The sequence below is a fragment of the Pinus tabuliformis genome, chromosome 7 (genome assembly GCF_031772625.1).
Source record: "Pinus tabuliformis cultivar Carrire ecotype Pingquan chromosome 7, CPIR1, whole genome shotgun sequence".
Lineage (NCBI taxonomy): Eukaryota > Viridiplantae > Streptophyta > Pinopsida > Pinales > Pinaceae > Pinus > Pinus tabuliformis.
Window position 1 is genome coordinate 598370846 of NC_142293.1, and position 288358 is coordinate 598659203.

The 288358-nt window shown below is 37.5% G+C and overlaps 1 pseudogene; it reads right to left on the reverse strand.

Moving 5' to 3' along the window:
* Positions 1–262052: 262052 nt before the first annotated feature.
* Positions 262053–263658, reverse strand: LOC149248845 (pentatricopeptide repeat-containing protein At1g20230 pseudogene; annotated as a pseudogene).
* Positions 263659–288358: the final 24700 nt, after the last annotated feature.

Below are 288358 nucleotides of genomic sequence, written 5' to 3' on the forward strand. Positions count from 1 at the left end.
TATTGATGATTAACCACTTACTATTGCATAAATCTTCACCTTTCTTAAACTACCATTAAACCCCCCATTTCCAAATCCATTAATGCATATTCTAGTAAGACCATAAGAATGATTGTGGTACATGAATATCTATAGTGTCTTCTCCTTGTACATCATAAAGCATTGACAAAATCATCATCTGAATTCTCTCAATAAGAGGATGAAGTCATTGTTTCTTATATGAGAAAAGAACCACAAAACGAGTAATGGTCTTACAAAGTTTCCAAGTCCATAATCATACAACCATTATCTTCGTCATCACCTTATATCATCTATCATCCCTTCCTAATCCATATTTTGTTTTCATGAGGGTGTGCAAAGTCCTAGGCATGGGGGGGATGTTGAGCCCTAGATGCATTACTGTATTGACTATCTAAACCTTTCAGTTACAAGCCATATTCATACCTTTATAACATATTCCGTAACTATTATATTACCATTTTTCATTAAATGCATTCATTTTACCTTGTGGTTAATTATTAATGGTTTCTTGTATTTTTAATGATTAAATGAGTTTTTAGTGTGGTTTTCCAATGATGTTTTACTAATATGTTTATGTGCCCAAACAACAAGTTCTAGTACTAGAATTTGACAATTCGGTACTTATATAAGTTTCGGTACTAAGTAAAGGTTAACACATTGGCACTTCTCAAGATGACATGGGTTGCAACTACATGTTTATGGATGGATTTATGTTCACACCTAGCTCACATGTGAAGCTCAAGACGTTATTCAAAGTTACAGTCAAACCTAAATTCCACCTACATAAATTCTGTACTTATTTTGGTACCAGTTTGGAATTTTCTAGAAATTTAGTACTTAATTCAATACTTAGTTCAGTACCTGATTATACACCTGCACATGAACAACTACGGGTAGCTACATCTAGATTTGTAGTTACGTTCAAACTTGGAAAAAAATCAAACTAATGCCAAGTGGCATTGTCTCCATCTCCAACGAATAATTTAATACTATCCCAAATTGTAACAATACCATTTTTAAATATTATTTGTTATTTTTTTATAGTACGAATGTGAGATTTCCATGGAAGTTGATATGATCCTTTGGACCATCACTTCCTCTCCACTGTAATATAAAGTAAATAGATATGCACAACAACAAGAGAGTAAAGGACGCAGAGAGGAATTTTATCATCATTTTTAGTTGATCTTTTGTAATAGATTTGAACTTTTGTTTGTAAGTTGAAGTCGATATTCTTGTAATGAAAATTTAATTGTTGAAGGTTTGTGCATTACTCTGATCTAAGTTAGTTCCCAAGCATGTTTCTGGGGCAAGAAGGGCCCCTCGACTTAGGCAATGTCTTGGATTTTATTCATAAAGTATAATGTTAGTCAGATTTAGTTTGTTTCCATGCAATTATATTTATTTTCTTTAGATTTTGTTTGATATTTCATTCATAAATCTTAGTTTATATTAGACTCACATTTAATATTTGTTCATATAATTATTTCAACATGATTAAATTCAAATTGGTTTTTCTCAGGATTAAGATTCAAACAAACTTAAAGTTGGTTTCTTAACATGTTTTGATACGCATAATTTTAATCTACAAAATTTTTATACTTAATTCGGTAATTATATTCAGAATTTTAATCTGTAGATTTTATGTAATTAATTTAGTACTAATATGCAGAATTTTAATTTACAAAATTTATGTACTTAATTGAGTACTAATATGCATAATTTTAATCTACAAAATTTTCGTACTTAATTCAGTACTAATATTCTGAATTTCAATTTCCAGACTTTCTGTACTTAATTCAGTACTAGGTTCTTTACTAGAACAAGGTATTAAAAATTATCTAATTTGCAGTTTAGGATTCTTTAATTAATTTGAGCTTGCAAATACTTGGTAAAATATTCCTACAATGAATAAGAACCTACGATATATCTACCGCTGCTTAGCATTTGTTTTTTATATTTTATTAATGCATTTCTTGTAGTTTATTGTTTTGTTTTCTTCATTTTCCTCGCAAGATTTTGCTTATAGTTTCCATCATTTACTTTTCTGCAATTTACTTTTCTACAACATGTTTAATAAATTTTTGTATGTAACACTATAGGAGTAGAACCACTGAAGTCTCAAGACCTAATAATCTACATAAATAAAACCACATGAACATTGTCTGCTAATAATGAAATATTGTGGTTTAAAACCCGATAAGAATTAGAGTCCCATAGTCTAATGACAAGTGATAATCCTTAGAGATTAGTTCTTTCTAATGTTATTTGTTATCAAACGCTAGAATAGGATATGATCTTGTATTTCTTGTGCTTGCATCTCTAAGTCTTACAATATCGGATTCATTAATTAAATGTTGGAATTAGAATACATATAATTCCATCAAAATTTATTTTATGCTTAGTGTTAGTTTTACATCATTTTAATAAATATGAGATGACTTATTTTTGTTCAATATTCATCTTGATAGATCCATTAGTTTTTTTTTTTTTCAAGTTCCTTTGTAGTAGAGCCATCTCAACAACCCTCCTCACTTCTTCAATACCTCACCTTGGTTGCATGAGGACATGCAAAACCTCTGGCATGGGGGAGTGGTTGTTGGGACCTTTTCAGCATCTTCAATTAATTCTCTTCAGCTTCATTCAGGAGATCACATTGGCAGTCATCAACTCCAACTCTTCCAAATCATTCCAGACTCTCAACCTTACTCTTCCTCATCTTCAACTTCATACAAATTTCATTGCAGCCTATGGTAGAGACTTTAATTCAAAAGGTATACTTGAGGTAAAACACGTTAAGACTCTTTAACTCATTAAAATTTAAGGAACCTTGAAGATTAACCACTTCTTATTATATAAATATTTACCTTTCTTAAATTATCATTAAACCCCTCATTTCCAAGTTCATTAATGTGTATTCTAGTAAGACCATAAGAATAATTATGGTACATGAATATTTATAGTTTCTTCTCCTTGTACATCATAAATCATTCACAAAATCATCATCTAAATCCTATCAATAAGAGGATGAAGTCATTATTTCTTACTTGAGAAAAGAATCACAAAATGAGTAATGGTATTACAAAGTCTCCAAGTCCACATTCATACAACCATTAACTTCATCATCACCTTATATCATCTATCATCCCTTCCTAGTCCATATTTTTTTTGCATGAGGGCATGCAAAGTCTTAGGCATGGGGGGATGTTGGGCACTAGATATGTTATCATATTGGTTATCGAAACCTTTCATTTACAAGCCATATTCATACCTTTATAGCATATTCCATAACTATTATATTACCAATTTTCACTAAATGCATTCATTTTACCTTGTGGTTAATTATTAATGATTTCTTGTATTTTTAATGATTAAATCAGTTTTTAATGCAGTTTTCCAATGACGGTTTACTAGTATGTTTATGTGACCAAACAACAAGTTCTAGTATTGGAATTTGACAATTCGATACTCATATTAGTTTCGGTACTAAGTAAAGGTTAACACATTGTAACTTCTCGAGATGACATGTGTTGCAACTACATGTTTATGGATGGATTTATATTCACACCTAGCTCACATGTGAAGCTCAAGACATTATTCAAAGTTACAGTCAAACCTAAATTCCACCTACAGAAATTTGGTACTTAGTTCGGTATTATTTTGGTATTTTCCATAAATTTGGTACTTAATTCGGTACTTAGTTTGGTACCCGATTCTGCACCTACTCATCAATAACTACGAGAAGTTGCGTCTAGATTTGCAGATATGTCCAAACTTGGAAAAAATTCAAAATAATGCCAAGTGGCATTGTTTCCATCTCCAACAAATAATTTAATACACTCCCAAATCATAACAAGACCATTTTTAAATATTATTTGTTATTTTAATTATAGTATGAGAGTGAGATTTCCATGGAAGTTGATATGATCCTTTGGAACATCACTTCCTCTCCATTGTACTATAAAGTAAATATCTATGAACTATAACAAGAGAGGAGAGGACGTAGAGAGGAATTTTACCATCATTTTGAGTTGATATTTTGTAATAGATTTGAACTTTTGTATATAAGCTGAAGTTGATATTCTTGTAATGAAAATTTAATTGCTGAAGCTCTGCAAATTATTCTGATCTAAGTTAGTTCACAGGCACATTTCCAAGGCGGGAAGGGCCACCCAACTCAAGTAATGTCTTGGATTTTATTCATAGAGTATAATGTTAGTCAGATTTAGTTTCTTTCCATGAAGCTAAATTTATTTTCTTTAGATTTTTTCTGATATTTCATTCATAAATCTCAGTTTATATTAGACATACATTTCATATTTGTTAGTATAGTAATTTCAACATGATTAAATTCAAATTGATTTTTCTTAGGCTTAAGATTAAAACAAACTTAAAGTTGGTTTCTCAACATGTTTTGATACCTAGAATTTTAATCTGCATAATTTATGTACTTAATTCGTTACTAATATTCAGAATTTTAATCTACAAAATTTATGTGCTTAATTCTATACTAATAAGTAGAATTTTAATGTACAAAATTTATGTACTTAATTCAGTACTAATATGCATAATTTTAATCTACAAAATTTTCATACTTAATTTAGTACTAATATTCAGAATTTCAATTTCTGGACTTTTTGTACTTAATTCAGTACCAGGTACTATACTAGAACAAGGTATTAAAAATTATGTAATTTGTAGTTTAGGATTATTTAATTAATTGGAGCTTTGTAGCTACTTGTTAAAATATTCCTACATTGAATAAGACCCTAAGATATATCTCTAATATTTCTTAGCACTTATTTTTTATATTTTATTAATTCATTTCTTGTAGTTTATTCCCTTGTTTTCTTTATTTTCCTCGTATGCTTTTGCTTATAGTTTCCGACATTTACTTTTATGCAATTTACTTTTCTACAACATGTTTAATGAATTTTTGTATGTAACACTATGGGATTAGAACCACTGAAGTCTGAAGACCTAATAATCTACATAAATAAAACCACATCAACATTTCCTGATGGTAATGAAAGATTTTGGTTTAGAACCCGATAAGCATTAGAGTCCCAGAGTCCAGTGACAAGTGATAGTTCTTAGTGATTAGTTATTTCTAGTGTTATTTGTTAGCATATTCTATAATAGGCTTTCATCCTACATTTCATGTGCTTACATCTCTAAGTCTTACAATATTGGATTCAATAATTGAATGTTGGAATTAGAATACATATAATTCCACCAACAAAAACACTATCTCTTAAATAGGGAAAAAGAAATGTATCCCCTATTGACCCAAGGTTGAACATGCCTTAAACTAAAATGAGAGCCTAAGAACTAAACACCTAAGTGTGTAATATGATCTGGTGATATTAATCTCCTCACTCTAAGGAAGAAATGATAATATAAAAAGACCCTTCCTACCTGTTGAAGATCGTAACCGCTCAGTTTTACCCAAGTTGACCATCAACTATGAAGGTCATAGAAAAAGTGCTAATGCAGTTGTCTGTCTTTGCATACCCTTGAGGAAAGAAGCCAAAAGGATCACATCATCAATGAAAAGAAGAATAGGAATGAAAACTTTCACCCATTGTTGTCATATGTATGCCCATTAAGGAAAAACTCCAACTCATTGATGTAAATCCCAATCAAGGTGGGAGATAGTGGACACCCTTGCTTGACCCTACTAGTGCTCTTGATAAACTATGTGTGCTACATGGAGACAATCTAGGACAAACTCATACAAGCACTTGATTGCTATCTAAAAAATCTCAAAAATGCCAACGTATTTAATCCTTGCGAATATGCTTGTTTGAATGTGTGAAGTGGCTTGGATCACGTATATAACTTTTAAATATCACATAATCCTATGAGATGCTAATAGACATGAGATGCTAATAGACATGCTATAAGTGCCAAAGATGTTTTCTCCATACATAAAAGCTACAAAAGGTAGGAAAATTTATTACATGAGCTCCTCTTGTACCAGTTTTCAAGAAACTAAAGGATCCAAGTCTACTATTTTATTGCACATATGATGGTACTCAATGTACAAAAAATAAATCTCTCTAAGTCTCCCCCAGCAATTGGGATAACCACAAATGAAAATGTAGATTTATATTGAATCTAAATATACCTACCGAAACAGTACCCATGTATAGCACATATCATCCAAACAAGAATCCACAACTAAATATTAACAACAAACCTCAAGTAGCTTCCCTTCATCTAGAATATCAAACACACTACACAACAACTTCTCATATTGTTGAACATTCAGATGATAACCATCTATCCAATGGCAGATTTCACCTGACACATCAACTCTTGTAGGTCTCCCAACAAGTTCAACAACTCTTCTTAAAGCCCCTAAAGCTTCAACCCGCTGAGATGAACCCGATGAATAAGGGAGCCCCTAATATCATGAATGAAAAAGAATCGTCATTATGGTTTCAAAGTAATTTAAACACAAATGGATTGAAAAAATTGTAGTACCAAATGTTGGTTTAAAATTTAGGTTGACTCTCATTTGATTCTTTAATTATTTTCCTCCTTTGAAAAACATTTAGGGAGAGTTACCTCTCATAAGAATGTACCTTAGATTCTTCAATATTCACTAAGAGAGATATGAATTCAACTTCCATACCCTCAAGCCTTAAGTCCAAATGAAAGATGATTTAGAAGCTCTTCTTCCAAAACTTTTATCTAAAACAAATAGAAAGACAAGCAAGAGTTTGACATTATACCACGATAAAAACCTTGAGTAAAAATAATCCATGAGGTGCAACTACTCTTAACCTGTATGCCACCTATCACTTTTTCCACCATAAAAATTACCTTTTTTTAGAGAACTCAATTGGTGATATGCTCCACAAAATCTCTAAAAGGACCAAAAGAGTATCCATTCAATTGGAAAATCTACCTACTACAGTAGAAAGTAAACCCTCTCTTGTTCATACATCCATTATTTCTTAAATCTGTAAGTTAAAAACCACATTGTTTTCAAATAAGCAGTCCTGTTCACATAGGAAAAATCTACCAAATAAACATAAATCTTTTGATCTGTAGTAAATGGTATTACTTCATGTCATAGATGATGACAAAAGAAGATAGTAAATTTTCACCTAAAAGTTTAACTATATTTGAAAATGAAATAAACCCTATAACAAAATGCTTTCTAAGAAAATTGAGATGAGAATCTTCTTGAAGCCCTTGGAAATTCAAAATACCCAAGTTCATGTGAAACACTCTTACTTGTGGTATATCATCTAACAAAAGTTGAATTCAAATTTATAACATATAGAGCATAAATGCATGCCAATTACTTTTAGTTTGCATTATAAGGAGTATCTGTAAAAGAAATCAAGAAGTTGCACCCATTAGAAATATGTAAATGCTCTAGATATTATCTTTGTAGAAAAATGAAAATAGAAGCATGAAATAGGATTCAAAGTTTTAGTTCTCTTCTATTGGGGATCATTAAAATACTATAGATGAGTAAGGGATCAAACTCTCAATAATTAGTTGCTAATCAACTATTTCAATATTTGCTTTAGAACCTATAAAATATTTTTTATGTTGCTAATATTAGGGAGTATCCACACACATGACCAATTACCCAAAATTAACAGTAACTGAACTTGTTAGAGTCCTACATTATAGTAATCAAAGTTAAGTTTCGTATTTCTATTATTTTGGGTAAATTTTTAAAGTTTAGCCATGTCTTATAAATATCAAAGTCTAAAGTGTTAGTTTAGAATAAATGGTCCAAGTCTAAGTCTGAGTGGTCAATAAAACTCAAGGTGTAAAACTCTTGAAGGGGTCTAATTTTAGCCAAGTCTAGGGTTTTATGTCATTTAAGTCATGAATAAAGAAAATAGTGGGGTTAGTTTTCCATTATTTGATGAGTAAGCATTGTCTTGTCATGGGTTAGTGGATGAGTTAATGGAGGATTTATATTTCATGAGTTAATATGTGTAAGTTGCAAGATCATACCCTTATCATTACTATTGGTGTTGCATTTCTTATTTGTGTTGCATTTTTTAAGAAGGGTATCATTGCAATGAAAACAAGTTTTGGACCATGTGGAGGATTAAAAAACATATTTTGACTTCCAAAGAATCCATTGAGTTCATCATTCACCTCCTCAGATGCTCTGAACATCAACAAGGAGTTCGTTGTGTTTTGTCTGCAGGGGATTCACTATGTTTCTGGACAATCATTTCGCTTTTGCATCCCAAGAGTGTTCTTCATCAATTTAACCATGCATGGGTTCCAATATTTCCTATCTGAGATATTTCATGTTGTATGTAGCCTAATTCACCTTTCAAAACCAAGAAGATCACCTAGACAAGCCCCCAACTCTCATAACCTACGACTCACTGCGCAAGTCTGATGTGTTTATGCTGTGAGGGTTAATTTTCAAAGATTGAGGTCTGTAGCTTAAGAAAATGTCTTTAACAAGTTTCCAATGTTGTATGGGTTGTATTCCTCCTGCCCAACACATTCAGAAGTCCAAAAGATAGTCGGAAGCATGATAACCAATGAGTTGATGTGCTTCTTGTTATGCAACTGTCAAAATCATTAGGGTTTAATTAAAAATCAATTTTTTGACATTATTTTTGTGTGTGTGAACTTGAAAGAGGTTTACAAGTGTGGAAACATCATCAATCATCCATTTTTTCTCAACCAAAGTTCAAGCATGTGATTAAATCCATACAAAGATATCTCGATGTGCAAGTGCATCGTACAAATGTATTTTCACCATATCTAGTAAACCCTATACCCATTTGCCATGAATTTTTTATAGGAGATGCATGGGGTAAGACAAATATACTCACTTAATTTTAGGTCAAAATGATTCATGGTTTTTGAGAAATGAGCCACTGTCATCTATAGTCATTTTTGTATTTTCTTCAAATATATGAGTAATATTTAGCCCAAATGTTTTGTGGAGAAGCCTTATGATGATATGAACATTCTAACAAAAAATCAACTCAATCCGGTTCACAATTGGGAGATATTCAAAAAATATCAGTCACGGAATTTGATGCGCAAATGTGTTGCATTTTTGCGCTACATTTTTATACAATCAACCTTTTCACCAATAAATTCGACTCCAAAACTTCAACAAATGGTTTTTATGACTGTGACAATTTTTCTTATCAATTTAGACATCCAAGAATCATCTTTTGGGAGTGATTTAATGCATTTTGTTCATAAAATCCCATGTAATTAATGAGTCAAAACAATTTTCTCTGTTTTAGGGAAGTAGTTGGCTGTCATTTCTATTTTGATGTAACCAGTTCTATCTCTTGGGGATGGTTGAGCTCGAACCCCTGAGCCCAAGGAATAATATTTTAGTATATATTCTATGAATCTACATGAACAAAGGATCGGTTAGTGTGTGGGTGAAATAACTTGGTGCTCTGTACATTTTGATTAATTTCTAGTGAATGAAAGAAGTCTAAAGTGACTTGTTACAAGAATTCAAGTGTTAGTCCTCTATGGTGATGTGATCTCTTGTACTGTTTAATTTTCTTATGTAATTCCCATGCTTGAGTGTTAAGACTTAAAATGTTTAATTGAAAAGAAATCTTTTAGAATTCACTATATGTGCTCTATTATGGTCAATTAAGTATTTTAATGTTTACTCCTCATGACAACATCTGAAATTCACCCTTGGATAGGTTATTTAGGTGTTTTTAAGTTCACTATTCCTCGACTGACCCTCCTACAATGAATTTTTCTTTAAACATTGTAAGACTACCTATCTTTGTCCTGTTGCAAGAACTCTTCATTATCCCACTTATTCACTAAAAATATCAATTGAGAGTGACTCCATGCCCAATGGATTTCATCTCACACCTATCATCAAACCTTTAAAACAAATTCATTTATTTTTGTCCTTAAGAACTAGCCTAAAATATGACACACTCAGTTATCTAATTGAATGAGAAAATCTTAGTGAGGGGTCCCTCTCCAAGGCTAGAAGGGCTAGATTCTATCTTACAAGTGGTTTGTGGTTACCTCTGGGTTTCCTTCTTGCAGCCAAAGGAAATTACAGAGTGCTAATATTATGGCATTGATGTCAGGGATGAAAGTTTTAATCTTCTCCGGGAAAGATCATCAATGTTTCAGATCTGATTGTTGGTGATGGAAAACAATCACACACATGAAGGTTGTACCATTCACCTGGTGACTCCAATCAAGTTTCAACCTAATCCAAAGACTCCACTGGCAGCATGATCCAGAAATCAGAGTTTTATTGGCAACTCTATCGACCGAAAATGAATTCAGTTGCGAGGTGTTCGCCCATGAATCATGCTCACATTCATGGTTTTCAAAATCAAATTCCTTGCATAGATTGGCAAACTTATTTACCAAAATTCAAAGATCAAGAAAGAGAGGATGTTGTTCTTCACATAATTAAATTTCACATGCATGTATGTAAGCTAAAGGTTTGATTTCATGAAGACTGCCTAATGAAGATGTTTATGGATACCTTGAAGGGAAAAGCAAGATCATGGTATGAACAATTTCCAGTTGCTATTTTATATCATTTAAAAGATTTTCATACAATATTCTCTGAAAATTTTAAGAATTTTATCCATCTTTATTGATTGTTTAAAATTTTTGTGGACATTTTGAGAGTTTCATTGAAATTTTGGAAAACTTGTATGAAGATAATGAGTTCATGGATGATGAAATTTTAGAGGCCCTTACTGACAAACATTTTTAGCATCAAGAAGAAATTTTAGAGGCTAGTTGTCAAGATATTCAGGAAATTTTCCAGTAGATAAAAGTTTCTTCTTTCGTTGAAGATGAAGCAGATTGTAATCTTCATGTTAAATCTCATGTCTTTTCTCCTGAGTTTGATGAACATATTTAGTAGCTTTCAAATGACCAAGAAATGGATGAAGATAGAAGATTATTCTTCATGCCATTCATTTTCTCAGTTTCATCTCATGAAGAAACTTATGAAAAGAAGATCTATGGAATTGTATGCATAAAAAATTTAGGAAGTGAAATCATTCATGGTGATAACTACGCTGAGCTACGAGAAATTAATGAAGAAGAGTAGGTTGTTCTAGACCTCGTGGATGTAGACATTTTTGATATTCAAGATGTGGCTTCCTAAATGGAATATTTTCAATAACACACTATTATTTTCCCTGGTGTAAATGATAATCCCGATGAACAAATTATTTTCTTGCATTCCAACAAAGATGTTGCATTGGACAACATAAAACAACTAGCGATCGAAAAAGAAGGGAGTGCTTATCTATTTGCTGACATTCAAGACAGGGTAATGTTTCAGATTATTGAAGACCATTTTTCCAATTTGTTGCAGTCATCAAGGAAGATGGATTTTCTTGTATTTATGCATTATGATTATCAATTTCAGTTGAATTTTGAGTTTCTAATTGTAAAAAAAATTGTTCTATTTGAAAACAATGAAAGCAAAGTCTAGTCGTCAAGCAATTTTCTTTCATGGTTACACTGGTTTGTTGAATTCACTTGATCAAGCAGTTTGTGGATCATTTAGAGTTAGTAGAAGTGTGAATAAGCTTAGCACTCTAAGCATATTTTTCAACAATTTGTTAGTTTTCAGCAGTTTGTTTTGGAAGATTGGTATTACTTTTTAAAATTCATTTTCAGTTTGTAGTTGTGTGTTGAAGATTTGGAAGAGACCAAGTTATAGGCTACGGTTGGAAATTTGAGTTTGGGATCAACCCAATGGTCAGGCTACTAGTCTATGGTGTTCTTTGGCACCTCATAGGGAGGATGCCATCCCCATTGGAAACAATTTTAGAGTCCTACATTATAGTAATCGATGTCAAGTTTGGTATTTCTATTATTTTGGGTCAATTTGTAAAGTTTAGCCATGATCTTATAAAGATAAAATTATAAAGTGTTAGTTTAGAATAAAGGGTCTAAGTCTAAGTCTAATCTGAGTGGTCAATAAAATTCAAGGTTTCAAACTCTTGAATGGATCTAATTTTAGCAAAGTATAGGGTTTTATGTCATTTAAGTCATGAATAAAGAAAATAGTGAGGTTAGTTTTCCATCATTTCATGAGTGAGTGTTGTCCTTTTGTGGGTTAGTGGATGAGTTGATGGAGGAATTAGGTGTCATGAGCTAATAAGTGTCAGTTGAAAAATCTTACCCTTATCATCACTACTGGTGTTGCGTTTCGTATTTGTGCTGCATTTTCAAAGAAGGGCATCATTATAATGAACAAAAGGTTTTGGACCATGTGGAGGATTAAAAGACATATTTTGACTTATAAAGAATTCATCGAGTTCATCATTCACCTCCTTTAACGCTTTAAACATCAACAAAGAGTTCGTTGTATTTTATTTGTAGAGGATTTGCTGAGCTTCTGGACAATCGTTGCACTTCTTCATCCTGAGAGTGTTCTTAATCAAATTTACCATGCACAGGTTCCAATAATTTTTTATGAGATATTTCATGTTGTATGTAGCCTAATTCACCTTTTAAAACCAAACAGAGCACCTAGATGAGCCCCCAACTCTCATAACCTATGACTCACTGTGCAAGTCTGTTGTGTTTCTGCTGTGAGGGGTAATTTTCAAAGATGGAGGTTTGTAGCTTGAGAAAAGTGTCTTTAAACAGGTTTCCAATGTTGTATGGGTTGTCTTCCACCTACCCAACACGTTCAAAAGTCCAAAACATAGTCGGAAGCATGATAACCAATGGGTTTTTGCGCTTCTTGCTGCACAACTATAAGAAGCATTAGCATTTAATTTTAAAAAAAAAAATAGCATTATTTTTCTGTGTGGGAACAAGAGGTTTAAAAATGTGGAAACATCATCAATCATCCATTTTTTCTCAACCAAATTTCAAGCATGTGATTAAAGCTATGCAAAGACAACTCTATGCGTATGTCCGATGTGCAAACGTATTTTCACCATATCTCTTAAACCATGTACTAGTTTTCCATGAAATGTTTACAGGAGATGCATGGGGGGTAAGATAAATATATCACTTAATTTCAGGTCAAAATGATTCAAGGTTTTTGAGAAACAAGACACCATCATATAAATCATTTTTGTACTTTCTCGAAATATGTGAGTCTAATTTGGACCAAATTTTTTGTGGAGAAGCATTACGATGATATTAACTTGATGACAAAAAAGCAGCTTAATCTAGTTTACTGTTTGGGAGATATTCAAAAAATATCATTCACATAATTTGTTGTGTAAATGTGATGTGTTTCTATGCTACATTTTTAGACAGTCTACCTTTTGACCAATTAATTTGACTCAAAAACTTCTACAGATGGTTTTTATGATTGCGATAGTTGTTCTTACCAATTTAGACATTCATGAATCATCTTTTGCAATTGATTTAATGCATTTTGTTCATAAAATCCCATGTAATTATTGAGTCAAAACAATATTATGTTTCTAGGGAAGTTGTTTGTTGTCATTTCTATTTTGATGTAATCAATTCTCTCTTAGGGATGGTTGAGCTCCACCCTTGGAGCCTAAGGCATAATACTTTAGTATATATTCTATGAATCTACATGAACAAAGGGTTGGTCTACATGTGAGTGAAAGAACTTGGTGCTCTACACATTTTGATTAATTTTCCACTGAATGAAAGAAGGTCGAAGTGACTTGTTGCAAGAATTCAAGTGTTAGTCCTCTATGGTGATGTGATCTCTTGTACTATTTAATTTTCTTATGTAATTCCCATGCTTGAGTGTTAAGTATTCAAATGTTTAATTGAAAAGAAATCTTTCAGAATTCACTATATGTGTTATGTTATGGTCAATTAAGAATTTTAATGTTTACTCCTCATTAGAACATCTAAAATTCACTCTTGGATATGTGCTTTAAGTGTTTTTAAGTTCACTATTCCTCTACTCACCCTCATATAATGATTTTTTCTTTAAACGTTGTAATATTTCCTCTCTTGATCCTGTTGCAAGAACTCTTCATTATCCCACTTATTCACTGAAAATATCAATTGAGAGTGACTCCATGCCCAATGGATTTTGTCTCGCACCGACCATCAAACCTTTAAAACCAATTCATCTATTTTTTTCCTTAAGAACAAGCCTAAATCTGAAATACTCAGTTATCTAATTGACTGAGAAAACCTTAGTGACAGAGCCCTCTCTAAGGCTAGAAGGGCTAGATTCTAGCTTGTAAGTGGTTTGTGGTTACCTCTGGGTTTCCTTTTTGTAGCCAAAGGAAATTATAGAGTGCTAATAGAACTCTTGTCGAGCAGACATAGGATGTGCATGTGACTTGCAACTTTCTTCAAATGTCTGATAAAATAGTTGGTTGACCAACAAAGCATTTTAACATCTTCAATAATAGATTTTGATCATATCGCACACATGATGTATTTAGATTTGGAAAATAGTTTCTACAATTTGTCTTGGTATCACTGAACAGGATAGGCTGAAGTAAAGAAAGTTTCTATTTTTAGTTAAGAAAGGTAGTTACAATAATCAAGCTATAATCACTTATAACTTCAAAATGTACTTCTTCTTCTTCTTCTTCTTCTTCTTTTTAGATTTAAAAGTTGAGAACCATGAGTATTTATTTATTATGAGGTCACAGGAGGTCAACACAATGCATTATTATATGATTATTACTCAGAGATCAATTGGCATATGAAAGTGTCAACGGTGCATCTTGATGCATAAGATATCATGGATTGATTCCCCTACACAAATTGCATTAATACACATGAAAAAGTAGGAGCTCCATTAAGAAACTTCATAATTTTTCCTTTTTAAAAAAATAAGAAGAATCCGTTAAAATATCAAAAATAGATCGAAAAGGTATGTTAATTTGTGAATAGAAGCTTCTATGGTCTACCTAAATAAGGCTTTGAGACAATTCCAACCACTTTTTTTATTTCATTCAACATGAATACAATAAATTGATAGGTAGTAAGGAAGCATTGCGACAAAAATTTAGCATGCCAAAAATTTAATTGTGAACACTGAATATCTCTTTTACACATACATGGTAGCCTTTATTTCTAGTTCACTGGAACTTCGGACGTAGTATTTTTAAAGACTACAACTTCCTCCCATGGTCAAGATATTTTTGTCCTATTGAAAATAAGACAAAGTGATAATGCAATTTTTTAATCTTTTTTAGAACGCTGACAAGTCAACATAGACACAAACTAAACAACTCTGTTAATCAGGAATTTATAGATGCATATTGTGCAACCACTTTGAAAAAGAGTGGACAAAGTCAAGATTATCTAAAAAATGAATGGTAAGATATCATGTCACTTGCCTGCATTTGTACACACATGGTATTGAGTAATCTGGTTAGGCATGTTGCTCGTTGAGGTTGAGGCTTATGCTTCCCACTCTTGCTACCAGTGAGCTTCCTCATAAACTTTGATTTTTTCTCTTTTTTATTTTCCTTGTTTGGAAGTATAAGACCACTACTTGGGTTAAAAGTAAATGCCAACAAGTAAAATTGATTAGACCAGACATAGTTGGAAAGCAAGATAAGTGTCCAATGTCTCTTATAACTTTTTACCTAACTTGAAATACAATCACGTAAAGCATAAAAAACTGCCAAAAGAATCCCTTACCCAGCAGCCCCAACAGATGCTAGCAGTTCTTCATAAGTTATTTCCAAAATATCATCACTTGATAAACCTACACAATCAAGAAGATATATCTCTTTAGACTTTCTCAAGTTTCAAAGTTATTATCAACCCACTTGTTAAATTCCTTCAATCCATTCCATGACTTGTTTGTAAAATGAATATTTGCAGTCTACAGCTCAATTAAAGAAATCAATTACCACATATTGTGGCATTACTTGACTTATTATACAAGCTATATTGACTAATATGAAACAAAACATGAAAGGGAACAAGAAAAACATCTTTAGACTACCTTATTTAAAAGTTGGCAACTCTAATACAAGATCTGTGATATCATTGAACTGGCACCTCGAGACACATTCTGCTATTGAATATTCATCTTCATCTTCATCTTCAAAATCATCAATCTTCTCTTCTCTAAAAAATTATTGTGAAGGAGTATAGTATAGAGGCAAATTAGTTTTTGAGAGGTTTGTAGACTTTGTTGGTGTACTAACTTGAGCTTTTGGGAGGTTTGTAGACTTTTTTCATGTAATGACTACAAGTGGAGGTGGTCTTCACTGAGGTGGTGGTACATATAACTCGGGATTCAAGACCATAAGGTATATTTCCCCTGACTTAGAGCCAATCTGAATGTGCCAATCATAAAGGTGTTTAGGACGACATAACCCCTTAGAAAATACTACTACTCTCTATATATTTTTATCAAGATAGTAGAGGTAACTAAGTACTTAATTTGGTATTATACAACATGAAAATTATAAAAATATTGAATTCTTAGTTCTCCAAAGTCACTTTGTGTTTCTATTAAAAAAACGTCACCATTGAAATTTCAAATGTATCAATAAAGAGTAAGGATGGGGGACCATCATTGGAAACCATGACAATAGCTCTTACATTTTGAAAAACAAATCGTTGGCTTCCTGAAAAGGATTATATTGCCAAACTAATATGAATCATATTAGATCTTTTTCTTATCGTAAACTTTCAAGTTATCAAAATGAGAATTATGGTACATGATGTATTTTCAGTCCTTGGATAATCTAAGATGGATCAGTTCATGAGAGTTTCCTTGATATATTTGCACATTTGAGAAATATTGCTCAGTGTATGCTTGACCTAAAACTATTTTTGTCTTAATAGTTTCTATTAGGCATCAAAGTTCTCTTGGAAAATTAGTGCATGCCTTTCACTGGGGCCCCATGGAGATCCACTTGCCTAGAGAGCGCCCATGGTATGAGGAGAATTTTGTTGCTTGGAGGAGATCATCAAAGGTTAGTTGGCATGTGATAGCTTGGATTTTTTTCAAAGGTTTGGAGATGGCTCAAGGACGCCTAGGGCTTCAATAGTATTTTTTCAAGGGAAACTAACCCAATTTATTACATTGCTTACGAGGATCGATGGAGTCCATGAAGGATTTTGATGAAGGGATGAAAATTTTCCTTGGTAGTTACATCACCTTGGAGCCATTATTGTGCATATCATCAACATGGATCATCCCACTTATGTTGGACTGCAAGTGCTCATTGTAGATTATTTGTAAGGGCTAAGGTCAACATTGTATTTTTGGCAACCCATACCTCTCATATGGATTCTCTATGGTGGAAAATACAAGTTCAGTATCATGCATTCTCCACTGACAAATAATATTGGATTTGGATTATATGAAACTAAGTTCCTGTATAATACAAACTATCATCATCAAGGAGATTCCATTATATAAAAACACCCTTGGCTAAGTTTGCCACATGACAAGAAAAAATAGAAACGAAGTTGAAGAAAAAATATTTGGCACCAAATCTAAGCCATTGAAATCAAACCTATAAGGGTATAGTGTGTACAGAACATTTGATAAGAATAAGCTTATTCATGACACTTGTAGGGGGCATCTTTTAATGTTTTTCATCATGGCTATTTGGGTGTACATCTGCAGTGGAGCTGTATCCAAATTTAGAAAGGTTGGGACCTTCCTTGTTAAGAGGGATTGATTCATTCCCATAGAGCATAGCCTTGTTGCCAAAGCTAAAATCTTACTGGAAATATTATTTATAAGGTTGTAAGTCATGACAAAATTCTAGCAAGCCTATAACAACTGAACGAATCCCATCAATTAAATTGAATCACAAAACTGAACAACTAATTTACCTTATCACCATTCCCCACAAGTCACTGACATTGGTAGACAAATACAATAAATATAATAATCTAATTCAAATATGGGGGAATCAAGCAAACATTTTTTGCAAGTAACTCACTCAAAAAAAAACTTTGAATTAACCCTCAAAAATACCCTGAACCATTCACTTAATTGCTTTCCTATTACTAAAATGGCAAGAACATGGTAATGGGTGTTGTAGAAATTCCTTGTAGATTCAAATTGTGAATTGTAACATGATAAAATAATAGACTTGAATCTACTCTACTCATCAGCGAAAACAATTAAATGATCACCATACAAATAACCATACAAATAAGTATTGGTTTAAAACCTTACTTGTTAGAAAATTTAACTTATTTTGGGGAAACAAATCCAGGTTTCCTATAGAAGGATTACTAGATGAAAAATAAAATGAATTGTAATCGATATGTGATGTTGATAATTTGGTGTAGGTACTAAATGGAACTCTACTGGTAAGAAAGTTGATATATAAGAGTAGAGAAGCGTTGGGTTCCTAAGGCTATAAGCAATGGCACAATGGTTTTCACATATAAAACTTATGATTTCAATCAACAATATTGAGCATTGGTAATATATTTTATTAGAAGAATAGTTGGCCTTGTACAAGGAAGCTATATAAGGTCCATAGGTATCCAAGCTAAAACTAATATACACAGTGATAAAAAGAGAACAACTGAAGAGAACCATATTTTTGATGTAGCTAAGGAAAGGATCAAGATTGTTGTCATAGTAAAAGACGACACCTAGGCTGGAAGTTGCTACTGCTAATGAAGGTCCAATATCAGTGAGAACACTAAGGATGGTGTTCCTTTAAGGGGGAGGGGATTTTGACATCCCCTTTTCATTTCTTTGAAATTTGTGATGTGATTAAATACTTGTAATGTTGGGTTATGAGGATTTCTATTATGTACTAAACTTTATTAAGTGATGTAATGTTCTATTTTATTAATAAAAATTCTAGAGTTGAAAGAAGGGAGGAGCCATCAGATCATGGTGCCTAGGGGAGGGGGAAAACCTTGACTAGCAAGGAACATATGCAAGGGAGGTGGGACAAATACTAGCCTTTCTTGAATAAAAATGTTTTCCCTTGATGTGACGGTTGGTGTTCTCAAGAAGCTCTAGCAAAAAATTGGGAAGATGAAGGGTCAAGGTGTGATTATAAAAATAATAAGGAGAAACCATCAAGGGGTTCTTGGTTCTTATTTTCTCCTTATCTTTTATCTCACACTCCCTCACTAAGAAAGTTGATTTGGAAAGAGAAATGGTGAAAGTTTATTTGGAAAGAGAAATGGTGGTAGAACCCAGAGAGGATTAGGCCTTGTGACTGGTTAAGAGTTAAGAGTAACAACCTATGTGACACACTGAGTTTTTATTGCATGTGAAGGAGAGTGGCCTTTATTTTTTGGGTTAAATATGGTCTAAAAATTGTGTTCCAAATCACTAAGTTTATTTTTCCCTCAAGGCATCGAGATTTGGCCCAAGGGTGGCCAACTGTGAGAAAATTTGCAGCATGTTGAGCCTAAGGTAGGGTGGAATGTGGCTCATCCTACTTTAGTTCCATTATTTTCTTATCATAATAGATATATGTTTATTTCTATGTTATTTATATTTCTTCCATTTAGTGATATGCATGAAATATTGCTGCTATTATATTATTTATACATGATCATTATGCCAGTTATGACAGTAAAGTATGGAGCAATGTGTTTGAATTCGCTTGGTTGTGGAATTTAAATGAATTGGGATGCATGGGAAATGCATGATAATTTTGGGTAATTTCATGTCTTCATTTTTAGTTGAATGCTTCATTTTCTTTAATTTTTTTGTAGGCTATAAGTCATTTCATGGAGTTTAATGGTAGAAGCACAAAATGTGCTTTATGTGGTAAACATGTCATCTTGGAATTTTCTCTATAAATTTTCTTTAAGGAGGTTATAGAGGAAAAATCATGGACCATGGTGAGGGGAAATATCGAAAATCATCTGGTTCAATTTTCATAGCTTGGTTCACTATGTTTTTGGATATATTATCCAAGGAAGTCAAGCTTCCTGAATCCTTCTTCAAAGAGACCATCTTTGAATTTTATCTATAACTTTTATTTTTAGAGGTTCCAAAGTTTGAAACTTGGATTATATGGAGGGGAAATCCCTTTGATCATCAGGTTCAATTTTTAGGTCTTGATTCACCATATTTTCATATTTATGCCTAAGAAAGTGGAGCTTCTTAAATGATCTTGAAATATGGTTAATTTTGAATTTTCATTATAGATTTTTTCTGGGTAGCTTCAGAGGTTGAAACTTTGACCATAATTAGGGGAAATCCAAAGGAAATTCTAGTATATATTTTATATTTTTTTCACTATATTTTCATAGATACTCCTTCAGGAAGTCAAATCTCTGGAATGCTCCTGAAACCAGACCTGAAATTGGGTTAGCTTGACATTCTTTCCATAAATTTCTTTCTGATAGGTTCCACACTATGAAACTTAAAGGAGACATAGAGAATATCTCAAGGCAAATATGGTGGAAATTTCACATTTTGGTCCTATATAATCTTTTAGATATACTTTGTGGAAGATTAGGGTTTGAGAGAAATAAACAGTCCACACAAACTATTTGAAGAAATTCCCCAACAAAATGTGATTTTTTGGATCGTGATTATGTTGAAGATAGCAACAAGAAATGATAAAAATAGAAAATCCTAAAAATAGCACTACTATAAATAGCAGTTCAGCGAGTGTTGAACTTAGCAACAATGGATGAAAAGTGAAAGTGCTAAAAATAGCTTTTCCATAAATAGAATTTCAGGATACCTTCCTATTTTAGTCAGTCCCTAAACTATAATAGGAAGTAAAATTCGAATTTGAACTTAACAACTATTTGAAAATAAATTAATTAATTCACCATGAGTTAATTAGTTGTGAAAAATCAAACATGAATTCTATGTGAGGACATGCAACAGTTTCTCCATTAATTGAGGAATTTATCCATTGGTTAAAGAGATAAGGATGAGTTCTAATTTGATTAGTAATTAGTTGGCTTCGTTAACTGAGTCAAGTCCAGTTAGATTGATTTAAATAGTTTGTTTAAATTAATGTAAGTTCAGTTAGTTAATGCATGCTTGCATATAATTGCTACTCTTCAGATAACTAAATATTCTCTCATACATAACTCATGCATGTTAGTTTAGAAAGATACCTAGTTGAGATCAGATGGAGGCACAATGTACTATCAGTTGCTAGGATATTCCTTGGTGAATATTCCTTGTATGCAGAAGGATTTCTTTCCAAGAGAATTGCGTTATTAATTCTTCTTGTTCAGTGAGTGTGATGAGGTCAATTCACACATGTGGCTTCACTGGACCCCAAGAAAAATTGCGCAAAGAAATAGGGGCTTGGAGGACTTGAGGAGGATATATACTCATCTATTCAGTCTATGAGCTTCATTGTTTTGATTACAGAGAGAGCAGGATAGCTTTTGAGCTGATTCTTTTTGTAACTTGGACAAGATTTCCACTTGTATGATAATACAGAGTTGGGGTTTTAGGTTGATTCTTTCCCCTGGTTATTTCTTCTGTGTTATGTGTGATTGATTTCTTCTTATCAGTTATATGTGTTCAATTGATCTTGCTCATATTCGATTCATCTGCCGCATAATTGTTTGTATAAGTAGATCAAGTATTTTGCTTTAGTATATTGTATTATCAGGTGATCTACAGGTGGGAATTTCTACATGGTATCAAAGCAAAGGTGATCTGAAAATGGGGCACTAAAGGCTTCTTGTCAGATTACAAGAACCTCTCCCACTTCTAAAGCTTAAATATTTCCCAGATCTTATGATTAACCAATTTGGGAATTAAAAGGTGCTTGAAAATAGGTGTATGCTTGTGTTTGTTTTTAAACTATTTATTTGCTTTAAGTTGATTTGCTTAAACTGATATAAAAACATATAACAGTGAAACAGTGCAGCAAATAAGCGTCACACGTAACAACAATATATATGGAGTTCACCCAAACCTCTTGGGCTACGTCTCCTTGAGCTCTAGTCAACTCAACTAGGGTCTCTAGGATTATGGCATAAATTATTTTACAAGCTCCACGCTCAACTCCATTGGTTTACAAATGAACCTATGGGTTTAGAATACCATCTTACCCCTAGTTGTCCTCACTCTGTAGACAGATCTAGGCTTCTCTGGACTTGACTCCTTCAGTCAGTGCTCTGAGATTCTTGAGCTTCTCGCTTCTCTGACTCCCTCGAAATTTTGTATTGTCTCTAGAGCTCCTTCTTCTGTCTTCAGCACACTTTGGACACCAGCAACATCTTGACCATTTGATCTCTTTGTTGTTCTCTCGGCTCTGGCTCTAGCTCTGGCTCTAGCTCTTGGCTTTGGCTCTGGCTCTTAGCTCTGGCTCTTGGCTCTTATGAGCTTCTGGGTTCACTTGACCTCCAAGCGACCCTCTGCTTCTGAGTCACACCAACTCCGCAGACTGCCTCCTGGCATATACTGAGCTTTCCAATGGATTCCTCAGCATGCAAACATCTCTGGGCTTCGCTGGACTGCCTCTGCGCATTACTCTGCCTACGCCTCCCCAAAATACCACTCTCTGTGTTGTCTGTGTTTTTGTAACACATTGGTTACAGTCCTCCATCATTGAATAACCAGACTATTTCTTTACAAGAATCAGTTTTCCATTGCAATGAATTGGTGGGCATAGGAAACCCAACTGTTCAACCTTCCTCCTATAGAAAGCCTGTGTTTGAACATGTAACGTGATACACAGGGAAAACTGGTGAAAACACATCAATGGAGCGTTTAATCAGACTTCAAATATATGCAATCGCATCTATAAACCCATCTCGTCTGCCATTCCATCACAAATCACAATCACATGGCATATCGGCCAAAAAACCTAATACACAAGAAATACAAAGAAATCCCACATTTCCGGATTTCAAATATTATGAAATCGAATCTATAATTCCCACTGGGTCTGGGTCCTGATCGCAAATCACAATTGCATATGTCAATGACCCTTTGTATTGGGGATTCGTTGATCACTGATCGCTCTATTAGCATTATCGTTGTCGGCCCATCGCATCGGGATATCACTATCGGCCCCCTCGCATCAGTGCTATCAATGATCACATATTGGCATATCGTAGTGCTACGGCCAGTACGTCTTCCCCTTGACTGCATCGATCGTTGATATATATATCACTAATCGCATCGCCGCTTGCCCCTTCATCGCAATCACAAATCGGCTCACACGGGGTTTCGATATTGCATGCAAGCCTACCTCTAATGCGATATATTGGAGATTGTTGATCGGGGGTCCGTCCGGCCTTTGGTCTAAGTCCTCCCTTTGCCTTTCTCTGATGTCATTTCCTTAAGGAATGCATATAAAGCCTTAAGCCCATTTTTATAAGAATTTGCCTCCTTTTCAAAGGACCATGGAAAACTTCTTTCTGCGATAACTTCTTCACCCAAAGTCCATTTTAGCCAATTCAAATTGCATTAGATTCAGATTGAAAAGATCTATGCAATGGGACTATTTTCAGAAGCATCTTTTGACTTTCGTTTTTGAGTGAAAAGTCATTTAGGATCATTTTCTAATCATGCCTTCCCACTAAAACGATTTTGGTCTCCAAAAGACTGATATCTGATCCGAACAGTAAATGAGAGTAACAGAACCCTCTTCTTTCAGCTTCCATACACTTGCCTTGCATAGTACCTCTGAACCAAAGCCTTTTCTCCTTCCTGGATGTGCTGGTCCTCTAGGGAAGAACTGTTTTCCTCCTTGACTTCATGCAGAACTCTTGTTGAGAAGGTTACCGAAGGTATTTTGAACTTATCTTCCTTGATCATTGATCCAAGGTGGCTCAAACAAATGTGAAGTTTCATCTGCTTCAAAAAAAATTCATTTGTACCTGTTTGACATACTATCAAAAACAATTGTTAACAACAACAGGATTACAGACAACAACTGGATGGCCTAAACTCCTGCTTCAACAAAAGAAACAGATTTCACATCTTGTGAACACCTCCATGTCTTTACATTTGCATACAAATGATGGACTAGATAACAAGCCCACAAAACATGCCTTTAAAAACAAATGACCCTTCAATTCAAGCATGTAGATAAGATCTCAAGTATTCTTTTCAAAAGATGAAACACTTCATCATCATCTCCATCTTGGAGGCCAAATCAACGTTTTCCAAGTCAATATTGCATTACATGCATGTTTAAAACAAAGTAATCAACCCCTCAAGTTAATCACACATACATATTCAAATACAAGGAAATCATCAACATCCCTATGTTCATGCACATCAAGCTTATGCATGCATTTCACCTTTCAACTTTTGCTTAAGCACATTGTGCTTTCGAAGCTGAAATGAAATATAATGTTGTGGCAATAAAGTGAGTCTCCTACTCAACTTTTCCATTCACCTTCTTGGTAAAACCTTGCAACTTGCATTCCATTAACAAAGAAATGCAAATAGATGCATCAATAGACATGCAACCTTAATTGGATAAGAACTCTAACCATTTCTTACCAATCCATTTCAAAGGTAGGACCTTTGTCTACACATCAGCATCAACATGTGAATCATCTTGAAACACATTATTCATGGAAACTTCCTTTCCATTTCTTCCATTTTCTCTTTCCACCTTCTTCAACTTTCGTGGAAGAATTTTTGGATTCAGAGTCTAACATTTTTCAGCAACATGTCCTTGCTTATAGCAGTAAGTGCAACACATGTGCATCCTCTTGACAACATGATTTGCCTTGTCCATGTTGAGATTGCAACAAGATGATGGAGCTTAGTGAAAAGAGTCGCCTTCACTAAGTGGGCCCGCAGGAAAATTATGGCGCAAGTTATATTTTTGATCATAGTGTGGATGATCACAGTGTGGGTGATCACAATGTGGGTGACCAAAGTGTGGGTGATCAAAGTCTATTTTTAGACTGGCTGTCAAAAATAGAAAAGGCAAATATTATTGTCTCATAATAATATTTGGACTATAAACTTGATCTTATTCTCTTGGATCACTTCAGTTTGAGCTACAGATGTGGACCATGCAGCTGTCAGAAGGAAGTACACTTTTCTTATGAGTCAGTTGAGTTGTTGCATGCATGACTTCAGTTAGAACTCAATTAGTTGAGTTTGGTGGAGTTGATTGTGGAGTTGATGGAGTTGTGTTCAGTTTGACTTGGTTAAACTAGTTGTAGTTATTCTAACTGCAGATAGACTAATGATGAGTTGTTAAACTAATTATTAACTCATAATACAACTATAGAATACATCAGTTAACTCAGTTGCATGTCAGTGCATGTTTAGTTCAGCAGGGACAGGTGTTAGAGAATCAGATTGCTATCAGTTGTGACTATAGTTGTGCATCAGATCTTGCACAATCAAAAGGATTGAGTATGCCAATGAGTTTGCTCATGTATTTGCCCAGTTTGTAGCTTCTGCTCACGTATTACACATTGTGAGTGATTCTTTGGAGGTGAAATACGAGTTTGGTAGACCATTCTCATTCAATTCTTGAGCAGGTATTGAGCAGTGGAGGCAGACAAGCAGTGGAATAGATTTGGAGATCAGATCTTAGATGTATTGTGTGTAACAGGTGGAGCTGGTACTAGATTGCTTGTGATAAGCATTGTACTTTGTAATGTTACATGGTCTCAATCATTAATATACAGATAGTGTGGGGTTTTTAGCGAGATGCTTTCCCCGGGTTACATACTGTGTTAATGTGTGAATGCTCTTGATGTTTTATTGTTATTGATGCTGCTATATTGATGATCAACATAGAGGAGCTTATGTATTGTGTATGTTTTCCGCAATAGTACATGATCAGGATAATCTCCATTGAATATGTGTTAAATTATTCAAAATTTCTACATGGTATCGAAGCTGTTCATCATTAGATCTACTATTCAGGAAGTGTTTACATTCTATTTCTTCAGGCAGAGTCTGTAATCGGGCCAGGTAGCCTCTGGATTCATCCTTCCTTTGGAAGGTGAGATATCCGGTGAATGCCCATATAGTCAATCTTTGTACGAGAAATATTGTGTTCTCACGAATCTTAGATCCGAGGCAGTTGAGTTGGTTGCTGGTGGAAATCGAATTTACAGCAGTATTGTTGAAATGTCTTTCAATGGATTGCAAATGTTATTCCAAAGCCAGAGCGACCTGGCGCTCAAGGACAAACTCAGAAACAATAAAGGTGAGAATGGATCTTCATCAAAGGTATCTGATGAAGAGAATTGTGCTTTGGTTGCCAAAGCAAAGAAGGGGAAGAACGAGAAAGCTTCTCAGTCTGGAGCGAAAGGCAAGAAGCAGGATATGTCCAAGGTGAAGTGTTTTCACTGTCACCAGCACGGACACTATGCCACTAATTGTCCGCAAAAGAAGAATAACAAGCAGGTTGCTGGATCTTTAGCAGGAGAGGCTCTAGCCTCATAGTTTGAGCTTGATTTTTCATTGATCGCATGCTTGGTTTCAAGTGTGATGGGGTCAGTGTGGTTCTTGGACAGTGGTGCGTCTTTTCACATGACGGGAGATAGAGATTTGTTCTCTGATCTGGAGGACAAATATCTTGGAGTGCACATCAAGATGGGCGATGATGGTAGATACAGTGCGACCGGTATCGGTACCATTTCCTTTGAGAGGGAGTCTGGTAAACCCTTCGTATTGAACGAAGTCATGCATGTTCCAGGATTGACGAAGAATCTCATCTCAGTGGCGATGTTAGAAGATAAGGGGTATGATGTTGTTTTCAGCAAGGGAAAGGCTTTCCTGCGCAGTAAGACAACTGGTGAGACCCGAAAGATAGGGATTCGAGTGAGGAACCTTTATCAGTTCCATGCAGATGGAGGCGCAGAAATGGCGGGCAAGGCAGAAGGATTGGTGAGCCGGGATGATGGCGAGTTGTGGCACAAGAGATTGGGTCACCTTCACCATGGAGCCTTGAAGATACTGTAGCAGATCACTACAGGGCTTCCTAAAGGCACACTTGCGCAGTCAGATCAGTGCAAGGGGTGTACTTTGGGGAAGTTTGTGAAAGCCACCTTTCATGAGAAGGATAGTCGCGCCACAACGATCCTTGAGAGAATTAACACAGACGTGTGTGGACCTTTCTCAATTGCTTCGACAACAAAACACATGTATTATGTGATTTTTGTTGATGATTTCTGTCGTAAGTGTTGGATCTTCTTCATGCAAAAGAAGAGCAAGACATATTCAAAGTTCTGTGAATTCAAAGCACTGGTCGAGAAGGAGTCGGGGAAGAAGGTGAAGGCTCTTAGGAGCGATAATGGTGGTGAATACATATCGGACGAGTTCAAGGATTTCTGCAAGGCAGAAGGGATTCGTAGAGAGCTCATAACTCCCCATAACCCACAACAGAACGGGGTAGCTGAGCGAAAGAATAGAATGATTGTGGGTGCTGCATGGGCAATGTTGCATGATCAGGGCCTACCCCTTCACTTGTGGGCGGAAGCATGCAATACAGCAGTTTATGTGCAGAACCGTTGTCCTCATAGGATACTTGGCATGAGTACAACTGAGGAGACTTATTCTGGTAAGAAGCCTGATCTTTCATATTTCATGATTTTTGGTGCTAACGTTTACATGCATGTGACGAAGGATGCCAGGAAGAAGTTGGAGCCAACCGCAGAGGTTGGGATATTTGTGGGGTACACTGATACGCCCCACAACTATCGTGTGTATTTGCCAGACAGTGGTAAGACTGTTGTGCGACGGGATATAAAATTTCAGGAGGAGAAAGCCATGAAGTGTTCGCTTGAGAGGGAGCTACACTTGCATGCATATGAGGAGCTATTAGTTCCTAAGGATGAGCTTTAGGACGTGGATCAGCCACAAGACGAGGTTCATGGAGTGGAAGAGACCACTCATGCAGCGCCAACCATCAGAGGGCGAAAGCACTTGACAGAATCTGAGCGACTGGCTCAAGATGCAGAGAAAGTTGTAGGACCACCTATAGCCCAACGCAGGCAGAGATAGTCACCTGATTAGTACACTGGATACATGGCTTTGATGAGCAAGTGTGTTGTGACTGAGCCATCCTCTTTCGAGGAAGCTGTGGAGGATCCCGCATGGGTAGACGCCATGGTGGAAGAGTATGATTCTATTGTCAGAAACAGTGCATGGGAGATTGTTCCTAGACCGGAAGGGAAATCAGTGGTGGGTTCGAGATGGATCTACAAGGTCAAGCAGGTAGCTGACGAGAGTGTAGAGAATTACAAGGCAAGATTTGTTGCCCGAGGCTTTTCAAAGATAGAGGGGATCGATTATGAGGAGAACTTTGCACCTGTCGCAAGGTATTCTTCCATACGGATGATTCTTACTCTCTCAGCGCAGATGGGATGGCACATTCATCAGATGGATGTGAAGACTGCGTTCCTCAATGGAGTCATTGAGGAGGAGGTGTACATTGAGCAGCCCGAAGGATTTGAGGTCTTCAGCAGTGAGTTGCATGTGTGCAGGCTCAAGAGAGCGTTGTATGGGTTGAAGCAAGCACCACGTGCTCGGTACACACGGATAGACAGCTATTTCACAGGACTTGGATTCTCCAAGAGCGAGGCGGATCCTAACCTATACCAGATTGTGGTGGAGGGTAAGTTGCTTATCATTGTACTGTATGTTGATGATTTGATTCTAACGGGTGATGAGCTGTTGATACTGTCATGCAAGAAGGATCTTGCTACAGAGTTTGAGATGAAGGACTTGGGCCTCCTTCACTATTTCTAGGATTGGAAATATGGCAATGTAGTGGTGGATTGTTTGTTTCTCAGGGAAAGTATGCTCGGGAGATACTGGAGAAGTTCAACATGCATGGCTGCAAGCCTGTTGATACTCCTCTTCCTGGAGGTTGGAGGAAGGAGGATGCCACTTCGGGAGAATAAGTGGATGCCACTATTTATCAACAGTTGGTGGGGTCGCTGATGTATTTGGTCAATACACGACCTGATATATTCTATGCAGTTAACCAGCTTTCACAAGCTATGGTTAAGCCTACCAAGCTCTTCTGGAAGGCGGGCAAGCATGTATTGCACTACTTGAGAGGCACATCGGGATATGGTTTGTGGTACAGATAGGAGGATGAGATGAAGCTATGTGGCTTCACGGATGCAGATTGGGCAGGGAGCCCAACGGATAGAAAGAGCACATCAGGAGGGGTCTTCAGTATTGGATCGATAGCAGTTTCTTGGTACAGTAGGAAGCAGAGATCCATGGCACTCAGTTCAGCGGAGGCCGAGTATATGGCAGCAAGTTTGGCTGCATGCGAGGCTATATGGATGAGGAAGATCCTGGTTGGTTTGTTCGGTTCTCATTTGGATCCTACTGTGATTTACTATGATAACCAGAGTTGCATTAAACTCTTGGCTAATCCTGTATTTCATGATAGATCTAAGCATGTTGACATCATGTACCATCATATCAAAGATTGTGTGCAGCGGAGGATCATGTTGCTTTCATACATTCCAACGGAGGATCAGGATGCTGATATTCTGACGAAGGCTCTCACCAGGAGCAAATTCGAGTACCACCGAGGCAGGATAGGGGTTGTTGATAATCCATATCTTGTCGAGAGGGAGTGTTGAGATTGCAACAAGATGATGGAGCTTAGTGAAAAGAGTCGCCTTCACTAAGTGGGCCCGCAGGCAAATTATGGAGCAAGTTCTATTTTTTATCACAGTGTGGATGATCACAGTGTGGGTGATCACAGTGTGGGTGATCACAATGTGGGTGACCAAAGTGTGGGTGATCAAAGTCTATTTTTAGACTGGCTGTCAAAAATAGAAAAGTCAAATATTATTGTCTCATAATAATATTTGGACTATAAACTTGATCTTATTCTCTTGGAGCACTTCAGTTTGAGCTACAGATGTGGCCCATGCAGCTATCAGAAGGAAGTACGCTTTTCTTATGATTCAGTTGAGTTGTTGTATGCATGACTTTAGTTAGAACTCAATCAGTTGAGTTTGGTGGAGTTGATTGTGGAGTTGATGGAGTTGTGTTCAGTTTGACTTGGTTAAACTAGTTGTAGTTAGTCTAACTGCAGATAGACTAATGATGAGTTGTTAAACTAATTATTAACTCATAATACAACTATAGAATACATCAGTTAACTCAGTTGCATGTCAGTGCATGTTCAGTTCAGCAGGGACAGGTGTTAGAGAATCAGATTGCTATCAGTTGTGACTATAGTTGTGCATCAGATCTTGCACAATCAAAAGGATTGAGTATGCCAATGAGTTTGCTCATGTATTTGCCCAGTTTGTAGCTTCTGCTCACGTCTTACACATTGTGAGTGATTCTTTGGAGGTGAAATACGAGTTTGGTAGACCATTCTCATTCAATTCTTGCGCAGGTATTGAGCAGTGGAGGCAGGCAAGCAGTGGAATAGATTTGGAGATCAGATCTTAGCTATATTGTGTGTAACAGGTGGAGCTGGTACTGGATTTCTTGTGATAAGCATTGTACTTTGTAATGTTACATGGTCTCAATCATTAATATACAGATAGTGTGGGGTTTTTAGCGAGATGCTTTCCCCGGGTTACATATTGTGTTAATGTGTGAATGCTCTTGATGTTTTATTTTTATTGATGCTGCTATATTGATGATCAACGTAGAGGAGCTTATGTATTGTGTATGTTTTCCGCAATAGGACATGATCAGGATAATCTCCATTGAATATGTGTTAAATTATTCAAAATTTCTACAGTCCAGTGGACCTTTGGCTTCTTGCTTCCTTTCGTTTAAAAGTTTCCTGCATGTGGCCATTCTCTTCCAACATCTAGAAACATTATGGTTAATCAAACCACAAAAGGGACATGCAATGCTTTTCCAATGCTTACATGGAAATTTATCATGTTGAACATAATCAAAAGGAATGTGTTTAGAACCAGATTTATACCTTTCTTTTTCACCTTTATTTCCTTCATGAGGAGGTGAACTGAATGAAGAAGTAGCTCCTTTTGGAACATCATCAACCTCTTCAAGGTTGTCAGAGTTTCCATAACTCTCTGGTTCAAGTGTATGCTGATATACACCTTCTTTCTGTAAGGTATTCTTCATACATTGCATTCATCAAGAATACAATCTTCACAATCTTGAGGTAGAAGACCTGAAATGAAACTCCTTCTTGGAACTGTTTCAATGACCTTCATGGCAGCTTTGGAACTCTCTCCATAAGATTGTCCATAGCTAAGACCCAAATACTTGGGCCTTTCCTCAACCATTATTGGCTCAACAATACCTTATGCATGTTTTCCCAAGCCTTTTCCTTCATAGCCCATCTTGGACATTAACTTGGAACCTATGCCTCTGGTATGTTTTTCAAAAGAACTAATATAATCATTCTTAGAGGAATTTGAAGACAAACAGGAATTGTTTACCTCTTCTTCAAGCTGATACTTGACTAAGGCTTCCTTGGCAACAAAGAGTTGTGTCTCCAACTCATGCATCCTTTTCAGGTTCATATTTGCAATATGAAGTTGCCTCTCCATTTCCTACAATTTGTTAGAAAGTAACTACTTCTCTTCCTCCACAGGGTTCAACTACTCTCTAAGTATGTTTCTCTTCCTTCCATCCTCATACATTTCTCTCACCTTGTCCATCATGATGAACAAGTCTTGCTTCATGTCTTCATCAAAGAATCTTGTGAAGGAAGAAGATTTTGAGGACTCACTTGTAGAAGTTGTCATTATGCCAATGAACAAAATAACTTCAAACAAGATTAATAAAGAGCTTATTAAGAAACCTTTTGCAACAAACCTCTTGTGCTCCAAGGATTTCTTTGAGGTCCTTGGGGATAAGAAGAATGCCTTCAGCCCTGCTTCCTTCTTGTCCTCTCCTAGACTTAGCTATCAGTAGCTTTCCCTTCACCTCTGCAAACTCACACAATAGTCAGTCTACAAACACGCATACAATCAATCAGAAAATCAATCCTTGAATACCCAAACACCTTTCAGACAAGAAATCTTTTGCTCTGTCAATCAGCATTCTAATCTAATACCACTTGTTGCATGATGCAACTTGCTCTTGTATAACTTAGCTTTGACATCACCTTCTTTGAAGGTAGGGTTAACTAGCCTTAGCTCTGATACCACCTGATCTGAAAATGGGGCACTAAAGGCTTCTTGTCAGCTTACAATAATCTCTCCCACTTGCAAAGCTTAAATATTTCCTAGATCTTATGATTAATCAATTGCGGAATTAAAAAGTGATCGAAAATAGGTGTATGCTTGTGTTTGTTTTTAAACTATTTATGTGCTTTAAGTTGATTTTCTTAAACTGATATAAAAACATATAATAGTGAAACAGTGCAGCAAATAAGCATCACACATAATAGTAATATAATATGGAGCTCACCCAAACCTCTTGGGCTATGTCTCCTTGAGCTCTAGTTAGCTCAACTAGGCTCTCTAAGATTATGGCATAAATTATTTTACAAGCTCCACGCTCAACTCCATTGGTTTACAAATGAACCTATGGGTTTAGAATACCATCTTACCCCTGGTTGTCCTCACTCTGTAGATAGATATAGGCTTCTCTAGACTTGACTCCTTCAGTCAGTGCTCTGAGCTTCTTAAGCTTCTATCTTCTCTGACTCCCTCAGAATTCTGTATTATCTCTGGAACTCCTTCTTCTATCTTTAGCACACTCTGGACACTAGAAACAACTTGACCATTGATCTCTTTGCTATTCTCTCAGCTCTGGCTCTTGCTTTGGCTCTTGGCTCTAGCTCTGGCTCTGGCTCTCGGCTCTGGCTCTAGCTCTGGCTCTTAGCTCTTGGCTCTGGCTCTTAGCTTCTAGGTTCGCTTGACCACCAAGAAACGCTTTGCTTCTGAGTCACACTGACTCCGCAGACTGCCTCCTGGCATATACTGAGCTTTCTAATGGATTCCTCAGCATGCAAACATCTCTAGGCTTCATTGGACTGCCTCTGCGCATTACTCTGCCTGTGCCTCCCCAGAATCCCGCTCTCTGTGCTATCCTTTTTTTTGTAACACATCTGTTACAGTCCTCCATCATTGAAGAACCCGACTGTTTCTTTACAAGAATCAGTTTCCCATTGCAATGAACCGGCGGGCACAGGAAACCCAACCGTTCGGCCTTCCTCCTACAGAAAGCCCGCGTTCGAACACGTAACGCAATACACAGGGAAAATTGGTGAAAACACATCATTGGAGCATTTAATCAGACTTCAAATATATGCAATCACATCTATAAACCCATCGAGTCCGCCATTCCATCGCAAATCGCAATCGCATGGCGTATTGGCCAAAAAAACCCAATACACAGGAAATACAAAGAAATCCTGCATTTCCGGATTTCAAATATTATGAAATCGCGTCTATAGTTCCTATCGGTTCCAGGTCTCGATTGTAAATCACAATCGCATATGTCAACGGCCATTTATATTGGGGATTTGCCAATCGTCGATTGCTCTATTGACACTATCATTGTCGGCCCATCGCAATGATGTATCACTATCGGCCCCCTCACATCAATGCTATCGTTGATCGCATATCGACATATTGTAGTGCTACGACCCAGGGGTCTTCCCTTTGACTATGCCTATCACCAATATATATCGTTGATTGCATCACCTCTCGTCGCTTCATCACAATCGCAAATTGGCTCACCTGGGGATCCAATATCGCATGCAGGCCTACCTCTGATGCGATATATCGAAGATCATTGATCGGGGGTCTGTCCAGCCTTTGGTCTAAGTCCACCCTTTGCCTTTCTACGATGTAATTTCCTTAAGGAACGCATATAAATCCTTAAACCCATTTTTATAAGAATTTGCCTCCTTTTCAAAAGACCATCGCAAACTTCTTTCTGCGATAACTTCTTCACCCGAAGTCCATTTTAGCCCATTCAAATTGCATTAGATTCAAGTTGAAAATATCTATGCAATGGGACTATTTTTAGAAGCATCCTTTGACTTTCATTTTTGAGTGAAAAGTCATTTAAGATCATTTTCTGATCAAAAGGTGATCAAGGAAGAACAATATACAAGAAGGGAGAAGGGAGAAGTTTGTGATTCTTGAATATGGAAATCAAGTTCTTATCACATATCTATTTCACCTATGGTGTTCAGTGGTTTAAGACTCGAGTATGCCCTTGATGGCAACTCGAATTATATAGCTTGGAAGGATCACATGGAAGCAATATTAGAGGATAACAGTCTAAAGGCTTCATTGATCAATAAGTCCCCAAGCCAACTGATGCTACTCAATTGGAAAAATGGAAAAAGTGAGTGGCTAGACAAGGAGAATCCTTCTGGAGGGAGTTCGAGACCACATAGTCTCGAGTCTCCATAGGAAGGAGACACCATTTTCAATGTGGAAAACATTGAAAGATCTATATCAAAATAGCAGCGATCAGAGGAAGTTGGCGTTGAAAGACAAGCTTCATAAGATCAAGTGTGAAAAGGGTGACACGATCTCTACAAATCTAAATAAGCTCACCACCTACAGGGATGAGCTTGGAAGTGTAGGGATCGTGACAGTGAATGATGACAAGGTGAGTCTTGCACTCCTCAATCTTCTTAAGAGCTGGCATAGCTACTAAGACTCGGTTAATGGAAGAGAGAAACTACTGGATTGGGGACGACTTTGGTTTGATCTGATGCAGGAGGAGATAAGAAGAAGCTTTAGAGATGGATCCTCATCAAGGCAAGATGATGAGGAAAATATAGCCTTAGTGAGTAAGACAAGGAAGGGAAAGGGAAGGCATCCTAATCCAAATCCGGTTCTTCCCATGGTGGGAAGAAGTTTGACAAATCGAAGGTGTGATGCTTTCATTGTCATGAAGTGGGCCATTATGCTACTAATTGTCCACAAAAGAAATCCAAGAAGGGTTCCTCAAAGGGATCTGATGGTGAGGCACTGGCCTCACAGTTTGAGCTAGATTTCTCTCTTATCGCATGCATGGTTTCATCCATGGTGGGATGTGTTTGGTACCTGGACAGTGGAGCCTCTTTCCACTTGTTAGATGACAGGAATCTTTTCAATACCTTGGAGGAGAAGGATCTCCATATGCAGATCAAGATGGGTGATGATGGAAAGTACTGTGTCTCAGGTGAAGGTATGGTTGTGTTTCAGAGGGAGCATGGACCTCCCCTCACCCTGAATGATGTAAAGTATGTACCGGCTCTGAAGAAGAATCTTGTGTACATTGTTGTGCTAGAAGATAAAGGCTATGATGTAGTCTTTAGCAAAGTAAAGGTATTCCTGAGGCATATCGACACTGGACAGACAAAGCGAATAGGGATTCGAGTCAAGAATATCTACAAGCTGGAGGTAGATGACTGTGTGTTATGAAACCAACTCACAAAAAGATAGAAAAGATAGATCAACGCCTTAGAAATAAGCCTCTTCGAGGGGGCAACCTCCTTTACATTACACAAATGAACAATTCTTGGATGATACAAATGACAAGACCTCCTTTCTATATATAGGATTCTAAGGGGTCATAACATAATCAGAGCCGACATAAAAATAATAATGTAAGGGCATAATAATAACAATAGTGGTCTTCTATGGGGCACAATAATAAAAATATGGGACTACATGGGTACAACAATATAATAAGGGAGTTGTACTAATAACAATAAGGGGTTACACTAGTAGTATAGGGGCCTAACACTGTGCTACTTTGAGTTCCAAAGTAGAGATGGTGCAGAGCCAAGATGTTGGCAAGCTATGGCATAGAAGACTGGGCCACTTGCACCATGAAGCCCTGAAGATCATGCAACAAATTTCTACTGGATTACCCAAGGGAAAACTTGAGCAGAAGACTACATGCAAAGGTTGTACCTTGGGTAAGTATGTGAAATCTTCCTTTCCAGATCGAGACAGTAGAGCTAGAACAATCCTGGACTGAGTTCACTCAGATGTTTTTGGACCTTTTTCTACAGCCTCCACCACTAAACAAAGGTACTATGTTATTTTTTTTATGATTTTCCTCGTAAATGCTAGATATACTTTATGCAAAAGAAGGATCAGACCTTCTTGGGGTTTTGTGAGTTTAAAGCCTTGGTAGAGAAATAATCAAGAATGAAAATAAAAGCCTTGCGTAGCGAAAATGGTGGAGAGTATGTCTCCCAGTAGTTTAAGGACTTCTGTGCTGCAGAAGGAATTAAACGAGAATTGATGGAACCCCATAACCCACAACAGAATGGGGTGGCCAAAAGTAAAAACAGATCGATTGTGGGAGAAGCTCAAGTGGTGTTGTGTGACCAAAGCCTACCACCGCATTTGTGGGTTGAGGCATGCAATACAACAGTATACTTGTAGAACAGAAGCCCACACTATATACTAGCAATGAAGAAACCTATGGAGGCCTATTCTGGGAAGCGACTTGATGTAAGTCACTTCTAAATCTTTGGATCATCAGTTTACTATCATGTGACCAAAGATGCCAGGAGGAAGCTAGACCCAACAGCTGAGTTGGGAATACTTGTGGGGTACACGGGTACACCTCACAACTATCGGGTGTACCTGCCTTCCACTCAGAGGACTGTGGTATGCAGGGATTTGAAGTTCGATGAGTAGAAAGCCATGAAAGTGTCACTTGAGAGGAAGCTCAAGTTTCATGCAGATGAGGAACCTTCTATTCCTAAGGAGGAGGAGCCTTAAATTAATGTGGAGCAGCCGCATGTAGAGGATCTGAAAGTGGAGACATCCACTCATGCTGATACTTCCAAAGATGGGAAGAAATGCTCAAGGGAAGGTGACAGGTTGATGTTGAATGTGTGGGAGAATGTGGGATAGCCATCTTCTCAGTGCAGACAAAGGAGGTCACCTGAGCGGTACACTGCTTACATGGCCCTGGTTGGGGAGTGTGTAGATTTCGAGCCTTCTTCATTCGAGGAGGCAGTGCAGCAACCAGTGTGGGTTGATGCAATGGTGGAGTATGACTCCATCATGCGGAAATATGTTTGGGATGTTGTCACAAGACCTCAGGACAAGTCAGTGGTGAGTTCCAGATGGCTTTACAAGGTAAAGTAGGTAGCTAATGGTAGTGTTGAGAAACACAAGGCAAGGTTTGTTACCTGAGGTTTCTCACAGGTCGAGGGGATCATGGCTGCTAGTCAGGCTGCATGTGAGGCCATTTGGATGCAGAATATTCTAGTGGGATTGTTTGGTTAGAGGATGGATCCTACAGTGATCTACTGTGATAATCAAAGATGCATCAAACTCTCTGGGAATCCAGTTTTCATGACAGGTCCAAGCACATTGATATCCGGTATCACCATCTTCGAGACTGTGTGGTCAAGAATATCATGTTGTTGTTGTATGTTTCGACTGAGGAATAGGATGCAGATATTTTGACAAAGGCATTGTCAAAATTCAAGTTTGAGTTCCAGAGAGACAGGATTGGGGTTGTTGATAATCCCTTTCTTGTTGAGAGGGAGTGTTGAAGATAGCAACAAGAAATGCTAAAAATAGAAAATGCTAAAAATAGCACTGCTATAAATAGCAATTCAACCAATGTTGAACTTAGCAACAATGGATGAAAAATGAAAGAACTAAAAATATCTTTTCTATGAATAGCATTTCGGGATACCTTCCTATTTTAGTCAGTACCTAAACTATAATAGGAAGTAAAATTCGAATTTGAACTTAACATCTGTTTGAAAATAAATCAATTAACTCACCATGAGTTAATTAGCTATGAAAAATCAAACATGAAGTCTATGTGAGGACATGCAACAGTTTCTCCATTAATTGAGGAATTTATCCATCAGTTAAAGAGATAAGGATGAGTTCTAATTTGAGTAGTAATTAGTTGGCTCAGTTAACTGAGTCAAGTCCAGTTAGATTGATTTAAACAGTTTGTTTAAATTAATGTAAGTTTAGTTAGTTAATGCATGCTTGCATATAACTGCTGCTCTTTAGATAACTGAATATTCTCTCATACATAGCTCATGCATGTCAGTTCAGACAAAGACCCAGTTGAGATCAAATGGAGGGACAATGTACTATCAATTGCTAGGATATTCCTTGCTGAATATTCCTTGCATGCAGAAGGATTTCTTTCCAAGAGAATTGCATTGTTACTTCTTCTTGTTCAATGAGTGTGATGATGCTAATTCACACATGTGGCTTCACTGGATCCCAAGAAAATTTTCACAAAGAAATAGGAGCTTGGAGGACTTGAGGAGGATATATACTTATCTATTCAGGCTATGAGCTTCATTGTTTTTTATTACAGAGAGAGAAGGATAGCTTTTGATCTGATTCTTTTTGTAACTTGGACAAGATTCCACTTGTATGATATTACAGAGTTGGGGTTTTAGGCTGATGCTTTACCCTGGTTATTTCTTCTGTGTTGTGTGTGATTGATTTCTTCTTCTCAGTTATGTGTTCAATTGATCTTGCTCATATTCGATTAAGCTTCCGCATAATTGTTTGTAGAAGTAGATCAAGTATTTTGCTTTAGTATATTGCATTATTAGGTGATCTACAGGTGGGAATTTCTACAAATTGGACAATACATGGAAACAGTTTGATGAAATGCTTTAGAGAAAATGTGATGCCCCATAGCCCTAATGAAGGATTAGGGGCTTAGGTGTGTTACAAATTTTTATCAAAGCTTATTATTACCCTATGTGATACTACACTACTTGAGACTTTTCATCCCATGTTACAGGCCATTTTTTCACATCAATTCAGTAGTCTTGCAAATTGGATCAATCAACATCGTCGAACACTTTTTCATAATCCCTTCACAAAGCCCTAAGCATTAGTTCTCCAAAATGTCTAAGTTTATGGGAAAATTAAATCAAAAACATTATTTTTAGCCCCAATGGACCTTACCTGTTGATGGACCTCTAAATTAGACATAAATTAATGCCCATACCTCTAAATTAAACATTAATTTAAGGCCTATGACCATCCTTCAACACATTAAACCTCTCTTTCTACATTAGATAATGTATTTTTAACTTTAATATATTCATTAGGAAGGTTTATGAATAATTGCATATTTGTGCCTAATATTATTTATTTTTGTGGAATATTATGAGAATATTGGGCAGATTATGAAGATTTGGAGGAGGAGATAATTTAGGGACTTGTTCCCTACTACAGGAGGATCAATAAAAAATAATAAATCAAAAAGATATTATGGAATTATTGCACATATTATGGAACTCCAATGATTGAGAAAATCTAGGAATGTGTTCCATGCCATTTAACGCAGATTCCTAGCATTGGGAACCAAATCCACTAATCAAGGGATTTTGGTGGGGAAAGCTTCCTCCTTTCATGGGGAATTATTCCTAATCATTTTTTATAATTACCATGTCGAATTTGCCTCTGGTGATAGATTTTTATTAGTGCTCTTATGGAGAGAACTCATATTTTTGCAGCTCCATTGTATTTTCTTGAAGTGACGTAATTGTATTGATGAAAATAATGAAAATTGGTGTCATGTTCAGCTTCTAAATCTTTTTATCCTCCATAGGTCTCTGATTTTCCTTGGGCTTGGCCATCCCAGGAGCCTCAAATCCCTTTTTTATCATTTTCTTTCCTTCTTTTCACTTCTTATTCACATGCATCTCTTGTTTTTATTTCTTTCTATTTTTGCATTTAGTATTAATGATTTCTTGTTGTAGGATTTAGTTAAATGGTTGATTTAAGTTATTTTACAGGATCAAAAGCATTATTTCATCCTTGGAAAAACTTTTGAATTTCATAGTAATCATTTAGTTGCTTGGATTAGTCTTCTTATTCCCAAATCTAGATTTATGGAACTCCTTTTTGGCAAAGAATAGTAAATTTATGCTATTTTTTAGAGCATGCTAACGAGCTTCAATCAAGTTGGTTCCACTTGCATTAGATCACAAAACAATTCTAGTTCATAATAAAAATTACCCCACTACATTTGAACTTGATTAGGTTAGGCATTCTTTAAATTTACTAGCTCACTAGTTCTCGAATTTCTAGATTTTCAACTAGTAATGTTTTTCTATTTTTTTAGCATGGGTTAACAGAGGTTTTTCTGAGTGATTCTACTTGGAATGGGGACCTAAGACATCTTAGTTAATAAAAAGAAGTGTCCCATCCAATTTGGATTTTATTTTCTTGGTCATTCGGTGAATTATAATTTTGTATAGTAAATTTGTAACATCCTGTAGTAAATCAGGGGATCCTGTAGGAAATCATTGTAACATCCTATAGGAAAGCCTATTTTGGGCCCTAATTGAGAAAAATCATCGTTAAATATGGGATTAGGCCTCTACTTTACCTCCATGCCATCAATACCATTTTAACCCTCTTGCTCCACACTTTCCTCCCCTGCCAAAGGTCAAGGAAAGATTAGCATTTGCATTCATAAAGCAAAAAGATTTAAAAAATAATTTCTTTTATATCTACACATGCACACAATAGTTAGTACTCTCTAGATCAGATTTCATGCTTAGTTAGTTTAAATCATCACATGTGATAAATAGGGTTAAGGTAGGTTTCTTTTACATTTAGTTCTCGATCTTTATGCAATTAGAATAGGTTTCTTTCCTTGTACTTTGTTTCTTGCAATAGGTTAAGGTTCCATTTCGAACATTTCATTTTCTGCAATTAGTTTAGGATTTGGATTTAGTACATTCACTCCATTACATTATGATAGCAAAGGAAGGACACATTGTATGCTGCACATATAGTGTCAATACCTCTTAAGTTTGTACAAACCACGGGTTGATAATTAAAATTGGTAGCCTTGGGAGTTGCAACATTCTTGTTGCAATACTGAGGCTCATCACTTTTTGGCACCATTGCCAGGGAGGTGTCAAAGCATGCATTGTTTTCTTCCCTAGGGTATTTGTTTCTTTTTACTTTGTGCAAAAAATAAAAAATATTTGCATTAGGCATATTTAATTTCAAAAGTAGAAAATTGCATTGCATTATAGTTTTCATTCAATCATAAAAACAAAAAAATATCCAACACCAACCCTACCCCCCATTTGATCACTTGGTGTAGTAAGAGCCACATCACCATTCACTTTTGCAGGTAGAATAAGCAGATGGCAAAGAATGTAGAAGAAATGGATGGAGATGATGACAATGAAGAAGATCCTCTCGGATTTCTCATTCATGATATTGATGGTAGTGTGCACATGAAGAAAATCCCTCCATCTTTTCTTCTAAAATTTCATGGTTTAAGGTTAGAAGATTTGGAAACCTTTCTCTTTAAATTTGAAATTGTTTATAAATCTTATGTTTACTTATTAAAAACTCAAAAATTGAGATTGTTTCTGGTAGCATTGAAGGATAAAGCTCTTAAATGGCTCATGATTTTAGGGACTAATTCAATAAGATCATGGAATGATATGCAAAAGATATTTCTAGAAAAATATAAAGATCATGATATTAAAGAAGAAATATTTAGAATGAATCAAAGAGAAAGAAAATGAGAGTCTAGAGGATCTAATAGAGAGGTTCATGCATAATGTTAAGAGGGGAAAACTACATCATTTAGGATCTGACACACTAAAAACCCTCTTACTTATAGTAATTAGGGATGAGTGGATTGATATTCTTGATCTCATGAGTAGAGGTGATGTATATCAATTATCATTTGAAGAAATTTGTGAAACATGCAAACACATATCAAGAGGAAAGGCAAGAGTAAGTCAATCAGCATTAAGATCGGTAAGTCAAGCCAAACTTGGAAATTTGCTTGATGACTTTAAAACAAAAATTCTTAGCAATCTAACCAAACAAGTAGAAATGTTAAGAATACAAAATAAAATAAAATAAAAAATAAAAATAAAAAATGATGTTTGTGTTGTCCATCTAGAATCACATGATGTTAAATGTTTCTCCTCATTACCAAGGTTGAAGAAAGTTCACCAAGAGGACAATGGAGCAAGTCAATTTCCAATGTCGCAATGTTATGTAGCTCCAAGAGGACCATGATAGCCTATTCATCTTTATATGATGCAAGAGCCTAATTCACAATTTCAAGGTTATGCATATCCACCTAAAAGTAATTGGAACACACCTTTTCCTTGACAACATTGGCCATATCAACCCCAAAACCAATCTTGGCAACAAGGTTGGCAAGGAACTTATGGGAGCCATCCACAATATCCTCAGTATTTTCCTCACTATCCTCCATACCCAACTCCATGTTATCCCTACCATTTATCTCCACCACAACCACATCCATCTCAAATATCCACTCCCACTCAACTACCTATAACACCATTTCCAAACCCACACATTAAAGTAGCTCAGCCCACTTACAATGATGACATGTAACACCTCCAAACATCTCCTCTTGAGATCAATGGAATTCCCATAGCTCAGGAGGAGTATTACAAAAAAGAGATTATCTTAATATCATTGAAGGACCACATCCAGAAGAAGAAGATTCAAATGAGAAGACCACAGAATCATGGGCTGCACTTGATGAAGAGCAGACATCAAAATCAAAGATAAAGGGAGCTCCCTCATGATTACCATCAAATATTCCATGTATTCAAGAGAACAATCAGAAAAAAGAGGAAGATTTGAAGGTCATGGTAGAAGAAGACATGAAGAATGATCCAGATAAGAAAAAAACAAAGGACATCAAAGTTATATTGAGGTTTGGTTCCAGAAAATCAACAAGATGGAGCATCACTCTCTTCTTCAACTATGCTTGATCATTTCAAATTCAAATCATTTAGTCTCTGAAATCCAGGTACATGTCAAAGCATACATTTCAAGCCTACACATCATTTTATCTGTCATCTTGATGTGCACATGGCTCCATTGGAAGTATTCTTATACTTGAAAGTGACTTTGTTTTTCAAGTAGGGTAGGGTAGAAAAATAAAAATGAAAAATAAGAGGAGAAAATAAAAATCTCACGTGAAAACCTCCTTGGAGGCTCCTTAGATTGGCTCATCGATTGAAAACCTCCATGAGGTGGTCAATGGGTTGGAAGAAAAGAAAAAAGAGAAAAAAAATCATAGGTGAAAACCTCCTTTGAGGCACCTGGGCAGACCTACTAATTGAAAACCTCCTTGAGGCAACTAGTAGGCCTAGAAGAAAAAGAAAAGGGAGAAAAAATAAAAAAATCCTTGCTCCATGTATCTCTTTGATGAATTTAGGTGCTCTCCAACATCTACAAGGAACAAAAACAAGTTTCCACCAAAGAAAGAAAAAATAGGTCAAACCTAGTCAAAAGAAGTCAAATTTTGACTTTCTCCTCCTTTGCTCAAATGCTCCAACATGACCAAGGCCATGCCAATCCATCACCCTCATCTATTTCCACCATCCACTCATCATTCCCAAGATTCTACCACTCATTTTCCTTGTTGTCTCAAAATACTACAAGAAGGATCTGTTTTACTACAGGAAACAAAATACATAGAGAAATTTGTTTTTTTTCCATAACTTGAAAACCATGCATCCATTTGCCAACTTGTTTTAGGGGGAGATGCATATGGATGATGGTAACATGCTCAAGAAATTTCAGAAAATTCCAGTGCATGGTTTCCAAGAAATCGACCTCCATAACCTTCATCCATTTTTACTTTTTGTCAAGATTCATGCATCCATTGACCAAATTTTTTTTATGGGGAGGTGCATAAGGATGATGGAAACATGCTCAAAAAGTTTCGGGTAAATCCATTCTACCGTTTGGGAGATATGGACAAAACAAGTCTGCTACAAGACGTTGTCTTGAATTTTGAGAAAAATGTTTGCAGGATAGCGAGAGGAGGATCAAAGCAACAAGAGAGGATCAAAGGGGACCTATATAGTTCATGTTTTCATTTCTCCATTCCACATCCTTCATCATTCCATCATTCCCTCCATTTTTCTTCTCATTTAGCTCAGTTTGCAAGGGTTCTGTGTTTTCTACAAGATTCCTTGTAAACCTACAGGATTCCCTGAAAACCTACAGGATGATCCTGTAGGAATTACAGTGGCTTGGGAATCCCAAAAAAAGTAACCCTAGAGCAAGGGGATGACCTGATTATGTCAAAAAAATAAATTTCTACCTCACCAACTCATCACCATGCCTCTCCACCATGATCACCCATGCATTCATCCAATAAAGTTAGTTTCAAAAAACTTACAATTAAAAAAAAAACAGACAAAAGAGGATGAAGACATAAAACAAGGGAAAAAAATATGAAAGCTATATCTCTCATTAACCAATCCCTAGACCCTCTCTATACCCATGCCAACCATCCTCATGCTCCAAAAGTGAAGAAATGATTAAAAAAAATTGAGGGAGAGGCAACTACAATAGATCCTGTAGGAAATCCTGTAGCAGCCTGTCCCACAAAAAAAAAAATCACAAGTTGCAGTTAGCTTCAGCATGGAGATCAAGAGGTCAAAGAAGCTCCTCCAGAGCTTAGCAACAACATCAACATCATTAGCATCACCATCTAGCACCTGCACATCAACATCAACTTAGCAACAGCATGCATGTCTCTCCAACAACCATCAGGTAGGTACAAGTATGCAATATTCTTGACGTCTTCTCTTGATCATATTATAGTTAGAAATTTGTTGTCAGTGCATGAGATATGAGGTTTTATAAGCTAAGGATGGGTCAGCAGCCTCAATCACCTTCAACTATTTAATTGCAGCTGACTCCCTCACTCATGCAATGTTGAAAAGACAAATTATGAAGGGTGATGATTTCAAGGAATGAGGACAGCATTTAAAAGAAGAAAGTTTTGCAAAGGCCAAGTCACCACAGCACTCCAAGCCCTCCATCCACTTCATATTCACTATCTATTCATCATTCATCCATTCCATTTCATTCTTGAAAAAAAACAAAAAGAGCATCCTCCCCATTTTCACAAACCTACACTACTCCCTTTGAGCCCTAGCATCATCATCCAATCCCTCTTCATCATTTCTCATCACTCCCATACAGTTAGAAGACCATGAAAGAGGAGGAATGAATACTACAGGAAGGCAGAATGTTGCTACAAGAAGGAATAAATGAACAAATTATGCTAAACCCCAAGATGGCAAAGCTTAAGAGAGACCTGATCAAAACAGATAACTTCAAGGCCATTAGGCAGCCATCTAGGCCACAAGAGAGAAGAAGAAGGAAACAAAAGTAAATGAGGCATTCACCATCAAAACAAAACTCAAACTGTTGTGATGAAAAGATGTTTTCCAAGAGGTCTCCAATCTCTTTCTATCTTTTTTCCAAGGCCTAGAAATTGGAAAAGGGCATGGGAGTCAAGTCGAGGGCATGCCCTAGGCTCAGAATATCATTTATGCTCAAAAAGGGTTTCCTGTAGTTTTGACAAGAATTACTACAAGATGTCCTAGTTCTCATCTAAATGCATTTTGAAGATGTTAGAGGTGTCCAAATGGTGGAACAAGGTAGCAGAAGGTTGATAAGGGTGTGGAAGATCTTGACAAACTGAAAAAAATTCAAGAACCCATCTTGAATAAGGGGAAGAAAGCAAGCTAATAGTCTCAAGAAACAATGATTTTTCTTTGCACAAATATGTTTTTGGGCTTGTCCTTGCAGAACTTACAGCCAATATTTTTAATGCACAAGAGAGAGGCCACCAGGGCCATGAAAGAGGCACAGTGAGGTCACTAAGTTGCTTAGAGGATGAGCAACACTTTCAGCAGGGGGTATGATGGGCCTCTAAATTAGACATAAATTAAGACCCATACCTCTAAATAAAACATTAATTTAAGGCCTATGACCATCCGTTAGCGCACTAAAACTCTCTTTCTACATTAGATAATGTATTTTTAACTTTAATATATTCATTAGGAAGGTTTAGGAATAATTGCATATTTGTGCCTAATATTATTTATTTTTGTGGAATATTACGAGAATATTGCGCAGATTATGAAGATTTGGAGGAGGAGATAATTTAGGGACTTGTTCCCTACTACAAGAGGATCAATATAAATAATAAATCAAAAAGATATTATGGAATTATGGCACACATTGTGGAACTCCGACGATTGAGAAAATCTAGGAATGTGTTCCTTGCCATTTAATGCAGATTCCTAGTATTGGGGACCAAATCCACTAATCAAGAGATTTTGGTGGGGAAAGCTTCCTCCTTCATAGGGGATAATTCCTAATCATTTTGTATAAGTACGAAGTCAAATTTTCCTCTAGGGATAGATTTTTATTAGTTCTCTTGTAGAGAGAACTCATATTTTTGCAGCTCCATTGTATTTTCTTGCAGGGATGTAATTGTATTGATAAATATAATGAAAATTGGTGTAATGTTCAGCTTCTAAATCTTTTTCTCCTCCATAGTTCTATGAGTTTCCTTGGGCTTGGCCATCCCAGGAGCCTTAGATTCCTTTTGCATCATTTTCTTTCCTTCTTTTCACTTCTTATTCACATGCATCTCTTGTTTTTATTTCTTTCTATTTCTGCATTTAGTATTAATTATTTCTTGTTGTAGGAATGAGTTAAATGGTTGATGTAAGTTCTTTTTCAAGATCAAAAGCATTATTTCATCCTTGGAAAATCTTTGGAATTTCATAGTAATCATTAAGCTTCTTGGTTTAGTCTTCTTATTCCCAAATCTAGATTTTTGGAACTCCTTTGTGGCAAAGAACAGTAAATTTATGTTATTTTTTAGAGCATGCTAATGAGCTTCAATCAAGTTGGTTCCACTTGAATTAGATCACAAAAAAATTCTAGTTCATAACAAAAATTACCCCACTACATTTGCACTTGATTAGGTTAGGCATTTTTTAGATTTACTAGCTCACTAGTTCTCAAATTTCTAGATTTTCGACTAGTAATGTTTTTCTATTTTTTAGCATGGGTTAACATAGGTCTTTTTGAGTGATTCCACTTGGAATGGGGACCTAAGACATCCTAGTTAATAAAAGAAATTGTCCCATCAAATTTGGATTTGATTTTCTTGGTCATTCTATGAATTATAATTTCGTGTAGTAAATTTGTAACATCCTGTAGTAAATCAGGGGATCGTGTGGGAAATCACTGCAGCATCCTGTAGGAAAGCCTGTTTTAAGCCCTAATTGAGAAAAATCATCACTAAAGCTGGAATTAGGCCTCTACTTGACTTCCATGCCATCAAGACCATTTTAACCCTCTTTCTCCACACTTGTCTCCCTTGCCAAAGATCAAGGAAAGATTAGCATTTGCATTCATAAAGCAAAAAGATTTAAAAAATAAGTTCTTTTATATTTACACATGCACACAGCAGTTAGTACTCTCTAGATCAGATTTCATGCTTAGTTAGTTTAAATCATCACATTTGATAAATAGGCTTAAGCTAGGTTTCTTTTACATTTAGTTCATGATCTTTATGCAACTAGAATAGGTTTCTTTCCTTGTACTGTCTTCTTGAAATAGGTTAAGGTTCCATTTCAAACATTTCATTTTCTACAATTAGTTTAGGATTTGGCTTCAGTACATGCACCGCATTACATCATGAAAGCAAAGGAAGGACACATTGTATGTCGCACATATAGTGTCGATACCTCTTAAGTTTGTACGAACCCCAAGTTGATAATTAAAGTTGGTAGACTTGGGAGTAGCATCATTATTGTTGCAATACTGAGGCTCATCACCTGTTTAGCCACTTGTGTCAAGTGCATGTTGCATACCTGTTAGCTAGTGCTGATCAACACATGTTTCTCCCTTCTACAGGTGCGCTAATTCTAGAAATTCAGGGGAAAAAAATCTCTAAAGCTTCCTCTTCCAGAAGCTTCCAAGGTAGTTTTAACTATTTACCATAGATAGATAGTTCAAATTCCTATACGATCCTATATTGGAGGCCCTGTCTCTTATCCCTTGAGCTCATCCTCCCATCATATGTGGATCTCAATCCTAGAATGGTAAATCCTAAACTACCACTCTTACTTTATATGTTTACTACCTTCCATATCCTTAGGGTCGGATTTTATAGATTGCTAGTGCCCTCATGTTATTTCTTTGAACCTGAAGGAGTCACCATATTCATGCATTAGGGTTGATGTTGAGGTGTGTTTTTTGACAAGGAAGGACTAGTCAACTTGGGGAGATATCTAAAAATTTTGATTTTATTTATGGTTGTAACTGTCCCCTATATTTGTTGATAAAAAAAGCATCTTGTTTTCCTATATTTTTTTTTTTATGTTTGCACTCATGTATTTTAATGCCATGCTAACTCATTAAATATATATTTTAGATTATGCTACATGGATGTTGTGGTTTCTTTCCTTGTTTTAGTCATGTGTGCAGGTTCTAATTGTAGCACTCAGAGCTATATTTGGAGCTTACAAGCAAGGAGTAAAGGAAGGCTTGCTTCAAATCCCAAGTAGGCTTCTTTCCTATTTTCTAATTTCTCTAAGGAAAACTCAAATATTTTTGTCTTTAGTTGTTCTAGATCATACCACTAAATGTAGGGAATTCACCTTTTCCCATAAATGGAAGAAGAAAAATAATCAAGGGACCAACCAAGCAACCATTGCTACCAATACAGCTAGTATCAAGAAACCTTCCAATCATCCCCACAAAGTTAAATTCCCTTGCAAGTTATGTAAGGGTGACCACCTTCTTAGATATTTTCCCAGTATTCCCAAGGTATTATAAGTGTGGTCCACCGGCACACATCAACCTTTGTCGTCAGCTTCTGGAAATCACGCTGATGACAAACCTTCAACTAGTGATAGTAATATCCACAGAAAGAAGGGTAAAGTTAAGTTTCCCTATAGGTTATGTGAAGGGAATCATCCAATTCACCTTTTAATTTATATGGACGAAGCACACAAATTTTTGGGAAATATTATTGTTTCTCAACCACAACCCTGACTAGCTACTGGGAGTTTTCCCCTAATCCTCCATTATTTGATGAAGTGATTGTTCAAAATCCATCTCCAGTCAATCCCACTCTCTTTGAGCATGAATCTCATGAGTCTGTTCCCGACCAACCATTAGTTGATAAAATTATTGACTCGATTCCACCTTCCATTGATCATACCTTTCCTGTAGAGATTGAATTTCATACCACTCGGGTTCTTCTCATTTCTTCAGGTTCTAATGAACTGGGGAGAAATCCTCCCATTCCAAGGGCACGGGGGGGAAATTCTCCCATTCCTATGGCATAGTGGGGGAATCCTCCATTCCCACAGCATAGGGGAGAAATTATCCTGTTCCCATAGCACAAGGGGGCATATCTCTCGTTCCCACAACAACCACTCCAATTAGTATGGTCACTTCCTTTGATTGGAGTCTACTGGAAGGATGTTGTCTTCCTCCTTACATTCCCTTGCAGATCATAGTACAAGCTTATAATATGGTTGTACCTGGCATAGTCATAAACGAAGGCACGTATGTTAGTATTATGTCCTCAACTGCTTCACAAGCTTTCAGTTCTCAAAAGCTTGTGTCCATTACGCAAAATCTGTTGGCTTTTAACAGAGGAACCAGTCAATCATTAGGGATCCTTCCTCTATTGTGTTGGGAAAAATACTAATTGGGAGGGGGAGGTGAATCAATATTTTAAACTCACTTTAACTTTTCATTTCATATTCTGATTTATGTATGCTACTATCATTTAGGAAACTCATATATGTATGTGACTACAGTAAATGCAAACCACGTATAACTACTTAACTAATTTATCATTTATTTCATTAATTGTTCATCCTTAACCATTGCATCATTACTTCATTATTCAATCATTAAGCATAAACCATGAGCAATAAAGAGAAAATAGATCATCAACACACATGAACACCAGGATTTTAGGTGGAAAACCAATGTGGGAGAAAACCACCACTGTCGTCATCGGTGTCTTCTTCTTTCATTATTAAGATAACTTCTTACAATATTGTATTGGTGCATACTCTTACTAGTACGCAGGGACCCACCTGTAGAAGGATACAACTTTCAATCATTCTCCAGCACCCACTGGAAGGGAGCTCCAACACCCTGATCTCGTTTACCAGATCCTACTGCAAGGGAGCACCTACCCCCTACACAAATTTACCAGCTACCACTGAAAGGATGCTCTGACTCCCTCACTAAATGCTCCAACCCTCAACACCTCTTGTGGACAATGTTTCATAATATTTCATACTGCATCGACCTGACTCAAAACATCAAACTAGTAGTGTTAGAAAATTATATATTACAAAGAAAAGGAACACATAAAATATTGTAGAAACACAAACATAGAAAATGCATAAAACAAGAAAGAGACACAAACATACATGGTTCACCCAATTTGGGCTACGTCCATGGAGAAACAACCATTACTTCCTTTTATATTATCTAGAAAAATGAAGAGATACAACCTACAACTGATCCGTTGTAATTTCCTCTTCTCTCTCACACATTCTCTTCTCTCTTTCTTGCTTAGAATACACATATTTAGCCGCAATACAATTCCATCATATATAGCGAGGGGTTTCCTTCTAGGGAAAAAATGCTAAATTAAACATAACTTCTACTATCAGATCATCCACCTAATGAACAACCTGTTAGTGTCAGTCTTTCCAGCCTTCCTCCAGTGATCAAACATGCTCTTACAAAGTGACTTTAAGGTGTTAAGGTCAAATTTTATCATTTCATTGAGTCTTCAAGTAAAATTTGGTCACTAGGCATTAGGTCTAGGGTTTGCTTTCACTCCTTTCAAAGTTGTCCAAATGTCGGTCTATGTCACTATTCAGCTGATTCTACCATCATTCAGAGGGTTTTCATCATCATGTCAGGTTCCAATGGGTCATTTTACACCTTGTTCATGCTTCAGTTTCGCCTAAGCAAGGTTCATTTCCCTCTCCTAGGGTTTTGAAGGCAATTTCTCTTGGATGGTCAAATCATTAGCAAAAATTGTATTCGTATGTTCATACACCTTCCCCTATCCTTAATGTACCTTATTAAACACTTCCTATCACTGAGATCCCCCAAATTCTTCATTTTCGCACAAACCCTAGTTTCTTGCTACAACTTGACAATTTTCAAGGCTAGGCCTGTGTTTTGCCCTTTTTCACCCCTTCCCCTCACTCACTTTCTGAGATTACACTTTCCCCTACTTCCTAACGTCCCTCCCTACTTCCCAAAATTTCCTCAAGAATTTAGAAGCTCCCTATCCCCTTCATTTCGCTTCATTTCGACAAATCTCTCGTTCCACACATTGCAGTAGGTTTCACTCAAATGATGTTTCTGAGCAAGAAATGATGAATTTTGGAAAACTGAGAGAGGTTTTTGTCCACAACAGGCCAAGGAAGAAAAACCTCCTTCACCTTTTACACAGGTGTCATGGTTTTATAGAAATGTCAAAAATACAATTGCCTCAGGAGAATTGATGAATCTCTGAAGTGACCTTGGGAAAATCAAGTTTTCTCCTAGCTTGGTCAACCAAATGACTTTCTTGATGAGTAACATGATAACTAGACACAAAGAGATTTCCAATGAGCTATCATGAGCTCAATTTGTAGTTGAGAAAGGCATTCAAAAGTTGACTGTAACAGCACTCTGCCTTTAGGCAGCCTCATTTGGCACATTTTGACCAGTCTTGGGAGATTTGATTTTTGATAGGGAAAATGAACTCCAAATTGAAAAATGCCAGTTGGGTTGGAAATTAAACTCAAAGAACCTTCCAACGAGATATCTTGCACCCAATTTTGACACAGGAAGGCCTCCAAAATTCTCCTGCAAAAAGCGCTATGCACAGGATCTATGTGTCGTGCCCCAAGCCTAATGCGCCACGCCTTCCTTGTGCGCCGCGCCACTTGGCGCACGCTATTGCTAGGGAGCTCCAAACTGAAAAAAGTTTATATTTTTGGATTTAGCATGAAAAATCATGACTGCTGGTGCATGGCCAAGAAGTTTGGGCAAGTTTTGAGTCCCCGGGAGGTCAAAAACACTCAAAAAATGACCTCACTACCCCTATTTTGACACACAGGAAGCAGTCTTGGGAGATTAAAGTTCTAGAGGGGAAAATGGGCACCAAATTTAGAAATTCCTCTTGGTTTGGAAATTAGATAGGTAGGGCTTTCCAACAAGAACACTTGGTCTCATTTTGGACTTCAGGAAGTGCCTCAAACTCAGCCTCAAAGTGGCATGACGCATACAGATTTTGGCGCGGCACATAGAGGATTTTTGCTCAATTTTTCACCTTCCAGTTCATAAATTCGGCCAATTTGACTAGTTTTGCTTTGTGATGTAATTTTTGATCTATCTTGATGTAATTGGATAAACATGATGTAATTTTTGCACTTATTTACTTTTTCTAGAGGATTCATTCACAAAAAAGTGAAAATTTAATGAATGAATCGGTTTCCTACCTTATAGAGGCAAGTTGTTTTGATTGCCTAGATTTTAGTGCTTTGTTTAGAATTAGTTCAAACAGCTCCTAGAATGATGAGCTTGACCCCTAGAGGCAAGGAAATGGGTTGGGCTAGTCTATATCATGTAATTCCCATGTCATTTTCAGGGTTGGACACTAGGGATTGCTTTGGCATATCATTATACATTCTATCTCCGCATTTTTGGCTAAGGAAAGACCAGGGTTTTGCAGCACTGTTTGGGATCCATGTGGCTTTATGTTTTGATGTTGTGCTTCTCTAAGTAATTGTAAGTTAATTAGTGCTATGTGTATCACTTTCCTCTCTTTTCTTCTGAATTTGAACAAATGAGTGATTAAGGTGGAATCCATTAACTGTTATGCTCTGCCTTTGAATTTGTTTAAATTTCCATGTTTTCATCTGTTTAAGGAGAATTCTTGAGACTTTCTTTCTCTCCTTAACTCCTCACCAGTCTGATCTATCCATCTCACTCACTTTAAAGCATCAAAATGATTGCCTTCCTTGCCCCAATCAGAACTCTGTAGAAACTGTGCCTCATCCCCGAGCCCAATTTGCCTTTCCCTGTTTCCAACACAAAACCCCCAAAAACTCACAAAAAGCCCTTATACTTAATACCTAGCCTAAGATTAGCTTTTATTACAGTCATCTCGAGCTCCATCGATTATCTTTTGCCGAGATCGACCCGGAGAGAGCCCTCTCATGTCCTCGTAGGGCTAGCTACGAGGCTGAGCGTGGTTTGATGTGGACCTAGAACCTTGTCTTTTCAGCCAGAGAAAAATCTAGGCTCTAACATAGTGGCGACCATACTGGGGAAGAAATGGTTTTCTTGTTGATGTCATTTGTTTTATAAGCTACAGACGGAGCATGAAGTTATTCCAGGTAGCCTTCGAAACGCTTTTTCTTTGCATTAGTGCAAGTAGATAAATTTTGCTTCAGTCAATCTCTGGTCTAGCTTGTAAATGTGACATCTAACTTGTCTTGCCCCAGTACATGTATCAAGTGCAGATCTGATGGTTGATGGTGGACAATGATCAGACATAAGAAGGTTGAAATCATTCACCTGGTGACTCCATTCACTGAAAAATCCAAAAATCAATGCTTCATGGTGACTACATTGCAGGAAGATTAGTAGCTTTAAGGTTTTCAAGATGGAACGGGTTGCAAGAAGATATGCTCCCATGAGCCGAGATCACATTCCAAGTTTTCCAAATAAAATGCCCAAGGTAGATTGGTCAAAGAATTTGCCTATGTTCAGAAATGTGGAAGGTAATGACACTACTCTTCATCTGGTGAAATTTCACATTCATGTGCATAAATTAAAGATCACTTTTCCTGAAGACTGTTTGATGAAACTGTTTATGGCTACTCTGGAAGACGAAGCCCGATCTTGGTATGAAAGTTTGCCACCGGTGTCTATTTATGGTTTAAAATATTTTCATGCAATATTCTTTGAAAGGTATAAAGAATCATATCCATCCTTGGCTTTAGTTCGGGACTGTTGTAGCCATGTTCATAGTTTTATTGAAAATCTTGAGAAAGTTTATGAAGATGATAATTTCATGGATGATGAGATCATGGAAGCCCTGTACGAAAATCCATTCCAGCAGCATAAAGAGAGTGATACTTATCAAGATGATCAGGAAAATGTACAGCAGGATCAAGATCTTAGTACGGCGGAAGATGAAGGAATTTTGCATTTTGACAGCCAACAGGAATTACATGAAATAGATCAGCAGTATGAGGAAAATTTGTACACTCCTTCACTTGAAATTAATGAAGACAATCACTATTTGAGAAGAAGAAAACAAAAAGTATTATCTCCTCTGTCTGAAGATGAGATAGATCAACTCTTGAACGGTCATGTTCCAGCTCAAGTTAACGCAGATCTGCAGTGTGCACATGGTCAAGAAGGTGATGGTGGAACTTCTTCCTCTTCTAAAAAGGATGACAGTCTTGTAAGCAGATTTATAGATCAGCAGGTTGAAGATGTCCATATAGCTGAAAGTGATGAAAGAAAAAGTGTCGTTTCATATATGTCCATAGAAGATGACAGCATGTATGAAAGTCAAGTTTCCATTTCAGAATGTGATAACGTTAAGTCAGCCATTTCAGATCTAGATTCAGATTGTGATGACCAAGAATACCTTGTGCTGAATCCCACGGAGGAGAACTTTGTTGTTGAAATCATCTGGAATAAAGAAGACAGAGTTATGAATCCAAACGTTCTCATGTCATCAGAACAAAGCCTTCATAAAGAGGCAATCCAGTCAGTTCATAAACAAAAACAAGATGAGGTCTTCGTTCAAGTAAGTGAAAAAGTTCCTTGGGATGCATTTATGGTAAATGATAGAAATGATAGTGTTGAGTATCAAGAAATATCTGAAGTTTCTTTTCTCATGATTGATGAATGTAATGAGAATCTGGCTGTCATACCATATGAAGATGATCTACAATATAGTCAAACTACCAAAGATCAGACCATTCAGGATGCAATTTCAGATTCTTCTTCCTATTTTTCATGTTATGAAATGTTCTTTGAAGAGGAAATCTGCTCATCTACTTGTTTAGAATTATCTGAGGACCAGGAACACATTTTTACTGAAGTACATTACGAAGAAAGACCAGAATCAAAGGAGAAAGACACCTTGCTCTTTCAGTAGAAGGACAGACTTCATGTTTTTTGAGATCCTCTGGCAAATCTCTTGCAGTCAGCAGTGAAGGTGATTATTGCAGTGTTCAGTGATGAAGGAGATCATGGTCAATTATGTTTTTGGATGCCCAGAAGATCTGATCAGGAGAATCAATCAAGAAGGCATCTGCTTGATTGGTTACATTGGCATTTTGATATAGTTTGATGGTATATTGTCTTGTAGGAAATGCAAGTGGTCATGTACTACCACCAAGCTTTAAGTTTTAAGTTCAGGTCTTAGTATTTTGAGTTAGTTTGTTAGAGTCAAGCTTTTTCAGTCATTTCAGTATTGCATCGAGTTAGTTTGGGTCAGGTTTTAGTCATAAATGAGTCAAAGTCTTGTGTTGTTTATCGAGATAATGACTCCATAGCCCAATGGACGAAGGCAGTGGTCTGCTCTCCCAAAGATCTGTCGTTCTTGGCACCTCCAAGGAGCTAACATCCCCATTGGAGCCAATGTTAGTGTCAGTCTTTCCAACCTTCCTCCAGTGATCAAACATGCTCTTACAAAGTGATTTTAAGGTGTCAAGGTCAAAATTTATCATTTCAGTGAGTCTTCAAGTAAAATTTGGTCACTAGGCATTAGGTCTAGGGTTTGCTTTCACTCCTTTCAAAGTTGTCCAAATATCGGTCTATGTCACTATTCCGTTGATTCTATCATCATTCAGAGGGTTGTCATCATCATGTCAGGTTCCAATGGGTCATTTTACACCTTGTTCATGCTTCAGTTGCGCCTAGGCAAGGCTCATTTCCCTATCCTAGGATTTTGAAGGCTATTTCTCTTGGATGGTCAAATCATTAGCAAAAAATGTATCCGGATGTTCATACACCTTCCCCTATCCTTAATGTACCTTATTAAACACTTCCCATCACTGAGATCCCCCAAATTCCTCATTTTCGCACAAACCCTAGTTTCTTGCTACAACTTGACAATTTTCAAGGCTAGGCCTGTGTTTTGCCCTTTTGCACCCCTTCCCCTCACTAAATTTCTGAGATTACACTTTCCCCTACTTCCTAACATCCCTCCCTACTTCCCAAAATTTCCTCAAGAATTTAGAAGCTCCCTATCCCCTTCATTTCGCTTCCTTTCGACAAATCTCTTGTTCCACACATTGCGGTAGGTTTCACTCAAATTATGTTTCTGAGCAAGAAAAGATGAATTTGGGAAAACTGAGAGATTTTTTTGTCCAGAACCGGCCAAGAAAGAAAAACATCCTTCACCTTTTACACAGGTGTCATGGTTTTAGAGAAATGTCAAAAATACAATTGCCTCGGGAGAATTGATGCACCTTTTAAGTGACCTTGGGAAAATCAAGTTTTCTCCTAGCTTGGTCAGCCAAATGACTTCCTTGATGAGTAACATGATAACTAGACACAAATATCTTTCCAATGAGCTATCATGAGCTAAATTTGGAGTTGAGGAATGCATTCAAAAGTTGACTGTAACAACACTCTGTTTTTAGGCAGCCTCATTTGGCACATTTTGACCAGTCTTGGGAGATTTGACTTTTGACATGGAAAATAAACTCCAAATTAAAAAATTATAGTTGGGTTGGAAATTAGACTCGAACACCTTTCCAACGAGCTATCCTACACTCAATTTTGACACCGAGAAGGCCTCCAAATGTCTCCTTCAAAAATCGCTACACATAGGCTCTATGCGCCGCACCTCAAGCCCAATGCGCTGCGCCTTCCCTGTGCGTCATGCCACCTGGTGTGCGCTTTTTATAGGGAGATCCAAACTGAAAAAAGTTTATATTTTTGGATTTGGCATGAAAATTCATGACTTCTGGTGCATGGCCAAGACGTTTGGCAAGTTTTGAGTCCCCAGGAGGTCAAAAACACTCAAAAAATGACCTCACTGCCCCTATTTTGACACATAGGAAGCAGTCTTGGAAGTTTGAAGTTTTGGAGGGGCCAATGGGCACCAAATTCAGAAATTCCTCTTGGGTTGGAAAGTTGACAGGTAGGTATTTCCAACAAGCACACTTAGGCTCAATTTGGACTTCAGGAAGTGCCTCAAACTCAGCCTCAAATTCGCGCGATGCATACAGATTTTGGCGCGGTGCATAGAGGATTTTTGCTCAATTTTTCACCTTCCAGCTCAGAAATTCAGCCAGTTTGACTAGTTTTTCTTTGTGATGTAATTTTTGATCTATCTTGATGTAATTATATACATGATGTAATTTTGGCACTTATTTACTTGTTCTAGAGGATTCATTCACAAAAAAAGTGAAAATTTAATGAATGAATCAGTTTCCTACCTTATAGAGGCAAGTTGTTTTGATTGCCTAGATTTTAGTGCTTTGTTTAGAATTAGTTCAAACAGCTCCTAGAATGATGAGCTCGAGCCCTAGAGGCAAGGGAATGGGTTGGGCTAGTCTATATCATGTAATTCCCAGGTCATTTTCAGGGTTGGACACTAGGGATTGCTTTGGCATATCAATGTACATTCTATCTCCGCATTTTTGGCTAAGGAAAGACCAGGGTTTTGCAGCACTGTTTGGGATCCATGTGGCTTTATGTTTTGATGGTGTGCTTCTCTAAGTAATTGTAAGTTCATTAGTTTTATGTGTATCACTTTCCTCTCTTTTCTTCTGAATTTGAACAAATGAGTGATTAAGGTGGAATCCATTAATTGTTATGCTCTGCCTTTGAATTTGTTTAAATTTCCATGTTTTCATCTGTTTAAGGAGAATTCTTGAGACTTTCTTGCTCTCCTTAACTCCTCACCAGTCTGATCTATCCATCTCACTCACTTTAAAGCATCAAAATGATTGCCTTCTTTGCCCCAACCAGAACTCTGCAGAAACTGTGCCTCATCCCCGAGCCCAATTTGCCTTTCCTTGTTTCCAACACAAAACCACCAAAAACTCACAACAAACCCTTGTACTTAATACCTAGCCTAATATTAGCTTTTATTAGAGTCATCTCAATCTCCATTGATTATCTTTTGCCGAGATCAACCTGGAGAGAGCCCTCTCCTGTCCTCGTAGGGCTAGCTATGAGGTTGAGCGTGGTTTGATGTGGACCTAGAACCTTGCCTTTTCAGTCTGAGACAAATCTAGGCTCTAACACGACCCATATGGAATTCAAAATTATAATATTTTACAAAGCAATTTTACATCTATTTTTAGCTTTGGGGGCACTACCCCCGAACCCCCAACAGGGGGGGCACGCTCATAAAAATCATTGTCACCTCCCTTGGCAGTGAAAATACGGGTGGCATTACTGCCTCATTTCGAACTGGGTTCCAATGCAATGATACCTCTGAATAAAGAATATAATTAAGCTCCACACCCAACAATCTCCCATTTGGAGACTGATTATAGCAACTCCATCGCCGCTTCATTTACTGGAAAATGACTCCACTTTGGACCTGGTTGTTTATCATTTCATCACTATGCTTGAAGACCAATTGAAACTGAGAAGAATCTCATTTCTCCCTGGTTACAACTTTTGTTAACATATTTGTAGGATTCTTGCTAGTGTGTATCTTTTCCAGCTTCAACTGTCCATCTTCCAACACTAACTGTATGAAATGGTACTTGAGATGTATATGTTTAGTCTTGGAATGAAATGTTGAGTTCATTGCAAGATGACTGGCACTATGGTTGTCACTGTATAACTTACCCAACTCTTGCTTCTTACCCAATTCATCGAAAAACCTTTGTAACCATATCATTTCTTTTCTAGCCTTTATAGTAGCAACATAATTTGCTTCCATCATTGAGAGTGCAACAACACTCTACAACTTTTAAACCCAACTAATAGTTGTTTCACCTACAGTAAACACATACCTTGTGGTGCTCCTCCTGTTATTTCTATCACATGCCATATCTGCATCAACATATCCCTGAAGAGCAATGTTTGAACCACCAAATCATAATGCTTGATATGTGGTAACTCTCAAATACCTGAGAATCCAATTCACTGCCATCTAATGTTCTTTTCCTGGATTGTTCATGTACCTGCTTACAACTCCCACTCCATGTGCAATATCAGGGCTTGTGCAGACCATTGCATACATTAAGCTTCCAACTACTGATGCATATGGAACTTTAGACATATAATCCATCTCTTCCTGAATCATGGGACACATCTCCTTACTTAGTTTTAAATCGCTAGCCAAAGGTGTAGTAATCAGTTTTGCATTCTGCATATTAAATCTTTTCAACACCTTTTGTATGTACTCACTCTGAGACAATGTTAATTTACGATTTTTGCTGTCTCTAGTTATTCTCATACCAAGGATTTGTTTTACAGCACCCAAATCCTTCATTACAAATGAATTTGCTAATTTTTCTTTGAGCATATTTATTTCTTGCATGTTAGACCCTGTAATAAGCATGTCATCTACATACAATAACAATATAATATAGATGCCATCATTTTTCCTTTTGAGATAAACAGAATGATCAGAGTGAAATCTAGTATAACCTTGTTCAGAGATAAACCTGTAAAATTTTAGATACCACTGCCTTAGAGCTTGTTTTAAGCCATACAAGCTCTTCTTCAACCTGCACACTAGTTTATCCTTCCCTTTGACCTCATATCCTTGTGGCTACTGCATATAGATATCTTCCTCCAAATCCCCATGGAGAAAGGTCGTCTTTACATCTAACTACTCAAGATGAAAATCTTCTTCTGCTACTAGACTTAAAATAGTTTTGATTGAAGTCATTTTAACAACAAGAGAAAATATTTCATCAAAGTTTATACATTTCTTCTATGCGACCCCCACCACCACAAGTTTATCTTTATACCTTTTTCTACTTCCATCTTCTTCCTTCAACCTATAAACCCATTTATTTTGTAATGTTGTTTTACTCGTAGGAAACATGACTAAGTCCCAAGTCTGGTTATGTACCAAAGAGTCCATCACCTCTTTCATGGCTAGCCCCCACTTCTTCCTAGTTTCTACCTGCACTGCTTCTTCATATCATTCTAGTTCACCAGAATCAGTCAACAATACATAATATAATGAAAGAGAGTATCGTTTAGGGGGTCTACTTATCCTGGTAGATCATCTAACACCGCTTTCAGGTGTTTGAGGTGCATGTTGCTGTTGTGGTTGTTGTTGTTGTTCTAGCTGTTGATCATTATGATTTTTAGACACCTTTACTTTTTATGTGATCTCACCAAGCATTGTTTATTCTTTGTTTTCTTTTTCCTATTTCTTTTCCTGCATCTAATCCTTATTCAAAACCTTTTCATTGAATATGACATCTCTACTCCTAATGATTTTGTGATTTTCATAATCATATAAATGATAACCAAAATCATTAACACCATATCCAATAAAGGCACATTTCTTTGATTTTTCCTTAAGCTTTGTTCTATTTTCTTTATTAACGTGGAAAACAGCTTCACAACCAAAAGTCTTTAAAAATGAGTAGTTTACCTTTTTACTTCTCCATGCCTCCTCTTGAATACCTCCATCCAAGGAACTTGAAGGCCCTCTGTTTATTAGATAAACAACAGTATCTACAGCATTTGCCCAAAATTGTAAAGGCAATTCTGCATGCAATCTCATGCACCTTGCACACTCCATGATTATCTTGTTCATCCTTTCTGACACACCATTTTCTTGTGGTGTTCTTGGAACTTTCTTCTCTCTACGAATTCCATGCTCTGAATAGTACTTATGAAACTCTTTTCTGCAATATTCACCTCCATTGTCTGATCTGAGACACTTCAACCTTTTTCCTATCACATTCTCAACCAAAGCTTTCCATTTCTTGAAAGTATCAAATACCTCAGATTTATTTCAAATACAATAAATCCAGGTTTTTCTGGTTGCATCATTAATAAAAGTAACATAATAGCGAGAGCCATCAAGAGATGATACCTAAGTGGCTTCCCATCCATTTGCATGCACAAGATCTAATGTTTCTCTCTTATTTTATTTCCCAACTTTGAGGAATCTGACTCTCTTATGTTTTCCATAAACACAATTCTCACAGAATTCCAAATCAACATGCTGCAAACCTGGCAACAAATTTCTTGAGTGAAGAATCTACATCCCCTTCTCACTCATGTGCTCGAGCCTGTGATTCCACAATGTTGTATCTGCTCCTGTACAGGTTAAATCATTAACAGAACTAGAAATACCATTGCATATATACAATGTACCAACCTTTTCTCCTTTTTCTATTACCAGGGCTCCTTTAGTGACCTTCCAAGTTTTATATGTAAAAGTAGTTACACAACCTTCACCTCTCAACTGCCCTATTGAAATTATATTTTTCTTCAAATATGGAACATGCCTTACCTCCTTTAATAGCCATTGGTTTTCATTCTATTGTTTTTTGAAAACTTTACCCATTCCAATGAATTTACAGGGTTTATCATCACCTAAGTGAACCTACCCAAAAACTCCTTGAACATAATCATGAAAATGTTTCCTATCAGGTGAGGCATGGAATGAGGCCTCTGAATCTACCACCCAGGCATCAATAATATTTTCTAATGACATAATCAAATCATCTTGCAACACATCACCTATCACATTTGCTTCATGATTATTTTCTTGTTGTGTGTCTCCTTCTTTTCCCTTTTGAGACTTATAGTCTTTCTTCAAGTGTCCTTTCTCCCCACATTTCCAGCACACTATCCTCAATCTGGACTTGGATCTTCCTTTCCTTAACTTACTGTGATATCCTGGGCTCTTTCCTCTTTCCATTTTTCTTCCCCTAGTCTTTGCAGTCAAAGCATTACCTGATGTCTCACCAGAGCTTTTCCGTCGCATTTCCTTGCTAAGGATTGCACCAACAACATCATCAAACTTTAAAGTAGTAGATTCAGAGATAGAGTTACTAATGGCCATAACTAAACCATTCCAACTTTCTGGAAATGAGCACAGAAATAATGGAGCCCTAATTTCATCATCAAAATATACCCCTACAAAACTTAACTGACTAGTAACCATATTAAATTCATTTAAATGATTAGCAACAGATCCACCTTCTAACATCTTCATATTAAATAAACACCTCATAAGAAATACCCTATTTGAGGCCGAGGATTTTTCATATAGTTTGACCAATGGCAACATTGAACCCTCTGTTGTCATTTCCTTTGAAATATTAAAGGCTACTGACATTGCTAGGCATAGCCATATTGTTCCAAGTGTCTTTCTGTCGAGAATATCCCATTCTATGTCTATCATACTCGTCGGCTTCTTTTTCTTTCCACTCAATGGTAGGTACAAATCTTTCTTATACAGATAATATTCCATCTACATCTTCCACAGCTGGTAGTTTTGGTCGTTATATTTTTCAACCCTAAAACTACCACCTTCTACCATTGCTCCCACTCGAACTAGGAACCCTTCTCTCCAGTGAGTTTATAATCCAAATAGACCTTCGGCTCTGATACGAGTTGTTAGAAAATTATATATTACAGAGAAATGGAACATATGAAATATTGCAGGAACACAAACATAGAAAATGCATAAAACAAGAGAGAGACACAGATATACATGGTTCACCCAATTTGGGCTATGTCCAGAGAGAAACAACTGGTCTTTCCTTTTATATTATTGAGCAAAATGAAGAGATATAACCTACAACCGATCCATTGTAATTTCCTCTTTGCTCTCACACAATCTCCTCTATATTTCTTGCTCAGAATACACATGTATTCAGCCACAATACAATTCCCTCATATATCGAGAGGGGTTACCTTCTAGGGAAAAATACTCTAAATTAACCATAACTTCTACCATCATATCATCATCCTAATGAACAGCCCAGATTGACTACGAAATTATAATATTTTACAAGGCAATTTTACCTCTACTTTTAGCTTCAGAGGCACTTCCCCCGAAACCCAGCTAGGGGAGGCTCATAAAAATTGTCTTCACCTCCTTGGCGATGAACAAATTGGTGGTTTTTCTGCCCCATTATGAATTGGGGTCCAATGCGACGATACCTTTGAATAAAAAAGATAATCAGACTCCACACCCAACATGTAGGCCACCTTTCATCAAATTTTCAAACTGGAACCATTTCCAACATTAAGCCCAATACCAATTAACAATTATGAAATCAAAAATTAAACCAACTGAATCACTGTATTACCATCAAACCAATCACAGAATCTCAATCAAGCATTACAACTAGATCAAACCATTCCATATCAGATAGAAACCATCAAATCATATCAACGCACAACCATTCATCAATATACCGAACCATATAATTTTCACCATTACATAAACACATTGATATTCCTGCAAACCGTGATCATACATACATTAGAATGTATATGTTACTTCTCTGAAGCACACCAGCATATATACGTGTTTACACTGTATCACACTTGCGTACATATCTCAAAATACTAAACATTGAATCATCAATCACTAAACCATACATAGATCATTCCATCAATCACATATCACTTGAACCAATCATAGATTACTGAACCAAACATAGATCACCATATTGTAGCATCATCACTAGTCAATACGCCATTCCACATATAACCCAGTCAATGACTGTCAGACACAGATCATCATAATAGAGACATCATCGACAGACAACAACAATCATAGAAAAACTGATCAAATGTCATCATTTACCAATACTACAAACCCTAGCAAATATATGTGACTTCCACAAGACATATCAGTGTATGTACGTGCTTACCATACAAAACACCCGTGTACAGATATGAACATACTAAAAACACTTCACAAAATATATACGCAACTAACTAGAAGCAGATCCGTGTATGCATCTAAACAAAGACAAGCATGCATACAGATCTGAAAAATTTCACTGTAAACATAATATTCACACTCTACAACCTTTAGTGTCAATGCTACAAACATTTGAATAATTCATTTAGATCACAACATCATTATAACCATAGATCTATCATTGTTAGTTACTTATACATTTTCAACATGTAAATCAATCAAGCATATATGTCAACACACCTTCAGATCTTTTAGATCTGAGTCTTCTCCATTCTTAATAGTGAACATGTGTTCCATTTCACATCACACATGTATGACTCATTTCTAGTGCACATAACATCTTGATCTCCATCTTCTTATATAGTTTTAGCCTTATCTAATACCTTAGGAAAATACCTTGGTAATATCATTAGGATTCTTTGATGGGATCAAATAACCATTGTCGCTCCTATTACTATGGGCCAATAGAATGGTAAATACCCCAGGTATCTAGATTACCATGGTGCGGATTCTATACATGACTTTTCTTCACAATACTTGCATATGTACGTGACCTTGCTTCTTAGGACCTACATATACTTTCTCAAAATTTACCTTTACCATCCATTTGTCTCTGAACTAACATACCTGTAACATATGTATCAATCTACATAATCATCATGTTGTCACAATGTTGACATCTTTATCAAGTAGGTTTCCATCAAGGATAGCGCATTAGCCATAATGCCAATAATCTCCCCCTTTGGACTTGATGGTAACCACTTTGGTGTTTGGTCATCACCTCTAAATACCTGCAAACATGCCTACAAATACCAAGTCTTCTCACCAACCATTCTTCTCCAAACACCAAGCTTTTCTCCCCCTTTGATGATCTAGGTGGCTCTAGTCACATGCAGAAGTTCAGAAGGACTTAGGAAGGGTTAAAAATAAAAAAAAATTGGATTATGCTTGAACCAGGTTCATGATAAAGATCTCATCATCATGATCATGGTGGTGTGAACGGTTCGTCAATCCGAGTCTAGATGAGGAAGATAGAGGCAGTCAAAGTTTTGGTTGACTTTTGCTGACTAGGCACGATTAATAAAGACACAATTTGGAATTTTTCCAGCGGACGGAATTCGGCCAACTCTGGCCTGATTCTGCGCTAAATTTTTGCCTGGTGAAAATGACTCCTTCAGTCAAAATCTAAATTTTCAAAAATGGCCAGGTTGTTTTATTTAACAAAAAACTTATAAAAAAAGGGGTGGCGGGCCACCAACCCTACCACCCCAAAACTTCAACATTTATTTATGGAGGGGTGGGCCATGACCCCCAGCTCCTCCCCCAATTCCATGGCCACCATACTATACGTAGTGCAAAGGTTTGGGTGGGCCAACCCTTGGGGCACGGACCCAACCCCATTAAACAAAACATGGACATGAAAATTGGGTCGGCCCTTGGGACGCAGACCCAACCTCAACCTTAATAAAGATATGATCCAGCGGTAGGTGGAGTGGACGGGTCACCCAAGGTAGGCCCAGCCTAACCTGATTTTTAAAATAACATGTTGTTGTGTAAATAAAGGAGGAGGTGGGGTTTGACCACCTGACCTCCTCCATAATAACTGAATCTTCAACCAACTCACCTAACGAAGTTCTTGTGATGTCTACCGCCAATTTTTTATTTAAACGTAGTTCATCAGTGCACCCAGGAAGCATAGAGGAACCAGGAATGGGCATAGAAATCGAGATGATTTTTTAATTAATTTAATGTAGGTGGAACCATGACTGAGCAAAATTTCCCAGACGGTAAAATTTTTGCAGTGTCCAAATTGGACAAATTTTATGTCGATCTTACACTCTTGGCGACATGAACCCAACGGCGCAGTCAGTTTCCTGCTCTGAGCAGCAGATTTCCAGAGGACCTAGAGGAGGGATCTTTGGGGAATCTAGGGGGAATCTAAAAGATTTCTTAAGCCCCAGATTCTCACTTTCTCAGAATTTAGAAATTTGACAGTCGATTTTGCACTATTCGACACCACAAATATGATGGTGCATTCAGATTTTCTATTTGCTCATTTCATTTTTCATCCACTTTTATAAGTGGATTGTAGGTGTCAACATTCGACATGCGAGTAGTCATTCCATGAGATTCGACAGTGCGAGATTGATGGTACGACCAGCTTCAGCAGTTTGACATCCTCTTCTTCATATAGCCTCAGGATGTGAGGTATATGCAGTGTATTCATGTACTTCTTTTGCTATGAATTGTGCTTCACAGATCCCTGTTTGATGTTTGATATGGGATATTGTTTCTTACTTGTTTTCATGGTTCGTGCTTGATGTGATGCAGAATCATTTGAGTGATGTATTTGTTGTCATGATTTGTCATGTTTCGTTTGAGATCCATTTGTTGTCATGTTGATGGGATACTCATGTTGTCTCCATGCCTATTTGCATTGAGATCCATTTTATGCCATGTTGGTAGGATGCTCACATGCATGAGTTTATGTCATACTGATAGGAGTCCTTTTGACTAAGAGTTCCTGTAGTGGAACATCTCTTGGAGCCACTCCTGCGTGAGGGAATTTTCCTAGTATGATAGCAACATCACCTCTTATGTACATCATCACTATTGAAAACACTTAATGTAGCGGCCTACACCATATTGACATCGGGGCCCGAAGACGTAGTCCCTCCTAGATGAACTCTGTTATCAACTGCTTATGTTTTCATGTGGTGATGATTGTCATGTTCCTCTTCTTTACAGTATGAAAATGTATTCATTTATGTTCTTTTAAAAATTCAATTTAACACATCACAAAAGTAAAAGGTCTTGGAAGGGTCCTTTGTCACACCTGAATTCGGATCAAGTGGTATCAGAGCGGTCTTTGCATGAATGTGAATTTCAAGTGCAAACAATGGAATGTGCAGTGATAGAGAATGAAAAAGCGATGTACGAGACCATGCTCAAAATTTCCAAAAGGGAGGAAATAATTTATGAACTCTACAAAAGGAGATAGAGGAAAAGGAGAAATTGCATCTTCAATTGCAAGCCACGGAAGAGGCCCTGGAAGAACTGAATCACAACAACCATAATCTTCAAACAGATAACGCTGAATTGAAGATGCATCTACATGAAGAGAAAGAGGAGAAACAAAGTTTTCTACGATAGCTGCAAGGAAAGGACAAGGCCTTGGAAAAGCTGCAACATGACCCATGTGAGGTAAAAAGTAGTTTTCTGAATTCATGTATGTGTCCTGATGATGATTTCGTTGTTTTTGAAAATAATACCACAGGAATTGCCTCCAAACTATTGAAGAAAATGGGGTATGAAGGAAAAGGCTTGGGAATTAATGGTCAAGGCATTGTCAACCCCATCAAAGTAGAAGAATTACCCCAGGACCTAGGACTTGGGTATGTACGAAAGGAAGTTTGGGAATGCGCCTAGATAGCTAGTGAACCACCAACAATAGATGATGAGCAGTCCTCATCAATTCTTTCCAAATCAACAGAGGAGGTTAAAGATGTTGATTTCTTTTCAGTTTAGTCATGACCACATAGTATGATTTATGTTGGATATTTGGAGATCCCAATTATAGGGACAAACATGAGGCTCCTTACAAGGAAGAGGCACAAGGAAGAAGAAAAACTTGGTGTTAATAACTAAGGCATAACTCAACCATTGGAGGTTATGTAGAGACTTCAATTTGCAGGCTTGAGATACACCAAGGGAGAATGCTCAAAGGTGTCAAATGCTTCCGAGACATTGTTGAAATCATCAAGGAAAGAGAATGATGGGAACAGATCCCCATCATCCCATGGTAGTGCCCATGGCAAGGAAAGAGATGATGCAAGCTCTCATCACCATACTTACACCAGAGATGGCAAGGAAAGGTATAACCTGTTTCGATATTCGAATGTTCATTTCGATTATAATAATGTTGTTAAAGATCAACATAAATCAATACATCGAAAAACATGTACCTTTTGTGGAATACATAACCATACATTTTCTAATTGTTGGAAAATAATGGCAGCACACAAAAGGATGAGGCATGAAAGACCCTCTCAACAACAGGTAAAGAAACATGTTAAGCAAATCTAGAGGAAGAAGATGTATTGCAGTCATTGCGATAGATGTGGGCATCAAAGAGCCACTTGTTGGAGGCTCCATCCAGAGCAGCACCTTAAAGACAAAGTGTCGGTGCATGAACTAGGTGAAACAATTGTTTGACAAGCAAAACCACCATAAGGGGATGACCCACTCACAGCGATAACTGAAAAATGGTTTCTAGATATGTTAGCTTGTCATGGTCATGCTTTTGTAAATCATTTGTTGCATTTTGAGATGTAAAAGTGATGACATGTTTCCATCACTTGTTAAGCAACAATGATGTCTGGTCTTATTTTGAATTGCATGATAAACTGTGAAAGTGATGTTGTGTTTCCATCACTTGTGTTGGCCTTATTTTTGTAAATCATTTGTTGCATTTTAAAATATAAAAGTGATGATGTGTTTTACATCACTTGTTCAACAACAATGATGTCTGGTATTATTTTGAGTAACATGATAAACTGTGAAAGTGATGTCGTGTTTCCATCACTTTTCGAAAAAAAATAGTGTTTGGCCTTATTTGTAAATCATGTGTTGCAGTGATGAAGTGTTTTTCATCACTTATTGAAGCAACAATGATATGTTGGCCTTATTTTCGTAGCTGGTATTGCGTCCATCTTGATGTAAACTTGACCACCTAGTGTGTGTTATAAACTTGTGGCAAGTATGGGATGCTTGGGTCATTAGTTGGTCATGAAAGTCAAGCATGTAATTTGAAAACAATGTACTACAAATTGCAGAGGTTGCAGGTGTCAGCTCATCGCTTAAGGCTCCGAAGAACAAAGGTGAAGGAGATTGAAGTGAGGCCTTTCAGGACTCTTGTGATGTAGACAAGGTACAGAGAAATTGTAGGTTATTTTTCATGCTTTTGGAGGACCAAAAGCTCCTCAGTGAGGAGGATTGATCCAGGTGGCTACAGACACATGCAAAAGTCCAGGAGGACTTAGGAAGGGTCAAAAATCAAAGTTCTTAAATTATTCTCAAACCAGGTTCATGTTAAATATCTCGTCGTCATGATCGTGGTGGTGTGAACGGTTCGTCAATCTGAGTCCGGATGAGGAAGATAGAGGCAATCAAAGTTTTGGTTGATTTTTGTTGACCGGGCATGATTAATAAAGACACAATTTAGACTTTTCTTGGCAGACAGAATCCGGCCAACTCCAGCGAGATTCCGGACGAAATTGTCCCCTGGTTAAAATGACTCCTTTGGTCAAAATCCAAATTTTCAAAAATGGCCAAATTGTTTTACTTAACAAAAAAAATTATAAAAAAAAGGGTGGCGAGCCACCAACCCCGCCACCCTAAAACTTTAACATTTATTTATGGAGGGGAAGGCCATGACCCACGACCCCTCCCCCCATTCCATGGGCCACCATATTGTACGCAGCACAAAGGTTTGGGTGGGTAGGTCCTTGGGGCACAGACCCAACACCATTAAACAAAACATGCACGGGAAAAGTGGGCCAACCCTTGGGGCGTGGACCCAACCTCAACCTTAATAAAGATATGATCCAGAGGTAGGTGGAGTGGGCAGGTCACCCAAGGCAAGCCCAGCCCGACCCAATTTTTAAAATAACATGTTGTTGTGTAAATAAAGGAGGAGGCGGGGTTTGACCACCCGACGTCCTCCATAATAATCAGATCTTCAACCAACTCGCCTAACAAAGTTCTTGTGATGTCTGCCGCTAATTTTGTATTTAAATGCAGTTCATCAGTGCACCCAGGTAGCATAGAGGATCTAGGAGCAGGCATGGAAATCAAGATGATTTTTTAATTAATTTAATGATGGTGGAACCATGACTGAGCAAAATTTATAGGACGGTAAAATTTTTGGAGTGTCCAAATTGGACAAATTTTATGTCAATCTTACACCTCTCAAAAACACTAACCCGATGGTATAGTCAGTTTCCTGATCTGAGCAGAAGATTTGTAGAGGACCCAGAAGAGGGAATCTTTGAGGAATCTAGGGGAATCTAAGAGATTCCTTAAGCCCCAGATTCTCACTTTCTCATAATTCAGAAATTTGACAGTTAATTTTGCACTATTCAATGCCACAAATCTGATGGTGCATTTAGATTTTCCATTTTCTCATTTCATTTTTTGGCCACTTTTATAAGTGGATTGCAGGTGTCAACATTCGATGTGCGAGTAGTCATTCCATGAGATTCGACGCCACGAGATTGACGGTATGACCAACTTTAGCAGTTTGACATCCTCTTCTTCAGAAGGCCTCAAGATGTGAGGTATATGTAGTTTATAGATGCACTTCTTTTGCTATGCATTGTGTTGCCTAGATCCATGTTTGATGTTTGATGTGGGATCTTGTTTCTTACTCATTTTCATGATTCCTTCTTGATGTGATGCGGAATCATTTGAATGATGTATTTGTTGTCATGATTCGTCATGTTTTGTTTGAGATCCCTTTGTCATCATGTTGATGGGATACTCATGTTGTCACCATGTATGTTTGCATTGAGATCCCTTTTATGCCATGTTGGCGGGATGCTCATCATTCATGAGTTTATGTCATACTGATAGGAGTCCTTTTCACTGAGAGTTCCTATAGTGGAACGTCTCTTGGAGCCACTCCTGTGTGAGGGAATTTTCCTGGTATGATAGTGACATCACCTCTTATGTACATCATCACTATTGACAACACTTAATGCAACGACCTACACCATCTTGACATCGGGGCCCGGAGATGTAGTCCCTCCTAGATGAACTCCGTTATCAATGGCTTATGTTTTCATGTGCTGATGATTGTCACGTTCCTCTTTTTTACAGTATGCAAATGTATTCATTCGTGTTCTTTTAAAAATTCAATTTAACACATCACAAAAGTAAAAGGTCTTGGAAGGGTCATTTGTCACACTCGAACCCAGATCATTTGACATCAAGGCAAAAGGGGAGACCAATGTTGAATGAAGTCTTCTCTCCCCCTTTGTAGAGAGGATCATTGTAGGTCTAATTTGCTGAATATGAAAACTGCATATTGACCATACTCCCCCTGAGCATATGTTGAACCTTCTAAAGATATTCAATAATCTACAAGAATTTATGACTCAACCAAAAATGACCTTTCCTATCACCAATGACTCATTATAACATCAGATAACCAACATATTGGGTGTATATTTTTGACCCATAGTTGTTTTCAATGTCCTAGAATGGGATTACAGACATGACATAACTTGATCCCATAGCCCATACATGACCTAATTTTGCAATGATTTACAATATGGGTGTTTGCATGACCTTTACATCATGAGACATATATGACATTTATGACTAAAACCATGGAGCTCTACAGTGAGGTAGCAAAACCATGATAGCCATCAACAATCGTTGTGCACCATATAGGAATCTGCAACATAATCATCTGATATTAGCAACATATAATAGTAGTAGCATGAGTATCATCATCATCAATAGGTAATATATCATCAGTGAGATAAGATAGTGTAGCACCCATCAAATATGCTATGTTTCCAAGCATCGCCAAGAAATTGTAGCAACACCATATCAATAAACATCCTCTTGACTTCATGTAACATGCTTTTTCCACATATAGGAAGATTTATAATCCATAGGCAGCAATATCAATCTCTTGAACCATAATTCCATCATATTATCTTCATGCATCCATCAAATACAAGGAGAACCTTCAACATCAATAATGACCATAGCATATACTTCATTAAGTGTATCAAGTAGAATTATCACATCATAAACAACTTCACCAAAATGCAACTCAAGTAATCATCCATAAGATCACTATCTACAATTCATCCATCATTGATAACCCATGACATAGTGATAAAAATATGTATATATATTCTCATCAATGGGTGATGTAAACAACAATGAGTAATCATGAACTCATCATCATCAACTAATCGTAGCATAAGATTTGCAATAAAACTCTATTAGTAACTCATCTCCTTGATCTCATATCATTAAGATCAACATGCTCTCTTCACACATAAGAAGGGCCACAATCTTCAAGTAGCATATAGATCATCATATGCATCAAAAACATGTGTTCAATAAACAGAACCTTCAATCATCACAAATATGATCAACATCACATCTATAGTATACATATCTTCAAGCTTTAACAACATATTTACCAGACTTAAGCAATATATAGGTATCACCCATATGACATAATGACAACAACATATCAATGTCAAGAAGTAGTGAGTGAATCATAAACTCATCATCATCAACCAATGCCAACAACGACCATAGCCTACACATCCCTTTTATCAAGTGAAACTCAAGTAACATATAAACATCAACCATAATTTCATCATATCCAATCCATGCCTTATTGATAACTAATGATCAACATATATCTTCTCATCAACTTCAGCAAAGAGTGAGCAAGCCAAAAAACACCATCATGCAACAAGGAACCATAATGCCAATAATGCACTATTAGAAGCATAACAGATGCTCCCCCTGAACCTGTGCCAACTATTCACCATCAACTATGATCATATTGAACTTAACAATTGGATTGTGCAGTAAAGAACCATTTCATCAGTAGCAATAGCATAATACTTGCAACAACTCATAACCTCATCATTCCTAAGCATCATATCACCAACAATCTGCAAAAAACTAATATCAGAACCAAAAAGCCAATAATAATATGATGGAAGCATATGAGAAGCTCCCCCTGAGTCTATGCCATTCATTTATCACCACAGGGAACCATACACAATTCTCTAAATCAAAAACTTGTGTATATACAGGACAGTCCTTCATGAGATACACATACATAATGTAAACTATTGATTCTTTATAGTCACATCTCCCCCTGAACCTATACTGTATGTTCCTATTCACTATTACTTTATCAGATGTAATGTCATTAATACCAAAAAATCATCAAAAATAATATCAAACAAAAACAGAGAACCGTCAACAAGATACTCATGCATAGCTCCCCTTGAGATCATTCCTCACTGATCTTGTGGACCTGATAATCATCACCTACTTTCCATGAGGTTATATACCTCACATTCACTTCTGCAATCACTGATAAAAGTATGCTTTAATAGAAATGAACTACAGTAGGGGCAATCTTTCCTACTTCTTTGACCGATATTCTTTCTTCCTCCAAATCTGCTTGCAATTTCTAATCATGTGTTGGAACTTATCCCATCTTCTGCTTCCATTCCAAGTGCTTGACCTGCAATCAGTGGCCTTATGCCCAAATGAGTTACAAGAGAAACAATATCCATGAAACCATACTTTATGCCTAGGGACTGATCTTGACTTTGATCTAGGATATTTTCTTTCAGATGAGTGACTTGATTCAGTTTCCTTTTGAAACACCTCATGATGGTTGTTCTTGTTATTGCACTATGGATCTAAAGCCATGTAACCAATGCCTATCTTGATTAGAGGAGATCTTTGTTCATTGATAATCTTCTCTAGTGATTCATATGTCTTTACCCATTTATTGATTTTCTCATAGTCTTCCTTTAGAGTCACAACTTTAGATTCTAATGTTTCATAATGCTTTTCCTTTTCTTGAAGTTTTTTTCTTAAGATCTCGATTTTTCTATTGGTTTCTTTCAATTCCATTATTAACATGTTTATTTCCTTAATCATACTACTTTATTTTGTTTCCAGATCTTTGTTTGCATCCCTGAGTTTATCATTTTCTTCTAATGCCTTCATTAAGTAATATACTTCACAACTATATGATTCACTTGAATGATCTTCAAGAGCCATAAGTACTTGATAACAATTGTTAGAATCTAAATCTGAAATTTCTTGATCATCAAAAGTTCTTTGATTGTCTTCATTAGAATGAAAAGTTATCTTGATGTCAAAACTTCTTCTAACATTTCTCTTTGGAACATTATTCCATTTTTCTTGGTTATATTTATAAGGAAATTTAGCGTCACAATGACCTACTCTTCCATAGGCAAAGCATTTAAAAGGAAGATTATCTTTGAACCTGTCAATTCCTACCTATAACTTTCACATGAAATTTTATTCTTCCTCCTCATAAATGTAGCTTGTATCTTTAATATTTTCATTTTCTTTCCCTTAATGAGTGGATTTGAAAGTTTATTCTCTGATATCTAATGGACCTCCTTTTCTCATATCAAAAGTTTTTAAGATCCCATAGATTTTCTCAAGAGTAAGACTCTTCAAATTTTTCATTTCTTCAATGGCAAAGACTTTTGAATTGATCTTTGGAGTTAGTGATCTCAAAATATTTTCAACAATAGTAGCATATTTTATTTCATCACTAAGGTTTTTCATAAAGTTAACAACCTCATCTACTCTAACGAAAAATCTTGCTATAATTTCATCATCATGGATCTTAAGGGTCTCATACTGAATTCTAAACGTTTGAAGTTTAGCACTTTTTACCTTGGTGTCACCTTCATAACTTTGGATAAGCTTATCCCACATTGCCTTTTTGGTGTTTAGCTGCATGACTTTCATGAATTTAGACTCGGTCATACTTCTAAAGATGGCATTTATAGCCTTTGAATTGGTTTCATATTATTTCTTCCCTATGGTATTTGTGAGAATAGAGGTTGGATATTGATATCCATCTTCAACAATTTCCCGTACATATGCTCCAAGTGCCTTCAAAAATGCTCTCATTTTGACTTTCCAAAAGACAAAGTTAGTTCCATTAAGAAAATGTGGCTTAATAGAAAATTTTCCTTCTTGACTACCCATCTTGATGGATATCCCTTTAAGCAATCAAGCTTCTTCTGAGGGACCTTCTCTGATACCATTTGTTGGGAAAAGTACTAAGAGGGCAGGGGAGATGGTGAATCAGTATTTTAAACTCAATTTTAATTTTTCATTTCATATTCTGATTTTTGTATGCTACTGTCATTCAGGAAACCCGCGTATGTACGCGACTAATAATGGTAAATGAAAACAACATATATCCAGTTAACTAATATATCATTTATTTTATTTATTTTTCATCCTTAACTAGTGCATCGTGACTTTGTTATTCATTTATTAAGCAAAAGCCATGAGTAGTAAAGAGAAGATAGATCATCAACACACAAAAAACATGTCAACACACATGAACACCAGGATTTTAGGTGGAAACCCAATGTGGGAGAAAACCATCATTTTCGTCGTCTCTATCTTCTTCTTTTATTATTAACAATGTAAAATTTGAAACGGGAACTCATATTGTTCCCCGTTTTGTAGAAATAGCAAAAAAGTGACCTGATTTTGAAAAGTGGTGATGCAGAACACACGTGTTTTTTAGAGCATAGTTTTTGGCACTATAAATATTTTTGTGTACATTGTGTTTTAGAATGGTAGTGTTTTTTATGCTGATTTTAAAAAGTGGTAATTCTACACTAGGCCCTTTTTTTTAAAGGCATTTTTTTATTTTTTTTATTTTTTAATGTATGAAATGTAAATAATTATTTTGTAAATTTAATAATTTTTGAAGTGGTCGTTTTCTTCATATTTTCTTGTTTTTATTTTAATTTTAATTTTTTTGTAGTGAGGTTTTTATTGTTTTGCATTTTTAAATTAGAAGGTCGATGTTTTGAATTTTCGATATTCTATATATTTATACATCGTTAGTTAATTTTTCAATCCACATGAAATAATTGTTTCTAAAAAACAATATTTTTTAACAATGGACATAAAAATAACCATTTTTAACATAAACATAACTAAAAAACTACATGTTTTGATAATTTTTTGCTAGAATTGACATGTCAAAATCACAATTTTTATACGAAAATTTTAACTAAAATGGTTGAATAATAGCTTTTTTTTTACGAATTTCATGTCAAAAAAATAATAATAATCACTTTTTTTTTCAAAAAATAATGATTAACTTAAAAATTAATGCAAAAATCACATATTACAATATTGAATGCATAACAACCTTAATTGAGTGTTTATTCTTCTCATAAAATGTCAAAGTCAAAACATTACAAGTATAACTACTTAATAGTTACAAAAAATGAGCTTGATTTCCAAGCATAACTTAAATTTAATCAACAATGTCACATAATCCAAACTCTTCGTCCTCTAGAGTTTCATCATTGTCTTCTTCCACAATATTTTCTACTTCCTTTTGCTCAATTTTCTCTTCTAATGGATCTTTGATGTCTGCGAATCTCCCAACGTATGTCTTTCCAAACATTCCATGTAATGGTGGTTGGGGTTCCTTTGCCTTTTTTGTCACACATGATTCACTAAAGTCTCCTTTCTTTAACCCAATTTCTTGCATTGCATCTGGAAGAAATTGAGGAGCATTCATTCTTTGCTGAATGAAATTGCACTGTATTGGATCTTTTTCAATTGCAATGCAATTTCTTCCTTTTTGAAGGCAACATGCTAGTGTTGTACCTAATTATCAAGCACACAAGAAATAATGAAGTAAATTAGTACAATGACATATTAATTAGAAAATAACATATTGAAATTTAATTCCATATAATAAAACTTCCCTGAGCTAGAAAATAAATCCAGAACCCAATCTCCTTCATTTGAACATATGTCTATAAGATAATTAATCAATAATTGTGGTTTTTGATAAATGTTAACTATCTCTCATTTTGCTTCTTTGTCTTCATATGTTAGTTTTCTCACAACAACATCATAAGTCAGTATTTGACTATGACTCTTTCTATCTACCCGATTAAAAATCATAGACATATAGCTATCATCTTTTGCCCAACTATCAATATGAATGAACTCACAATCATTTATAAATTGTTGATCTTCACGATTAAGAAGATTTGACTTTTGCCTGTAACATGAAATAGTAAAAGTTCAATTAACTTGTACATAAATGAATTTTTCAACATTAATCAAATATACATTTTAAACATCTTACCATGTAAGTTGCATCCTTGAATTTGTTTTCCCCTTGAAGCTTGACAATATCATTGCCAATTGTGTGTCTAAATGAAATGTCACAAATCTCCATAATGGTGATAACGTGACTTCTACAAATCCCGCAACCACTTTATTGAGAGCTTGATAAGTATAAGGGCCACTATCATAGTCAATGTTTGGAATATTGAAACCATGGGGAATATCTGTAATAACTAGGGCATAATCCCTTTTAGGTATGAGTTTAGCAATGTCTTCACAGTCGCCTTGTATTACTTGATATTGAATAGTGTCTTATCCCATTCCAAATGAAATTAGTAAGAGTTGGATCAAGTTCAACATTCTTAATAAGTTTCTTCCTCAGTCTTTCGATCTTTATTTTTTCAATAAAGGTTTTGAAACTATTTGGTGCTCCATTATCATCCTTCTTCATCTTTTATAAAATAAACAAATATATGTGTAAGTTATAAATTAAAAATAGTACACAGATGAATAAAAATGAATGTATAAATCAAGATACATTTTTAAATGCAAGATAAAAAGCTTTTAATGTTGATGTAGAACTTGAATCTGTATAGTTGCGTACAACATCATCCCAACTATCTTTATTTAACAATTTAACCATTTGTTCTTGAATTTTCATATAAACTTTGTGATTGCATAGATAAAGTAACAAAAATTTAATATAATGATATGTATAACCAGTACTACCAAAAACAACATGTTTTATTTAAAATAAAATTATAATCTAGAAATAAATAAAAATAATTCAACAAACTTACTTTTGAAATTCCTCAGACATTTCCTCCAATGATAATTCCCCTGACCTCACACGAGATGATATTGTTTTGACAATTTTTTCATCTTTCACTCCTTGCATTGCTCTCCAAGGTGTGATAGTCATATCTTTTAGAAGCTGCTTCATTTTAAGAGTTGATTTACTGCTGCTACATATCAATGGCTTAGACTTTTTGACCTTCTAGTTTTTAATGCCAATGTTTTCCCACATGCTAAAAATCTCATCAATCAAATTCCAAACATCTCCAGTTCTAAATGCCATTTGGAAAATGTTATCAACACCTCTGAATAAATCATTAATTTTGTTGCCTTTTCCACCTTTTGAATTGGTTTTCTCTTCAATTTGATAGCCTATTTCCATACAACATTCCTTTCGGAAATCCGCAGTAACATTTATCCTATCCCCACCACATTTTTCTTGAAATTCACTATGAATAAATCTAACCCTTTGGATGAAAGTCATAGACATCCTATATTCATTATCTGAATTATGATCCCATGCCACTAACTTTGCTTCTATATCTGATAAACCAGCATAAATGATACATTTCATTGTTTCAAAATGTGGGTTATTAGGATATTCCTCCATCAATTGTCTTTGAGCTTCTACAAAATGGTTCCCTCCAAGCACATAATAATTGTATTCAAAACATTTTGACTTATCAAATGCTTCTTTGTTGGGAACTTGAAGTGGATCAACAAGAAGCACATAACTAACCACATGAGCATATGGATTGTACTTCATCAATGTCTTCAAGTTGTGAACATGCAGATGATGTGGCTTTTTGACTTGATATTGACATTGTCCTTCACTTGCCTTATAGGTTTGTCTGACATTAAGCTGAAATGTATGACCACCATCAATTAAGTTTCTCTTTGTCAAATTCTGTCGAATGGCACTTTTTTTTTTTATAATGCCATCCTCTAAATCAGCTCCTGGTGTAATGATTTCTCTACTTTCTTTTGAAGTTTCATTAGGTTCTTGACTGCTGGTAATGACTACTTCAAAATCTTCAACTTTATTTTTCTTCGTCATAACATTCTCAACAGATTTATTCTTGGGAATTGTTACTTTTGGTCTTTTACAGCTCTTCTCAGTTCCAATGTCATCTTCAGTAACAGCAACATATGCTTCACTATCAGTTTCAACTTCATCGTCCTCAAAATTAACTTGTCTACCCTTGCTAGATTTATCCACTGGAGGCCTTTTTTTTCTGATCCTTTGGATGTAGTTTTTTAGCACCATCAATTGCTACATTTTTCTTGTTTTCCATATCTTCTTCTGACATTGAGTAAAAACTGCTGACAACTTTCATGATATCATGCTCTTTGAAATGATTGCCTCCCAACCTAATTGAAAAACTTTCAACAAAATTCTGCCAAACAAAATATCATATGTCAATAAAAACAAAGTTAAAAAAAAATATAGCGAGACACTTTCAAGAACGCAAAATAAAAATATTAATAACAATACTTACGATGTTTTGTTTCATCACATTTACGATTTGTTTACACAACTTTGTAGATACTTCTCTCATGTCATACAATGAATATGATAGTCGGTATTTAATCCTTTCATGTGACTTGGGAGCTTTTGTAAGTATGTAAACAACTTCAGTGTCCGGTACCGAACACATATCTATGACTCTTCCCATCACCTCATAAATTCCATTATCATTCAGTATATCAATATAGATATATATTCACATTTTGGCTTTCTCTTTCTTTCACATACCAGATTCTTGATGGAAATTTCACCTCTTTTGAATTCTTCCAGTATGAAATCATCTTCTTATCATTTGAGGCGCTTGAAAGATTTGTAGCCATGAGGTCACGTGGAGTTCGTTCATCAATGTTTTTCGAAGATGCACCTTTAAGAGTTTTTGGTCCAAAAAGATTCACAGAAATCTTCTTTGATGCAATTTTCCTGAAAAATAGAAACACATAAATCAGTAAATAAAGAAAACATATTAACTTAAATTAACAATGAAAATGTATCATAAATTTTTAATTTGTATAATCAGATAATTGAAATTAAAAAATATTAACACTAAGAAAATCTCCCGCCAACCCGCAGGCATGCGGGCCGCCGGGGTGGTGCGGGGGGAGGTTGTGGCAATAACTTCTACCATTTCTCCCCACATTGATCTCCTTCTTTGTCTTCAATCTACTCCTCAAGTGGGAGGCTGAGGGGTAGATTGAAGAAGGAGAAGAAGATCAATGGGCGAGAAATGGTAGGAGTTGTTGTCACGGCCTCCCCCCGCACCACCCCAGCAGCCCGCCTGCCCGTGTGGAGGCTGACAGGGTGGTACGGGGCCCTACCACAGCCTTCCCCCTGTGCCACCCAGGGAGCCTGTTGGGCAGGATGGCATGAGGGGGCTACGACAACAACTTCTACCATTTCTCCTGATATTGATCTCCTTCTCCATCTTCAATCTACCCCTCAGCATCCCCCTTGAGGGGTAGATTGAAGACGGAGAAGGAGATCAATATCAGGAGAAATGGTAGAAGCCCCCCGACACCACCCCGTCCGTTCGCGGAGTGGTGAGTGATTTCAAGAATCGCCCAACCTCCGCCGGCAGACGGGTGGGCTGCCATGGTGGTGCAGGGTGGGGTTGTGGCAGCCCCAAATTGCGCCACCCCAGCGGCCCGCCCGCCCGTCAGGGGTGGCTGGGCGATTCCGAGAATCGCCCAGCCACCCCCAGTGGGCGGGCCGGAGGTGGGCACCAGGCAGGTGGGCGGGTGGGCAGGTCAGCGGGTGTGCGGGCGGGCGTCAAGTGGGCGGGCAGGTGGGCAAGTGAGTGGGCGGGTTGCCGGGTGGGCAGGTGGGCGGGCGGGCAACCCCGTGGGTGGGCAGGCAGGCGAGCGGGTGGGTGGCCGGGAGGGCAAGTTGGCGGTGAGCGGGATGGCGAGTGGATGGTGGGCGAGTGGCTAGGAGGGCAAGTGGGCGAGAGGGCACGCAAGAGGGTGGGCGAGAGGGCAAGTGGATGGGCGGGTGGGAGGGCGAGTGGACGGGAGGGTGCGAGGCAAGCGGACGGGTGGGTGGGTGGGCACCGGGTGGGAGAGCGGGTGGGCTGCTAGGTGGGCGGGCTAGTGGACGAGAGGGCGGGTCAGGGAGGGCGAGTGGATGGATAGGCGGAAGGGCGAGTGGGCAGGCGGGCCAGTGGGCCGGCAGGTTGGCACCGAGTGGAGGGCGTGCGGCAGGGCGGGTGAGGGTGGTCGAGAGGGCGAGTGAGGGCAGGCGAGAGGGCAGGTGGATGGGCGAGAGGGTGCGGGTGGGTGACAGGTGGGGGAGCGGGTAGGTGGTAAGGTGGGTGGGCGGGCGGACGGGAGGGCAAGTGGGCATCGGGTGGGATGGCGGGCGGGCGCCGAGCGAGCGAGCAGGTGGGTGGGTGGATGGGTGAATGGATGAGAGGGTGCACGGGTGGGCGTCGGGCGAGTGGGCGTGTTGGCGGGTGGGCACCGGGGGGTGAGCGGGCGGGAGTGCGGGTGGGCGGGCAGGTGGCAGGGTGGCAAGGTAGGTGAGGGCAATGAGGAGGGCGGGTGAGGACGGGCAGGAGGGTGGGTGGGCAGGAGGGCATGCGGGCGGGCGGGTGGGCACTAGGTGGGAGGGTCAATGGTAGGGCGCGCGAGCGGGAGGGAGGGCGGGCGGGTGGGTGCCGGGTAGGAGGGAAGGTGGGCGGCTGGGCGCCGAGTGGGAGGGCGAGTGCACGGGTAGGTGGGCGGGAGGGCAAGCGAGCAGGCGGACGGGTGTGTGGGCGCTGGGTGGGCGAGCGAGCTAGAGGGTGGCTGGGCAGGCGGGAGGGCACTGGGCAAGTGGGTGGGCAAGAGGGCATGTGGGCAGGAGGGCGGGTGGCAGGACGCTGGGTGGGCAAGTAGGCGAGTGGGTGGGCGAGCAGGTGGGGGTGTGGCGCCCACCCTACCCGCCGGGGTGGCGTGAGCTGGGGCTGCGAATCGCCCAACCCCCGCGGTGGGCGGGTGGACCGCCGAGGCGGCGCGGGGTGGGCGTCGCAACCCCACCCACCCACCCACCCACCTGTCGTCCCACCGGCCCACCCGCCGGCCCACCCGCGTGCCCTCCCACCCATCCGCCCTCTCGCCCATGCGCCCTCCCACCCACCTGCCTGCCCACTTGCCCACTTACCTGCCTTCCCACCCAGCACCCACCCGCCCACCCACTTGCCCTACCGCCTGTGCACCTTCTCGCCAACCCACCCACCCGCCCACACGCCCACTAGCCATCCCACCAGCCCGCCCGCCCACCCGCCCTCACCTGCCTACCCACCCGCCCACACGCCCACTAGCCATCCCACCAGCCCGCCCGCCCACCCGCCCTCACCCGCCTACCCACCCGCCCTCACTCGCCCCCCCACCCACCATCCCTCCCTCACACCCGCCCGCCCTCCCACTTGCTCGCACACCTGCCCGCCCTCCCACTCACGCGCCCACCCGCCGTCACTCACCCGCCCCCTACCCTCACCAGCCCTCCCGCCCACTCGCCCTCACCCACCCACCCGCCCTCCTCTGCCTGCCCTTCCGCTCGCCCACTCGCCCTCACCCACTCGCCCGCCCGCCCACCAGCCCTCACCTGCCGTCCTGCCCACCCTCACCTGCCCTCCTGCTTGCCCGTCTGCCCTCACCCGCCAACCCGCCCTCACCCACTTGCCCGGCCACCCTCACTCGCCCTCCCGCCCACCATCCCTCCCTCCCACCCGCCCACCCTCACCCGCCCTCCCGCCTGCTTGTACGCCCGTCTACCCTCCCACCCACGCGCCCTCCTACCCACCCGCCTTCCCACCTGCCCTCACTCGCCTGCCCCCCTGCCCTCACCTGCCCACCCACCCGCTCGCCCTCACTCGCCCACCCGCCTTCACCTGCACACCCTCACACCCACCCACTCGCCCTCATCTACCCGCCCGCCCGCCCACCAGCCCTCACTCGCCCTCTCGCATACCCTCACCTGCCCTCCTGCCTGCTCACCGGCCCACCCATGCACCCTCTCGGCCACCCACCCGCCCGTGCGCCCCCCTGCCCTACCACTTGCGCGCCCTCCCGCCCACCCCCCCACTTGCCCTCACCCACCTGCCCACCCGCCTGCCCATACCCTCCTGCCCACCTGTCCGCCCATACCCGCCTACCCACCCGCCCGCCCACTCTCCCTCACCAGCCCGCCCGCCCTCACTCGCCCTCCCGTCGACCCGCCCGCCTGCCCTCTTTCTCACCCACTTGCCCTCACCCACCCGCGTGCCCTCACCCACCCACCCACCCACCCTCACCCGCCCTCCCACCTGCCCTCCCACCCTCCTGCCCACCCGCACGCCCACCTGCCCTCCCACCCACCCACCCGCCTACCTTCCCACCCACGCACCCTCCTGTCTACCCGTGTGCCCTCTTGCCCTCCCACTCAACGCTCGCTTGCCCAACCGCGTGCCCACTTGTCCTCCCACTCGCCCGCTCACCCGCCTGCACGCCCTCCCGCCCCCCACCCGTCCTCCCACCCCCGCCACCCACCCACCCGCCCGGCCGCCCTCCCTCCCACCCACCCACCCGTGGGGTTGCCCGCCCACCCACCCACCTACCCGGCGCCCACCTGCGGGGTTGCCCGCCCACCCACCTACCCACTCGCCTGCCCGCCCACCCACGGGGTTGCCAGCCCGCTCGCTCGACACCCACCCGCCACCGGGGTGGGGCTGCGCCGCCCACCCCGCGCCACCCCGACAGCCGGCCCACCCCCTGGGGGTGCTTGTGGGATTCTGAGAATCACCCAGCCACCCCCGGGGGTGGGCTGGGCCTCCAGGGTGGTGCGGATTGAGGCTGCGGCGCCCACCCTGCGCCACCCCGGTGGCCCGCCCTCTCGGGGTGGCTGTTGGGCGATTCCCGGAATTGCCCAACAGCCCACCGAGCGGGTGGCCGTGCCGCCGTGGTGCCACAAGGTGGTCTGCCATCGTGAGTTTTGTCAGGCCCACCATGCTCACAATGGACGTATTGGTTAATTTTACTCACAAAAGGTATTAATTTAAAAAAAAAAAATCTACTTCATTAAACTAATTTAATATGAAAATTTTCAAGGGAAAAAATTTAACTAACCTTTCAATTGCAAGAATTCTTCGTTGAATATGTTGTTGAAAGAAATGTAGCTGCTCCACAAATTCGCAAGTCTTTCAACGAACTTCAAAAAATATTGATGTGATGTGAGTAATAGTGATAATGGAATTTAGTATATAGGTGAAATTACGGAGATGTTTTACCGTACGGTTCATGTGGAATAATTTGTTTTAAAAAATTTAACATGTTAATTTTTTTATGGCAACGAAGGAAAAAATGATAAAGTGAATATTATGGAATTGTTTTATAGCGGGGTGAATGTGGGATTAATTTGTTTTAGAATGTATTATAAAAATTAAAAAAAAAAACATTCAATTGTTTAGTAAATATTATATACTTTAACTATTAAAATAATTAATGTAGAAGTTGTAGTTTACAATTTTAACTTTAATGATTTATTTCATAAAAAAAAAAAAAAATTAGTTTACATTTTTCAATAAATTGTAGAATAAAATAATTAAGGGAAATAAATCCAACAAAATTTTTGGAGGGAAATATTTTCGCGAAACTTTTTGGAGGGAAAATTACATTCTTTAAGCTATATAATATCTTTAGGAGACTCTCCATTTGTATCTTTCAACATCTTCTATTTGAAAGGGATGGATTTTGATTTATACAATATCAACATCTTCATCACGTAACAACTCTATTCATATTGATGAATATAGCGGGAATTCTTCCACTATGAATACAAAGTCAACTCTTCAACTTAGTCATGATTCTAAGGACTATGAGAGCAGCACTGATGAAATAGGGGATGGAGAATTTCAAATAAATAAAGAGTCACAGATTCCACTTAGTCTTAATTCTAAGGACTATGAAAGCAGTAGTGATGATGAGCTTGATGACAAATTTCAAAAGACTGGAGTGTCACGGTGTCCACTTAGTCCTATTTCTAAGGACTATGAGAGCAACAGTGATGAAGAGCATGATGGTGAAGTTCAAAAGAATGGAGTGTCATGGTGTTCACTTAGTCCTAATTCTGAGGACTATGAGAGCAATAGTGTTGAAGAGCATGATGGTGAATTTCAAAAGAATGGAGTGTCACGGTGTCCACTTAGTACTAATTCTAAGGACTATGAGAGCAGCAGTGATGAAGAGCGTGATAACGAATTTTAAAAGAATGGAGTCTCAAAGTGTCCACTTAGTCCTAATTCTAAGGACTATGAGAGCAGTAGTGATGAAGAGCATGATGATGAATTTCAAAAGTATGGAGTGTCACGGTGTCCAATTAGTCCTAATTCTAAGGACTATGAGAGCAGCAGTGATGAAGAGTGGGATGATGAATTTCAAAAGATTGGAGTGTCATAGTGTCCACTTAGTCCTAATTCTAAGGACTATGAGAGCAACAATGATGAAGAGCGTGATGATGAATTTCAAAAGAATGGAGTGTCACAGTGTCCTCTTAGTCCTAATTCTAAGGACTATGAGAGCAGCAGTGATGAAGGACAGGATGATGCACTTAGTCCTAATTCTAATAAGTATAAAGGTAGCAGTGACAAAGAATAGGATGTAGCATCTTCAATAAGTAAACAGTCACATTTTCGACGTAGTCCTAATTCTATGGACTATGAGAGCAGCACTGACAATGCAAATGTGGAAGAATAACCATTAAACATTGAGTCAAATTTTCCATTCAGTCTGAATTCTAAGGACTATGACAGTAGCACTGAAGAAGGGGAAGATGAAGAATATCCTCCAAGTCAGTGTTTGAAAATCACAGCTGATCATAGTGTGGATAACATTCCTCTTATGATGATGAAAATCCTTATACAAATGATGATCCAATGATGGAGATGTTGCCAAGTAATATTGTGTCGAGGAGTACGAGCAGACCTTTTCATATCAGTGCAAGATATTCTAGTTATACAAGGGGTAGAACAGAATATCTGACGAGAAGAAGTTCTATCAGCGCTCTCATTTCAAGTGAATGTTGCCAAAAAGATTGCATGAAACATATGGATTTCAAATTTTCATTAGAGAGCAGGAAGAGATATTTGTCAATGAATAAAAGCATGCAAAATTCATATTTAGTTGGATGCATGAAATCTACATTGTTAGGTTATGATTATCATATTAGGACTTTATTTATCTGTAGAAAAGCTTTCAAAGTGTTTCATTCGATTGGGAATTTTCGTCTCTCGAGAATTCAAGAAAATTTGGAAAAGGATCCCACATTTTATTCAGAAGTATGTCATAAAAGATAGTTTGGGCCATTATCAAATATTGCAATGTCATGGATGAAAGATTTCTTTTCAAAGCATGGAGAGTGTATTCCAAATAGAGAGACAATACATATTCTAGATAATTTTTCAAGACGAGAAATCTACAACTTATACAAAGAATATACAGAAGGTGCTGAGGTACATGGCCGTTTTATTACATATCAACATTTTGTGAAGGTATGGAAGAAAGAATTCAACAATGTACGTATTCCTAAGAAGACAAGGATGGGGATTTGCAGTACATGTGCTTCTCTTAAATAAAAAAGGGACAAATGTGAAGGGTCAGAAAGAGGTGAGCATTCATAACTTTAACTTTTAAAATTGTATAGTCATCAACTATGAAAACATATTTCTTAATGGCTTTCTTTTATGTTGTGTAGATTCAATTGTCAAAGAACGTCAGGAGCATCGCAAACAATAAACAAACGAAAGGAAAAAGTTGTACAAGCATCAAAAGAAGTGTTATGATAATCCTAATAAATATTTGTGTTTGATAATTGATGGTATGGACCAGAAGAAAACACTTTTACCACATTTTGTTCGCACACCCAAAAATTTACAGGAGGAAAATTTTATTCAGTATCACTTGGTTGGTTGTATGGTCTTCAATGGGAAAATGTTGCCAAGGGTGTACTTCATAACTCCAAATATTCATAATGATGCAAATCTAACCATAACCATAATTCACGATGTGCTTTCTCATTGGTCTAGTAATCTTCTTAAAGTTTTGTATCTACAATTGGACAACACTTGCCGTGAATACAAAAATCAGGTTGTTTTTGGATATCTAAACATGCTTGTTGAATTGAGAATTTTTCAAAAGGTAAAGGTTGGTTTCCTTCTTGTTGGGCACACTCATGACCATATTGATCAGATGTTCAGTTGTTTTTCAGTCACATTGAGGAGGAAGGAAGTTGGGAGCTTGCCATCAATAATTGGATGTATTAAGAAATCATACATGCCAGAGCCTACTTTTGATGTGTTGGAAGAAACTTTTGACATGCGAAGGTTTATTCTGGGATCATATGGTGAGGGGAAATGCATTGAACAACTTAATGACACTAGCTTCCAACATCAATTTCATATCAAAAAATTTGATGGGAAAACACTAATATGGGGCAAGAAGTATTCAACTACTGCAGAATGGGCACCATCATCAAGTTCGCAATTTTTGAAGTTCATTCCAGATCATCCAATATTTGCATCAAAAATATTGTTATTACAATCAGTTGGTGAAGTTCATAATGCACGCAGACAAAATAGAGATATAAATTATTCTAATTGCCTAGAAGAAATTAAAAAATGTATTAGATATACATATGAGTAGTTTGACATTGTTGATTCAGTTTGGTGGGAGTCATTTTTCAAAAATCAAAGTGATATCATTTCAACAAAAACAAATGAAGATATACCTTTGAAAAATCCATTTATTTGGCCACAAAATGTGTCGAATGAACATGAGGAAATAAACATTGTTGAACAGCAACAATCTCAAGGTATTATTAATTCTTCATAGGCAGAGGAAAGAGAGATGTATATTGGTTCCAAAAGATCTCATGCACAATGTGAAGCCATGGAAGACCTTTATAGGGGTTTAGTATAGGATATTAAGGAGGGTTTCATGATCACAGTGCTAGCAGATGGAGATCCCAATGGCTATCCATTCTGGGTTGCTAAAGTTATAAAGGTCTTTACAGAAAATGAGGATGTTACAAGTGTTGAAGTACATTGGTATGCCACAAATACACACCCATTCAATGGTGTGTATAAGCCAGAGATGTTAGTTGACAAAAAAAATGGTGGAAAGAGAAAAGGAAAGGGTACAAATATAAATAGCCACTGCACAGACATATTAAAATTGGAGGATGTTGACATACTTGTTTATGACTTCAATTTAACAAAGAGAGGAACTCTTCGCTTCAAGACGATAGAGATTCTGAAAAGGTTGTTACCAGAAGGAACAATGTTGAGATGGGAGTCTGTTGAAACCAGTCATAGATCTAGAAGAATTTTGAAACCTGAAATGGTGGGCATGCATGTGGACTCAGATGGGGCACTAGTTGATGAAAGAGAAGAATATGGAACATCTTCATCAGCATCCAGTCACTCATCTGAAGATGTGAATTCTAATGGTGTGCAAGAAAATATGAGTGATTTTGAATAATTGTTTAAGATAGTTTATATAACTGATGTATGCATCGTATCTTGAAATAAAATTTTTGATTTCCATATGGTGTTAAATGAGAATTTATGAGGCATTTTTATGTTGTTGGATTATATGTCTTAATTATGATAATTTTTATTGTTTAAAATATCTACAATGCAACATTAAATTAGAGATATAATGTATGTTTTATTCAATACACAAATAATGACTTTTGAATTCATTTAGTGATGTAATTTGTTCATAATGTCATAGTTTTTTAATTTTATAGTTGAAAAAAATTCAATTTCTTTTGTATCTAGCATGTTATGGTTGAGAACATGTTGAATTTACACTTCGGAAAGAAAAATGATATTCTACCGAAAACATTAGTGTGTTTTTTTCCTCATAAAAAACTTTGTTTGGCACATATAAATTTGGTTTTACTAGCATTTTTTTTAAATTTTGAAGATTGACCTAAAAAAAATCATCATTCCAGTATCATCACTTTTTCATTTTCAAGTTGTATTTTGCATGAAAATTTCGTTTTCACTGCCATTTTTAAAACATATTCAAAATTGACCCTAAAAAAAACCATCGTTTTAGTATACACACTTTCCATTTTAGCACTTTTTTTGACGTTTTTTTGGGGATTTTTGGCCAGAGTTCCCATTTTGAGTTTATAGTTCCTGTTTCAAAGTTTACATTGTTTATTAATAAAAATTCTTACAATATTGTACTGGCATAGACTCTTGCGAGCACGCACGCACCCACTTGCAGAAGGTTACAACCTTCTCTCATTCTCCAACACCCACTATAAGGAATATCCAACCCCCTGATCTCATTTATCGACTCCTACCGGAAGGGAGCACCTAACCCCTACACAAATTTACCAGCTACCACTAAAGGGAAGCTCTGACTCCCTCACTAAAGGCTCCAACCCTCAGCACCTCTTGTGGACCAAGTTTCATAATATTTCATATTGAATCCACCTAATTCAAAACATCAAACATTTAGGCCACCTTTCATCATATTTTCAAATTGGACCCACTTCCAACATTAAGCCCAATACCAAGTAACAATTCTGAAATCAAACAGTGAACCAACTTAATCATTGTATTACCATAAAACCAATTGTTGAATGTCAATCAACCATTACAACTATATCAAACCATTCCATATCATATATAAATCATCATATCATATTAATGCACAACCATTCATCAATATACCAAACCATATATTGTTCATCATTACAGAAACACAACGTTGTTCCTGCAAACCCTGACCAGACATACATTAGAATGTATATGCTACTTCTCTAAAGAACAACCGCATACATATTTTTTTCCATTGTATCAGACCTGCGTACATATCTTAGAATACTATAAATTGAATTATAAATCATTGTGCCATACATAGATCATTCCATCAGTCACAGATCACTTGAACCTATCACAGATTATTGAACCAAACACATATCACCATATTGTAGCATCATTACCAATCTACACACCATTCCACATTTAACCTAGTCAATCACTATCAAACATAAATCGTCATAATAGAGACATCTTCAAAAAACATCAATAATCAAAACAAAATTGATCAAATGTCATCATTTACCAATACTGCAAACCCTATCACATATATGTGACTTCCACAAGACATTTCTGCGTATGTATGTGCTTACCATACGCAACACCCACGTACAGATATGAACATACTAAAACCACTTCGAAGAATATATACGTGATTATCCAAAAGAAGATCTGCATATGTATGCGACTAACCAGAGTCAAACCCAAGTACAGATCTGAAAATTTTTGTTGTAAACATAATCTTCATGGTCTGCAACCTTCACTATCAACACTACATACTTTTGAATAATTCATTTAGATCTCAACATCATTATAACCAAAGATATATCACTGTTAGCTACTTAGAAATTTTCAACATGTAAATAGATCAAGAATATATGTCAATACATCTTCATATATTTCATATCTAAGTCTTCTCCTTTCTCCCTGGTGCACACTTGTTCCAAATCAAATCACACATGTATGACTCATTTCTTGCACACATAACACCTTGATATCCATCTCCTTATATAGGTTTAGCCTTAGCTAATACCTTAGGAAAATACCTTGGTAATGTCATTAATATTCTTTGATGGGATAAAATAACCATTGTTTTTCCCATTATTATGGGCCAATACCATGGTAAATAACCTTGGTATCTAGATTACCATGGTGTGGATTTTGTACGTGATTTTTCTTCACCCTTTCTTCTTAGGACCTACGTATACTTTCTCAAACTTAGTCTTTACCATCCATCTGCCTCTAAACTGGCATACCTATAACATTTGTATCAATCTGCATAATCATCATGTTATCACAATGTTGACATCTTTATCAAGTAGGTTTCCATCAAGGACAACATATTAGCCATAATGTCAACAAGTTTCCTATTACTTTGGGAGGAAAGAATGTCTATATCAATGTGACGGTAATCCAAATCCCTTTGGATTTTAATTTACTCCTTGGACATGACTATGTTTATGACATGGGAGCTCTTATCTCTTCACTCTTTTGTGTGATGTTCCCGCATGAAGGAAGAATTGTTACCATTGACCATCTTTCATTTGTTGGTCCTAATTTGACTCCTAATCAACCAACCTCCCTAATTGGTCCTTATATGCAAGTGGTATCTCACCCGCCACAGAATATTTATGTGGCAACCTATTCCATGCTCACTTCTACTGATGATCTAGTAGGTGACGTAGTGCATCATGTACTGGGAGCACTAGCACATCATCTTTCCACTGGATCCTTTGATATGTATCCCTTATAGAACATTGTTCTTCCATTTGATGAGAGATTCTTGGAGACCATGGTCTCTCGGGAGCCATGATTAATATAACCAAAGATCTACGAGCAGAGTTCATCTTCTTGTGTCAATTAGCTCCTTCAAAAATTAAACAAGGTTCCCAAAGTAGATTTTCTTTTCTTGTGTCAAGCTCATTAAAAAATGAAACAAAGTCCTAGAGCAGAGTTCCTTTTCTTGTGTTTAGCTCATTAAAAAATGAAACAAGGTCCTATGAGCATAGTTCTTTTCTGGTTTCATGCTTGTTAAAAAATGAAACAGATCCCCTTCCAATTTGATTCTTTGATTATATCTCGTAAATTCTGAGTCGATTATTTCACTTGATATTGTAAATGAACCTTCATTCCATCCAACTATTAGTAACCAATAGTCTACTTAGGTGAATGAAATTAAGCTTTAGGGGCACGTCCTCAGAATTGCATTATTATATTAGGGGCATGAAAATCAATTTCAAACACAGTTTTCCTTTATTTGAAGCTTATGTAAAAATGAAACTACTCTCAAGCATAGTTTTTCCTCATTTCAAGCTTGTGTAAAAATGAAACTACTTTCAAGTACTATCAAGCATAGTTTTCATTTCTTTCAAGCTTGCGTAAAAATGAAACCAATTTCAATCATAGTTTCCCATGTTTCAAGCTTGTGTAAAAATGAACAAATCTCATCTTATTTCTTGTGATTTCCATTTTTTTTAGACTATTTTTACTAGATGAGCCTTGGTTTTCTCATTCCATCGTTACCATCTGCTTGTTCGATCATATGCTTTAACTTGGTTTTTTCACCCTTGTCTGGGGAACCACTGCGATGAGTGGTCTTATTAGCCATCCTCTTGACCTCTACGTGTTTTGAGTAGTCTCATCATGATCAGAACCAGTTGCTACCTTTTATACCACTCGTTCCGTCAAGATGAGTTCTCTTTCAGATCTTTTCAGACTCCCAAAACATGAAAATATCTTCAAGCACTTGTATTTTCAAACTCATTAAAGTAAATGAAAATACATCTACCCAATATAAATTTAACCCTTTTATAGGCTGGGATAGACTATTTACAAAAAAGGAATATTTTAGTTGAACATGGCTAAGAGGTTCTTCTAAGTGTTGTTTTCTCTGTTTTCCAACTCAAGAGAGAATTTTATGAGAAGGAACCTTTGGAGTTTTCTTTTTCACCTCTCTTTCAAACTCTCAAAACATGAAAAATAAGTTGAGTTGCACCTTTTTTGGACTTGTACAAGCATCAAACAATGTTAGAATCCTCAAACATGACAAGACAGAACCACTCCTTCTCAAGGTTCGTTAAAAATATTCAAAAGGATTCATCCAAAGGATGAACTTATAGATCAATAATATGTTATCCTCCTCAATCTTGTCAAAAATAAAGAGGTATTGACCAAAAATGGTTGGGAAAATTAGGAAAACAGGGTGTTTAACCTATTATTGGCAGTGACTCTCTCTTGAACATGACACTCTTTCACTTCATCTCCACGACTGTTGGGTTGGAAAATATGCTTGCCACTTTGGTTCATCATATGTCACACCATATCAAAAATCTCCATAATAGGTTTTGAGTCAATGTTTCCAACTCCATAAAGTGTCATTGGTATGTTCAAGAGCAGTCCTTCAGTTGATATCTGCTACAATACTCTTAATCCTTCATTCATGTCTTTTATTCCTGAAACAGTTCCACATCAACATCATTCTGTCTCAAATATTGATACTTGTTTTGTGTCGTTGATGGAGGATACATCAATTCCCTCCTGCGACGGGTCACTTCTTGTCGACACTAGCTCAATATCTACGAAGTTGACTCAAAAACTCTCTTTGGTACCTTGGATATTACATACATCAGTGGAAAGTTTCCTTACTTTCGACAATAGGTCTTCATCATTGGTCTTTGACCAGAAGATTTTGTGTGGTGTTTGAATTCATCTTATCTATTCACACCACATATATTGTACTATAATACCTTGAGCGCCATTAACATCATTGGTGGTTTCCCTCGCATTTTTTAATGATTTACATCATAGGTCAGTAATCATATGGCGTCTACCATGTTCAACTTCAGCTCATGTATTCATATGGTTAGACTCATACATCAAGCGATTAAGTGAACGATATAGAAGACCCTAGATCTAGTATCATCCATCCCAGCTACGATTTTAGGATTAATACAAGATCACAAAGTATGATGTCTATAATCATTCATAACTTTATCCAAGCATGGGTCCACACTTTATCATTAGTGGATGAGACTACTTGATCATTGTACCTGTAATATTAGCTTATATATTGAGTATGGGTATGCCTCCCTCAGCATTGATATCATGATGAAAATGTATTGTAACATATGATGATCTCGACCAATTGATTGTTGATTCGGACTTGTAACAAGGTAAAGAACTTCAGTCCTCAGCCATTGCTTCTAACTTTGTACTTTAGGGGGAAATCTGTTACAAACCATTTTGTGACATATGTTCAATAGGCATGTCAACCAGATCAATCAACATCTTCAAACGCTTTTTAATAATCCCTTCACAAATCCCTAAGCATAAGTTCTCCAAAAAGTTTTATTTTATGGGACAATTAACTCAAAAACATTATTTTTAGCCCCAACTCACCTTGACTATTTAGCCACCTACGTTCAGTGCATGTTGGATACCTATTATCCAGCACTGATCATCACATTTTTCTCCCTTCTGCAGGTGCATTGATTCTAGAAACTTAAGAAAAATTAAATAATACCTCTAAAGCTTCCACTTCCAGAAGCTTCCAATGTAGTTTTAACTATTTACCATAGATAGAGAGCTTAAATTCTTATCTGATCCCATCTTGGAGACCCTATCTCTGATCCCTTGAGCTCATCCTCCCATCATATGTGGATCTCAAGCCTAGAATGGTAAATCCTAAACTACCACTCTTACCCTATATATTTACTACCTTCCATAGCCTCAGGGTTGGCTTTTGGAGATTGCTAGTGCCCTCATGTTGCTGCTTTGAACCTAAAGGAGTCACCATATTCATGCATTAGGTTTGATGTTGAGGTGTTCTTTGTGACAAGGAAGGACAAATCAAATTAGGGAGATTTCTACAAAGTCAACTTCTATTTATGGTTGTAACTCTATCCTATCTTTTTTAATACAAAAATCATCGTGTTTTCCTATATTCGTTGTGTTATGTTTGCGCTCATGTAATTCAATGCCATGTTGACTCGTTGAATAGAGATTTTAGATTATACTTACATGGATGTTGTGGTTTCTTTGCTTGTTTTAGTCATGTGTGCAGGTTCTAACTGTAGCTCTTGGAGCTAGAGTTGGAGCTTACAAGAAAGTAGGAAAGGAAGGCTTGCTTCAGATTCCGAGTAGGCTTCTTTCCTATTTTCTAATTTCTATAAGGAAAACTCTAATTTTTTTGTCTTCTATTTTTCTAGATCATACCACTAAATCTAAGGAATTCACCTTTGTCTAAAATCATGAAAATTTTGTATAACATCCCCTTTCAATGATGATGTGATGGATGGAAGACGATATCAATAAAATGTCATAAATGGGGGAAATTTTTATGAAGTATGGAAGCATGTGTTGTACCATCATTCTAGCAAAGGAAACCACTTGACCCATTGTTTATATTTATTAGGTGCAAACCAAAAAAGATATTCTTCTACACATTTATTTAGAATCTCAGTGTCCCCATCACATTAAAGAAGGAAGGATCAATTATGATCAAATTGAGTACCCAAACAGGAAAATAATTTAGCCCAAAAAGTTCGAGTCAAAATTGGATCTTTGTCAGGATTCCAAGTAGCTTTTGAATTATTTCCATGAATGTTGTAGATATTTTAATTTATTTGAAAACATGACAAAGAGATAAAAAATGGGCATAAATTTTCAATCAATCCACTACTACCATGATGACATTCTTTCCTTCATGTTTGGGTAGAACTTCAATAAAATTCATTCAAACTTTCCCTAAAATTTAATTGGGATAACTAATGGTTGTAGGAGACATAAGTTATTGATTGTCTCTCCCTTATTCTATTGGTATCCCACACATTCAACCACAAATTTTTTAACATTAGTTTTAATAATTGCTCAAAAGAATCCTTATTGATCCCATGACAAGTTCTCAAGAACCATGAATCTCCTTCTATAGGGGAAGTGTGCAATTGCAAAAGGACCTTGTGTTTGAGTTGGGAATTCTTACATGAATATGGGAGATCTTGATGCTACAACAAATCATTCTTCCACACAAATTTATCTAATTCACTTGGGTCCTTTTGTAGTTGTTTAACAATCATGCATACTTTATTATTTTGCTTCCACTTTATCCTTGCTTCTTACAGCTAATCAAATTGAAAAATATAAATAGCACGTAGTAAACCCTCTATTTTTGTGTCTTTCCTTGAAAGTGCATTTGCCACCATAATATGTTTTCCTTTTTTATATATAATTTGAAAGTCATAACCTAGCATCTTTTTAACCCATTTTGTTTATCTCCTAAAGATAATAGTTTCTCCAAAAAATACTTCAAACTATCATGACCTATTTTTACTTTGAAGCATCTTCCTATTAAGTAATATTACCATTTCTTAATTGTATGTAGCATGACCAATATTTATTTTTAATAACTGGGTTTGAGTAAGTTCTTTCCCTTAAGTTGGAATCTCTCAAGGATAAGGGGCCTTCCTTGCATTAAAAGTACACCTTGAATACCATTCCATAAGGAATCACAGTAACAATAAAGGATTTTATGAAGTTGGTGTGGTGAAAAATTCATGCACATAACTTAATTTTTTCAAAAGATTTGGTTACTTCCTGAGTTCAAGAAAATGCTTCCTTCTTTAATAATGGTATTAAAGGTTTTGTTATTTGACCATAATTCTTAATAAACTTGTAGTAATAGTGTATCAATGCTAAGAATCCTCTATGTTTCTTTAAGGTATTGGGGATTGGCAATAAAATCATAGTGTTAATTTTGTTAGGGTCCACTTTGAATGTTTCATAAGATAAAATAAGACCCCAATATTCCATTTCTTGAACCCAAAATAAACACTTGAAAACATTTACATATATTTGTTTCTATTCCAATAGTTGAATGACTCTATCAACATTTTGTACAAGCTCTTCCTAAGACTTACTATAAATTAGTATGTCATCGAAGTACTAACACAAATTTTCTAAGGGTTTGAAAATAGAATTCATCAAGATTTGAAATGTTGAAGGTGCATTAGTTAGTCCAAATGGAATAACCAAAACCTCCTGATGACCTTGATGTTTTCTAAAGATTATTTTTGGAATGTTTTATCGCGTCATTTTGATTTGACAATACCCTAAACAGAGATCCAACTTATTCAAGAAAAATACTCCATGCAATTCATCTAATAATTCATCAGTCACAAGAATATGAAACATATCTTTGATGGTCATTTAGTTGATCTATCTATAATATAAACCCTATCTCATTTTTTAAACATCACTTCTAGTGAAGAGAAAGCATTATGGTAAGGTTAAATGATGTTGGCCTCTAGAATTTCTTGACTCTATAGTGTATACAGATACCTGTAAGGCCTAATGGGGTGCACTTCATGGTTGAAAATGAATAGCATGGTCATGATCTCAAGCAACTAGAATACCTTTAGGCATATCTCCAAAAGCATAGTTAAAAACTTGATGAGAACTCTCAAAGGTTCTCATTTTTTAAGGTAATATTTAGTAGATATTTTTACACCCATGTTGAAAAGTGGTGCCATTCGTAACACTCATTTTTTTAAGGTTAAAATTACCACCATTTGAAACCTTGGCCTTAACAATATCTTAATGTTGTTAATAAATACCTTAAAATTAGTCCCCAAATTGGAAAAGGGTGCTTTTAGTAATCTTATTTTTATTATCTTCAAGGTTAAAACTACAATTTCTTTGAAACTTTTGAATTTGATAATCAATGTCATTACAACCAAAAATTTAAAATTGACCTTGAAATTAAAAAGTTGTACTCTTAATAAGACCTAAGAATTTTTTTTAATAAAATTACAAGCTTTTTGAAATCCTTACCTTGACAATTGATATCATTGGAACCAAAAAAGCTCATCAACATAATTTAAAAGAGATGTTATTAGTAGTACTCTCTTTTTTGGGGAACTTATAATTGTATCATGGTAGAGATTAGGTCTTGGGAACTCAGCACCATCACAAATAAAATCATAAAACCAACTAAAAAATTTTATAAAAAAAGAAAAGAGGAAAAAAAAAACATCTAAACAAATAAACATGATTGTTTTTAAAACAAAAGGTTTAAAATAAGCATTTTAAATTTTAATAAATGAAGAAAAAGAAAATTTTGAAAAATAAAAAAGAATTAAAAAACATAAAAAAAGTTTAACAATAATGAGAATAATTGTTTTAAATTCAAAATATGTTCCCAATTAATTGCTTTACATCAAGGGTTACAATTCAATTTTTTTTTGTATACTTCAGGTATATCGAGCATAACTTGTATCAAAAGTATCCTATATTGAGGGACGCTAAAGTGACAAACAAAGTATGAGCCTTTGGAGTTAAAAACCTTCCAAAAAGACCCCAAAATAGAGAAAAATGTGTAAAACATCCAACATATTTGAAACTTAAGGAACAAAGGATGAGTTGAATTGGCCATCCACCTTTAATTCACCAAACTCTAGGATGCAAGCTTCAGTGGAAAACTCATATGTTCCTTTACTTTTATGTTGTAATACATGGACATAACTAATCGAGGGGATTTCTTTTGTGACCTTTATGATGTGATTTAATAGGCTTTCCAATATCTTATCTCTCAGAGAGGATCCTTTTCACCAGGTGATGAATAATTAGAAGTGAATCACTCGACACAGTAAGAGAAGAAATATTATCTTTCGCTATAAGAATACCTTGCAGAAGACCATAGGCTTATGTCTAATTATTTGTAATATTTCATAGGCCCCATGAGTACTTCAATACTTTAGTTCCATTCGGCCATAGAGTATGCCTTCCCCTCCTCCCACCCCTAGATTCCTTTTTTAAGGCACTGTAAAAGCTTGGAACAAAGTTTGTAAGATTTGTCTTCTAATCCTTGCAAGCTTCCCAAGAGAGGCGAAGTTTCCATTTTTCCCACAAGACTTTTTGTAGAAACCCTAGAAACAAATTTCTTTTCTTTTAAAGGAAGAGATTTGAAAGTTAGGCATATTCCTAGGCATCCATAACTTGGAAAGATGTTACTTTACAAGGGCTTTCAATGAAGAATTCATTGCACAAATGTAATGCTTTCATTAATATTGATTGGGGAAGCACTTGAGTATAGTTAAAAATACTTTGTTCCTTGCTAACCAGACTTTCCAACAAATCAAATTGGGAAAAGCTTTCCAAACTTGTTTAAAGAAATCCTTTGTATTGAGCCAACTTGAGTATTGTAATATTCAGAAAGAAAAGATATCTTGGAGTCAACAAAACCATATATGTTTACCTATCAATGGGACGAGAGCTACGATCCATACATTTTTTATATAAGGGCACTCCAAAAAATGTGTTGGATAGATTCTTCATTGTTTATGCATAATTGGCATTGAGAGGGGCCTTGGATTCCCCTCTTCCAAATATTTTCTATGGTCAAAATATTCTCATGCACCAGTAACTAGTAGAAGGAATTAATTTTGGGTAGGTTGTTAGAATGCTAATTTTTTTTCCAACAATGATATTTTGGAGAAGAACCCTACAAAAAAAAAACATACCTTACTAAATTGTATACATTGAATTATTCCAACCTCATTTTTCAAGCGCATAATGGTTCTAAGGGCACATCCAATAAGAGAAATACAAAGTTTATGGGAAAGATGGAGCAAGTTGAGGGTATGAACTCAAAGTTCCAATCACACCACTTAGCTCTCCTAAAAAAAAATAATTAATTAATTAATTAACTATTAAAAATATGGAATACAAAAAACTTTCAAAATTGAAATATAAAGCTATCTAAAATAAAGTTAAAAAAATTAAACCATCGTTTATTATATAGAGTTTAAAAAATTAATACAGTTTAAAAAGAAAATAGTAAAGAAATATTTAAAGATTAATAACTAAATGGACAATAAAATATTTTTTAAGAATACCAAGTTTAAAAAGAAAATAGTAAAGAAATATTTAAAGATTAATAACTAAATGGACAATAAAATATTTTTTAAGAATACCAAGTTAGAATACTAAATACATATGGGAGGATTGCTATCTTGTGATGTTGGGAGATATTCACAAAAATTAAAAATTATAGCCTATGAAGCTAACATACACATATATATAAAATATGTTGTTTTAGATCATTTTGTATTTTCATTTTTTAATTGTATTATATATGTTTGTATATTAAATTGTTTTGATGTATTTTTAACAATAAAGCTTTTATCAATGTTTTTTTCATATTTAAAAGGTTTTTTAATGGGATATTTTTTGGATTTATATTTTCATTATTTTTTAACTTAAAATATTTATATTTTTGAATTGTTGTTTTAATTTAAAAGTTTTGGTCGTTTGTTTTCAATATGTTTTTTTTATAAGTTTACAATTTTGTTTACCATGGGTAGTAATATTTAGCCATTGTTCTAAAAGGTTATAACTTTAAGTCAAAGAAAAGGATGTTATGGATATTGTGTTGCTTTTATTCGATTGTTTCTTTTAAGATTTTGATTGACAAGGTATCGAATGCCACGATCACAATTTTGAAAAAATTATTATTTTATCTCTAAAAAATAGTTGTTATTGGGACAACTTTTGACTTGGGAATCAATTTTTGTTTTGGTTGCAACAATACTGATTATCAAGTTTTGATGTTTCAAAGGAATTGTAGTTTTAACTTTCAAAATAAAAATTGGGGTCACTATTAGTAACACTTTTCAATTTGGTGGTTGATTTTAAGATTTGTGTTGACAATATTATTTTATTGCTAAGACCATGGTTGCGAAATGGGATAATTTTAACTATGAAAGAAAGAAAAAACACTATTTGTAGCACCACCTTTCAAAAAAGAGGTTGATTTTGATGGTTTCTATTTAAAAATATGGATTTTTCGAGCTAGAGATCTGATGTTGAGGTCATAGTTCTCATCAAGTTGGTCACTATATCCAAATGCCTTGAAAAAAATTGTTAATAACTTTTTGGAGATCCATGAGAGTAAAGTATATAGATGTTTGAATATTTAGTAAGCACAATTATGCAATCACATTGTTGTGTCCCTTTTTGAGTGTTTTTTCCATGTTGTTAGAGCTTACAATTTTAGATGTTGTTAGGCTTAGATACCTCTAAGTTCAATTTCCTTACCTAATGAGAAAAATCTCATGAAAGTATCTTAAAAAGTTAAGGGTTGTTATTCTTAATGATTGTAACCAACAGACGTCTATTACAACATTAGCACCACCCATTTAGATTTCAATCATGTGGCTATCCAATAAATACTCCCCCATATTGAGCTTAATACTATGGCACTTCCCTAAACAATTTATAGTACTTCCATCTACAATCATTACTTGAAACTCTAATGTTGGATATATAAAGCAATTAAAGAATTTTGCTAATTTGTAGTTGTTGAAGTTATGGGTACTACCAAAATCAATAAAAAAATTTACGTTTTTCTTTTTGATATATCCTTCTATATTGAAGGTTTGTGGAGTACTGATGTCGACCAAATCATGAAAAAATATCTTCATAGTATCCTCTAGCTCCAAATGCTTTCAATTCTTAATCTTATTACTCTCCATAGTTTGTGTATAACAATTTTTTCTCATCACATTAATGTTCCTTATTATATTTGTTGTCACAATTGAAACATACATTTTTCTCTTTTTTAATCCAATTTATGAGTTATCAATCTTATCAAATGAGCAAGGTTGGCAAAGGGAATGTTGTTTTCTATAGTTTCCAGTGACCACTCTTTTAGTAGCCATATTTTACTCTCAACTTTCCTTGCCAAATTAAAATAATGCTTTACAGATTTATGCTATAAGAAATACGTGTAATGTTGGATGATCTTCGTGCCCATAAAGAGATCCAATAAAATATTCTCTAAAATGTTCTTAACCTTGATACCTAGTTTTTGAAATTGTTGAATGTGTTTTGTAAATGGACCTCTTTGTTGAATATTTATCAATTGACTAAAGAGTGTATTATTGTTAATGTCCCTACAATGTGTTACTAATTCATCAATAAAATTGGAATACAAGACAATATAATAACTTTTCCTATCATAGAACCATTGATACTAGACGAATTGATTTCTTTTTAAATACAAGGATGTAAGAGTTACCTTTTGTAATGTTGACATTTAGTGTAGATTAAATAATTGCTTCATTTAGAATATCCATGTAATCAGATAATTTCCATCAAACTTCCTCATATCAATATTGGGAATTATGTAGTTCCTTTGTATCACACTGGAATCCCAATAACAAGGATCTTGAAGTAATGAATTATTATGATTCAAGGATCTAATATTCATGTCTTTCACATTTTCAAGAATTCATTGTCTTTATAGCTCCTTTAGGGAATCCTTGTTCTAGGGTATATATTGTTGGGTCAGTGTTATATTCTTTGCACAACTAACCCCACATGTTGTAAGGAATAGTAGCAACAACCCCCCTTGTTTAGATTCTTCTCATACATGGTAGTTTGGGGACAACATCCCGTAGAAAAATTGGGTGGCTTTTTGCATAAGCTTTTGGCAATTTTTTGCACGTGGTTTTTTCTTTTATTGGGATACACATATTGTATTGTGATACTTGAAAGATGAATATATTGAAAAATATTTTAGTTTTTCTTAGTTAGGGTTTCCACAATAAAATATATATGTTAATTGTGTGTTTTATATTGCATCTTTTTATTAATAATCCATTTATAGAAATTTATTGTTCAAGGTTAAAGTCCACTTTTGGTATCAAATTAGTTTTGGCTTCAATGGGACACTATTAAGGCTAAATCATTTTACTCGAGCTTGTGACAAACCCTATTGCATTGGTATATTTGTGGAATTGATTCTTGTGGTGAAAATAAATGGCAAGTTGTTCAAAGATAGAGATTGAAAAATTCAGTGGGTAGAGTTTTGAGATATGGAAGCTCATAATGAAAGATGTACTAGTGGAAAACTATCATTGAATTACTGTGGATTTTAATACTACATCGATGGGGATGTCGACATAAGATTGGACCATGTTGGATCAAAAGGAAAAGAGAACCATATGGTCATGTCTCTTAGATTTGTATTACTAAATGTTTCATGAGAAGCTTCAGCGGATACATTGTGCAACAAGTTAGGGACTTTGTATTAGTCTCAACCCATGGTGAACAAATTATCCATACACTGAAAATTTATATAACCTAAGGATGAAGAACAAATACTAGGTGAAAAAGCATCTAAATGCCTTCAATATTGTGGTAATTTAGCTATTGTATGCTGATATTAGATTTTAGATGAAGAAAATTGTATCAATTTGTTGTTTTCTTTACCAAATTCATGGAATAGTGTCATTGTTTCCATAGGTAGTATTGCCACTACTTTCAGTTTTGATGACATACTCTCATTCTTATTACTGAAGGAGATGAAATGGAAAAATGTGGGAAGTAATAACATAGATGTTTTCTCTGTAAGAGGGAACTCCTAGAATAGAAACAAAAATAATCCCTCAAGTGGGATATTTAAATATCCAAGAAAATTCATAAAGGTATGTTAGATATGTGGAAAAGAAGGGCATTACAAGAAATAGTATGCATCTAAAATTGCAAAGAAAGGAAAGGGCTATGGCGATGCTCCTTCTACAGAAGAAAAACCTCCTCAAATTGAGGAGGGAACATGTACTTGGATTCTTCAAGTACACACGTAGATAATAAGGCATGGCTAGGCAACCTAGGGGCATCCTTTCATATGATTCCTCATAGGGAGTAGTTTTGAAGGTGTGAAATATATGATGGTGGTGATTCTTTTCTAAGAGGTGACTCAACATCTAGAATCATAAGACAAGGAAAAGTTAAATTGAATCCCATAGGTGTATGTATTAGAAGACTCCCTAGTTTTCTGCACATCCTAGGATTGGCCTAAAAAAATATTTTTGTAAGAAAGAAAAGCAATGTAGGTGTGAAAACAATGTTTGGAAAAAAATACTTGTAGGGTGGTTTGAGGAGAAATAGCATTTTTGAGGGGAGATTAATTGGAACTCTATAAAAGTAGACATGAATCACTCTATCAAGCCAAAGAAATAAAAATTTTAAGTCTCTCCAGAAAATACTATGTTGTGGTATCAAAGACTAGGGCATATCGAAGAGAAGAGGCTTCAATTACTATATTATAATGGTATGGTAGAAGAAATGTGTAATTTCTCTTTGGTTGTTGATTCCATGAACATTAATTATATGGGAATCAAAATCGAGTAATATTCTCCTTAGGTACTGGAAGGGTAGAGAATATTATAGTCGGTTGTTGGGATGGGGTCCCCTCGGTTAGTTTTGGGGTTAAAAACCCAAGTTTTGTTGTAAATTTTGATGAAAATATGTAAAGTCTCCGCGAATTGTGGATGTCAAGCGCGTAGTTAGTTAGGAGTCAAAAAAGGTTTTTACCCTCGTTTATGTAAAGTTTAGTCAGTTTGGAGATCTACCCATGTTCTACGGACCATGGGATTATATAAATAGGTGTGTCTTAGAGAGTCTAAGGCAGATCCATGTTTATGTGTATGGGTACAAATGGATGAAGTCTTAGAGAGATAGTGCAAAGAAGTAATTCTTAGAGGGGGAAAAGGCTCTGCAGCTGAGTGTACAGAGGCCTAGAGCAGTGTCCGTAGCTGAGTGCGTGAACCCCTGCAACTGAGTGCGTAGGGAAGTTTTGAGTCTATAACCTCATACTGGAGATCAATAAAGAAGACTATTGAAGAAATTCATGTGTTTTATCTATTTACCTTTGTTGTTCATGTTTGCAATATATGTTGTGATGAAATAATGTATTTATGAAATAATGATGTATTGATGCATGAATCCACTTGGTAATTCTTATTAACTGAACATGATACATGTTAAGTATTTATGCAAAGATCATAATAACCTCTACTGTGTTTATCAATCAATTAGGTACATATGAGTAGATCTCAATCTGAAGATAACTTACGATGCGCATAAGTAGATAATTCATCTATTCAGAGTCCGCAAAATCGATCGCAGACCTTCGCGTAGGTCTATGGAGTGTTTGAAGGAAGTTATAGTCCCAAGCCCTAAGGTCTTATAGATAGCTAAGTTGGATAGCTAAGTTGGAAGACGGCCAAGGAAGGTGGAGGCTTGACGAACCAATAGTGTGGGCTCCAGAGCTAGTGCAGAAGGTGGAAGCTTCTGAAGATAAGATCATGCTCATTGTTGATCATTGGCTTGATTGGGTTATAGGAGGATTTGCTACAGAATTTGCAGTTGATACCTCAATCAGCTACAGCAAAGCAAAGTGATACTTCTTCAAAGGACAGCAAGGTAAGTACCTAAAATATTTGAATACCTCGATTAAGATGTTGTTGTGGGAAAAATGGGCTATGTCATTGCCTTGATGTTCGAAGCTACGCGAAGTGGAAAACTCTTTAGGGATCAAGGGAAAATAGGTCCTAGGTATAGCCTGCTGATTGGACCTTCTTCAAGTGATGAAAAAGGAGCGGTACAGGCCTCACCATGGAGTGTGGTCTAGCCAATAAGAAAAAGTTTTCCATGGATACATCATCCATCCACTCTACCACCACCTTCACGTCCACAACATACACCGTCACCCACACCACCACCACCACCATTGTTCAACATGTCGAAGTCAGTAAAGTTGTCGATTTTCAAAGGTATAGGGAGTGAAGATACAGATCAGTTCTTGTTCATCATGACTGTTGTATGGTTTGTGTAGAAGATCACTGGTGACAGTATAAAGAAGGTCTAGTCGGTTACCACTCTACAAGATCGCGTGTTGACCTACTACATTAAGTACTACACTGATAATCCTTTGGCATCGTTAGCAAACACTGAGGCTGCTTTGAAGAAAAAATTCAGTAAACCTAACTCTAACTCACAATAAATAGTTAGGTTCAAGGAAATCATGATGGGGGCTAGTGAATCACCCTGGGAGTTAGATCAAAGATTGAAGTGTGTGATCTGTGAAGCTAACATGCCTCTCACAGATAGTCAGCATCGTGAGTGGTTTATAGCCTCGCTCCTACCCCACTTGAGGATTGCTTTATCGTAGCAGAAGATAGGGACTCAGGCAGAAGCCCTGGAAATCACGATGAGATTGCATGAAATTGTTGGCATTATGGCACAGGTGTTGTCCTTGATGGCAACTCTCTTTGGTAACAGATCTCAGTTCAGGCTTTCAGAATGAAGGAAAAGACATATACGTAGTTTCATCTAGGCGAAGACGCGTATACATGTAGGTTAGACGTTTCAAAGGCGCGTGTGCGTATACACACACTTTCATGCAAGGAAAAGTGCGTATATGTTGGAGAACTTACCTTTGGTCCGTGGTAGTTAGTCCTTGGTATTTTAACCTATGTTTTTGGACCATGGTACCTCATCAGACATGTTGATCCCAAGTATTGGGCCCATGGTATTGGTTTATTATGGTTTTGGACCGTGGTATTATGGAAGGCCTAAGACTATAAAAGAGGAAGGAGATCATTTGGCAAAGGATCATCTGAATTATTGTTGAATATCTGATAAAGTCCTAGATCTGGAATACTGGTAATTGGGTTATGGTGCAGATCCGGATCTGAATGAAGGAGGAACCTTAGCGCAAAGAGAAGGATAAGTTCTCTTGATGGATCATAATCTTTAAGCTTGAATGATAGCATCTATGTATGATTTTGATCTGTTACATGTGGCGCTTGCTTGATCTATAAAACTGATAATTTGGGTTAAATTGTGTTTGAATATCTGAAAGAGCGAATTATTTTTATAGATTTGTACGCAAGTTCAGTGAAGCGAAGGCGCGTATACACGCTAGTTCAATGAATTAAAACAGCATATACGCAGGTTGTTCCATATGCAGAAGCGTATGCACATAGGTTTCAAGCTGTTAAAGTAGCGTATATATATTTTGAGTTGTGATCCTGCTACTTCTATTTATTTCTGCAGTGTTCTAGGTTCAGATTTGGTGTGTGGTTATTGTTACTATGATCTGGGTACAGTCATCAGAGAAGTGTTTATTTTGATTCAGTTTTGATTGGTGAAAAGGTGATTGGGTGATGCAGAAATTCTTGATGCTTGATTGATGTTACTTGTGGATCCAGTCTGAAAATTTATGAAACGTGGTCCCTGAAAGAAAGAGAAGGTTGTAGCCTTCTGTAGGCCAGCACCTATGTACTAGTATCTTCGATAGTGCAAGAGCAAAAGGGGTTTTAGCTCCCTTCCAGGAGAAGCTGGAAAATGAAAGAGGGTTTTAACTCTCTGCAGGTTGCATCCTGCGTACTGGTAAAGGACTACACCAGTACAATTGTAAAAAGAAGTTTCTAATTAAAGAGAAGATAGAGACGAATTGCAGCAGGTGGTTTTCACCCACATTGGGTTTCCACCTTATATCTTTTGTTCTTGTGTGCGATTGTCTTTCTACTCTGTTTTATTGTTTCTGGTTACTGGTTATTTGCTTCTAAATCACAAATTAACAATCAACATCAGAAAGATAAAGTAAATTAAAAGTTTGCATTATATACGCGGGTTTCCTTCTGCATAATTGCGTATATACGCAGGTTTAATTAACAGAAGTAGCGTATATCATTTGATTTTGAAAAAGGAATATTTGACTTGATAATACTGATTCACCCCCCCCCCCCCCCCTCTCAGTATTATTTCCAACAATTGGTATCAGAGCAGGTCCTTCAGAAGAAGCTTGATCGCTTGAAGGAAGATCATTCATCATGAGCAACTACGAGAGGGAAGCATCAATCAGGCCACCGATTTTTGATGGGACAAACTTTGTTTATTGGAAGGTAAGAGTTACTGCCTATCTTCAATCTCTTGGTACAGAAGTCTGGGATATCATAGATACAGGGTATACTTTTCCATCAGCAACTCCTACAGATCCGGCTGAGAAGAAGAAATATGAAACAAATGCAAAGGCGGTCAATACTCTATTAGGATTCCTATCTCAATCAGAATTTGTCAAGGTAATGCAGTTTAAATCCGCAAAAGAGATATGGGACAAGATTGTTCTGAGCTATGGAGGAGATGATCAGGTAAAACGAGCAAAACTTCAAACCCTCAGGATTCAGTATGAAAATCTCAGGATGTATAATGATGAAAGTGTGGCTAACTATTTTCTTTGTGTAGATGAGATTGTTAATTGTATGAGAAATTTGGGTGAAGAAATAAAAGAGGCTATTGTGGTTGAAAAAGTTCTAAGATCTTTATCCCCTAGGTTTGAATCTAAAGTTTCTGCAATAGAAGAAAAAGAGTATCTACAAAGCCTTAAAATGTCACAGCTGCACGGAATTCTAACTACTTATGAAATGAGGAAAGGAGGTCCATCAAACAGGAGAGAAGCTGACTTCAAGGCTTCAGGCAAAGGAGAGTACTATGAGTCAAGACATGTGTCAGAAGAAGAAGAAGAATCAAATTTTGTCAGAAATCTTCAACTAGGTACTGGACGGTTCCGAGGTAAGTTACCTTTCAAATGCTTTGCTTGTGGAAGAGTCGGTCACTATGCTGCCAAATGTCCTCACAAGGATAAGATTGACAAAGGGAAGGAATATGTTAGATGGAACAAGAAACAGAATGCAACTAAGAAAAGTTACTACACTCATGAAGACAGTGATGGCCTATCAAATAGTGACGAAGATGAACGAGGTAATGATTATAAACTTTTAATGGCCTTTGAAGATGATGATTACATGGATGATATAGATGTAGATGGTTTTTATGAAGAGATTTCTCGACTCAAAATATGTTTAGAAGAAAAAGATATGATCATTGATGCTTTGCAATTCCAACTTGATGAAAAAGAAAAATCTCTTGAGAAGTTAGGATGTGAAATTGTTGGCCTTAGAAAAGAAATTGAGAAAACAAAGGCTTTTAATCTTAAATTTGTTAAAGGATCTGAAACTCTGGATGAGATTATCAATGTACAATGTTCTCCACTAATCAAGACAGGTTTGGGTTATAATGGAGAAACATCTCAAGCATCCACCTCAAGGAGTTATCTTGATGCAGCAAGGAGGAATGAGCAAAAGCCCAATGGAGATCACCAGGTAAAGCAGGGACGAATTACATCAAGAACAAACAAAGACTACCAGGTAAACCAGGGGAAATCCATCTTAAGGGTGAACAAAAGCTACAACCAGCCACAGGTAAAAACTTCAAAATTTGCTTCAAGAATGGATGACAATAGAAATTACAATCATTTGGCAGGTAGATTTGATAATCACAGAAGTTTCTTCAATGGCCAATGTTTCTCTTGCCATAACTTTGGTCACAAAACAGCCCAATGTGTTTCTTATAAGACAATCATGACTAGAGAAGCTCAAAAACAAAGAAGTATGACTGGGATTACTAAAAGGACCTATAACAACTTTTCGGCCCTTGAAAATGAAATTGAATGTTATATTTGTAATAACTTCGGTCATGAAGATTCTGAATGTAGGAGCATGTTTCGGCAGACAAAGGAACAAGCCTCAAGCACCAGAACATGGAGAATAAAGGAACCAAAAACGGAAAGATGTGGGATAGCTTTTTATGCAGAAGGACAAGAAAATCTATGGTACATTGACAGCGGATGTTCGAAGCATATGACAGGTGATAAAGAAAAACTTGAATCATATACTGCATTAGAAAAGGGAAAGAAAGTTTCTTTTGGAAATGATACCCCTGCAACCATAAAAGGAAAAGGCACTGCTCAGTTGAAAGAAAAGGTCAAAGCTGGAAATGTTTTGTATGTTGATGGCTTGAAGCATAATCTACTAAGTGTCAGTCATATGTGCGATCAAGGAACAGAGGTAATATTTCGATCAAATGGATGTAGTGTTCGTGATCTTGATACAGGAAAAACAGTGATCAAAGGCAGGAGAACTCCAAATAATCTATACATATTTGAAGAAGGACAAAAACAATGCTATTTGAGCAAGGATGATGAACATTGGTTATGGCACTGGAGGTTGGGGCATCTAAGCTTTTCACAAATAAGGAAAGCATGCAAATACCAGGCAGTTCGTGGTCTTCTAGATATCAAAATTCCAGACAACACCATATGCAAATCATGTCAGTTTGGTAAGCAAACCAGAACTAACTTCCCTGAGAAGGAAGGATCAGCCAGCAGGCCTCTTGAACTAGTCCATACAGATGTATGTGGTCCATTTAGGACAAGGTCACCTCGAGGAGAAGAATACTTTATATTATTCATTGATGACTTCTCCAGGATGGTTTGGTTGGGACTTATGAAACACAAGGACAAAGCATTCGAAAAATTCAAATCTTTCAAAGCCTTGGCTGAAAACGAATCAGATCACAAAATTAAGTGCCTCAGGTCTGACAGAGGTGGGGAGTTTACCTCAAATGAATTTTTTGATTTCTGTGAAGAACATGGAATAAGAAGGGAATTCTCTACAGCTAGGACTCCTCAGCAAAATGGAGTGGTGGAAAGGATGAACAGAATAGTCCAACAAATGGCTCGTGCTATGCTTGATGAGTCTGGAACTCCTGCAGCCTTCTGGGGTGAAGCTGCATTTGATGCGGTTGTTATTCTCAACAAAACAAATGTCCGAGTGAACAACATTCAAACTCCTCATGAGCTCTGGTATGGTGAGACTCCTTCAGTAAAGCATTTCAAAATTTTTGTAAGCAAATGCTATATTAAGAATAATGATGAAAATCTTGGCAAACTTGAACCTAGAGCAGATGAAGGCATTCTCCTTGGCTATTCTCCCCACAACAAAGCATATAAGTGTTACAATAAAAGACTTGGAAGAATTGTTGACAGCATTGATGTAGTGGTTGATGAAAAAGGATACATTCCTAGGCAAGATATCAAAAAGGATGAAGACTACTCTCCAAATCAGACTGATGATGAAGAAGAACCTCAAGAGGCATCAGAGGAACAGATAAGGATAGAAGAAAAGACTCCATCTAGGTACGTTCAGAAGAATCATCCAGAATCTCAGATTTTGGGGCAGAAAGAGGTAGGTGTACAAACAAGAAGAACAATTGCAGAAGCCTCAAGCTATTTGGCATTGCTCTCCTCCACTGAGCCACAAAATGTAAAAGAGGCATGCAAAGATGAATGTTGGGTCAAGACAATGGGTGAAGAACTTGAGCAGATCAAAAAGAACAACACTTGGGAGTTGGTTCCTAGACCAAAAGATAAGAATGTCATAGGGACAAAATGGATCTTTAAAAATAAGTTGAATGAAAATGGAGAAGTAATCAGAAACAAGGCCAGACTTGTGTGTAAAGGGTATGCTCAACAAGAAGGAATAGACTTTGAAGAAACCTCTGCTCCTGTTGCAAGACTTGAGGCCATCCGAATGTTCCTTTCTCTCTCAAGCTTTCAGAAGTTCAAAGTATTTCAAATGGACGTGAAATCAGTCTTTCTGAATGGAGATTTAGAAGAAGAAGTATACATTGAGCAGCCAGATGGTTTCATTCTTGGGAATGATCCAAATCTTGTATGCAGACTGAAAAAGGCTCTCTATGGCCTTAAACAGGCTCCAAGGGCTTGGTACTACCATTTGGACAAATACCTTCATCAACAAGGTTTTTCAAAAGGGTCAACGGATAGTAATCTTTATATAAAAATTGAAAATGACAAATTGCTAATACTTGTTGTGTATGTAGATGATATTATCTTTGGCAGCAATGAAGAAGCTATGAGTCAAAGCTTTGCCTTGGTGATGTAGAAAGAATTCGAAATGTCTTTGCTTGGAGAACTGGCATACTTTCTTGGATTGCAAAATCAACAAAATGAAGGCGGTATCTTCTTGTCTCAAACCAAGTACCTCAAGCAGATTCTGAAGAAGTATGGCATGGAAGATTCAAAACTAGTATGTACTCCTATGGTTACAGGATGTAGTCTCAGTGCAAATGATGAATCAACAACAGTACATCAACCAACCTATAGATCTATGATTGGAAGTCTACTTTATTTGACAGGTACCCGACCAGACATCATGCATGCAGTGGGAATAGTTGAAGATTTCAGGCAAATCCAAAGGAAACTCATCTTCAGGCAGTGAAGAGAATTTTCAAGTATCTTCAAGGAACTCAAAACTATGTCTTATGGTATCCTAGAGATACAGATCTCACTCTTCATGCTAATACAGATGCAGATTAGGCTGGAAGCGTGGATGACAAGAAGAGCACAAGTGGTGGTGCATTCTTTATGGGTTCCAGATTAGTATCTTGGTTCAGCAAGAAACAGAGTTCGATTGCTTTATCTACAGCTGAAGCGGAATATGTGGCTATTGCATCTTGTTGCACTCAACTTCTTTGGATGATGCAAACCTTGCAGGACTTTCAAATCACTTGTACACCACCTATCTCCATCTTGTGTGATAATACAAGTGCAATCAGCATTTCAAAGAACCCAGTCATGCATTCAAAGACTAAGCACATATTGATCAAGTATCACTTTCTCCGGGAACAAGTGTTGGAACAAAAGGTCAATTTGGAGTATGTTCCTTCTAAGGAACAAGTTGCTGATATTCTCACCAAACCACTGCCCAGGGAGACATTTGAATACCTCAGACAGAAGCTAGGAGTAGTTGATGCATCATCTTGCTGTTAAAACTCGTCTGTTTCAGAAACAAATGGTTGTACGCGAGTTGCCTGAGGAGGATCTACGTACATACGTCGGTTTGTGCAGATACAGTCACGTATATGGAGGTTTGATGGATATCAGTAGGGACAGGCTCTGGTTGAAGATATTCTGATATGGGTCTGACAGAGACCATCCGACACAGGTTCAGGGGGAGCAAATAATCTTCTAATAATGCATTTTTGGCATTATCTTAGAAGCTTTTGGTTCTTGTTCACAGCTGTTGTTGGTTTCAGATGGAACAGAGGCAAAAGGATAACAGAAGGAAATCTTGGTTGCTGATCTGAATGGTGATTGACAGATGCTGTTGCTATCAGTTATTGGTGACTTTCATAAGTCTTGTTCTAAATATTTCGTGTCTATGTCATGTATCTCTTATGTGGTATCTATTTATGGTGTCAAGGTCATGTAACGACCTATTTTTGGTTTCCCCACTATGCCTGGGATGAACATGTAATGATCTTGGTTGTCATATGTAAATTTCTGATGTATCCCCACTTGATTGGGTGATGGTTGTATGTATTGAGTCTTTTGGTGATAGGAAGGTCTTTTATGATGTATAAATTATGGTTATTCTTGAAGAACATCTTTTATAGATCTTGCCTACAGTCAGGGGGAGCATGGTCAGCACAGCAAGGCAGAAATTTCAGCATGTACTCAGGGGGAGCACAACCCTTTGCCCTTGATGACAAAGGGGGAGAATGAATTTGAGGATGTTGGGTTGCCATCAAGTCCAAAGGGGGAGATTGTTGGCATTATGGCACAGGTTTGGAGCTATGGCACATGTGTTGTCCTTGATGGCAACTCTCTTTGGTAACAGATCTCAGTTCAAGCTTTCAGTTCAGGCTTTCAGAATGAAGGAAAAGACATATATGCAGTTTCATCTAGGTGAAGACGCATATACACACGGGTTAGACGTTTCAAAGGCACGTGTGCATATACACGCACTTTCATGCAAGGAAAAGTGCGTATATGTTGGAGAACTTACCTTTGGTCTATGGTAGTTAGTCCTTGGTATTTGAACCTATGGTTTTGGACCATGGTACCTCGTCAGACGTGTTGATCCCAAGTATTGGGTCCGTGGTATTGGTTTATTATGGTTTTGGACCGTGGTATTGTGGAAGGCCTAAGACTATAAAAGAGGAAGGAGATCATTTGGCAAAGGATCATCTGAATTATTGTTGAATATTTGATAAAGTCCTAGATATGGAATACTGGTAATTGGGTTATGGTGCAGATCCGGATCTAAATGAAGGAGGAACCTTAGCGCAAAGAGAAGGATAAGTTCTCTTGATGGATCATAATCTTTAAGCTTGAATGATAGTATCTCTGTATGATTTTGATCTGTTACATGTGGCGCTTGCTTGATCTATAAAACTGATAATCTAGGTTAATTGGTGTTTGAATATCTGAAAGAGCGAATTATTTTTATAGATCTGTACGCAGGTTCAGTGAAGCGAAGGTGCGTATACACGCTGGTTCAGTGAATTAAAACAGCGTATACACAGGTTGTTCCATATGCAGAAGCATATGCACATAGGTTTCAGGCTGTTAAAGTAGCGTATATATATTTTTAGTTGTGATCTTCCTGCTTCTGTTTATTGCTGCAGTGTTCTGGGTTCAGATTTGGTGTGTGGTTACTGTCACTGTGATCTGGGTACAGTCGCCAGAGAAGTGTTTATTTTGATTCAGTTTTGATTGGTGAAAAGGTGATTGGGTGATGGAGAAATTCTTGATGCTTGATTGATGTTACTTTTGGATCCAGTCTGAAAATTTATGAAACGTGGTCCCTGAAAGAAAGAGAAGGTTGTAGCCTTCTGTAGGCCAACACCTACGTACTAGTATCTTGGCTAGTGCAAGAGAAAAGGGGGTTGTAGCTCCCTTCCAGGAGAAGCTGGAAAACGAGAGAGGGTTGTAACTCTCTGCAGGTTGTAGCTTGCGTACTGGTAAAGGACTGCACCAGTACAATTGTAAAAAGAAGTTTCTAATTAAAGAGAAGATAGAGACGAATTGCAACAGGTGGTTTTCACCCACATTGGGTTTCCACCTTATATCTTGTGTTCTTGTTTGCGATTGTCTTTCTTCTCTATTTTACTGTTTCTGGTTACTGGTTATTTGCTTCTAAATCACAGATTAACAATCAACATCAGAAAGATAAAGTAAATTAAAAGTTTGCATTATATACGCGGGTTTCCTTCTGCATAATTGCGTATATACGCGGGTTTAATTAACAGAAGTAGCGTATATCATTTGATTTTGAAAAAGGAATATTTGACTTGATAATACTGATTCACCCCCCCCCCCCTCTCAGTATTATTTCCAACAGAAATTCCTATTCAGGACGTGTCTTTGGGAGTTCAACAAATTCACTCGCAGTTGCAGAACCTCTTCCTAAAATTGCATAGCTTGAAAAAAGAAAAGGAGGCTAGGCTGAAGGTACGTGAGGAAGTCTGGTGCCTCAATTGTAAGAGCTAGGGGCATGATAAAGATTATTTCCCTATCTTTGTGAATTATATCACGGGGGGGGACCAATGCCCCTAAGGTAGGAAGCTCTAGCAAGACCAAGTATGGAGCCTACGCTATGGTGCACTATTTGTTAGGTGGCTGGAAAACATGTAACAAATAATTGTCATTTGCTACAAAAGTTCATTCAAACACCACAATAATTGTTCTGCAATTTCTGCAAATCGGTGGGCCACGATGAGTGCCACTATCGTATCTACGAATAGATGATGGAAAGAACGCCTACCTATCGGATGCAATAAGAAACTCAGCCTCCGGATCAGGGCATTGGGCCAATGAGCGGAGGAAATCAAGGGTACGGATGATGCCAAGGAGGAGGAGGAACTGGTAGAGGTCATGGACAGGTTATTTTCTATAATTGTGTGATGCCAAGGCACTACGCGCAGGAGTGTCAGAATCAAACATGCCCATCATGTCAATACTACACTCAGTTTGACCATACAATAGAAGAATTCCCTGTGATGATAGCCAAGATGCAGGAGAAGAAGGCGCAACCTCAGCACCCTACATAGAACTTACAGATGATGAGGGTTGAGCCCCATGAGGAGGATCCAAATGTGAATATAGTGTTGAGAAGTGGAGTAACGACTGGGGACGACAAGGGAAAACAGCTTGAAGAGAATGGATGGGTCTGCAAGGCCCCAGAAAAGGAAGTCGGCTTCGATCTAGAACATGCAAAGGAGACATTTATGGAAGTGAAGAAAAGCTTCGCTGAGGCATCTACCTCAAGAAATCAAGACAAACTACCAAAAACCAGCGTGCCCACAGAGATTGATCCCTTTGTACTCACCACGTTCCTAGAAACCTGCATGAAACTTCTATGTGATAGCAAGGCTGTGAAGGGGATACAGGAGTTGATAAACAAGTGTGCTGGTAAGGAAAATACTCCTGATGGACACCACGTAGTTAGAAATATTGGCAAACATAAGGCAAGAACTGGGTGCAAAATGAGGCTCACTACGCAAATAGGAGATTATGAGATGGACCAAGTTATTTTGGATCTGGGATCTGATGTGAACATTTTGCCTAAACATACATGGGAGAGAATGGGGAGACCTATGTTACAGTGGTCTCTGATTCAACTGAGAATGGTGAACCAACAGAAGATTATCCCTATGGGATGACTACATGGAGTCACCGTAGATATAGAAGGTGTGAGCAGACTTGTTGATTTTGAAGTAATAAGGATCGTTGATGATAGTAATCCATATCCCGTGCTCCTCAGGATTGATTGGGCCATTTATATTAATAGATTCATCAACTTGAAGAAGTGGACAATGTCATTTGAAAGAAAGTCGCTCCGCGTTGTAGTGCCATTGGACCCTGCAAAAGGGTCATGCTATACTGAACCAGTCTGTGACTATGAAGAAAGTGATGATGACTTGGATCAAATTTACAAAATAATAGTGTGATACCAAGACTGGATTAATTCAATAGCTGATTTAAGGATTGCATGGGACCATGAAATCTCTTGTACCTCAGATTCAGACGAGGATTTGGAGCACTGACAGAATAGGTTGCATGAAGTATCTGCACTACATTGCAACATGATGACTAAATTATTGTGCTGTGTGTCATTGGAGGTAATAAATTTACCCTATTATGATGGTTTAATTGATGTAGATAAATTTTTGGATTCCTTTGAAAGAGAATTCCCTGAGGATCATCGCTTCCAAGTGTTGGATTTGGTGTTGCACGCTACGCCCGCATGGTGGTGGGGTACACACAAGGACAACTTTGATGAATGGTGTGATTATAGGAGAATGATGATGTTGTGATTTGGTCATCCTAAAGTGCGATTAACTGAAAAATATGATGGGAGAAATGATTCGTGCAATCATTTGGCGAAATGGACTAAAGTCTATGGAACAGAGCCACAACTAGAGTGGGTGCACTTATTCTGTCATACTTTGGATATAATCCCTATGAATTGGTACCTGGAAACTGAGCTCCACCATGGCACCGCGGAGTGGGATATATTAAGGGAAGGTTTCTTAATGACCTTCAGTTTTGAAGATGGGTTCGAAAGCATTGATGAAGCTCTGCAGGAGGTTAAGGTGGCGATCTTCAGAATTCCGCAGGATCCTTTGGAGTTGGTTCAACTAGATTGGAGCACCCAGCTGTACCATGCACTGGAATGCTATAATGTGACTATTGGGGGGAGGATGAAGATCTAAGAAATATTAATATCCCAGAGGCCGAAGGCCACCATGAGGTAGAGGTTCCATAGATAGAAAACATGGACATCACCATGCTACTAAAAACCAAGCAAGTGAACATTGGTACTGAAGCAGAGCCAAATTTACAAGGATCAGGGATTACTGGATGATGCCATGGTGGAAAAAGTTTTTGAGTTACTCTGTGAGTACCAGGATCTTTTTCCTACAAAATTTTCAGACCTAAAAGGCATCATAGGTGACCTAGGAGTGAAGAAAATTACTTTGAAGCCAAAAGCGAAGCCTATCAAGCAGAGATCGTATCGCCTTAATCCCTACAAGGAAAAGGTTCATTTAGAGTCAGATAAAATGATAGAAGTAGGCATCATCGAACCAATTGAAGAGTCTAATTGGGTAAGCCCGATGGTGGTTTAGGAAAAGAAAGAGAAGGGAGAAATAAATATTTGTGTAGATCTAAGAAATCTTAACGATGTCTGCATCCATAATCCTCTTCCGACACTACTTACAAATGAGGTGTTCGACAATGTTGGAGGTCAGGAAGCCTACTCGTTCACTAATGGATTCTCTTGGTACCATCACATTAAGAACGTGCCAGAAGACAGGAGAAAAACAACCTTCATGACATAATGGGGTTGTTTCCAGTATACGGTGATGCAATTGGGACTCAACAAGCACCGACAATATTCTCTCACATAGTCATCGCAGCATTCAAGGAATTTATTTACAATTTCTTGGAGGTGTATTTTGACGAATGGACAGTGTTTAGGTTAGTAAAGTGCCATGTAGCCAGTCTACGCTTAATGTTGGATATTTGCCGAAGATACTAGATCATGCTGAACTTGAAGAAGTGTTTATTATGTGTTGCTTTCAAAATTTTATTGGGACATGTGGTATGCAAGCAAGGGCTGATGGTGGATCCTACCGAGATCATGGTGATAGTAAATTTGGAGGCCCTGAGGAGTGTCAAGAAATTGCGCGCAATGCTGGGCCATACTAGATATTATCAAAAGTTCATCAAGTCTTATGCTCAGATTACTTCGCCTATGGAGAAGCTATTGAAGAAGGATGCTACATTCTTTTGGGATGAAGAATGTCAGCACAGTCTAGATGTATTGAAAGAAAAGATGGTTACCACGCTAATTTTGGTCTTTCCGGATTGGAAGAAGGAATTCCATGTGCACATTTATGCCTCGTGTATTGTGTTGGGAGCAGTGCTAACATAGGCCAGCAAAGGAGAGATGGAACACCCTATAGTGTTTGTGAGCAGGAAATTATCCAAGGCTGAGAAGAATTACTCAACGACAGAGCATGAGGGATTGGATATGGTGTATGTGCTTCAAAATTTCAGGCATTATCTACTTGGTGGACATTTCAAAATGTACACCGACCATTCTGCCTTGAAATACTTGGTCAATAAGCATGTGTTGGGGGGGAAGATCTGCCGATGGTTGTTGCTATTTCAAGAATATGACTTTGAAGTAATTGTGAAACCAGGAAGGTTGAATGTAGGACCTGACCATCTGTCGCAAATTGAAATGGGGGAGGAGCCTACTAATTTGGAGGAGGGATTGAATGACGTGCAACTCTTCACGATGCGCATAGCAGATAATGATTTTGTGGATATTATCCACTTCTTGACTACAAGAGTGGCTCCAGAAGGATATACTAGTTAGCAAAAGAAGGAACTAGTAGTGCGCGCGACCGATTTTTTGATGATCACCGGCCATTTGTATAAGATGGGTGTTAATGAGATATTGCAAAGAGATGTGACTAGTTTTGAATGAAGTAGCATCCTAGCTAAAGCTCATGGCGGGGCTACAAGAGGACATTATGTAGGAAAGGTAATTGCACAGAATATCTTGCATGCAGGGTTGTGGTGGCCTACATTGCATAAGGATACCAAAGCGTATTGTAAATCATGTGATGCATGTCAAAGAATAGGAAGACCATCGTGGAGGGATGAGTTACCCCTAAATCTTCAAGTATCATTGCGACCATTCAAAAAATGGACAATTGACTTTGTGGGGCCAATCCAGCCTCTAAGAAAGAAGACAAGTGCGCACTATATCATCACCGCGACAAAGTATCTAACCAGATGGGTGGAGGCATAGCCTATGAAGGATTTTAGAGGAGCCACAATAACTAAATTCTTGTTTGAGTACGTGTTAACCAGGTTTGGCTGCCCAAAAGTGTTGATGAGTGATCGGGGTATGCACTTCCTCAATGAAATGATCAGTGCACTGACTGAGGAATTCTAGGTTTATCATCAAAAGAGCACACCGTATCATCCTCAGGCTAATGGAACAGTTGAGGCCTTCAATAAAATCTTGGAGAACGCACTGATAAAGATTTTCAATGTGCAACGAAATGACTGGGACGTGTGCATACCTATAGTGTTATGGGCATATAGGACTACTTGCAAAAATCTAACAGGTCAGACACCTTTTAGATTGGTCTATGGCGTAGAAGCTGTGATGCCTATGGAATATATCATGCCTAGTCTATGCATAGAAGCTTTCACAAGAATGGCGAACCGTGGAGCCTTGGAAGAGTGGCTCGCGCAGCTGATGGAGCTCGAAGAAGACAAATTCTTAGTTGGATTCCATCAACAAGTGTAGAAGGAGCATGAAAAATCATGGCACGATCGACACATCAAGCTACGCACATTCAAGGTAAATGATTTGGTTTTATTATATGATAGTAAGTTTGCTAAGTTTCCAGGAAAGTTTCAGATGCACTGGCTGGGGCCATATGTCATCAAAGAGATCATAGATGGAGGTGCGGTTTAGCTCGCAAAGTTGAATGGAGAACCTTTTCCGAGAAGGGTAAATGGAAGTCGATTGAAGCCATATATAGGATATCCAGCTCAATGACTATATGGCAACATGACAGTCTTAGTGCTCTAGGAAGCTGCAAGGGAGAAAGGTACTATAAACTACACTGCCCGGATTGAAGAAAATGTGGTAATAAGACTGCGTGCAAAAGGGTGACGTTACAATATCAGAAGCTGTGCGAAGGGAGCGGCACTATGAAAGAAGATATCATGCAGCACAGCTAAAGAGAGATCGTTAGAGTCACTATTCATGATTTGATGGCCAGGAGATGGTTAAAAGGTGTGGGTGGGTAGCATTTAAGGCTAAAATATTTGAAGATCTGCTGCCAAACCAACATTAATGATTGAATTTTGGGGGGAACAGTCAGATTTGAATTCAAAAACCCCTATAAATTACGCATGCTGGTCCAACAAAGAACACTTTGCACACTTAGAGTTTTTGAGCCAAGTTGTTTGTTGCTTATGAGTTGCTCATTCTTTGAGGATTTGGTCACAAGCCCTACGTTTTCCAATTTTCCCAAGTTAAATCAGAAATTTATCCTGGAAACCATGATGGTCTGAGCCCTACTAAGACTGTAAGAACTAGGGAGACATTACATTTAAAGGAGCTACTCCAGATGTTGTGAGCATGGAAGCTCTAGCTCCTATGCCTATGATGCCGAGGTCGCCTAGGCCAAAGCTTACACCTGTGCGAGAAACCCAGAAGACAAAGAAAGACAAGAAGAAGAGGTCAGTGTCATTGCGCGAGTTTCCTAGGAAACATGTTGTCACTCAGATGCATAAGAAGGACAAGCAGCCCGAGAAGGTGGTGGATTTGGAAGCTGAATAGGGCACTGAGGATATAGACGTTGAGGGAGTGAATCCCCTCACCAAGTTTCCTGAGTATATCCCTAAGTGAAAAGGAAAGGTGAAGGTCCCCAAGGACCCCAACTCAGGTAAGTTCCTTATTCATACACCCCTATTTCCAGAGCAGATAAATTTTGAAGGTTTGCACCTTGCACTGGTTCCCTTGTTAAAAGTGGAGGATTGGGACTTGGCTGACCATGAGCAGTTCCCTCACCTTACGATAGAAAATTATATGAGACACATGTATTACCAAGACTCGGGTGTCACTTAGTTGGAGACAGTTGAATGGATCCGTAGAGTAGAGAACTCTGGGTTGTTGAACCGGCTGTGGGTGCCCCACTACCACCACACAAATATTAACACCACCTATGTGTGGTAGCTACTTACTCTAGTGCACGATGTGTGCTTATGGTTTGGCGTGCCTGTACCCGTCACAGATATTCTCATCCATAGGACCATGCACCTGCTGCATGAGGGTTTGAATCCGACCAAGGAGTTTGGCGAAAAGGTAGGCAAAAGAGACTTGGCAGAGAAGATGAAAAATAAATTTGAGCTTGTCAAAAAGTCGCGTGGCTATTCCATCACATCCATCAATGATCCCGCGGTGAATATTGCCACCCAAATACTGGCCGAAAGGTTATGAGGAAGTGTCGCGTGGACGAGGTTTTGGCACCTGTGATATCGTTAGTTGCATAATGCGCAGAGGGCATGTAGTTTAATTGGTCACACTACTTATGCAGTGAATTCCATGTGAATTGTTGCGAGGTCCAGGAAGAGATAAATCCCTTCCACTACGCATGGTTGCTACTCTCCATCGTGTTGGTCGCCTGGGACCTACCAAAGGACAGTCAATTTCCTCCATTGAAGAAAGGATTGTTGGAGGCTACATAGTTTGTTTCCCTCTAGGCCATGAAGGACCCCATGCGGGTCACAGAAACAAAGATTTTTTGGGTGTTGATGGAAGTGAGCTTCCACATGGCCATCAACAAGTGCCCAACATTGTCCCCAACCTTATATCAGTAGTTGTCCACGTATGCTACACTTAAGAAAGATTTCCATCGCATCTACATTTAGGAGCAGAAGGACCTGTAGCCAAAGTGGTTCGATTAGCCGTATTTGGTCACCAATGATGCCATACAGGGAGTGATTAAGCGTTGGCCGGCAAATTAGCACACCCCGTCCTACTTATATGAAGGTACCACCAAAGGCGCGAGGAGTTCAGCTGAGAAGAAATGGAAGGATGTAGTAAAATAAGCGACACAAAAGTTGGTCGTGCAATAGAAGAAGGAAGCCAAAGAGAAAAATTGAATGGAAAAATAGCGTGTTGCAAAGGAATAGGATGAACAAGAACACCGCGACTCCGAGCAGAGTGGAAAATCTTCATTACTCGAAACTGAGGAGGAAGAGCAATCTGAATAGGGTGGAGGCAGAGATGAGGGGCAGAGCACCCCATTTCAGCTAAGGAAGTGCAAAGAGCAAAAGTAGGAGGGTTCCCACAAAAAGCAGAAATCGGCTAAAACGCAATTAGATCCCATCACCCTGACAGAGGGAAATCTCGAGGAGATTTGTGACAAAGTGCGGGATGCTACATCTAAACTATTGTAGCAATTCGAGCAACAATACATGCAATCATTGGGGAATGTCCAAAAGGATCTGCTCGAACTATAGATCCAAACTAGAAGGATACAGGTGGGCACAGGTCAAGTGAGCACTGCACAAACGAGCCTAGCACTAGGGACAAGTTAGGCTGCAGAACTAGTAAGGACAGTGGACCTTAGAACAATTGCTTTACCAGAGGGGTCCCTGAGCATAGAATTGGCCGATGACAAGATCATCATAAGTACCCTTAAGAACATCGGCCTAAATATTACAGCACTCCCCAACGAATTCCTTCATGCGCTGCAGACAGGAGTGACAGCGGAATTGAGAGCTCGGGAGCAGCACGCTCTTAGTTTAATTTTCAAGTAACGAGTAAACAATGAACAAATGTTTGCTGAAAAGACACAGGCCCTGAAGGAAAGAGATACTATCTAGGCACAAAGCTCCAAGCTAGTGGCTGTAGTTGTAGAGGCATGCATAATAGTGCCGGAGTTGCACATACCCGAGGATGCGCAACTAGAGGCCATGATCCAAAAATTAGCTGTAGGCGTCTATGAGGTAAAGGCCGAAGTTGTGAGAGTTCCATTTGAGATCAACATGAAGATCATAGAGCTGCAGCTCAAATCGAAGCCTTCAAATCCACCCGAAGTTAGGGAAAAATGCAGAGCTACGATTATAGAAGGAATGACCATGTTGGATGTCGCAGTCGCTGACTGTTCAGCATTATTCGAGTAGGAAATGGAATTGGTCACGACTCTATAGGAAGACCCAAACTTGCAGTTGCTCAATACCAAGGTTTGCGAGCTCCAATGACAGTATGATGAGGTCAGTGCGATAGTGTGCTCAATTGCTTCAGCGTAGTGGCTTGCCAAGCTGCAAGATGGGCAACAACTCTGCGCATAGGTTGAAGTAGCTCAGAGGAAGGAGGTCGTGCTGAAGAAAAGGTTGGGACCTTGGTTAGATGAGGCTTACCAGGTTACCACCAACATTCAAGAGAAGCTGACGGGTTTGGAGACGACTTAGAAAACGATGAAGCTAGTCGCGGAAGGACCATCTGTGGAGCAGCTCGTCGAGAAAGTCAAGAAGGCAGCTACACAGAGTGCTGCCAAGGTCGCAGTTGTTCAGGTAGAGCTGGGGGATCTTAGTCTCCGCGAATTGTGGATGTGAAGCACGTAGGTAGTTAGGAGTCAAAAAGGGTTTTTACCCTCGTTTATGTAAAGTTTAGTCGGTTTGGAGATCTACCCATGGTCTGCAGGCAATGGGATTGTATAAATAGGTGTGTCTTAGAGAGTCTAAGGCATATCTATATATATGTGTATGGGTACGAATGGATGGAGTCTTAGAGAGATAACACAGAGAAGTAAGTCTTAGAGGGGGGAAAGGATCTACAGCTAAGTGCGCAGAGGCCTAGAGTAGCGTCCGCAGCTGAGTGCATGGGCCCCTGCAGTTGAGTGCGCAGGGAAGTTTTGAGTTTGTAACCTGATACTGGAAATCAATAAAGAATATTTTTTAAGAAATTCATCTATTTTATTTTTTCACCTCTGTTGTTTATGTTTGCAATATATGCTGTGATGAAATAATATATTTATGAAATAATGATGTATTGATGGGTGAATCCACTGGATAATTCTTATTAACTGAACATAATACATGTTAAGTATTTACGCAAAGATCATAATACCTTTTGATACATTTATCAAGCACTTAAGTAGATCTAAGTAGATCTCGATCTGAAGATAGCTTACACTATGCATAAGTAGATAATTCATCTGTTCAAATTCCACAAAAGTCGATCGTAGACCTTCACGGAGGAATAGGGAGCGTCCAAAGGAAGTTATAGTCCCAAACCCTAGGGTATAAAAATACATCACACTGATCTCTGGATGTGTAAACTTGGTTCCAACATCTGCTCATACTTCTTTGGGTGAGACTTCAGTCCGCACTAAGTGGATTGATGCCGAAAGGGTTAGTAGTGTAGGGTTTTGTTTGGCGCAACTAAATTTGAACCTAGGTCAGGACCCACTAACCAACATTGGTGCATAGTGATGTGTTTAGACCTAATTCATTTACATCACTAGGTAAATATATGTGTTATGTCTCATTTATAAATGACTTCTTAAGGAATAAATTGATTTATTTCCTTGGGAAGAAATATGAAGTTTTTGAAAAATTCAAAGGGTTTAAGACTCTTATTGAAAAAAAAAAAAAAAATTAAGGTGTTGAGGGAAGATAATGGTGTAGAATTTTATATAAATGAATTCGAAGAATTATGTATTAAGTGTAGTATAGCAAGGAAAAAGGCTACTCCATACACACCTAAATGCAATGGAACTACAGAAAGGATGAACATGAAATTGATAGAGAAATAAAGGAGCATGCTCAATGGTGTTAGGTTAGGATGAGAATTACTGGAAGAGGCAGTGGAAATTGAATGTTACTTGGTAAATAGATCACCCTCATCAATGTTGGATGATAAGACTCCACATGAGGTATGGATTGGTAAGAAACTCTCTCTTAAACATTATGGTATTTGGTTGTGATTCTTATGTTCATGTTCCAAAAGAGAATTGGAGTAAGCTAGATAAGAAAGTTAAAAAGTGTATCTCTATTGGATATAAGTATGGTCTAAAAGTTTATAAGCCTTGGAAACTAAAAACTAAGAAGGTTGTTGTTGGGTGTGGAGCCTGATTATCTTTCTGATTGTTCAGAGGTTTTTGTTTCATCCGCGTTGGATCCATGTTCCTAATCGGGTGGCAACACCACCCATTTAATTGTCGTCGAGGGGGTCCAAGGGGGGTGATGATGACTTTTATGATGCCCCCCTAGACGGGTTTTGGGGGAAGTTCCCTTGAAGCTAAAAATAGATGAAAAATTACCTTGTAAAATACTTTAATTTCAAAGTCAATCTGGGTCATTCGTTAGGTGGATGATATGAAAGTAGAAGTTATGTTAATTTAGGGTTTATTTTCCCTAGAAGGAAACCCAAGGTTTATATGATGGAATTGTATTATGGTTTTGTATGATTATTCTGAGCGAGAAAGAGAGGAGGTTGTATGAGAGCGAAGAGGAAATTACAGTGGATCTGTTGTAGGTTGTATCTCTTCATTTTTCTGGACAACATAAAAGGAAGGACGAGTTGTTTCCCCATGGATGTAGCCCAAATTGGGTGAACCACGTATATATGTGTATCTCTTGTTTTATGTGTTTTTTTATGTGTGTTTCCACAATATTTTTTTTATTTCATTGCTTCATTAACTAATTTAAACAATTGGTATCAGAGTCTATGTAACTACATTCATAGAAAAACCCTGGAAGGTCACTAAAGGAGCCCTGGTAATAGCAAAAGGAGAAAAGGTTGGTACGTTGTATTTATGCAATGGTATTTCTAATTTTGTTAATTCTTTAACCTCCATAGGAGAAGATACATCATTGTGGCATCATAGGCTCAGGCACATGAGTGAGAAAGAGATGCAGATTCTTCTCTCAAGAAATTTGTTGTCAAGTATGAAGCATGTTGATTTGGATTTATGTGAGAATTGTGTCTACGGAAAACAGAAGAGAGTCAGATTTATCAAATTTCCTTGTATGGTGGTATTCAAGAGGAGGCATGGAAAAGTAAAAAGGTAAACTACTCATTTTTAAAGACTTTCACTTGTGAAGCCTTTTTCCACATTAATAAAGAAAACAGAACAAAGTTTGAGGCAAAATCAAAGAAATATACCTTTATTAGATATGGTGTTAATGATTTTGATTATTGCTTATATGATTATGAAAATAACAAAATAATTAGGAGAAAATATGTCATATTCAATGAAAAGATCTTTTATAAGGATCAGATGCAAGAAAAGAAATAGGGAAAACAAATAATACATAGTGCTTGATGAGACCCCTGAAAAAGTAAAGGTGCTTGAAAATCATTAGCAACCACAACAACATCAACCACAATAGCAATAGGCACCTCAAACACCTGAAAGTGGTGTTAGAATATCTACCAAGATAAATAGACCGCCCGAACAATACTCTCATTCATTATATTATGTATTGTCAATTGATTATGGTGAACCGTAAAGATATGAAGAAGAAATGTAGGTAGAAACCAGGAAGAAGTGGGAGCAAGCCATGGAAGAAGAGATGGAATCCTTGATGCATAACCAGACTTAGGACTTAGTTAAGTTTTCTGTAGGTAAAACAACATTGTAGAATAAATGGGTTTACAGGTTGAAGGAAGAAGATGGAGGTAAACACAAGTATAAGGCTAGACTTGTGGTGAAAGGGTTTGCACAGAAGAAAGGTATAGATTTTGATGAGATATTTCTTCCTGTTGTTAAAATGACTTCAATCATAACTATTTTAAGTATTGTGACAACAAAATATTTTCATATTAAGTAGTTAGATGTAAAAACAAACTTTCTCCATGGGGATTTGGAGGAAGAGATCTATATTCAACATCCACAAGGGTATGAGGTCAAAAGGAAGGAGAAATTAGTGTGCAATTTGAAAAAGAGCTTGTATGGCTTAAAACAGGCTCCAAGTCAGTGGTATCTAAATTTTGACAGGTTTATGTCTAAACAAGGTTATACTAGATGTTACTCTGACTATTTTTTTTATCTTAAAAGGAAAAATTATAGCAGCTATATTATATTTTTATTGTATGTATATGACATGTTTTTTGCAAGAACTAACATGTAGAAAATAAATGTGCTCAAAATAAAATTGGCAAATTCATTTGCAATGAAGAATTTGGGTGTTACAAAATAAATCCTATGTATGATAATAACTAGAGATAGGAAAAATCACAAATTAACTTTTTCTCAAAGTGAGTACATAGAAAAGGTGTTGGAAAGATTTAATATGCAGAATGCAAAACCAAATAGTAGACCTTTGACTATCCATTTCAAACTAAGTAAGGAGATGTGTCCCAAGAACTTGGAAGAGATGTATTATATATGTAAAGTTACATATGCATCAACAGTTGGAAACTTAATGTATGCAATGGTCTGCACTGGGCCTGATATTGCACACGCAGTGGGAATTTTAAGCAGGTATATGAGCAATCCAGGAAAAGATCATTGGATGGAAGTGAAGTAGATTCTAATGTATTTGAGAGGTACCAAAAATCAAGCATTATGATTTGGTGGTTCAAAAATTGCTCCACAGGGATATGTTGATGCATATATGGCAGGTGATAGAGATAACAAGAGGAGAACCACAAGGTATGTGTTTACTGTAGGTGGAACAATTTTCAATTGGGTTTCAAAGTTGAAAAACATTGTTGCACTTTCAAAAACAAAATTATAGTATGTTGCTGCTATAGAGGCTAGTAAAGAAATTATTTAGTTACAAAGGTTTATGGATGAGTTGGGCAAGAAACAGGAGATGGACAGGTTATATAATGAAAACCTGTTGTGCTGTACAACAACCCCCCATTTCATAAAAACCTTTACACAAGATCTTAATATAAAATGGGTCCCTTTTAAAATAAACTTAGTTAGATGTGTGAATAAAATGGTATTTACCTCATCACAAGAAAAATCCTTACTAAAAGGCCCAATGTAAATGAATCATTTTATAAAGTCTTTTAAATAAATAAAAAAGTGTTCCTTTAAAAATATTATAAAACCATTCTATATTGCGATAAAGCGATCAGAGATCGCATATCGCAATATCAAAGGAAACACGCACAAAAGCAAAACCTCACCCAATTCTCTGATCCGAAAAGGTAATCACAATCGGTAATCAGGGAAAACAAATGCCAAAGGTACATAAAACAAAGCCCCTCAACTCCTCCGATCTGATAAAGAAATCGCAATCGGAAAATTGGTCGTGTCAATGATAAAGGGACATATGAAAAGGCATAATCAAAACTCCCGATGCGATAAAGCAAATCGCAATCGGCAATCAGCGGAGTCACATGACAAAGGGATAAAGCTCAAGCCAAATCCCGATTGCGATCTATTAATTAGGCGTGCATCTCGAAAGGTAAATATACATTAAAACATTTTGCATGTATTATATTGTATCACCTTTCGATAACCAGAAATATTTACAGCAAGTGATAAAGCCCTTCCCTTTGACATTCCCGATCGCCGATTTGCGATTTATCGCTAATCGCCGATCAATGAAATCTAAAGCATGCTGGAAATAATCATTCAGCATATGATCGACGAGATGGGAATTTATGATATTATTTACCACGATTGTCAGTTCGAACGACTATTTAATATTACAGTTAAGGATAGATCTTTTAAAAGATTTTATACGTGGTAATCCTTAACTATATTTCATTCATCTTATGCCAATCAACGTAATTCTATTCATTTTCATATTGGCTCACAGTAGCACTTTCTCTATATCATGGTTTGCAACTGTTTGTGCAGAGTTCCTCTGAAACCAGAAAGCCGAATAAAATGGGGAAGAAATCAAAGAAGTCCACAACCACTCCTATAGCCAAAGAACCACAAACAAGCAAGAAAGGATTAATCTCATATACGACGTGTCTTGGTCTAGGAAACACTATCTGGGAGAACATTTATAATCTGATAGAAGCAGAGGAGCCCGAAGAATTATCAGAGGAAGCCACAACCGATTCAACTAACAAGTCAGAAAGAACTCTTAAAGAATTGGCTTGTTCTTATCTTCACAGGATAGCAGTGTGAGCTAAAATCCTGCCATATACTGACGTGGTAAGATGGGTGGTAGAGAAAATTCCAGTCTCAGACAGAACATTTTGCACAGCTGATGGGAGGATATTCGGCTCATTCCAGCCTGAGGATCTCAGGAAAATGTACCACTTACCTCAACCTGAGAAGTGATACAACAAGGCATTCCTAGAAGAATTTGCAAAGGAAAATGACTCAGAGTCAACCTCAATAAAGCAATGGAGGCATTTCCTAGAAAAGCACAAGCACGAGTCATCGGGTAAGTACTCTGTTAACTCATTGGCTTCCCCTTATTGCTATCCTGGGGCTATGATGTGTAGGATGTGGGGAATACATGATTCTGCCAAATTCACTATAGAAATGGTCCCTCTAATGGAAGCTACAATCAATGGTTATGTGATGGATTGGGCAAATATTTTGTCTAATAAACTAGCCACAGTGATTTTAGAGTACAGAACAAATGCACAAAAAACTTCCTGGACCATTCCCCCTTTCTATTACAGTGCATACATTATGGATACTATTTGTTTCAATTCTGAATATCCGATACTCAGATGGAGATGGACTCCCCAAGACCCGAATCCAATCCATATTTACCATAAGCAGTTATGGAAGGCACATTACAAAAATCACTTGTATAAAATTTGCAATGGTTTTATTCTCCCTGTATATTATTCTATTTTTAATAAGCCTAGAAATTGACTTGACAGCAGTAGGTAGTTGGTTCGGGGAGGAGAAATTTACCTATATAAGGCTTTTTGGTAGCCTTACTAAACCCCATGTTCTCCCCCTGTATGTGCCTAATAAATTGTTAGCTCGGGAATTGGCTTATCAAATAACAGTGGAAGGGACATCCAGAACCCTTAAGGATTCAAAGAAACACATGTGGCCGATCTTTCCCTTACGATGTGGAATTTTCACTCTACATGACTACAAGCATGCAGAGAAAGAGACAGAAAAGATGCAAATGCTGAATCTTGCCACAATTCCTAACAGGCAATATGATCTAAGACAAGTTGCTTATAATGTCACATCTCAAGCCAAACTTACTAAATTTGATCATGAAGTGGATGACTTCGATGATTTATTTGCCTCAGCTGAATCATTATTTCAAGTTAAAGAATTGGGTAGAATCAGGTTTCAAGATGAAGGGCTAGAAACGTTTAATAGGCTTGGAGACCATAGATTGAAAACTCTGCCTTTAGACCTATTAGCCACAATCCCTACAGTTCATCCATCCAGTTAAACTGAACAAACGGCTACTGATAAGACTCCTGTAGTGGAAAAGATCTCTGAGAAAGAAAAAATGCCAGAGCAGGAATAGGAATAGGGAAAAGGCAGTGAACTCATTGATTCAGACATTCATATTGATCCCAAACTACTAAAAAAATGGCAACAGTTCGACTCAATCATAAGAAATACTGAGAGCCTATAGGGATTTAGCACACCTAAAGTGACAACTAGTCAAAAGACAACAACTAATACAGTTCCGACTGAAGGAACTAGTGGCCCACCCATGACTCAAAAGGATATAGAGATGATTCCAGAGAACCCATCCAATGAAATTGTTCTACATGTAGAAGAAATACCACCCTTGGATGTCTTCTACAGCCCTAAGCATAGGGTTGTAATAAAGAGACAAAGGAAAAAGAGAAAACTTGATCAATCTTCTCTTTTGCCTACACAGATGGAAATAACTAATGTAGTATGGAGAGAGGAATTCAACCATTCCGAAGATCTTACTAAACTCTCTCAGTATACTGGAGCACTGTTGGGTCCCTATAATACTAGTGATTACCCCACTACTATTGTAGTTATACACCTTATTTATATTTTTGTGCCCCCATTGCCCCCATATTGTTATTAATGTGCCCATAGAATCCCTCTATTGTTATTTTTGTGGCTTTATATTATTATTGTTAGGTCGGCTGGATTATATTGTGACTCCTTAGACTCCTATATATAGAAAGGAGGTTTTGTCATTTGTATCATCTAAGAATTGTTCATTTATGTAATGTAAAGGAGGTTACCCCCTCGAAGAGGCTGAATTCTAAGGTGTTGATCTATCTTTTCTAACTTTTCTTGAGCTGGTTTCATAACATTTGGTATCAGAGCTTTGGATTCTAGGGTTTCACTGCTCCAAATAGGTCATCGTGGAATTTTTGCTATAACTTTTTTTCTGTGACGTTTCAGAAGTCTCAAAAAAACCCCATTTGAGAAGAAATTGTGTTGAACCTTGGATCTGAATTTCAGAGATTTTCACGCGATATTTTCGGAGATATGATCTGAGGAAGTTGGTCTTTTTGCAGACTCCTGAATTACACTCAAAACAGGTGACCTGGGGAAAATCGTCATAACTTTCTTTCTGAGCATCGGATTGAAATTTAGTAAGAAGGTACAGAAAGAGGACGGACTGTAGTTTTATTTTATATATTTTTTAGAGTCAAAGGTTGAAACAGTGACACGTGGCACTTCATACAAGTTCGCTCTACTGAACTAGTCTATAATCAAGTCACTGTGGGAGATTGTGCATAACTCTTTCTTGGAGAATCCAATTTGGATCAGACTAGTGGCATTGGAAAGAGGAAATAGAAGGCTACTATAGGTCACAATTCAGAACTAGATGATTCGAAATTACAGAGATACATAAGATTCAATATCAGGCTTCTACAAAGTAAAAAAAGGTGTGTAGTTTTTTTTTAATTTTTGCATAAGCTTGGTTTGAAGGAATTCAAAGGGCATAGTAAAGCATTATTATCGGTAACTGATGCCCCGAGGAAAGAAAATGCAAACACCTAGTAAGGAACCTGAAAGCTCTAGCATGACTCATGAAGAAGAGGAAGAAATGCTACATGATATATCAAAATTACAAGAACAAGTGCAACAAATGTCACGCTCACAAAAGCTAACAGATGCTAAGATAAATGGCGTGGAATCTAAGATAAAGGGCATGGAAGCTAAGATGAATGATCTGAAGACAGATTTGAGGACAGATTTGAAGACAGACATGGCAGATTTGAGACATATTTGACAAATTTTCTACAAGAAATACTTACTAATGGTGAAAAGGTTGTAAAGGAAACTCATGATGTGAACAAAAGAAATGTTAATCATGATTCCATAGACTCTAATGTTGGATCGAAGACCCACCATATTCCAAAAATCGATATGAGGAAGTTTGATGGCAAGGATCCCGCCACATGGATATTACAGATGGAGCAATTCTTCGATCTCAATAATGTGCAAAACACACAAAAGGTACGTATGGCAACTTTATATTTGGAACCAAATCAGTTTGTATGGTATCAATGGCTTTGCTCTCGTAAACAATTTATCACTTGGGCAATTTTTACGGAAGAATTGATAGCACATTATGAGGATACAAAAAGCAACACTTTTTTTAGCCAATTGATAAGTCTCAAACAAAAGGGTTCAATAATGGAGCACATTGAGGAGTTCCAAAAATTGAACATAAGGGTAAAAGATATTCCAGAGGAGCATAGGATTGATGTGTTCATAGGGTCTTTAAAGGATAATATCCAACATGATGTTCGCCTTTGGGAACCTGATTCATTAGAGAAGGCATTCAGGTTAGCAAGAAAAATGGAAAGCAAAATTATGGCAACCAGGAAGCATACCACTCACAACTATAAAGACGGAAGTGTTGTTGCCCCTAGTCTTCCACAACCTATAAGGTTGACACCACAACAATTGGAAGAAAAAAGAGCAAAAGGGCTTTGTTACAGTTGTGATAGCAAATACACTAAAGGTCATAAGTGTGCTGAGAAGAAATTATTCTACATAGATTGTGAAGAGGAAGAAGAAAAGGAGCAAGAAAGGTCAAAAGAAGAGGATATACTCCAGGAACAAAGCCTAGATGAAGAACAAATAAATCCGACCATATCTTGTAATGCATTGGCGGGAATTACCACTCCTCAAACCATCAAGATAGAAGGACAAATCAAGAAGAAAAAGGTAATAGTGTTGATTGATTCAGGAAGCACCCACAATTTTATTCATTGTAGGGTAGCAAAAGAATTGAATTGCTTCCTATATCCAGCACCAGAGTGTCAAGTGATGATTGCAAATGGAGGAACAATAAATTGCTCTGGAAAGTGCCATAATATCAAGCTATCCATGGGAGAATATGTATTGACTAGCCCAATGCTTTCCATTCCAATGGGAGGTGCTGATGTTGTACTAGGAGTCCAATGGCTACAATCCTTGGGTACAATAGCTTTTAATTTTCAAGAACTTTTCATCAAATTTTCTACGGAAGGAAAGGAAGTTGAATTAAGGGGTATTGCAGGGAAACCAGGAAAGATAATCAGCTCTAATGGTATGACAAAGCTTCTAAAAAAGGAGCAAAGGGTGTAATTGCACAATTATGTTCGCTAGATGTTTCCACATTGGAATCATCTATTTCTCCAGATCTCCAAAAAGTCCTGGACAATCATTCCAAGGTATTTGAGACTCCCAAAGGTCTCCCACCTATGCGTGATCATGATCATGCTATTCATCTGATTCCAGGAAGTGTTCCTCCAAACATCAGGCCGTACAGATATCCCTATGTCCAAAAAAGTGAAATTGAACGTATGGTTGCAGAAATGCTAGAGGCTGGTATAATTCAACCAAGTCAAAGTTCTTTCTCTGCTCCAGTAGTATTGGTGCACAAGAAGGATGGATCATGGAGCTCAACAAGCTCACTATTAAAGATAAGTTCCCCATTCCTGTCATTGATGAATTACTGGATGAATTGCATGGATCAATTTACTTCACCAAGTTGGATCTTCGTTCAGGATATCATCAAATCAGAATGAAGATTGAAGACATTCCGAAAACGGCATTTAGAACTCATGAGGGTCATTATGAATTTTTGGTCATGCCTTTTGGCCTTACCAATGCACCTTCAACATTTCAAGGTTTGATGAATTCAATTTTCAAACCATTCCTTAGAAAATTTGTGTTAGTATTTTTTGATGATATACTAATCTACAGCAAGTCTTGGAAGGATCATGTTGAACATGTTGACAGGGTGCTACAACTATTGGAGGAGAAACAATTATATGCAAAAAGATCCAAATGTTTCTTTGGAGTCCAGGAGGTGGAATATTTGGGTCATATTGTATCTCATGAAGGAGTTAAGGTAGACCCTAGCAAAATTAAAGCCATTAAGGAATGGAAAATCCCCACATCCATAAAGCATCTGCGAGGATTTCTTGGGTTGACAGGGTATTATCGCAAGTTTGTTAAGAATTATGGGAGAATAGCAGCACCTCTAACAACATTATTGAAGAAAGATGCATTTTCATGGACTCCGGAAGCAACAAAGGCCTTTGAACATCTTAAAGAGGCAATGTGCCAAGCACCGGTCTTAGCTACACCGGACTTCACAAAAACCTTTATTGTGGAATGTGATGCTTCAGGAAATGGAATTGGTGTTGTTCTAATGCAAGATGAAAGACCCATTGCTTTTGAAAGTCGTCCAATCAAGGGAAAGTTTTTAAGCAAAGCTATTTATGAGAAGGAAATGTTGGCAATACTCCATGCACTTAAGAAATGGCGACCCTACCTAATGGGAAGACACTTCAAGGTAAAAACGGATCATGATAGCCTTAAATACTTTTTAGAACAAAGATTATCCTCTGAAGAGCAACAAAAGTGGGTCACAAAGATGTTGGGTTATGACTTTGAAATCATCTACAAAAAAGGGAAGCAAAATGTGGTGGCAGATGCACTCTCAAGAAAGGATGAGGATGTGGAAGCATTGTTGTGCGCCATTTCTATTATCCAACCAGATTGGATAAATGAAGCAAGGGAGGAATGGAAGAATGACGAAGAAGTGTGGGCACTTATTCGAAAGCTACAACAAGATTCCAGTACATCTGATACATTTAGCTGGAAAAATGATTCGTTATGGTACAAAGATCGCTTATACCTCTGTAAGAATTCCCAGCTAAAACAAAAGATTCTTATGGAATTGCACACTTCTCCCTTAGGAGGGCACTCAGGATTTTTAAAAACTTACCACAGGGTTAAGAAGGAATTTTTTTGGGATGGCCTTAAATCAGATATTCAAAAGTTTGTGGCGGAATGTTTGGTTTGCCAACAAAATAAAGTTGAAACAATTAAGACACCGGGTCTATTACAACCTTTATCCATTCCAAGCCAACGTTGGGAGGAGGTTTCAATGGATTTTATCACAGGTTTACCCAAGTCTGAGGGAAAGAGTGTCATCATGGTGGTAGTTGACAGACTTACCAAGTATGCACACTTTTGTGCATTATCACATCCATTTAAAGCCAGTACAGTTTCTACTGCATTTATGGAAACAATTCAAAAGCTACATGGAAACCCAAAGATTATTGTAAGTGACAGAGATCCCATTTTCACTGGAAATTTTTGGACAGAATTATTTTCTTGTCTTGGTACTCAGTTAGCTCATAGCTCATCTTATCATCCTCAATCTGATGGGCAAACTGAGATAGTAAACAAATGTTTGGAAGGATATCTTCGTTGCTTTGTATCTGATAAACAGACACAATGGGTCAAATGGTTGCCTCTGGCTGAATGGTGGTATAACACTTCCTTCCATACAGCAACAAAAATGACCCCATTTATGGCACTTTATGGGTATCAACCACCATCCATCACATCATATTTAAGAGAAAATTCTAAGGTTCAGGCAGTGGAACATCACATCGAACATCAACAACAAGTCCTCCAACTCTTAAAGGATAACCTCGTGTTGGCACAGAATAGAATGAAACAACAGGCAGATCAACATCGCAGTGAAAGAAGTTTTGATGTAGGTGATTGGGTATTCCTACGGCTACAACCATATAAGCAAATGTCCCTCAAGCAAGCTAAGAAGGATAATAAATTATCACCAAAGTATTATGGTCCGTACAAGGTGTTGCAAAAGATTGGTACTATGGCATACAAATTGGAGCTTCCTGCAGCTTCTCGATTGCACCCAGTTTTCCATGTTTCATGTTTAAAGAAGGTTATAGGCGACAAGCTCCCAGTTCAAACAATATTGCCAGAACTTGACGAGGAAGGAAAAATTATATTGGAACCGGAAGCAGTCATAGAAACAAGAACTCGACAGCTACGAAATCGATCAATTTCAGAGTATCTTATCAAGTGGAAGAACTTATTCGCTGAAGATTCCACATGGGAGGATGAGAATTTTATGCAGAAGTATCCAGAACTACTCAAGCGTTGAGGACAACACTTTTTTGAAGGAGAGGGGCATGTTGGGTCCCTATAATACTAGTGATTACCCCATTACTATTGTAGTTATACCCCTTATTTATATTGTTGTGCCCCATTGCCCCCATATTGTTATTAATGTGCCCATAGAATCCCTCTATTGTTATTTTTGTGGCTTTATATTATTATTGTTAGGTCGGCTGGATTATATTGTGACTCCTTAGACTCCTATATATAGAAAGGAGGTTTTGTCATTTGTATCATCCAAGAATTGTTCATTTATGTAATGTAAAGGAGGTTGCCCCCTCGAAGAGGCTGAATTCTAAGGCGTTGATCTATCTTTTCTATCTTTTCTTGAGCTGGTTTCATAACAAGCACACACAATAGCTACTATGGACAAGGCATTAGAAGTTAGCAATTTTCTTAAAGAAAAGGATCAAGCAATCGTTTCACTAGAGACACATGTACATGAGAAGCAGTAGAGAATAGAGCAGTTAGAACAGCAGTTGGCAACACAGAAGCAGTCAAATGATTAGTTAACTGAGAAATTACATAAAGAAAAATAGAGGATTGATCAACACGCAATACAGAAGCAACAAGAACTATCTCTAGCATTAAGCAAACTGCAATCAATAAACAAATAGTTGAGCAAATCAAAAGAAGAAAAATCACTCAATTGTCACTGCAAATAGAAAGGTTCAAAGGATATCCCCAAGTGGGAGAATTCAAATCAGAAGCTCTCCAGATTACTAAAGCATTATCTAATCAGTTGAACTTCTTGCGTCATAATATCTCTCTTGCTCTCCCCCTATGTGAAAATTCCTCATCTATGATTGATAAGTTAGTTGATGCAAGACAGAAATTGGAACAAGCAGATGAAACATTAACAGAGTTTCTCTCTTGGCAAGAAACCAAGGAAGGACAAGCTGCAAATCTACCCCAAATTCAGGAATCAGATAAAGAAATCCTGTTCCTTGAGTGGCAATCTCAACTGATGAAAGCGGAAAGAGCGACTTCAAGATGTAGATCGGCGACTAGTAATCTGATTGAATTGATTAATGATACTCTTTATTTGTCAAATTTAATTTCAGAATGTTCTCCAGGGAAGTTGCCATCAATGAAATCATTAGAACATACATGGAAAAGGGAGCTGGAAAAGAGGGAAAGATTGATCGCGGGCATTCAAACTTTAACATGGGAAACCTTTTGGTTCTTCCTTGTTAAACCACATAGTCAAAGGATAGCAATCAAATGCCTCACTGATGCAATCGGTTACATAATTCCTGAAATAACTGATGCCACATATACTGCCCAGTTACATTTGTGCCCGAGTCATCCTCCAGAACTGCAACCGATGCTTGCCATATGCTAGCTCAAGCCAAAAGATAGTCAGCCGAAACAATGAACCATTCTTACCGACTGCAAGCATGTCTATTTCGGGGAGATTTTCATATATTTGTGATTTGGTTATACCAGCTCACAGCATTTTTATTTCATAGTTAGTTAGTTTAGATAGTATTTATAGACCCTTTCATGTTTTTAGAAAGGGTCCTAAAAATTTTGTATTAAGACTTGGATCGGAAGTTGCACTATTGTGCTTCCGATATATATTTTTTTTTCTGAAACTGGACCTGAATTCTGAGTTTTAATGAAGAGTACTTTTGTGTGATATGCACTACTGCTTCTTATAAAAGTATTTCCAAGTTAGAAAGCGGGATCCAAATGCAATTCATATCAGAGGGGATTCAAACACATATGGTACTATTATCTATGTTTTGCTTCATTCTTTTATGTGAACTAGCATTCGTTCATTTTGATATTATTAATGTATGTATAAGCTCTTACAACAACCTCTTTTACTTATCACTACTGAATGTTCAAGAGTTGTTATTTTTCATCTATATATGTGTCAATGATATATAAAAATCAGTGCAATAATGTTTTAATTATTACTTTGTTCAACTACTTGAACAAAGTAATTATCATATGAATGAATATTTTTGTTTAAAAGTAGAGTCATCTATATGCCTACTTTTCAATAAGAACCATTAAGAATTGCACTAAGACAAAGACTTCCCGGGATAGATTAGTTAATTATATTATTGAATTTTAGAATAAATATTTCACCATTTTCCATTAGATATAAGTAAATCAATCACTTATCCATCCCATTCATAAATCATTGGGAAACTGGTCCCATTATCCCCAGTCGGAGCCACCACACCAAATGGAAAAGGAGTTGCCTTTAAGGTCTGAACCATGTGGTTTTCCTCGATGTTGATGCAACGATTTTTGAGGCATCAACACAACCATAGTGCCATTCATCTTGAAAATAACTCAAAATTTCATTCTAAGACTAAACATATACATCTCAAGTACCTTTTCATATGGTCAGTGTTGGAAGATGGACAATTGAAGCTGGAAAAGATACATTGGCCATAATATTGCAGATATGTTAACAAAAGTTGTAACCAGGGAGAAACTAAGATCTTTCTCATTTTAAATTGGTCTTCAAGTATGATGATGAATATGAGAAACAACCACGTCCAAAGTAGAAGCATTGTCTAGCAAGTGAAGCAGTGGTGGAGTTGTTATAGTCAATCTCAAGTGGGAGATCGATGGGTGTGGAGCCTGATTATCTTCCTAATTTTTCAGAGGTTTTTGTTTCATCCATGTTGGATCCTTGTTCATAAGGGGGTAGAAACATCACCCATTTAATCGTTGTCATGGGGGGTACGGGGGGGTGACGTGAAATTTATGAGGTCCCCCCCCCCCCGGCGGGGGTTCAAGGGAAGCACCCCCGAAGCTAAAAATAGATGAAAAATTACATTGTAAAATATTGTAATTTCGTAGTCAATCTAGGTTATTCATTAGGTGGATGATCCGACAATAGAATTTATGCTAATTTAGGGGTTTTTTCCCTAGAAGGAAACCCTTGATTTATATGAGAGAATTTTATTACAGCTATGTATGGTTATTCTAAGCGAGAGTGGGAGAGAGGGGAGGTTGTGTGAGAGCGAAGAGCAAATTATAGTGGATCCATTGTAGGTTGTATCTCTTCATTTTATTGGATAATATAAAAGGAAGGACTGGTTGCTTTTATGTGGACGCCCAAATTTGACGAACCATGTATATTTGTGTCTCTCTTATTTTATGCTTTTATGTATTTATGTTTTTGCAATATTTTGTGTATTTCATTGCTTGGTTAATCAATTTATAACAGTTGTGTATAGTCAAGAAGTGGTATTTAGAGGAATCAAAGATGTTTTCAAAGGTGAATTCCTACCAGGAGAGAAATAACTAAAGAAAATAGAGTTTGAATTGAAGGATAATGAATCAGAATCTACAAAAGAAAAAGGATTAGAAGAAGAAGAACCACATATTATAGTGTTGAGGAGATTAGTTCAAGAAAGAAGGTAGCTAGAAAGCTATATTCCGCCTGATTTATATTCAAACTTTGTGTTTTTTATTACTAATGATGATCCTAGAGCTGTTAGGGAGGTAGTGAATTCAGAGGATGGAAAACTTTGGAATAAGAAAATGGTTGAAGAGATGGAGGTCTTGGACAAAAATTATGCTTGGGATCTACTAGAGTTGTTAGTTAGAAGAAATCCCATTAGCAACAAATCGGTTTAAGAAGAATTTGAATGTAGAAGGTGGAGTGGAGAAATACAAAGTTTGATTAGTAGCAAAATATTATTCCCAAGTAGAAGGAATTCACTTTTGTCCAAGTTATCTTATATTTGTTGGAAATAATACTAAGAGGGGGGGTGAATCAGTATTATCAAATCAATAAAACTTTTTCAATTTCATACTCAGAAACATATACGCTACTTCAGTTAAGTGAACCAGCGTGTACACGCTACTGTGTCTAAAGCAACCAGCGTATAACCATAAAACTTATGATTCAGTTAGCTTATCTTCAGTAAATGCATCAGGACATTATTAACCATATTAATAGTAAACAGGTGCAGTATAACAGAATAGATCATCACATAAAAGCCACACACATGAACACCATGATATAAGGTGGAAACCCAATGTGGGTGAAAACCACCTGCTGCAAGTCGTCTCTATCTTTCTTTAATGAAAACTTCAGTTTACAATCTTTTGTACTGGTGCAGCCTTATACCAGTACGCAGGCTACAACCTGCAGAAGGCTACAACCTTCTCTCGTTTTTCAGACTCTTCTGGAAGGGAGCTCCAACCCCCTTTGCTCTTGTACTAGCTAAGATACGTAGGTGCTGGCCTACAATCTTCTTTCCTTCAGGTACCACTTTTCATCAATTTTCAGACTGGATATTCCTGAAGCACAACATTACAATCTGAAGACCACAATTCATCCAATTTTCATAACAGATCATTGAAGCACAAGACAACCAATACTAGCATCATCAATCTTTGAATCGCTGAACTACTGAAACCCTGTCAACACCCAGTCACCAGAACACAGAGCAGACTACAGAACTCTGCAATAACAGTCAGACCCAACTGCAACCCCAAAAATTAAACTTCAAAAGATATACGCTACTTCAATGAGACCAACCCGCGTATACACGCGTTTCTACCAAAGACAACCTGCGTACAGATCTAAAAATAATTTCTCATAACTTGCAGTTGTACCAGACATCAGTCATACCCAGAACATAACATTGAGTCAGTATGCAGATCTAAAAAATACGCATAATCAACCATATACCGATAGTTCATTTCAAACCATTTGATCCCGATCTGTCCTTAGATCTAGTCTTCCATCACCCGGTGTGATCTCTTCTTAGCTTAGATCAAGCAACCCAGAACCTGCATACTAGATCTCTTTCTTTTTCAGATATTCAAGACTTTTTCAATACACTTGCCTAATGATCTTCTTCTCCTTTTATAGTCTTAGGCCTTGCTCAATACCACGGGCCAAAACCATAGTAATCCAATACCAACAACTTCAAAACTAGGGATCAACACGCCTGTCGAGATACCTTGGTCAAAAACATAGGCTCAAGTACCGAGGACTAACTACCACGGACCAAAAGAAAGCTTCTTGACATGTACGCCCTTTTCTGTTCATGAAACTGCGTGTATACGCGACTTCGTATATAGCGAGACTGTGTATCCGCGACTTAGTATATAGCGTACCTGCGTGTATACGCAACTTGGGCTTAATGAACCTGCGTATATGGAATTTCTCTTCATTCTTGTAGTCTGGACTGAGATCTATCATCAAAGAGAGTTGCCATCAAGGACAACACCTGTACTGTAGCACCACACCTGTGCCAAAATGCCAACAATCTCCCCCTTTGGACTTGATAGCAACCCCAAGATCCAAGATCCTTAGAATCATTCTCCCCCTTTGTCATCAAGGGCAAAGGGTTGTGCTCCCCCTGAGTACATGCTGATATCTCTGCTCTGTTGTGCTGAACATGTTCCCCCTGATTGTAGGCAAGATCTGCAAAAGATGTTCTTCAAAGAGAACCAAGACTTATACATCATAAAGGACCTTCCTATCACCAAAAGACTCAATACATACATCCATATTCCCAACCAAGAGGGGATACATCAGAAATTTACATATAACAACCAAATACATTACATCATTCATCCCAGGCATAGTGGGGAAACCAACAAAGGCCGTTACATGACCTTGACACCATAAAAGAGATATCACAAAAGAGATACATGACATAGAGACGAAAAATCTAGACCAAGACTTATGAAAGTCATCAGCAGCATCTGATAATCATCTTTTAGATCAGCGACCAAGATTTCCTTCTGTGCTCCTTCTCCTGAAACCAACAATAGTTTGTGAACTAGGACCAAAAGCATCTAAATGCCAACAATGCTTTATTAGACTTTAAGTTGCTCCCCCTGAAACTGTGCCTGAAGGATTCTGGCATACCCATCTCAGACCTTCTCCAACCAGAGTCTGCCCTTGCTGTTCAGAACTCCATATACGCGACTTCACCTGCATAAATCAGCGTATGTACGTGGATATCCCTTATACAACACGCGTATACCAACTTTTCTTTAGAACAGACAAGCTTCAACAGCAAGATGAAGCATCAACTACTCCTAGCTTTTGTCTGAGATATTCAAAAGTCTCCCTGGGCAGTGGTTTTGTGAGAATATCAGCAACTTGTTCTTTAGAAGGAACATACTCCAACTTGACCTTTTGTTCAAGCACTTGTTCCCGGAGGAAGTGATACTTGATTGGTATGTGCTTGGTCTTTGAATGCATGACTGGATTCTTTGAAATGCTGATTGCACTTGTATTATCACATAAGATAGAGACAGGTGGAGTGCAAGTGATTTGAAAATCCTGCAAGGTCTGCATCATCCAAAGAAGTTGTGTGCAACAAGATGCCGCAGCCACGTATTCTGCTTCAGCTGTAGATAAAGCAATCGAACTCTGTTTCTTGCTGAACCAAGATACTAATCTGGAACCCATGAAGAATGCACCACCACTTGTGCTTTTCCTGTCATCCACACTACCGGCCCAATCTGCATCTGTGTAAGCATGAAGAGTGAGATCTGTATCTCTAGGATACCATAAACCATAGTTTTGAGTCCCTTGAAGATACTTGAAGATTCTTTTGACTGCCTGAAGATGAGTTTCCTTTGGGTTGGCTTGAAATCTTCCAACAATTCCTACTACATGCATAATATCTGGTCGGGTACCTGTCAAATAGAGCAAACTCCCAATCATGGATCTATAAGTTGGTTGATGAACTGCTGCTGATTCATCATTGGCACTGAGGCTGCATCCTGTAACCATGGCGGTAAATACTGGCTTTGAATCTTCCATGCCATACTTCTTCAAGATCTGCTTGAGGTACTTGGTTTGAGACAAGAAAATACCTCCTTCATTTTGTTGGATTTGCAATCCAAGAAAGTATGTCAATTCTCCAAGTAATGACATTTCGAATTCTTTCTGCATAACCAAGGCAAAGTTTTGACTCATAGCCTCTTCATTGCTGCCAAAGATAATATCATCTACATACACAACAAGTATTAACAATTTGTTATTTTCAACTTTCATATAGAGATTGTTATCTGCTGATCCTTTTGAAAAACCTTTTTGGTGAAGATATTTGTCCAAACGATAGTACCAAGCCCTTGGAGCTTGTTTGAGACCATAGAGAGCCTTTTTCAATCTGCATACAAGGTTTGGATCATTCCCAAGAATGAAACCATCTGGCTGCTCAATATATACTTCTTCTTCTAAGTCTCCATTCAGAAAGGCTGATTTCACGTCCATTTGAAATACCTTGAAGTTTTGAAAGCTTGATAGAGCAAGGAACATTCGGATGGCCTCAAGTCTTGCAACAGGAGCAAAGGTCTCTTCAAAATCTATTCCTTCTTGCTGCGCATACCCTTTACAAACAAGTCTGGCCTTGTTTCTAATTACTTCTCCATTTTCATTCAATTTATTTTTGAAGACCCATTTTGTCCCTATGACATTCTTATCTTTTGGTCTAGGAACCAATTCCCAAGTGTTGTTCTTTTCGATTTGCTCAAGTTCTTCATCCATTGCTTTGACCCAAAATTCATCTTTGCATGCCTCTTTCACATTTTGTGGTTCAATGGAAGAGAGTAATGCCAAATAGCTTGAAGCTTCTGCAATTGTTCTTCTTGTTTGTACTCCTGCTTCTTTCTGCCCCACAATCTGAGATTCTGGATGATTCTTCTGAACATATCTGGATGGAGTCTTTTCTTCTATTCTTGTCTGCTCCTCTGGTTCTTCTTGAGGTTCTTCTTCTTCTTGAGGTTCTTCTTCATCATTCTGTCTTTGAGGGTAGCCTTCATCTTCTTCGATGTCTTCATGATGAACTTGCCTAGGAATGTATCCCTTCTCATCAACCACAACATCAATGCTGTCAACAATTCTGCCAAGTCGTTTATTATAGCACTTGTATGCTTTGCTATGTGGAGAATAACCAAGAAGAATGCCTTCATCTACTCTTGGTTCAAGTTTGCCAAGTTGCTCATTAGTATTCTTAATATAACATTTGCTCCCAAAGATTTTGAAGTGCTTCACCGAAGGAGTCTTACCACACCAGAGCTCATGAGGAGTTTGAGTGCTGTTTACACGGACATTTTTTTTGTTGAGAATAATAACCACAGCATGTGCAACTTCACCCCAGAAAGTTGCGGGAGTACCTGATTCATCAAGCATAGCACGAGCCATTTGTTGGACTGTTCTGTTCATTATTTCCACAACTCCATTTTGCTGAGGAGTTCTAGCTGTAGAGAATTCTCTTCTTATCCCATGTTCTTCACAGAAATCGAAAAATTCATTCGAGGTAAACTCCCCACCTCTGTCAGATCTGAGGCACTTAATTTTGTGTCCTGATTCATTTTCAGCCAAAGCTTTGAAGGATTTGAATTTTTCGAATGCTTCATCTTTGTGCTTCATAAGTCCTAACCAGACAAACCTGGAGAAATCGTCAATGAATAATATCAAATATTCTTCTCCTCGAGGTGTTCTTTTTCTGAATGGACCACATGTATCTGTATGTACTAGCTCAAGAGGCATGCTAGCTGATCCTTCCTTCTCAAGAAAATTAGTTCTGGTTTGCTTTCCAAACTGACATGATTTGCATATGGTGTTGTCTGGAATTTTGATATCTGGAAGATCACGAACTGCCTGATATTTGCATGCTTTCCTTATTTGTGAAAAGCTTAGATGCCCCAACCTCCGATGCCATAGCCAGTGTTCATCATCCTTGCTCAAATAACATTGTTGTTTTTCTTCAAATATGTATAGATTATTTGGAGTCCTTCTTCCTTTGATCACTGTTTCACCTGTATCAAGATCACGAACACAACATCCATTTGATCTAAATATTACCTCTGTTCCTTGATCGCACATCTAACTGACACTCAGAAGATTATGCTTCAACCCATCAACATACAAAACATTTCCAGCTTTGACCTTCTCTTTCAACTGAGCAACGCCTTTTCCTTTTATGGCTGCAGAGATATCGTTTCCAAAAGAAACTTTCTTTCCCTTTTCTAATGCGGTATATGATTCAAGTTTTTCTTTGTCCCCTGTCATATGCTTCGAACATCCGCTGTCAATGTACCATAGACTTTCTCAACCTTCTGCATAAAAGGCTATCCCACATCTTTCTGGTTGCGGTTCCTTTATTCTCCATGTTCTGACATTTGAGGTTTGTTCCTTCTGAGTTGTCTTCCAGAATCTGCTCCTGCATTCAGAGTCTTCATGACCAAAGTTATTACAAATAGAGCATTCAACTTCATTTTCAAGAACCGAAAAGTTGTTATAAGTCCTTTTCATGGTTCCAGTCATACTTCTTTGCTTTTGAGCTTCTCTAGTCATGATTGTCTTGTAGGCAACACATTGAGCTACTTTGTGACCGAAGTTATGGCAAGAAAAACATTGGCCATTAAAGAAATTTCTGCGATAATCAGATCTATCATCCAATCGATTGTAGCTTCTATTGGCATCCATTCTTGGGGCAAATTGGGAAGATTTTACCTGTGGCTGATTGTAGCTTCTGTTTGTCCTTAAGGCAGCTTGTCCCCGAATTTCTTGATAGTATTTATTTGTTCTTGAGGTAAATTGTCCTTGATTCACCTGATGACTTTTATTTGATCTTTGCTCGCTCCTCCTTGCTGCATCAAGATAACTTTTAGAGGTAGAAGCTTGAGATGTTTCTCCATTATATCCCAGACCTGTCTTGATCAGAGGAGAACACTGCACATTCATCCAAGGTTTCAGATCCTTTAACAAATTTAAGATTAATCGCTTTTGTTTTCTCAATCTCCTTTCTAAGACAAACAATCTCACATTCCAATTTTTCAAGATGTTTTTCCTTTTCAGCCAGTTGACATTGTAGAGAATCAATAATAGCACTTTTCTCTTCTAAGCAAACTTTGAGATTATTCATTTCTTCACAAAAGCCTTCTACATCTATAGCATCCATGTAGTCATCATCTTCAAAAGCCATTAAAAGTTTATATCTATTACCCTATTCATCTTCGTCACTATTTGAAAGACCATCACTATCTTCATGAGTGTATTAGCTTTTCTTCTTTTCATTCTGTTTCTTGTTCCATCTAACAGGTTCCTTTCCCTTGTCATTCTTATCTTTGTGAGGACATTTGGCAGCATAATGACCTACTCTTCCACAAGCAAAGCATTTAAAAGGTAACTTACCTCTGAATCTTCCAGAACCCTTTTGAAGATTTCTGACAAAATTTGATTCTTCTTCTTCATCTTCTGGCACGTGACTTGCTTCATAATAATCTTCTTTGCCTGAAGCCTTGAAAGCAGCTTCTCTTCTATCTGATGGACCTCCCTTTCTCATTTCATAAGCAGTTAGAATTCCGTGAAGCTGAGACATAGTAAGAGTTCGTAGATTTTCCTTTTCTTCTATTGCAAACACTTTAGATTCAAATTTGGGGGACAATGATCTTAGAACCTTTTCAACCACAATAGCCTCTTTTATTTCTTCTCCCAAGTTTTTCATGCAATTAACAATCTCATCTACCCTAAGGAAATAGTTAGCCACACTTTCATCATTATACATTTTGAGAGTCTCATACTTAATCCTGAGAGTTTGAAGTTTAGCACGCTTTACCTGTTCATCTCCTTCATAGCTCGTGACAATTTTGTCCCATATTTCTTTTGCGGATTTATAGTGCATTACCTTCATGAATTCCGATTGGGATATACATCCCAATAGAGTACTGACTGCTTTCGCATTTGTTTCATATTTCTTTTTCTCGGCTGGATCTGTAGGAGTAGCTGAAGGGAAAGTGTAGCCTGTCTCTACGATATCCCAAACTTCTGTACCAAGAGATTGAAGATAGGCAGTAACTCTTACCTTCCAATAATTGAAGTTTGTCCCATCAAAAACCGGTGGCCTGATTGATGCTTCTCTCTCGTAGTTGCTCATGATGAACAATCTTCCTTCAAGCGATCAAGCTTCTCTGAAGGACCTGCTCTGATACCAATTGTTGGAAATAATACTGAGAGGGGGGTTGAATCAGTATTATCAGATCAATAAAACTTTTTCAATTTCATACTCAGAAACATATACGCTACTTCAGTTAAGTGAACCAGCGTGTACACGCTACTGTGTCTAAAGCAACCAGCGTATAACCAGAAAACTTATGATTCAGTTAGCTTATCTTTAGTAAATGCATCAGGACATTATTAACCATATTAATAGTAAGCAGGTGCAGTATAACAGAACAGATCATCACATAAAAGCCACACACATGAACACCATGATATAAGGTGGAAACCCAATGTGGGTGAAAACCACCTGCTGCAAGTCGTCTCTATCTTTCTTTAATGAAAACTTCAGTTTACAATCTTTTGTACTAGTGCAGCCTTATACCAGTACGCAGGCTACAACCTGTAGAAGGCTACAACCTTCTCTCATTTTTCAGACTCTTCTGGAAGGGAGCTCCAACCCCCTTTGCTCTTGTACTAGCTAAGATACGTAGGTGCTGGCCTACAATCTTCTTTCCTTCAGGTACCACTTTTCATCAATTTTCAGACTGGATATTCCTGAAGCGCAACATTACAATCTGAAGACCACAATTCATCCAATTTTCATAACAGATCATTGAAGCACAAGACAACCAATACTAGCATCATCAATCTTTGAATCGCTGAACTACTGAAACCCTATCAACACCCAGTCACCAGAACACAGAGCAGACTACAGAACTCTGCAATAACAGTCAGACCCAACTGCAACCCCAAAAATTAAACTTCAAAAGATATACGCTACTTCAATGAGACCAACCCACGTATACACGCGTTTCTACCAAAGACAACTTGCATACAGATCTAAAAATAATTTCTCATAACTTGCAGCTGTACCAGACATCAGTCATACCCAGAACATAACATTGCGTCAGTATGCAGATCTAAAAAATGCACATAATCAACCATATACCGATAGTTCATTTCAAACCATTTGATCCCGATCTGTCCTTAGATCTAGTCTTCCATCACCCAGTGTGATCTCTCCTTAGCTTAGATCAAGCAACCCAGAACCTGCATACTAGATCTCTTTCTTTTTCAGATATTCAAGACTTTTTCAATACACTTGCCTAATGATCTTCTTCTCCTTTTATAGTCTTATGCCTTGCTCAATACCACGGGCCAAAACCATAGTAATCCAATACCAACAACTTCAAAACTAGGGATCAGCACGCCTGTCGAGATACCTTGGTCAAAAACATAGGCTCAAGTACCGAGGACTAACTACCACGGACCAAAAGAAAGCTTCTCGACATGTACGCCCTTTTCTGTTCATGAAACTGCGTGTATACGTGACTTCGTATATAGCGAGACTGCGTATCCGCGACTTAGTATATAGCGTACCTGCGTGTATACGCAACTTCGGCTTAATGAACCTGCGTATATGGAATTTCTCTTCATTCTTGTAGTCTGGACTGAGATCTGTCATCAAAGAGAGTTGCCATCAAGGACAACACCTGTACCGTAGCGCCACACCTGTGCCAAAATGCCAACAATATTATATTTCTTTTATCCATTATTGTTGCATTTTATTTTGAAGTAGAACATATGAATGTGAAGATGATATTCCTTTAGAAGAATAAATCTACATAAAGTAGACAAAAGGCTTTGTAGTAAGGGAAAGAAATAACTGGTATGTAGGCTAAAAATGTCCCTACATGGGTTAAAGAAATCACCAAGGATGTGGTATCAAGAAAGTGATACTTATGTATTGGTACTTGGCTTCACAAGGAGAAAAGTGGATCATTTTTTGTGTTTTAAATTATTTGGTGATCATCTTATTTATTTAGTTGTGTATGTGGATGATATGCTACTGATTTGAAATGAAATAAAATAATAAACAAAGTGAAAAATCGAATGTCCTATAAATTTGACATGATGGATCTTGTTTTTACAAATTTCGTTTTGTGTATGGAAATTAAAATAGAATGAGACAACAAGAAACTCAAATTAAATCAAAAGAAATATGTTGAGGCAACCATTCTAAAGGTTTATTATGTAGGAATGTAAATTGTTAAAGGTCCTTATTCTTGTAGATATAAAGTTATATATAGAGAAATTTCTCAAGACATATGAAGAGGAAGAGCACATGCCCATGTTCCATATGCCAATGTGGTTGGAAGTTTGATGTATGAAATGGTCTATACTAGACCAAACATTGCACATGCAATGGGAGTATTGAGCAAGTATATGTCAAAAACAAGGAAAGAGCATTGGATTTCAGTAAAGATGGTTTTCGAGTATTTGTGTGGCACTATTAACTATGGATTATGCTACCAAGGAATACTAGGATTGGACCAAGTCTTAGACATACATGGCTTTGTTTATGAAAATTGGGCTAGAGATCTTGATTATAAAATATCTACAAGTGGGTATGTGTTTAACTTATTTGGAGGAGAAATGAATTATATGAGCAAGAGACGGTCTATAGTGGCACTCTCCACTACAAAAGTTAAAATCATGCAAGCAAGGAAGCATTATGGTTATAAATATTGTGTTCAAGTATTGGGTTGGTATCAGGAGCTATGAGGATAGATTGTGACAGCCATAGTGCAATCTTCTCATTGAAGAAACTAACATATCATTCTAATACAAAACATATGGATGTTCAATATCACTTTGTGACAATTAATATGATTGAAACAAAAAGGTGTTGCTAGTATAAGTGGACACTTTGAAAAATGTTGCAATTCATTAATGAAATTTGTGAGCACTTAGAGGTTCTCTTAGTGTAGAGAAACAATGGACATTATCACCATGGATTGTCGATCATCTACTAATTGTCTCCCCTATATGCATAAAAAATAAAAACTGAGGGAACGTTGAGTATGTGTGGCACTCTTTCCACGATTACCCTCATGCATTGTACATTGCATCGGGCACTGCAAGGGGGTCACAAGGGCGGAAACAAGCCCCCATGTTTGAGGGGGTCACAGGGGAGCTAAATCCCCCCTTGCTTGGGGTGGTTTTCAAGGGGGTGGAAGGCCCCCTACGTGGGGGTTTAGAGACACTATTTTTCGGTTGGTTTCTTGCATTTGTTTCTAGTGGTTTTCGACACAATTTTTTTTATTTTAGCAATTGTGTGTGGCGTGTGGTGGTTTAGCTCATGGTTTTGTATTGTTTTCAAGGAACTATGGTCGTATTCTAATCTAAGGTAAATTGATTGTTTTTTTATGGATTCCATGGGATATTATATATTATATTATAATATTGTAAATATGAATATATTGAAAAATATTTCCATTTTTCCCAGTTTGGGTTTGCAGGGTAAAATATTTTTGTTAGTGTGTGTGTTTTGCACTCCATATTTTCTAGTTTATTAAGATTTTGTTTGCAATAATTAACTACACAAGGTTAAAACCTACATGTATCATCATGGATGACATAGAATCCTGTAATTTTCACATATATTCATTCATCTTAGCCTCCATTTGTTGTATTTTCCTTTGGTTTTTTATCAAATCATCCTTTGTTAATAATGTATCACTCAATTCATTAACTTTATTTTCTAATTGTGGTAGTTGGTTATGTATCTCTTCACGTTCTTCCTAAGTCATGTTTGAGCTATTTGAAGGTTTAATTCATGAAGTAATTATGGGTGTGTTCACTATGTTGGATACCACCAACAATAAGGGGATATCCTCGATATGATGTCTCGATTATACCTCACATCATTTGGAGTAGGAGCCCCAACTAGAAAGTTAGGTTAGTTGCCATAATCTTAAATATTTACCTTGGATGTAATAAGCGACATAAGAAAAACACATGCACTTTCAAGATAAACAAGTTATCCTTACGATTTATTTAATTGAAAAGTGTATAATGGTTCTTTTACGAAAAGGAAGAGAAGTGAGTTTTTAAGAGAAAATTAATAGTGTTATCATAATAAGGACATACACATACATATCAAAGAATCATTTGTAATCTCGTGAAATAATTCACAAATAAATAATGATCATGAAATCAAGAGATACACGATTCAAAGATGCATAATAAATCCAATGAAATAACCCATTTTCATTAGTATGTGGAAACAAAAGCATGTACCACAAACAACGAAAGAATAGTCTCACAATCATTCACGACATATGCATGAAAAGTGTGTCAACTCTAAGAGCTTTGAATTATAAAGTAAAAGTCCCAAGATACACCATTACAATGATACAACACTTGTTCCAATAATGGAACGTGAAGCAACTACTTGCTTCTCAAAAGCGTAGTCATCTCTCCTATGCCTAGCTTGAGAAGGCCAGGTGAAAAGTCATTTGCTTCAACTATGAGGGTGCATATATAACAAATGAGGTGAATATCCACCTCCCTTGTGACTCTTGAGCTCCTCTCTGAGCTTACATAGGACTTTTTGAAATTCTATGAGACCTTTGGAATTTTACATGACTTTTCACATTATATATGTGACCTTTGGGTTTTCATACGCTTTACATTTTATTATTTTGGAAATTACACAATTACATCCACAATGATGTGGTAAAATACAATGATTCATATGACTCTTGAGGTGACATTAGGACAAGCCATGACTTGGAAATGATGACATGGAACTTCATAGTGATGTGTCAATGTCAAGCTTTCTTCCTTGCTTCTATCTTTGTATCTTCATGATAGGTTTTGCAAGTACTTCATATTCATCCTCCAAAAGGGCAGAAAGGCTAGTTGATATATAGTCTTCCATGTGATCTTCATCATCAATCTTATGTCATGATCTGATGTCCCTTCAACCTATTTCTTGATGATCTCTTTATATCTCCAGCTTCATAAGTGTCTTCTTACATGATCTCCTTGGCATCCTCCTTGAGCATCATCATGTCATGTCAAGATAACAGTACTTGCAGATGGAATTTACTCATGACAAGACAACATTGATCCAGAAATATCCTAGTCTATCTTATTCTTCATGCAACACAATAATTGAGTTGGGCTAGAGTGCAGGATTGAGTAGGAGGCTCAGGTATTGCGCAGTGCGCAAGTCTAGGAGGCAGTGATGAGGTTCTAGTCACTGTGACTACACAATGTGCAGTGGCTGGGAACTGGAAGGAAGGACTACGTAGTTGAGGGATTCAGTGATGCAGTGAGTCAAGCTTGATCATTGTGATTGTGCAGTGTGCACTTATGGGAGGACTAGGAAAGTGGATTGTGCAGCTGAGGAATATTGACTACAAACTAGGATTACATAGTGTGTAGTGGAAGCCTGACTAGGTAGTGATTTCATCATTGGAAAGTGCAGCAGGAAGGGACTAAGCAATGGGATTGCGTAATGCGTAGTCCTTGGAGGCAATGATAGCACAGTGTGTAGTTCAAGGAGGAAAGGATGGCTAACTGGGGACTGAGACTTCCCAGTTCTCAATTCAGGAAGGTGAGATGATGAGTGGTTGGTTGGGCAAGTTGTGAAGAGAGGAACACTACAGAAATTAACTAAGTGTGGAATCAGTGAATTGAAAGATGAGACCAATATATGTAACAAGGCTTGAGCATGATTACACACTTCAAAAAATATCAACCATCGGACTAAAACACTTAACACCCAAAATCAACATGCATCGATTGAAACGACAACAAAACCACACTTACCTCCAAGTGCAAAACGTGAGATACACTTTATAACACAAGTGACGATTGCAATAAGAAAATGCACAATACTCTAGGGATAGGTCTAATTCATTTCTATATGATAGATAAAACCCCTTAGTACAAGAGAAAACACAAAATATTCCTCTTAAAGATGTGTTATAATTCTCTTTCACAAAGAGTGACACTTCCCTTATCAAAAGACGACACTTGGATTTTATTCACAAAGGCACTTTGAAACTTAGAGAACAAGTATAGAATTTCTTTAACAACTAGAAATGACATCTCATAGGATTAAAGAGAGGCTCCAAAGTTTGAATATATGTCAGCATTTGGGGGGTGTTGTAGTAGTGAGAACACTTAGTGACACACTAGTAGAACTCCAATTTCTCTGCTCCAGTCTATATTTAAGCACAATTTCTAGTCTTTCAGGAAGTATTCATTCATCATGTGGATTACTCCAGCTTCCCCATTTAACCCTATTATAGATGTATTTTCTTTCATCCCTTTCTCATATAAACACATTTACAAATCTTTTTGTATCACAATTATTTCGATTTGGGAGAAGGGTAATATATAGTCGTGAGTTTGAAATGATCATAGTTTAAGTTTCATCTATGGTCTTTCTCTACTGATAGTAGGCCTATTCAGTGCCCTGATGAAGTCACTACAAGAACACAAGTATTTCTTTGCTTCTAGAAAGCTTGTTTAGTACCCCGACGAAGTTACTTGATTCACCTCCCTATGCTGCAATTGTCACTGCATGAACACAATAATTGCTTCACTTCCAGCAAGCTTGTTTAGTACCCCAGTGAATTTACTTGATTCACCTCCCTGTGTAGGAAGCCTTTCCCTTATTTCACCCCTTATTTTATTTCACTATGCTCATTGGCATTTTGTCAGCGTATATATCACCAAGGTGGAAGAGGGATCCCAAATTATTCAGAACAAGGGAGGTTGTTCCTTCAGAGACTGTAATATACCTATAGAATTAATATGCTCACCATTATTTTTTCCCTTCACCTTTTCTACTTGATTGGATCGGCATGAAAAAAGCACCATTTAATTACAATGTCGAGTCAAGGAGAAAATATCCTAGAATAGATATGGGTGCCATGGTCCTGCTCAAAGCTTTTCATTTTAGTGGATCTATTTTCCATTAGGACATCACTGACCTTAAATATATCATACCAGTATAAATAAGAGTGACAAAAAGTTAACCAAGTGTTGTTGTATGTCACAAACCCTTTTTAAACTTTCACCACAACGTTTAAAACTAGACAAAACACTTCGCACAAGGTTTTATTCATAGGACCAACAAAAAAATATGATAGGAAGGACACAAAATGACATGAAAAAACAAAACAAACAAAAGGGAAAGAAAAGAAATATGTGCATAAGTAGGGACGCAACCTTGGGTTGTTATTGGAAACAATGCTTGAGACCTTGGCCATTAATAGGAAGAGAGTCCATCTTCCCATATAAGGATTGAAGATGATAAGTACAGTGGTCAAGCTTATCATGCACAAAAAAAGGTCCAATCCACAAGGATTACTGTGTGTATACCTTTCTCTCCATGGACTTTGTCCCACTTCAATACTAGGTCTCCCACACTGAACTCCTTGTTTGCCCTAGATTTATTTTCAAACCAGTGCTTGATACAACATTGATGAATAAAAAAAAATTATTTTGTTTTATGCCTTTCTTCCTCTAACCTCAAAAGGGTGTTTATCCTACTTTGTATAACAAGACATGGTTTACCTTGGGATTCTTGAGAAAGTTGAAAGGTTCAGAGGTATATGTTCGAAGGAAGGATAGATTATTTTCCATACATGACGAAGTAAGGGGAAGTCTGCAGAGAGGATTTTGGTGTGACACAATCACCCCAAAAATCATTCACCAATGCATTATGCCACTTTATTTGCTCAGAGTAAATGGTTTTCTTAATGATGTGAATCAAATTCTTGTTGGTAGACTCATCTAAACTGTTTCCCTGAGGATATTAATTAGATGAGTTTTTTAATACAATATCATTTTTTAATACAAAATCATAAATTTTTAATGATGAGAAGTAAGTTGCATTATCAAAAACAAGTGATGTGGGAACGCAAAACCTAGTGATGATATTTTCCTAAGGAAGTTGATGAATTCTTTCTTGTTCACTTGTTTCAACAAAATTGCTTCAGCCCACCAAGTAAAATAGTTTGTAGCGGTTAAGATATATCAGTGTTTCTTTAATAAATGTTGAAAAAAATTGCCAATAACATCTAATGCACAGTGTTGAAAATGTTCCTCAACAACAATGGGTTGTAATGGGGCAACTGACTTCTTATCATAACCAACACATCTTTGAAAAATTGAACACTTATGGGAGTAAGCATGAGCATCCTTAAATAATGTGGGCCAATAATAACCAGCCCGCATGAATTTATGAGCAGTAGTATCACCCACATAGTGCCCACCAGTTGGCCCATCATGAAGGTCTTTTAATACCCTTTATGAATCTTGTGCTTCCATACATATCAGAAGAATACCATTGTGATGCTTCCAAAAAAGCACACCATGTACAAGCTAATATGATGAATCTTTTAGTCAAATTTCCCTCTTATGTTTGGTTGATAAATGTGAGGGAAAGGTACCATGCTCTAGATATTTCCACACATCCTTGTACCAAGACATGGTCAAGTTTGTAGGGGTAACTTGTTCAACATTGTACATTTCAATTTCTTGTTCCCATCCAGAAGATTCCTCTTCTGGTGAATTAATTGCTTCTGCTACAAGCCGAAAGATAACATGGCCTTTTATCTTATGAATTGTTCTAAATTCTAGATCATATTCTTGAAGGATTGTCATCTAATTGGATCTCCTCTCAACAAAATCTTGTTGTAAAAAGAGTGATCTAACCAATGGGTGAGGAAAAAAGATGATAACGTGAATTTTCAGAAGGAAAGGCCTAAAATGATTCACTGCATTGTGTACTACATAAGCTTGTTTATCAATGTCAGGATAATTAATTTCATATCCCTGTAAGCTAGAATTGTTGAATTATATAGGCCGCTCATTTCCTTGATCATCCTTTTGATTAAGAATGGTTGCAAAAGATGTGTTAGAATTAAAAGTATATAACAAGAAATATTTTCCAAAATATGGTCTATGCGATGTTTGGGCTTCAACAATTTCTTACTTAATTTAGGAGAAGGAATCTTTCTCCCTTTTATCCCACTTGTAAATTGTATCCTTCTTAGTCATCTCTTGTAACGGATTGCTCATTGTGATTGCATAGTGCATAGTTGTGGGAGGACAGTGGATTGCGCAATTGAGGAAGCCTGATTTTTTACTAAGATTGCACAATGCACAGTGGAAGCCTGAATCGGTAGTGACTATGCAGTTTGCAAGTACATGAGGCAAGGACTGAGCACTGGGATTGTGCAATATGCAGTCCTTGGAGGCAGTGATTGCACAATGCACAGTTCCAGGAGGCAAGGATGGCTAACTAGGGACTGAGACTTTGTAGTGTGCATTGTAGGAAGCTAAGATGATGAGTGGTTGGTTAGGAAAGTTGTGAAGTGAGGAACGCTCCAGAAATTAACTAAGTGTGGGATCAATGAAGTGAAATATGAGACCAAAACATCTAACAAGGATTGAGCATTATCACACACTAAAAAATGATCAACCACGGGCTAATAAAACACTTAACACCCAAAATAAACATGCATCCATTGAAACGACAACAAAATGACACTTACCTCCAAGTGCAACACTCGAGATACATTTTACAACACAAGTGACAACTACAACAAGAAAGTGCACAGTACTCTAGGGATAGGTCTAATGTGTTTCTCTATGACAGGTAAAACCCCTTAGTACAAGAGAAAACACCAAAGTTTCCTCTTAAATATGTGTTATAATTCTCTTTCATAAAGAGTGACACTTCCCTTATCAAAATATGACACCTAGATTTTCTTCACAAAGGGACTTTGAAACTTAGAGAACAAGTATAGAATATCTTTAACAACTAGAAACGACGTCTCACATGATTAAAGAGAGTCTCCAAATTTTGAATATAGGACAACATTTGGAGGGTGTTTTAGTAGAGACAATAGGGGGCACCCTTTTCCATGTGGGAAAAAAATAATAGTACTTCTGCATTTTCTCTTTATCATAAAATTTGAATCACCTAAAACAGAGCTTTCAATCAAAGGTTACACCAATTGTAAGTCATGTACCTTTAAAACCCTAATTTGGAGATTGTTTGGATGGTTTATCTTTCTCTTGATGTATCTATGAAATTTGATCTCACTTAGTCTAAAATTTTGGCCTTTAGTACTATGATATATTTTCATAAGCTCCTAAGAATTTCACAATATGAAATTTCATTGAAAATAGATAGCAAAAAATCCCATATGACTTGTTTGAGACTAACTTCAAGATTATTCAAAAACCATAACTTCCACAAGATATATCTCATAAAGTATAATTATTCAAAATTTAAAAAAAAAATCCACACATAATTAGTTATGTCTCATTGGAATTCTGAAAATTTGAGTCTGAAACTTCACCAAAAAATGTTATAGTAAAAATTCCAAGATGGCTTTTAAAATTGATTTCAAGATTACTCACAAAACTTATCTTCAATAGGATATATATTTGAAAGTATAATGAGACAAAATTTAAAACATTCACAACATGTACCATACTAATTCTCCTCAATCTCCTCAAAATTACACTATTTGAAACATCCTAGAAAAAATTATGAAATTGGCAAGATAATTCGTTTTAAATTGATTTCAATATTAGTCAAAAACCCTATATTCCATAGGCTATATCTCTAAGAAAATAATAACCAAGAACTTGAAATTTTGTCTCAATCTCAAAGTTTGTATCCTAAAACTTCTCAGAAAAAGTTATTAGGAAAATGCCAAGATATCTTGATTGAAGAAGAAAAACCCTAGAATTTTTATTGTTAATACCAAATGTTAGGAAACAAACACCAAAATAGCCTTAAAAATAGAAATATAAGAAGCTCCATGCGTTGAGAAATAAATATAATAATGAAATATAATACTCTTCAATGCGAAAACTTCCTTTTACAATAGAGAAAATGTACAAAAATGAGATGAGATGTTATAAGGCTAGGCCTCCTTAGTGTGTGTGTGTGGGGTTGGGGGGTTTTTGGGGTGGGAGAAAAAGGGTGTAATTGAAATTAAAATGTCTAACTAACAATACTAAAATAAAAATAGAAATATAACTCAATATTTAGGGCTTTATTCTTAACGTGTGGCTTTACCTAGGGATTCACACCCAAAATCCCTTGCATTTTGAGTGGTAACACCTTACTCTCAATTCCTTCTTCTAAATACTTAGTCATGGCTTCAACTTACATATTGGACTAAAAATCTAATTTGAATTGGTTCCCATATGAATTTTTCTTCTTTAGTCATGGATATCCATGTGTTTTATTAGACCAAAAGAATGCCAAAATTCTAAGTGTTAATGAGAGAGGAGATATAGGTAGGGTTTTATTCAACCACTACCTCACTTCAAGGTGTCCTTGGGAATTATGAACCATGAAAGTGTTGAATTTACATATTTATAAGGGTCATGTGATTATCAAAGCATTTTGGAGAAGATGGCACGAGTATTGAGGAATATTTCGCATGATCTTGGAAACAATCAACTTGAATTTTCTTGACAGTGTATAAATAACATGTAGATCATGTATTTGGATGCATCATGTAAATTATGCATGAATTTGTGTTTCTTGTAGCTATGATCACTTAAAATCACATGTAAGTAAATTTAGGATGATAACACTAACCCAAATTCATGGGGGTTAAGAAACCTTGTCAAAGTGAAGAAACATGCTTACTTTTGTTAACTATTATTTTTACTCCATAGTATGTGCAATGCATGCGGAGGAAATAATAATAGAGAAAAGAGAAGAATCATATTGTAAATCACTATAGAAAACCAAAGTGTCTCATAGATTCGTACGAATCTTGGCCTAACCTTTTAGTCTATATTGTAATCTCCATAATTTAAGAAAGCAAAAGGCACAACCCTTCGTTTCTTGTTTTCATTCCCATATTACGGTACTAGAGTAAATTTTGTGTTTTTATGTGTTTGTTTTTACTATTATAGATTTGGTTCATGTAACAATGGTTAAAGAATCCAATTGGTTTGTTTATTCTTTTTTAAATCATTAAAAATATAGAAAGAAAAGTTTTGTAGCAAAGCATAATTTCACTATAGTCATTGTAGTTAAGATTTGTTTTCATGAGCCAACCATTTCAATATCCATGGTGGTTTACATAGTAGGTCTCATTATATCAAAACCCCTCTACAACAAGGTAGGGTTTCCCACTTGCACCATCATTATATGTGTGTATTGTTGAAGACCTAAAGTATCTTCTATTCCATAAATGTGAGTTGGTTTGATTAAGGGCATGACTCTTCCAAAGTCAAATGTTTCCCAACTAGTGAACACATTTTTCTAATGGATCTTTTATAACAATTATGGAATATAAACCCTTATAGAGCAATATAATGGAGTATCGTGATGGTTTTTGCCTTTTTTTTGGTTCTAGTCTCTACTGGCATAAAACCTTTCATCAAAAGCAAAGTCAATGACCACTCCTACATTAGTTGGCCTCTAGGAAATGGCCCTAGAATTAGTTGGCCTTCATTTCTTGTTTTCATTCCCATATTATGGTACTAGAGTAAATTTTGTGTTTTTATGTGTTTGTTTTTACTATTATAGATTTGGTTCATGTAACAATGGTTAAAGAATCCAATTGGTTTGTTTATTCTTTTTTAAATCATTAAAAATATAGAAATAAAAGTTGTGTAGCAAAGCATAATTTCACTATAGTCATTGTAGTTAAGATTTGTTTTCATGAGCCAACCATTTGAATATCCATGGTGGTTTACATAGTAGGTCTCATTATATTAAAACCCCTCTACAACAAGGTAGGGTTGCCCACTTGTACCATCATTATATGTGTGTATTGTTGAAGCCCTAAAGTATCTTCTATGCCATAAATGTGAGTTGGTTTGATTAAGGGCATGACTCTTCCAAAGTCAAATGTTTCCCAACTAGTGAACACATTTTTCTAATGGCTCTTTTATAACAATTATGGAATATAAACCCTTATAGAGCAATATAATGGCGTATCGTGATGGTTTTTGCCTTATTTTTTGGTTCTAGTCTCTACTGGCATAAAACCTTTTGTTACAAGCAAAGTCAATGACCACTCCTACATTATTTGACCTCTAGGAAATGGCCCTAAAATCAACCAAGATAGGTATTTTAATCTTAGGAATTTCCTTTGCATTTTGGTGCTCACATAAATACTTATGGGAGTTGGTAGTGCAAAAAGTGTAAAAGAAGATTCACAAGTGGGTTACAAGTTCCTTACCCATAGCAACAAAATTCACATTTGTACCAAGATCCTATCAATGAATCATGCATACTACTCTTCATGTTGGGTTCACTCCAAGATAACCTACGAATGCTAGAAAAAATTGTGTAGAAACTTTGTTTGGGCCAATAATTTTAGGGGTAAATGATTCCACAAAATTAACAAGTACATTTGTCACACTCTAAAAACATTCATATGCCTAGGTGCTTATCAAAACAACAATTCAAGCTCAATATTTGTGTGTTAAATGGGTGGTGAAGGCCATCAATAGGGATAAGGCTTAGAAAGTTATCCTTGGGCATTGCATCTATCAAGTTCCCTACTTAGTAAGAAAACTCGTTAGAGCATCTATTTTGAAATGTTGATGTTTTTACCCCTACTAGGATTAATATTGTAGGCATTTGTTTTATAAAGTATTTCAAATGTATAGGAGGAAATTAATCCATTATTAACATAGAGGCACCTCTCCCTTTATACGGGATTGTATTTCAATGATAATTGTTCTTTTATTGTTACATGAGAGGAAGCCCATGTTGAAACAACCTAGTTCTCAATGCTAAAACTATTAAAAAAGGGATTTAATCTGACACATAATTTATCAATTATCATACAAGAGAATTATTATAATCGATGGATATTAAAAGAAAGTTCAACAAGACCTTTTCTAAGATATTTATCATAAAACAAGTGTAGATTATGATTCCAAAATATATCTTGCTTAAGATGGACCTTCAAGGTCTTTGAGCTTGGTGGAGTGGTTGGAAGTGGGGACCAACTATAACCCTCACTAAATACAAGCCTACACTTGGTTATAAGTTGATAGAAGAACGGGTTAAAAACATCTACCAGGTGAAATATAAGCAGAAGACTTGCTTGTTCAGCCTAAAGAATCTTTTGAATCTAATCTAGAACTGAAGAACACAATGTATGCCTAATTTGTAATCATGGGAGGGTTACCAATCTATGAAAAAAAAGGATTTCTTACCTAGGAGTTCCAACCCCACATTTCCTCAATGTGGGCAATTTGAGAGCTTATAACATCTCTTTCAGTTTTTCCCTCTTGTTAAGTCTGTGTGGTCATATGTGGGTTCTCTCTTTTATTCATACCTCCTAGGTTTCATTGCATGGAAAGCTACTCTTCTAGGGGATATATTACCTTAGGCTATTGAATTAAATACATCTTGGTTACTTGTGTAAATTGAAGTTTTGTATTTAGTTTATAAAAAGTGTGATGATGTTATTTTTAACAAGAATGTGTATTCTTGAACTTTCATCCACTGAAGTTATAGTTCCTTGATATGTGCCACATTATCTTTGTTGATCATAATGTAGGCCTGCAAAATAAAAAGGAGATGGACCAGCTAAATTCATTGTTGGAGTTCCACAATGAGGTCCTATGCATGATGAATCAAAAATCACATGGTCCCCCTTTGTTGAGAAATCTAGGGCATTAGAATTAGTAGATTTCTTTTCTTTGGTGACTGCTTGTGAATGCTTTTTACTTGATTATATTAGGATCTTATTTATGTTAGATTCTTAATGTTCTTTTTCATAAAACAGTAACCAATGCATGAACATAAATAGACAAGAGACACAGTATGTAGGCTATGAGCCAGGTCCAAAACCTCTCACTCTTTGAGAGGAAAACTCGCACAAATTCTTCTTAGAGATTCCAATTGACGAATACCAAGATCAATACCCTTGACCTATTAGCCATTCCAAGACCAAGACACAAGTTATCTTTTCTCATTTCATATTTTTCATCAGTACTAATATCTTCATTACTTCCTTTCATCACTGCCTTGACACCGAGATCTTCATCACTGCCTTCTGGTCACTATGCTTTGGTTACCCAAATTCAGAGGGATCTGAATTCCCTTGACTATAATGTCATCCGAACTTCCTTGATGTATCTATCCACCCAAAACAGAGATCCAAATTTTACTAGATGACTATAGTAAGGGTCTGAATTTATCACTGTTACATCCATCAGCAAATCTCAGAAGTATCTGAATTCATTTATGTTCCATCTATCTGAAATCTCAGAGAGAGAGACATCTGAGCTTCATTCTCTTGTTACTCATCTGATACCACAGAGAGATCTGCGAAGTTCTCACTATTGTTCATCACCAAAACTTCAGAGAATCTGAAATTTTGTCTTTTGCTACCCATATGAAATCACCGAACTTCTGATTGTAATAGTTATGCAAAATTCTCAGAGACAGATCCGAATTTTTGTGTCATAATGTGAAGAGCCTAGTTGTGTATATATAGTAGTTCTTCCATGTATTAAGCCGACTTTAGCATCCGAATAGGTGTGACATTTGGGTGAGATGACATAAGTTATTTTATTCATATTGCAGGCCGACATCAAGTCAAGAGGATTGTGCTTGTCTTTTGGAGAGCTTTCTAGACACTAGATTGACTCATATACATTTTACATATGCTCAAGAAGAGCTCTTCATACATGACAGTAATCCTCTAGCCTTAATGACGAATCCTAAGGCTCTCAATGGGAGCCACCTAAAACAAAATCACTTGGTCATGAAACCCATGAAGCAAGGCTTTCAAAAAAAAAAAATCCTTTATTACATCAATTACATGTCATTATGAATACCGAACCTAGTTACACTTTTCAGCAATCCCTCTTAACTAGGGAGGTATTCATAATGGTACTTAGTCATTCTCAATCTGAAGAAATTCTCATAAGAATAATTTGGATTTGTAACTCATTTGTATAGCATCATATCAACCAACATTGTTATATAGTAATGCCTTGACTAACAACTCCATCTTTCCACAAGATATTGAGCCCAATGTTGGCGAGACCAATGATTTATATACACACTCATCATTGTCTCTTTAGGAACATATCCCACCTGGGTTCACTCAGGATATGCTCCATGAGAACTATTCTTATCTTTGACTCCCCAGTCCTCAAACAATATCGGTTCTCCACAATTACTCTTCTATCGGATGCCCTGTATCATCCCCAAAGAGTATCAGATGCCAAATTATTACACAATCCTCCATTTTTTCTTCCCAGATGAAGATCAGAACAACATGTCTATCATTCCTTTTAAAATAAGATTTTTTATTCCATTAAAGGAATGTACTCATTCCTATCACAAAGGAATGTATCTAGGCTCCATACTTAGGAATTTTCCAAGTTTATTCCAAGTAAGAAACTTCTTTTCAATGTACCTCTTAATCAGGGACCTATCGCAGCTCCTCATGTTCAGATCCTGTAACTATCAGTTGCTTGAAGATCTCATTCCTTCGATGTCATGAATTTCTAATTTTTCAATGAGTATTCATCTTTGTGAACTTATATATAGGGCACATATCATTCATCACTTTTTATCCATGAGTCTGTCATGTCCTCAACTCATCAGAAAGTGATCCATCATATTTTCCATATGGCTTTGCTTCATGTTATTCTGCTTTTATGCCATATTTCAGAAGGAAATTACATCCTTCTATATGATCTGCTTGGAAGTCATTTACATATCTTCCCTTCGACAATTCTACATAAGCCCAACCAGATACTAGTTCAAAAAATAATCAATGAACACTTCAATTCAAATTTACCATGACATATTCCTATAAGTATCAGCATCATGTATGAAGATTGACACATCTTCCACATATATCCAGTGTCAAGGGTCTCCATCTTTTTTTGAATTTCATCAAAGTCTTCACATCTTTTCAGGATATGTTCTAGTCACATCTTCTTGGAATTCAGATGTTGAATGCCTTCTACCATCGTTGCATATTATCACAATCTCTTCATGTCTCTTCGCACACTTCATTCTCGGGAGCTTACAATCAGAGTTCCTCAATCGTAATCAACCACCTCATATTACTTCATATGAGGACATATTGTGTTGATTTTATCTAGCATGACTCATGCCTTCCAGCATTCCTTCATAGGAGGAGATTACTTTCCCTTTATTATGCTTCTCAAGATAGAAGTAGTGATCTATGTTACCTAAAACCATACGACATGAAATTATAATATTAAATAAAAGCATGTGTACCTCATTTATCTTTAGGTCATGTAGGTTTCTTTGAGAAGCTTATTTGATTGAAAATATATTCAACCCCTTGATCTACTTCATTTCTCATGTCATCATACCATCATCCCATGAACTGCACAAATTGGAGTTTCTGATGAAACAATAGCTTTCTCTCTAGATTGACGAATCCTCCAATGAGGATTTCATCTCCCATATCCTTATTCAGCATATGTTTCCCTTTTAAACATATGTATGATGAGACTTGTCCTGGATGACTTCTTCCATTGATTTTTCAATGAGGTCACCAAGATTTATATCCTTCAAAGTTGACTATCAGACATCCTTCATGTTTCCTATGGTGATGTCACGAGCTCTTGTTTCTAATGCTTCCATGATGCCACAATGCATCTTATTATTTATTATAGCCATATCCTATAAGTTTTAGGATCTATGACAATAAATTTTGTGAGGAAGACTATCTCAATCGAGATCTCTTAGTTCCTCTTTTTCTTGGACTTATTCTCTTCAGCTTCCTCCACTTCTTCGGTGATATGGGATTTTTATCTTTCTTTCCTACAAACCTTTAATTCCTTTAGTTTTCAACATTTTTTCCTTCAAATTGTATTCTTCTATGTTGCATAGAAACCACAAGTTGTCGAATGAGGTAACTTTCTCATCCCCATGGACATTTGATACCTTGTTCATCAGTTAGTGCATTTAGAACAATGATGATTATCTTCTTATCATCTTTCCTATATCTCTTAGTTGAGATCTTATGAAGATATCCCTTCATCCTTTGATACCTTTAATTTTGTGTAGATCATATCTAAGTCATGTGACCTTCTTTATCACATCTTCAGATAATATTCTTATGAGTTTATCATATACATCTCTTTGATGTCTGAATATTGCTATATGAGGGGACCTTTCATAAGAATCCCTTTCCATGATGTCGGGGAGACCTTTCCATTGATATGTTCAATGAATTCACTTAAATTCTTCAAGGACTATGTTTATCCTCCTTTTCTATGTAAGGAATTTCGATAACCCGTCCAGCTTATAGATCTCCTTGCAAATATGAAGTCATTTTATCAAATTGATTAAAGAATGAAAGATACTTACTTGACAAGTGAAGATGCAATCTTCTACTTGATCACTTTGACTATGGTTCAAGAAGATGTATTAGTGATCCCCCTTGGATTATCTTCTTCCAAATGAAAAATCATTTCTTCAATATAGATGGTTACTTCTTTTGATGAGGATGATTTTTTTCTTCCTCAGATGATATTCTTTAAGGAAAAGGAGAGGATCCTTGCTTTCTTTATAACCTTGAAGATGATGGCAATGCCTTCTTTCTTTCAAGATACTTCAACAACTTTATTAGTGAATGAGTGCAGATCAGAATAGATTCTAGGGTTGTGACTTTCTCCAAGATGATGTGATCTTCATCTTTAAAGTCCTTCGAGCTACCTTGCTTTGTAGATAGCTTGATGAGGGTCTTTGTGGTCTTTTGATGATGACTAGAGGATCCAAAACTTTTTTTGTTGTATATTGCTTCTTTGATCTAGGGTTTGATTCTTCAGTATATATATTGATATTTTGCTTTGATGACCTTCAAATTGCTTTGATGCCTTTCTTCAAACTCGATCCTTGATTGTCTTTTTGACTAGACACCCTTCCTTTGACTTTAGCACCTTAAATCTGATACCATGTTGAGAAATCTAGGGCATTAGAATTAGTTGATTTCTATTCTTTGGTGACTACTTGTGAATGCTTTTTACTTGAGTAGATTAGGATATTATTTACGTTGGATTCTTAGTGTTCTTCTTCATCAAACAGTAACCAATGCATGAACATAAATAGATAAGAGACACAATATGTAGGCTACGAGCCAGGGTCAAACAAATTCTTCATAGAGATTCCAATTGATGAATACCAAGACCAAGACCTTTGACCTATTAGCCATTCCAAGACCAATACACAAGTCCTCTTTTCTCATTTCAACTTTCTCATCATTACTGATATCTTCATTACTTCCTTTCATCACTTCCTTGACACCAAGATCTTCATTACTGCCTTTTATCATTGGCTTGACACGGAGATCTTCATCACTGCCTTCTAGGAATTGTGCTTTTGTTACCCAAATTCAGAGAGATCCAAATTCCCTTGAATACAATGTCATCCAAACTTCCTTGATGTATCTATCCACCCAAAACAGAGATCCGAATCTTACTAGATGACTGTAGTAAGGGTCTAAATTAATCACTATTACATCCAACTGCAAATCTCAGAAGTATCTGAATTCATTGATGTTCCATCTATCTGAAATCTCAAAAAGAGAGACATTTGAGCTTCATTCTATTGTTACTAATCTGAGACCACAGAGAGATCTGCGAAGTTCTCAGTGTTGTTCATCACCAAAACTTTATAGAATCCCAACTTTTGTCTTTTGTTACCCATCTAAAATCGCCAAACTTATGACTATAATAGTTATGCAAAATTCTCAGAGACGGATCCAAATTTATGTGTCATAATGTGAAGATCCTAGTTGTGTATATATAGTAGTTCATCCATGTATTAAGCCGACTTTAGCATCTGAATATGTGTAACATTTGGGTTAGCCGACATAAGTTATTTTCTTCATATTGCAGACCAACATCAAGTCAAGAGGACTATGCTTGTCTTTTTAAGAGCTTTCTAGATACTAGATTGACTTCTATACATTTTACATATGCTCAAGAAGAGATCATCATACATGACATTAATTGTTTGACCTTAATGACAAATCCTAAGGCTCTCAATGGGAGCTGCCTAAAATAAAATCAATTTCTCATGAAACCCATCAGGAAAATTTCCTTTATTACATCAATTACAAAAGTCACAATTACATGTCATTATGCAGACCGAACCTAGTTACATTTTTCAACACTCTTAGCATTCTTTAGCATTCTCATCAAAGTAGTCACCACCAAGCTTGCAAGTGGGTTAGAGAGTGGTGGGAACACTTGCATAGCATGCATATCACCCTCACCATTCTTGACAAATAGTGCACAAATTTGACCCTTGTTATCTTGAGGGTATGGAAAATTTTAGGGGTTAAATTTCACCCATGGGTTGATTTTCCATGTTTTTTTCCTGACTTTTTTTTTGCAAATTACCATTTTTTCTAAAACTGATTTTCCCAAACTTTATATGATAAAACTATTTTACTATATAAATCACTAAATAAATATAGAAACTATGTTAAATATCTCGAAACTTGAAATTTTTTTATAAAAGTATCACCAAACATTTTGTAGTAGGCATTATAAGAATGAGTAAGATTTTCCAAGGTTTCTACACTTTAATACAAGTGTATATCCTTAAAAACTTCCCTAGGTAGAAAATGTCAGTTCATGAGCCACCCATGTTCATTAGTTGGGTCCATGCTACCTTGAATAATCATGATCATACCCCACGTGTGGCCATTATTTTCTAGTGTTATATGCATATGTTTGTATGCCTAGGCATAACATGGACTATGCTTCCTTATTTTATTTCATTATATTATCTATGCTTGCAAGCATTTTTGAATAAATCAACTTGAATTTAGGTTGTGGTTACTTTTTGGATATTGCCTATGGTGGTTGTATGTGCAATCCACACTTTTGTTTTGTATTAGGATGATGTAAAAGAAAGCTTTAATGTAAAAAAAAAAAATCGTTTTGGAGATGAACCCAAATTGTTAACTAGATTCCAATGGGTTGCAACGTTCTCTTTTCAAGGTCCACTTCAATACTAATTCAATTGCATGTGTAAATACCCTACTTTACATTTTATTTACTTATGTATCACCCTGTTGCGGTATTCAACACCCCCCCCCCCCCCCCCCCCCCATTTAGTTAATAATACTAGTCAACGTTACATTAACTAAATGGGGACCCTTTAAAATTTTTCATTCAAAAAAACAAAACTTAGCATTTAGTCATTTCTTTTATTTTTGAATAAAGAAAAAATAACAATCAAAACCTTTTGGGAACTACTAAATACTTACCTTTTCATATATAGCGTGTCTAAAAACCACTAAAGGACCTTTCTAAAAACCTCCAAAAAATCAAGCAAAGCAAGGGCTCCATGGTCTAAATTATCATAAAATCCAACAAAAACGGAAGTCCTTAAACTTTTTAGGCTTATATCTTGCATCACATAACATGACCCATAAAGAGTTCTCTCTTAAATACGATATAGCAAGGTTTGCGAGTTGCGAAATCGCGATGGCGCTTTGGCTATTGTCACATCGCATTTCAGGTATTCAAGCACACACTTTGAACTTACTATAAGCCGATATTGCAATATGTGTTTAAGCCCGAACCCACACCATAAAGTATTAAAAGAAAATATTTTGAGTTTGTCAAGTCTATTGCCTAGGATGAGCTTAGTAATTAACCATACGTGAAATAGCTAATGGATAGCATGCATATCACATCTCGCAAACACACAACAGGAGGTAAAAATGCTAAAAGCCACATCTTGCGATATTGCGATCTATGATATTGCTCTACAAATCACACAATTGTTATCATCGCAGTATAATGGCTCGCCACCCTAGAATCTTTTATCCCATTTTTCGACGCAAACATTTATGAGAAATAAATCTAAGGGATAACGAATCATTAGTGGGCATTAGTGGGAAATAATTGCATTTATGTGTGAAAATCCGTTTAGCTTGATACAATACCTTGTTATGTGCGTCCAAATAATGCTTCTTTTACCGCCTTTACAAGCTATCTCCACTATGTAATTTTTTACATTCATCTTTGAGTGTCTAATAGCATTTGTTCTTCATTTTAGGAAAAACCCATAGAGCAGAGCATTGAGAACAATGGGAAAGAAAGGCAAGGTTGTAGCCTCTAAGAAGACGGAGATGACTCCCCTGTTCACAGACACCACATGCAGTAGAGAGGAAGGAACCTCTACATGGGAGACTATGTATAACATACTGGAGGAAGAACAGCCGAGGATTATGGAAACAAATGTTAGAGTTGACGGCCGATATTCCTCAGATTCTTCCATGCTAGAGATGGTTTGCTCGTTTTTGGACCGGATAGATACCCGGCCGAAGATAATCCCTTATACCGATATGGTAAAATGGGTTATCGATGAAGCAGATATTTCAGACAGAAAATTCAGGAAGAGAAGCCAAGGGGTCATCAGATATTTTACGCCATACAATTTACGGCTTATGTACCACCTACCAAAGCCACAGGTTATCTACAACAGGAAATTTGTAGAAAAGTTTGTTAAAGAGAACAGTGACCCAGCGGATTGCACCCGTGCCTGGTCGAATAATGAATAGAAGATCAAGAAAGACAAAAATGGTATGTACACCACTGAATCTATTTGTTCCCCTTATAGTTTTGTTGCAGCTATTTATGTCGACTGTTTGGTAGACCTGATAGTACCAAGTTCTCCCCAGATTGGTTATCGTTAATTGAAGCAGTCATTAACACAACTATCATGAATTGGCCCCAAATCTTGTCAGATATAGCAAAAACAATTATTGAGTATAGAAGGAGAATAAGCATTGCCTCGAGGGTTTACCCTCCATTTTTTATGAGGGCCTATGTTATGGACGCTATTTGGTTTAGTTCAAAGTTCCCCATTGATCCATAATTGATCTAAGACAAACAATAAGGTATTACAAACTCAAGTGCATGGATGTGCCTATGTTATTTTATGCAACAGATCAATAAGATTTCGAAACACACAGACAATGAAGCAGTAAAAGAAAACATAATAGACAACACATATAAACACAACAAGTTTATTAAGGAGTTCACCCAATACTCCTAGGCTATGTCTCCTGGTCCGGCCTTCAGTGGTGGCCTCTCTATTATGTCTTTGTAACAGAGTTTTTACAACAATGAGCTCAATTTGAGTCTCACACAATAGATACAAATCAGTAAGACTCTACTTGGATTCCCCAAGTCTCTGAAGTACACAGACTCTCCTTACTGACTCTTGACCTCTATTGGTCACAGTAGTATGAGCCCAATCTGAGACTCATACATGACAGGCATTACAGAAGAGTGCACTTGAACCTCTCAAGCCTTCTCTGGAGTACAAAGACTCTCTAACCCTCTTTGTCTCTATCCTAATCCTGGCTCGATGCTGCCTTTGCTTATGTAGGTCAGCTCGGCTTCTTCTCTCTACTTTCAGCTTACTGCTTACTGCTTGCTGCTCTACCTCTCTCTGTGTCAGTTTGTGGCTTTAACGCCAATCTGCTTCCTAACTATTTGATTCCACTTCTCAGCTTTCCGATTCCCCTGCCTCTATCCATTTGAATCCCTCTGTCCTGTGTAATCAGTCACTGTATAACGCCTCGCAGGGAGGTGGCCACCTATTTCCTAATGGATGATTGTAAATTCTCTTAGAAATATTTGAAACGACCATTTTTTTTCTGTTAACTCGAAGAATGCTTGCGAAACACAACCTTCCGCCAACGCATCGTCCATATCATACTTCAAATCCTATGTGACCTTGCTTTATAATCTTGTTAAATCTAGTCATCCATCAGAACGCGTCTCTGCCATTGATCTGGAGGCCCCAAATCCTACGGTCATCGTTCATATCGGGCAGCTAATTAGCATGATGTTTACCCACCCATTGTGAGTGGTTCTATCTCTCTCTTCCCCGGGACGTGTCGTAATCGTTGTATGGCATCGGGTGGAACTTGGTTGAAACTGCTTACCACTTGAAGCTTGTCCGATATCCTGATGGTTTTGTGGAATCCCACTCTGATGGAACTGAAACAATATTTTCCTCATTTTATAATTATTTCGAGTCCAGGTGCTCGAGGCTTCTCTTCAATGAGAGGTTTCCCTTCGATATGTGATTAGCGACTTGTCACTAATCGCATATCGGAAACTCCTTCTGCTACTTAAATTTGTCCATGCATTTGCTAGTTGGTGTCAGTGCGTGTTACCATGGTCCATCGTTCTACGTGCTAGATCGACTGCCCTCGTTGATTCGCACTGATTACCATTGCAACTGTCTGAGGATTCCCTCTGATAGCTCAGTCTTTATAAGACTTTGAATCTTTGGCATAATTTTTAAAGAGTACATAAAAACTTAGAGAGTGTTCTAGGATCCTATTTGGATCATGCCTTCCCACTGAAAAAGACTTTGGACCACCAAAAGTTGGTTTTTAAGAATCAATCAAGTGAGGATATAGATTCCTCGCTTGCCCAATTTCTATCCATCTTGCATTGCTTGGTTTTGAACCTTTGATTCCAATCCTGAGGTATTCAACATCCCCTCTGCACATAGTTCTCACCTTCTTCTCTAGAACTATATCTTCCTTCACCTTGCATTCTATCTTTGCTGATATACAGCCAGACTTGATCACCAACTTGGAAACTATGCTCAATCCAATGCTTATCATGCCTTGCCTTGTACTTGGCTTGGCTCTTTTCCATCTATTCCTGTACTGCATGGTGAATCTCTTGGATTTGTTCAATGAACTTGGTTGCCTTGTCCACATCACTATGTCCATCAACCGCTATGTCTTTACCAAAGACAAAATCCAAGGGAGACCTTGGTGTGAAACCAAAACAGGTCTCAAAAGGAGATCTCTGTGTAGAAGAATGTTTAGCTCGGTTGTAAGCATGTTGCACATAACACAAATGTTCATCCCAAAGCTTGGGATGCTTGCTGCAATAGCCTCTGAGCAACTAGATCACTGTCTAGTTGACCACCTCTGTTTGGCCATCTATTTGTGGATGAAAGGTTGTGCTCTTCTTCAGTTTGGTGTCCATCAATTCCCACAGACTTGACCAAAACTTCCCAACAAATCAGGAATCTCGATCAGATATAATGGAAGTGGGTAACCAAAAATGAACCCATACATGCTGAAAGAACAATTTTTTTATTTGTTCAGTTGTAATCTATTTGTTCCAAGGTATTAAAATACACATTTTGCTGAACCTATCCACAATATCATATAAATAGTCATGACCCTTTCTAGATTTGGGCAATCCCCAAATAAAGTCCATGGAAACACTTTCCCAAGGATGAGAATGGACTAGTAGTGGAGTGTACAAGCCTAGTTTTCTATTGCTGGGCTTACTTTTAGTGCACATGGTACACCCTCTTACATATCTAGAAACGGTTTCATGCATTCTTGGCCAATAACAAAATCTTTGCAGCTGTGCAACTATTTTACTTGCAGAAGTGTGTGCTTCTCGAATTATCTTTACTCTTTTGGTTTGAGGAATGCATAGCTTTCCAAAATGATACAAGAGTTGGTCCTTAACATGATAATCCAATTCTTCTACTTGTTTGCCATGACTTAAAGTTGTATATACATCTTTAAAATCTATATCTTGAGCATACTGTTCAATGTAGCTTTCATGCAACACTGAGTTATGCTTAAGTATAGTAGATGCATTTATGATTGGTCTGGAAAATATATCTGCAACTTTATTGTGTATGCCATTTTTATATCTGATGACAAGATGAAATTTTGTAGAAAACTCATCCACCTATAGTGTCTTGATTGCTACAACTTAGTTTGTGAGTGTAAATATTGAAGTGGTTGATGATCAGTATGTATAATTGTCTCTTTGCCCATTAGATAATGTTTCCACTTTTTCCCACTCTGTACTAATGCATACAATTCTTTATCATATGTGGGATAATTAACTACTACAGAATTAAATGTCTCAGAATGATAACATATGGGTTTACCATGCTGCATCAACACTGCTCCCATGGCATAGTCACTGGAATCCATTTCAATCTCAAAGGGTCTTTGAAGATCGAGCAGCGCTAGTACTGGTAATGTACTAATATTTTCTTTTAAGGTGTTGAAGGCTTTCTGATGTTTGCCTCCCCACTGAAACATCTTGTTCAATCCTGTTAAAGCATGTAAGGGAGCTACAATCGAGGAAAAGTTAGTAATAAACTTTCTCCAATACTGTGTTGCTCCTAGGAAGCTTCTAACTTCCATAGCAGATTTGGGTTTAGGCCAGTTTACAATGACTCCAACCTTAGATGGATCTATCTTCAATTCACCACCCCCTACAATGTGACCCAAATAATTCAAAGATGTTTTTCCAAATTCACATTTTGATAGCTTAACATAAATATTTTCCCTTTTCAAAACATCTAAATTCTGCTTTACATGCTTCAAATGTTCTTCCCATGTTTTACTAAATACAAGAATGTCATCTAGATATACATTGACAAAATCATCAATAAAAGGCCTGAGTACATCATTCATTACTCTCATGAAAGTAGCAGGAGCATTAGTTAAGCCAAAAGGCATAACTAACCACTCATACAATCCCTGCTTTGTTTTGAAAGTAGTCTTCCATGCATCTTTCTCTACAATTCTGACTTGATGGTAGCCACTATGCAAGTCCAACTTGGAAAAGTAAACAGCTTCTTTCAACTGATCTAATAGATTATCTATGTGAGGAAGGGGATAACGATTTTTTATCGTTATCTTATTCAGTGCTCAGTAATCAATGCACATTCTCCATGAGCCATCTTTCTTTCTCACCAAGACAATTGGAGACCCACATGGTGATGTGCTAGGTCTTATGAACCCTTTCTAGAGAAGCTCCTGTACCTGATTCTTGATTTCTGCATTCTCTAAAGCAGACAACCTATACATTTCGATGTTAGGCAATGGAGCATCTTGCTGCAAATTAACATCATGTACTATTTCCTTTTTGGGTGGTAGACCTTTAGGTTCTTGAAATATCATATCATATTCTGAACAACTTTTTCTAAGTCAGCTTGGTGTTTAGCATCACAGCCTTCAAATACATTAGTTTTATCAGGTTTCTTTTCCTTTACAACCATTAGTAAAAATTGTTTGCATGAATTTACAATTCTTTTCATCTGCCTTGAGTTTATGAGAGTATAAGTATTCTTGAGTTTATGATCTCTTACAATATATTCGATTCCATCTTTAACGAGTTGATACTTGTTTTCAACTCTATAGAAAATGGCTTTTCTATCATACAAGTAAGGACTTCCTAAAACAATTCCACATATATCCAAGGGAACAATATCTAACTCGACCTCATCTACAAATGCTGACCCAAATGAAAACCTAATTTTACATTGTCTAGTCACTTGTAGCTTTGCTTTATCACATACCCAACCCAATGGATATGGCTTCTTGTGAGGTGTGGTTAGTAATCCCAGCTTCTTTACAATTGCTTCAGAAATTAAGTTTACTTGTGAGCCACTATCAAACAAAGTATCAATCTTTTGATGCTTGGAAATAACTCTAATATGAAAAATCTCATGTCTTTTCCTCTCATTTTCTTCATTATCAGTAGATTGTGCATAATTACTAGTAGATGCTTTAGAAATTTTACCTTTTATACCTATGGTTGTGATTGTTGTTTCATCCCCTGAGTCTGACCCCAAATCCTTCTGAATAGTTGCAGCAGTCTTCTTCCTTTTACCATCGAACTTCTCGGTCCTCAACTCCGAATGCAGAATCCATTTGTGTTCATCATCATGCCCATCCTTCTTGCAGTGAGAGCATGAAGGTTTGGTATTTTGTACAACATTTGCCTTCCTCTCTTTCCATTTCTGCTTTCTCTTTTCCTTGTTCTTGCTTGCAGTGGGTTTTGATGATCCCCAACTTCTGGGTTCACATTCTTACCTCTAGCCTCTTGATGTGTAGCCTGAACAGATACCTCATCTATGCTAGTAGGATTAAACATGAGAATGGTGTGCTTTAAATAGCTTTGCAGACCACCTATATACTTCAGTAGAGTTTTTGGTGAGTCTAAAGAAATGCCTAGAATCAAAGCTCTTTTTCTAAATTCTTGGATGTAGCTTTGTACACTTTGCCCTTTTAATTGGCAAAGAGTTTGCCAACTCATCATAGCTTGCTGCATATAAGCTAGTGACTAGAATTGTTTTTTAATGGCAGAAACAAATTCATTCCAAGTAGAAAGAATTTTACCACACTTCTTCAAATCAGCTTGTGTCCTGCCTTCCCACCATACTAGGGTAGTTCCCCTAAGGAATAGGCTAGCCAACTGAATCTTTCTCCTTTCCAAATCGATGTGCTACACTCAGCAATATACATCAATTTGTCTAATCTAGTTATCTAGATTTTCTGCATTCAATTCTCCATCATAAACTGGCAAATCAAACTTTACATCTAATTTAATCAAAGAAGGTTTCTTCTTTTTCTTTTCAGGGCTTTCTTTATGTAAAGAAGATGATGATGAAGGTGATGATGGGGGAGATGGTGGAGAGAGCTTTTCCTCTTTTCCTTTTCCTTCTAGGTGGGCAACTAGAAGAGGTCCTTCTACTCCTTTATCTTGTTTGGAGGTTGAAGAATCTTCACCTCTACCTTTCTTATATTCTCTATACATTTATTCTACCATGGCTCTCATGGTCATGAAACTATCCATGAACTAGGAGTCTGATTCCAAGGGAATTTCTTCTGCCATTTTCCTCCTAAGATAAACTCTTCCAATTTCTAGGTTAGCTTCAACCAACTCTCCTTCTCCTAATTTGAACTTTTTCCTAGTTAGCATTCAACAAAAAAAATCTAGCACAAGTTTGTCTAACCTTAGCAACCTAGAGCTCTGCTACCACTTGATCTGAAATTGATCTAAGACAAACAATAAGGTATTACAGACTCATGTGCATGGATTTGCCTATGTTATTTTATGCAACGGATTGATAAGATTGTGAAACACGCAGACAACGAAGCAGTAAAATAAAACACAATAGACAACACATATAAACACAACAAGTTTAATAAGGAGTTCACCCAATACTCCTAGGCTACGTCTCTTGGTCCAACCTTCAGTGGTGGCCTCTCTATTATGTCTTCATAATATAGTTTTTACAACAGTGAGCTCAATTTGAGTCTCACACAACATATACAAATCAGTAAGACTGTACTTAGATTCCCCAAGTCTCTGGAGTACACAGACTCTCCTTACTAACTCTTGACCTCTATTGGCCACAGTAGTATGAGCCCAATCTAAGACTCATACATGACAAGAATTACAGAGGAGTGCGCTTGAACCTCTCAAGCCTTCTTTGGAGTACATAGACTCTCTGACCCTCTCTGTCTCTATCCTAATCCTGGATCGATGCTACCTTTGCTTCTGTAGGGCAGCTCGGCTTCTTCTCTCTTCTTTTGGCTTACTGCCTACTGCTTACTACTCTACCTCTCTCTCTATCATTTTTTGGCTTTAACGCCAATCTACTTCCTGAATGTTCATTTCTTCCTGGCTTTCTGGTTCCCCTGCCTCTGTCCATTCAAATCCCTCTGTCCTACGTAATCAGTCACTATATAACGCCTCATAGGGAGGTGGCCACCTATTTCCTAACGGATGAGTGTCAGTTCTCTTAGACATATTTGAAACAACTGTTTTTCTCTGTTAACTCTAAGAATGCCCATGAAACACGACCTTCTGCCAATGCATCGTTCATATTAGACTTCAAATCCTATGCGACCTTGCTTTATAATCTTGTCAAATCCGTTCATCCGTCGGAATGCGTCTCCGTCATTGATCTGGAGGCCCTAGATCCTACGGTTATCATTCATATTAGGCGGCTAAGTAGCATGATGTTTACCCATCCGATGTGAGTGGTTCTCTCTCTCTTCCCCAGGACGCGTGGCAACTGTTGTATGGCATCGGGTGGAACTCGGTTGAAACCACTTACCGCTTGAATCCCGTTAGATATCATGCCAATTTTTTGGAACCCCACTCCGATAGAACCAAAAAAATATTTTCCGTGTTTTATATTATTCCAGGTCCGAGTGTTAAGGGCTTCTCTTCACTGAGAGGTTTTCCCTGTGATATGCGATTAGCAACTTGTCGCTAATCGTATATCAGAAACTACCTCCACTACATAAATTTGTCCCTGCATTTGCTAGTTGGTGTTAGCACGTGTTACCATGGTCCGTAGTTCTGTGCGCTAGATTGACGGCCCTCGTTGATCTGTGTTGATCGCCATTGCAACTGTCTGAGGATTCCCTTCGATAGCTTGATATTTATATGACTTTGAGTCTTCGACATAATTTTTAAAGAGTACATGAAAAATTAGAGAGTGTTCTAGGATCCTATTTGGATCACCCATCATGGGATGGAAATGGACTGTTCAAAATCCACTTCCCATTCACATGTACCATAAGGTCATGTGGTAATCCAATTTTCAACCACGTTTTTTCAATATTTGCCATGGAGTTATGCTCCCTATTTACAAGCAGCTGTATAATCGAGACGCCCCCAGATTTTCCCAAGCAGCTAAAGTTGATATCCTCCTAGTGGCCAGATGTTTTGGGGAGGAGACATTTACATACATCAGAGTTTTTTGCAAGATCACCTCCCCCCACATCCTCCCATACTATGTTCTAGATAAATTGATGGCTAGGGAGATAGCCTACCAGACAACTAGTGAGGGAGGAATGATCCATACATTGAAAGAATCAAAGAAGGTCATTTGGCCTACATTCCCTATACAGTGCGGAGTATTTGCACTACACGACCTGGGACACGCATTCAAAGAAGTACAGAACATGCTATCTCTGCAATTACCCAAATTCCCTAGACGGCAGAATGACCCATTTGGTACAATCAAGAATTTCACCACCATGGTGAAAATAAAAGTATTCACTAGTGAGGAGGATGCTTTTGATGATATATTTTTGCAGAAAAACACCTTTTCAGAGGTGAAACATATGGCCCAACTACTTTTTGACCATGAATATCTAGAAAATTTTTATAGTTACTGATACAGAAGGCTGGCAACGGTCCCATTGGACCAACTGTTAATTGAACCAATAAGGGAGCCTACTCCCAGTGTGACCATAGAAGGTGACTCCAAAGAAAAATCCAAATTTGATTCAGGAGAAGAGTCTCAAGAAAAATCTATCGGGGAATCATGACATTCATCACAGAATGGAAAAAGTAGAAGCATCGAGGACATGGCCCAATCTACACAATAAATAGCTAAACAAGCTTCAGCTAGCAAGCAGGTTGAAATCCCTACTACCTCTATGCAACCAATAAAACCCATGGTAATTGACTTAGAGGAGGAGTGGGATAATTTTAATAAAAGTCTCCATATAGAGGAACAGGTTCCATAGCTACAAATGCTACAACAAAAGACAGTTCTAGAAATTATAGTGGAAGAAACTGCAAATGAGCCAGGAGTAGAGCATACCATTGTTACCCCCACCTTCAAGATAATTCCGAAGATTGAAGAAATACCCCCTCTGGTTGTATTCTATAGCCCACAGCATAAGGCCGTGGTGAAAAGTAAAAGAAAGAAAAGAAAATTGGATTCTATAGCTGTTACTACCCTCGAAAACGAACTAATGGATGTTCTATGGAAGGACTCGCATGTTGATCCATCCACCAACTTAACTAGAATCTCGCAGTTTGCAAGCACTTATGTTACAGCGACCATAGATAAAGAAACAGAAGTCCAAACGTTTCTTAAAGAAAAGGAAAATAAAATAATGTCGCTGGAGCAACTGTTACAGCAAGTCAAATCTGACCAGCAGGCAGAGATACAGTTGGCCAAGCTTCAACAGGAATTTGAAAAAATGCAAATAGAACATCATATTAGCTTAGCCGAGAAGGAAGCACAGGTGCAGGCAATAATTGATCTTCATAAAGACGATCCAAAAATCTATCACATTATCACCGAAGCACTCGAACTTAATTCCCAGTTGATACATCAGAAAGAACTACTATGCCAGAAGATTTCACACTTGAAATATTATTGCGAAACAAGTGATAAACTGACAAGTCAAGTCATAGAAATGCGACTTGAATATGATGAGATCTTTAAAAAGGTCTCTTATCACATCTCCTGGAAAAATACAGAGCAGGGAAGAAAAACCCACTTGCCTAAGCTAGAAGAATCAAATAAGGAAATTCTATTTGCAAGCTGGGATTCTCGGCTAAAAGAAGCAGAAAAGACAACAATGGACACGGAAGCAATAGCAAACATCATCATAGAAAATATAAATGATAATTTGTATGGTGCCAATCTAGTAGTGGAGTCCATTCCAGGGTTCCTTCCAGACGTAAAACAGCTTAAACAACAATGGAAATAGGCAGCAGAAGGCAAAGCGGAAGTGATAAGGCAAACGACCAGGCTAGACTAGGAGGCATATTGGCAACATTTGGTAAAGACTCACAGCCAATAGATGACCCTGCAATGCCTAACCACCTCTACTGAAAAAATGGCGCCAGCGCTGACTGATGTCATATTCGATGGACAGTTGAAAGCTAAAGTCAACAGGCCTATACAACTGAAGCCTATGGTGGATATCTGTGATCCTAAGGATCGAATGCAGCATAGTTCATCACCATGTTTACTTTAATTTTGATTTTATTTTTGCATAAATTGAGACAAGTACTTTAAACTTCCTCAACTATTTTTTTAATAATCTATTTTTAGTCTTATAGTTTTAGTATTTAAACCCCTCTCGTGCATTTAGAGAAGGGTCCAGAATTTTATCAGAAACTCTCTTTAAAACATGCACTTCTGTCCCTTTGAGAAATTTCTGGTGAAATATATGGAATAGGAATTATTTTTATCTGACTTAGCATCTTCTACTGAAATTTCACTTTTGTACTCTTAGATGTTGTTGAATGGATTGAAGATAGATCAATATTGATGTACTCTTAGATGATGTTGAATGGATTGAAGATAGATCAATATTGCTGAAACACATGAGTAGGACGTATTATAAATGGTACTTTTATCTCGTAATCCTTTTTACTTATGTATTAAGCAATCTTTTCCTTTCGAATTATTTATGTATGAAAGTATAAAATTCGATTATCATTATTGCACTTCTGTATGATGATGCTCTTTATTTTATGTTGAATGTATGAATAGCTCTTTATGTGATATATTTCTCACAATTGTTTCAACTAACTTTTTATATGAAATGATTATTGTTAAAATGGATTCACTTCTAATCGTAATTGAATGATCTTTATTACCAATTGCTTTTAGAAATTATTGTAGATCACATAGATCAAGTTTATCCCAGGTATATTATGATTAGATAGTTTTTTAGAAATTAGAAGTTAAATGAATTTGTGATTGATTAGTTTAGACTAGATTACCGTTATCTTAAAGCATTATTCCAAACACATCACACATCACCCCATTTAGAACAAGAACTAAATAGATTAGGAAACTAGTTCCATTATCCCTAGTTAGAGCCACTATTCCAAATGGAAAAGGAGCTGCTTTAAGGTCCAGACCGAGTGGTTTTCCCCCATGTTGAGGAAGATATTTTCGAGGCTTCGACGTTTTAGCACTAGAAGGAGGGCCTAAACTATGAATGGCAAGTCAATCCAAATTAACAGGCCATTCTAAGAGTAAAACTCACTCACCGTCTCCTCCAACTTCTCGAAAGTATTCTAAGTCCCTTGACCCTAAACGAGAAGTTACACAGGACATTATACAACCCGTTGTTGAAAACCCAATCGATCCAGAGCTTTCTTCTCTTACCGAGGCCCCTAAAGTTCAATATTTGATTCACAAATTACAGGGGATTTCGCTATCACAAGAAGGATCTCAAATATCTCAAGATAGTGTTACTTCTAAGATCACTCCATCTCAGTCATTAACTAGAGCACAGAGTGAAAAGTTCAGAATACCTTTGTTCAAATTTCCTCTTCCAAGCCAAAAGAAATCTAAGAAGACACCATCCAAATCTCACAGGGAGTTTCTATCATCACCTTCATCCGTCTCATCTATGCCCGCACAAGATCAATCATCCATATCACCACTCCATATCATGATTAACAGAGGTACAGGAGCTATATCTTCCTCTACCCAATCACCTTCAAACCCTACGGCAACACCTTCCCCTACCCACATACCAAAAATGGCTCAAAATCCCCCACAAAATCCTCCAAGGCCATGGACAAACCAAGGGGTTGTTAGGAAGGTTGCTCCTTTACATCAATTACCAATGCATTCAGAAAAATGGCTGCCCAAATTCAATCCTGATAATGCCCTGTTGGCTGAGGTATATATAAATAATTTTATGTTGTCCATTAATTTGAATCAAGTAGAGGAGGAAGACGTAGCTGTAAGACTATTCCCATATTGTAGGTAGTAGCAGGATCATGGTGCTTTTCGTTACCATCAAGTTCTATTAACAGTTGGGATGATTTTCAAGAGCAATTTTTAACAAAGTTTGGAGATGATAGATCTACAGCTACCTTAATTAATGATCTTCCCAATTTGAAGGCTAAGCCAAGAGAACCTATCAAGGACTTCAACTCCCGCTTCAATAAATTATTGAATAAAATACCAGCAGCACCTAAGCCTAGCAATGAGGTCCAAAATGAATGGTACATCTCGGCTCTACCATCAAACACAACTATCTTTGTTGATAGAGTTGCCAAACCAACCTTGGTAGAAAATATGAAAGAGGAAATAGCTGTATAAAAACGCATCCTGGCTGTTGAAAAGAGAAACACATTAGAAGAATGGAAATCTAAGAAAGTAACCTTCATAGATGATGCTATGAAGAAACCACCGAAAGATCCTTTTGATCTTGAAGGATTACAGAAAGTCCTCAAAACCATCTCTAATGAAATGGTTGATATTAAAAAATAGGTAGCAGAGACTTCCTCTAAAAAAAACTTTCAAACCATTTAAAAGGAATCCCCATACTGATCCTAAGCCTCCAAATGCCATAACTAATGTCAAGTCAGATGAGGACAAAGTTTCACCTAGTGAAGAACAAACAGATGAGGAGGAAGTAGTAGAGTTACAAGGGATGTGGGATTTTATACTTCCTGATGAAGAAACTCAAGAAGCCTTACCTGTCGCTACTTGAAGTAAAAATCCTATCAAAATGTCACAAACAAATCCGAAACAGAGGGTTTCAATGCCACCCCCTAGGGATAAAGCAATGGGTAAGAAATATGTACCAAAATCCACTCAGACAACACCTACTCAATGGGATCCTTCACCTTCATCTAAAACTTTGATAGTTTCTGATGAAATGGAATATAACATTATCTATAATATGAAGAAAACTAGGGCAAACATTACATTTCATGAGCTTCACAAATTGAAACATCAGCAGAAGTTACTTCTGAAAGAACTTAAAGTAGTACCTACTGCATCACTTCCTATTGCCATAATCTCTCAAGCTTCCCAAGAAATATGAAGACCCCCTAGTGCTCCTTTGAATAAAATAGATCCAACTGATATAGCTTTAATTGGAAGAAGATCAAAATCACACACTCCACCTTTTCTTCTTACTTTCGAAAGTCTTTAACAAAAACTTACACAACTGCCTGGTTGATTCTAGAGCTTCATCTAACATATTGCCCAGAACAATTTGTGAGACTTGAATGTTCAGCCTCAGAAATATGTTGTACGAATAGTTCAGTTAGATCGCTCTCAAGTCGAAGTTGTCGAGGAGCTTAATCAGGTAACCATCAGACTTTCATCAAACCCCAAAGTTTTCCAAGTCATCGACATACTTGTAGCTGACATTCCTGAGTTCTATGGTTTAATCCTTAGTAGAGACTGGTCAGAAAAACTTCATGGTTATTTTGCAACTGACTGGTCTCACCTGTGGCTTCCCTATAATGGTAAACCAAATCAAATAAGGGTTGATCGCGAGAAACATCAGAAGTTCATAGTGACATAATTAGGAGAAAATGAACCAGTTGTGTACAACAATAATATCATAAAAAATTATTTTGTAGAATCATTTCTAGGAAATTTCAATGCTCATACTTCACCTTTCTTAGAAAACTCTATTATCTCTCAAATTGAAATTTTTTCTCAAACAGACACTTCTAAATGTGTAAATTTTGTAGATAAACCTATAGTTAAATCTTTATTTTGGAAATTATTTTTTGATGGATCTAAATCAAATGATGGAGCAGGAGCAGGTTACATCTTAGTTAGCCAAGAAGGGCAGAAAATTATGCTAGCATGCAGACTTGAATTTGATTGGACCAACAATACTGTTGAATATGAGGCAATAGTTCAAGGTCTATATAAGGCAATTGGAATTAACGTAAAATACCTCCAAGTGTTCGGGGATTCAGAAATTGTCATAAAACAGGTAGGAAACACTATATATTGATTATTAGGACACTTGAAACATTATCAATCGTTAGTTCAAGATATGACTCTCGACTTTACTATGTTTAATATCTCCCCTATCCCAAGACTCTAGAATGCTAGTGCCAATATTCTAGCTATTGTTTCTTCCAAACTTATCCCTTCAGAAGATTATAGCCCAGATCGATTCTCCATCAAATTAATATTTAGGCCTTCCATCCCTGATAATATCACCAACTGGAGAGTCTTCAATAACAATCCAGATATCATAAGCTTCCTAACCTTAGAAGGCTCATATGACGACCAAATAGTTGATGAAGACCAGCATGATAACCAACTTAAACAAGAAACGGTCATTAATGCTATACCAAAGTCCGTAGTTAAGTTGGAATATTTATATGACCTCAAATACAGATTTAAACGATCTACTAATTCAAAACTCTAGAGTTCAACTCTGAAGTTTGAATTGATCAATCTTGGGACTGATTTAAAACCTCAAAACATTAGCTTAGGTCTAGGTCTTACATCAGACGAAAAACGGCTTTTATAAGTTTGTTGAAAAGATATAAGAGTATCTTTGCAAGGAACTATGAAGATCTCAAAACATATGACAGCTTTATTATCCAACACATTATTCCTATGATATTTGACGAAAGACCTATTCAGCAGAAATTGAGGAAAATTCATCCTAATTTATAAATTCAAATTAAATCTGAGTTGAATAAATTGTTGAAAGCTAAAATTACTTTTCCTGTCAGACACTCCTGATGGGTTTCCAATCTTGTCCCAGTCAGGAAGAAGAACAACGATATTAGAAATGTATAGATTTCTGCAACCTTAATAAAGCTTGCCAAAAGGACAATTTCCCATTACCTCCTATGGAGCAGATTTTGAAATGAGTAGTAGGCTCTGAACTAATGTATTTCCTGGATGGATTCTCATGTTATAACCAAATTTTAGTAAATCCAGATGACCAGCGAAAAACTACATTCATGACAAAATGGGGCACTTATGCTTATCAGAAGATGCCATTTGGACTGATCAACACTAGTGCTACTTACCAGAGAGCCATGGATATAGCATTCAAAGGTTTGGTAAATAAATCAGTAGTGATCTACTTAGATGATATAATAGTATACTCCAAAAAGCGCGGTAATCATCTAAGAGACTTGAAACGAATCTTTGAATGTTGCCAAAGGTATGGAATTTCTCTGAACTCCAAAAAGTCTTTTTTCGGCTTAAGTGAAGGAAAGCTCCTTGGATTCATTGTTTCCAAAGCAAGAATTCATATCGACCCTGCCAAAATTAGAGAAATTTCTAAAATACCTTTACCACATAACAAGAAATCAATGCAATCTTTCCTAGGTCAAATAAATTTTGTTAAAATATTTGTCCCTAACTTCTCAAGAATTGTTTTGCCTCTTCAATCCATGATAAAGAAAAATTATTTGTTTAAATGGGGACATTCGTAACATGAAGCTTTTGGCTTGATAAAACAAGAAAATATTAACGCCCCATCTCTAGCAACCTCGAATTTTTCCAATCATTTCATTTTATACACTTTCGCTTCCGAGAAATCATATGCAACCATATTAGCACAAGCAAATCAAGATAAGGTTGAAGCTCCAATCTCTTTATTTAGCTCCAATTTGCATGGAGCTGAATTAAATTACTCAGATGTGGAAAAGTAGGCTTTTGCTATTTTCAAATCTATAAAACACTTCAGACCTTTTCTCCTCAAGATGCACACTAAAGTCATAGTACCCTTCTCAGTAGTAAGAAATATTTTAATACAAAGGGACGTAGGAGAAAAAAGAGAAAATTGGGTCACTGCCCTACAAGAATATGACATAGAAATTAAACCAGCTAAAATTGTAAAAGGTCAAGGTTTTTGTAGGATGCTGACCAGCGCTTCAAATCTATCAGAGTTGCAGCATTCAGGTGACGATGTACAAATCTATGAGGTAAGCCTCAACAACATAGAATCAAGGTATGTTGATATCATATGTTACTTGAAAAATGGATACGCACCAGCCTAATTGAATTACACAAAGAAAAGAGCCTTGAGATTAAAAGCAAGGCAATATCAGATTGTCAACGATGTGCTTTTTAGAAGAAATTATGATTCTATTTTACTTAGATGTTTTGAGAAACCTGAGGCAGAGAAGGTGTTGCGGGAACTTCACGATGGACCAACTAGTTGTCACTTTGGTGGTGACACTATGGCACATAAAATCCTACACATCGTCTATTACTATCCAACTCTGTTCAAAGATGCACACAGTGATGTAAAAAGATGTAAGGTTTGTCAAACAGCTGCTAGAAGATAGAGAAAACTTGCTATACAATTACAACCTGTCAACATCGACCAACCATTTAAACAATGGGGATTGGATGTAATAGGTGAGATCGTTCCTCATTCTTCTAAATAGCATAGATACATTCTTATGGCCACTGATTATTTCATCAAATGGGTAGAAGAAATCCCACTGAAGGTAGCCAATTCAAAAAATATTATTGAATTTATAGATCAATTTATCATCACCAGATTTGGCTTACCATCTGCTTTAATGTTTGATAATGCATCTTATTTTTTAGGAAATGCTATGACAGAATTTTCTCTTAAAAGAGGTTTTAAGCTTAACGATTCGGTAAATCATTATCCACAAGGAAATGGACTAGCTGAATCCACAAACAAAAACCTCATCAGGATCATTAAATGTATTATTGACCAAGGCCAAAAAAACTAGCATAAGTCTTTAGTGTTTTCTCTATGGGCGAATCGAATAACTCAAAAAGCCTCCATCGGCACTTCTCCTTTTAATTTGGTCTATGGGAAAGAAGTATTCTTACCAACAAACATAGCCATTCCTTCCTTAGCCTTATTTCAATTAATTGGAGAAACCCCTTCCTCATCTATGCAGGTTAGACCATCACAAATTCTTAAGCTCAAAGAGGAAAGGGAAAAGCCAGGACCACACATGCACATCATCAGCAGTTAGTCAAAGCCTCCTTTGATTCAAATTTTGTAGCTTCAAAATATTCCCAACTTGGAGACCTAGTATTAAAATGGGATAAAGCCCATGAAGAGAAAGGTAAGCATACCAAGTTCCAACAAATGTGGCTCGGCCCATTTCAGATTATGGAACGGTTAGGCCCATCAACTTTTTTGTTACAAGATTTATCAGGTAAGAGAGAATTTCTACCTGTTAATGGACGGGTCCTAAAAAAATACTTTCCATAGAAGATGATCTTTTCTGTTCATTGTATATTATTGTCAATAGTTTAAAAAAAAATAGAAATAATAATACCAATTCAAAAGCATTCAATTTTGGTTTTTCCAAGGATAGTCTCTTTTTAATTCTGACTTTTCACTTGTATAAGTAAAGATTTTCATGAAAGTAATCTTCACATGTGAAATGTATAGTTAAGTTTGATTGCTTTTAAATTGACAGCCTTCCTCCTTAATTATTTGATTTGATGAAACTTAACTTTGAAAGAGAAACTACTCCTTTATATCAGTATAGAAAAGTATCTATACAAAGCAAAGTCTCTCTCCAGAAAGGCATCTCTAAAAACTCTACAATTGTCATCCAAAACCTCTTAAGAGGCCAATGATCCTCCCCACTTAGTTAGTTTTCATTTTTAGAGTGTAATTTAAAATATACCTAAACTTAATAGATAAGAGGTCTCATCAAGAGTCGGCTTACCATGATCATAAAATTATAACTGAACTTACATTACCAAAATTGCATACCAAAACAGGGTAATGACTTATGATTTTAATAACCAGAAGACTGTTGGAAATAATACTGAGAGGGGGGTGAATCAATATTATCAAATTCTTTTCAATATATCTTCCTTATTTATACTTTGAATAATTCTTCAAATATTGATCATTACTTTGTATGTCAGAATCATAAAATAATGAGCAGGAACAAGAAAAGCAAATAGTCACACAAAAGAACACCAGATATAAGGTGGAAACCCAATGTGGGTGAAAACCACCTAGCTGCAATATGTCTCTATCTTCTTTTAATAAGAAACTCCTTTTACAATGATTTTGTACTGGTGCAGTCCTTTACCAGTACGCAGGCTACAACCTGCAGAGAGCTACAACTCTCTCTTTCGTTTTCCAGTCTCTCCTGGAAGGGAGCTACAACCCCCTACTTCTTTTCTTTCAAGGACCACTTTTCATAAATTTTGAAACTGGATCCAAGAACATCAAAAACCCATCAACTACACTTGCATCATCAATCTCTGATTTCACCAAAGCCAACCCACATACAGATCTGCAAATATTTCCTTATAACTTTGCAGTTGTTACATCAGACATACCCAGATCATAACATGTGTAAAATAAAACATGCATCAATAATTCAGACCCAGATTATTAGATTTATAGATCAAGCGTATGCCACATATCACAGATCAAAATCATATAGAGATACCACTATTCCAGCCTTAAGATTTTGACCCATCAATAGAACTTATCCTTCTCCTTACGCTCAGGTTCCTTCTTCATTCAAATCCAGATCTGCACCATAACCGAATCACAATATTCCAGATCTAGCACTTTATCAGATATTCGATAATTCAGAAGATGCCTTGCCAAATGATCTCCTTCCTCTTTTATAGCCTTAGTCCTTTCTCAATACCACGGTCCAAAACCATAGGATCAAAAAACTGTTGGACTAATACCATGAACCAACCATGAAAGTGCGTGAGATCAACACTTTTGACTAGGTACCATGGTCCAAAACCATAGGTTCAAATACCAAGGACTAACTACCATGGACCAAAGGTAAGTTCTCCAACATATATGCGCTTTTCCTTGCATGAAAGTGTGTACCATGGTCCAAAACCATAGGTTCAAATACCAAGGACTAACTGCCATGGACCAAAGGTAAGTTCTCCAACATATACGCGCTTTTCCTTATAGGTTCAAATACCAAGGACTAACTACCATGGACCAAAGGTAAGTTCTCCAACATATACACGCTTTTCCTTGCATGAAAGTGCGTACCATGGTCCAAAACCATAGGTTCAAATACCAAGGACTAACTACCATGGACCAAAGGTAAGTTCTCTAACATATACGCGCTTTTCCTTGCATGAAAGTGCGTGAACTTTTTCTCTACATGAAATAAACTTTTCTCTGCATAAAAGTGCATGAACTTTTATCTACATGAAATAAACTTTTCTTTGCATAAAAGTGCGTGAACTTTTCTCTACATGAAATAAACTTTTCTCTGCATATAAGTGCGTGAACTTTTCTCTACACTATAATTTATTATCTGAGATAAGTGGGTTGCCATCAAGTACAACATATGTATCATAATGCCAACAATCTCCCCCTTTGGACTTGATGGCAACAACAACCAATCACTCTCCCCCTTTGACATCAAGGGCAAAGGGTTATGCTCCCCCTAAGAACATGCTCCCCCTGACTATAAACCAGATCTGCAAAGAAGAACCATAATCCATGACCATGAAAGAGATAGAGACGTATTGCAGCAATATTCAGACCAGCATCCATGATCTCCTTCTGTACTTCCTCCATAATGCCAACAATGCATGATATGCTCCCCCTGAACCTGTGCCATTCGATCTTTGACCAATCCGCAACCCAGCACATGTACGCATATACTTCAGATGAACCTTGCATACAACCAAAAATTAGAATAGATTCAACAACAAGATGATGCATCAACAACCCCCAGCTTTTGCCTGAGGTATTCAAAGGTCTCCCTAGGCAATGGTTTGGTGAGTATATCAGCAACCTGTTCCTTAGAAGGAACATACTCCAACTTGACCTTTTGTTCAAGCACTTGTTCCCGGAGAAAGTGATACTTGATTGGTATGTGCTTGGTTTTTGAATGCATGACTGGGTTCTTTGAAATGTTGATTGCACTTGTATTATCACATAAGATGGAGATGGGTGGTGTACAAGTGATTTGAAAATCCTGCAAGGTCTGCATCATCCAAAGAAGTTGAGTGCAGCAAGATGCAGCAGCAACATATTTTGCTTCAGCTGTAGACAAGGCAATCGAACTCTGTTTCTTGCTAAACCAAGATACTAATCTAGAACCCATAAAGAATGCACCACCACTTGTTCTTTTCCTGTCATCCACGCTTCCGGCCCAATCTGCATCTGTATAAGCATGAAGTGTGAGATCTGTATCTCTAGGATACCATAAGCCATAGTTTTGAGTCCCTTGAAGATATTTGAAGATTCTCTTTACTGCCTGAAGATGAGTTTCCTTTGGAGTTGCCTGAAATCTTCCAACTATTCCCACTGCATGCATGATGTCTGGTCGGGTACCTGTCAAATAAAGTAGACTTCCAATCATAGATCTGTAAGTTGGTTGATGCACTGCTGCTGATTCATCATTTGCACTGAGGTTACATCCTGTGACCATGGGTGTACATACTGGTTTTGCTTCTTCCATACCATATTTCTTCAAAATCTGCTTGAGATACTTGGTTTGAGACAAGAAGATCCCTCCTTCATTTTGTTGGATTTGCAAACCAAGAAAATATGTCAATTCTCCAAGCAAGGACATTTCGAATTCTTTCTGCATCACCAAGGCAAAGTTTTGACTCATAGATTCTTCATTGCTGCCAAAGATAATGTCATCTACATACACAACAAGTATTAGCAATTTGTCATTTTCAATTTTTATATAAAGATTGCTATCTGCTGATCCTTTTGAAAAACCTTGTTGATGAAGATATTTGTCCAAACGATAGTACCAAGCCCTTGGAGCTTGTTTAAGACCATAGAGAGCCTTTTTCAATCTGCATACAAGATTTGGATCATTTCCAAGAATGAAACCATCTGGCTGCTCAATGTATACTTCTTCTTCTAAGTCTCCATTCAAAAAGGTTGATTTCACGTCCATTTGAAATACTTTGAACTTTTGAAAGCTTGAGAGAGCAAGGAACATTCGAATGGCCTCAAGTCTTGCAACAGGAGAAAAAATTTCCTCAAAATCTATTCCTTCTTGCTGCGCATACCCTTTACAGACAAGTCTTGCCTTGTTTCTAATTACTTCCCCATTTTCATTCAACTTATTTTTGAAGACCCATTTTGTCCCTATAACATTCTTATCCTTTGGTCTAGGAACCAACTCCCAAGTGTTGTTCTTTTCAATCTGCTCAAGTTATTCATCCATTGCTTTGACCCAACATTCATCTTTGCATGCCTCTTTTACATTTTGTGGTTCAGTGGAGGAGAGTAATGCCAAATAGCTTGAAGCTTCTGCAATTGTTCTTCTTGTTTGTACACCCGCTTCTTTCTGCCCCAAAATCTGAGATTCTGGATGATTCTTCTGAACGTATCGGGATGGAGTCTTCTCTTCTATTCTTATCTGTTCCTCTGGTTCTCCTTAAGGTTCTTCTTCTTCATCATTCTGTCTTTGAGGGTAGTCTTCATCTTCTTCGATATTTTCATGATTTACTTGCCTAGGAATGTATCCCTTTTCATCAACCACTACATCAATGCTATCAACAATTCTTCCAAGTCTTTTATTGTAGCACTTATATGCTTTGCTGTGTGGAGAATAACCAAGAAGAATGTCTTCATCTGCTCTAGGTTCAAGTTTACCAAGTTGCTCATCAGTATTCTTAATATAGCATTTGCTTCCAAAGATTTTGAATTGCTTTACCGAAGGAGTCTCACCATACCAGAGCTCATGAGGAGTTTGAGTGCTGTTCACTCGGACATTTGTTTTGCTGAGAATAACAACTGCAGCATATGCGGCTTCACCCCAGAAAGTTGCAGGAGTTCCAGACTCATCCAGCATAGCACGAGCTATTTGTTGGATTGTTCTGTTCATCCTTTCCACCACTCCATTTTGCTGAGGAGTTCTAGCTGTAGAGAATTCTATTCTTATCCCATGTTCTTCATAGAAATCGAAAAATTCATTTGAGGTAAACTCCCCACCTCTGTCAGACCTGAGGCACTTAATTTTGTAACCTGATTCATTTTCAACCAAGGCTTTGAAGGATTTGAATTTCTCGAATGCTTCGTCTTTATGCTTCATAAGTCCTAACCAAACAAACCTGGAGAAATCGTCAATGAATAATATCAAGTATTCTTCTCCTCGAGGTGTCCTTTTCCTAAATGGACCACATACATCTGTATGGACTAGCTCAAGAGGCATGCTAGCTGATCCTTCCTTCTCTGGAAAGTTAGTTCTGGTTTGCTTTCCAAACTGACATGATTTGCATATGGTGTTTTTTGGAATTTTGATATCTGGAAGACCACGAACTGTCTGATATTTGCATGCTTTCCTTATTTGTGAAAAGCTTAGATGCCCCAACCTCCAGTGCCATAACCAGTGTTCATCATCCTTGCTCAAATAGCATTGTTTTTGTCCTTCTTCAAATATGTATAGATTATTTGGAGTTCTTCTACCTTTGATCACCGTTTTCCCTGTATCAAGATCACGAACGCTACATCCATTTGATCGAAATATTACCTCGGTTCCTTGATTGCACATCTGACTGACACTAAGAAGGTTATGCTTCAAGCCATCAACATACAAAACATTTCCAGCTTTGACCTTTTCTTTTAACTGAGCTATGCCTTTTCCTTTTATAGCAGATGGAGTATCATTTCCAAAAGAAACTTTCTTTCCCTTTTCTAAAGCAGAATATGATTCAAGTTTTTCTTTATCACCTGTCATATGCTTCGAACTTCCACTGTCGATGTACCATAGATTTTCCTGTCCCTCTGCATAAAAGGCTATCCCACATCTTTATGTTTGTGGTTCCTTTATTCTCCATGTTTTGGTGCTTGAGGCTTGTTCCTTTGTCTGCTGAAACCTGCTCCTGCATTCAGAATCTTCATGACCAAAGTTATTACAAATAGAACATTCAACTTCATTTTCAAGAGCCGAAAAGTTGTTACAGGTCCTTTTTGTAATCCCGATCATACTTCTTTGTTTTTGAGCTTCTCTAGTCATGATTGTTTTATATGCAACACATTGAGCTGCTTTGTGACCAAAGTTATGGCAAGAGAAACATTGCCCATTGAAGAAACTTCTGCGATTATCAAATCTATCGGCCAAATGATTGTAATTTCTATTGCCATCCATTCTTGAAGCAAATTGAGAAGATTTTACCTGTGGCTGGTTGTAGCTTTTGTTCATCCTTAAGACAGATTGCCCCTGGTTTACCTGATAGTCTTTGTTCGTTCTTGATGTAATTCATCCCTGCGTTACTTGGTGATCTCCATTATGCTTTTGTTCATTCCTTCTTACTGCATCAAGATAACTCTTTGAGGTGGATGCTTGAGATGTTTCTCCATTATACCCCAGACCTGTCTTGTTTAGCAGAGAACGCTGTACATTGATGATCTCATCCAGAGTTTCAGATCCTTTGACAAACTTAAGATTAATAGCCTTTGTTTTCTCAATTTCTTTTCTAAGGCCAACAATTTCACCTTCTAACTTTTCAAGATATTTTTCTTTTTCATCAATTTGAAATTGTAGAGTATCAATGATCATATTCTTTTCTTCTATACATGTCTTAAGTCTAGAAATCTCTTCATTAAAACTATCCACATCTATAGCATCCATGTAATCATCATCTTCAAAGGCCATTAAAATTTTATAGTCATTACCTCGTTCATCTTCATCAATATTTGATAGACCATCACTGTCTTCATGAGTGTAGTAGCTTTTCTTATTTGCATTCTGTTTCTTGTTCCATCTAATAGGTTCCTTTCCCTTGTCGATCTTATCCTTATGAGGACATTTGGCAGCATAGTGACCTACTCTTCCACAAGAAAAGCATTTGAAGGGTAACTTACCTCTGAACCGTCCAGCACCCCGTTGAAGATTTCTGACAAAATTTGATTCTTCTTCTTCTTCTGACCCATGTCCTGATTCATAGTACTCTCCTTTACCTGAAGCCTTGAAGGCAGCTTCTTTCCTGTATGATGGACCTCCTTTTCTCATTTCATAAGCAGTTAGAATTCCATGTAGTTGTGACATTTTAAGATGTTGTAGATTCTCCTTTTCTTCTATAGCAGAAACTTTAGATTCAAACCTAGGTGACAAAGATCTTAGAACTTTTTCAACCACAATAGCCTCTTTTATTTCTTCACCCAAATTTTTCATACAATTAACAATCTCATCCACACGAAGAAAATAGTTAGCCACACTTTCATCATTATACATTCTGAGATTCTCATACTGAATCCGGAGGGTTTGAAGTTTTGCACGTTTTACCTGTTCATCTCCTTCGTAGCTCAAAACAATCTTGTCCCATATTTCTTTTGCGGATTTATATTGCATAACTTTCACGAATTCAGATTGAGATAGACATCCTAGAAGAGTATTAACCGCCTTTGCATTTGTTTCATATTTCTTCTTCTCAACTAAATCTGTAGGAGTAGCTGATGGAAAAGTATACCCTGTTTCTATAATGTCCCATACTTCTGTACCCAAAGACTGAAGATAGGCAGTAACTCTTACCTTCCAATATACGAAGTTTGTCTCATCAAAAACTGGTGGCCTGATTGATGCTTCCCTCTCGTAGTTGCTCATGATGTTAGATCTTCCTTCAAGCGATCAAGCTTCTTCAGAAGGACCTGCTCTGATACCAATTGTTGGAAATAATACTAAGAGGGGGGGTGAATCAGTATTATCAAATTCTTTTCAATATATCTTCCTTATTTATACTTTGAATAATTCTTCAAATATTGATCATTACTTTGTATGTCAGAATCATAAAATAATGAGCAGGAACAAGAAAAGCAAATAGTCACACAAAAGAACACCAGATATAAGGGGGAAACCCAATGTGGGTGAAAACCACCTGCTGCAATATGTCTCTATCTTCTTTTAATAAGAAACTCCTTTTACATTGATTTTGTACTGGTGCAGTCCTTTACCAGTACGCAGGCTACAACCTGCAGAGAGCTACAACTCTCTCTTTCGTTTTCCAGTCTCTCCTGGAAGGGAGCTACAACCCCCTACTTCTTTTCTTTCAAGGACCACTTTTCATAAATTTTCAAACTGGATCCAAGAGCATCAAAAACCCATCAACTACACTTGCATCATCAATCTCAGATTTCACCAAAGCCAACCCGCATACAGATCTGCAAATATTTCCTTATAACTTTGCAGTTGTTACATCAGACATACCCAGATCATAACATGTGTAAAATAAAACATGCATCAATAATTTAGACCCAGATTATTAGATTTATAGATCAAGCGTATGCCACATATCACAGATCAAAATCATATAGAGATACCACTATTCCAGCCTTAAGATTTTGACCCATCAATAGAACTTATCCTTCTCCTTACGTTCAGGTTCCTTCATCATTCAGATCCAGATCTGCACCATAACCGAATCACAATATTCCAGATCTAGCACTTTATCAGATATTCGATAATTCAGAAGATGCCTTGCCAAATGATCTCCTTCCTCTTTTATAGCCTTAGTCCTTTCTCAATACCACGGTCCAAAACCATAGGATCAAAAAACTGTTGGACTAATACCATGAACCAACCATGAAAGTGCGTGAGATCAACACTTTTTGATGCAATACCACGGGCCAAAACCATAGGATCAAAAACTGTCGGACTAATACCATGAACCAACCATGAAAGTGCGTGAGATCAACACTTTTGACGAGGTACCATGGTCCAAAACCATAGGTTCAAATACCAAGGACTAACTACCATGGACCAAAGGTAAGTTCTCCAACATATACGCGCTTTTCCTCATAGGTTCAAATACCAAGGACTAACTACCCTGGACCAAAGGTAAGTTCTCCAACATATACGCGCTTTTCCTCATAGGTTCAAATACCAAGGACTAACTACCATGGACCAAAGGTAAGTTCTCCAACATATACACGCTTTTCCTTGCATGAAAGTGCGTACCATTGTCCAAAACCATAGGTTCAAATACCAAGGACTAACTACCATGGACCAAAGGTAAGTTCTCCAACATATAAGCGCTTTTCCTTGCATGAAAGTGCGTGAACTTTTTCTCTACATGAAATAAACTTTTCTCTGCATAAAAGTGCATGAACTTTTCTCTACATGAAATAAACTTTTCTCTGCATAAAAGTGCGTGAACTTTTCTCTACATGAAATAAACTTTTCTCTGCATATAAGTGCGTGAACTTTTCTCTACACTATAATTTATTATCTGAGATGAGTGGGTTTCCATTAAGTACAATATATGTATCATAATGCCAACAAAGACAAGGGGTCTCATCACGAGCGAGCTTGTTCAGTTAAGTTATGAATCAAGTGAATGGCATTGTCAATGTTGGTCACCAAACTGAAAAGTTGAAGCAACAAATAAAGTACTCCAGAAAATAGAGAAAGCAAAAGGTATACTTACGAGTTTATCTTTAAAATTGCATTCTGATTTAAGTGGAATATTGGGTCATTGTTGGTTAAAAGGTAACCCTGTCGAGGCTATGAATGCCTACTGGCAGCATAGGCTCTACCTACGACAACAGAGTAAACCAAAAACCAATCTGGGGAGAGACTTATGGCTCTATCTTTAAAACACCAAGTAAAGACTGATGTAGACAATGTTACTTTTAATAAGAAAAAGAATAGTCAAAAGAATGGTAGCTAGGCAAATGATTGTTTTATTACGAAAGCAATAATTCTTACCTTATATTCCATATAATCTGTTTTATTTTCAAAACTATCTTTATTTTGGAAGTTTTAGAAATTTCAAAAAACTCTCAGAGATAACTATTCTTCCAAGTGAATCACCAATTGTTGTGGTATTCAACACCCCCCCATTTAGTTAATAATACTAGTCAACGTTATATTAACTAAATGGGAATCCTTTAAAAAATTTCATTCAAAAAAACAAAACTTAGCATTTAGTCATTTATTTTATTTTTGAATAAAGCAAAAAATAACAATCAAAACCTTTTGGGAACTACTAAAGACTTACCTTTTCATATATAGCGCATCTAAAAACCCACTAAAGGACCTTTCTAAAAACCTCCAAAAAATCAAGCAAAGCAAGGGCTCCATGGTCTAAATTATCATAAAATCCAACAAAAACAGAAGTCCTTAAACCTTTTAGGCTTAAGTCTCGCATCGCATAAGATGATCCATAAAGAGTTCCCTCTTAAATATGATATAGCAAGGTTTGCAAGTTGCGAAATCGCGAAGGTGCTTTGGCTTTTATCACATCGCATTTCGGGTATTCAAGCAAACACTTTGCACTTACCATAAGCCGATATTGTGATATGCGATTTGCGCCCGAACCCACACTGTAAAGTATTAAAAGCAAATATTTCGAGTCCGTCAAGTCTATTGCCTAGGATGAGCTTAGTAATTAACCATACGTGAAACAACTAATGGACAGCTCGCATATCGCATCTCGCAGACACACAACAAGAGGTAAGAATGCTAAAAGGCACATCTTGCGATATTGCGATCTGCGATATTGCTTCGCAAATCGCACAATCGCTATCATCGCAATATAATGGCTCGCCACCCTAGGAGCTTTCATCCCGTTTTTCGACGCAAACATTTATGAGAAATAAAGCTAAGGGATAATGAATCATTAGTGGGCATTAGTGGGAAATAACTGCATTTATGTGTGAAAAGCCATTTATCTTGATGCGATATCTTGTTACATGTATCCAAATAATGCTTCTTTTACCACCTTTACAAGCTATCTGCACTATTTCATTTTTTTTGTTCATCTTTGAGTGTTTGATAGCTTTTGTTCTTCATTTCAGGATAAACCCACAGAGCAGAGCATTGAGAACAATGGGGAAGAAAGGAAATGTTGTAGCCTCTGAGAAGACAGAGATGACTCCCCTATTCACAGACACCACATGCAGCATAGAGGGAGGAACCTCTACATGGGAGACTATGTATAACATACTAGAGGAAGAACAGCTGAGGATTATGGAAGAAAATGTTACAGTTGACAGCCGAGATTCCTCAGATGCTTCCATGCTAGAGACAGCTTGCTTGTTTTTGCACCGCATAGATGCCCAGCCGAAGATAATCCCTTATACCGATATGGTAAAATGGGTTATTGATGAAGCAGATATTTCAAACAGACAATTCTGGACAAGAATCCAAGGGGTCATCGGATCTTTTACCATGGACAATTTACAGCTTATGTACCACCTACTAAAGCCACAAGTCATCTACAACGGGAAATTTGTAGAAAAGTTTGTTAAAGAGAACAGTGACCCAGCGGATTGCACCCGTGCCTAGTTGAACAATGAAGAGAAGATCAAGAAAGACAAAAATGGTATGTACACTACTACATCTATTTGTCCCCCTTATAGTTTTTCTATGGCTATGTTATGTTGATTGTTTAGTAGACCTGATAGTACCAAGTTCTCCCCAGATTGGTTGTTGTTAATTGAAGCAGTCATTAACACAACTATCATGAATTGGGCCCAAATCTTGTCAGATAATTTAGCAAAAACAATTATCGAGTATAGAAGGAGAAGAAGCATTGCTTCGAGGATTTACCCTCCATTTTTTATGAGTGCCTATGTTATGGATGCTATTTATTTTAGTTCAAAGTTCCCCATCATGGGATGGAAATGGACTGTTCAAAATCCACTTCCCATTCACGTGTACCATAAGGTCATGTGGGAATTCAATTTTCAACCACATTTTTTCAATATTCGCCACGGAGTTATGCTCCATATTTACAAGCGGCTGTGTAATCGAGACGCCCCCAAATTTTCCCAAGAAGCTGAAGTTGACATCCTCCCAATGGCTAGATGGTTCAGGGAGGAGACATTTACATACATCAGAGTTTTTGGCAATATCACCTCCCACCACATCCTCCCATACTATGTTCCAGATAAATTGATGGCTAGGGAGATAATATATCAGACAGCTAGTGAGGGAGGAATGAGCCATACATTGAAAGGATCAAAGGTGGAAATTTGGCAAGCATTCCCTATACAGTGCAGAGCATTTACACTACACAACCTGGGACACGCGTTCAAAGAAGCAGAGAACATTCTGTCTCTGCAATTACCCAAATTCCCTAGATGGCAGTCTGACCATTTGGCACAGTCAAGAATTTCACCACCGTGGTGAAAATAAAGTATTCACGAATGAGGAGGATGCTTTTGATGATATATTTTTGCAGAAAAACACCTTTTCAAAGGTGAAACATATGGCCCAACTACTTTTTGACCATGAAGATCTAGAAAAATTTTACAGTTACAGAGAAAGAAGGCTGGCAACGGTCCCATTGGACCAAATAGTTAATTGAACTAATAAGGGAGCCTACTCCAGTGTGACTATAGAAGGTGACTCCAAAGAAAACTCCAAATCTAATTCAAGAGCAGAGTCTCAAGAAAAATCTATCGGGGAATCATGACATTCATCACAGAATGGAAAAAGTAGAAGCATCGAGGACACGGCCCAATCTACACAACAAATAGCTGAACAAGCTTCAGCTAGCAAGCAGGTTGAAATCCCTACTACCTCTGTGCAACCAATAAAACCCACGGTAATTGACTTAGAGGAGGAGTGGGATAATTTTAATAAAAGTCTCCATATAGAGGAACAGGTGCCAAAGCTACAAATGCTACAACACAAGACAACTCTGGAAATTACAGTGGAAGAAACTACAAATGAGCCAGGAGTAGAGCATACCCCTGTTACCCCCACCTCCGAGATAATTTTGAAGATTGAAAAAATACCCCCTCTAGATGTATTCTATATCCCACAACATAAGGTCATGGTGAAAAGGCAAAGAAATAAAAGAAAATTGGACTCTACAACTGTTGCTACCCCCAAAAAAAAAACTAATGGATGTTCTATGGAAGGACTTGCCTGTTGATCCATCCACCAACTTAACTAGACTCTCGCAGTTTACAGGCGCTTATACTCCAGCGACCATAGATAAAGCAACAGAAGTCCAAACGTTGCTTATAGAAAAGGAAAATAAAATAACGTCGCTCGAGCAACAGCTACAACAAGTCAAATCTAACCAACAGGCATAGATACAGTTGGCCAGGCTTCAACAAGAATTTGAAAAAATGCAAATAGAACATCATATCAGCTTAGCCGAGAAGGAAGCACAGGTGCAGGCAATAACTGATCTTCATAAAGATGATCCAAAAATCGATCAGTTTATCACCGAAGCACTTGGACTTAATTCCCAGTTGATACATCAGAAGAATTACTATGCCAAAAGATTTCACACTTGAAATCTTCTTGTGAAATAAGTGATAAAATAACAAGTCAAGTCGTAGAAATGCGACTTGAATATGATGAGATCTTTAAAAAGGTCTCTGATCACATCGCTTGGTAAAATACAGAGGAGGGAAGAAAATCCGACTTGCCCAAGCTAGAAGAATCACATAAGGAAATTCTATTTGCAAGCTAGGATTCTCGGCTAAAATATGCAGAAAAGGAAATAGCATATGTGGAGGCAGCAGTAAACATCATCATAGAAAATATAAATTAGAATTTTCATGGTGCCAATCTAGTAGCGGAGTCCATTCCAGGGTTCCTTCTAGATGCAAAACAACTCAAACAACAATGGAATCAGACAGCGGAAGTGATAAGGAAAATGACCACGCTAGACTGGGAGGCATATTAGCAACATTTGGTCAAGCCTCACAGCCAATGGATGACCCTACAATGCCTAACCACCTCTGCCAAGAAAATGGTGACAGCGCTGACCAATGTTGTATTCGATGGAAAGTTGAAAGCAAAAGTCGACAGGCCTACACAGCTGAAGCTTATGGTGGATATCTATGATCTAAAGAATTGAATGCAGCATAGTTAGTCACCCTATTTACTTTAATTTTGATTTTATTTTTGCATACATTGAGGCAGGTAGTTTAAACCTCCTCAACTATTTTTGTAATAATCTATTTTAGCCTTATAGTTTTAGTATTTAAACCCCTCTCATGCATTTAGAGAAGGGTTTAGAATTTTATCAGAAACTCTCTTCAAAACATGCACTTTTGTCCCTTTGAAGAAATTCTGGTGAAATATATGGAATAGGATTTATTTTTATCTGACTTAGCATCTTCTACTGAAATTGCACTTTTGTACTCTTAGATGATTTTGAATGGATTGAAGATAAATCAATATTGTTGAAACACATGAGTAGGACGTATTATAAATGGTACTTTTATCTCATAATCCTTTTTACTTATGTATTAAGCAATCTTTCCTTTCAAATTATTTATGTATGAAAGTCTGAAATTTGATTATCGTTATTGCACTTTTGTATGATGATGATCTTTATTTTATGTTGAATATATGAATAGCTCTTTATGCGATATATTTCTCACAATCATTTTGGCTAACTTTTTATACGAAATGATTATTGTTAAAATGGATTCACTTCTAATCGTAATTGAATGATCTTTATTACCAATTACTTTTAGAAATTATTGTAGATCGTATACATCAAGTTTATCCCGGGTATATTATGATTATATAGTTTTTTTAGAAATTAGAAGTTAAATGCATTTTTTATTGATTAGTTTAGACTAGATTACCGTTAGCTTAAAGCATTATTCGAAACACATCACACATCACCCCATTTAGCACAAGCATTAAATAGATTGGGAAACTAGTCCCATTATCCCTAGTCGGAGCCACTATTCCAAATGGAAAAGGAGCTACTTTAAGGCCCAGATCGGGTGGTTTTTCCCCATGTTGAGGCAACGATTTTCAAGGCTTAAACACACCCTAGGAGGTTTTAGTATTTCCTTCAATATTTCATCATCCCAAAATATCAGGGAGGAACAAAAACAAGCTCAAATGGAAACAACAATGGGAACCTCATATTCCAAATCAAAATTTAGTAAACAATGGTTTGGGAAGAATCCATTAGCCTCGAAAAACCATGGGCCCCTAATTATTTTTTTATCAATGTCTTCCTCATTCTCAAATGAAAAGAGAAAAAACCTTATCCTCGATAAGGATGGCTTGCCAATCGGACCATGATTCAAGGGGATCTAGTCTTACTTAATCCAAGCTTTAAGATCTTTTTAGTTGCACCACAAGCCATAGACTCTTTCCAATGGGTGCATTTTCTTCAAAATAAAAGGCTTTGTTCATAGCAGCACCTCTTTTCACAAATGGATGGGGAATTGCTTCAAATCTTCTTAAAAACTCAAAGATAATTTGTCCCTTACAAGCAAGACTTTATTGGTCGCAACATCTACTATGCCTTGGAGGCCACTATAGATTAGACAAAGAGGCATGAAAGGGAACTAGAACTCCTCCAAAGAAATGTTCATGGAATGATAGCGGAGATGTTAGGGTTTAACCGAGGTAAGTATTTTAGAAACACAAGATCAGAGAAAGACAAACCCAAATAGGAATGACAATCAACACTTCATATTCCAAATCAAAAGTTAGCAACTGATGGTTTTGGAATAATCCATTAGCCTTAATAAACCATGGGCCACCAATAAAAAAATTATCAATGCCTTCCTTGTGCTCAATGAGAAAGAGAAGAAACATTTTGAACAGTAAAAAGGTCTTTCCAATTCATGAATCAAGGGGATATGATGGTGCTTAATCCATTATTTGAGAGCATTTTAAATGTGCCACAAGCCATTGAAATTTCTGATGGGTGCTTTTTCTACCAAAACAAAGGACTTTATTCATAAGAGAAATCAATTTTATAGTGATATAGGGAGTTGCTTCAAGTCTTTTCACAAACTTAGAGAGGAGACATCCTTTGCAAGCTTGATTTTCTTGTTCATATCATTTGCTATGTCTAAAAGGCCATTATAGTTTGGATAGAGGGGTAGAATTGGGTGCTAGAACTCCTCCCATGGTGGTGGTCATGGGAGGATAGGGGAGATGCTAGGGTTTAGTAGAGGCATGAAGTTTGATTACACAAGACCAAGGATAAATATATAAAAAAAACCCAAAATCAGAACAACAACCATGTGCCTCATATTCCAAATCAGAATTCAACAACCAATTGTTTAGTAATAATCAATTAGTTTCGATAAACCATGGGCCACTAATAAAATTTTCATCAAAGTATTCCTTATGCTCAAATAAATAACAGAAATAACATTTTCCACATTAATAATGGCTTGTCAATCCATGTATCAAGGGGAACCAATGGTTTTTGATCCATGCTTCGAGATATTTTGAGTTGTGCCATGAGCCATTGAACTCTCCAATGGGTACATTTCTGCAAAACAAAGGACGATATTCTCAAGAGCACCTAATTTCACATAGATATGTGGAGTTGCTTCAAGCCTTTTTACAAAATCATAAGAGGAGATGACCCTTACAAGCATGAATTTCTTGTTTGCAACATCTACTATGTCTTGAAGGTCATTTCAGCTTGGTCAAAGGGTTAGGATATGACACTAGAACACCTCCCATGGTAGTGGTCATGGAAGGATAGGGCAGATGTTAGGGTTTAGTACAAGAAAGTATTTTGGTAACATAATATACCATCACTGAGAATATTAACTTAATTCTTTCAAGTTCGATATGCCATCATATATTAGTTTGAATTCACTTTTATAGTTGAGTTGCTAAAATCCTAGAACCCTATGTAGCTCTAGTTATCAAGGATTAAGGAATCACAAGTTCTCCAACTTGTTCCAAAGATTTCACTTTTGATTTTATGATACTTATGTTAAAAATCAAATTTAGAGACTCAACCTATGTAGACCAAGTCATTTCAATCAAAATTGTAAATGTGGAGAATCTTTCTTACCAATCGAACCTAAAGCAAGTGAAGGTTAAGTTTATGTAGTTGTCCCTAAAGGTAATGTGGAAGCAACGATGCATTCGTGGTTGACCAAAATTAAATGCTTATAGTTATTATTTTGAGTTTGTTTTAGTACAAATACCAGCCTCCTACCCATTTCTTTTACAACACACTTTCTAAATTGGAAAAACCTATCTCATGTATGATGAGCATCTCAATAACTAAAAAAAGTTTTAACATTTTCCATTAGCTTCAAAATAGTTTAAAATTGCTTGAAACAAATATATAGATAAATATTTGAAACTAATTGTATTGATTTCTCAAACTAAAACATAGAAAGAATAGTTATCAACAACAAGAGTAAGGGGATAGCAGATTGGAAAAATGGTATCTACTTATCGATAATAAGTTACCACTCTCATTTATGTTGTCTAGAACAACTATGAATGAAAAATTTGCATGAGGAAGAAGACTTTCCTTATGTATTTATGAGTGACTTAGTGAAGTGTTCGGTGTGGGGGGGGGGGGGGGGGGGGGGGGGGGGGGCGTAGTAGAAAAGGATAGGAAATCAACCATTGTAAATTGTTAGTTGATTGTGGAAATAAATCGACTATATAGTCAAGATGACCAAATACTAGGTTAGGGTTTTAATCACCCAAATTGTACAAGTGAATGCGAAAACTACTCAGGGTAGGGGCTTTCACTTTGATCCCTACCCTCTTCGCTCTAGTTGTCTCCCTACAGTAGGCTATGGGGGGTAGTCCCTATGAAATGTGTGGATAAGAGATTTGTTAGGAATCGACTAGTCTGGGAGACATAATTGAATGGCCTAGAAACCTGGTAAATGATGATTTAGAAAGTTTAATTATTAGCACAATTAGATTGAATATTTAGAGAGACTAGTTCCTTCTCAAGGCAAAATACTTGCTCGATATAAATTAGCTACCAAGGCACTGGATGAACAATTGTTGCTTAGGATGCACATTATCTTATATCAAATGTGATACCTAGATCTATGTGAGGTGAAAATTCTTGGTTAAATTTAAGTTAGATGCCTATCTAAGTGAGTCATTTATCTTAGTTGTTTTGAAGCTAGTCTCAAGTGTAGGTTTTGGAGAGAAACCTAAAGATAGAAAGTTTGTATTAACGATACTTACCCTGGAGTTTTAACCACCTGATTCCTTCAGCGCTGCAGATACTATGGCTCTGACGAATGCAAGGTCACCATGTTAACCACAAGTGAGGATCTAGACTTCGCAAGCTGGGTGAGAGAGGTGGTCCTCTCATCTTTCAACCAAGCTTATTCTTGCAGGTAAATTTTAACAATGTGATACTACTCCTAGACTACAAATTCAAGATGAGTGATTATACTTAGATTAGATTGTTAAATTCTTTAAGTACTTTGAATTACCTAAATAATGATATTCAATTTATAGAAATAAAAGAAAAGCACTTAACAATTTACAAGGATGATCATCACCAAAAGGAGTGTTAAATAAACCAATTAGACGACGCCAGAAAATGTTGTGCTAAGAAACTCAAAATTAATAATATCTCAATGCAAGTAAGTGTAAAGTGCTCAAGCCCAATGTTCAACAATGTAAATTTACCAATTTAGAAAATATCAATCCTTCAACAAGATCTTTAACACAATTTTGAAATTCTTGTGATTATTTAGATGCCAAAATTACTCTTATCACAATATGATAATCAATTAGGTGCTTTTAAGAGTGATTTTATTGCAATATTATGAATTACTTAGATGTGAAGCTCACTTTCAAGAAACAACAAGTTAGTACACCGAAGTAAATAAATCAAAAAATTTTATTCCACTTATGATCATGAAAATAAATATAACCAATTATCCAATAGTTAATTTCTTTAGCAATGTGACAACAATGATAAGTAGAAAATTCCTTTTAATGTCAATGAGAGAAAGAGAGCATACCATTCACCAAATTTGTAACCAATGACATGTAAGAAAAAATTGCAATTAGAACTACTCAATAATGATACTATTTAGCTTATGTTAATGATACATTAGGAGAATAAGAGAAAACCATAGAGAGCAACGAACTTATCTATGTTAGGAGTGCTAATTCAATCAATTACACCAATTATCTTTTAGAGCACTTATGTTTTTTAGATTAAATGAGAATGCAAACGATGAAATGAATGCAAGAATGCAATGTATTCAAGAACGCAATGAATGATATGCAACAGTTAGCAATGGAATGCAATGATGATATGAGGCAGCAGTGAGAGAAGCAACCAATAAACAAGAAAATACCTTAACTAATATGCACAGGATGTAAAAAATGAAAGCCCAATTCACTTAGATGACTATCAAAAACGTTTATACCATTGTTATGCTTGTGATCATACCTTACAATGCATATATCAGACCTCCAAAATGCTAAGAGATGCCAATAAAATGAAAACCCAACCACGCAAATGCTTTACCAATTATATGATATGATTATTATCTATCCTTTATGCAATTAATAGATATTTATACCACTGTTGTATGTGATTTAAGGTGGTTGTAGGTGATATATCAAACCTTGAAATTAAACCGTAATCCTCAAAATTTCACTCTTATACAACCAATGCAACCACAAGATGAATATTTATTTCCTTCAGGTAATTATGAATGAGTTTCAACTTGATTTATGTGTGTTTAGGACTTGAACATACCATTGTCACAATATGCTTCAGAATGATATATGACCTTCCTTACTTTTCTGCAACAAGAAGCATGCTATAGTATCTTCAGATGCAAAAGAAAAGACCACAAATTCATTTGAATAGTTTAGGTTGGCAAGGACAAGAGTCTTAGATATAGCATCTTTAATATCCTGAAATCCATGTTTACCTTCGAATTTCCAAACAAATTTGGCGTGTTTCTTCAATAAACACTATATGGGATTAACAATTTCTGCATAGTTTGGAATGAATCTCCTATGAAAATTGATCTTCCCTAAGAAGTATTGAAGGGACTTAACATTGTGTGGAAAGGGGATATGTTGAATAGACTTGACCCTTTCAGTGTCAATTTCGATACCATCTTTGGAGATAATGTGATCCAATCATTTCCCTTCAGTTGCCCTAAATACATATTTGCGAGATTTAATGATATGCCAAATTCTCAAAACCTATCAAAAACCTCTCTAAGATGAATTATACGATCCTTACCATCCTTTAAGAAGACAGTGAGAGCATCTTAATATATTTCAATAATTTTACCAATCAATTCCTTGAAAGCATAGTCCATGGCCCTCTGGAAAGTAGCTCCTGCATTTGTTCGCCCAAAAGGAATTCCGAGATATTCAAATGTACCCCAAGGCATGGTGAAGTTTATCTTATGTTGGTCTTGCTCCTTAACCCAGAATTTATTATAACCAGAGAAACCATCCAATAATGACATCATACCAAAACCAGTTATCCTTTGAATCATATTTTCCATGTTGGGTAAAGGATAATTGTCCTTTTTGCAAGCTAGATTAATATTTTTGAAATCGACACATGACTTAATAGCACCATTCTTATTTCTAACAATCATCAATTTGGAACACCAGGTGGAATGTCGAGTATGTTTGATGATACCAACAGAAATCATTTTTTGCAATTATTTTTTAACTAGAGGGGCTAACTTAGGGTTGGTTTGCCTAAGTTTTTGCTTGATCGGTTTAGCATATTCATCTTTCAAAGGAATAGTATGCTCCATAATTTATTTCCTATAACCCTTAATTTCATCATATGGAAAGGCCAAGACATGACAGTATTCAATGAGCAAGTCAATAAAATTTTCCTTTTCCTCCTCAGAAGTACCTTTACCAATCTTGACAATTTTCGGATCTTCAGAGAAACCAATATTTACTTCACTAAATTCTCCCATGTCTATCTTCCTTTCTTCACCCTTTTTGGTAGCATCATTTCTATCAAAGAGTTGTTCCATAGCAACAATATTTCATGGATTAGGATTTGTCATGTCCATACTATTAGAATCGGACCCCTCCTCTTTAGAACATGCCTGAGAATCTCCAAACTCTTCTAATTCATTAATAAAATGAACAATTTTATTATCATCATCAAATACTTTCCAATGTTCAATATTGTCTAGCACTGATGGTTCGAAGATAACCTCCATTCTGACCTTATCCTCTATCATGTTATCAGATATTTGGAAAGTAAATGCAGCCACAACAATCTCATTAGCTTGATTGTTCTTTTCTCTAGGGATGATTTAGAGATAAAAGGCATCAAATAGCTCAATAGTATCACATATGGCATTCCGGTACTTTTTAAGTCTGTCATTTTTGCATGAAAATATTCCCTTGATCTATTTAATGATAAGGTCAGAATCCCCTTTAACGTTGAGAAATTTTATCTTGAGGTCCTTAGCTAACTCAAGACCCATCAGCAAAGCTTCTTATTTTGCCACATTATTGCTAGCTTCAAATTCTAGGCGAAAGGAAAATTTAAACAGATGTCTCGAAGGTGATACCAAAACAATCCCAACCCCTTTGCCATGTTTAGAGAGAGGACCATCAAAATTCATATACCAAACCTGACTCTTTGATTCCATCTTATGCTCTAGCGAGGCTATAGAATTGGAAAAGACAACATAATTTCCCATGTTGGATTGTTTCACAATGAGCTTATCCTGAGGCTCTAGAACTTTCTCAATCTATACAAACCCACTGCATGGAAAAAAAATATAAAGGATATTGGTTCTCATTCTTGGGCTCTTTTATTTGAGGAGCCTTGACACTTTCCATGATTTTAGGCTTCTGGGAAGGAATCTTGACAACCTCATTAATAGGTAAAGATATTTTTTCATTGCTAATCCATTCTCCAAAGTTGATATTCAAATGAGGATTTGGAATATTAGAGGAAACTTCCTTTATGATTTTCCCTTATGATGGTTATTTTTCAGGAAACACCACTTCCTCATTTTCAACATTTTTTATACTAGAAGGAATGAGAGTCTAAACACTACGACTATTCTCAATGACTTCTATCCAATCCTCCAATGGAAAGGGATACTCTTTTATAAACATATTAATATGATCTCTTTTTGTCATGAAATCACCACTCAAGATACCCCTTGCAAAAACACAAGGTTCTTCATTATGGAAGATTTGGCAAGGTCTACAAAAAGACAAAGGTTTCACAACCACGTTTGCAGATTTAGGTGGATCAAGAGGTCTCTTCTCAGTTGAAAGATCCTTTCTTGGCCATGCATTATTTCTAGGTTGTATATTTTGAGATTGATTTCTTTCCATTTGAATTAGCCTAGATTGCATGGCATTCATCTCTTTAGCATGATCCACTCTCATTTCCTTGATCATTTGTGTTAATTCTTTAATTGGATCATGCTCTTATTTTACTTATTTCCGCTTAGATTTGGCCAGACCTCTTTTGAAACCAAGAATTTTAGATTTTCTAGATGATTTCTTATCTTTTTCTGACTCCTCAATTATGGCTTGGGCAACAACTAAATTGGTTGGTTTAGAACGTCTCAACTCATCCGAGGTTTCAACAAAAAATGCATCAAGATATTGTTCTAACAAGGATTTATCAGTTGGCTTTTAGTCTTGATGCATTTCCCTGAAAACGCCATTAAATATTTTGTTGAATTCTTCAACTATTTAATTTTCATTCTTCTTGATGGTGTTGATAGCCTTGAGCAAGTAGCTTCCTTCACTTTTATCCCCGTATTTATCTTTAAAAGTAATGATAAGGTTGCAAGGAGTCAAAATAATTATTAAGCTTGTCCATATACCATTGCATTGCATCTTGTTGCAAGGAAAGGACAAAAAGCCTCAACTTCACATCGTCATGATTATTTGTGGGTTTGCTAATATGCTTAGCTAATAAAGTTGATAATGGAATGAGATGTGCTTTAGTAGTGACCGCATTATTTCCCTGAAATGTAGGTATCATGTCCAAACCTAAATTTGGCATCTCATGAAGCTGACCCTGAAAGTTGCAAGGAGCATAAAGATCCATGATACCTTGATTCATGGGGTCAAGAAATAGCAAGTGGATATCAAGGAGGGCTTCCTTTCTGAGAAAGATCAAGCTCTTACTAGAATGTAATTTTATTTACCGAGATATAAGAGCCTTTTCAGGATCAGGTGCTGGGTTAACCAAGCTACCAGGATTCCTTCTAGTATAAGCTCTTGTAAACGGATGAATAAGTGGAGTAACCACCCAAACAGGAAACTAACCCAAACATCCAGGTGCGAAGGGTGCAAATAGAAACCATAAGATGTTAGTGATGGTGAACAACGTGATAAACATATGAGAATATTGATAAGATGTCAAATCACCAAAAAATGCGTCGCCTGATGGGTGAAGAAGATGATAATGAGAGGATGAAGAGAATTTCGAGAGAACCAAGGACAGAAAAACTCTATCCCCAACAACAACACCAGAAAATATTGTCGCCCAAATTTTACATGTGAATTCGAAAATGATGTTGGAATTATGATCCAAGTGGATATTGGTGGCCACCCGCCTATTCCACTTGGACCCCCACCATTGTTTCTTTCAATTTTTCAGTTTCCTTAATTGTAGCACACTTTACTATTTTTGGCAGTTTTTTGGGTCTTGAACTTCCGGAGCTTTTTTGAGGCCCTAAACGACATGTTTTTTTGGAAAATCACCTAATTATTATAATTTCACAACTCAATATTCATTGTTGTAAGTTGTAGTCCTCGAATAGAACTTTCTAACAAAGTATCGTATGTGTCAAATGGAGATCGTATGTCAAAGTTACCACCCCAAGAAGTTGATGTATTAATTTACCCCCACAGGGCCCATAATTTGGTGTTTCATCTCCTAGGGTTAGGTTTTTGGATGTTTGGGGTTTTCCATTGTTTCTCAATAATAAATAGGCCATCGGGCTTCATTGTAATACAGTTCAAAGACATGTAACGACCACATCTCTTCTCAGAGATAAGCTACCATTGCCCAAGCTAGTTTATTTCCATTCTGTATGTAAGCATATTTTAGTTCTTTGATATTAATGAACTGAAGCTTTATTTCTATTGCATCTTTGTGTTTATGGTTATATCTATAATTTGTTGTGTTCATGTTTAAATTTGGATCAGTGGTATCATAACAGTGTTCTCTTTCTTGATGCTTCTTTGCATGTCCCCATTGAGGTCGAGGTAGAAGGAGTTCGAGCTCGATCTGGTTGAACCTTTACAAGATCAGCCTCACAAACCTCAATGGCCACCCATGGAGGAAGAAAAGAAGGATGAGGGAGTAGAAGATCCTATCAAAATTTTGCTCAAAGAGGCCCTTGAGAAACAAAGGAACGCCATGATGGATAACTTTTCCTAGATCCTTCAATGATTTCCGATCGGCAGCACGTCCACATCTAGCAGCCACTCTGGAGGTGTCACTCCTTTTAAGGTACAAGTAAACTTTGACATTCCCATATTTGAGTGCCAAATAGATGAAGATTCCATAGAAAAATGGTTAAATCTACTAGAAGGATATTTTTTTTGTTCATGATTTTTCTAGCCACGAAAAGATTAGTTTTTCTCTTCTCAAATCTGTCCCTCACGTCAAGGAGGGGTGGGAAACCCACTATGAGCAGAAGGATTAAAGTATTCCCTCACTGTTTTCAGTCACACCCACTTGGAATTCGTTCTGGGACACCATCAAGGAGGAGTACTACCCTGTCAAGAGCTATGAGGATAAATACATAAAGTGGACCACGTTGCGGCAGGGAAGGAACCAAGACCTGTCAAAGATTACCAATTTTTTTCATACCCTTCGCACGAAGTTGGATATCAATGATTCTGAGAAAAATTTGGTACTCAAGTATTGTCACTGCCTACACAGGGACATTCAAGATGAGATCGAGTTCCTGTACATCTCCTCGCTAGGCATAATGTACCAATACTCTGTCTAGATCGAGAAGATGATTAAATAGAAAAAGCAAGACTTTGGATTTGTGAATTGAAAGAAGGGAAAGGTGCCCCAAAGCCACAGAGAAAAGAACAAAGCCAAGGTGGGGCGGCACAGGAAAACCCACCAAAGCCACAAGAAAAGAACAACACCGCGAAGCCGAAGAAAGACATGGGAAAGTGGCGTGAGTTCCATAAGAGCTCCACTCACAACACAAGTGAGTGTCGGGCCAAGCAGTCACTAGTGGTCAAGCTGAAGGCTTCTGAATCAGATGCATGTTCTCACTCTGAGTCAGAACCCGACTAGGGGAATGACAAAGGGAAGCAAATTATCAATGTGGATCCCAATGCCATTGTTTCCACCACGAAGATCCAGAAGGAGGAACCTGAAGATCCAAAGGAGGAGGAGCGTCTCTTCCACTCCCAGATGTGGGTAAAGGGTTCCCCGCTATAGTTCATTGTCGACCGTGAGAGCCAAAAGAACCTCATTTCAGCAAAAGTCGTGAATCAGGTGGGCTTACCAACCATAACACACCCACAACCGTACACCATCGGGTGGCTTCATCAAGGATGGGATCTTCGCATTAGCAAGAAATGTCGCCTTCCATACAGCATCAAGCCCTTCCCGGATGAGGTATTATGTGACGTTGCTCCTCTTGATGTTTGTGATGTATTATTGGGTCAACCATACTTGTGAAAGCGACATGTTGTGTATGAATCAAGGGCTCGCGTTGTTATTATTACCTTGGGAAATAAGTTATATAGGATACCAGAGGCAGCACCGCCTACTGCCATCTCTTTCATTACTGCAAAACAATGTAGTAAGCTCATTCCAAAACCGGGAAATTTGTTTTCCTGATGATACACCCTCAAGGAAGGAAGAAGACGGTGGCCATGACCTCCAGACAGGGCCCCTCCACACGACAACAACAGATGGACAAGGTTGTGGAGGAGTTTGAGGACATCTTCACCTCCCGCGTAAGGGTGCCTTTGCACTGTTAGGTCAAGAACTCCATCGATATGACCCCAAGTGCATCATTGCCCAATGGACCAATCTATTGGTGCTCTATTCTGGAGAACGACGAAATCAAGAGGCAGATTCAGGAGCTGTTGCAGAAAGGTCACATCTAGCCAGGTTCATCGCCATGTGGGAGCCTGATCGTGTTGGTACAAAAGAAGGATGGGAATTGGAGGCTTTGTATTGACTATCTGGCACTGAAAAAGATCACTGTTTGGAATAGGTACTCGATCCCATGGATTGATGACCTTTTGGACCAACTCAAGGGGGGGAAATATTTCAGCAAGATCAACTTGAAGTCTGGATATCACCAAGTACCATTCGAACCCTCTGATGTGTGAAAGACTTCCTTCAAAGCCAATGAGGGCCTTTTCGAATCGTTGGTTACCCCTTTCGGGTTGACGAATTCTCCTACAACCTTCATGAGGCTGATGGATGACATCTTGCAACCATTCACCAACTCATTTGTGATGGTATACTTGGATGACATCCTGATCTTCAGCTACATTTGGGAAGATCACCTCCACCACATCTGACAAGTTCTCCAAACATTGTGGCAAGATAAGCTATGTGCCAATTTGGAGAAATTCACTTTTTACATGACTCAGGTTCAATATCTGGGATACATTATTGATGAACGGGGGGTGCATGTGGATCCAGTCAAGATCCGTCATTCAGGATTGGTCAGCCCCAACCACTCTAACAGAGCTCCGCAACTTTCTAGGTAATTCAAATTTCCACTGCATGTTCGTGTTGGGGTTCTCTCATATCACTTAGCCCTTGAGTCAAGTCACCAAGGGAGGAGCTAAAGAAAAATTATTTTGGTTTGAATCTCAACAAAAGGCATTCACAGAGTTGAAACATCGCCTCTGCTCTGCACCAGTGCTCACATTAGCAGACTTGCAACAACCATTTGAGATCGAGACAGTGCCTCTAACTACGCTATTGGGGAAGTCCTTACTCAACAGGGGAATCTAGTGGCATATCATAGTGAGACACTTTCAGAGACAATCTATAAGTATCCCACTTTTGAAAAATAGATTTATTCCATTGTGTAGGCTTGCTAACAATGGAAGCATTACATTTTGGGGAAGGAAATGGTCATCCACACAGAGAACCGACCCCTACAGTTCATACAGACACAAGGGAAGTTGTAGAATGATTTCCATCAGAAATGGTCCACATACCTGCAACACCAATTGTTGGGCAGCGGGTCCCCCATGTAACGAGTTTTGGGCTTAAAGCCCACAATTTTGGGGATATTGGTATTGTAAAGGCTCTGCGAAGTGCATGGAGCGGGAGTTGTAATAAGTCAAGTCAAAGGGTAGTCCACCCGAAAATAAGGTAAAATAATAGAAAATGATTCAACCTACCCATGGTCCGTGGACCATGAGAATGTATAAATAAAGCAAGGCTATAGGTGTAGAAGACAGTTTTTGGAAGAAGGGATTAAGGAGATCTATAGTGCATGGGTTGTTGACAGCAGTAGTCACTCTGAGTCTGTATGTCTGAGTCAAGGTTTGTAAAAGCAAATAGAGGCTCCGCAGCTATGTGTGCAGGGGCCTGGTAGAGTCCGCAGCTGTGTGCGCGAACCCTTGCATCTGAGTGCGCAGGGCAGCAAGTGGATTGTAAACGGATAAAGGCATTAATAAAGATAAGGGGTTTTGAAATATCATGTATCTGTTCTAGATTTTGGTTTATGCATTTGTTTATGATTTATGATTACGCGCTTGTCTATTTATGTTAAATGATAATTGAAAATATTGTGCCTTCATAAGTAACAAAAGATCTATAATAATATTAAGCATAGAAAAGGGTAAATTGCATTCGCACTTGACTAAGGTAGTTGCTCTAAGAAGACAGCTGCGCGAAAGCCACGCAGCACGTAGGACCGATCCACCAACCTAGACCACATCAAGACATCCCCAGGATGTAGAAACTTGGTTCCAACAACCTCCCATACTACCTTGAGTGAGACTTCAATCCGCACTCCGTGGACTATTGCCAAAAGGGCCAGTAGTGTCGAGATTTGTTTGGCTAAACATTTTTGAACCTGGGTCAAGTCCCATCAAGCCAACAAATGGTTCCGTTGCTGAGACTGGGATCTACTTAAGGGATGTCTAATGTCAGAACGCTAAAGAAAGAAATTGAAGATTGGTTGGATCAGAAGTTGCACGAGTTCGTAATACAGGAAAACAAAACTCCACAAATATCTGAGAAAAGGTGGTTGGATCACTTCATATATACAGAAATCCACGAGGTCTTCTTCGCAACCTTTCTTCAGAACTATACGATTGGATTGCGAGGCTAGCAGACAGCCAAGGAAGGTGCAAGCTTGACCAACCAATAGTGTGGACCCTGGAGTTGGTGCGTAGGCTAGAGGCATCTGAAGATAAGAACGTGCGGGCCGTAGATCATTGGCTGGATCGGATAATAGGAGGGTTTATCACTGAATTTGCAATAGACACGACTGTTAGCTACAGCGAAGCAGAAAGACGTTTTCTCAAAGGACCACGAGGTAAGTACATCAAGTCTTTGAATACCTGGATTAAGATGTTGTTATGTGAAAAATGAGTGATGCACATACATTAATGAGTGGAACGACGCAGAGCGGGAGGATCTACAAAGGGGTCGAAGGGTTAGGAAACAGTCCTTTAATTTCACCGCCACGAGCAAGTGAGGAAGAATGCGCTTGGGTTTCTCCTAGGAGTGCGGTCAGTTTGATTAGGCAATGCATTCTGCAGTTATCCTCTCCGTTAACACCACCACTCCCATCACCTTTGTCACCTCCAACTTCGCCCACTCTGCCTCCACCAAACCAGCAGTTTAGCATGGCGAGCACGATCAAGTTGCTTGTATTCAGAGGAGTAGGAAACGAAGACCCAAATCAGTTTTAGTTTGTAGTAAGAGCAGTGTGGGAAGCACACAGGGTTACGGATGATAACATTAAGAAGGCCACATTGGTAAGTGCATTACAGGATCATGCACTGACTTGGTATTTCAAGCACTCGGATGATCACCCTAATGCTGGAATAGCAAAAATTTAGATTGCATTGAACAAGGAATTTAGCCGACCGAAATCGGAGACGTAGTCAATCATCAAATTCAAGGAGATCGCGATGCTTCCAGGTGAAACCCCCTGGGATCTAGATCAATGGCTTAAAAGTACGATCTGCGAGGCAAATATGACACTGACAGATGCACAGCACCACGTGTGGTTTGTGGTGCTTTTGACACCACACCTGAGGACTGCACTATCACAACAGAAGCTCTCAACCCAAGCAGAGGCATTGGAAATGAAAATTAGGTTGCATGAAATGCCGATACAGGATCCAGGGTTGGGAGTCCAAAAAATCCACGCGCAACTGCAAAACCTATGCTTAGAGATGCAGAGCCTGAAGCAGGATAGGGCGCCCTGGCCAAAGGTGCGTGAAGAAGTGTGGTGTATAAAATGTAATGGCCAAGGTCACGATAAGGATCATTGTCCTATAGTCATGAACTATTTGGCGGGAGGGGTTCTAATGCCATTGAGACCGGAGGCACAAGTAGGTCCGAGTGTGCCCGTCGCACTCTGGTGTGCAATTTGTTAGGTGGGAGGGAAGCACGCAACGGACAACTGTCACCTGTTGCAGAAATATACCCAGACTCCGCAGCAACTATATTGTAATTTCTGTAGGTTAGTGGGTCACAATAAGTGGACATGTCGGAGCTATGAACTAATGATGGATAGGACCCCAGCTTATCAAATGCAGACAGAAATGTGAGGCCTCGATCCAGCTGCAGCAATCACGCGGGGGGGGGTTTCTAGGATGAGGTCAAGGACGAGGAGGAATGGGACTAGGATGAGGGCACGACTAGTTAATCTGCTACAACTACAGAGGACCCAGGTACTATGCGCGTGACTGTATGAATCGAACTAGAATATCTTGTCCATATTGCTATCAGTTTGATCATGAAGTAGTAGATTGTTTGATGTTGATTGCAGAGATGCACGAGAAAGGGGTACTACAGCCTACTCCAGCTCAAAATATCCAAATGATGAGGTCAGAACCACGCGTAGAAGACCCCAATGTGAATATGGTGCTTAGGAGTGGCACAACTACAGGGGAAGATAAGGGAAAGCAACCCAAGGATGATACATGGGTCTACAAGGCCCCTACGAAAGAATCTGAACTTGACTCGAAACGCGCAAAGGAAACAGTTATGGAAGCTAAGAAGAGCTTCAAGGAGGCCTCTACTTCAGGTAGTAAGGATCAACCGTAACCAAGAATGGACCCGTCTATGCTTACTACCTTTTTAGAGACATGCATGAAGCTTCTACGAGATAATAAGGTAGTTAAAAGACTCCAAGAGCTGATCGCTAGGTGTGCAGGATCAGGGGAACTGCGTGTAGTTCGAAAGATGGGGAAGCGTACTTTACATACTGGGAGGGAAATGCAGCTGATGGTGCAAATTGGCAAATATGAGATGGATTAGGTAGTCCTCGACCTAGGTTCGGACACGAACATGTTATCAAAACAGACTTGGGAGCGAATGGGCTGGCCCGTGTTACAGTGGTCTCCTATTCAATTACGGATGGCAAATCAACAAAAGATCATGCCCATGGGAAGACTGCAAGGGGTAACAATGGATATCGATGGTGCAAGCACGCAGATAAATTTCGAGGTAATAGAGATTGTAGATAACATAAACCCTTACCCCGCATTTTTAGGGATAGATTGGGCTACGGATATGAATGGAGTCATCAACCTAAAGAAGTGAAAAATGACTTTTGAGAAAAAGTCTCGACGCATTGTCGTTCCGTTGGATCTAGCTGAAGGAGTGCACTACACTGAACCTGTGCACGAAGATGACAGCGACGATGAGCTGGACTGCATTTACCAAATAACAACGCAAGATCAGGATAGGGTAAACCCGACTGAAGATGGGAGAATCTCATGTGAGCGCGACAGTTCCTGTATGTCGAATTCTGATGAAGAAATAGAACATTGGTAGAACCGGTTGCATGAAGTATCAATGCTAAATTGCAACAGGATGATTAGATCACTACGGTATGTGATGACTGTAGCCAGGGAACTGCCAACATATGATGAGGACAAAGGTGGGGATGAACTCTTAGACAAAATTGTAGGGTCCATACCAAAGCAACAGAGGTACGATACAATGGACTGGGCATTGTGTGCGGCGCCTGCACAAGGGTGGCAGAAGCACCAGTAGAATATTGGGAGCTGGTGTGAATACAGAAGAAGGATGCACTTGCGTTTTCAAAATTCCCAGTGTCAAATATTGGTTGGGCAACTAGGGCAAAGCAGTTTGCGCGCCCACCTGTGTCAATGGGTGCAGTCACATGCTGGGTAGGCATAACCCAGGCTAAGGATCAAGAATCAAGACCCGACGTGGCAGCAGAAAGAGCGACGTGCACCGCAAATACCCCATGATGGAGCATTCACAAGGCCATGCAGGATCGTGAAAAGAGTTTACTAGGTGGGACGATTGGATGGGGACCTGCGTGTCCCAGTGGTTCGATGGGCTGATAGGACCATCAGCAGAAACTAGAGTGCAGTAAGGATTTTAACGACGACAAGAAGAGAGGAAATCAGGAGGGCCTAGAAGAATCCTTGGACTACGGCTCCCGCAGTAGGGATAGGATGCAAGGACCCAGTTATAGGAATTAGGTAGTTGCGAGAAAACCTTTGGCGTGGAAGCATGAAACTTCAAGAACTTGATGATGAATGGGCATGACTGAGGAAGAGAAGTATGACATTGGATGAAGAAATTCGCAACCTGGAAAATGAAGTCGCACAAGTGGGCCGCGAGAAAATGAGTATGAGGGGACCGATTCTAGTCAACCCTACTATGCTGTTAGAAGAAATTGTGACCTTGCTATTATGGCTGCAACCGCACCTTACTAAACAAGGGAAGGTACCATACAAAGAGGGACGTGACACCAAGGCATGTGGAAGGTGCCAGCAGCCTAGGCTAGCAGGAAAATCAAAGCCTCACACCAAGGGTGCGACCACCTGACTATTTGTAGAAGGCATAGTCTCAGTGCTCCAGGCAGTTGAAAGAAGGCGCGGGACTATAAACAAGGCTATAGGAAATCTGTGCGGAAAGGGGGGTTTGTGTAAAGCCTGTCTAGCAGGCTTACAATCGCGCTCAAGGGGATGTGCTGCCGTGTGGATAGGCTGGGGGGTGACCATTGATGACATTGTTCATGACAAGAAGGCCAAATTAATGCAAAAAGGAGCAAGCGGCGGACCATTAAGACATGAATTACGTGCTAGATTCGGGGAGATCTGCCACCAAGCAAGTACTAAGGACTCAAAATTAGAGGGAAGGGTTGAATTCAGATCCGATTGTTACTATAAAATTCCACGGGGTAGTTTTCAAGCAGCTCTAGGGTTTTTAAGAATTGAAGTAGAACAGAGCAGTGAGTCCCAAGCTACCTTGACACCCATAAATGCACGACTGACCAAGTCCAGTATACACACAATGTCGAGAACTGCGAATTATGGGAGGTAGCCAAGAACCCTAGGTGACCCAAGAGGAGTCTGGAGAGACAACAGGTCCACCAGAGGTACCAAAATCCCCATGCACGCCACGATCGTAGAAGAACAAACAACCGATGGGGCCCATCCGGGTATCACCACGGCACCCAAGAGCTAGTAATATCTTACTGGTCGAAAAGGGAAAAGATATTACTATTGAAACAGAAGAGGAGGAGGAAGATCTGCAAGACCTGATAGATGAAATTGAGGCACAGGATGATGAGGAGGAAAATGTCTCCCAAGCACCTTCAGTGATAGAGTTACCCTCCTACATTCCCCCATGGAAAGGGACAACCAAGATACCAAAGGACCCGAAGGCCATGAAGAGTGCGCTCCAAACCTCGCTTCTTCCGGATGATATCAGGTTTGATGGACCATCGCTGGGACAGGTACCGAATATAAAATTCGAAGACTGGGACCTTGCAAATAGTGAGAAGTTCCCCCAATTGGCCGCGGAAAAACTACAACAACAGAAATGGTTGCGAGGTATGGAGAATGTAGGGTTACTGCATCTGCATTGTATACCCCATTACCACCGCGCGCCTATCACTATCTTTGTCATCTGGCAGCTAATGTGTCTAGTACATGACGGGTATCTGTCACTGGAAGAGTCGATTCCCATCATGACTGACTTAAATCACCAAATCTCGCGGCTGCCGATTAAAGGAAGTAATCCCGCATAAATATCCAGAAAGAGGAGCGACTTGGGCCTCGCGGAAGCTATGAAGGCCAAATATAAGCAAGAGAAAAAGAAGCGAGGGTACGTAATAGCGAGTATCAAATATTGAGGGGTGTGCGTTTCCACCCAGTCGCTGGCCAGCAAGCTCATGATGAAATGTTATGCAGACGAAGTATCAGCATCTGTAATTGTGTTGGCAGAGCAATGTGCAGAAGGGGTCCAGTTCAACTGGGCGCAGTTTCTCTGTGATGAATTTTTGACGAACTGCAGGGAAGAACAGGACTAGGGTAAGACCTTCCACTACGCGTGGGTGCTCTTATCCATCCTATGATTTCCAGGGAGCTGCCAGCTAACAGCCAGTTCCCCGCCGTGGAGCAGAACATACCTAAGGCTGTCAAGTATACCTCGCTCTAGATGACCAAATATGCGGCAAGGATCTGGGAGATAAAGGTATTTTGGACATTTGTAGAGGTGAGTTTACAAACATGGATCAACCATAGGCCACGCTTGTCCCTGACGGTATATAACACTTTACAGAGTGTGACAGAATTCAAGGCAGATATGCATAACTTATATATCCGAGCACGCAAGGATCCAGCCCAAGCATGGGAAAAGTTGTCGTTCATTGCCACAGATGATGCAATCTTCGAAGTAATGGCATCATGGTCTCTGGAGTGGCGTGCTCCAGACTTGAAGGAATTGGAAAAAATTGTGGCACAACAGAAGAAGAAGGAGACCAAGCTGTGCCTCGCAAAGCTAGCGAAAATAAAGCGTCAGGAACAGGAAGCGGCCATGCAACAAACACAGTTGAGGAAGCCATTCTAGAAAAAGTGACACAAACCACAACCACACCCACTAAGGAAGCCGAGGAAGGACAAGAAATTCCCATGGAGCAGAATATGTAGGTGGAGGTGGAGACACAAGAATGCACAAACCTTACGACAAATGTGACCCAACTTATGAGGTCGTGCACTCAGGAGCAGCCTTCCGCGTGAAAGAGGACAAAGGCAACAGAGTCCATGGAAGGAACCTTTATTTCCAAGGATGCTCTGGAAAAGTTGATGATGGAGCATACGACTATGTTGGGGGCGCTCAGAGGGCAGTTGTAGGCATTACAGGTGCAACCCTCAGGAATGATGACACTGCACCTTGCAGAAGGTATATCCGAGGCTGAACAAATGCTGCACGCAAGCACAACGAACACTTTGGTTTTACCAGAAGGAGTCGTCTTAGTAGCAGCCAAAGGTGACATAAGGGGCTGGGGGTTGAATTTGGCCGCCCTTCCCAGAGAAACTCTCCACCAGCTACAAGAAGGGGTAACTACTGAGATTCGTGCCAGGGAGGGCCACACTCTCCAAATCTTGAGCGAGCAAAAGGCAAAGCTAGATTAGCTCAGCCTGTAGTGTGATAGCATGGTTGCCCAAAACCAGGGAGTCAAACAGGTAGTGGAGGAAGCCTGTAGTAGTATTGCAGAGTTGGTCGTACCAGCAGAACTCCCCACAGCAGAAAAGATCTGCCAACTGGAAACTGGAGTTCGCACGACTCGCGAGGAGGCTGCGAAGGTGCAGTTGGAGCTGAACTTGCAGATAGCAAAGCTGCGATTACAGGCGTAGTCCGTTGTAACCCCAGAAGTCAGAGAGCAATGCCACCAAGCCATTTAGTCATGGTTTAAAGAGATAGAGCATGTGGTACAAGACTGCACTGGCTTGTTGGACCAATCCCTTTTAACGCTCACTTCACTCCAAGGGAACCCAACGCTATGGCAACTAGAGACGAAAGCGCGAGAGTTGCAGCAGGCTTATGACAATGTTCGGGGAATTGCACAAATGGTTGCACTCACCCAGCGCTTGGCCAAGATGAGGGAGGCCTAGGATTTGAAAGAACACGTGGACCCTGCGCAACAGAAAGAAGCAGGGCTTAAAGAATGCATCCAGCCTTGGCTTGAGGAAGAATTCACAGTTACTTCCACGATAGAGAGCAAGCTGACCCAAATGCAAGACACATATGTGAAAAGGCAAGTGGACACCACTAACAACGATGCATCAAAATGTTGCGCACAGTTGATACAGTAGACAACGAAGGAATGTGTGGCTGACATTCGCGAAGTGCAAAATTTGTTGGATGATCTCCGAGCGAAGATCACCACGCCATCCAAGTGACTCAGGATGACTCACGATGTTTGTGTTGGGGGCCTGTTGGGCAGCGGGTCCCCCGCGTAATGGGTTTTGGGCTTAAAGCCCACAATTTTGGGGATATTGGTATTGTAAAGGCTCCGTGAAGTGCGCAGAGTGGGAGTTGTAATAAGTCAAGTCAAAGGGTAGTCCACTCGAAAATAAGGTAAAATAATAGAAAATGAGTCGGCCTACCCATGGTTTGCGGACCATGAGAATGTATAAATAAATCAAGGCTCTAGGTGTAGAAGACAGTTTTTGGAGGAAGGGATTAAGGAGATCTATAGTGCATGGGTTGTTGACAGCGGTAGTCGCTCTGAGTCTGTATGTCTGAGTCAAGGGTTGTAATAGGAAATAGAGGCTCCACAGCTATGTGCGCGGGGGCCTGGTAGAGTCCGTAGCTATGTACACAGACACCTACAGCTAAATGTGCAGGGCAGCAAGTAGATTGTAAATGGATAAAGGCATTAATAAAGATAAGGGGTTTTGAAATATCGTGTATCTGTTCTAGATTCTGATTTATGCATCTATTCATGATTTATGATTACGCGCTTATCTATTTATGTTAAATGATAGCTAAAAATAATGTGCCTTCATAAGTAAACAAAAGATCTATAATAATATTAAGCATAAAAAAGGGTAAATTGCGTTCGTGCTTGACTAAGGTAGTTGCTCTAAGAAGACAGCTACGTAGAAGCCATGCAGTGCATAGGACCTATCTGCCAACCCAGACCACATCAAGACATCCCCAGGGTGCGAAAACCTGGTTCCAACACCCTCTCATCATACCATGGGTGAGACTTCAGTTCGCGCTCCGCAAACTATTGCCGAAAGGGTCGGTAGTGTCGAGATTTGTTTGGCTAAACATTTTTGAACCTAGGTCAAACCCCATCAAGCCAACACCAATAATGTTGTAGACTGCCTCAACCGACCACCAATCATGGTGTTAACCACCGTGCTCAACTCTTGTCGGCACAAGACTTCTGATTGGCCACTTCTCTACAAAAGCAACCCAGAATTTGGTCACACATACCAAACACTCTTGGAGGTTCAGCAAGTTCCATATTTTCACCTCCAGGATGCACTGTTATGCTACCTGGGACGCCTTTGTGTTCCTTCAAGTAAGCGTGCCAAGATGATTTTGGAAGTGCACTACAATCAAGTCATTGGGCATTTCGGGGTCAAGAAAATAGTGCCAGTACTGTAGAAGTATTTCTATTGGCTGAATCTTTGACAGGATGTTGGGAAGCACATCAGATATTGCACTGCCTGCGCCATTTCCAAACCAACCATCAAGAATCAAGGCCTCTATACTCTGCTACCTACCCCTAGTTGACCTTGGGAATCCATATCCATGAATTACATGTCAGGCATTCCTTCTACTAAGCATGGAAATGATTGTGTTTTTGTGGTCATCAACAGATTCTCGAAGATGTCCATTATAGCGGCATGCAAGAAGAATATCACAACAGAAGCTACTACTAAACTCTTCTTTGAACGAGTGTGGGTACACTTTGGAATCCCACACTCTATCATCTCAGATCGGGACAGCATGTCCTCAATATATTTTGGTCCAATCTATGGTCAATGTTGGACACCAAGCTCACTAAGTCCATAGCTTTCCATCCCCAAACCGATGGTCAGAAAAAGGTCGTCAACAAGATGATTGTACACATTCTGCACATGTAAACTCAAAGAATACGTGCACATTGTTGGGTTCTGTTATATTCTTTCCACGACTAGCCGATGTAGTTAAACGGGGGGTTAGAGTGGGGGCGGAGCCCCCCCTTCGTTGTGTCGAATGCACAGCGGGGGGGTAACAGGGGGGTTTGAGGGGGGCGTATAGCCCTCCTCTATGGGGTTCGGGGTAGCACCCTAGGAAAAACAAATTGGACCCTATATTAGGTTGGGCAGACCTACCTATGGTTTTTTGCATGATTTTCGGTCCATGGTATTGGATGCTTCAACATGTATAAATATGTATTGTAACACTGAAAGGAACATAATGAAAAATCAAGCTGGTAGTCCTTGTTTTGGGATCCAAGGGAAAATCATTATGTATATGTGTTTTATGTGTTATGCTCTCACATTGTTTATTTTCTGTGTTTTAGAATTTATATGTAGGTAATTTCTGTACGAGGTTAAAACTTACATTTGGTATCAGAGATGTTTTGGCTTCAAGGGGACGCCTTTGTTGCTGAGGGGTTTCGCTCGGGCCTGTGGTAGACCCTGTTCAATGGGAGATCTGCGGGATCGAATCTAGTGGTGAAAGAAGATGGCGAGTAGTGGAAAGATAGAGATTGAGAAATTTAATGGCCAGAGTTTTGAGTTGTGGAAAATCAAGATGGAGGATTTGTTGGTGGATAAAGATCAGTGGATCGTGGTAGATCCGGGTACTAAACCAACAGGAGTGTCTGATGAAGAATGGAAGTTGGATCGAAAGGCAAAGAGTACAATACGATTGAGTGTCTCAGATTCAGTATTGTTGAAAGTATCAAGGGAAGCTACAGCGAAGGCTTTGTGGAAAAGATTAGGGACTTTGTACAAATCTAAGTCTATGGTGAATAAACTGTTCCTATGGAAAAAGTTGTATAACGTGAGGATGAAATATGGAGACTCAGTGACAAATCATCTGAATGTGTTTAATACTGTGGTAAGTCAGTTATCTTCAGTTGATATCAAAATTTCAGATGAATATAAGTGCATTAATTTGTTGTGTTCTCTACTAGATTCGTGGGATAGTCTGGTTATTGCAATAGGTAGCAATGTAACTACCTTGTAGTTTGATGAAATAGTCTCATCCTTGTTCATGGAGAAGATGAGACGGAAAAATATGGAGAGCCAGAATGGTGATGCCTTGTCTGTACAAAGACGGTCCCAGAACAGAAACAAAAATAAGTCATCGAGTGGGAGATCTAAATCTCCAAGAAAACCTATAAAGGTGGTGTGCTAGAAATGTGGAAAGGAAGGGCCCTACAAAAGCGACTATAAATCTAAATCTCCTAACAAAGGAAAGGGATTTGATGATGCTCCTTTTGCAGAGGTGAAAACCACCGCAGATGAAGGTGGGGATGTGTACTTGGCTTCTTCAAGTACACATGTAGATAGTGAGGCATGGTTGATTGACTCAGGTACATCCTTTCACTTCACTCCCCCTAGAGAGTGGTTCTGCGAGTATGAGAAATACGATGGTGATGATGTCTTCTTAGGGGATGATAAGAAGGCTAGAATCGTTGGTCGTGGAAAAGTAAAGTTGAAGTTGCAAGGTGGAAGGGTTAGAACATTTCCGGGTGTTCTACATATTCCTGCATTGGTCAGAAATCTAATTTCTATAAGCGAGATGGATGATGTAGGTGTAAAAACAATGTTTGAGAATGATACTTACAAGATGGTTAGGGGAACACTAGTATTGATGTGGGGATTTCGGATTGGAACTCTGTACAAGCTGCAAGGTAGCACTATTTTTGATGGGTGCAATAGTTCTGTGGTTCCTAAAAGTGGATCAGAGAATCTAGTGGTCTCTGGAGAGAAGACCATGTTGTGGCATCAAAGGCTTGGACATATTGAAGAGAAGGGCCTTCGAATACTTCATGGTAAAGGTATGGTAGAAGGTATGAGCAATAACTCTCTGGATTTTGATTTCTATGAAAATTGTGTGTATGGGAAGCAGAATCGGGTGATTTTCCCCTCTGGTGGTAAGAGGGCAAGACAGATGTTAGAGCTTATGCACAGTGATGTGTTTGGACCTGTGAAAGTTCCATCACCGGGTAAGTCCATGTACTATGTATCATTTATAGATGACTTCTCAAGGAATACATGGATATATTTCCTTAAGAAGAAATATGAAGTCTTTGATAGGTTTAAAGAATTTTAGGCTCTGGTGGAAAACCAGACAAGAAGAAGATAAAGGTGCTGAGAACAGATAATGGTGGAGAGTTTTGCAGTAAGGAATTTGAAGGATTATCTAAGAAGTGTTGTATAGCATGGCAAAATACTACTCCATATACACCTCAGCAAAATGGAGTTGTAGAAAGAATGAACAAGATGTTGATGGAAAGGACAAGAAGCATGCTCAGTGGTGTCGGGTTAGGACAGGAATTTTGAGCAGAGGTGGTGGAGAGAACATGTTACCTGGTCAATAGATCACCTTCATCAGTGTTGGAAGATAAGACTCCACAAGAGGTATGGATTGGTAAGAAACCCTCTCTTTCACATTTGAGGGTGTTCATATGTGATGCATATGTATATGTTCCAAAGGATAAACGAACCAAGTTAGATAGTAAATCTGAAAAGTGCATCTTTATTGGGTATAAGGATGGTTTAAAGGGTTATAATCTTTGGAACATAGTAACAAGGAAGGTTGTGTACAACCGAGATGTGGTGTTCAGAGAGGTAAAAGATGTTATTAAACATGAAGTCCAACTAAAGGAACCTGAAAAAATAGAGTTTGAGCTTAAGGAGGAAGAATCAAACTCTACAACAGAGGAGGAATCAGAAGATGAAAAACCACAAACTCTGAGTTTGAGAAGATCAGTTGGAGAAAGAAGGAAACTAGAAAGGTATAGTCCATCTACTTTCTGTTCAAATTTTTCTTTATCTATTACTGACGATGATCCCAGAACTGTGAAGGAAGCAGTAGATTTAGAGGATGGAAAACTCTGGAAAGAGGCCATGGTTGATGAAATGGAATCTTTGCACAAAAATGAGGCTTGGAATCTGGTGGAGTTGCCGACTAGAAGGAAACCCATTGGCAGCAAATGGGTGTTCAAGAAGAAGACAAATGTGGAAGGAAAGTTGGAGAAATACAAAGCTCGGTTGGTAGCAAAAGGTTATTCCCAGGTGTCGGGAATTGATTTTGGTGATATTTTTTCTCCTATTGCCAAGGTAACTTCTATTAGATTACTTTTATCTGTTGTTGCTACTTTTGATTTTGAGGTAGAACAGATGGATGTGAAGACAACATTTCTCCACGGGGATCTGGAAGAGGAGATCTACATGAAGCAACTTGAAGGCTTTGCGGTGAAGAGTAAGAAAGAACTGGTATGCAAGTTAAAGAAGTCTCTATATGGGTTAAAACAGTCACCAAGGATGTGGTATCAGAAATTTGATACATTTATACAGGGACTTGGCTTCACTAGAAGCAAAGTAGATCACTGTGTGTATTTTAAATTAATTGGTGACCGTGTTATTTATCTGGTCTTGTATGTGGTGATATGTTGCTAGTTGAAAATGACAAAGAAATTATCTAGGATTTGAAAACCCATTTGTCCTCCAAATTCGACATGAAAGATCTTGGTGCTGTAAACTATATTTTGGGCATAGAAATTAAAAGAGATCGAACAAAGAGGAAGCTCTGGTTAAACCAGAGGAAGTATGTCGACACAATATTGCAGAGGTTTAATATGCAGGATAGTAAACCGGTGAAGGTTCCTATTCCTGTAGGTGTAAAGTTATCTGTTGAACAGTGCTCCAAGACACAAGAAGAGGAAGAGGACATGTCCCGTGTTCCATATGCAAGTGCAGTCGGTAGCCTGATGTATACAATGGTCTGTACTAGACCATACATTGCACATGCAGTGGGAGTGTTGAGTAGGTTTATGTCAAAACCAGGGAAGGAGCACTAGACAGCAGTGAAGCGGGTTTTCAGGTATTTGCGTGGCACTAGTGATTATGGTTTGTGCTACCAAGGAAGACCAGGATTGGATAGAGTGTTGGATATTCGTGGCTTTGTTGATGCAGACTGGGCTGGAGATCTGGATCAGAGAAGATCTACAAGTGGGTATGTTGTTTAACCTATTTGGAGGTGCAGTCAGTTGGATGAGTAAGAAACTATCTATAGCGGCACTATCAACTGCAGAGGCATAATACATGGCAGCCACTTATGCAAGCAAGGAAGCAGTTTGGCTGTAGAGATTGTGTTCAAGTATGGGGTTAGTTCAGGGAGCTATAAGGATAGATTGTGACAGCCAAAGTGCAATTTTCTTGGCAAAGAACCATGCTTACCATTCAAAGACAAAGCACATTGATGTTCAGTATCACTTTGTGAGGGATATGATAGAACACAAAAAGATGTTCCTGGTAAAGGTGGATACTTTGAATAACACTACAGATGCATTGACAAAATTTGTGAGCTCTGAGAAGTTCTTGGTGTAGAGAAAAAATGGGCGTTGCAGGGCTGGATAAATGACTAAGATCTCTTGTGGCCCCCTGTGGAAAGAAAACAACAAGTGGGAGAATGTTGGGTTGTGTTATATTCTTTCCACAACTAGTCGTTGTAGTTAACTGGTGGGTTAGAGGGAGAGTGGAGCCCTCCCTTCGTTGCGCAGTGGGGGCGTCACGGGGGGGCAGCAGCTCCCCCTGTCCAGGGGGTTTGAGGGGGACGGGTAGCCTCCCTCTACGAGGTCCATGGCAATGCCCTGAGAAAAAAAAATTGGACCCTATATTAGGTTGGGCAGACCTACCTATGGTTTTGTGCATGATTTTCGCACATGGTTTTGGACGCGATGGTTTTCAGTCCATGGTATTGGATGCTTTGACATGTATATTTATGTATTGTAACATTAAAAGGAACATAATGAAAAATCAAGCTGGTAGTCTTGGTTTTGGGATCCAAGGGAAAACCTTTGTGTATATGTGTTTTATGTGTTATTCTCTCGCATTGTTTATTTTCTGTGTTTTAGAATTCGTATGCAGGTAATTTTTGTACGGGGTTAAAACCTACATGGATGAGAGCCTCCCCTATTTCTAGCACAACTATAATTGGGCTCTCCACAGCTCGACTGGCCACATCCCTTTTTCAGGTGGGCTTGGGATTCCAGCCACTATGTCTCATTGATTTGGCCATACCATTTGCAACTACTGAAGAAGATTTGGCTCATGTCTAGTCCAAAGTCAACAAGGGAAACAACTTCATTGAGCACATTTAGCACATCTGCCAACAGGTCCATGACATATTGGACAGATCCAATGCTAAGTACAAGAAGTGGCATGATTAGCATCAGGTTCCACATAAGTTCCAAGTGGGCGACAAAGTGTGGTTGCATTTTCAGAAGGAACGCCTTACCAGAGCCTATTTGAAACTCAGACCACTCTGGTATGGTCCTTACACCATTACCAAGGCTGTGGGATACGATGCATTTGAGCTCAGCATTCCCCCATTCCCTGTCCTGCACCTAGTGTTCAATGTGGACTTCGTTCGACCATACTTCCCAACATTGTTAGACACATCAGACATTACAGAACAACTAACACCTACAGAGTTAAATCCATACTACATGGAACAAGCCACAACTGATCGAATCATGGACACGCTTATCAAGAAAACTCAACAGTAAAGGATCCAACTATATCGAGTTTTCAAAGTAGGCCAACTCCTTCACCAGGGACCAAGTTCAGTAGAAGTTTCTTCATCTCATGGAGGAACTCAATGTAATGGGGACCATTGCTTCCTAAGCGGGGGGGAATGATCCAGGTAGATATTGGTGGCCACCTGCCTATTCCACTTAGACCCCCACCATTGTTTCTTTTAGTTTTTTAGTTTCCTTAATTGTAGCACAATTTACTATTTTTGGCAGTTTTTCGGGTCCTGAACTTCCGGAGCCATTTTGAGGCCCTAAACGGTGTTTTTTGGAAAATCACCGATGGTGAATATTCACTTTCAACCTAAAATTCATATCTATTAGTTGTAATCCTCGGATAGATCTTTCTAACGAAGTATCGTATGTGTCAAACGAAGATCGTATGCCAAAGTTATGACCTCAAGAAGTTAATGTACCAATTTACCCCAACGGGGCCCATAGTTTGGAATTTCATCTCCTAGGGGTAGGTTTTTGGATGTTTGGGGTTTCCATAGTTTCTCAATAATAAATAGGCCCTTAAGCCTCATTGTAACACACTTTAGAGGTATGTAGCCGCCACATCTCTTCTCAGAGATAAGCTACCATCGCCCGAGCTAATTTATTTCCATTCTGTATGTAAGCATATTTCAGTTCTTTGATATTAATTAAATGAGGTTTTATTTCTGCTTCATCTCTGTGTTTATTTCTATATCTGTAACTTGTTGCGTTCTTGTTTAAATTCGGATCACATTATGGCTAGTGTGTTGTCCTTTATGGAAACTTACTTGATAAATATGTCAACATTGTGATAACAGGATGATTATGCAGATTGATACAAATGCTACGGGTGATATGGATAGAGAAATGGTAGATCAGAGATAGATGGATGTTAAATATGAAGTTTGGGAAACTATATGTGGATCCTATGCAGAAGGGTCGCGTACATACGCAAGTATTGTGAAGAAAAGTCATGTACAGAATCCTCACTATTGTAATTTGAATACAATGAGTCTTTAACATGGTATTGGCACATAGTAATGAGTGCGAAAATAGTTATTTGATCCCGTCAAAGAATACCAATGTAATTACTAAGGGATTGGCCTAAGGTATTGGCTAAGGCTAAAGATATATAAGGAGATGGAGATCAAACTGTTAAGTGTGCAAGTTCTGGGTTTTCTATGAATGATTTGATCTGAAACAGGTGTGCACCAAGGAGGAAGGAGAAGACTTAGATCTGGAAGATTTGGAATATGTTGACATATATTATTACTTGTTCCAAATATCAAAGTATATAATATTGATGAAACTATGATACTATGATCTAAATGATTTATTCATAAGTCTGTAGTATTGACAGTAAAGGTTGTAGAAAGTGAAATTGTGTTTGCAGCAAAAGTTTTTCAGATATGTACGCAGATCTGTTTGGGCATAGTCATGTACGTACATGGATCCATCTTTGTAGGGTCGTGTATATATTTTTTGAAATAATTTTTAGTATGTGCAAATCTGTATGCGGGTGTTGTGCATGGTAAGTGCGTACATACGCTGATATTCCTTGTGGAAGTCATGTACACAAACTAGGGTTTGATCTGATGATTGATGTTTATAGTTGATGTTGTCTAGTTTACTTGTTGTTGTATGTCGATGATGTCTCTATCATGATGATTTATGTTTGACAGTGAAAATTGAGGTGACTTGGTTGAATTGATCAGTTTTAATGATACAGAAGTTTGACTGGGTATATGATCTATGGTATATAATTGGTTCATAAATCTGTGATTGGTTCAGTAATATGTAATTGGTGAAATGGTTTATGTAATATGATGTTTCATTGTTCAGTATTCTAAGATATGTACGCAGGTTTTATACAGAGAAGATGTGTATATACACGAGTATTATTCAGTATAGTCACGTATATAATTTGATGTTTTTTATTTCTGTTTGGGTTTTTCATTCAGTGATTTGATGCTTCAGAATTTTAGTTGATTTGCAATGTTACAGTGTCTCAGTTTCAGTGTTTCAGTTTGTTTGGGTTTATGGTTGATATGGGTCTAGTTTGAAAATGTTATGAAAGGTGACCTACATGTTTTGTGATGATTGTTTGACAGGTGGATCTAGTTTGAAATATTCTGAAAAGTGGTCCACAAGGAGTTGAGGGTTGCAACCTTCAGAAAGGGGGTAGAAGCTCCATTCTTATAGGAGCTAGTAAAAGAGTTCAGGGGGTTGTAGCTCCCTTCCAGTGGGTTCCATAGAACGAGAGAATATTGTAGCCTTATGCAAGTGGGTGCTTGCGTACTGACAAGAGTTTGCATGAATATAAATGTAACATTTTCTTTATATCATAAGAAAGAAGACAGAGATAGCAGCAACGGTGGTTTTCTCCCACATTGGGTTTCCACCTAAAATCTTGGTGTTCTATGTGTTTTTTTTGTGATTTTTTTATGTTCTTTATTGCATACTAAAAAATAATGAATCTACTGATGCACTGATTGAAGATAATTATCTGATGGAATACATAAAAATCAGTAAACTAGATATAATATGGTTTCCTTCTCTAAAGTAGCATACATACGGAGGTTGTCTTAATAACAATAGCGTATATTTTTTTTAAAAATATGAAATTTGGAAGTTTTAATTTAAAATAATGATTCACGCCCCCGGCCCCTCCTCCCCCGCCCCCTCTCAGTATTTTTCCCAACAATTGGTATGAGAAGAGGTCCCTCGGGAAAAGCTTGATCACTTAAAGGGAGATCAATCAACATGAGTAGTCAAGAGGGAGTATCTTCTATCAGACCACCTTTGTTTAATGGAACTAAATTTGTATTTTGAAAAGTAAGAATGAGAGCATATTTGCAGTCACTTCTGATGTATGGGCAATCGTTGAAGGAGGATATCAATATCCATCCTCCATTCCCACAGATGACGCAAGGAAGAAACAGTATGAGACCAATGCAAAGGCAGTCAATGCTTTCTTAGGAAGCTTGGAAGAATTAGAATTTGTAAAGGTTATGCAGTTGAATACTGAAAAAGATATATGGAACAAGATTATCCAGAGCTATGAAAGTAACACTAAGGTAAAGAGCGCTAAACTTCAAACATTTAGAATCCAATATGAAACTCTCAGAATGCATAATGATGAAAGTATTGCAAGTTTTTTCCTTATGTTAGATGAGATCATTAACTCAATGAAAAATCTTGGTGATGAAGTAAAAGATTCAATTGTTGTTGAGAAAATTCTAATATCTCTAACACCTAAGTTCGATTCCAAAGTCTTTGCCATTGAAGAAACGTAGGATTTGAAGAATCTCACTATTGAACAACTCCATGGGATTTTAACAGCTTATAAAATGAGAAAAGGGGGTCCATCAGATATCAAAGAAGCAACATTCAAAGTTACATACAAAGGGAAGGAAAAGGAAGAGCTTAAGGAAACAAGTTTCATTTCAGACGAAGAAGAAGTGAATTTCGTAAAGAAATTCCAAGTAGGAAGTGGCAAGTTTAGAGGTAAGATTCATTTCAAATATGTTGCCTATGGAAGGGTTGGTCATTATGCTGCTAAATGTCCTTATAAACAAAATCATGAGAAAGGGAAGAATTCTTCAAAAGGAAATGTTAAAGGAAGGTTTCATAACAAGAAAATATTTTATACTCACGAAGATAGTGAATATTCTTCCAATAATGAGGATGTTGAATCTAATCAATATTGTCAATTTCTTATGGCATTTGAAGAAAAATGTGTAGATGAATATGATGATGTTTGTATGGATTCTCTAGAAGAAAAGGATATTTTTAAGGAAAATACTCTTGTTGAAGAAATAACTCAATTAAAAATTTGTCTAGAAGAAGCTAAATTAACTGAAGAAGTTTTGAAGAAACAAGTTCTAGAAAATGAAAGGCACTGTGAAAAATTAGAACTTGAAATAGTGGGTCTAAGAAAGGAACTTGAGAAAACAAGGGCTTTAAATCTTATATTTGCTAAAGGATCTGATGCTTTAGAAGAGATCATAAAAGTGCAACGCTCTCCTCTAATCAAGATAGGTCTTTGATACAATTCAAATGGTGAATCATCAAAAACTATAAAATCTTCTGAAGTGGGTACAAGAAGCTACCTCAATGCAGTAAAAGGAAGTAGCCATTAGAATTATAGTTCTTAGCAAAATAAAGGATGATCAAATATCTCTCAAACAAAACAACCTTACCATAATCAAAGGGAAAGCTATTCAAGAATGTATTATACTTTGAGGTACTCCTACTTCAATGGTCAATGCTTCACTTGTCATAATTTTGGTCACAAATTTGTTCAGTGTGTTGCTTATAAAACTATTATGACTAGAGAAGCGATAAAACAAAAGAATGAGATCAGGGAAAATAAATATTCTTATAATTTTTTCTCACCTCTTCAATATGAAATTGAATATTCTATTTGCAATGACTTTGGTCATAAAGAAACTGAATGCAGAAGTAGAATGGGACCATCTTACTAGCATGAGCAAAAGACAATAACACCCAAGGTATGGAAAAATAAAACTACAGACTCTAGAAATTGTGGTCTAGCTTTGTATGCAGGAGATCAAGAAAATATGTGGTACATTGACAACGGATGTTCAAAGCATATGACAAGTGACAAAGATAAGTTTGTCTTTTAATGAAATAAAGAAAGAAAAGATTGTAACTTTTGGTAATAACTCACCTGTTGCTATCAACGGGAAAGGAACCATGTTGTTAAAGAAAAATGCCAAGGCTGGAAATGTTTTATTTGTTGATGGATTAAGACATAAATTGTTAAGTGTTAGTCAAATGTGTGACCAAGGGCATGAAGTTGTTTTTAGATCAAAGAACTGTGTGGTAAGAAATCTGGACATGGGTAAGATCATAATGAAGGGAACAAGAACTCCAAGAAATGTCTATGTCTTGGAAGGCGACCAAGAACATTGGTATTTAAGCAAATATGAAGAAAGTTGGATTTGGCACAAAAGGTTGGGACACCTTAGCTTTTCTCAATTATACAAATCAAGCAAAATGGGAGCAGTTCGTGACTTACCAACATCTCTCCACCTAAAAATAAAATCTACAAATCATGTCAATTTGGTAAGAAAACCAGAGTTCAGTTTAATGCTAAAGAAGGTACTTCAAGTAAGCCACTTGAAATCATTCATACTGATTTGTGTGGTCCTATGAGAAATAAGTCTCCTCGTGGTGAATAATACTTCATATTATCCGTTGATGATTTTACAAGAATGTGTTGGATTAGCTTACTAAAACATAAAGATGAAGCATTTGATAAATTTAAAGTATTCAAGGCTCTAGTAGAAAATGAGATAGATTTAAAAATCAAATGTATTAGATCTCATAGAGGATGAGAGTTTATATCAGATGAGTTTTTCAATTTCTGTGAACAGAATGGCATCAAAAGATAGTTTTATATAGCTAAGACTCCTCAACAAAATGGAGTGGCAGAAAGAATGAACAGAACAATCCAACAAATGACACGAACCATACTTGATGAGTCAGTAACACTGCATACCTTCTTGGGGGAAGAAACACATATAGCCATGAATATTCTTAACAAATCTCATGTTTTAGTAAACAATGATAAAATGCCACATGAACTATGGTATGGTAAGCCTGCAACTATCAAACACTTTAGAATCTTTGGAAGCGAATGTTACATAAAGAAAAATGATGATAAGCTTGGAAAACTTGAATCTAGAGCTGATGAAGAAATCCTTCTTGGATACTCTTCTAGAAGCAAGAGATATAAATATTATAATAAAAGGCTTCAAAATATTTTTGAATGCATAGATGTTGTAATTGATGAAGCATCCACGGGTACCAAAAGAGAAGAACCAGTAGATGATGAACCTCGCCCTACTACTACAAGCCAAAAGGTTGTAGGAGAAGTAAATAGAGAAGCACCGGAAGAAGGAAATGAAGATACAGATACATCCAAAAAGGCTCCTTCAAGGTATGTCCAGAAAAATCATCCTGAATCTCAAATTATAGGTGAAAAGGAAGCAAAAATACAAACTAGAAGAACTCTTGTTGGAACTTCTAGTTACTCAGCCTTACTATCCACAATTTAACTTCAAAATGTGAATCAAGCAAGCAAAGATGAATGTTGGGTTAAGGCAATGCATGATAACTTGATCAAATAGAAAAGAACCATACATGGGAATTAGTCCCAAGGCCTCATGATAAAAATATTATTGGGACAAAACAGGTGTTCAAAAACAAACTAAATGAAAATGGAGAATTAATTTGAAACAAAGCAAGACTTATATGCAAAGGTTATGCTCAACAGGAAGGGATAGACTTTGAATAAACATTTGCACCTGTAGCTAGACTTGAATCCATAATAATGTTTCTTGCATTTTCAAGTTTTCATAACTTTAAAGTATATCAAATGGATGTTAAATTTTCATTCTTAAATGGGGATCTAGAAGCAGAGGTCTATATAGAACAACGTGAAGGGTTCATTCTTGGCAATGATAAAAATCATGTGTGCAAACTTAAGAAGGCATTGTATTGATTAAAATAAGTTCCTCGTGCATGGTGTTATCGTATTGACAGGTACCTTTAGCAACAAGGGTTCAAAAACGAGTCTATAGATAGAAACCTATATATCACAATTGATAAATATAAACTCTTGATAGTTGTTATTTATGTAGATGACATCATATTTTGAAGCAATGTAGAGTCTATGAGTCAAGGATTTGCTTCAGTTATGCAACAATGATTTGAAATGTCTCGACTTGGTGAACTAACGTACTTTCTTGGTCTTCAAGTTCAACAAACTAAGAATGGTATCTTTCTTTTTCAAACTAAGTACCTCAAATAGATTTTGAAGAAATATGGAATGGAAGACCGCAAGTGGGTATGCACATCAATGGTAACAAGATGCAATCTTAGTCAAAATGATGATTCTCCGTCAGTCAATCAACTAGAATATAGATCTATGATTGGAAGCTTGCTCTACCTTACAGGTACAAGACCAGACATTATGCATGTAGTTGGAATTGTTGGATGATTTCAAGCAAATCCTAAGGAAACTCATCTCCAAGCAGTTAAGAGAATATTCAAGTATCTACAAGGAACTCAATATTTTGGTCTATGGTATCCCAAATATGAAAACTTTTCACTTCATGCTTACACAATTGCAGATTGGGCAGGTAATATTAATGATCGCAAGAGTACTAGTGGAGGAGCACTTTATTTGGGACCCCACTTGATTTCATGGTTCAACAAGAAACAAAGTTCCATCGCTTTATCTACTACTGAGGCATAATATGTTATTGTTGCATCTTGTTGTACTCAACTTTTATGGATAATCCAAACATTGCAAGACATTCAAGTCACTTTTACTCAACCAGTACCTATTCTCTATGACAATACGAGTGCCATAAATATCTCTAAGAAGCCTATCATGCACTCAAAAACCAAGCACACCCCAATAAAATATCATTTTCTGAGAGAACAGATGCTTGAACAAAAAGTAAACTGGAGTATGTTTCTTCAAAGGATCAAGTTATGGATATATTTACAAAGCCACTGCCACGTGATTCCTTTGAATATCTCAGACAAAAATTAGGAATGATTCATGCTTCATCACTCTGATAATTATTTTGACAGGTATGCCATGTTCAGGGGGAGTTGTGACTATAAGTTACTATAGTTTACTTTTTGTACGCAGATGATATGAAGGGTAGTCGCATATGTACATGGTCTTTGAAGTATATAGACGCGTATACATCTCAGTGATTGATAAAAATGGCACAGATTTAGGGAGAGCCTCCTATATGCATTCACCATTTCATGTTTGGTCTTCTGTTTATGACATTGGTTTGCTACATTCTGTTAGTTCAGAGGGAGAAACACTTATAATCCTAAATTCCCTTGTTGGCATTACAGTTCCATAAGCATGTCTTGTTGCATATATTTTCTAATGTCTAGATACTTCTTTGTTACTATTGGAGATTTATATGTTGTTGTTATGTCACTAGTTATTAATGATGCATTGATTCAAAATGATAAAGTTATCTATTGACATGCTTGATGAAGAGGATGTGTCTGATATGGTCGGTATTGATGATTGGTACCATGATGATGAGGATGTTCATGTTACTTTTATGTTGCTGCTATCAAATATTCATGTTGCAAGTTCATATATGCTATATGGTGGTTGTTGATGACTATCATGATCTTACAACCTCATTGTTGAGGTCGTGGTTTTGGTTATATAGGTCCCTTGATGTAAAGGTCGTGTAAAGACTCCTAATGTAGTCGTTGTAATATTCAGTCATGTATGGTCTATCAGGATCAAGTCATGTTTTGTATGTAATCCATTATTTTGGGAAATTGATGTAATGTTGGGTCAAATATGTAACCCCACTGTGTTGCGTGATTGATGTAATCATGACTCATTGATCATAAGAAAGGTCATTTTTGAGTCATACAGTCTTGTACTCTATTGAATATCTTCGGAAGGTTCAGCGTATGCTGAGGGGGGAGCATGGTTAGGATGTAATTCTCATATTCAGCAAATCAGACCTACAGGGATCCTCCCTCCACAAGAGGAAGATAAGTCTTTATTCCACATTGGTCAGCCATTTTCCCTTGATGTCAAGGGGGGGAGAAGCTTGGTGTTTGGATAAGCTTGGAAAAAAATCTTGGTATTTGCAGGTGTGTTTGCAGGTGTTTACGGATGATGACCAAACACCAAATTGGTTGTCATTAAGTCCAAAGGGGGAGATTGTTGACCTTATGGCTAATGTGTTGTCCTTGATGGCAACCTACTTGATAAAGATGTCAACATTGTGATAACAGGATGATTATGCAGATTGATACATATGCTACAGGATATGGATAGAGAAATGGAAAATCAAAGACAAATGGATGTTAAATATGAAGTTTGGGAAAGTATATGTGGATCCTATGCAGAAGGTTCACGTACATACGCAGGTAATGTGAAGAAAAGTCACGTACAGAATCCATACCATGATAATTTGAATACTAGGGGCCTTTACCATGGTACTAACCCATAGTAATGAGTGAAAAAATGGTTATTTGATCCCGTCAAATGATACCAATGACATTACTAAGGGATTGGCCTAAGGTATTGGCTAAGGCTAAATCTATATAAGGAGATGGAGATCAAAGTGTTAAGTGCGCAAATATGGGTCGTTTATGAATGATTTGATTTGAAACAGGTGTGCACCAAGGAGCAAGGAGAAGACTTAGATCTAGAAGATTTGTAATATGTTGACATATATGCTTACTTGTTGCAACTATCTAAGTATCTAATATTGATGAAACTGTGATACTATGATCTAAATGATTTATTCATAAGTCTATAGTATTGATAGTAAAGGTTGCAGAAAGTGAAATTGTGTTTGCTGTGAAACATTTTCATATTTGTATGCAGGTCTGTTTGGGCATAGTCGCATACATATGCAGATCCATCTCTATAGGGTCGTGTATATATTCTGCGAAATAATTTTTCAGTATGTGTAGATCAGTACGCAGGTGTTGTGCATGGTAAGTGTGTACATACATTGATATTCCTTGTGGAAGGCACGTAAAAAAACTAGGGTTTGATCTAATGATTGATGTTATCTGGTTTACTTGTATTGTTTGTCGATGATTTCTTTATCATGATGATCTATGCCTAACAGTGAAACTTGAGGTGACTTGGTTGAATTGATCAGTTTTAATGGTACAAAAGTTTAACTGGGTATATGATCTATGGTCTGTAATTGGTTGAGAAATCTATGATTGGTTCAGTAATCTGTAACTAGTGAAATGGTCTATGTATGATTCTTTAGTGTTCAATATTCTGAGATCTGTATGCAGGTGTTATATCGAGAAGATGTGTATATACACAAGTATTATTTAGTACAATCACTTACATAATTTGATGTTTGTTATTTCTGGTTGGGTTATGATGCTTCACAATTTCAGTTGATTTGCAGTGTGACAGTGTCTCAAATTTAGTGCTTTAGTTTGTTTGGGTTTATGCTTGATATGGGTCCAGTTTGAAAATTTTATGAAAGGTGACATACATGTTGTGTGATGATTGTTTTGATAGGTGGATCCAGTCTTAAATATTCTGAAAACTGGTCCACAAGGAGTTGAGGGTTGCAGCCTCCCGAAAGGGGGTAGAAGCTCACTTCTGGTAGGAGCCAATAAAAGAGTTCATGGGGTTGTAACTCCCTTCCAATGGGTGTTGGAGAATGAGAGAAGATTGTAGCCTTTTGTAGGTGGGTGTTTGCGTACTGACAAGAGTCTGCATCAGTACAAATGCAATATTTTCTTTATATCATAAGAAAGAAGACAAATACAAAAACAATGATGGTTTTCTCACACATTGGATTTCCACCTAAAATCTTGGTGTTCTGTGTGTTTTTTGTTATTTCTTTATGTTATTTACTCATACTGAAAAGTAGCTAATCTACTGATGCACTTATTTAAGATAATTATCTAATGGAATATGTAAAAATAAGTAAATTGGATATACGTTGGTTTCCTTCTCTGAAGTAGCGTACATACATGGGTTTCCTTAATAACAGTAGCGTACATTTTTTAAGAATATGAAATTTGGAAGTTTGAATTTAAAATATTGATTCACCCCACCTAGTATTCCTCCCAAAAAATGACTCAGTGCAGGGGTTGTCACTCTGATCTTTTCCCTCTTCATTCTAGATGTCTCCCTACAACAAGCTATGGGGGGTAAGCCCCTATGAAATGTGTGGATGAGAAACTTGTCAAGAATCAACTAATCTAGGAGGCACAACATAATGGCCTAGAAACCTAGTAAATAATGATTTAGCAAGTTTAATTATTAGCACAATTATATTAAATTTAGAGAGATCAATGCCTTGTGGAGTCAAAATACTTGCTCGATATAAATTCTCTACAAAGTCACCAGATGAACAGTTGTTTCTTTTTATGCACACTATCTTATATGAGATCTGATACCTAGATCTATGTGAGGTGCAAATTCTTGGTTAAATTTAAGTTAGATTTCTATCTAAATGAGTCATTTCTCCCAGTTGTTTTGAAGCTAGTCTCAAGTGTAGGTTGTGGAGAGAAACCTAATTAAATATAGCAAACGTTATATTAACACTACCTCCCCTAGAGTTCTAACCACCTGATGCCTCTAACACTACAGAGAATATGTCTCTGGCGACTGCAAGGTCACCATGTTAACCACAAGTGAGTGTCTAGACTTCACAAGTTGGGTGAGAGAGGTGGTCCTATTGTCTTTCAACCAAGCTAATGCTTAGAGGTAAATTTTAGCAATGCACTACAACTCCTAAAATGAAAATGCAAGATGAGTGATTAGCCTTAAGGGAGATTGTTAAATGCTTTAAGTACTTTGAATTACCTAAATAAAGATATTTTATTTATAGCAATAAAAGAAAAGTACTTAACAATTTACAAGGACAATCTTCACCATAAGGAGTGCTAAATAAACCAATTAGACGATGTCAGAAAATGTTGTGTTCAGCAATTCAAGATTAACAATCTCACAATGACAATAAATGTAAAGTGCTCAAGCCCAATGTTCAACAATGTAAATGTACCAATTTAGACAATATCAATCCTTCAACAAGATATTTAGCACAATTTGGCAATTCTTGAGATTATTTAGATGCCAAAATTACTCTTATCACAATATCATAATCAATTAGGTTCTTTTAAGAGTGAGTTGATTTGCAAGATTGTGAATATAGATGTGAAGCTCACTTGCAAGAAACAAGAAGTTAGTACACCAAAGTAAATCCACTAGAAATGTGTATTCCACTTATGATCATGAAAAGCAATATAACCATTTATCCAATAGTTAATTTCTTTAGCAATGTGACAACAATGATAAGTAGAAAATTCCTTTAAAGATAAATGTCACAACAACACAATGCACTAATGCCTTTTAATGTCAATGAGAGAGAGAGCATATCATTCACCAAAGTTGTAACCAATGACATGTAAGAAAACTTTGCAATTAGAACTACTCAATAATGATACTCTTTTGCTTATGTTAATGATATGTTAAGAGAACAAGAACAAACCATAGAGAGGAGTGAACTTATCTATGTCAAGAGTGCTAATTCAATCAAGCACACCAATTATCCTTTAGAGAACTTACATTTTTCTAATTAAATGAGAATGAAAATGGTGAAATGAATGTCAAAATGCAATGTATGCAATAGTGCAATGACTGATATGCAACGATGAGCAATGGAATACAACACTGATATGAGGCAGCAGTGAGAGAAGCACCCAATCAACAATAAAATCCCTTACCCAAGATGCATAGGATGTAAAAAATGAATGCCCAATGCACTAAGATGATTGTTAACAACTTTTATACTATTGTTATGCTTATGATCAGACCTTACAATGCATATATCAGACCTCCAAAATGCCAAGAGATGCCAAGCAAATGCAAAGCCAACCACACAAATGATTTACCAATGATATGATATGATTATTAGCTAGACTTTATGACACTGCTAGGTGTTTATACCACTGTTGTAGGTGACTTAAGGTGGATGTAGGTGATATATCAAACCTTGAAATTCAACCACATTCCTCAAAATTTCACTCTTATGCAATCAATACAACCACAAGATAAATATTTATTGCCTTAGGGGAATTATTAATGAGTATAGACTTTATTTATGTGTGTTTAGGCCTTGAACATACCACTGTCACAATATGCTTCAGAATTATATATGAAATAGTGATGAGACAAGAGGGATAGGAAGTCAAACCACTAGTCCTTTTGGCCTTGCTAGGACAATGAGATTCTTTCAAATAGCTTGTGCTCCTGCATCCACAACCATTAGCTCCAAAAACACTTGGGATGCCTTATAGGGCCAACATCTTCCTCTCTTTGTTGAATTTTGAGCTTGGAGGGTAGCTAGAGACTAGATCTTGTCTTGCTAGGCCTAAATCTAATTCAAAACACCAATGATTTAACTCAAGAAGGTTAGACATCTTGCTTGGAAGAGGAAACCCTTCAAACCCTAGTCTTAGGGCTAGTTCCTCCACAAAACAATTCAATTTATTTGAGGGCTTGAAGAATCACATGCACAAATGAATACAAAGAATTCCCAAAACCCCAATATAGACAAAAAATAAAATAAAAAATAAAAAAATTCCAAATGCTACAAAACTAAAACAAGGGTTAGATTTATTTACAAATATACAATATTTAAAAAATACAATGATTAGCTCTCATTAGCAAATTAAATCTTTGTAGCCCAAGATTAAATAAAAAAATTGAAATTTTTTGAATAATAATTATGGATGAATAATTTTGAAAAATATAAATGGCCAAAACCCTCTTACAAAATAATTCATCACAATGAAAGCTTAGAGCTCAAACAAGGTCAGTCCTTCCTCACAGTCTGTGAACTTGGAGCCCAAGGGCTAGAGCACCTGTAAATCTCTATTCAATCTTAAAAATAATTGCTAAATCATATAGCGAATCAAATCACTTAAGATAACACGTACCAATAGAATATTCCTATCACTGACAAATGAAGTAACAATTGTAATATTTACCAAAATATAGAGCATAAACAAATAAACTAGCACATACCACATATTAACAGATAAAAGAAAAACATGAATTGAAATCTCAAAGTCTTTCTATTATGAAAAAAATAATTCTAGCAAAGTAGAAGCTCAACACATTAGTAGAAAATTACTCCACCCAAAGATGGGAAATAGGGGCTCAACAACTTCCTTATATAGAGAAAACCCCTCTAAGTGAAGAATAACAACTAGTTGGTTTGATCCTCATCAAATTAATCTCGGCCATCGAAAATAAATTGATTTTCTTTTAATCTCCATCGTTGAATTTTTATTTTTGAAGAAAAAATTGAATTCCTCTTAAAAACCATTTTTAACTAATCCAAAATTAATATTTTGGATTAATTTCCTCAAAAAAATGACATTTATTTAACTATCAAGGTCCAAGGGCTCAATTTTTCTTAAAATAACCATTTTTCTCTTAGTGAAGGATCTCCAAAAATTGACTTTCCTTTGACCGGCGATTTTTTTATTATTTTCCACACAGAGAGAAATTAATTTCTCTCTAATTATTTTTTAATCTAAATTAATTAATTCTTTTGCTTAAGATTTTTATTTAATTTTGCCAGAAAAATTAATTAATTGAATCTAAAAGAAATTAATTATTTTTCCACCCTCAAATATTTTAGCTATGGTGTCTTACTATGAGGGACCATGCGCTAAAATATTTTTGTACACAAAGATATTACAATATTCGACCCTTAGAAGGGGAAATATACATTTAAACTATACCCTCAAGACATTACCTAATTTTGCGACACAATATGATCTAGTATGAAACCAAGTGTGTATATAATAAGATAATTTAGTCATGGTGTTCTAATTATGAGCCATGCACTAAAATTATTTCTAAACACATTTGTAGAATAGACTCGATAAACACTAGGACTCACCAAGATATTGCCAAATAATTTCACCCTTGCTTTGGGGCTATAGCTTGAAAAAAATAAAAACCTATTGATTATCCATGTTTACAAACACACATAATTCGGGGTTAAAAAATTGTATAGGACATAATCGTTTGACAACAATCATAGGCTTACCTAGGTGCAGTTACATGACTAAATGGTCATACTAGCATCATTTAAAATAAACTTTGCAAAAATTGGGTTTACAATGATAATATTGGAAGTTGCATGATGACTTCGATATGATAAAAAAAAAGAGTTGATCTATTTCTTTGTACTCTACTTCTTGAATTGTTGACAAAGTGTGGTCAACAAGGTCGACTAACAAAAGTAGTTAGAATAGTTGTAATTCGTTGTCAACTAAATCAACATGCAAAAAGATGTAATCAATATGAAGGAAAGTGGTGCTTAATCTACTATAATAAAAGATTATATATTGTTGGTTCTACTACCAGCTTTATCCTATATCTCCTTTTATGTATGCATGCCTATATATTATTGTATATTACTTTTTGTACATTATGTTGTGTATGTATCCTATCAGTAACTTCCTTGTGTAAATCATAGATTACAACATTAATTTCATTATCAATTGTACATGAATCGGGGTTGTATGATAGTTGCATGCATGCGTGCATAAATGCTAATTTTAGAGGAATTTGGTGGATGGATCGCAAAGAAAATTGGATAATTATCCGAAAAAAAAATGCCAAAAGGAATCAATTGAAGCAAGGGCACACATTTTCAACAAAACACACATAATTTCTAGAAACAATTCCACAAGTAAAAAAGAGGTGCATCGATCAAGCCACACATCAATAATCTCACCAAAGATGATTCACCCTTGTCGATCAATCAACACTCAAACACAAAGCTCTATAAATGGTAGCTAGAAAAATTATGAATCAAAAGCAAGAGAATGTTGGTTGATTGAAGCCATCTCTAAGGATAAATTTCACTCTTGGTTCTTTGTTAGGGCAGTACCTACAATATACAAAAATAAAATCAAACAAAATCTGAGCTTAATCGCCATAGATGCAAAGTCAACCTGAACCCCACTATATGATTCAAGGAGTGAGAATGATCATAAGTTCACGTTGATGAGGATTCCAAGATGATCGTAGAACAAGGCTAGCTATAGAGTCTGGCACAATCATTCACAAAACAAGTAGCAAGATGGTGGGATACACATGCATCTTGAGTACATAATCAGACTGTCACAACCACATATTTTATTGAATGATTTGGTAGAAATAAATTATTAACCACAAGTCTACCTAAGTTTAAGCTAGGGTTCAACCCTCTCACCCACAATGAAGACTATAAGAGGGAATGGAAAAAAATTGGGGATAAGGATGAAAGAGTTTGAACATAGTCACCGATCAAATGAGAAATTTACCAATTACACATTTTTTTGAGGTAGCAAAAAAATCACCTGATTTTGAATAATGGTTATTCAAAATACACCTTATTTTTTTAGCATATTTTTGACACTTTAAATTTTCTTATTTAACATTTTTTTTTTTAAATATTAGTGATTTTCATATTGATTTTGAAAGGTGTTGATGCAACATCAACCCATTTTTTAGAGGCTTATTATTGACACTTCAAATTTTTTTATGTATCGAGTATGAACATTTGTTTTAAAATCTTAATGATTTCAATGCTCATTTGAAAAGTGTTGATGCAACATCAACCCTTTTTCTTTAGAGGGCTTATTTTGTACACTTCAAATTTTATAATATATTAAGTGTGATTAATTTCTTTTAAATATTGATGCTTTTCATGTTGGTAATAAAACATTAAAAAAATAACAAAAAAATCAAATTTAAAAAAAAAAACAAACAAACAAAAGCAAAAACAAAATTACATTGGAAATTAAAAATTTTAATATATATATATATATATATATATATATATATATATCAAAAAATTAATTAAAAATGGGGAAGAATTTTAAAAAACACATAATTTAAGGAAAAAATTTTGAAAATTAACCCAAAAAATAAAAATAAAATATCAAAAACATTTTGTTTTCAAGTTAAAAAATAAAAATAAAAACGTTGGCATATATATATAATTAAAAAAATTAATTCAAAATAATTAAAATCCAAAAAAAAAAAAAAGATTAAAAATTTTGCCCTAGGCAGGCCAAGGTCATTTCCTGGAATCGACCTAGCCGCCCAAGGCCGACACCTAGCGGCCAGGTCGATTCCGGGAATCGACCTTGGTTGTCTCTACCATGGCCACCCAGCAGCCAGGTTGATTCCGGGAATCGATCTTAGCCGTCTCCGCCATGGTCGCCCAGGGCCTCAGGGATGCCTGGGCGAAGCGGCACTGCAGAGTGTCGCCCAGCAGCCCTGGGCGGTTGAGGTCGAGCTTGACCCTTACCGCCCAAGGATGCGGGGTAGGTTTGTACAACCCCACCCCGCCCAGGCCCAAGGTCCTAAGGCCCAGGCTGCACTCGATTTCAGCCGCCCACGACTGTGGAGCCTCAGGCCTGGACCAGGCGGGGTTGTGCAACCTTGCCCGGCGCAAGCTCGATGCCTTGCAACCCTAGGCGGCCACGGTCGAGCTCGGCCATGGCCGCCTAGGGTTTCGGGCCTAGAAGGGGCAGCGCTGCACAATGTCACCTCGCCCAAGCCTGAGGTCCCAGTGTCGCCCCACCCAGACCCGAGGCCCTAGGTAGCCATGGTTAAGCTCAGTTGTGGTCGCCCAGGGTCGTGGGGCCTCGAGCCTAGGCAGGACCCTACACCCAGCGACCAAGGTCGAATCCCTAAATTGACCTTGGCCCGCCAAGGCAAAAAAATTAATTTTTATTTTTATTTTAAAATTTGTATAAAAAATCAATTTTTTATTTAATTTTAATTATTTTGAATTGATTCATTTTTACAATTTTAATTTTAAAATATATTTCTTTTATTTATTTTTATTTTTTAAACATTTTTTAATTCTTAATTTTTTAATTTTAATTATTTTACATTTTTTATTTTAATTATTTTTTTGGGTAATGATTCCATTTTATTTTTTTAACTTTAAAAAATTTGTTTATGATTTTTTTGGGTTAATTTTTAATTATTTTTCCTTAAATTATGTGGTTTTTTGAATTTTTTTATTTTTTATTTTTTTCAAGTTAATTTATGTTTTTTTTAAGTGTATTTTTTGGATTTTTTTTATTTTTATTTTTATTACCAACTTAAAAATAACCAATATTTAAAAAAAATATCCGCACTTGTACAAAAAATTGTTATATATATATATATATATATATATATATATATATATATATATATATATTACAAGTTAATTTTGTTTTCAGTTACATGGTTTTTTTTGTTCTTTTGTTTTTTTATATATTTTATATATTTGATTTTTTTCCATGTTTTTAAATTTTTTATTTATTTATTTATTTAATGTTTTATTCTTTCGTGTTTTTATATATTCTTTATATTTAAATTTTTTCCATGTTTTTTAATTTTTTTAATGTTTTATTTATTTGTTTTTAATATTTGATTCCTTGTTAATTTCTTATTTCTTTTGTTTTATTTTTATATTTGATATTTTTGTCATGTTTAAAATATATATATATATGTGTGTGTGTGTGTGTTTGATTACTTCTTATTATTTTTTAATTTTTTTTGTGTTTTTTATTTTTGCTTTTGTGTTTTTTAATGTCTAATGCTCGATAGCGACCCAATTTGATTTTAAAATTTTCGTTATAATGAATCAAGTATGCTCTCACAATGTGTCAATTTCATGGCTGGTATTTAAGTTTTCATTACAGTGGATCAAGTTCACCTACACTGTGTGTCAATTTGATGGTTGATTTTTAAATTTGTGTCACAATATATCAAATTGCCTTAGGCTAATATTTAAAATCGATTTACATTTAGTGTTTAAAAAATAAATTACTCTTGGTATAATTATTCAAATGTTCATTTAAAAAAAAAAATTAGTCATAAAATTTTTCCATAATATCATGCTTGAAATATTTTGAAAACTTAAAGTATATTTCAAAACTTCAAGTTTTTTTTGTAGTCATAATCTTTGATTTTAATTCCATATTTGAAAAATTGTCAAGATTTTAATGTTTTTCTAAGTCATGATATTTTATTTTAATAGCATTGTTGAAAACAATTATAAGTATTTTTCTTTTAACACCCTCACTGAAAATTGTTGGAATTTTAAAGTTTTTCATATATGTGATATTTTATATTTAATGTCATGTCTAAAAATCGATGGAATTTTAAGGTTTTTCTTTTTTTTGTGTAAGTCAGCGTTTGATATTAACAAAATAAAATATAGTACAAACTTCTGCATCTGCAGAATACGGGCCGCTTAACAGCAGGCCTAACTTCAGGAGACTGAAATGAGAAAACAGAGCAACTGAAAACTAAGAACAGCACACCGCGCAGGGCGGTAGAAAACCAGAACTGTCAGAAGGACATAATCATAATGATACCTGACAGAAGACACTACAAGCTAAAAGGAACAACTTCAGAACCCCTAAGAAGAAAACGGGCAGCCGGAAAGGATAGACTATCCACCTCGGCCCCGAAGAGAGGTTCAGAAGAGAGCAGAACTGAGCAAGAAGAAACCAGACGAGCAGAAAAGCAAGAGCAGAACCACGGATTCTACTCACCGAGGGTAGAAGCAATGGTTCGGCCTTTTTTTCCTTTCTTTTTACCAACTTTTACCCAACCAAGATTACTCTGCTGGGCTGGCATGATTTGTAAACTGAGCTGGGCTGAAGGAGAGATCTCCTTGTCTGAATCCGAAGGAGATGACTCATGAGTTCTTTTCTGTGAATTAGGAGGGACCTTGGATACCTCAGGACCAGTCGATGGCGGATCCTGTGCCAGCGTTGCGTCCATATCTTCCTCATCCTCTTCATCTGAGCTGGAAACAAAAACATCCATTGGGGGAGGTGCATGAGGTTTCCAGCTTTTGGATTTTGGCTTAGAATTGACTTTCTTATTCTTGGCAGGCATCGATGGACACGAATTCTGAAGGTGCCCTGTGAGATGGCAGTTTCGGCAGCGAAAGGCTGTGTTCTCGAAATCCAGAGTCTAAGTCCAATGGAAATCTCCAATTTTGAGAATAATCTGATCAGGTAGACCTTTGCTAATATCTATTTCTGCACAGATTCTGGCGAATGTATATATGCTCTTTTCCCCTCTAGAGGTATCTGTATCGAGATAGCGTCCTAGAGAATTGCCTATTCCTTGAAACACAGCAGAGTGCCATAAATGCGCCGGGAGGTTAGGAAGTCTGACCCAGATGGGGAGTTTGGTGATAATTGCTGTAGAAGGATCAAAATCTGGGAACCAAGGGGTTAGGAATAAACCCGCTGAGTCCCAAAACCATGGGCCTTCAGTTAATGCTTTTTGGTAGTCCTCACTGCAAGCAAACAACACAATGAAGAAACCTTTTGAGCAGAGAAGGACCTTGCAATTTTTGGTCCAGTTAGAGTGAATCCATTGGTAAAGATCTGCTGTGCGTGGCCATAGCCCATTGAACCTGCAAATAATTCCATTCTCTGCGAACAGTTGGTATTGCGTATCCATCGTAGGATGCATTATTTCAATGGATGGGATTTCCTCCAGTCTGTCCACCAAAAAAGGTTTTGGAGCCTGGGCTGGTGGTGCTGTTTTCTTGGGCATCTGAGCATGGACAGCATCTTTGTAAGAAGAAGCTGCAGCTGAAGATGACTGTCCAACAGCTCCCCCTCTCAGACGCAGGGAAAAAATAATGGATGCATTTCTTTGAATGTTGTAAAAAGAAAGTGGATAAGAATCCTCCAATTGTTTACCTTCGTATAGGAGTCGTTGAGATGCCGAGGGAATCCCCAACTTAAATTCCAGGATTTGTTTGAGGTCCTGGACTAGATCTGAAGAGCTCACCCACTGAAGTAGAGATTTGCCAGAGAGGAGCACAATCAAGATCTGGAAAGATTCTGGGAGATCTAATTCCTGCTTTCCTCTGTAAATCTGAGAAGAGAGGAATCTGGTGCAAGCATAGCTTACTGAGGGCCCTAACTGTGCTTGTTTTTTATATTTCTTCACAGGGCAGCCAGCACTATTAATCGCTAGGAAAGGCTCGCATGGGTTCGAAACCTCTCTGAAACCCACTGCTTCCTTGTCTACAGGGCTGAGCAGAGGCCCTACGGCTGCTAAACACCTCATCTCACGCCGATTTCTTAAGATCTCTTCAGACAAACCATTCTGTGCAAAGAAGGAGATCAGGCCCCTCCAAGAGACCAAATTTCGGTGAGGCATTTCGTCATACACTTGCCTCGCATCCTCTTTGGATATGACAAATGAAAGCTTCCGTTGCTGGTCCAGGAAATCCGAGAATCCATTTTCCAGAACCATTATGTTCAGCTCCTCTGCGTCACCATGGTTTTGCAACAGCTTAAAGAGCCCCAACAGATGTCGCTGTTCCACTGAGCTCAGCATTCTGTCCTGGAGAATACTCGCTTGGGAATCCAGCACCGACATTGACCCTTGGCGAAGTGACGAGTGCTTTATCGAGAAAACTTTCTGGGTTTGGCCTGCGACGTGAACAGAGGACTCGCTGGCATTCCTCGGCCCTGAGAAAAGCTTGTTGTTAACCTTAGGCAGAAGAGGTGCAGAAGAATAATTTTGGCAGCCGTCCGGAGATTTGTTCAAAGCAGAGCCATAAAAAGTGCCCATCAAATCCGCCAACACAGAAATCAGTTTTAACTGCCGAACAGAGGCTCGACTATGGGCCTTCGTTCGCGCTTGAAACACCGCATCTTTGATGTTCAGACAGGCATCACTGTAAACCCTCATCGTTCCGGCTGTATCGTCAGCCATAAATAGAACTGGAACTTTTTCCATAGTTTGACGCGCTATGGTTTTCGCATTGCCGTGAGCCGCATCAAATTCCGCTAACACTGTGGAGCCACAAGCTGCCAGGGCATACAGTTTCGCCATGAGAGTCGCTCTCGTCTTAGAAAAACACTAGTTTTGATATGAAGTTACCCACCAATTTTCCAGGTTAAGCTTAATTATCGAATTTTAAGGTTTTTCAAAGATATAATATTTTATCTTTGACATCATGCTTGAAAATCGTTGGAACTTTAAAGTTTTTCGGAGTCATGATATTTTATATTTAACATCATTATTAAAAAATGTTTAAAATTTACCCTGATTAAAAAAAAAGAAAACAAAAACAAAATTCAAGCATCAACACTTTTCCTTTTCAAGGTGTCTTTTGCACAAAAAAAATGGCTTTTACTGTCATTTTTTATAAAATGTTAAAAATTTACCTTGAAAAGAAAAAATGTTATTCCAAAATTAACGCTTCTCATTCTCAAGGTGTCTTTTGTACAAAAAAATAGTTTTTACTACAATTTCTTAAAAAATCAAAAATTTACCTCAAAAAAATGTTATTCCAGCATCAACACTTTTCATTTTCAGCCTGTTTTTCATATTTTTTTTGGTGTTTTTTGGCTAGAGTTCTCATTTTGAAATAATAGTTCTCACATAATTAATAACTTTGTTCTTAGCCTCACATGTTCCCTAACACATACTTAAGTAATAATTTTCACTTGATCCCTAACACATGATGACATGCCTCATGAGTGGTAAAAAACAAAGAGTTTCGAGACAAAACAATCACTTAAAAAAATCTTAAAGAAATTTTTAGCAAGGATTTTGCATATATCCCAAGATAAATCAATGGAAAAACTGACTTTGATCACCACAGATTTATTACATTGACTTTGCACATAAGATTCATGAAATTTGAGCTTGGTCAAGTGAGGACACATACGAACCAAGATAATCTACTCAATTGCAAGTCTATTAACTTCACAAAAAACACAGCAAAGAATAATATTGGAAGGGCGTGATGAAGTTACCAGTCGCGAGGAAGGCTGTCTCATAAGTCAGTTAGAGGAACGTCGCAAACAGGAAGAGATTTTATGGCGCCAAAAATCTAGGGTTAGATGGTTACGAGAAGGTGAGAGGAATACAAAATTTTTTCACCAAGCCATGATTCAACATAGGCAGCGAAATAGGATTTTCTCTATCAAGAATGCTGCAGGGGAACGAGAGGTGGAGCAGGCCGGTATCGAAAAGACGTTAGTGGAGTATTTTCGGGGGGTACTCACGGAAACTCAGCGGGATCGCCGGGAGGCTATTACTAATATCTGTCGAGACATCCCAAGAACTGTTACAGCTGACCAGAATAGGGCATTAATGCGGGTGGTTACTCTGGAAGAGGTAGAAGAAGTTGTGATGAACATGCCTAAAAATAAGGCTCCGGGTCCCGATGGCTATACCATTGAATTCTTTCAGGCCAGTTGGAAATTTATAGGGCCAGATATCTTGGCAGTGGTGGAGGAATCCCGAATCCGACAGCAAGTAAGGCCAGCTCTAAATTCCACTTTCTTCACTTTGGTCCCTAAGACTCAGTCATCGGATGAACCACAGGGATTCAGGCCAATAGCCCTATGCAATGTACTTTATAAGATAATATCTACAGTGATAGCGAAGAGATTGAAACCTCTTCTACCCACCTTGATTGCGCCTGAGCAGACAGGTTTTGTTGAGGGAAGGCAAATTTTGGATGGAATTGTGGTCTCCCAGGAGGTGATACATTCTTTAAAACAGAGGAAGCGACCGGGAATGCTCCTGAAGCTGGATTTATCGAAAGCATATGATCGTTTGCATTGGGATTATTTACGAGCAGTCCTCGAAGCTTATGGGTTTGACCATCGATGGATAGTTTGGATTCTTAACCTTGTTTCCACTCCGAACTTCTCCATATTGCTTAATGGGATACCTACGACTCTGTTTAAGGCTTCGCGGGGTATCAGACAGGGAGACCCTCTCTCGCCTTTTCTATTCATCTTGGCACTGGAAGGCTTAAGCAGGAAAATAAAGACGGAGATCAGGATAGGAGGACTCAAAGGCATTCGATTATGGGGAGCTGACCTTATCATCACGCATCAGCAATTTGTTGACGACCTAATGTTGTTTGGAGAAGCATCACTCCGAGAGGTAAGGGGCTTTAAGCGAGTATTAGAGGCTTTCATGTCCGCTTCAGGTATGGCCATCAACAATGATAAATCTTGTACCTTCATTTTCAATACACCTGCCGCTGTTAAGGTCCATTTAACTCGTGTGCTTGGCTTCCGGCAGGGTGAGTTACCCACTAGATATTTAGGCATACAATTAGATATTAATTCATTGCGTATAAAGAATTGGCAACCTCTCGTGGATAGGATTCGCAAACGATTGCAAACTTGGTCGTTTAGAACATTGAATTTCGCAAGTCGAGTTGTCCTTTTAAAATCAGTTCTGTTATCCATTCCTATCTACCCATTATCCATTATGCCTGCTCCTAAGGGAGTCTTCTGTAAATTAAGGGAAATCTTCGGTAAATTTCTCTGGGAAGGGCCCAACCAGCAAAGAAAATGGACATTGGTCTCATGGCAACAGGTCATAAAACGGAAAGAGGAGGGTGGTCTTGGTATCAGGGATTTGGAGATTGTTAATAAGGTTTTAGGGGCTAAGTTATGGTGGAGATGGGTGCAGGGGGGTATGGATATCTGGAAAAGAATCTGGACTCACAAATATCGTATGCCACATACAGTAGCAGGACGCCTCCGCGTAGAAGAAACTCCACGTGGATCGCACATTTGGGAGCTTGCAAGACATAACAAAACTCTGGTTCGGGACTTCGCATTCTGGGAAGTTCGTGATGGAAATTTAGCGCGCTTCTGGCCGGATGCTTGGCAACAACGGGCCAAGCTGGAGAGCCATCCCACTCTACACGACCTTCAAGCTGGGGCACAACAGGCTGGCCTTGAATATGTTCAGGATTATTGGCGCCCGGCAGGGCAAAATGAAGTATGGCGTGCATGGAAGAAACCTTCAGAATGGCATGCGAGAATAAATATGGACATTCAACAACTGTATATCAGGGAATTAGAAACGCGGAAAATTAGGATACGTCCAGGCAATGATATCCTTCGCTGGGGGAAAGCATCGAAAGGTATGTTTACAGTAAAAGAGGCATACTACTGGATAACAAAGGAGGATGCCATGGCTGACCCAACGCCTTGGCAAAAACTCTGGCAAGCAAAATGGTGGCCGAAGGTGACAATTTTCGCATGGTTGGTGTGCCGTGGTAGGATCTTGACGTGGGATAATCTCCAGAAACGAGGTATGATCGGTCCCTCCTGTTGTTCTCTATGTAACAAGGAATTTGAGACACAGGAGCACTTGCTGAGTCGCTGCTTGTATATCCAAAGCCTGTGGGAGGAAATTCGGAGTCTCTTTGGTTATTTGAATAGGGACCCTAACAGTCTTAGGGGTACCATTCTACAATGGGGAGTGGGACATTTTCACAGTAAACTTGTCCGGAGGTTATGGAGTTTATCGTTGGGTTTTGTTATTTGGGAGGTGTGGAAGGAACGTAATCGGCGAATTTTCCAGGGACGCAGCTGCTGCGAGGCAGGTATATGGGAGGTGATATGTCGGTCGCTGAAGGAAACTGTCCTCTCTGAATCTTGGGAAGAGGAGGATTGGAAATTAAATGTGGACGAGCAGCGAATATTACTCAAATTGGGCATTGATTCTACGATGTTATACCCAAACACTGATCGGATTCGTCGACAGCGTTTGCAGAGCCCCAACTTCTTTCGCCTCCCAGATGAGCAGCAAATTAAGCTGTCCTTCGACGGTGCCTCCAAGGGTAATCCTGGGGAGGCAGGCTGGGGTGGGATTTTCCGCGATAGCCGAGGGAGGACGCGTTGGGCATATGCGAAATGGGGAGGGGAGATGTCCAATAACGAGGCGAAGCTCTTGGGGGTTTACCATGGCCTTCGCATTGCGGTGAGGAACGGATATCACAATCTGGTTGTAGAAGGTGATTCCCAAATCGTCATTGATATGCTGCGGAAACTGCAGCGGGGAAAACCATGGGATCACGTCGCCAAGAGCTGGCGGGTGGCCGCTATTATCCAGGATATTGAGGAACAGGTGAGGAAGATAGATTATATAACACTTACCCATGTCTTACGTCGTGGCAATCGCGCGGCAGATTATCTAGCCAATTGGGCCACTGCTGATTCAGCTCGGGTGTTGGATGGTAGTTGGAGCTCGATCTATGAGGATCCACGCTGGGCTGAGCTGGCAGCCATCACTCGCCAGGATAATGATGAGGCCATGGGGTGCGACAGGACCTTTTAGCACCCTTCACATAATGATCTGGGGACGAAAGGAACGGCATCATAAAGATCGCTGCGGTGGGATCAGGTACGAATTTGCAAACCTTCCCATTTGGCAGAATGATTTAATGAAGACATGCGCTGAATTGCCCATCCCAAGGCCGACGGCAGAGTGGGTATTGTTGTGGGTAAGCGGTGGCATCGGGAGGACACAATGCTCATCACATCAAACCCCTCATTCCGCGACGTGTAATAATGACCTTCCTTCTAATGACGACGGAGGGTGGTGGACAGGTATCAGCCTCCATGCAACCGGTTTCCTCTGCCATGCTTATATAACACTTGGTTTCTCTAAGTCTCTGCTCTATTTCGTGAGGGATTTCAGTATTGGTTTGTCTGCAAGTATGGCTGCAGTTCGCTCTGAGGGTAGACGAACGCGCAGTCAGGGGATGCCCCTGGGGGAGCAGGGGAAACATGCCGCGGACGAAGCCTTGCGTTATATACCTGTAGACCTTTCTGAGGATTCGGATGACCAGGCCGGGGAGAATTCTGGAGCAGTGGCGCGACGGCCGACCTCGGGAGGCAAGGTAGGCAAATGGATGCGGCATTCTAGCTCTGTAGGTGGAGATGACGATGCTGAGGAGGATGATAGTAGTCCTGCAGATGAAGACGAAGAGGCGGTTCGCGGGGGTCGCGGTCGCGGGAGAGGCCGGAGGGGCCGCGGAGGTGGCCGTGGTCGTGGTCATGCCCGAGCTCGCGAGGAAGGTGGCAGTGCTGGGGTTCCTGGAAGGGGGCGAGGAAAGAGGGATATGCGACGCAAATTGGCGGAAGCCGAGAGCGCCTATATGCATGAAACTCATCCAAAAGTTCGGCAGTTTGTAGATCATCTAGAGGAGGAGGCCCTGCAGGAGCAATCGGATCTGGAAATGGCGGATTGGGAGCATTATATCCCTGACCCTGGCCACACCAGAGGGCGGATGTCCCTATATAAACAATCTCTGCACGTTTATTGGGGTCTGAAGCGTTTGCTTGCCAAGTCTATGGAACAGGTAGCAGCGGAGATGGTGGACATCGCCCAAGCAAATCTGAAAAAAGAACTGAAGAACCTCCAAATTACTCTCATGATGCAGGACAGGAAGATCGATAAGTTAACTCAGCTCATCCGAGATGGTGGCATTGTTAAGGCGGAACCTGATCTTCAGCCAGAGGACCTGAAACAGTAGCGTCTGACGGTTTTTTACATATCACTCTTTTTGGTAGTTTCGTTATCATAGAAAGCTTTTCATTTCAGTTCTGTCTTCGTAGTTTCGCAGTTTTGATTAGTATGTTAAGGTTGAACAGTAGTATTCTCTTTCATGTTTAGACAATCTGACCATATACTCACCTGGACATGGGACATGACTTATTTTTGAAGCTCACCTGGTTTCCCTTCGGGGCAGGTGACGGAATTTATATGTACATAGTTTCTCTATTTTTCTATTAATGGAATCATACCTTAGCTTACAAAAAAAAAACTTCACAAAAAACATGATCACACAAACCACAATTATTATTTAATTATTTCCTTAGCTTTTAGTCTCATTTTATTTTTCATATTAATCTACTCAATTGCAAGTCTATTAACTTCACAAAAAAGCACGACTTGATCACACAAACCACAATTATTATTTAATTATTTCCTTAGCTTTTAGTCTCATTTTATTTTTCATATTTAGTCTTTTTATATGGTTTTAGATTTTTATTTTTTTAATCTATTTGTATTTCTTTTTTACTTTATTGTAGTGGTAGTAATTAATTAATTATGTTGTAAACTTATTATGGAAAATATGTTATAAAGGTTGTGTTGAGTTAACATTTTGACTTATTCACATTAAATAAAAAATAAAATAAAATAAATAAATAAAATTGATAATTATAATTATTAGTTTAAATATTTTAACCTGATGAAATTACATAAAATTTAAAATAAAATAAAGCATTAAAATAATTTGAGCTTGGTCAAGTGAAGACACATACCAACCAAAATAATTGACTCAACTGCAGGTTTATTAACTTCACAAAAAAACATAACTTGATCACAAAAACCACAATTATTACATAAGGTGCATGAAATGTGTCATCAAAATCATCACTAGATAAGTGAACAACCCAATAGCCCACCAATAACTACTATAAATACGAGCATGAATAACCAAAGTTCCATAGAAACAAAAGTCTTGCAGAACAAGGACACAGAAAGTTATTCTTGCCAAGTGTTGCATAACCATCCTTGAAGAAGTTTTAGAGGGCTTCTATCCTGCCAATAACTGAAGACACTGCCATTCAATTTTTGAGCACCTATGTCTATCTCAGGACGAGCAAAGCCTACTCAAAGTGGTCTTAGTCGAATAAGATTTTTTTATAAGCAATAAGTGTCGAGATTAAAACCCAATAAGAAACACCTAGCAAGCAGTGCTAGTGAAAAAATTGGCTTAACTGTACAAAATTGATGACGACCATTAGCAAATGGAGTGCCAAAACCCTAACCCTTAGAAAGATATGAAGATGAAATGCCCTTGATAGGGTGTAATATGATTGAAGGTAACTCTAAACTAGCCCAATACATTGTCGTGCAAAAGATATCGAATGGAAAAGTCATGGGTCTAGACTCATATAACTTTTGGGGTACAAGTGGCAAGAATGGTGATAGGGTAACACTAACTGTTACTATTCGAAAAATCATTCATCTATATCAATCTTATGGAGGTGCCCCACTATTTGCGGTTTGCCCTACTAATTTCTCTAGTGATGAACTTGCCCCAACTTTGAAAAGGAACCCATCTCCTATGATTTTAATTTTTGCAAGATATAACATAGTTGAATGAATAGCATGCACTGTCATCAATCTTGTCAAGACCTAGAGGAGAAGCTTTTCAACCAAGCTCGTCATCAACCCAAATCAACCCCAGAAGCACAAGCAGAGTCAATGGCCATTCTGGACCCACAGACAAAGTCAATCACCATTCTAGAAACACCACCAATGGAATCAGTGCCAACAAAGTTAGTCCTAGTGGCACCAACATCACCACCAAGCACTCACCTAGCACAACCTTCAACACTGTTTTTTGTAAATTTTGGCATTCCAAAATTTTTGTAATTTTTTATAATTCCAATCCCTCTCTTTTTCAAGAGGGCAAGTATTTGATGGTTAAAAAAATGTTGGAGAACCTAATTGACTAGTCGACTAGGCCAGGAAATCAACCATTGTAAATTGTTGGTCAACTATGTTGATTTGGGGTAGCACCGGATGTGCTCTAGCCACGAAAATTGGTGGAGAGGCTAAAGCACATGAGATCCCCAATACCCAAAAAGGGTTTGGGCAGATTTTAAACAGTTTGGGAGATATTAAAATAATTAATATTTTTAATGGAGTCCCCAAGTCTAAAGTAAACTTAGGGAAAATAAAATATTAATGTGAATTAATATAAAGCTGTGTTAGAATGGTCCAAAAGTCACGAATCAAGCCAGATCTAATCTTAGCTGTTGACTAGAGACTTAATATCGTCCGTTGAATTGTCAACGGGAAAAGTATAAGAAAAGGCTTGAGGGTCACTTGGAGAACACACCAAGAGATCAAGATTTCAACTTTCTGGTGTTGGGTTTGTTGAGAAAGTTGAGAGAGTGATCAGAGTTGCCGCCAAGGGGCAATGAATACAGAAGCAGAGAGACAGAGATAGCACCGAGAGGATCAACACAATAGCCGAAGAGAGGGACGCAGAACCAGCGAAGGGTTCACGCAGAGCCAGCGAGGGCTCACGCAGAGGCAACCACGAGTTGCGCAGTGCCTTAGAGGGCCAGCGTGAGTGATGCAGAAGGCCAGAGGACTGACGCAGTCCCTCTAGAGGTTGACGCAGGCCAGGCCAGAGTGACAATGGGCTAACATTGGGCCAAGAAGGGTTGACAAAATCCCCAGAGGCTGACGCTAGGGTTTCGTGGGGCAGATTGGAGTTGTAGAGTTGCCGAAGTGTTTATCCGGGGTTTTAGCCAGAATATCTGCGTCTGAGTAGAGAGGTACTACTGCCGAGATTTTTCTTTGTTGGGTGAACCAGTTTTGGCACCCAGATTGTATTCTGAAACTGTTTAATAAATCAAACCCTCAGATAGCTGCATTGGTTTTCCCGCATTGGGTTTTTCCGGGGACATTAGTCCAAAAACAACGGTGTCACTTGTGTGCTTGTTTCTGTTTCCTTCAGTTGATGATCTGTAATGTGTTGAGCATGTACTTGTATTTATTTCCAGTATTTACATGGTAAATAACTTGTTAAGTAACAAAACAAGTAGGTTGGAATAAATCAGTAAAGTACATGAAGGGTTTCTAACGGGTTAGACTTAGAAATTCCAACATGGTATCAAAGCGTCGTTGCAGATCATAGGAGAACTGAGGATATTAGCCGAGCAAAGCAACAACAACAGAAAACAGTTGTCCTGATTGACAGAAGTTGTTCCTAGCAGAGAAGCAACAAGGAAGGGGTGATGCAGTGCCTGCGTCATCAAGTTCGAGCCAAGAAGAGGCAGCGCAGAGGCTAAGGGAGGCAAAGACAGGCTCACGCAGAGGCCAGGAGGGCTGACGCAGTTGACTGAGGAAGCTGATTTGTCGGTGTCGAGATTGCGTAGAGCCTAGGAGCTCTAACCTTCAGTTTGTTGGGGTTTAGGAGGCTGTGGGTAAGTTGCAGAGTGGAGCTGGTGGGGTACTGTAGTCAAAACAGTACCTAACAGGGCAAGGCCAAGGAGGAGGGAGTTGCTACCAAGGATTTCTAGCTGAGAAATCCAGATCAGTGGTGCAGCTGCACTAATGATCAAAGTGGGGGCATCTCGACATTGGTAGAAGGGTTTCCAGGAGGGAAATCGAAACTCAGAGGGAGTCACACCAAGAACTTCCAGGAGGGAAGTAGAGGAGCGGCGAAATGGCAGTGAACGGGGTAAGAGACCAGGACAAACTGGATGGAGCCTCAAACTTCGTAATCTGGAAGGCCAAAATCCTATCCATTTTAGACAGGAATCGTGTCAAGCACTTCACCTTGAGGGCGATAGCTATCCCAGTTGACCCAGCTAATAATGACAAGTATGAACAGGCAATGGTGAGAGCCAAGAGCATCATTCTTGACGAGGTTAAGGACATATTACCGAAAAGGACACAAAAAATGAGATGTGGGAAGCCCTAAAGAAATTGTACTAGCATACTTATGTGCAGACAAGGATGTTACTAGAAAATCAACTACGATCATACCATATGTAGAAGGGAGAAAAGATCGACCCCTTCCTCGGTCGATTGAAGGAGATCCGGGATCACCTGACTTCCATAGGGGCCACACCAGATCAAGATTTGATGGTGAGAACAGCCCTGAACGTAGTCTCAGAACGCTGGGAGGTGTTTGTCCAAAGCATACTGGGCAGGGTGACCCTTCCAGATTGGGAGGAAATGTGGGTTCCTCTTCGCCAAGAAGAGATCAGAAGGCTGAGCAAGGTGGGAAGCAGCAGCAAGGGGATCAGAATCAAGAAGGAGGAGGAGGTGGATGCTGCCCTATCATCTAAGGGAAAGCAGGAGAAATGGAAGAAGAAGGACCTCTCCAAGGTCAAATTCTTCCATTGTGGGGAGTTGGGTCATTATGCGACCTAGTGTCCAAGGAAGAAGAGCAAGGGAGAGGCCTCCAAGACCAAGGCTGCGCCAGCAAGGGCAGAGAAGGAAGTGGAGACAGATGATGACTATGCCATGAGTGCACACACACCACTTGAGCGGAAGTGGGGAGACATTGAGTTGTAGTCAGATGGACTACAGGCGATGAGGGGCAGGATCCTTGAGGTACCCAACCTCTTAGATTATACCTGGCTACGGGAGCCCCGAAGAGAAGTAGCAGTACTAGCGGGTGTCAGTAGAGACGGATGTAGATGGAGCGACAGAGGGAGCTACGTGCAGGATTCCCAAGACAGCGTGAGGTAGCAGTGCGAGAAGCACGGGAATGTTGCACCAGTACAAGATGGCACAGAGAGGTGTGCAGCAGTGCGAGATGCATGGAGTTGTCGTAGCAGCGCAGAGGTCAGAGAGGGAGCACTTGTCAGCGATAGAGGGAGTTTCAACATCGAGGGTATCTCTAGCCTGACAGAGATGTCAGAGTTGGGAGATCAATTACTTACTTCTCAGTAACTGGGTTGCAGTGCAATAGTTAGCAGTGACAGTGCTATGGGCAGCACGATGCAATAGGATGAGAGGGAGTTGTAGTACGGATTCAGCAGTGGCAGTGGCAGGGCCATGGGTAGCAGTACAGGATGCAGTAGTGCAGAGGATGTTGGGCAGCAAGCCTAGCATCAGCACAGGGACCAATGTGGGATGATCAGGGTGATGCACAGTGAGGAGTATTATTAGAGCACAGTCCTCGCTAAGAAGGAGTGTTGATTTGGGGTAGCATCAGATGTGCTCTAGCCACAAAAATTGGTGGAAAGGCTAAAGCACATGAGATCTTCAATACCTAGAAAGGGTTTGGGCAAATTCTAAACAGTTTGGGTTAAAATAATTAATATTTTTAATGAAGTTCTTAAGTTTAAACTTAGGGAAAATAAAATATTAATGTGAATTAATATAAAACTGTGTTAGAATGGTTCAAAAGTCACAAATCAAGCCAGACCTAATTTTAGCCGTTGATTAGGGACTTAATCTCGACCGTTGAATTGTCAACGAGAAAAGTATAAGAGGAGGCTTGAGGGTCACTTGGAGAACACACCAAGAGATCAAGATTTCGACTTTCTAGGGATGGGTTTGCTGAGAAAGTTGAAAGAGTGATTAGAGTTGCAACTGAAGGGCAGTGGATACAGAAGTAGAGAGGCAGAAATAGCACTGGGAGGATCAGCACAGTACCCGGAGAGATGGACGTAGAACGAGCCAAGGGTTCACGCAGAACCAGCCAGGGCTCACGTAGAGGCAGCCAGGAGCTACGCAGTGCCTTAGAGGGCCAACGTGAGTGACACAGAGGGCCAGAGGACTGACGCAGTGCCTCCAAAGGCTGACATAGGCCAAGCCAGAGTGATGTTGGGCTAACGCTAGGCCAGGAAGGGCTGACACAGTCCCTAGAGGCTGACGCTAGGGTTTCGTGGGGAGAATTGGAGCTGTAGAGTTGCTGGAGTGTTTATCCGGGGTTTCAGCAAAAATATTTGCTTTCGAGTAGAGAGCTACTACTACCGAGATTTTCTCTGTTGGGTGAACCGGTTTTAGCACCCAGATTGTATTTTGAAACTGCTTAATAAATCAAACCCTTAGATAGTTGCACCAATTTTCCTGCATTGGGTTTTTCTAGGGACATTAGTCCAAAAACAATGGTGTCACTTGTGTGCTTGTTTCTGTTTCCTTCAATTGATGATCTGTAATGTGTTGAGCATGTACTTGTATTTATTTCCAGTATTTACATGGTAAGTAACTTGTTAATTAACAAAACAAGTAGGTAGGAGTAAATCAGTAAAGTACATGAAGGGTTTCTAACTGGTTAGACTTAGAAATTCCAACAGACTATAGAGAGAAGTTAATTGTGTAGTCGAGTCAATTGACCAACCAGCATAGTTAGAACAGTTGTAACTACTTGCTAACTTAATCAATGTATAAATATATGTGATCGTAGATATAAGAAAGGAGGAAAATGGTACTAGGTCTGATATAATAAAAGACTACATACTACAGATTCCACTACACTCTCTCTCTCTATATATATGCTTGTATATTATTGTAGATTATTTTCTATATATTACACTGTATATGACCTACTAGTAACTCCCTTGTGTACTTCCAGATTACAAGATGAAGCTTGGCTTGTATAGAGAAAGAGGAGGAAGAAAAATAACAGGACGTGCAAAATAACAAGCTTAGAATACGCACCAATTGGTTTTGGCTGGTATTTGTATAGAGTTCTCTGGCCATTGTATTTTGTATCTCTGCAGCCTTTTGCTTTTCTGTTTGAATAGAAAATTATGACCGCATCTTGACTACAAAATTTGTCATCTACCAATGTTCCAAATCAAATGTTTTACAAAGTCGTTCCTTCTGAATCTGTGTTGTTTCGTCAAGCAACATCTAGGGAACATTAGTGACATGGAACTGTTGACTCAGGTTTTGGAAGTAGCCATGAATTATTACTTTCAACTTCATATCCCGACTCTGCATTGTAGAATAAACCAACACTAGTCCTCTGCTAACCTTGAAAAACAACTGTGATTGTTGCAATGAAAGCTTCTACTTTGAGTGATAAAAGAAGGGTATGATATACTCTGTGTTTTTCACAAGCCGATGGCTACTACTGGTGTCATGACATACATGCAACAACCAAAAAGTATGGTCAATTGTACTCACATTGGGTTCAGGGGATCCTCCATCACCCTATGAGTTTTTATTACCAATTACAATGTTTTCCCCTGCAATTAAAATCATCAATAATCCCCACAAAAACACAGTCCATTCCTGAAATGATGAAACCGGTTTGCATCCCTAACAAAAATACCTCTGCCAACAATTCTGGTTACGTAATTAATAAAACCATGGCAATCGGCACATACACGAAGATTTTGATAACCCGAATGGGTGAACCAGGGCATGCATTGATAAGTCCAAATGCAACAGCCAGCTTCTCACTGTGGCCACATAACATATCCTCCTTTTCTTCCTCTTCTACATCACGAAGTACAATGTTTGTGTCAAGCAAATACCCTGCTTCCTTCATTTGTCCAGCCAAACTCTCTAAAGTTGCATATATTTTCTCCTTTTCTGGATGTGATCTGTCCCCTACAAGGAATGCATGTACCTTGTTATTAATCTCAATCCAGCTGTCTGCTGGGCTCTTTTTAATCCTCTTTCGTCCATCTTCCTTCTCAACTTTGTTACATCACACACCTTCCAGCTGCAGCATAGATAGTAGACAGCAACACACAGTTTCCAGTATTTTCAGGATCCAGCTCAAAAAGGTGTTTGGCTGCAAATTCTCCAAGTTCGACATTGCAATGGATTCTGCACGCACCAAGCAAGGCCCCCCAGATATAAGCATCTGGTTTCAATGGCATCCTAATGATGAAGTCCCGCGCCTTGTCCAGGCAACCAGAGCGGCCAAGAAGGTCAACAATGCAGGCATAGTGTTCCAGGCTGGGCACGAGCTGATAATCATTAGTAATGTTATCAAAGTATTGCAGTCCCTCATCCAACAGGCCTGCATGGCCGCATGCTGACAGAACCGCGGTGAAGGTGACATGATTTGGCATTATACCCGCCTCTTTCATTTGATGGAAGAGTGCAAGAGCATCCTCAGCATAACCATTTTTTGCATAACCCGCAATCATGGCACTCCATGATACAACATTCCTTTGAGGCATTTCGTCAAACACTTGGCGTGCATCCTCTACACCACCGCATTTTGCATACATATCAACAAGTGCAGATGCAGTGTAAAGATCCGACTCGAACCCATTCCCAAATACGTGTGCATGAATCTCCCTACCCTGTTCCAAAGCCACCGAGTTAGCACATGCGGGAAGAACACTTACAATGGTTACTGGATCCGGCCTCACACCTGCCAATTGCATTCGACAAAACAGCTTCATTGCCTCATCACCACGGCCATTCTGCGCACAACACATGATCGCAGTATTCCATGAGAATAGATCACCTGCAATCCCATCCAATTGCATTTGTCTAAACATCTGCAAAGCCTCACTCCCCTGACCACCATGGGCATAACCAGAAATCAGAGCATTCCACGAGACGACATTTCTGCGGCACATTTTGTCAAACATATTGCGTGCATCCTCCAAATTCCCACATTTTGCATAAAGATCAACCAGGCAACTACCCACAAAAACATCAGATTCAAATCCACTTTGAATGGCATATGCATGCAGCTCCTTGCCATGATCAAGCGTCCCCAAATTAGCACAAGCTGGAAGTACGCTGGCAATTGAGAAAGCGCAAGGTTTTATGCCTACCTTCTGCATTTGGCGGAAAACTCCCACAGCCACCTCACAAGCTCCATTTTTGGCAGATTCCCCATTCATGGCAGTCCATGAAAACATATTGTGTGTTTGCATTCTGTTCAGAACTAAGCGTGCGTCCCTCAGACAACCGCATTTGGCATACATGATCACGAGTTTGGTTTCAACACATGTATTTGGGTTGGTTCCAGTTTTAATCATGTGGGCATGGACCAGCTTTCCTTCTATAATGGATGTGCTTTTGGAAGAAGAATTGAAGAGAAAACAATAGATTTCTAGGTCAACCTGTGTGTCTGGACGCTGCAGGATGGCCAGCGCCTATTTGAATCCATAGCCCTCGTCCGATATGAAGGTTACATGCTCCCTGAGCCCAGCAAACCAGATAACATTAACCGAGTGTTACTTTTTGGCGTTAGGAGAGTGAGAGTCCTTGCAACATTCATATTTGAACGTGTTTTTATATATCCCAAACATTCAAGGGGTAAGGGATACGGTGATAGGTTGGATTCCCAAAGCAATCTTTTCATATTTCATTATAAATTTTATTGCCCGGCTATGGAGGCTATGGAAGATATGCCCTAAACTTTATAGGGATCTGGATATTCAACTAACAAAAGATCATATAATTGAGTTGGAGTGTTTTTGGGATGAATTTGGTATGAATCACGATCAAAAAGTTTGTCATTTTGTGAAGTTTTTGTTTTCAAATAGTTCAGAAAGAACTACCAATTTTCAGGTCAAGTGACTTAATATTTTTATAGGCAAGATACTTTATGATGAAATGTTATTAAGTTTCAACTGTTACTTCATCATAAAAAATAAGTTGTCTTTTCTCATTTTTCTTTACGAACTACTCATCTCCCTATTTCACATCTAAGATGATGGGATCTGGTCTTTAGTTGTGCTATTAAAATCTTAGCATTTTTTTTGATTGTGGAGTTCAAATGTTGGGTTGAAATTGTTGACATATATCATTTTTTAATGACCAACCTATTTTTGCCAAATAGCCGTCCTGAATTTTTCAAGTACCCAACTTTTTATTTCCACTTTAAAATTAGGTTCTGCCAATTGATTGATATGCATTTTGATCCGATTAAATTACATATAAAAAAAATGAAATAAAATAGTCAATTTATTCTTCATGGTTTGTGGACTTTTTTATAATAATATTCTTATGTAAAATAAATAAATAAATAAATATATATATATATATATATATATATATATTAAAGTAGTCAATTTATTGTTCTAGTTGTGTGGGTTCTTTTTCTAATATATATAAAACCAATTTGGATGCATTTTAATTTCGAATATATTAAGTGCTTAAAAGAATTAAATCTCTTTTCTCTATTAAAAAAAAGAAGAAGTTTATTCCAAATCTATCATATGCATAGAAGGATCAAATCTCTTTTCACTATAAAAAAAAGTTTATTATGGATTTATCAAGTGCTTAGAGGGATCAATTCTCTTTCACTCTAAAAAAGGTTTGCACCTCAAGAAATTTGATCCCTCTTCACTCTTGGTAGATCCAAAGTTAAGATGAATGTACACTGAAATTAATAGCTCACCAGCATAGATCCATAACTCACCAACATAGATCCATCTTAAGTAAGGATCTAACATGAGCCAAGAAGGATCAAATTTCTTCACGTGCAAACTTTTTTAGAGTGTAAAATACAATGTGTTATTTTTCAATGTTTAAATTGTATTGTGAATGTTAAATAGAGTATATATAAGACCAAATAAATGTTTCAACTATAAAAACTTAAATTTCCATGATATATAGATAAAAAAAAATAAAAATAAAAAATAAATGATATATAATATATGCACAATTGACATTAAAATATTTTACATAACATGTACATGAAGACATTTTATGATGCAAATTAAAATGGTTTTTTATTATTAACATATTTTTAAGTATATGTCAATATTAATTAGTATTAAAATATTTTTCAATTTAGAACATAATTTTTAACTTTTATTTTTATTTTAAAGGGGATATTGGGTTGTAGAATGAGCCTCTCCGTTGAACAAGTTAATATTCTCTATCCCTAATAATAATTTAAAAATATATAATATTAAAAGATTATATTTTTAGGATATTTATTTTTAAATCTTATTATTTAGAATCACATTTCATTAAATTAAATTATTATTATTATTAAATTTACAACCTCCTTAAGCATCTAAATTATTATTCTTCATTTCTAAACATTCAAACTTTTCAACAACACTTTTTGGTTGAATAATGGATACTCAAATCTTTTTCTTTTTCATGATTCTAATTCTTGTTATTTAAAATTGGTAATGCAATTAAATTTACAGTTATTTTATAAAAACAAAATATAATTATTTTTAATAATTTATTGATGGTAAATAAATTAGCATAGATCCAACTTATCTCTCGACATGTACATCTGAAGATTTGATTCCTCTCTCGAGTTAAGATATATCTATGCTAATTTTGAACAACACGCTAATAAAATGTTTTAACACACACTCTCTCTGAGCTCCTTATTAAATGAAATCTCTATCATACCTTGAACTGGACTATATATATATATATATATATATAGCTTGAGTGGGCCTAATGGTTAAGAGCATGTGTTTCCTCTTAAGAGGTCACAGGTTCAAAACTAGAGGGGGGTAGAGTATGTATGCCTTCGTAGACTTAACAAGTAGTCAAATCGCTGTGCAGAGGTGGGTCTCTTGTCCCACAATTGTCCCACAAACAAGGGGGTCTCATACACTAGGTGGGTCCCTTGTTCCACAATCAAGGGGGTCTCATACACTAATTTGGACCATTTGTAAATGTTATTTGTCAACGCCATATTAAGTAGTCATGGAATTAATTACATATCTTCCATATACTAAAATCTAAATTATTGTTTTTACTTTCAATTACTTTACCTCTCTATATCAATTTTGATGTAAAATGAAGATAGAAATTGAAATATTTTATTTGTGGCACACATTGATTTTTTTAATTTGTTAACCTAAGTATTATTTTATTATTTTTAACTTAACATTATGTGACAACCTCATCTCCCTTATAGTGATTGTAGAGCGCTTCTTTGTCCAATTACACATAATGTAGTATCAATAATATTAACCTCTCTATATCAATTTTGATGTAAAATGAAGATAGAAATTGAAATATTTTATTTATTTTTTTAATTTGTTAACCTAAGTATTATTTTATTATTTTTAACTTAACATTATGTGACAACCTCATCTCCCTTATAGTGGTTGTAGAGCGCTTCTTTGTCCAATTACACATAATGTAGTATCAATAATATTAACCTCTCTATATCAATTTTGATGTAAAATTAAGATAGAAATTGAAATATTTTATTTGTGGCAGACATTGATTTTTTTAATTTGTTAACCTAAGTATTATTTTATTATTTTTAACTTAACATTATGTGACAACCTCATCTCCCTTATAGTGGTTGTAGAGCGCTTCTTTGTCCAATTACACATAATGTAGTATCAATAATATTAATTGTACATTATAGAGTTGAGGCTTCTGTGATCCATATCAAGTTTGTGAGAGATTTTTCGGTGAAAATCACATGAAATACCATTTGTTAACGCGTTTCGAACCAACCAGTGTGCCAACCAAACAAGGGGGTCTCATACACTAGGTGGGTCCCTTGTCCCACAATCAAGGGGGTCTCATATACTAATTTGGACCATTTGTAAATGTTATTTGTCAACGCCATATTAAGTAGTCATGGAATTACATATCTTCCATATACTAAAATCTAAATTATTGTTTTTACTTTCAATTACTTTACCTCTCTATATCAATTTTGATGTAAAATGAAAATAGAAATTGAAATATTTTATTTGTGGTAGACATTGATTTTTTTAATTTGTTAACCTAAGTATTATTTTATTATTTTTAACTTAACATTATGTGACAACCTCATCTCCCTTATAGTGGTTGTAGAGCGTTTCTTTGTCTAATTACACATAATGTAGTATCAATAATATTAATTGTACATTATAGAGTTGAGGCTTCTGTGATCCATATCAAGTTTGTGAGAGATTTTTCGGTGAAAATCACATGAAATACCATTTGTTGACACGTTTCGAACCAACCAATGTGGTTCATCGTCAGATTGTACATGTCATTTGTCACCTCCATATTAAGTATTTTTGAATTTTTTAATCTAAATATTATTTTGTTATTTTTAAATTGACATCATGTGACAACACTTCCTCATAATGGGTTGTAATAAAAAAAATGTCTTAATTATAAGACATTTAAATTTTCACTTGGTTTGTGTAGTATTATTTTTGTTGGTATTATTACTTTTTAAAACATTACATAACTTTGAATTAAAAAGAACTTATTAATGGAATAATTTCTCTCTCTCTCTCCCTATATATATATATATCTTATTTATAACTCACATTAAACTTTTTAATTTATCCCTCGTAATGAAAAGTGAAAATATAAGAAATTTTTTAATTTTAATTATTTTATTTTTAAATTTATAAAGTTGATATAAAATTATGTTATTTATAACTAATAGTAAAATATGTTTTTGTTATTAATATATTTTTGTTTTAAATGTTATATGTCTAGTGAATATAGAATAAATTACACATCATGTACTCTCAATAATATTATTTGTATATGACATTTATCAACTCCATTTTAAGTAGTGAAGGAATTATATATCTTCCTCGTACTACAATCTAAATTAATTTACTTTTACTTTCAATTACTTTATCTCTCTATATAAATGGAAATTGGAATATTTTATTTATAGCTAACTTAATTTTTTATTAGTATTTTTAAATTTGTTAATGTAAATATTATTTTATTATTTTTGAATTAATATTAGAGGACGATATCTACGTAGAGTGTCAATTGACCCAATAGATAAAATGATAAGTTTCATTCCTATCCAATGTTTTTAATCTTAAATGATTTTTTATATGAAAATATAAATTTTAATTAAATAAAAATATTTTAATATTTTAGTCTAAAATTTAAAATATATTTGTATTATAAATATTCAATAATAATAAAAATGTTGGGAAATTTATAAATTTTACCATTTATAGCCCTAAAAAAAATTATTAATTATTTTTATAACAAAACAAATTAATATGCGGTTCGATTCCTATCAAATGTTTTTAATCTTAAATGATTTTTTTTTATGAAAATATAAATTTTAATTAAATAAAAATATTTTAATATTTTGGTTTAAAATATAAAATATATTTGTGTTATAAATATTCAATAATAATAAAAAGCTTTTTAAATCTTAAATGGTTTTTTATATGAAAATATAAATTTTAATTAAATAAAAATATTTTAATATTTTGGTTTAAAATAAAAAATATATTTGTATTATAAATATTCAATAATAATAAAAATGTTACGAAATTTATAATTTTTACTATTTATAACAAATTATTTAAAAATATTATTAATTATTTTGATAATAAAATAAATTAATGTTAATGGTGATTGAAGTAATGTGAAATATGTGAAAACTGAGAGATCCAAGGTTAAAATCTTTTGATTGTGACCCCGAAATATGTGAAAGATGAGAGATTCAAAGTTAAAATCCTTTGACCTCAATCGGGATGCGGATCGACAGTTGGGACAGCCTGGTCATATTAATGATCGGTACCTCTGAAATGAGTATCGTCGCCCCCCACATGCTCAAGGCAATGGGTGCGACGACCCTTGGCATGAGTGCATGCAAGAGTGGTGGGAAAGGTGGCGGGATAGAAGGTGAAGTGAGAAATAAAGGAAGGCAAGGTAGGCATGTGAGCAGTGTTAGAGTGTGTGCATATGGCGAAAGGTGGTGTTGCAATGGATTGGGAGGGAGACGAACCCTACGACTCAAAGCTCAGAGATGACCGGTTATTGAACCTGGGGTTCAGGAAATCTGGACATGGCTTGACCTGTAAGAGGACGAGGTTGTGGAAGGAGAGGCCCGACACCCATGAAAGACAAGGAGCCAAGCATGTCGAAACCTCGAAGGGGTAGGAATTCAGTAGAACACCTTATCACTTAGGGGACGGAGGCTTACCGTGAGGGGACGGATGAAGGAATCCAGAAACTATTAGAAGAGTGGGAGGAGGAAATAAAACAAGGCAATGAGACAGAGGAAGACATGGACAACTGGAGGACTTTAGTCCCAGATCCTGGCAACACCAGAGGAAGAATTATGCAGTTTAAACAAACTCTTTACCTCTATTGGTTGATGAAGAGTTTATTAGGAAAAGCAATGGAATAGATTTCTGTTGGAATGGCAGTGACACTCCAAGGTATGTTGAGCTACAAGCAGGATTTGCATATAATCCTATTCCAGCTTCATAAACAAGACATTAGGCTAGATAGAATTGATCGCCACAACGCTTGCATACTGGAACTGAATGAGATGCCTGGGGCATCAGCCAAGGATCCGGCACCTGTTGAATCTACCTCAGAGGAGCAGAAGGGATAGACTCTTACCTATGCATATTTTTGTTTTATGCGGATAGATTTTAATTTCTGTCATGCAAATATAAGTTTAGATAGATATGTAGTGTATGGACATGAAACATAGACATATCTAGCTTGGCTAGAGAGATTAAGACTTTATTGTTTTTGGATGGCTTACAATGCAGACAGATGGCTAACAGACTTGGTTCCCCTTCGGGGCAAGTTGAGGCCACCTAGTAAATCTATGTGGTGTAAATTTGTCTTTGTTTAATAGAAAATGAAATGGTTCCGCCAAACTTGACAAAAAAAATTAAAATCCTTTGATTGTGACTCAGAGAAAAAGACAAATCATAGACCCAAAAAATTTACTAATAATTACATATAAATTCCACTAAAATTAAAAAATTAAATAAATATATAAATAATAATTTCATATCAATAAAAACACTCACGGAAAATAAATACATAAATAAATAATCTTATATGAATGGATAAGAATACTAAAAAAAACTTATATGAATAAATAGGAATACTCACACAACTTAGTGCATAAAAAGAATACTCGGTTGATTTATTTGAGGTGTTATGTTTTTAGTGAAGGGTCAAACTGTTGACTTATATTTTTGCTTTTAGTTAATTAATTTTTTTATATTTATTTATCAAAATTTTAAAAAATGGTATTTTAAATTTTTTATTGGTATATAATTTGATAATTTTTTATTACATCGTAAAAGAAATTAAAATAAAAAGTTTTAAAAATTATAAATTTATTAAATAAATATATAAATATTAATGATTATTATATTGAAAGGTATTTAATATTTTAGTATAGGTTATGTTGTAGTGGTGTAAATTTCTGTAAACATTTATATGTGGGTTTAATTAAAAATAATATAGAGTAAGAAGATATGTTGTAGTATCACTAAATCAGTGTAAATATTTAAATGTTGGTTAAATTAATAATAAAATATTAAAAGTAATAAAAATAATCATTCAATTTATTATATTGTAATTTTGTTTTATTAATATAATTACAAACATTTTTTTTGGATAAAAAAAAATCATAGTATATATATCATATTAAAATATGTAACATATAAATAGTAGGTGTAAATTAAGATCTATTTTACCGTATAAATTAAAATAATTATTTGGTATTCATATTTAAATTTAATTAATAAGCACATAAAAACTTAATATTTGCAATATAACAATATTCTTAACCATGGATATTCACCCCAACTCTACCACGAATATTATTATTTATTTTAATTTAATTTTATAATATTATTTTAATTAAATCTAATACAAAAATTGTTATAATTACTTTTGAGATATATCTAAACCCTCTATGCACACTACTACTAAAAATAATTTGTATAGAGATTAAATCAAGGTTTTAATAAAATTAAAAATGAGAATACTTTTATATAGAGAGATGTGAAATTTATATAATACCAACCTAGATCAATCTAACATTGGATCTATCATGCGTTGAGAGGGATCAAATCCCTCGAGGTGAAAACCTTTCCTATGATTTGCACTAAAAAAGGAAGTTAGATGGATCTAGGATGGTTCGAGTCGTGTGGCAGTGGAAAATTTATTGAAAATCTAATTATTTTGATCATTTTAAGTATGGTAAATATGTGTAAGATTAATCTAGTCATTTTAATTTTGAATTTGCTTAGTTACCTCAGATTGTTGAGATGATAGAGTCTGTTAATACTTGAATGATAAAAAATGATGAAATAAAAATTTTGAATGCAAAGTGACAATATAACAATGTTGAATAATAGAAAATGTGAATAGTAATGTACTCAATTACAGATAGTCTCCATTGTGATCAATCTCAAACTATTTTCTTCTATTGTTCTTATTGTCACATATGTTAGTTTTTTGATCTTTTCATATGGATCTATTGACAGTCTTGGAAATCCGTCAACCAAGGTGTCTCCCTGACGTGAAGTCCCAATTAGGCCTCACACCATTTGTAGTAAGAGCCCCATCAGGAATATCCCTTAGCTCTAATTGTAAGCAAGAGAGAGGACTGCAAATGCACCTTCCCAAAGCAAGGGGATGTACCTGGTGAGTGTTTGATCATTTGTGTGTCAAATTTCTTTCACTACGGAGGGGAGAGAAAGTGAGCCTCTAAGAGAGATGTAGTAGAACCACCCTAGTAGAGACACACATGAAAAAGAAGGGCCCGTATAACATCAAGTGGAATATTCCATAGAGATGTTGTTATCTCTTAGAGAAAACCCTCGCTGTGGGAAAAACTCTAAGGTAACCTCAAGCCTCTTTGAGGTTGAAAGTTGGCCCTTCAACCTAGAGAGGGATCTCTCCCTAAACTCAAATGCTCAAGGTCAATGTAGTAGAAGATTTTTAATTGAACCCTATGGCCATATTTTTCGAAGAATGGTTGAATTTGGTTAGACTGTGTGAAAATACTACCATTGGGCATGGAGTCTAACCCAATCAGGCTTTATATAATTACAGTTTCAATGAGAAAAACACAAAAGTAGGGTAGTAATAATTCCTTTGACACTTTCAGAAATTTGGAAGAAAATGAAGGAAATTAGTGCAATGGTTAAGTGAACAACATTTATTAAATGCCTGAGAATAAAGAAAAAGGAACATAAACATATGAATCCCAATTTCAAACACTCAGAATTTTAGACATGAGGAAATATAAAACGAAGAAAAAATAGACAAGGAATCATAACACAAGAATTTCTGTAAATTGCTCATGAAGATTGTTTTCATTAACATTTGCTCAATAATACATAAAGGATGATATATCTCAAATAACATCCAAGCCTTATTTCTTATATTGTCTTTTCTTATATAGATAATACAATAACTGAAACATGTTTGTAGCTCAAAAATAATTATACAGTAATCTAATAATAGAAGTAATGCATATGAGCATATCTTTAAACATATCAAATTTTTCAAAATCAAAACAACTTGCTAAAACTTATGCTAAAAATGGGGTTGAGAAAATGTATCATTGTTGTGCTTCAATCGTTGTAGATCAAGCCTTGTCATCATTAAAAAACGGGCTTCTATTTTTCTCCTGTGTTCTTAGCCATTCTTGCTGCAATTCATAGGTAATGTCGTTGTCAACCTTTAGTTGTTGAAATTGATGTTTTTAGCTAACGGGTTGACTGTCAGCTTTTTCATTCAAGTCGTTCTTTCAAAATATGTTGACAATGAAAATGTCAGCATTTATCTACGAAATACGCTGCTAATGAAAATATTATTAATCTCATGCGCTTTCCTGTGCTTGTATGCTGACAGCTGCTTGATAAAAAATTCACTCTAATAGTGAAAGATCAAAACTGAAAAAGATAGCTACCAACCTCTCAGCTGAGGGTATTGGCTGCTTTCAATAAAACATCCACCTTATCCATCCTCTGCCTCTTTCTTTGTCTAGTTTCCACGGGGTTTTCTTCCTTGGTTGCCTTTGTTTTACTGGACCTCTTTGAACTTCTAAATTTTCCTTGATTTATAATCAGGTCCTTTAGTGGAACATTATACATGTATATGAAAAAAGTTCGAGTTTTTCTTCAACTTTATCTTCAGCCTCAATTTGTTTAAGGGTTTTGTGTGAGGTATTTTACCCCCTTTGAACATGTCAAACGGGGAGGGTTCTTCTTCAGCTAGAACTTCTTCATCATGGGGTTTATGGTCAGGCCTCTTTCCTTTGTTTTGCTCTGGTGGCTGGCTTTCTGCAAGGGAACCTTCAGTAGGTAGATTTTCAACATGTGGGGAACTCACTGTAGGAGGGTATTCAACAGATTGTATCTTCCTAAGCCTATCACTTCTTCTATAATATACCTTGGGTATTTTAGGGATAGAAGATAAGGGTTTGTCTTCCTTTTTTCAGCCTCTGGTTTACATAGTGGAGGTGCCCTAAGAGGAGGTTCCTTCCTGAGGGTTTTTGACTTGTTTGGTTCCCTTCTTCCTTCTTCATTTAGACTTAGGGGGGTTGGGGTTGAAACCCTCCCCAAAACAGGAAATGGCTCCACATTCTTCCATCTTTTTCCAATTGATTTTTAATTAAAACTTAATTAAAGATTTATTATAGATGAAATGTGGAGATGGGTCTATTCTAGCCCGAACCCAAGCAACCATATGCTTGAGACTTTCTAACAAAAAATAACATGTATTCATTCTTACTTGTCTTGCTAGATGAGCTAAGAAATGGAAATGGTATAAGTTTACCTGGTTAAAATGCCCTTCACATGTGAAATATGACTAGGTAATGTGTAGTAGCCCATGCCATTTGTCTTCCAACCAGGACCTCTCCACTCTTGTTTTCAATTTATTTCCTTGAACTCAATCTTTAGAAAGAATAGTACATTGATCCTAGCCAAGACATGGCTTCTAAAGACCCTTTCTCCATCTGTAAGAAAGAGTTGTGACCTCTACAACTAGCTCCTCTGTCACCTGGAATGAGATCCCTACAACCTCCACACACTAACCATTGAAACCATTGGAAAAATCTCGAGCAACCTTGTCATGGAAATCGGTGCATCTTCGGAAAAATCCCCCCCACCCAACCTATCGAAAATGTTGTTGAATATTAGGATAAATATCTAGAAGATCGGGACCCTTTGGTTCACCTCTTTTTAGCTTCCCGATTTTCCCCATTATCTTTACAGTTTGGCGATTACGCAGATGAGAGACTGGGATTCGATCTTGTATCTATGCCAAGTAGTTTGAAGAAAATGACTTTTTGGTGATAAAAGTTAACAAAACTTACAAATTGAAATGGTGAAATTACTATGCGTGAAAAAACAATGATGTTTCAGGAAGAATAGTTGATTGACAAATGAAAAAATGATTTAACCCTTTGATAATTACAACACCACTTCATACGTCTTCGGCAGTGGAAAACCTTTTTGTCAACACGTATCTTTCACCTTCAGATTTATTGTGGCATGACCGAGTAATGATCATTTTCTTGCTGACGTGGAATGTGTCAACACATTTCAAAAATTGAAATTGAAATTTTAATTCTGGCATTCATACTCCAGTTATCAGTGAATACCCGATAACGCTGACACTCTCGTTGTCAACGTATTCCTTTAAAAATTTATTGTACTTACAAAAGCACTGATAGTCCCATTATCAACAATTTTTTCCTGTTTATTACAAATATTTTGTTGGTGCTATAATTGTCAGCATTTAAAAAAAAACAAACCTAACTAAATGTGATAACATATGTGACATCATTGAAATGAATATAACGAGGAAGATCTGTCTAATATCCAGCGGATTAACCATAAGGATGAGGCAATGGTAATAGCAACTACATCACATCCTCAATATGATAAGTACCAAAATAACCAAAATAGTTCAACTACTTTAGCATAGATGAAAGGAAACATGAATTACAAACATTCAGAGAATAGTCTTACAAATATCCAAATCAATGCATGAAGAACATGCCAACCATGAAGGTTTATGTTATTAATTAAAATTTCCAAGACACATGTATACAATGAACACTATTGAAAATAGCAACAAGAAATGCTAAAAATAGAATTGCTAAAAATAACACTGCTATAAATAGCAATTCATCCAGTGCTGATCTTAGCAACAATGGATGGAAAAATGGAAGTGATAAAAATAGCATTCTATAAATAGCATTTTGGGATACCTTCCTATTTTAGTTAGTCCCTGAACTAAAATAGTGAAGGAAAATTCGAATTTGATCTTAGCAGTTGTTTGTAAAATAATTAATTAATTCATCTTGAGTTAATTAGTTAAGGAAAATCAAACATGAAGTCTATGTGGGGACATGTAAAAATTTCTCCATTAATTGAGGAATTTATCCATCAGTTAAAAAGATAAGGATGATTTGTAATATTGAGTTGTAATTAGTTGACTTAGTTAACTGATTCAAGTCCAGTTAGATTAATTCAAATAGTTTTTTGAATTAATGTAAGTTCAGTTAATTAATGCTTGCATGCATGTAACTACTTCTCTTCAGATAATTGAGTATTCTCTCATAAATAACTCATGCATGTCAGTTCAGACAGAGACCCAATTGAGATCAGATGGAGGGGCAGTGTACTATCAGTTGCTAGAATATTCCATTGTGAATATTCCTTGCATGCAAAAGGAATTCTTTCCTTGAGGATTGTGTAGTTACTTCTTCAGGTTTAGTGAGTTTGATGAGGCCAATTCACACATGTGGCTTCACTAAACCCCAAGAAAAACTGTACAAGGAAATAGGAGGCTTGGAGGGCTTGAGGAGGACATATACTGTGTCTATTCCGTCTATGAGTTGTATTGTTTTTTATCGCAGAGAGAGCAGGATAGCTTGAGAGCCGATTCTTTTTGTAACTTGAACAAGATTTCCACTTGTATGATAATACAAAGTTAGGGTTTTAGGCTGAGGCTTTCCTTGGGTTATTTCTTCTGTGTTATGTTGATTGATTTCTCATTCTCAGTTATGTGTGTTCTCTTGATCTTGCTAAATTCGATTAGCTTCCACAAAGTGTTGTAGAAGTAGATCTTGTATCGTGTTTTAGTATATTGCATAATTTGTTGATCTACAGTGGGAATTTCTACATGGTATTGGAGCAAAGGTGATCAAGGCAAAGAACAGTATACAAGAAGGAGGAGTTCGAAGGTTGTGGTTCCTGAATATAGAAATCAAGTTCTTATCGCATCACAATTTCAGCAATGGCGTTCATTGGTTTAAGACTCGAGTATGCCCTTGATGGCAGCTTGAATTATATAGCCTGGAAGGATCGCATGGAGGGAGTATTAGAGGATAACAATCTAAAGGACTTCATTGATCAAGAAGTCCCCAAGCCAACTAATGCTACTCAACTGGCGAAATGGAAGAAATGTGTGGCTAGAGCAAGGAGAATCCTCTTGGATGGAGTTTGAGACCACATTGTCTCGAGCCTCCATGGGAAGGAGATACCATTTTTGATGTGGAAAACATTGAAATATTTATATCAGAACAACAACGATTAGAGGAAGCTAGCACTGAAAGACAAGCTTTGTAAGATCAAATGTGAAAAGGGCGACACGATCTCTACATATCTGAAAAAGCTCACCACTTACAAGGATGAGCTTGGAAGTGTAGTAATCACGACCGCTGATGATGACATGGTGAGTCTTGCACTCCTTGGTCTTCCTGAGAGCTGGCATAGCTACCAAGACTCAGTTAATGGAAGAGAAAAGCTACCAGATTGGGAATGAATTTGGTCGGATTTGATGCAAGAGGAAATAAGAAGAAGCACAAGAGATGGATCCTCATCGAAGCAAGATGATGAGGAAAATCTAGCCTTAGAAAGTAAGGCAAGGAAAGGGAAAGGGAAGGCGTCCCATCCCAAATCCGGTTCTTCCCATGGTGGGAAGAAGATTGACAAATCGAAAGTGCGATGCTTTCATTGTCATGAAGTGGGCCATTATGCTACGAATTGTCCACAAAAGAAATCCAAGAAGGGTTCCTCAAAGGGATCTGATGGTGAGGCACTGGCCTCACAGTTTGAGCTGGATTTCTCGCTTATCGTATGCATGGTTTCATCCATGGTGGGATGTGTGTGGTACATAGACAGTGGAGCTTCATTCCACATGTCATGTGACAAGAATCTTTTTAGTACCTTGGAGGAGAAGGATCTCTAGATGTGGATCAAGATGGGAGATGATGGAAAGTATCGTGTTTTAGGTGAAGGTACAATTGTGTTTCAGAGGGAGCATGGAGCTCCCCTCACCCTGACTGATGTAAAGTATGTACCAGGTCTGAAGAAGAATCTTGTGTCTATCGATGTGCTAGAAGATAAAGGCTATGATGTAGTCTTTAGTAAAGGAAAGGTATTCTTGAGGCATATCGGTACTGGACAGAAAAATCGAATGGGGATTCAATTCAAGAATCTCTACAAGGTGGAGGTAGACAACTGTGCTCCTTTGAGTTCCAAAGCTGAGATCGTGCAAAGCCAAGATGTTGGCGAGCTATGGCATAGAAGACTGGGCCACTTGCACCATGGAGCCCTGAAGATCATGCAGCAAACTTCTATCGGATTACCCAAGGGAAAACTTGAGCAGACGACTACATGTAAAGGTTATACCTTGGGTAAGTATTCAAAATCCTCCTTTCCAGATCGAGATAGTAGAGCTCGAGCAATCTTCAATCAAATGTTTATGGACCTTTCTCTACAGCCTCCACTGCTAAAAAAAGGTACTATGTTATTTTTATTGATGATTTTTCTCGTAGATGCTGGATCTACTTTATGCAAAATAAGGATCAGACCTTCTTGAGGTTTTGTGAATTTAAAGCCTTGGTAGAGGAAGAATCTGGAAAGAAAATAAAAGCCTTGCGTAGCAACAATGGTGGAGAGTATGTCTCCCAACAGTTTAAAGACTTATGCACTGCAGAAGGAATTAAGCGGGAATTGATGGCACCCCATAACCCACAGCAGAATGGGGTGGCCGAAAGGAAGAACAGATCTATTATGGGAGCAGCTCGAGCGATGTTGCATGACCAAAGCCTACCACTGCATTTGTGGGTTGAGGCATGCAATACAACAATATACTTGCAGAACAGAAGCCTGCACCATATACTAGGAATGAAGACACCTATGGAGGCCTATTCTGGGAAGAAACCTGATGTAAGTCACTTCTGAATCTTTGGATCATCAATTTACTGTCACGTGACCAAAGATGCCAAGAAGAATCTAGACCCAACAACTGAGTTGGGAATACTTGTGGGGTACACGAATACACCCCACAACTATCGGGTGTACCTGCCTTCCACTCAGAGGATAGTGGTACACAGGGATCTGAAGTTCGACGAGCAGAAAGCCATGCACTTATCACTTGAGAGGGAGCTCGAGTTGCATGCAGATGAGGAACTTTCAGTTCCTAAGGAGGAGGAGCCTCAGATTGATGCGGAGCAGCCGCATGCAGAGGATCCGGGAGTGGAGACATCCACTCATGCCGATACTTCTAGAGATGGGTGGAAACGCTCAAGGGAAGCTGACAGGTTGATGCTAGATGCATGAGAGAATGTGGGACAACCATCTTCTCAGCGCAGACAGAGGAGGTCACCCGAGAAGTACACTGGGTACATGGCCCTGGTTGGGGAGTGTGTAGATACTGAACCTTCTTCATTCGACGAGGCAATGCAGCAACCAGTCTGGGTTGATGCAATGGTAAAGGAGTACGACTCTATCATTCGGAAAAGTGTGTGGGATGTTGTCCCAAGGCCTCAGGGCAAGTCAGTGGTGAGTTCCAAATGGCTTTACAAGGTAAAGCAAGCAGTTGATGGCAGTGCTGAGAAACATAAGGCAAGGTTTGTTGCTCGGGGTTTCTCACAGGTCGAGGGGATTGATTACAATGAGACTTTTGCTCCCGTAGCAAGGTACTCATCGATTAGATCGATGTTGGCGCTATCAGCTCAGATGGGGTGGAAGATCCACTAGATGAATGTGAAGACAACATTCCTCAATGGGAAGATTGAGGAGGAGGTGTACATTGAGCAGCCAGAGGGTTTCGAGACCTTCGATCATGAGTCACATGTGTGCAGACTCAAGAGGGCTTTGTATGGGCTAAAGTAAGCACCCCGTGCTTGGTACACAAGGATCGACAACTATTTCACCAGGTTGGGCTTCACCAAGAGTGAAGTAGATGTGAACCTTTACCACATCATGGTAGAAGGTAAACCATTGATCATTGTTCTTTATGTTGATGATTTAATTTCGACAGCTGATGATCAGCTGATACAGTCTTGTAGGGAGGACCTTGCAAGAGAGTTCGAGATGAAGGACATGGGCCTGATGCACTACTTTATAGGCATGGAGGTGTGGCAGAAAGATGGGGAAGTATTTGTGTCTCAAGGAAAGTATGCCAATGAGATACGCAGGCGCTTTCACATGGAGAAGTGCAAGCCCATGCAGACTCCTCTAGTTGGGAACTGGAGTAAGGAGGATGCTACTTCAGGTGAGGTAGTAGCTACTACTATTTATCGGTAGCTGGTGGGTTCACTTATGTATCTGGTGAACACACGACCCAACTTATGCTTTGCGGTGAACCATCTAAGTCAAGATGTGGTTCAGCCTACCGAGATGTTTTGGAAGGTAACGAAGCATGTGCTAAGATACCTTAGAGGCACATATCAGTTTGGATTGTGGTACAAATGGACAGAGGGAGTGAAGCTTCAGGGCTTCACAAATGATGATTGGGTAGGGAGTCCATCAGACCAGAAGAGCAGTTCTAAAGGAATCTTCAACCTTGGTTCAGCTGCAGTTTCCTGGTACAGCAGGAAACAGAGATCAGTTGCACTTAGCTCAGCAGAGGCTGAATACATGGTTGCTAGTCAGGCTATATGTGAGGCCATTTGGATGCGGAAGATTCTAGTGGAATTTTTTAGTCAAATGATGGATCCTACAGTGATATACTGCGATAACCAGTGTTGTATCAAACTCTATAAGAATCCAGTTTTTCATGACAGGTCCAAGCACATAGATATCCGATATCACCGTCTTCGAGATTGTGTGGTCAAGAGGATCATGTTGCTGTTGTATGTTTCGACCGAGGAACAGGATGCAGATATTTTGACTAAGGCATTGTCAAAATGCAAGTTCAAGTTCCACAAAAACAAGATTGGGGTTACTAATAATCCCTTTCTTGTTGAGAGGGAGTGTTGAAAATAGCAACAAGAAATGCTAAAAATAGCACTGCTATAAATGGCAGTTTAGCTAGTGTTGATCTTAGCAACAATGGATGGAAAAATGGAAGTGATAAAAATAGAATTTCGGGATACCTTCCTATTTTCGTTAGTTCCTGAACTAAAATAGTGAAGGAAAATTCGAATTTGATCTTAACAACTATTTGTGAAATAATTAATTAATTCATCTTGAGTTAATTAGTTAAGGAAAAGAAAACATGAAGTCTATGTGGGGACATGCAACAGTTTCTCCATTAATTGAGGAATTTATCCATTAGTTAAAGAGATAAGGATGAGTTGTAATATTGAGTTGTAATTAGTTTACTTAGTTAACTGAGTCAAGTCAAGTTACATTAATTCAAATAGTTTGTTGAATTAATGTAAGTTCAGTTAGTCAATGCTTGCATGCATGTAACTACTGCACTTTAGATAATTGAGTATTCTCTCATAAATAACTCATGCATGTCAGTTTAGATACAGACCCAGTTGAGATCAAATGGAGGGGTAGTGTACTATCACACTACAAGAAAAAAGGACATTGGTGAGGGGCGAGAAATGTCACCATAAGCTCATTGGTGATGGTCAAAAGAGCATTCGTCACCAAAGGTGGCGTCACCAAAAGTATAGGTGTTGTAGTGACATACAAATTTCGTCACCAATAATGATTTATAATGAGGGATAATAACCGTCACCATTTCATATGAGCCATGGTGACGGACCATAGCCTCCGTCACCAAAAATTGATCGTCACCAAAGTTGGCGTCGCCAAAAGTATAGGTGTTGTAGTGACATTCAAAGTTCGTCACCAATAATGATTTTTAATGATGGGTAGCAACCGTCACCATTTCATATGAGCAATGGTGATGGACCATAGCCTCGGTCACCAAAGGTGGCATCACCAAAAGTATAGGTGTTATGGTGACATTCAAGGTCCGTCACGAATATTGATTATAATGATGGATAGTGATCGTCACCATTTCATATGAACAACAATGATTTATTATGATGGATATTTAATGGTCATCACTATTGGTGCATATATATGGTGACGTTTGTTGACCGTCACCAAAAGCCGCATTTCCAAAAGCATAGGTGTTGTGGTGACATTCAAGGTCCATCACGAATAATGGCTATAATGACGGACAATGACCGTCACCATTTCATATAAAAAACAACGATTTATGGTTACAGACCTTTGAGGGTCGTCACTATTGATGCATATATATGGTGGCATTCATTGACTGTCACCATTTCATACTTTTGGTGAGGTTCGAAAAATGTCACCAAAGCTCATTGGTGATGGTAAAAAGAGCCTCCGTCATAAAAAATTGATCATTGCCATTCCATATGGATGTCAGGGCACGATGGAATCGAACCACCAACCTCCTGCTTGTAAAACAGGTGCTCTTCCATTGAGCTAGCACCCTTTAAAAAATTATACTTTTAAAAATTAGACCTTGAAACTTCATAAATTGTAAATTCTACAACTTTCAATAAATTAAAGTCTCGACAATATTTTACTAAACAAGCAAAGCAACATTGAAGCTATAGGTCCCTACCTAATGGTTATTGAAGTTATGAAAAGTGGGTGGAGGGAAAAATAGTTATGTATAAGAGAATCAATATGTTGAGTTGAATACTCAATTAGAAGTGAAACTCTGAAGACATTTATAACCTATAAATGACCTATAACTAGAAAATGCACCAAATATTGCAAAGGAAATGTCATAAGTGGATAGCATATGGAAGAAGAGGAGGCAGGGACTTAGAACCCTTGTACATCTTGGCATGCCTTAGCACTTGGCACATATTAGCTTGTTTGACATGTCTTTGTACTATCTGGAACATGTTAGCATGCCCTAGAATTCCCTAACACACCTTCCCAGTCATGACCTCACAACTAGCATTACATTTTTCCATGACTTGGGAACCTTTCATTCAATAGAACACCTTGGCACTCCCTAGTCATGCCCTCTGTTATCCTCCACAATGTCCCAAGCTGATGAGGAGACTGACGGAGGTAACCACAGACCAAGATTTTAGTTTGGTAGATAGCCCTACCAAACCAAAGAGGGATCTCTCTATGAAATCACAGCCAAGAGATGACTAGAATGTAAAGGATTTTAGGCTAGATGGCTAGGCTTAGGTGGATTTTGGAAAATTTAGGGACTTGGAACTTTGTCCACCGGTGTCTTGTCTGGCAAGGATTTTGTCAAGGAGGCAGGAACTTGGAACTCTGTCTAGGATAAAGCACCTAACATGCATGACATAAGCACCCTAGAATAGAGTACCTCCTACCTAGAAGATTGTCCCCTGCTCAAAACATAGAACCCTTCTCTACTGTGCACTTTTCTTAAAGATAAATCTGTGCATAAAATAGTACTAAGAAAAACACCTAAATTAAGAAAAGTGAGCATCTAAGTCAAACTATAAAATTAGACTAAATATGGCTCTATATAAGTTTGGGAAACACTAGACATGCATGCTTGCATACAACAACCATAAGATGCCTAAAATCGATGCTCTTCTTTCATCGTTGTTATACCCTCACAATGAAACTAGAACATGTAGCATGTACCCCAAGGTTGTATGCATCTGCTGAAGGTGTAGATTGAAAGGATTTGTTGAGATGAAGAACTATTGAAGGAGAAACACCTTCAAAACAACAGATAAATTCTACTGTGAATTCAACCCATTTGCACATAGACCAAGGCTGCTACTAGGTACACTTCTCCGCTGAATGGAAACTGCAATGTATTGTAGTGCTGCTGAAGAAAAGCCACCTTTAGTGCAACACGGATAAAACTCTAATAGATATTGTCACTGTGGCCTCAGTTGTAGATCATCTCATCAATATAGGTAACAAATTCAATAATTGAAAAACCAAAAGGTGAGTTGCATAGATGATTTGAAATGACAGATTTGGGCATACTTTATTATTATTTAGGAGTGTTAGTATAGAAAATGCAAGGTACCATGTTGCATCTTTATGTCACTTGCCAAGGATGTGAAGAAATACTTAGAATATTAAATAACATGGTATAAGTCGATTGCAGGTTCTTTTGAAATAGGAATGGAATTCTCCTTGTGCAGGTTCTAATCTAGTGGGTATAACTTTAAATAAGAATCTAATATTTATGGGGTTGGAATTGTCTCACAATTCATGAAAAGTCCCAAATTTGTTCACTAGAAAGAAGCAGAGTGATTCGTCAGGTTTATGGAAGGTAACACCCTATTCGCAAGAAGATAACTTGAAATTAGTTGAGCATATTATTTCTCGTCTTCTTGTACATGTGTGCTTTGAAAAGATAACCACATCCAAAGACTCAATAACAGCTCTAGTAAATTTTATAGATGTGAAGCACTTCAATGCACTTTATTACATTGTTCAATGAATGAATTTCTTTTGAGGTTGTTGAATTCTACAATAAGACATGGAAGTGTTCAGAGAATATGTCTAATGACAAGTTAATATTTTGATAGTTTATACTAACAAGGGAGCATGAACCACACCAATAAGAATAAACATACCAGTGACCCAACATGATCTCTTCCTGTTTTTGCTATTTCTTCTGATGCTTTCCTTTGATGCTCGAGATATGCCTTCAATAAAGGCACAAGTGGAAATTTTTCTACAAGTCCAAATGCAAAGACAAACCGTAAATAATCCATTTTCCTTTGACTGCACAATATTTCCACAACATCTGCAAGAAACAATACCAAACATGCCATGCAAGACCACAATCAACCAATTAGAAGCCCATAAAGTCTTGAAACAACTTGTATAAACCACAACTTTGTAAGAAATTTCAAAATAATTTAGAGCACAAGAGTCGGCAAGTTCAAGAAACCTTTCTGCTGAAGGCATATTAAGCATAATAATCATCTATGTATGAAGAATTAAATCATCATCCAACTAGTAAACAGACCTTTCTACTGAAGGCATATTAAGCATAATAATCATCTATGTCTGAAGAATTAAATCATCAGCCAACTAGTAAACAAACCTTTCTGTTGAAGGCATACTAACCATAATAATCATCTGTTAGAAGGATGAAATCATCAGAGAAGGAGTATTTCTACATAAAAATACACATCAACTTGTAAACAATTAAACAAGGATAGAAACCTTTGCAAGTAAACTCAGCCTCACGCTTGACAAGGAGTAGATTAACATTAATTTGATCTTAGGAATTAGATGCATAGTTTGAAAAAAGATTTATGTGGATTTGGACAACTAGCCTTGAGTCATTGACATACCTTTAATAGTGTCCTTTAATCCATCTATAAAGACTGCAACTTCAGTGACCTCTATCAATCTGTTGCTTAACATTAATAACTTTCAAAATTTTGTGACTTATCCTTTCAGATTTCAGATATCTTTACTTCATTTTTTACTTGAGATATTCTTCTTTTGACACTCTGTTACATTGACAATTCCCGCTCTGTGAAATCTATTTATAAAAGTACCATGTGCCATAGCAATTTATTTGACTGTAAGGAGCTCAACTGGTTTGTTCCAAAGTGACACGCTGAGGATGTGAAGCTATTGTACATACATTTTGAAGTCACATGGAGACAGGGAATTCATTTTGGATTGAGTAATTCAGTTATTATTGTTATAATTTAACCACACAGTTTGTACATAGTTTGGCACCTGTTTTCTTAATTTTTTCCCTTTCATATCATCTAGTTTCATTTACGTTTTTGTAGATTTTCTGTTCAAATATTTACACCAATGTTATATCGTAGTTCCTTCACCATCAAATATCATGTGGTAAACTGAAAGATTGAAACATGAACAACTAACTTTTTATAAGTAAATCTCTAACTATAAGAAGGGGAATATAATTCAAAAAAATAGAGACACGATAAGAAAAAATATGTAGGGATGAACTCTTAGATACCTCTCGCCTCCATATGTGACTCATTTGTTGGTCGAGTGAAAGGTGTTGAGTTGATGGGAATGGAGAACTGTTCGATCCCCTTCGTGAGAGTTAATGCCCACTGTCATTGGCAGTTTCCCTACTACATGTAATTGGACATTATTAATGGTGAGAGCATCTCTGGAGGGTTTGCCTGATTTTCATTTTGGCTTTGCATACATGGAAAAGTAGGGTGAAGATTCTTGTGCAGATTTCAGGTTTGGAAATTTTCTTTAAGTTGCATTCTTCTCAGTTGCATTTTCTTAGCATGGCAGATGGAAAACATTGCAGGGGTTGTTCTGAGAAATGTCTGAGAACCCATTATAACAGGCATGGCTCATCATTTTTCAAGGTCATAACAAGTCAAATCAAGGTCTTTCTAGTCAAGACACAAGACTAGAAGTACCTTCTGAGCTACAAAACTCAACATGCATTACATATTTTAGTCCGCGGCTAGATTTGTTTTATGGTGAAAAGCTAGGAGGATGAGAACCTGCTTCTCAAGCAAGATTGGATGTGGGGGGGCCTCCAGACTGTGCCTAAAAAGTGGAAACTAGGTTTTGACCCAAAGGAGGAACAAACATATTTGCAATAGATTCAAGCTCCCTTTAGAGCTGTGGAGGAATTCAGACATTTTGGAAGGGTCAGTAATGCTATAGGTCAATTTTATCTCCTTGGCGAAAATTTTCAGTTTCAAAGATAGAAGAGTGGTTAAAATGCTGGTAGAAACTGATATTCATGAAAATACTGAGATTTCCTACAGATACTAATATTTCCCAAGGAAAATGGATTTTAAACTAGAAGTTGGACTTCTGAATAGTGAAAAGTCCCATTTCATTGGGTTAGCTCTCATACAATTTTGTGGGAAGATTGCAGAGAGAGAAAAAAGTATGAATGGTGGTGTCTAGAGATTCTAATTTGGAGGCTAGTTTGAAGTCTAGACAAGGTAGAAGAAAAAAGGCAGGCAAATCTCAAGACTGTTGATTCAGATGTTGTTCCGACTTCCAACTTTGGAAGGTGATAAGTGCTAGTCTGAGGTATGTGGTCCTAAAGTGGTTGAAGGAACACATGATTTTCCTGTGACTTTTCAAGGTAGGTCCCCTTTTATCAATTTCTCATGCTATCAAATAGTACTAAAAGAATCCCCTTCCATTATTGGGTGTTCCAAAATTGTTTGTACCATTAAGGAAGGTTTAGGGGACTTTAAGGCCCCCCACTGGAATTTGGGTCCATCTTTTGCTTCAGGAAATTGTGGCATTCTCTTCATGCTAGTTATCCATTCTTTAGACCATGCAATCCAGTATTCAGAAGCTTCATCAGATGATGTAGGGATTCATTCTTTGTCCTGTTTGGGTGGTCATCTAGTTAAAGAGGCCTCACAAAATAAAGGTGATGAGATGTTCAAGTCATCTTACCATCCAAGATCAAAGAAAGAATGTTGTGGGTGATTTTGGGGTCTGGAAGGGGGTTTAGCACTTGATCAGGATCACCACCAAGTCTCCATTGGAAGAAACTCTAATAACTCTAAAGCAAAGTCATGGTTTCAAAAAAAGAGGAGGGAAAGGGCATGATTGACAATCAGTGGGGCCCTTGCAGCAAGAAAAACCCCATTTCTAAATGATTTTTTAGTCATTTCTTTGAAGTTCAAAAGTTGATTGATGTAGAACCAATTAAATAAGCACCTACCTGGAGAAATAACTAAAAAGGCAGAAGTGGAATTTTGAAAAGGCTAGATAAATCCTTTGTTGTTACTCAGATGATGTTAGATTCAGATAGTGAGATCATAAATTGTTTAGGGAATCTCACCCTATATTGCTGGAAATTGAATCAGAGAGGAAGAAGCCTCCAACCCCCTTTAAGTTTAATCACTTACTGGCTAAATAAAAAGGATTCCAAGGTTGTGGTGATCAAGAATTGAAGACATTGTGATAGTAACAGTGAGGATAGAGACATGAAGCAGTTCATAGACAATCTGAAAAGGGTAAAAGGTGAAGTTGCAGATTGAGCTCAAATCTTTGTTAAAAAATATTTAAAGGATGTCGAAAAATGAATTAAAAACCTCTGATAATAATAAAGCAGGGGTGTTTTTGAAAGATGAAATCAATACTCTCAAAGAGCTGGAAGGGAAAACAAACCACCTTTCCAAAGAGGAAAAAGAAACTAAGCTAAAAAGGATAACCATCTTGTTCTCTAAAAGTGACAGGAATACTAAATTTTTTCACAAGTACGCAAGTCATACAAGAAACATTAACATTATTTGGGAAAACAATAAGCCAAATAGCTCTAGGGTTAATAAGTCTTTTAAGGAGATAACTAAAGTGAGAAAGAAACATTTTAAAAGTCTAATGGAAGAAAATATTTGTGAAATCATGAAAATTATCAGGCTATTTCCCAACATTATCAGTGATGAAATGAACATAGACTTGGAGGCAGAGGTGTCCAAAGAGGAGATAAAATCAGTTTTAAACTCCAAAAAACTAAAAATTGTATACCCAATGGATGGACAATTGAATTTCTGAAGAAGAATTTATGCTCCTTTATAATAGGAAAATCTATGTTGTTGTGGGAACAATATATGAAAGAATACATACAATTAAAACTCACAAGATTCCTGCTGTAGAAATGATGCTAGAACTTGCAAAGGCGTAAGACAAAATGAATTGGCTCTTTCTTAGACTGTTGTTGATTCAGCTGGGAATAAACTTGCAGATTGTAGAATGGTTAATGGGATGCCTTACTTCAGTTCCTTTTACAGTTCTAATCAAT